General features: G+C 37.8%; 4 protein-coding genes and 1 long non-coding RNA gene across 14 annotated transcripts; 4 read left to right on the forward strand and 1 right to left on the reverse strand.

Moving 5' to 3' along the window:
• Nucleotides 1-554: 554 nt before the first annotated feature.
• On the reverse strand, nucleotides 555-89,910 carry UBAC2 (UBA domain containing 2). Of its 3 annotated transcripts, none has more exons than XM_069007975.1 (9): nucleotides 89,783-89,910; nucleotides 80,569-80,696; nucleotides 77,278-77,397; nucleotides 76,733-76,839; nucleotides 30,638-30,761; nucleotides 28,692-28,739; nucleotides 17,781-18,026; nucleotides 4,744-4,866; nucleotides 555-1,427 (listed from the first exon to the last, which is right to left on the reverse strand). In XM_069007975.1, exons 1-9 carry the CDS (start codon nucleotides 89,811-89,813, stop codon nucleotides 1,320-1,322), a joined length of 1,035 nt encoding a protein of 344 aa, XP_068864076.1. In that variant the 5' UTR covers nucleotides 89,814-89,910; the 3' UTR covers nucleotides 555-1,319. The 3 variants fall into 3 exon arrangements, with proteins under 3 accessions (XP_068864076.1, XP_068864068.1, XP_068864086.1); XM_069007967.1 differs by lacking the exon at nucleotides 89,783-89,910 and adding an exon at nucleotides 84,398-84,501; XM_069007985.1 differs by lacking the exon at nucleotides 89,783-89,910 and adding an exon at nucleotides 83,622-83,640.
• On the forward strand, nucleotides 39,955-51,051 carry LOC138118446 (G-protein coupled receptor 183-like). The gene is made up of 2 exons (XM_069029419.1): nucleotides 39,955-40,025; nucleotides 47,625-51,051. The coding sequence occupies exons 1-2, from the start codon at nucleotides 39,985-39,987 to the stop codon at nucleotides 48,727-48,729; spliced, it is 1,146 nt and encodes a 381-aa protein (XP_068885520.1). The 5' UTR covers nucleotides 39,955-39,984; the 3' UTR covers nucleotides 48,730-51,051.
• GPR18 (G protein-coupled receptor 18) lies at nucleotides 70,683-76,401 on the forward strand. Its single transcript, XM_069029426.1, has 2 exons — nucleotides 70,683-70,743; nucleotides 74,107-76,401. Exon 2 carries the CDS (start codon nucleotides 74,151-74,153, stop codon nucleotides 75,114-75,116), a length of 966 nt encoding a protein of 321 aa, XP_068885527.1. The 5' UTR covers nucleotides 70,683-70,743; nucleotides 74,107-74,150; the 3' UTR covers nucleotides 75,117-76,401.
• A 229-nt stretch (nucleotides 89,911-90,139) lies between the features above and the next one.
• Nucleotides 90,140-94,244, forward strand: LOC138118456 (uncharacterized). Its single transcript, XR_011155160.1, has 3 exons — nucleotides 90,140-90,636; nucleotides 91,992-92,118; nucleotides 93,881-94,244. It is a non-coding gene; the product is annotated as an uncharacterized lncRNA (long non-coding RNA).
• Nucleotides 94,245-121,437: 27,193 nt separating this feature from the next.
• On the forward strand, nucleotides 121,438-238,333 carry DOCK9 (dedicator of cytokinesis 9). 8 transcript variants are annotated; one of them, XM_069008038.1, is made up of 54 exons: nucleotides 121,438-121,686; nucleotides 161,027-161,143; nucleotides 168,592-168,681; nucleotides 170,379-170,461; nucleotides 171,539-171,608; nucleotides 175,591-175,686; nucleotides 176,302-176,436; nucleotides 179,951-180,125; nucleotides 181,419-181,486; nucleotides 185,409-185,483; nucleotides 185,576-185,716; nucleotides 186,090-186,290; nucleotides 186,421-186,543; nucleotides 188,914-188,996; nucleotides 189,440-189,562; nucleotides 191,291-191,370; nucleotides 191,455-191,642; nucleotides 191,765-191,830; nucleotides 192,369-192,461; nucleotides 192,723-192,846; nucleotides 193,233-193,354; nucleotides 194,724-194,810; nucleotides 195,410-195,499; nucleotides 196,777-196,892; nucleotides 197,026-197,095; nucleotides 197,235-197,360; nucleotides 197,490-197,561; nucleotides 199,896-200,042; nucleotides 200,741-200,824; nucleotides 201,435-201,546; nucleotides 204,369-204,547; nucleotides 205,333-205,449; nucleotides 206,131-206,251; nucleotides 206,861-206,994; nucleotides 207,638-207,811; nucleotides 210,079-210,193; nucleotides 211,798-211,864; nucleotides 213,603-213,650; nucleotides 215,396-215,532; nucleotides 218,335-218,450; nucleotides 220,147-220,284; nucleotides 220,597-220,779; nucleotides 221,421-221,534; nucleotides 221,674-221,889; nucleotides 223,579-223,636; nucleotides 225,436-225,542; nucleotides 228,917-229,039; nucleotides 229,388-229,501; nucleotides 230,962-231,108; nucleotides 231,940-232,150; nucleotides 232,848-233,038; nucleotides 234,237-234,337; nucleotides 234,543-234,681; nucleotides 237,102-238,333. In XM_069008038.1, exons 1-54 carry the CDS (start codon nucleotides 121,573-121,575, stop codon nucleotides 237,222-237,224), a joined length of 6,444 nt encoding a protein of 2,147 aa, XP_068864139.1. In that variant the 5' UTR covers nucleotides 121,438-121,572; the 3' UTR covers nucleotides 237,225-238,333. The 8 variants fall into 8 exon arrangements, with proteins under 8 accessions (XP_068864139.1, XP_068864101.1, XP_068864103.1 ...); XM_069008000.1 differs by lacking the exon at nucleotides 207,638-207,811; XM_069008002.1 differs by lacking the exon at nucleotides 207,638-207,811 and having other exon boundaries at nucleotides 215,465-215,532.
• Nucleotides 238,334-239,706: the final 1,373 nt, after the last annotated feature.

Raw genomic sequence — 239,706 nt, forward strand, 5'->3', positions numbered from 1 at the left:
ACAGACACATATGCACACGCTGTACACGCACAAGTACATACAGAAACACACATGAAATGCTTAACATACATGTGTAGATTGATTTTAAGGAGTTGCACTTTGGAATCTTGTATTCCTTCAGGTTGGTTGTATAGAGATGCTCCCCTCTCTCCACCCCACCTCCTGCAACTCCTAAGGTGCTGATACTGAGTACTTCCGAGAGTCAAGCCAAGCAAGCTGATTCAGGAATCAATCTAAACTTCAAACCCAGAATGGCACAAGCTTGGCACATCTGCGCCAGCCTGAATCACTGTAAGTTAATATTCCAGCCTTTGATCAACACTAAGTTGCTTCAGACAGTGAGGATTCAACAAATGCAGGACCATCCCCATCTCTGACACTAGAAAACTAGAACTGTATATAGAAAAGTTAGACTTTATCATTTCCTTATAAGACAGCATGTAGCCAGCTTAAAAGAAATGAAAGCATCACACAGGACACCGCATACATCCATTGTTACAGAGGTCCTCTCAGAATCAGCCATGGAAGTCACTCACGTCATTCCAGTTCTGCTCTTATTGCATCATTCGATTCACCTTTATTGCTTCCAGTGAGTATCTTCATGACCCGTATTTCAACAGCAATTCACTCACTTTGCAAAAATTCACATTTACAGTGGTCACTTGCCGTAGCTTGCCATACACACATGAATTTTCTCTCACCCTATCTGTCCATTATGTGCTGAATGACAACTTTTATTCAAAAAGAAATTTGAGAAATAAAATATTACAGGCATTAATAAAACTTTGCAAAGAATGACATAATAGTCCCATAACCCTCTATTGAGTTGAAAATAAAATGATCTTCAAACTTCTTATTACTGTAATAAAAAATCAAGTACTGTAAAATAACATGTAATCTAGAGAAATTAGACTTGTGAATGAAGAAAATGCAATTTTTCTTGACAGGTAAATCTAGTTGTTGTTGTTGTAGGTTTTTTTTCCTAGTCATTAAGTCTGATAACATGTCTAACAAGGATTTACAAGAAAAAACCCACCTATTTTATTTAAAAATAAATTTAGGTGATATCCAGTAACAAGTAGAAACTAAAGTTACTTTGAAAAGGATAACCAGACTAGAAACCACCAAGTGATCCGAAGGCTTGGGAACAGTTCACATCATTTCTTAACATCACTCTGAGTCACCAGTCACGTGGAGCCGTTTCTCTCTCCCGTCGCTCTTGCTGGGCTGACCTTGGTGCGTCTGCCCAGCAGGTGGCTTTGATCGTCTCCCAGGCATGTACAAACCCAGCGGGTGAAGTTCCTTCACACAGAAAACCATCAGTGCTGCAGTAGAAAATTAGTGGCTACATTTAAGTCATTATTTGAAGCCCTCAGAGCTTCTAGAGCATCTCCTCTGGAAAATCCCATTTCCATTAGTCGTGCGACCTGGAAAAGAAGTAAAGTAACACCACTTTAAAGCTAGAGTTTTATTCACACTGTGTGCACATTAGTCAGTAATGTCAGAAATCACTTTTCCACTGATCAAAGACCTGTCTGGGACAGCGTGCTTCAAAATGCTGCCACAGAAATGATTGCTTTTCGCCACATAATTCAAAGCTGATTGCAGAAAATGCCACACCTGTGTTTTCCTGGCTGGTCCAGTTTTGAAAGAAGAGTAAAATCCAAATTATGGTACTGCACATGATAACTAGAGTCTGACCTGGGGGCTTGCTGCTCTCGACAAGATCAGGATCTCAAGAAACCAGCACTGACCAAAACATGGAATTATAGGGCAGATGAGAAAACCTATCCAGACATCCTCAGCTCTTTTCCTTGAAAAGACCTACTTCTCCAGAGGGCATTAAAAAACCTCAAAACTATTCATTCCAGCTGTTGGGGTTTTTTAAATAAACCTTAAAGCTAGTCCTAAAATACAGGCAGTACAATACTTAAATTGGTTTAGTAAAATTCTTGGAGGGCTTCTACATATACTCAAAAAAGCACTTTTTTGCAAAAATCTTTGGCAAAGCAAAAATCAATGACATCTGATGGAAGAATTACATGGAAAAGGGCACATTAAGACAGTGATTTTGTTAAATCAATAACCACTTAACCAGCCCTCTTTATAATATCATGTACTTGACACCTAACCTATGTGCTCTGTGTTAACATATACAAAGCACCACGTGCAGAAAGGCAATGTATGCATAACCAAATTTAATTTATGGTTAAATACCAATTTAAAGTGCATTTAAAATCTACAAATCTCACTTTGGTATGACTGAAAGTCATAATATAACTCCTTCACTTTTATAATTAATCTTAATTAAAAAGGTGTGAGAGGGCAGGGAATGTAACATCAACTGTGGCCACTGGCAGCATAAAGCATTCCTCATCCTGCTTCAAAGGGCCTTATGACCAGACACCATAGCTCCTGAACCACCTGGAAGTCCTGGGCTACAGGAGCTGTCAGAGAGATCCTGCTGCCCCTCCTCTGCCTGTAGTGAGCCTGCAGCAGCAGAGTGAAATTGAGCAGGAACACAGCAGAGGCTGTACACATCTCGAGAAGAATCTTCCCAGGGTGCAAGATCAATGTGCAGCACTAGCACTGAAAGTACTTTTAAAAGAAACTTGCCACCAAAAGCAGCTTTTCTTTCCTCTAAGACACCTCCAGAACTTTCACTATTTTTAGTCATCTCTGCTTTGGTGACTTACTGAGAAGTATACTGCTGCCAAGTTTGCCTGGAGGCACAGGCCCTCCTTTTCTTAATATAAATACACCATCACAACTTGTTTGAGAATGGCTACCTTGGTTGTCAGAACACCAGCCTTACAAATCAGTGCCATTTTCTCACCTTCTTGTAGGGAGAGAAATGAATTGTTACTTTTGACACTTCTGCAACAATAGTTTAAGTCCAAGCTCGATTTTGTAACCTATAACTCTTATTTTTCATCTAAGAGTGTGTTTTTTATGAGAAAAAGGGCAGGCAATGTAATAAAAGCTAACCACAGAAACGCATTTCAAAAGTAAGGTTTTTACTGCAGTTGCTGTGATTCTAACTTTAAGAAATGGTGGATGGAATTGCAATGTTTCTGTTTACAGAAATACTCATGAAGCATCACGGGGAATAGTAACAACAAAAACCTCTTTTCATCTGAGCGTATTTTAACCACAGAAACTGAATCCAGTTCCAGGGAAAAGAGATGTATAACTGTCAACAGTAACTTAAGGTGCTAAAACCCCACAAGAAATGCAGATTTTTGTACCAAAAGCATTGCAAATGCTCACAAACTTTAACGTGAAGAACAGATGAAACCCTTGCATTTCTGCCATATTAAGACAACTTGTGCTGTTATTAGTACAGTCCTGAAAAATCTAAGGTGCTTTAATGACTTTTTCTTTGTAGGGTAACCAGAGAGCCTTGCAAATGACAGCAATCAGGAGAACCCTACATCCTCAATGCATCAGAAAATGTAAATGTATACTGCTTTCATAAACCTGGGCCTAAAGGGCTTGGATAAGAATCCAGCATAAGTCAGACCAGTAACTATTTCATTCATTTCAGCCCAAAAATAAAAGTCCCCATAAGCAGAATTTCTCAATAAAACAAATAAGTAAGCCAACCTAGCAAGGAAATCTTTTGATCCCTCCCATACTGGCACTGAGTAGGCTTTCAGAACAGCCAAAACTAAGTTTCTGGCTTTTGTCTCAGAGGGTGCTTTTTGGTGGGGGGGGGGTTATTTTTATTTTGGTTTTTTGTTTGTTAGTTGGGGTTTTGATATTTTTTGGGCGGTTTTTTGTTGGGTTGGGTTTTTTTCTTTCCTTTTAGATGTAGCCCAGCAGGTTTGCATTAAAAGTGCAGTTAAAAGTTTTGAACATTTTGAACATAATATAACATTGAGTCAAAGCTAGAAATTAGATCATAGAAAAGACTTCTGTTTGGGACAAGCTCAGTTTAAATTAAAATGACAGTGGTGCTACCAAGTGTTGACTTATCTCCTTATAAAAAAGAAAAAAGGGAAAGAAACCTACTCTTGTTCAAGGGTAGCAGAGACCTTAAACTATAAAATGGCCAATACAGTTGACTGCAGGCAGGGTACAACCTGGAGAATTTGACTGTATGCAATAAATCCTGCATGCAGGAATAAGACTAGTCTTAAATTCTTAAATTTCTGAGTAAATAATCGTCACTTCTGAGAATAAAACTATCAACAAAAGTCTAGAAGTCTAAATCTATACTTGATAGAAAGGACATGAATTTCTCTGTGGCATCAGTATAAGGAATCAGTCGACCACATTATTGAGGGAAACATCCAAGTTTTAGCCTGAGTGTGTTTTGCAGTCCACTGCTGGCATAACATTTTCATTTAAAAAAAAACAAAATGACGGAATTGGAAACTTAAACTGAGGACTTCAGAGAAGATGATGTCTACATGACAAATAATGAAATCTATTTATCATTCTTCTTTCGTTGAAAACTTATTTTTATCAGATTTGAGTAGTTTCCACTACTGAAACCATCACATCTTTAAATACAAATTACAAGCAGTAACACATAAAAGCAGAAAATCCCCAGCAGCTCTGTCACTCTGGTTTGGATGGTACTGACAATACACTGTCTCTGTATTGTGACCATTACCTTATATTTTAATTTGTGCTGCTATAGAAACTGCTAGAGAAACTCTATAAACAGATGATAAAAAATTAGTAAAGTTAATTCCCAATCGTTTTTAATGCCATTTTAAAATACAAAGTGTTTACCTGCTCTTCAGAAACCTCAGTAGGTGGAGGTATGCCTTGTTCAGATGGGCGATGATCTTGATAATTCGCATTATGTCTATGACGTAAAGGAGGAAACAGTCTATTCCAGTTAATCATTCCACCCTGAAAGCAGACACCACTGTCAGTCTTTGCAAAATGAACTACAAACATTTTAAACAAAAAGATCATCCATACCACATAATATGCAAGCAGATTTTTAAGTAAAGCACTTTATTTTAAACAACAAAAACTGCTGTAGTCTCTTATGAAGCAAAAATTGGACTGGTTACTGCTTTATTAGTTAATTGAAGTAATCACGGCAAACTAAGGAAAAGTGCCAACAGAATGAGGAAAGGATGTTTCACATCCACTGGGATAGATCTGGTTTCATACAGTGCTAGGTTTCTGAGGCTGAAAGACAGCTGTCTTTACTAACACGTAAGGCACCTCTTGCCTGGCAAGAGGTGCAACAGCAGGTCTTGCAAATACTTTGCAAGATTGATGCTGGAGTTAACCAGGGAAAAAGAGTGCAAGAAATAAGTGAGGGGAAAAAGGAAAAGGGGCTTCTCAGTGAATCAGCAAAATCACATCAGGACACTTAAAACAAACCCAACCTTCAGGACAGCTGTGACTTCCATGCAAGTGACTACTCCTGTAACACCAATGTGACTTACAGACCCACCACATTTACCTAACTTCTGTGTATTAAATATTGTTGCAAACTCTGGCCATGTTCCAGTGCCAAAACATCTTGTTAGTTACATAGTAATAATGCAAATACACAGCAGTAACATAGGTACCGTGCAAATCACGGAACTGAAACTTTCTCTTAACAATCAAGCTTCAACTCCTGTAATAGTAAGACATTTGGAACATAAAGAGGAAATACTAAAGTACAAGATTTATAATTGTCCAGAATTCATGAATCCTCATTTCATTAGCTTAAACAAACATTTTTGAAGGAATTTTGTATCATACAAAGCCCATAGATACTGTGAGCAGGTAAGAGCAAACCCAATCTCTCTTTTCCATAGTTTGTTGAAACTTCTTTTGCAGTTTGTATTGTCCTTTTCCTCCACCCCTGCTCCCCTCGTTACTATGGAGAAGATACCCCTTCCTTTTCTGTATATATAGGACATGGCCTTCCTTCCTCTAGTTGCTCTATTTTAGTTCTGTAACATTGTTTCTCAGAAGGCCTTCCTCTTACAAGAGTTTTTTCTTTTCTTCTCTCACAGAGTGCTCTTCCTGCCTTTATGTACCCTTAAAGCATTAAATTCCCTCTGTTCAATCAGATCAGCAACAGCTAAATATGCTCCTAGACCACAAAAAAAAAAAAAAAAAAAAAAAAAAAAAAAAAAAAAAAAAAAAAAATTAGCATTCCTGCCCTTTCCTTTGTTTCCTTCCTTGCTCTCCAGAGGAGACCCGACCAGCCCAGACACCACAGGGGGCAGTACAATTGCACACTTAAAAAAGCATTTGAAGAATCATGAGATTTGAAACACCAGCTTGAGAAATGTTCTAGTCCCTTCTATACTAGAGTACATTTTTCCCTGTCAAGATGTGAAATAGCCAGAAGCCATCACCCGTTTTCAAGACATAGATTCCACTGTTAATGAATTTGAATTTAAAAAATTATGTGTCTACATTTCCCATACTGTATAAAACATTTGCTTAACATTCATGAGGTTTTGATCAAAGGATTCTGTGTAAGTCTCATGTTAGTCAAACAGTATAGCGTAGTAAAAAGGAGAACTGGTTTGGAGAGTAAGCCTAAGGAGAAAGAAGGATCTCAGATCTTCTACTGACACCACTGCACTACCTTGCAGTCTTGGGAAATCACATCATGTACTTCCCCACCTATAATTTCCTGTAACTCAGAATTATGTTGAGTTTTAATTAACAAACTTTGAATTTTTCACAGTCTACTAAGCTCTAGAGTTCAGCAAGAACACTGCACTAACATTGCTTTACCTGTTTTTATTACTTAGAGATGACAAGCAGGAGAAAGTAATGCTGCCGCAAGTCATTCACATTGAATGGGTAAAAATACTAACAGGACTATGACAAATTCCTTTGAAGCACTGTAAGTCATACAGAATAATGAATATCAAATATAAAATCTACAATAAACATGAATTTACCTTTATTCCAGTGTGTCTGAAGACTGAAATAAATGCACCTTTCCAGCAGTGCCCTGAGTTTCAATACTGAGCTGCCTATTCCAGTTTGGTTTTCCACCCTCCCCGTCCTGTGCTCTGTCACCTAACACTACAGACAGACTTGTCTACATTTCCTTGCCTTAACCTTACAATACAGTTTGCATTAACATACACAGAATTCATTATTTTCAATAAGAACTGCAGCTTCCTTACAAATATAACTATCTAGTTTTGAAGGTTTACTGCAGCAGGAACTATGGGACTGGTAATGTGATCAGTCTCATAAAGGTAAGGAAAAACTGGGGAGTGCAGCTAACATCTTAAATCCACAGAAGATGGAGATCAAGGCTATGGATTTACAGTATGGATGGTGACTGTGCAAAGACCTTCAGACAACCTTAACTATCACAGCAGAAATACATGAAGATCTGTTTTAAATTGAGCCAAATCAAGCACCAAATAATGTCTTAACATTAAGTAAATATTGCAAATTCCAGTTATAAAAATGCACAGAAGGAAATTTCCAGACCAATATTCCTTCTTGCCTCACAGAAATTAGTTTGCAGACCTCCTCTTCATAATTTCTGTACTGCAGTGGTTTTACGCTATGCTACTACACTTGCCTGTGAGAAATCAGAAAGATTTCACAGAAGATATCCAATCTGATTAATTTATGTAAGTGATGCTTCTAAACCATCTGAGAGTCCCTCCTGGGGAATCAGCAAACCATATCTAAGCATTTCACATTATACTTGACTCTCAGCATCAGCACCCAACAGCACAGAGGAGCTCACACCAATCTGCTCACTCTCCACAGGCGCCTTGCCTCAGATAACAGAGCTCTCTGGAGTGGTCCAAAACAAAAAGCAATGGGGATGCTCAAAGGTCCACTATGTAAGCTCCTTTCCTGAGCAGCACTTTCAGTGACAAGTGTGTGCCAGTCAAATCCATTTAGTGAAATCCACGCAGTTCTTCTGTGATTCTGGTTTGCAGTTTGTTATAAAAAGAATTAAGTTTAACACTACATGGTTTGGGGGCTGGGACTTAACATGACCTGGGACAAAGTAAGGAGGATGCATTAAACCTCTTACATCCAGAGCCAGATTTCACAACTGACAGACTTGGGATATCTTGCACTGAGATTATCTCAGGCAACATTTTTTTGGTCCTGATCTTTGGTGATGGGGAGCAGCCAGTGCAGGTGTACTGCTAGAGAATGAGAAACACTGAAAAATTCTAGACTATGATTCACAAAAATACTGTGCACAACTGGGGGCCCAGCCCTTACCTCTGTTCGCAACTTCGTCTTCAAAATGTCATCAGGAAAAAGACTTGACAAAAGCACTGCTTCTTTAATTATTTGACTAGAAGGGTGACAAGACAAACCTAAGAAAGGCCTATAAGCCTTTCTTTCTCCTTTAATCCTATGCTGTAATTTTTTAACTGCAGAAAAATTCTGAAGTTTCCTTTGGTTTAGCAGCGCAGACTGGGTGAATCAGTTGATTTTAAGTTCTTTGTTACTGCCTGATAGGAAACAAACATACCAAGGAAATAATTTTACTGGTCTCTCATAAATCCCTACTGGAAGTGGATTAGGAGAACACTGGTGATGTTGGAACTTCCGTTACAGGAAGACAACAAACTCGTCACAAGTTTAGGTGACCAAAGAATGAGATTTAAGAATGGACTGGACTAAAGGAATGGGAAAATAGCAGCTCTTCATTACAGAAAAGGTTTTAAGGAAATGCCATATTGATGATTTCATCTTGGATAGCTGCCAAGGCTTTACATACAGAAGCTGTGCCTTTCTAGGTCACATCCTTGATGGGTTGGTTTTTTTTTTTTTTAATTTGGGTTGTTATTTTTTTTCTTTTAATGGTGCCTGGGACAATTCTGTTTACAAGAAAGAAGTATCCTCCTTTCCTACAGAATAAGGAAGAAATATCTAGAGCTAGCAAATGTCTTTGATTGTACAGCATGCTAAACCCCTAGTTGTTGCCATTTCTTTTCACATAATCTCCTCCCTCTCTGTTTTGAAAAACAGCTCAGCCTATTTCCCACGTACACACCTGCCATGGCATATTTTGCAAAAGCACTTCTTATCCAAAGTTTGACAAATAAAAGTGTTGTATTACGGACAATTAACAAACATCCAGTTATGTAGCTTTCAGATATGTACATATTTTCATTAGACTAATTTCAAAAGAAATGAAAGAAAATGCTTTATAAAAATCCTCTTGAAAGTGATGCATGTGGTTAAGATATTTTGATAATGTTATCTCCTGTAGATGGTTAATGCCAACTTGTCATCTGCACAAACAGGAAGCACCTCCTGATATATGTCCTGTTCACCTTTGACACAACAACCGCAGCGAAAGAAAAGAAGAAGGAAATTGCTTTGCATCTCACCTTTGTGAAGAAAGTAACATTTGTGAAATATTCCATTCTGTATAGAAGCCTTTACTTGATAAAGACATAAATATTGTCTTACTTTTTTTCATATAAAGCTTCATTAAAAAATATACTGGAAACAAGAAACATTGACTTGCTTTTCTGGTATAGATTTTTCAACAATGTATTGACTCCAAAGTTCACATACTGATGATACAAACAAAACAAAAAAAAAAGCATACCCTTGGATGACGTATCTGCTGCTCTAAACATTGCATAAGAGATTAAAATGGTGAAATTTCCAGTACACTTACTCAAAGTCAAGCCTGCCTCTTTTTGTGAGGATAAAACTCTTCTGTTTTTTGGTTGTTTGGGAAGAATTTGTTTTGTCTTGTTTTCCTCTTACTTTAATAACTTTCCTCTTTTGAAAAGGGGTAGAAACATAACAGTATTAGTGTTCTAAGCATTGTTCCTAATGATGGAAAGAATTTTTCACCAAGTAAAACACTCCAGCAATTTCTAATGATATTCTAATTTCTCTGGAAATTTATCCTACAGACAAGTCTATTCAGCCAAAAGGCTCTGTCTCCAGCTCTTATTTTCTGCATCCTGAACTTTGATGCCTGCATTGTCCCTGAGGAGCTCACGTGTCACAGAAGTTCAGAAATCCACATGTGGTCTTTTCTGAAGCTTGATTAGCTATTTCCTTTGAAATCTAGAAGGAACACCTTAATCTGGCTCCTGAAGCTGCCTGAGAGACAATGGAACAGATTTCAGCACTGGCATGACACTGGGGGTGTCCAGTGTTCCAAATGCTGAAGGCAGGTCCACCAGCATGAACATGGAGTCTGTACTTGAGGAAATAACTTCAGCTCTGTTTTAGACATTTTGCACAAAACAGTCAGTTCTAATTCTTATCACATGGCTCTTTGGATGTGGACTAGTGACACTGAACTGGTATTAAAGCATGATGATTAGACAGATAATTCTTCACTCACCTCCTGTGCAAAAAACCTTTTCAAAGAGTAATAAGGAATAAGGAGAGAATGAAACCAAAGTGAGACATCAGAATTTTAAAATTGTTTTGATTTCACAAGCTGAAATAACAAACTCTGGGCACAGAGGAAACTCAAACCCAAATTCTTCAAAATACTACATAAACACATACCTGACTATATAAAAGGCTAGTCTGTGATGACATAGGGAAAGAAACAGATCAGCGTCCCATTTTGGGATGTAAAGGTTCCAGTTGTCTTGGGCTGCAAATAGGAGTAGCTTCCATTTGTTGACATCTCAAAGTCAATATACAAGGTGTCATATGCAACACTTTGCACCTACAGTGCCTCTTAAGGTATCTGTCCTGATTTCAGCTGGGATAGAGTTAATTTCTTCTCAGTAGTTGGTAGTGCTGTGTTTTGGATTCAGTATAATGTTGGTAACACACTGACGTTTTGGGGTTTGCTAAGCTGTATGTATCTTAAGTCAAGGACTATTTTTTGTGTGTCTCATGCTCTGCCAGTGAGGACACAAACAAAAAAAAGCTGGAAGGTTGCATAGCTGGGACAGGTGACCTGAACTGAACAAAAGGACATTCCACACCATAGCACACCATGCCCAATATCTAAACTGTGGGAGTTAACCAAAAGGCCAGTTCAGGTTAGGGAATGGGGTCTGGCCTCTGTCAGCTGGTGGTGAGCAACTGTATTGTGCATCACTTGTTTGCTTTGTATTTCTTTTTTTTATTATTACTATTATTATTATTATTACTATTACTATTGTTACTACTACTACTACTACTATCTTTTACTTCTTTTCAATTATTACACTGTTCTTATCTCAGCCTAGTTTTGATTCTCCTCACCACTCCACCAGGGTGGCAGGGGGAGGTGAGAGTGGCTGTTTGGTGCTTAGTTGCTGGCTGGGCTTAAGCCACCACAGCAGCACATTAAGGAACAAGGCTTGCAGTTGTTACGTGCGAGTATCAGAGTTCAAACCAGAAAACCTGAATGTTAAGTAGGACCACATACTATCTGAACCACAGGCTTCTTTTTTACTACATACTACAGAAAATGGCACTCTAGAAGAGAAATGGTCTGTCAAGACTCTCTGAGTGCGCATTGCAAGGACAACAGAAGCAGCCCTGGTATCCAATAATCGACTGCCCCCAAAACAGATGCCTTATTTGCCCCGTGTCTATTAGAAATGAAGGGACAGGTACACCTAAAAAACCCCTGCCTTATTTAATTCACAACAGTGAATTAAATACTCTGGAAATGCCTGGGGAAGTTTGTATGCCATGAGCTTTTTGATAAGAAATTGCCTCAAGTTAAATTGCCAGAGGAAGGCAATATAGACCAGTCTCATAGGAGAATAAACATACTCTATTCCTCAAACAATTTATTTGCTTTGAGATAAAACAGTGTTTTGCTCTTGAAAGTTGTCCAACCACTGCTTCTCTAGGGAAGCTGATTACAAATATTAATCCAAATTCATAGGCTATAGCTCAAAAGTTGAGTCAGAAAGAAAGATAATTTCGTAATTCCAGTCCAAGAGAAAAAAGGATTGTTTAATATATGAGCAGGGTGCTACCAATGAGTAGGAGATAAAGTCAATCTTGTGATTGAGACAGCTGGCTGTTAATGAGACACGCTCAGCTTATTCTACTTGTACTAGTGTCTGTTAGCTCTACTGTCTGTCAGCTCATGGAATTGCCAACTTCCATAAAAAAGACAGAAACCTGAAGTTTCTGTGGTAGTCTGTAGAGGAAATACTCATAAATTGTTCATTACCTGCATCAGGACTCTGGAAATTCAACGTTTTTAATTTCACACCTAGAATCCATGAAAAAACTTATACAGCAAAATAATCCAGAATGTCTAAATAGCAGTGGGTTATCAGTTGCTGCAAATACATTATTAACATGAAACAGTTAAAAACCAGAGTTTGGGCATGCCAGCATCAGTAGCATATGCAGTTTTTACACCAAATGAACATGTGAAATAAATCCAAGTTTATTTTCAACACAAAGAAAACAGTATTAAACAATTACAGAGAATAATCAAGGCTTGAAAATGTCAGAAGAGTGCAAAAAAAGCAAAGGATGAGTTCAAGACACAGGTCTGAAGGAAAATATTGTTTTCTCTATAAAAATGGAAGCTGTCTGTTATTTCAAAATATGTCAACATGTGTACATTGGCATGCAGAGGAAAGGAAGAGTGATGGAATACTGAGTCTAAATTTAGCCACAGTGATTATTGCTGCAGCATACAAGCTTCATTCATGGGCTGAAAAGAATCTGTAAATCACTCACTGGTTAATACAATTCTTTACAAATATGATGTCAAATCCTGTGCACACACATCCCATGAGTCTGGGCACAAAAGCTTTTTTATCCTATTGGTATCCTATGTATCATTGTCTTTGGGGTTTATGGAAGTGTTGCTAAAGGCAGCTTCTATTCAAATGTGTCAGAAAACCCCAAAGAAGCCTTAGGTAACACAGACTGATTGGAATGGAAATGTAATTAGAGAAAAAGACTGTGTGACACTCAGTTGAAAGTCTCACTCATTTATTCAGGTAAGCCAGTCTGGTAGTTTCCTTCCTGACAATGATACATACATTTGTGGAACAAAATGGAATAGCTGCTTCCATCCAAAGTCCTGGCTGTGAGAGCAAGGGTTTTCATGGACTTGGCAATGTATAAAGGTTGCAGAAGGTCTTAATGGTTCAAAATATCTGTTTGAAGGACTTCTTGTTGGTACTCAAACTTGTGAAGTTATTCAAGAAGACTTCATTGAAGTGCCACCTCATTGAAGTGCCAGTAGGAGAGCTAAAGAATATGCCTGGGTCTGGTTCTTCACTTTGAGAAAGAAGAAGTGAACTGTCTGGGAGCATATTCACTGGGGGACTTTTTTTCTACCATCATGAATGAGGATAACATTCCTGAGGAAGAATTCTTGAGCCAGGAAAATCTTTGCTCCACTAATCTATTATTTTTCCAAGGTCAGGAGTTTATTGCTTAGATATAACCAGAAGGTAAATTACCAATCTAGTCTCACAGTCCTTAGTTGATAAAAGATGAAACTTGCAAATTGCTCAGGATATGAGGCTCCCCATAACAATGAAGACACTAAATATGCCTACCCACAGAACATGTCTCCAGTGTCCCAGGAGAAAGACATCTAATGAATGAACAATTAGAGGAAGTCCCTTTGTTATAGGAGACAAGTCTTTGCAAGCAGCACAATCTCCTATATGATGAAGATGAGATATACATATGAGATACCATGTGGTGTGAATCTAAGGAGAGTCTGGCCTCAGTGAAAATTAACGGCAGCTGGAAGAGAAGAACAAAAAGACAGGAAGGAAAAGACAACATAAGCTTAAAGTGGACTGAAGGGTAGAAAGAGAGCTAGTGAAATGAAGATTTTCATATGTGGCTGTAGGTTTGCTGCAGTCTGGAGCAACCTGGTGAAGCTCTTCCCTGACCCAAGACACTTAAGAGAAGCCAAGAAGAAGGCAATATGTCTTTAATATGCTCAGCAAAAATGCTCTGGGGATAAAAACCCCATTTTTTCAAGATGAAGGGACTGACGTTGATACACCATCCATCCCAAATGGGCACAGGTAGAAGTGCTCAAAGAAGTTGTATTTAGTGCCAACAGAAGGCACTTCCACCACCTTCCACATAACCATCTGTAGTGACATCAGTGTAGCCAATACCACCTAGGCATGGAATCTTCCCTATCTATTCGCAATTTGGGTATCTGCCAGCCTCCCCCCAAGATTCTCAATGGGAAGTGAAAGTCAAGTTGACTCCTTGATACCCACAGTGGTGCACAGATGCAGCAGTTGCTTCCCTTTTCCCATCAGGGTTTTATTTGGGTTACAGAAAGATAAACTTTAGAAAAATGCTGGGAAATGAAAGAGACCTAGAAATAGAAACATCAGGAGAGGAAGACCAAAATTTTTATCAATATTACAGTGTCAAAAGGATATAATAGCAAATGATTACTGGTGGTAAGACATGGCAGGAGAGAACTTCCCCCAAAGTGAAGAAGCATTTTGTATAGGAGCAAATACAAAGTATAGGAAACAATAGAGGTGAAGGTAAAGAGGTGACAAAAATGTGGGAGGAAAATGGCATAGTGGGGAATGAAAATGTGACAGTGTGAAGATCAGATAATGGGAAAAAAAGAAAAACAGGACAAACTACAAAGTAGGACAGACAAAAGAGTGTGAAAGAAAAGAACTAAGAAAGTGAAGTTTTAAAAGCAGTAACAAAATGGCAAGTTAGTATTTTTTTTAGAGAATGAATACATATGGCACACATTTTATTCCACTGCCTTTAAAGGTGAATGTAGGTGATGCTAAGTAATTCATTTGGGACAAGATCATAATTTCTCAGCAATATCCACAGGAGAAAACAAAGAACACAGTAAGATCTAGAAAGTTTTCTAGATGAACACTATTACGTGTTTAAGGGCTGTATCCACAGCAACTAGAAACCAACACAAAAACCAGTCACCATCTAACCACACTCCCCTGAGAAACTATCAATGTAACAGTTTCTAGCAACATATTCAGACACAGTGCCACTGAGTATTTGAGAGCTGAAATGAGGTACATCAAGTAATGAACTTGGTGGGTTTATTTTCAAATTCTACCACACATACAATCTACCCATCGAAGTCACTGGTGTTTGACAACCCAGCACCCACACATGCAGTTCCATGCTTAAGGTTCCTCCAGACCAGAACATTTCAGCTAGAAAAAGACTGGGAAAGGTAAAGCTCAAAGAATTGACAGCAAAGAAATTCTGGGGTGATTGTTCCTTGCTTTTTGTTTTTTTGTAGAAAGTATCCAAAATGAACGCTGCTTTAGATAAAAAGCCTTAGTGAACAGCAGGAAAAAAAAATTATTTACATATCAGTATCATAGAGGTATGCTATAAACAACTTCTGAGAAAGGCTTTTCCCCCAGTTTTTCCCCCCTTTTGGTTTATTTATTTATTTTTTTTTAAATTTTAACTTTTTTATGTTGGTTTGCATAACCTGTCAGGCTCATGTTCTTCAGAATTTCTTGCGAAGACTCAAAGAATAAACTTACTACAAAAAGCATCTATTTAAGAGAGGGGCATCCCTTATGAGAGTTTGCCAACATTGCACAGACAATGGAGCCCCATTAAAAGCACTGATCTTCTCCTTCCATAATGCTACCAACATCCAGGGAAACTGCATTTTCTCATTTCTCAAACAGAGAACTGAAGAGTAAAGGAGTGGGAGGAATGACCACAGCACCTTCTCAAGAGGCAGCTGAACAAAATCGTTGCACTATGGCATATAGAGGAAAGTTAAAGTTCACTTCCCTCACCAAGCAAAGTGGAAAGTGTGAGAGAAAATGTTAATTTATCTCACCTATGGCACACTATGTACAGACAGCATATTGGGACTTCAGAAATCCACACATTTACCCAGAATATAATTCAAAGCCCTATCTGATGACTGACGTACTTCACAACTTTTATTATTTCAATTCCACAAAAAAAACTGTCTAAGAAACTGATCTGTACTCTTTATCAGCTTTACTCCCACCAGGTAAAATTATCATCTAAATTCGTTTCATCTGTAGCATGATCTGTTCCACTCCACTGTCTTCAAATTACACCTTGCCAAATCTCTAAAGGCAAAAGAATTGCCCAAGTATAGCAATCCAGAAAATGGTTTTCAACTTTTCAAATATTATTTTGAGATAGAAAACAGTCTGCTTTTCATTTTTACCACTACACAGTAACATTTGTGAGTGATGCTTTTTCTGATTTAGTTGATGACCAGTAAATTCTGTGAGTGAGTCATTAAAAAACACCAGGTGGGTCAAAAACTTTCATGACATACCTTTTCTGAAGAGCCTCTATGAAACACTCATACATTGATCCTACTGCCTTCTGATTGCTGGTTTCACAGATTAGCACTACTAGTCAAATAAATGCTGTGCTCAAGTTAAAAGCTAAACATAAAGGTAACTTGAAAGTGTTTCAGCAACTTGTGAAGGGAAGCATCTTACTGATGTTCAAACAGTGTTCCTGTGTTTTAGTCAAACCCCTCCAACCTTTTTAAAGAATTCTATTTGAAGTCAAACATGAAAAGACATTTTTCCAATTTCACTGTTCATAGCCTAGGGAAAGGACACGATGAGAGGAAAATGTTATCAACCATTCTTTTATCATTTACAGTTCTGAACTTATTTACCACGTTTTGTAATTAAAGATATATTAGAAAGACTCGCCCTCGTAACTGGAAACGGCTTCTTTCTCACATCTGAAGAAACCTGACTGCATTCTTCCTAGATACTTGTAGCCCAACATACACTTCAAATTCATTTGCTATTACAATGGCAGCATTCAAGAATTGAGTAATTTCTAATCAGTTCTTATGTTAAAACTGATTTGCATTTTAATAGGAATAGAGAAAAGTAGTTTAGAAGTTCCTGCTTGAGGAACAATTTCATCATATTGAAATGTTAAGGAAACAAGAAAACCAGAATGATGTTATCAGGGACTGAAGACAAAGATTCATACTCCAGTTGCAGGTCAAAGCTTTATGCCATCACACCTCTAATTCTGGTAATGCATTAATGGTAACACAGATATACCTATTCACACTACGCTATCCCAAACACAAAAAGAACTCATGTATCAGTACAGAGCTGTGTTTCAGGCAAAGAAAACTCACTGAAGACTTGAAATTGCTAGGCTGTAAGTAAATTATGAGCAATACAAGTTCTCACATGGCAAGGTAAGGCCCATGTTGTCTGCTAGTAACATATACACCTAAGTAACACATCTAAGATACAGGATTTGAGACATCACCTGCCTTGTTTTACTGCCCTGCAACACGAAGTCTGAGAATATCTGCATTTGTTGGTTTGTATAAAACAGAGAAAATAAAGACTCTTCTGTTGAATAAGGAAGTATACCAAGAGCATTAAACGTGGCAAACAGCAAGTCCCATGTGGTTTACCTCTGCAGGTTAGAGAATTTAATTTCTGCCCTTAAGAAACAACCTATACACCTACAAACACAGGAATTCAATAAAAAATTTTCAACCTCTCTGAAAATGATGCTAACCAGACAGATACTCAGAAGAGTCAGGAGCATTTTGACTTCCTAACTTTACACAATGTCTTTCATTCAAGACCACCAAGAAGCAATCACTTTACCCTTCAGCCTCATTTTTGGTGACAGAATGCCAGGAGTACTGATATCCCCACAAAATTGTCTGGCATTCTGCTCACATCTTGTGAAGCAGTTTTAACATACAAAGCTATATAAACCACTTAAACAGCTATCAGCAGTACAACAGCGTATGAAAGATGGAGAAAGATTTAAAAATACATTATTTTTAAGAAACAGGAACAATGCAACATCTATGAACCAAAAAAAGTATATTTCTTATAACAATATAATCCTTAAAGAATGCATAGCAATACCTGCTGCTGTCTTTGCCGCCTCATTTGGGCAACCTGAGACATCATGATCTGACGATCCAGTAACTCCATCCTCTGCTGCCTCTGGATGTCAACTGTTGCTCCCATTCCCACTCGAACTTCGTTCGTTGGTTCCGAAGATGAGAAGACTGGTTCAAGAGTCCAAGAAAATATCTTTGCTACCCATCTGGGTACACAAAGAATTTGATGAACTTTTAAGATACTGCTATTGTAGCAAATCCCAGAAAGCTGAAATCAAAAATGAAATGTTAAAAAACCCCTGAAAACCAAAAAACTTAAATACACCACATTTACTTTGAATTTGGCTGCAGGTAACAGTTGGTCTTTCTGGTTTTTAAAGCACTTTTACTGTATTTACTCACAGTTCTCAGTCAAGAATCAGAGAACGAACAGGGGATTTCTTTACTTCCCTACAACTACAAACTATTGCTTTTTAAAATCTGTGTGGTGCATTGCCTGTGACTCATAAAGTTGCATGGGGTTTTTTGTTTGTTTCAGAATTTGAGCCCAAGCCAAGTGACCCTTTCTAAAACTGGTCAAAATTCAAATAAAGTTTTAATTTCTAGTAAAAGAGCTGGTCAGGGTATGCTGCATGCTGACCTGAGAAGATTAAGATTGCTCTTGAGGATGCTGAAGCACTGTAAACACTTCTTCAAAAAACCCAAACCCCCTTAAGGCTTCTGTCCCCATCACCCGAGTCCCTCCTTCTAGTAAAAATAAAAGTAAACAAGCAGAATTGAAGTTAAATCTAAGACTATGCACAGACTTATTCCAAAAGGAGCCCATCTATCTTACAGGAAGAATAAAAAAATGTTTAAAAACCAATTCATTAAAAACTGTGATACTGAAAAAGCCAGTTTTTGTGAGGCACTTCTCCTACCCATTAAAAAAAAATCCCATTCGCTGTGTTTGTGCTTGCCTTGAGGCTTGATTTCATTTCAGATTTAGCAGGAGAAAGAGAAATTCATGTGCCCCATAAATGGATTTACAGATCACTCAGCCATTATTTTGAATGTCATTGTGAAGCCGCAGCACTTGAGCCCAAAGAGGTTCCATTTGCATTCTGCTTTATGCCACATGTCAGCATTTGTGACCCTTTATTGTTTGTTATGCCACAAAAATTATGCTGTGACAGCACAGTGAAATGCACAGGAAGAGATGTGAACCTCAAAAATCTGTAAACATACCCCAGAAATGCAATTTTGCTAAAATCAGTGTAGAAACTCTGCATCTGAAGTATTTATTTATTTGGGGCTATTTGTTGTATCTCACTGACATTTGTATAAACACACTAAATGCATTGATGAGTATACCAGGGGAGACAGTACAGGAAAAAGCAGCTTTCTTTGGGAGAGGGGATATTTTTCATATTATTTAAAAGGTTAAATATCCAATGAGATAGTGAGACTTTTAGCAAAAACACATTCTGCTTTGGAAAACAATGATTTTTGTTTTATTATACTTTGATTTTATGATGCAGGGGTGAATGTAACACCAAGCACAGGCCATTCTAAAATGAGAAAGAACAGTTTTAAACTACCCTTACCCTCTTCAGTCTTTCAGCCATGCTTTGAGACAGGAGGTAAATGCTATAAAGGCCATAATCACATCAGAGTGAAGGCTGCCTTTAATAAAAATTTTCAGTATTCAAAGGAAGGTTCTAACTGGACAGGGCACTGTCACAGAAGCTTTTTCATGACCTCAGATATTCTTTCCTCAGCTCTAGTGAAACTGTTCCAGATGACTGTAAACTCATGACTAAAACCTGTGCACATCAACTGGAAACTAAGATATAGCTGTAACTGCCAAAGGATAAGAGGAAGAAAATTTCTACCACTCCTGCAATTCACCTGCTTTTGGTAGGTAGTACTTGAGGTGTCTGCCTAGCAAGAAGGTCTCTCAGAAGCTAATGCCCTGGTCCTGAGGGAGTGACATAGATAGGCTCCTCACTCAAGAAAACCTAGCTTGTACAGTAACTGAGAAAGCAGTGTTTTGGGGAGGGAGAACCACACTGCAAATATTACAGATACATTTAATCTGATGTTTTCTTCAACACAAAATGCTCGAGCAGCACCAGAGCCTATAAGTTATCTTCCTTCCTCCCACCTTGTTAGCTGTAGGTGTAGGGAGCATCATTACGCTGTGGAGCCACGAGCCCTCTTTCGTTCCAGGGATTCTGCACACCTAATTGTACAGGTGTTAACAGGGAAAGAAGTCCCACGCAAAATACTTTGTCCAACATCACACCAGCATTCCCTCACTGCTTTCAAATGTCCCTCCTAGATACTCATCTCCGCTCTCTCTTACCACCTTTGAAAAGGTCTACTGTTTACAAAAATCTTGAACGGGTTCAAAAAGTCATAAGAACAAAACAAAGCAAGTGGTGATAGGAAAATCTGCATCTCCCTGAATATATGACAAATCTTGACACGTGTCTGAACATATTAACCACAATCATTCTTTTATCAACTCATGATGGAAAACTGAGCAATGAGATAACAGCAGCATATCTTTGGTGTCAGTACTTTGGAACTTGTTTGTCTCAGAAGGGAAGGTGTACTGCAAGCACCAATTAGCAGCTGCATCAGTAGAAGCATTCTTGCATTTTTCTTAGCAGAGATGGCTAGTCATAGAATCATTTAGGTTGGAAAGGAGCTTTAAGATCATCAAGTCCAGTTGTTAATCCAGCAGTGCCAAGTCCACCATGTCCTTAAGTGTCACATCTGCATGTCTTTTAAAGACCTATAGAGATGGTGACTCAACCTTTTTTTGCCCTAGGCAGCCTGTTCCAGTGCTTGACCAAGTTTGGTGAGTAATTTTTCGTAATACTCAACCTAAACCTGCCCCTGTCTCAACCTAAAGGACATTTCCATTTATCTTACTTGGAAAAAGAGATTGACCCCCACCTCATTAAAACCTCCTTTTAGGCAATTATATTTATATATATCCTTTCAGCAAGTCATCCCAGAGCATTTAATCAGAAGAAAAGGCTTTCTATAGCTAGAAGTTTATTGACATGCTAAAACAAAGAGACATTATAGAGAAGTATAAGAAACTTTAAAACGCTGTGGTCACTTATAACAAATTTTCAGTAAGTTTCACCTAGTGAGGACAAGATAGCTATTTCTATATTTCCAATAAACCCAAAATTGAGATATTTGTAGTTAAAATAGGTCTTGTGATTCAGACTGGCTCAGTGTCACACTCTCATCTTAATGTCAAGTATTTCCAAAGAACTTCCTCTTTAGTTGGTTCATATGCAGAACTTGATATCATTTTAAAAAACACAAGCTTTGACAAAGTATAAAGCAACTTTTTACACCATTTTTGTTACTGACATTGAGTGAATTTCTAGTGTTTAAGAAAGCAAAGCAACACTGTTTATTCAAGGAAGATAACACGATCTCATTATATCCCAATTTCAGCACCAGACATCAGATTAAAGGGCTACTTCCCCCAAACTGAGGAGCCTCTACTGTACTTTAGCCTCCAAAAGTCACCACAAAAAGACGTTGTGGTTATGCTCACACTGTTAGAATGGAGAATTTGTGGCTGGCAACATAAGGTTCATCTTATACCTTATAAGGTTTTCTGTTAGTCACAGCATCATCCACCATATTGTATGTGGCACAGTGCTAAGCAGAGGAAATGGAGAATGCTGGAAACTCTCTGTCACACTGCAGAAAAAAAGTGTGCTTATATATTTTCAGTTTCTTAACACCTTGGCTTACTATTGGTTCTTCATATGAAGTTTCCTAACCTCCTCCTGCCCCCATAGAAAGCCTAACTTCCCCTCCCCTTCCCTCATGTCCTTCCAAAGTTGTACACTTTTAAGAAAAAGGAAGTAGCTGTAGTTTCTCTGTACATAAGGTAAAACAAACATGGAAGGTCTCCAGTATTTTACATGGCAAAGAGACATATGCTCCACGAGTAGCTGGAGTAGTATTTAAAATTTAAATTCACTGTACTTGATTAACACCAAAAAAAGGAAATCAAACAGAAAAAAAGTAGACTGGTGTAGAAAATGATGTTGAAAATTATTTTGCCTAAAAGAACTTGACGGCAAATACTCAATTATTTTGTTCTGAAAAACGTAAATATATTAATCATATGTACTCAAGACTTGGCTATTTTCAGATACCAACAAATGAAGAGCAAATATTTTTCTTAAGGTGAAATGACGTTTTTATACCTATTTTATCTGCTTAATCCTTAGTATGTTCTGAATTCTATACAACTAGAATCAAAACATGGGCTTAAGTTTGTGTCAGAATCCTGTATTTATCTTCATTAAAGAAAGCATTTATCAAACCAAAATGGATTGTGTGAAACTCACCCAAGAAACAACTACCCAACAAATAAACCCACTACACACGTATTTTCAACTTCTGTTACAATTGTAACAGATTATTCTGTTTGGGTTTCCTTTTTGGAAATTGTTGCAAATACTATAAACAGCCTTTTGCAATAGTTACTTTGAGAGAAAAATAAGATTATAATGATACTAAAATATTTCTCTTCAATTTTGTTTCCAGTTACTGGGCTCATAAATTTTCCAGATACCTTGACACTTTTTTCTTCAGAGCTCCTCAATGCTTCATTGGTCAGATGGAATCATTATCAGCTAAAAAACATTGTGTATGTGCAAGCATGACTGTACTGCCATTTCAGCACAGTCCTAAGCATATGTTCCCTTGGTCTTTGCCAGCGTTCTGTAGGTGATCATTATCATGTTGTTAACCAGATCTCTTTAATTAAAAGATCAGGGTTTGATTAATCTAACCCAACATAGAGATCTGTAATTTAGAAGCCTACTTATGAGCTGGTTGTTTAAAGTTGGTTTCATAGTCAACAGAGAAAAATGGGTACTCAGGATGTAACTCATCCTTTGGCAGATGTCTCCAAAGTACACACATAGCTGAATTACTCTCATGGATTCCCTCTCTGAAAAAGGGTAACTGCTGCCAAAAAAGCAAATGTTCATAGAACAATCTAATTCCTAATGAACCAGTTGGCATAGCTGACCAAATAGACCGTATTTTGGACACAGAAACTCTCAGATCAAAGAGAGAAATTTAGAAGTGAAATACAAACTCAAAAACCAATAGCCATTTTTCTACAGGATCTTAGAAGCCACAGATATAAAATACAAAGTATCTTATGACACATTATTACCTTTTCCCTTCCTTTCTCACTACTTCCTTCCAGAGTTGGAAATATCTGCATCTCCCTCCTCCCCAGACAATTAAAACCTCACTTCCAAACCAACATCCCCCTGTACTCCAGATGAATCAACTCCTTTTTTTCTCAGATGTGTTAACTGATGCAGGAATAAGTGCTGGTAGCTTAGTCAGTTGTCATGTGTTAACATCTTGACGTGGGCAAGGTGTCAAAGCTCCCATTATAGGGGGCATTAAGACAATGAAGTCAGTAGAATGTAGTGGCACTCAGATCAAGTAACTTACAGTCAGTCAGCTGAACACTGAACACTGTCCACACAAATATTTCACATTAGTTTTGGGCAGGATTCAGCATGTGTTAATGTACATGTGGATATCTGCATGTATCACAAAGTTAGCAGACAGACAAACTATGGTTCTTTTTCGTTTTGTAACCTTTGTTCCTCTGTTGCTTTTCCATTTCTTATTTCAAGCTATGCACTTCACAAGCTATGCACTGCTGAGGTTGCAGCTGGGTACTTAGGTCAGTTCTGCATTCCCTGGCACAGGAGAGACATGGACTTGCTGGAGCAAGTCCAGTGCAAGGCCACAAAGATGATCAAAGGACTGGGAGTATCTTTCACATGAGGAGAGGCTGAGGGAAGTGGGACTGTCTGGCCTGGAGAAGGCCCAGAGGGACTTTATCAATAAAGAAATGCTTGAAGGGAAATGAAGAGGATGAAACCAGGCTTTTCTCAGTGGTTCCCAGCGACAGGAACAAAGGCAATGGGCGCAAACTGAAACGTGGGAGGCTCCCTCTGAAGATCAGGAAACACTTTTTCACTGTGAGGTTGATTGAACAGTAGCACAGGTTACCCAGTGAGGTGGTAGAGTCTCCATCCTTGGAGATACTCAAAAACCATCAGAACGTGGTCCCGGGGCAAGCTGTTCTGGGTTGCCCTGCCTGAGCAGGGAGGGTTGGACCAGATGTTACCCTCAGTGATTCTGTGAACTGAGTACTTGCTCTTTGGTAGGTAGTTCTATCAGGAAAGGGGAATCACATCAGTTACACACAAAACACATGGTTTTACTTAGGTAAGTACTTAAGCAAAGGCAGAATTTTTAGTGAGTAGTCTCACTGATATTAGCAATACTACCGATATTTATACTGTAACACCAATGTCAAATATTCAGAAGTTAACTAGATCAAACATTTAACTAACATTTACCTGAATCCGCTTATAATCACAGTTACAAACAGTCCAAGAAATATCATACTTTGACCAAAGACCTACATGAGACTAAACATGGATGACTGAAGGATATCCAGACTAACTGGAGGATGAAGGACAATGCACAGCAGGACATGAATGTGGAGGTAACTGCATACATTAACAGAGTCTGACCAAAGACTCTCTTTGAGAAAGCACATATTTAACACTAATTTTAAGTATGTAGAAGGGATGATAACTTAAATATGAACACCATACTGTGGGGTAATACAAATGCTTCTACATTCCTTTTAAAACATTTTTTAAAACAATAAAAAATTCAGCATGAATTGTTCAAAATCACTCAAAAAAGATGTGAAAGAGGAAGAAAAACAACACAAAAATCAGTGATTCCTAGGTCTGATCAGGTATTAACTACATAATGTTATTTTTAAGACAAGAACTAAAACAATGGAAGTCTGGTTTAATTATTTTGCTCCCCAGCTGAATCACATTTTATCCTATAAATGCCAATTCTAAAGGACATGAATTCACTATACAGAAACACCTCAACTGGATGAATAACTAACAGGAAGAATGGATAAAGTTCTTAACAAATAGAACCCAAAGTATAATCCAAGTACACTTGGGAGCATTTTAAGAGCAGATATCCATAGTCTATGTAAAACTAAGTTAGCCACTTCAAAATTATGAATAATAACTAATGTACTCAAAAAACCAGAACTGAAATTAAAACCATGCATTCAACACCATCTGAACTTTCTATCTTAACCTTAAGCCATTAAAGTACAAGCTCTAAATTACAGATTCTCTATGTGTTCCAATGTCTAAATATAAAAAGCGCAACTTTTCATACAGTCTGAGAAAAGTAAATTCCAATGTAGCACAGCAACAATGAAGAAAACTGTTGCATTCAGCTTAGCGAAATCTGCAAGTCAAGCAGGGTTTCAGAAACTTTTCAATTTCAGTTTCCTAAGGTTTGAACTAAACTCTACATAAATTCAAGGCAGCTCACAGCAGACTTGGTGGGTTCCAAAGTTTGAACTTTATGCAGGGCAGTTCATCTTGCAAACAAGTGAAAAACCAATACTAGATAAGGAAAAAAGCTACAACGCTAAAATCAAAGAAAGAGCCTGAAAGATACCTTCCCCCATGAAGTACAGCCCTAAGCTACTCAGAAAAACCCATGGCATGTGATCTGTCTGATGACAACATCATCCTAGAAAGCAGAGGGAATTGCATGTCTTAGCGGGACATGTCTTCTGCTGGTGACCAACCTGAGCTTCTTTAAGCAGGCGAGCTCTAGCTATGACTGAGCCTTGACACACCTCTCAAATTTCAATCCCACAAGAGTGTAGCAAGGAAAAATGTAAAGTGGGAATCCAAGAGATTTTAAAGGGGTGGGGAAAAAAAAAAAAAAAAGAAGATGCATACATCCAGTGAAACATGAATACCACTTCCTAAGTGGTTTTGATTATTTTAAAGAAAAAAATAGTGAAGAAACTGTTTCAGGCCTTCACTAAACTGAGTGATATGCACTGCATGGAAGCACTTCTGTAAACAACTACTGAAAAAATTTCGGGCATCTCTAATATGTTTCCTAATTTTATGACACAAACCCCAAAAATCTCCTATCATAAGAAACAAATGTGGTCTGCATGTGCCAGGCATCATATATTCCTGGCAAAATAAATCACAAGAAATTAAATTAGTCTTATCAATCATAAGAAGAACATTACAGATTACTGATTACATCAAATTTGCGATTTTCTTTACTTCTTAAATTCTCTCTTCCTTATAAATAAGCATCATTTATTTAAACAGCATGTTTTATACAACCTACCAACAACTGACATACCAAAAGTACAATAGCTGATTATCCAGTTTCATGTGGAGAGTAAAGAAACTGCCTTTAAGAGTGTATTCCTGTGCTGGATCCAGCATCAAAATTAGATCTAGCAAGATATACCTCATCACAGACACAGCAGACCTGTATTCCAATAACAAAACTGTAATTTTTGCAACTGAGAACAATTCGCCTTCAAAACTACAAATTGTCTAAAATTCCCTATCATCAGGCACATTACAAGAATGCCTACCTGCACACATAGATTCATACACACGTTTCTGTAACGATGGCATCACTCAAAAACACTGAAAACAAGAACTCAAGGCAGTACAATTCTCAGTATGTCCATACCCTGCCTGGAATTCACAACTAAGATTAATGATACTAATGATACAAGGATGTAACTGGAAAGTCAGATCCCATTTAGTCATGTTCAAATACAGATTGTGAGAATTTAAATAAACCTAAACCAGGAACATAGTGAAGACAAAGTGGAAACTGACAACATCCTAGAAATTGTGCACCATCATTTTGATATTCCACATAAGCAGAAGTGCAACAAAAGGTAAATTACAGAACAGCATCATAATACACTCATTTGAGTGGCTAAGTGATCTTCAGTGCTAAAAACACAGTGAAGTGTCTAACAGGCAATAAACTAGTAACTAAATATCACAGCTATCTGACCTGGTGTTCGTGCATTTACTCATCCCTTTTGTACAAATACCTGAAAATTTGAGTCCACAAAGACTAAGCTAGTAAGCTAGAAAAATGTCAAGAGTAGTAAGAATTACATAACATAGGTTGTCAGAATGACTTAACATCAATTTGACAATCTATTAACTTCTGACATTCCACATACATGTTATCAACGAACTACACCTGTAGTGCTGAAAGACACCTTTATAGAGCTGCATATCCTTTTTCAGATTATTTAACATATCATGAAACTTTATTCCTTTATCAAGTTTTCTCAAAATTTATGCCAAACTGTAATTTCTAACAGAGGAGAAAAAGAGACTTCTTAATCACAGAAGTGTGGCAGATATGCTACACAAAAAAAAAAAGGCTGAAATTCCTAACATGAATTTCTTTTGAAATTGCAGTACTTATTACAAAGTGGAGTGCAGCTCTCTGCTTGCTGCAGAAAAAATTTGAGACTGAAAACACATCATCATTGACAATGACTTAATTCATGCTGACTGAAGCAATATGAAAACTTGAAATTATTTTTTTTAGCCTTCCTGTGACACAGAGGTAGCTCAATTTAATCCTGTGGATTTACACCTAAGTAAAACATACGGTCAACCTGAAATGAAAAACACCACGCTAATTTATAAAAAAGATTACTAAGAAAGTTGAGATAGTTTCATTATACATAAGAATAAAACTTTACATTAAAAGAGAATTAAAAAAGAACTGCATAATATATTACAAAACAAAAATTAAGCTGTTCTTTATATGTCTGTATAACCAAGTATACATACAGCTTCTGTCATCAGGAAAGAGGGAGTTAAAATGCCTTTCCATTTCTTTCCTTTCCTTCCCTCTCTAATGAACACCTGTTTGAAAGGAAGGGCTATTAAAAGAGCCAGCAGAGTAACAGGAAGGGCAGTGCATTCGGAGGAAGTCACAGATCCTTCGGTGGGCACAGAGGCTTGGGCTCCTTTCCAGGGGAGATAGATTCTGGTTTGTTAGCTGCACTGCTATCATCAATATTTATAGCAAGATCAAATCATGAACAGATGTCACTATTTGCTGTTCTGTCACTCCTGTTATTAGTTATGCTGCAAATTCACAGAATACTTTGCAACAGTCAATGCAAATAGAATGCAAATGGAGACCAAACTACAGAGTTGTAGCAGCATTTCCCTCTGAGCTCAGCCCGAATTCAAATTAGTATGCAGCAAGGGCATAGTTTGAGTTCTCCAGACTCCACCAACTTAGTAATGAGCTCCCTTGGAAGTGGTGGTACTCTTGCTGTCTGAAAAGGTTACAGTCTTTTGGGCCAAGAAATCAGTCTGAACTCCTAATGTCTAAGTTCATAAAATTTTAAGAGAAGCTTATCAGTATCTAATAATCTGAAGGATTTAGCACCATCTGTTTCAGCACTTAGTGCTTAGTACCAAGAACAGAGTAAGAAAGGAACACACCTCCTTTATCTGACTGATGTGATGAACATGATTTTGTACCCTTACTGCCACTGTAATTGTGAGAAACAGCTATACTACAGATCTCCTAGGAGATCAGCAAAGCATGAAAAAGCCACACAGCAAAGTTATTAAAATCTGCGTTTTGGAATCAAAGCTTGAGGCTTGCTGAAAACTGAAAAAACCAAACCCCAACCCAGGGTACACATTTCTACCATTTCCTCAATAATGTCATTTATAGTTGTGGGTGTACAGCTATATCCATGGCGACAGAGAGCAGTGGCACCCTGAAAATACTAACTACCAGTTTTGTCGTCTGTCAGTTTATCACCAGCTAGTCAGTGCTTTACACATTTGTAAGTTGAAGAGGAAAACTTTCTACTTACCATCACAAAATATTACTTTGTAATTTCTGTTCGTTTTGTATCCAAATATACTGTGCTGATCACGTACATAACAGAGTGTTTTAAGCAACACATGGTTTTTATAACAGTAAGACTTACCAATCCACTTAAGGCTAAAATCCAGATGTAGGAACCAGAAGTTAAGAGCTAGAAGACAAGAGCAGGGATTTAAATTTTTATTTTACAAAGTTATTGCTATATGAACTACTAAGCTGCAATATAATATAGGCTATGCACTCATCATGACAATGGAAGACATCAGACTTTTACCTCCGTTAAAATTCAGTTTAACATTAAAAAAAAAGTATTCCAGAAGCAGCAAAGTGGAAAAAACACAGGGATCCAACAATTGTTCCCCTTCTACAGAACAATACATTTTATTTTCATATAGCTTACTGAGTATAACAGGATGTCAGTTATAGGCTGCACAGAAAAACAAGTCTGAAAGACAGACTGAAGCAAAGGAAATGACTCAGCAGCAACGGGAGAAGAGTTCCAAGCAGGCAGGCACTCCAAGTGAAGCTCTCAGACAAGCAGTCAGACAGACTAAGCACAAGCACCAAAATTAAAGAAATGGAGTTCTCACCCAGTGACATTTTGCTGACATGAAATCACAGAAATAAGTCGTAGTGAATTTTTAAAAGAATCCTGATAAGCCGACATGGCAGCCCATTGTTTCTAGCAAAGTATGTGACTAATCATCTGGAAAAGATTATTACCAACTGGAAAATGGACTGAAAATTAGACCAGTACTGGTTACTGAAATGTTTCTGCACGATGCTGTCTGAATCATAAGAACACCTTCCCTCTAGAGGTCTGACTACGGAAAGAGTGACTTGAGATAAGGGCAGAGTTTACAAATGAGGAGAAGGCAAATGAGTCTTCCCTCAGCCTCTGTGTGATGGCAGCAACTGTTCTGCACACAGCAGGGAGAGTTCCCACACAGATATGGGGGTTAGTGACAGCACTGATCTGCACTAGAGGTGCTGAGTGTATGAAAGCAAAACACAAAAGACACGATGGAAAACAGGCCACACAACATCATGGCTTTCCCAAAGACTGTAATAATAGTGGAATTGATGGGTTCAGAAGAGAGGAAACAAGATTTCTGAAAGATCAAGAAAATAAGGTGCTGAAGCAGAAAGTGTAGGAAACCAAGGCTGAACAGGAAAGAGGATGACTTAAGTGTTCATGTGGAGCACAAGTCAACATTCTGAAACTGAATACGTTATCTAAAATACTCTCTACCACATTTCACATAACTATGGTGTTTACCCCACTGCCAGTGCCAGAGCTACTTTTGAATCCCTAGAACATATAGAAATGAGCCTAATTTCTCACAAATTTATATGTCTCCTATTTCATAATTCAGGTTGTAACACAACTGTCCATTCATTTCTAGGCTGCTCGGTTTGGATTTTTTAAAAATTGTTTTTTGAACAATTACTGGCTTTCCACACAAAATAGCTATATTTTTCCAGTGACAGTTCACAGAATACTACATGATGTTGCTGTGCTCTATGTTACACTATTTTAAATTACCTGTCACATGGTAATGCATGATATACAAGTAAGATTAATTTATATAAAAGTGAAATTCGCCAAAACCTTGATTAGTTGCAAACAGTTTTACCATAAAAAATACTGTATTCTACACCTTCATTTGAACTCTAACAGACAAGGGAAAAGAAACAAATTCAAGAATATAAGTAAACTGGAAAGGTGAAAGATACATATGCTTTAGGAACAAGTTCTGTTTTAATCTCTTTTTGTCTGATTCATTTTACTGACCAAAAAAAAAACCCAGTAGAATTGTCTATTATATTTTTCCATGTAAGACAAGGTAAGAACACATCAGTTGCTCACCACTTCAGCATACTAGAAACACATGTTTCTCTGTGTTTTAGCTGATGGGATAGTTACTTGTTAAATGTATGTTGAATCGTGCATCAAAATTCATAGACAAACATACAGAAATACTACAGAAAAACTAACTACTACATTATTAGTTTATTAAAAGATGAACAAGCAAGTACATACCATACCTGTAAACCCAGTATGTAGACCAGAGACTTGTTTGTGATAGAAAAGTGTCCCAATACTTGTGTCACCTGCACTCTTGGAATGGAGGAATAAAATGGAACAAACAGTGCAAACACAGGACCCAAGCTGCAGAAAGAAAGACACAGATGGTTATAAGAATGATACTAGCAACAGTAGTGTCAAAGAATCAAAATGAGTTAATTCTAAGTACATAACAATCGAAATGTTACACCACCTTGCAAACAAAGGTCTTCCTTGAGAACCAACACTAGGTAACTTGTGGCATTCAAGGTAATAGATAAATTAGCAAATAAGAACAAGTGACAAAAAGTATTTTATTTCCAAATGTTTAGGACTGGAGGCGGAAGAGAAGGCAACATACTTCCTCTAATAGCAGATTTCTCCTATAAAGCACAGCACACAACAAGAACAGCAGTAATTTCCTGCATCAGAACAAAATGTCTTTGATTCAAATGGACAAATGATAAGGATTTTACCTTTCCCAAAAGGTTAAGGAAACCACTTCACTTATGAAGCTACGCTCCTGGTATTTACCCAGACTTAAGGTGTTAGAGGATTGCCAATAGAGTACAGTATCTAAGATGGGAATATTGACAGTTTGATTTAATTTCCCTTTGCCAGTGACTTCCTGGCCCTACAAATAAAACTTCTTTAAGGGTCCTCATCTTAATCACAACACAAGATATTTTTTAAGTTTTTAAACCACCATTGGAAGGAATGTCATAGAATCTAAGACTTCAAGCACTTTTTACAATAAGCAGATGCCTAGACTGATCTTGTGAACATGAACTAGAGCATTTCATTCAGACACACAGACACAAAGCCCATTTTCCTCACCATAAAGCACACAGAAAACAAAACCATGTCTTAAACACAGAGGAGGTCACAGAAGAACCAATACCAAAGGCATGGATATGGGAGATTCTAGGAGAAAAATACTTCCTAGGATGCAGAAGGTGAATTATAAAGGTCACTTCAGGCAGACACAATTTGCTGCACTGGAGGAGCTGTGAAAGCTGCAGGCAGGGGAGGCCACCAGCAAAGTGCCATCAGCCCCAGGTGAATCCTGAGCCATAGCTCTGCACTGTCCCGGGCCCGACAGGCACAGGGTGCTGCATGGGGTGATTTTTCACTGATTATCAAAACTTTCAAGAGTTGCAGTTCCCACAGGACTTTACATGAAAGGGATCCTTCTGTACCCAGCAGGAATTCCACAAACAGCCCAGATCAGGACATCAGTAACTTGAACTGTTCACTCAAAAATACATTTCCCTTCCAGAGAAACTACTGATAGCAGCAATCTATGGAAAATTATGGACTGAATATTAAAACTTACATTTCCTGAATAATTGCCAAGTGCAACACCCACAGCTACGAAAGAAAAAAAGAAAACCCTTCAAATATTATTTTTACTGATTTAATGGTCTCTGGCTTAAGAGCATTTTGCTATCATTTTGTTTGTTATATTCCAAGTTCAGCTTCGGGAAAAACTTCCAAAGACTTAAATACAGTTTAATTATAGAAACATTTTTAGTACCATCCATTTGACACATAGTCAGATGCACTTAAATGTACACAGAATGCCAACTCAGAAATTAATGAAAAATGTTCAATTTTGCATATAATCCTTTTTACACAAACAAAACACACCTGTATAAACATACACAACACATTCCTGAAATAAATTGAAATTATTTAAGTTGTAAGAGTCACGTGCTATAAGAAAGCAACATACAAAAAAATCATTCTTCAACTGAAGTTAGTCCATTGTAGACAATAGTCACTGAATAAATCAGGTTTTATACATGAAGATAGAAGAAACACAAAGAAAAAAATGTATTTTCTCTTCTTAGGAAAGTATTTTTAAATTATTTCTTTCTACTCTCACCAAATTAACTGAGAGAATACCACATTTGTGGCATGCTTTTCAGGTTTTATTGATCCTGTGATAAACAGTGACTCAGACACAGAGATTTCACACGCAAGAGTGCACTCAATCATAAGATGGGAAAGTACAAAAAGGAATTTCCCAAGACTGCAAGTGCATTTTAAAAATAGATTAGAGAATCCCAAAAGGTTCCCTAAATGTTAGTATTCACCATTTATGTCAACAGAGACCACAGAAAGCACCACCCAGTCCAGAGTAGTGATCAGCTTAATTCAAAGTCCAGTGTCTGACACTTCTCAGTACCCAACAACCTAGAGGAGCTGGATGAAACTTAGTGATGGGCTTTTTCTCCTAAAACAGTAAGTTCATAGGTACCACAGAGGTATGCTCCTAAAGGCTTCAGTGTTTGTTTTTTAGACAGAGTTCACATCTGATAGAAATAGATATTGCCCATATATCCATTCAGGTATCTTTTTTTAAAATGTCAAAACTGGTGCCCTTCAAAACAGTCTGAAACTCATTTGTACAGGCAACTACACTCGGTGAAAATTCATTCTGATTAATTTTAAACTTTCACCTTCAGCTTTCTTTATATAATTCTGTACTTCAAAAATTTCCTTTAATATTTTCTGTTGCCTTCAGAATTTTCAATAGTTTACTTATGCCTTATTTTAGAATATCTATATGAGGACGCTGCTTATCTACAGTAGGTCTGTTGGAGGAGTTATCCACGTAATAATACTAGAATATGGCTGACAAAGTAAAGGACAACAAAAGGATGGTTAAGGAAAATGCAGACCCACTGGTGAAAAAAGGGACCCACTGACGAAGGGCAAGAAAAATGGGCACTCAATGTCTTTTTTGGGTCAGTTTTCACTGGTTAGTTTTGCCCTGAGGCCTCGCAGGTGGTCCCTGAGCCTCCTGTGGGACTGGAGCAACACCTGCTGTAAAGGAAGATATTTTGGAGGCTCTTGAGCCCAACTGATCACACAGGAGGCCGTACCTCAGGGTTCTGAGGGAGGTTGCCAATGCTACATCACTGAAACATCATGGTGATTAAGGCAGGTTCCTGATGACTGGAAAATTGCAAATGTCACACCCATCTTCATGGAGGGCAAGAAGAGGATCCAGGTAGCTACAAGCCTCACCTCTATCCCTGGGAAAGTTACAGAGCAAAGCTCCTAGAAGCCATTGCCAGCTACATGATGGATGAGGCAGCTGCTAATATCCCCTATGGATTTACCAGGAGTGACTCTGGTGCTGTGGATAAGGAAGGGGAAGATGGCAAATGTTGTACACTCTGAATTTAGGATGCCCTTTGACTTGGTTTCCTCTTCAGCCCTTAAGGAAAAACAGGGAAGATATGCACTGTATAAGCAGATTTGAGGGAATCTGGCTGCACTGGACTCCAAGGGTTCTGATCAGCAGCACCAACTTTACTGGCAGCCACTTACCAGCAGCTTCCCTCAGGGATGCACACTGGGATGAACACTATTTACTGTCTTTATTAAACAGCCTGGATAATGGGGCAGAGTGCACTCCCAACAAGGTAGCAAGTGAAATCAAATTGGAGGGAGCAGTCAATACTTCGGAGAGCAAGACCACAATTCAGCTATTCCTTGATGGACTCGAGAAATGGGCTGACATTAGGAACCTTAGGGAGTTCAACAGAAGTAACTGTGGAGTCTTCCATCAGGGTTGGAATAACCTTGTGCAATGGCATAAACTGGCTAGAAAACCGATTTGCAGACAAGGAACTGGAGAATCTTTTCAGTGTTAGTCAGCCTTTGAGTGTCAGTTTATCCTTGCAGGAAAGGTCAATCACATACAGGGCAGCATTATCAATGTGTTATCCTCAGGCCAAGAGAAGTAATTGCTCAGTACTTAGCCTGAACCTAAATCATTGTGTCCACTTCTGGGCTTCACACTTGAAGAAAGATATTATACTGGAGCAAGTCCAGACAGGGGCAATGACAGTCCAGTATCGTACCAGGCTGCCCAGAGCTACAGTCTCCATCCTCAGAGATACAGCTTGGACACATAGCCCAAAATAACCCATTCTTGTTGGATGCATTTTGAACCCAGGGTTGAACTAGATGACTGCCAGTGGTCCTGTCAAACCTAAGCTACCCTATTGTTCCATGAATAATCAAAGCCTTTTTCCTGAAGGTCATGATCACTGGAGGAATTTCTGTTCCTCTATTTCACTAGACAGGTGCAAACACCCATCCACACACTGTAAATAAAAGGACTGGTTCTTAACTCTTTTAGTCATGTGTCATAGGTTAGCAAGCATAGTCCCGGAAGGGATATCCTTGCTAAGGGGTGCTTACAGCTTCCTCTGGGACCTGACAGAACCTATCAGCTGGCCAGTTTGAATATGGACAATTCTTTAAGCCACTTAAAGTTGTGACCGCCTCTGTGATCCACACTTAAGAATAGACAAACTCCCCCTCCAAGCTCTCTCTCGTTTCCGGCGCTGGCACAGGTGGCTGCAGGCCCCGTGCAGGTGCCAGCGGGCCCAGCCAGGCCCTGCTTGGGCCAAGCCAGGCCGGGCCATGGCCAGCCTGGAGCCGATTGACCTGTTCCAGCCATGGAACCCCCCCCACTGCCTTGCTGTGGGCAGCCGGAGCGGCTCGGAACCCCCCCTCTCCACTGCGGCCGAGATTCAGCAAAGCGGCACCTCTGTGCGGCAGAGGCCAGGTGACCAACAGCGATAAGCCACATTCCAGCTGCAAGGCCGAGGTGAGATTAACGCTTTTATTGCTGTGAAGAGCTGAAAACCTGAGGGAAGAGAGAGAGGAGATGCTTAAAGCTGAAAGTCTGTTGTGAAGCTATGATATATCAGAGTATCCTGTTGTAATTTCATGAAGATATGGGGGGTGGACTGTTCAACTCGTAAGCAATAGGCAGATGCTGCCGCAGCTGTAATTTCATGAGAAGTTTGGACAGAGAGAGATGAACCAGATGAACCAGATGAAGATGGCCCTTTGCTCCCAGGGAAGGAGAAGGGCCTCTGTTTTTTTTTTGTTTCTGAACAGCTCAACCTTAAAATTGTACCCCAGAAAACTTTCAAGAGTGGACCCTCGAAAGCAGTTGCGGGAAAAGCTGCAAGTCGGGGGAAGGGACTCACATCGCAAGCAGAGAGACTCCTCTTCCTAAATGGACTGAACAATATTTGGAAGTGGGTGGCTGTCTCGGTGTGATACTGTTTTCATAGCACAAGCAAAAAGAGACTTCTCTTTCTAAATGGACTGAACAAGGTTATTATGGAAGTGGTAAACAGACTGAACATCTTAAGGGTTGTCTTTACATTGTCAGTGGGAGAAGGGAGGAAGGTGGGGGGAGGAGGAGAGTTCTAAAGGTGGTATAATATTTTTTCTTTTCTTCTTTTAGGTCTGTTAATAAACTTCTTTATATTCATTCAAGTTGGTGCCTGCTTTGCATTTCTCCTAATTCTTATCTCACAGAAGATAAACAGTAATGAGTATTTTAGACCAAACCACTACATCATGTTAATTAGTTGTTTGGTAGCATATATCAGATTCAACATCTACAAGTGGAAAACATATTCCTATTGAAGGACTACTTCAATCTTTTCTTTTTCTTCACTTCTTTCTTATCCTCTTGTTTTTGCTTTCCCTCTCATCTCTTTTCGTGTCCTCTCCTGTACTTTCTCTCCTTTTGCCGAGACCTCCAGCACAGCCCTTTGTTCACTACACTATGAGAATATCAGGAACATCCTTTCAAGTGCCATGATTAACTTCTACTAGAAATCTGAGATGTCTGTGTGCAAAGAAGGGCTATAGACACAAACATACGCTGACTCCGAACGGAGTTTTTGCCCACTTCATATTTAGGAAGTTAATTTCAGTCATGTGGGTTAGAAAATAAATTTTTCAAACAAACCAGAAAACTCTAAAACCTGAAAAGTGAATTCTAGAGTTTGAACACTCCACATGGATACCACGTCTATCCCAAAGATGTACTGTAGTAGCCGTCTCGACAATAATTATATTATCATTTTGAAGAGCATGTTAAATTTTAACATTGCAGTGAAACAGAAACCATGACCAGATGGGAACATTCTAAATCATATGCATTTATGAGATTGGTTTTGTACAGAGAAAAATCCCATGACATGTAGGAACAATATCCTTGGAAAAAAGAAATCAGAGATGTAAAAATTACTGTCAGAGAAGAAAAAATCAGGGGCAAGTACATCTTATAAGAGAAATGCACGATTTAAAGTCTAAAACAGTGACTATTAAAATGCAGATTAAAATAAAACATTAGCACTACCAAATATATGCACAAAACAGAGGAAAAAATGGTTCTAAAATGCATGAAAAGAGGGTTAGAAAGCTAAAGAAATGTAGCTTCTGCAAAAATACTTGCTGTTGTCAATGGAAGTTTTGTGGGATTAAGTTTGCAGAAATAACCTGCTATTTTATTCAGAATGACTCACTACACTTAGTAACTGCGGTGCTGTGTTTTTCTTCATTCAAGTTCTTCAAAAAACCATTAAACTGACAAATTCACAACAACGTATTTTTTGGGGGACTAAAAATATCACTTATAAAACAGCTGCAGATAATACAGGCATGTAAACAGTGCACTTGGAACTCAAGCTACTAAATCACTTCAGTGACCTGCGCTCCTACAGTCTGTCCAAACACTGCCATATTAAACTTAAGGTGCCAGCCTTTATTCTGAACTAATGCTAAATATTCACAATAACATTCCTTACAATTAAGTAACTCTGTGGAATGTGACCACCCTGATAGTTGTGTTCCTCTCCCTGCTGGAACCCTGGACTCAAAGGACCCACCTATTGCACCCAATCCTTTCACTACACATGAGCAGGGCACCCCATTGCCTGAAGTCTCTCAACAGCCGCAAAAGCATTTGGCTTTGTTACTCAATACTCACTAATGCCAATATTTCACAGGAAAGCAGCAAAAAGGCAGAGAAAAAGTAAAAACCCAAGACAATACTTGAAGTTTTGCATCTGGAGGCGAAAAGAAAGGTTTCTCTTGTCCTTGGATATCTCTGCAGAATCACTGCGACATGGAGTTCATCAAAATTTGAGACTAACCATCTAACCAACACTTTACAATCCCCTCATGAAGGCAGAAGTCAGACACCTATCCTAAAGTAAGCTTTAGTTTTTAATGCCAAGACTATCCAACAATATGTTTCGTAAACTGCTGGGTTCCATGCTACTTGCCTTGCCTGCCAAAAGCAAAACTGAAGTATTTGCACATATATGGTAAACACAAACGTGTATCACATTATTTAATTTAAATGTTCAAATCCTGTAACAGTCAAACAGATATTGGACCAAGAGCAGCTGTATCAGAACAGAAAACAAGCAGCTACAAGGATAAACAGCTAGTGAAAAATGCAACCTGTACCATTTAGCTCAAGCAATTAGCATCACATCATGCTAGGCTGGATTGGTAGCTAATACATCAGTGTGACTCAAAGGGTGCAATCTAGTACTATATCTTAAGCAAAGGAAGGCAATATTTTATCAGATCCGAGCAGGAAATATACTGGCATTATTTTATAATGGTAACACAATTCTGAAACAAACATTTCCTTTAATAAGAAGCTGGGGTACTAATGTCAGCCCTTGAGCAAAGACATGTCTGCATATCTCAAAATTTCCCATTTCTACAGCATATGTTAGGTGCTTGACAGGGAACCACACTGTGGTATTACTTTGCATACATATGAAGCAAGTTCCCTGTGCAATTTCCCTTTAAACAGTCCTTAATTCTCATCACTTCATTTAAAGAGATTTTACTCTCTGATGAAGCTGAATAATTAAAAAATTATTCAAAAACGAGTGAGAAAAAAATCTAGAATGAGAGTGGTAAGTTCTCCCAAACATTTTCTGAATGTGGTGTTAGAAGAGGAATGCTCCATTAAGACTGAGGAGCTGAAAGCCCTCAATAAAGCCCTTCAGCTCTCTGGCATCTACAAGGCATCAAGCCATGTGTACACTGGGAGTTCAACACCAGGAAAATCAGTGTACAGTGTCAACCAAGTGCTCCAAGTAGGTACAAAAGTAGCTCACAAGGCTGTATGTTCTGCTATAGCAAAAACATTTCCTATCACACAAAGTACATTTACTAAAGTTTAACTTTGTCATTAGATCTGCATTTACTTCAGGCTTTCTGATGAGATGGGCATGTTAGTAGAGATCCTATCTTTACACACCTTCACCACTACAATTTCAGCCAACACCTGTGCTGTGAACACAGCCCTAACATTTCCAAAGAGGCATCCTACATTCTGCATGGGTTGGACCCGCCAAAAATAGCCTTATCGTGCCTTGTTTAAAATCAGGCCACCAAATGAGGTCATTTTAAAGATAAATAGTCCTTTGCAGTCATGAATGATCAGTATCAGTTCTTGGGGAAAATCCCAAGTAATTCTCAACCACAGTCTCTAACAGCAAATGAAAGGATTTTCCATCTATCTCTGATCTCCAAAACCCTCTTAACAAACACACAATTTAACTCTTACATCAAAGTTCTTCACCCAGAAACAAGGTTATTTCATATACAAATGGCTTAACTCACAGTTTGACATTCCATCCCTTTCCTACCCCCTAGCCACTCATTCTTATCAATATTATTTTAGGGGAATCAGATTTGTGTTTTAGAAGTTTTTTATCTTTCATGTATTTACCTTATATTTATTATTATTATTATTATTATTATTATTATTATTATTATTATTATTATTATTATTATTATCATCATCATCACTGCTTAAAATGCAACAAACAGGTTACAAAGGCAGACATTCTTAATAATCTCCCAAACTTCCAGAATTCTTCAACTCCCTCATACATTTTTGAAAGGCCTTTCTGTAAATCCTCATCATTATGATACTAAAACCATGTTGGGAATGTCCACAGGCGTTAAGAGACATCTGCTTTAACACCACATCTCGGTATGTCTCAGTTTTGAGGTTTCCTTGTGCTGCATCAGATCTCATTGGTAAGAAGAAGTTTTAAAGCATGCACTGATCACACAGCCCTTTGCTGTAAATTAAGTTATTTTTAAATGCAGATGGCATATAAACAAAGTTTTTCACATATGAGAGGGGTTTTAGTTGGCCAACAATTCGTCAAGTAAACCTCTGGGTAAAGTCCCTTCTGCGAAAGTCAGTAATGCGTAACTTCAGGGGGGAGGTGCAAGTGTTGTTTCTAATTACTCTCTTTGAGCAGACTAATTGTAAAAGGATCAAAAATAGATGCTTTCACATCCCATAAAACAGTAGGCAGCAAATCAAGACTGGCATACAAACAGGGTTGGTTTTTTCTAAGCACTTGAAAAAACCCTACCCCTCCCACAAAACTCACGTAATCACTCTTGAGAACAATGTGCAAGGGTAAATCTTCGCAGTCAAGCCATCCTGTTAATGCCCTTAACTGCTCAGAGGATCCAAGAAGCTACAGAGATGTAAGTACAGAAAATAACTAACTTTTTACATTTTTCCTTTGTCACTGAGCAACAGCAAACAATTCCAGAAATTATTTCCTTTTTTGCATTATACTGGATATTTTATAAATGATCTTTGTATAGGAAAGGCCCATGGAAGAAATTCTCTGATATTTTATATTCCCATATTAATATGCTGTAAGTTAGTTTCTATTTAAAGGATCTGTTGATCCACAGAATCAACAAGTTATTTCAAGTCCTTTCTTATAATACAGCCTTCTGACAATCACAGGGAAACATTTCATAGTGCCTTAACTTAGACAATTTTTAAGCAACACTAATTTAAATTATACTAATGCAGAAATAGCTACTGTAGAAGTAGTAAGGGAAGCACGGAAGCTCTCAAGTCACTGAATCTCACAGAATAATAGTAGGAGAGAACCTTAAAACAAATCCGTACTGTGGTTGTGAAGGCATAGCTTGCTCTTATCACGTGTGCTCCTTGTCTATGAAAACAGCCTTTATTATCAGCTTGAAAACTCCTCTGTCACTCTTCTCATTTCTAAATATTGCAACAGAGCATTTTAAGAATTCAAAGTTTTATGAGCTGATTCCTCTTTTAACTTCTAGCACACATTTCTTTCAAGGTTTTTAGAATGCATTCTTCTTCTGAATTGCAATGATCAAACACCTTTCTCCTTATTACTGATCTTTGTGCCACAAAGCTGAAGAAATATTACAAGTGGTACGATTTTTATACACCTTCCCAATGTAAAAGGACCAATTTTTCCTATTATACTGGCAAAACAAGACAGATTGTTCAACAGACAATAACTCAACTATCATTTATCTTAAAAAATAAGACAGAGTACATGCCTTTGAGCACAGAATACAAGAGGTCTGTCTAACATTTTCATGGCTGCTCCTGAAAAGACAAGAGGATTGAAAATTTACCTGGCAATTAGTCTTTAAGAGCTCAAATCTCATTCCTTTCTGGTCAAAAGACTCAGAAGCAGGTATAAAGAATAATAAATTTAATATAGAAACTGAAATCTGAGGCTGTAATCCCTAAAATGAAAGACTATACCTGTACAGGTCTCATATAACTCAGAAAAAACTCCAAACTCTAAAAGGTGTGCACGTTTTCTAGTACTAAAATACAAATTCTCATTTGACCACTTTTTTCTTCTGCATGCAAGAATGTAATTGTCAGTGGCTCACACTTTTATTTTGCTTATTTGCTCTAGTTTTAGGCTCTCTCCTTTTTACATTTAGTATAGTTAAGTAAGTATAAACTGAAGGGAAGTTAATCATCTAGCATCAGCACAACTCTTCATGTTAGTATGTGTTTTTGGCAGAGATTATTTATGTTAGATAGTTCTCATACTTTTTGTAGAACAGATCACCCTTGTAAAGAGAGATCCAACAGATAAGACCGAGGCGTACACTTCAAATGACTTCCACTTTTTCTTTAACTAGATACACAGCATTTCAGCTCAACTTCTTTTATTTTGATCTCACTTACTGTAGTTTTTATTTTTTTTAGTACCAAACATAACTGTAATACAACAACTGTCATGCTAAATATATAGTTATACACAAAAGCAGGACCATAAAGATCCCACAGTGTTGTAAATTTGCATATTCTGTTAAGCGCTTAAAGAATATTGTAATTCTTTACAGTCATTGTTAAGACAATTTAATGAATTAAATATACATACTTGGGATTCTCTGCTGTGTGTGTTACAAATTTGGGGTTTACTATGCCAACAAATTTGGGTCTACACCAAAGAGGGATAAAAGCACTAGCCTGGAAACTCCCTCATCAAAATTAGCTGTGGGTTGTGACCTGAGGACTCAATCTGCAGGTCATTAGGCTGACTCACTGGCCTTTAGAACACAAAACTAACAGGTTTTAAAAAAAATTAACCTAAAGCAGTAGATGCATATGAGTGTTAAAGTGTTAGAAAGAAAGAGGAAGCTTCAGGACATGTCTGTCTCTCGCCTCAGCTTTGATTAAACCACGTGCAATCCCCAGCTGCCAGTCCATAAACATAGATACTATGTACCCTAGGTATATGTTCTTTCTGTACTAACAAAGCGTTCTATGCAACATAGCACGAACACTTTTTAATACACATAACTTAATTGAATCAAGCCTTTTCCTCAAACAGAGGAAACACTCTACAATAAAGATGACCCACATGGTAAAATAGAAATCCAAAGAGTAAATATGACGGGTCAACAGAAAAAAAAAATTTTGAGATTAAGGAAAAAATTAAACCTACATAAACACAGCACTGCATATTTCCCATCTTCCACTGTTTTAAAACAATGTAAGACCTACACAGATTATAGATATACAGGACTGTAAGGTCAGTGAAGCTTGTGGGGAAGTCTCCTTCCTGACCATTCCTTTAAAATAATTTATACTCTTTATGCATAGATAAACAATATTATCCTCCAATATGTTTTATTAAGGAAATATTGCCCATCTCATAGTGACTAAACCATACTATGTATAGAGAGCCAGGAGAGATCTTTCTAATGAACTGCTGTGCCTTTTCAAGAATTTAATTAGTACCCCTCTTAAATTAGCTACTGGACCAGGGATAAATGGACCAGGGGTTAAACTCCAAAGAATGAAAATTATGAAGAGACACAGAGAAATCACATGTTAGATTACAATACACAGTAAAACCCTTCTACATGTTCCCTGTTCTGCCAAAAAGCAAGAGATGAGAACAAGAAGAAATTTCATGTAGTATACAGAGAGAGCTTCATACCACTGCTTGCACACAATCCCAGCCCACGTAGTCTAAGGTGCAACACTGCAACTGCTGGCTCACAGCTTAAGTCTATGCTTCATAACAGTAAAATGTGTGCAATATTATGATACTACATACAAAGCTCATCATACATGAACATGTCTATGAAGCTTTGGATTACATAGTACTTCCAGACTGGAGTCACCATCCTGTTCATCAAACACCTTTTGCTGTGGGGATTAAACACAAAACAAATGTAGAAACATAAAACACATTACTAATGCCAGTCAAATGTTTTCACACAACATGAATCTCCTACACCATTTATTTTTCCTACTTTGATGAGATTACAATATTGGTTTAGAAAGGCACCTGCACAGATTTCAGACATGCTAGATTTTGTAAACAGCTTGCCATTGTGCTGTGAATTTTTTCCCCAGGTGGATGCTACTGCTGTGAAACATCAAGAAGCACAGAGAATAGACTAGCAGCTGCCTAGCTAACAAATCTTGTAAGGCAATTGGCTAAAGAAATTTGGCAGTCAGAAAGCAAACATAGTGCTAAGACTTGAAAATGGCAAGTGAAAGAACAACAAAGAACCTGCACTGGTTGCAAGCCTGGGCATAGTATTTAGCAGTAGAATTAATTGTAAACTTCTCCCAGGTCGAAGCAGACAGCAATGGCCATGCCCTTATACTGAAGTTATCCTCTGACACACTGAATCAGAGAAATACTCCTGGATCACAGTGAACTAACATCACAAACCACCAGTGCAATGCTACACAACTCTATCTTGCATACATAATCAACTGAGCAGAAAAAGCAGGGATGTAGTGGTGAGAATGCCTCCAGGCACACTAATACCAAGAGCCATCTGGAAACCCAAGTCCTGTGTGGGACACAGCTGGGGTTAGAACAGACATCACAGGATTATTTCACCGTGTGGTGAAATATTTGAGAAGCTTACTTCGAATTGCCCAAACCATGAGATTGTGTACAGGTAAGGAGACTCAATAAAAACAGCAGTTGTAAATTAATTTTAGGGACATTTAAGTAAGAGACACACATTTTTTAACAGGGAGGTTGACTGACCAAAGACTAGAGTACAAATGGTTAATTTGCTTTCTCTTCAGTTCTCCAAATCAAGATAAACAGCATCTTAGAAAATACGCTTTAAATGAAAAGTTACTGGAATCCATACACAATAACTAAAATAATATAATAACCTGGACTATACAGAAGATTACATTAAGTGAGTAAGTGGTCTGTGTCACTGAGTGTTTATAGACTCAGAAAATGTAAAAACCTGAACAACCTTCTTTACAATACAGATATACAGACAGGAATTTTCAGTACTTTATACCTTAAAATTTTGCATGTGACTCTAAGCCAAAAACCTCTGGTACTGTGTTCTAAAATTATTTAATTGTTAAGGGAAATTAATATTATCTTTCGTCCAAGTATATACTTAAAAGTAATATCATGAATAAACCTGGAAAGCCACTGGAAGGGGATTTAATCCAACGATCTAAAAGAGCAAAAGTTTTAGTAGTGATTCTAGAGGGTAACTTAATTGGTGTATCTGGATTTGGGACAGTAAATAGCCATATTCTCATAGGTTATTCAGGCACACAGCTCATTTAAACAGTCATGTCCAGCTAGTCTGAGGTTTGCAGCAGTAAGAATGCAACATTCTCCATTTTTTCTCCAATAATACAAAACTCACAAAAAGTATTCAAAATGTTCTTTCTTTAGATACATTCTGTGCAGGATGTCATGTGCTGTATGTATAATAAGTGGATTACTCAGGATTGCTGACAAGAAATAAACAGCAACCTGACACAAGGAATAGGATTTAACAAAATATATCTTATCTTACTTAATAGTCTAGATACCTTTTAGGAAGAAAATATTTTTTAAATGATGCCCTCTACAAGATTGCCAAGAAAATGTGAAATACCTGCTGAGGTGAATCAAGTTCATCCAACAACAATTAGAGTTCCCAAGTACAAAGAAGTTACCACAGCTCAGGTGATGAACATTACGGTGGATGGTATCAACTTTATCATCTGTTTGGACCACAAACCAGATAAAATCTCTCTCTCTCTCTCTTGTTTTTTGTTTTTTAAATAAATATATTCAGGTAATATAGCACCTAAACACCTTGGTGACTCTCAAAAACACCCATACATACCTACAGATGGAGAAAACACTAATACTCATCTAGAGCACTGTAAAATGTGTTCCCTACATTAAGAGTCAAAATATTTTGGGTATAACAGAGGATCAAAAAGAACATTTTCTGCCCCCAGAGCTGACTCCCACAGCAGGCAAAAGAGCCTGCCAAGGAGCACAGCTTAGCTGACGTGCACAGTGCCCTGGAAGATCCATGAGCTGTGCTCCTCCCTCTTTCTCCTCATCCATTTGTAGCCAGTTTGTCCTGCCATGTTCCAATGTATATCCAAGCTAGCACCATGGATAGACACAAACACTGTCTCAGCTAGGACTCCTCAACATAGCCACAGTTATATGTGAGTATGACCATCCTATTTTGAGCAACAAGCTCTAGATTAATTTATTACATTAAAGATCCAAATTCATAGCACAAAATTAGGTAACATGCAATTTATGAAATTCTATTCCTGATGTACAAAAATATATATTTTTACTGAATTTATAGTTTTTTTCCTAAACTACAGTTCAATGTGTTTGTATAATAGATATTCTACATTTTACAAATGTTTATAGAAAGACATATGAATGGATGCGCCAATTAGGTGCATTATTTTTGAACCAAAACTATTAAAACTTTAAAGCAAAAATAAAATTATGCACTTAATATGCTGTAGCTAGTTACGGCAATTCAACAGTTTATCATAAATCTTAGATTATCCTTTCCCAAATATGTTGACAAAATGGTTTTACCTAAACTTTGAGAAAGAGATTCATGGAAGATAGATGCGCTGCTGGGAGAGTGAACAAGAATCAGAAACATTTAAATATGAGAAACAAAACAAAATACCTCGCTGACTCATATACAGGTGCCTACACAAACCACACCATTTTAGGCAAAAAGCAGCCTGTTACACTTAGGTAAAGCAAAAGCCATCCTGAACACTTCTACAACGGAAAAGATGGGAGAAAATCATACCAGAACTATCCTCAGGGTAATAACTACTGCATTAATCAGTCACCAAACATGCTAACACAAAGACAGCGTGAACAATGCAGAATTAACTAACATAAAATTACTGACATTCTTAAATCTGCACTACAGCTGGAGTTGTTATTTACCAGATTAGTTCCTTTATTCAAGGCACAGAACTCCCACTTTGGATTTGACCTACAACCCTGAATGCAGTATTCCCACCTCTTGACAGACAGTACTTACTTCACAAATCTCTATGAATCAGAACATTGTACATCTATCAGTCAGACATCACTCACCTGTCTTCCACTATCTGCAGGTTTACTGTTTACAGAGAACCATTAATTGTGAACACCCTGAAAGAAGCAGGGCAATCTCCTCAAATCATGGAAGAAAGTACTAACCTTTTAATGCTTCCACAAGTTAATAAAAGGATAATGAATGCTTTCTAAAATGTGTGGTTTAAATCCCTTAAAACTGAGAGGTATTTCCCAGAAAGAATTTCTTGAAGTACAACAGGCTACAGTTGCTTGTAAATATTGTGTGTTGAAAGAGACATCCTCAGAAATAACATAGACATGTTAATTAAAGGTACAAAACAGACTTAAATTTCTACTTGCAACAGCATTATCTTCAGGTAGTATTCTGTGTTAAAGCAGAATCAATCTTGTTTTGACTGCTGTTTAAATTCATAAATGGTGCCTCTAAGAGGCACCCTTTTGTAGAACAGCTGCTCGAGGAGTAACATGAGATGCCCCATCCTTTCGGAGATTTATGCTTACACTATACAACTGTCAGGGAACAGCAGACCTACGAAATGTTTGCACTGAGAGCAGTATCAACAGAATGGGGTTATTTCGATTTTTGAAATTCTGCTGGATCATTTAAAAATATTTCTAAGTCCCCCAATCACTGCCCCTTTGCAACTCTTCTATGCTACTTATGACTGTACAGATGAAACAATTTCTAAAATCTACTAAATTGACAAAGTGTAAAATAGTTCACCTGCATTATCTTTCTTTAGCAGTGTCACTAAAGAGTGATTAAAGTAGTAGTCTTAAAAATTTATGTATGTAACAATATTTGAATTAGGTTCCAAAAGCCAATTCTTAAAACTAGAATTAAACAAGTTGAGTTATTATGGCTGGAATCTATGATCTTAAAGGTCTTTTCCAACCTAAGTGAATCTATGATTCTGTTACAATGTCAATGGGATAAGAATGCAGGGAAAAAAAGTTCCTCTAAACAAGTTAAAGCATCACAATGTGAATTGTTAGAAACAAAAATTCCCTTAAAATTAACTGAAACACATTTAAAACATTTGTCTGCTTGTCTGATCCTTGAGGACTTCATATGATTGTTTATCATGTGGTTTCTTCAGACTCTTTTTCCCCCTCAGATCGCTTTAAACAGTGTCCCTCCTGAACATCTATAGACTTCACTTTTCAAATATATTACATCCCTGGTTTACTACACTGCTGATTTTCTTTATTAGAGAAGTAATTGGGATCAAAACAGAAAAGCCAAAAGGAAGCATTTGTTTGTTTACAGATATAGTCTTGACAAGTATTTCACAGCAATGAAGTTTCATTTCAGTTTTTTAGTCTTATTTTGCAACAGAGGCTGTCCATCATTACGTAGAAGCAGTTTATCTGCATTAATTACAAAATTTCCCTTTTGTTGTTTTTTTTTCCTTCATGCTAGGTCTACTGAGCTTCCTGCAACAACAGTGGTTGCAGAAATGGACCCTTTCACAGCATCTGAGGCCAACATTTCCACCTGTGATTTATACGAGCACAAAGACACAGCACGGATATTACTGTCTGTCTTCTACGGCTCCATCTTGATTCTTGGGGTGCTTGGAAACACCATTGCTCTCACTGTCATTTTTAAGAACAGAAAGAAGATCAACTCCACTACCCTCTATTCAACAAATCTTGTCTTCTCCGATCTGCTGTTCTGCATTGCCTTGCCAACCAGGATAGCCTACTACGCCCTGGGATTTCACTGGCCGTTTGGAGAAGCGCTGTGTCGAATAACCGCGCTCTTGTTCTACATCAACACCTACGCCGGTGTGAACTTCATGACATGCTTGAGCATCGACAGGTTCTTCGCTGTTGTCCACCCCTTCCGATACAAGATCAGAAGGATTAAATATGCCAAGGGCATGTGTGTCTTTGTCTGGTTTCTTGTATTCAGTCAAACTTTCCCGCTACTTATACAATCCATGTCACAGGAAGAAGAAGAAAGGACTACATGTATGGAATATCCAAACTTTGAGAAAATAGAACATCTGCCATTTATACTTCTTGCTGCCTGTTTAATAGGGTATCTTATTCCCCTGGGGATTATACTATTTTGCTACTCTCAAATCAGCTGCAAACTTTTTCAAACAGCCAAGGAAAATCCACTGACTGAAAAATCAGGGATAAATAAAAAAGCTATCAATACAATCATATTTGTAATTATAGTGTTCATCATCTGCTTTACCCCTTATCATGTTGCAATCATACAACATATGATTAAGAAACTTCAGCAAGAACCCTTGTGCACTGAAAAGAAAATTTTCCAGAAGTCACTCCATTATACTGTATTTCTGATGAATTTTAACTGTTGCCTAGATCCTTTCATCTATTTCTTTGCATGCAAAGGATACAAGAGAACTGTACTGAAAATACTGAGACGACAAGTGAGTGTATCACTTTCAAGCGCTGCCAGGTCACATCACGAAGAAAGCTCACGTGACGTGGGAGAAACGCAAATGACGGTACTTGCTAAATCTTCCAATGGAAAGCTACCTGAAAAATAAAGTCTGTAGTATACCACAGTGGACAAAGACTAAAAATCCAGGGTCCATAGCAAAAACTCTTAGAGCTCCCCATACAGCAGCTTAAGTAAAATCCGGTTTCTCAGGAAGTCAGGGAATCAAGGAGTGATGGACTGAAAAAGAATTATCACAGGGCAGCTGGAAAACTCAGCATTATAATCTTCTCACTGTATCCTTTCAACCGATCTGTTATTTTTTCCAGCAAATATGCACCATTGTGAATGTTCAGATTCCATGCTGCACTTACATATGCCTGGATGTTATTAACTCAAGCAGAATCAATTCACACTTTGGATTGAACACAAATAGAATTACAATTCAGACCAACTACAACCAGAACATCTGAAAATTTCAAGACCTCTAGCTGAGCTCCAATTACCAATTACAGCAATGGCTTTGTTGGTCCAGTCACACAAACAAAGGAAATCAAATTTTGAGATAAAATGGACAACTTCTGTGCTCATTTGACTATGACAAGTATTTAGTTTACAGACCTTTGGAGGTGAAACTGCATTTTACAATATTTGGAGCACAAATGCCTTATTGGACAAGTCACATAGAAAACATTGTCAAATATAACACATGAAAAGCGAACGAACTGTTTGGTTCTCCCCAACACTGAACATCTCCTGTATGTTAAATCACTCATCTTCACAAGGTGTCTTTACTTGCTTTACTCCTTTTCCTAAAGGAAAACTTTCCTTTTTAGTGTGTATTGTAAAAAGTCTCTCTCTACTCCTATTGTATATAGATTATTTATAAACACAAATTGAAGCAAGAGACTGTAATATGAAAATTGCACCATTTCAGTTAAAAGAACAGTGATACAGTGTTCTGAAGAACTTCTGCTGAAGTCAGACATGGACACAGGACAAACATTTTAGAAACGTGAATAAATGTTCATAGTTGAGACCACTAAAAAGTAAATTAATGGATTAACTCTGATGGTGTGAGATGGCTACCTCTCTTTAAGCACTGTTTACCTGAGAGATCAATAAATGAGAACAGCAGAATTGGCTGGGAAAGAACAAGTTTTCCCATCATGCCTTCATACAGCGTATCTAGGATCCCTTTAGGCATGCTGAAATTGGCTCAGGAAATACATCAAATGACTTAAACACATCCTGCTGGAATCAGCTCCATACCAGCTGAGAATCCAGGATGTAAGCCCTGGGTTCCTGCTGATGCGCCCTTCCGTCACGTTTCAGTTTCCTTCCCTACTTCATTTCCGGCCCCACTATCTTTTCTTTAGTGTTCTATCTTATTAATATGCCTTCACTAGCCAACACAACTTGGTAATTCAACCAGGAGGTTGTGATGGAAAATTAAAGAGTGCCTGATAATCATTAGTAAAAACTGTGCCAGATGTCAGAATAAATGTTATTTATTGCAGCTGTATCTCTCTGACATTGAGGTTGTACTGGAAGTCAGACATATTACATTTGTCATCTTTTCAATGCCTTCCTTCCTCACATGTTGACCTTTGCCTACCTGCAAACACAGAAGGGTCATATCTGCGGAAAAATTAAATTAACAATTATTTTTTTATGGCAAAGAAACCACAAAACCCCCTATATTTCATACCACTTAGACTGCCAAAATTGAGTTTCTAATTCTAAAATTCTAATTATCTCTTTTCTAATTCTAAAAGACACTATGCAGCTTCAGAAAAGGAGTGTAAGAAGAATAATTTTTATCAGAAGTTCTGCTTAATTCTGCATGTTCTAGCAGTTCTATTCTTGTCAGCTTTTTTAATAAACTATTTAAAAATATTATTTAAGAATGTGTTCCTATTGGAGTAAGCAAATGGTAACAGGACAAAATCACAGATAGACCACAAATGAATACCTAGAAGTTGTAGAAACAAAATATATGTATTATTAACATCACACCAGTACAAGCTTATTTTAGTCTATTAATGTCTAGGCTTTTTGGGGTTTTTAGTATTCATTTCATCTAATTGTGATTATAAAATCTTAAAGACAAGAAGTCTTTTTTGTATTTGTCTGTAAAATATAACTTAAATATGTATTAAAACACCACATACTGCAGGTAACTACACCTTTCTAAGTGGAAACAAAGTGAAGATTTCTACTGAAAATCTTTCTCTATCCCCATTTTCTCACATTAGCAATTCTGTTATTTTCAATATTAGATTTTGTTTCTAAATCACATCAGCATTCCTCAACAGCTGACTTTACATCAAAATACTGCTCTAGCTTGAGTCCAGTTAGATACGGGTTTGAGAAAAGCTACTCTTTTCTCCTTATTTAAATGTTTCTCAAATGCTGAAGTAACCAATAAAATAAAAACCTTTAAAAGCTAAGACAAGCTCAGTTTCCTGACAAAAGTCCAACAAGAACAAACATACAGATGGACAATGACAATTCATATCTGTGGCAGCTGATGCCACTGCTCCTCCTCACTCCTTGTCAGGATGCACTTGCAGCTCGAGCACACTTGTGTCAATGAGGAGATTCTTTTTTGTCATCTGCCAGAAGTAGCAGTGGAAGATTCTCTTGCCTTGGGACACTGCACTGAAGTAAGACATTTAGAGAGCATCTGCCTTGTTCCTTGTACCAGCTGTGCTATGGGGATGGCACAGGACAAGGAGTCCTAGCCCTAATACTAACACTGTATGTCCACTGCTGACATCTGTCTCAAATCTTGTCTGGTCAGGAATGTGACAGAGCATTTAGGAAGTAAAAATTATGATGGTGGCCAAATGGTACATTTTGGCTGTCTCTGTCCAAGTCCAGAAAAGAAAGTTGGGCAGACATTTACTGTCAAACACATGATGAAGTAAAGGTGCACCATGTGAAAAATCCCAAAACACACACACTTCAGCAGAAGAGCATCTAGTACCTTCATCTTTTCTTTCACCAAGAACACAAAACTAAAGAGTAATACTGCAAGTACCCTCAGCTGCCTTGGACTCAAAGGTATTGAAGACTAACTGAAACTGTGGAGATAAAGAAGGCAGTCTCCTGTGGTTTGCAGTCTCAGCAGATGAGGACAGGTATTCCCCAGGGCATTGCTGTATGACTGTTTGGTCTGCAGCTCTGACAGTTACATAGATGAGGAACCTGTAAGCAGCATGGTCATCTAGCAAACACAGTGACAGCAACTGTCTGAAGTTGTAAACGTGCTACCACAAATAACACAGTTCTTGAAAGTGGTTAGTGACTCCTCTTAAATTGGAAAACTCATTAGTATAAGAAAAAAGGAAGGTTTTGAGTTCTTTTAAATAAATATTCCATTTAAGACTAACACTGTTCTGGAATTTAAAAGCTTTTAGGTAAGCAAGGAATGAAGAGACTCAAATAAAATGATGAGACAATCTGCAACATAGGAAAAATAAATAGCTTACAGCTGAAGAGAAAGAGAAGAAATGCTTTGCCTTATATGACCAGTTCTGGAGGAACTGAAAAGCAGTGACATACCCTGTTATCTTCTATCACCACATCTGTGGCACAGAGCAGGGGAACAACTGAAGATAAACTAAGGTTTGTATTCAGCAGTATCCCACTGCGCTGGCTCAATACAGAGCTAGTGTGTCAACAGACACAACGAATTACTTGAAGAACAACAAATTCATCTGAGTGCAATATTTCCTAATACAGTATTGGCTAACCTGCAGCCTGCAGACTAAGAGCTGGTACAAAATAAATACAAAAAACTTTGCCAAGCTGCAACCCTTCTCTGAAAAAAAATGGGAATTACTGTTTGTGTAGTAAATGCTAAGATATATTTCCTCAATTTTTTTCCCCCCTCAGAATACTCCCTTGGCTTCCTGCAATGCCTAACTTCAGACTTCCTGAGGCAGATGTCTCATCTTTGCACATGACAGCCCTCAATCAATGTTTTCTTCCATCAGCCTGTCTGGTACCTTTTTGAACTCAAATAAAATGTCTGTGACTGCTGCGTTTTGCAGCAAGAAGTTGCACAGAATAACTACCCATGGTGTCTGGAGCCATTCTTGTTCATTTGTGACACCTGTTAGTTTCATCTGAAGTCCCTTGCTTCTTGTACCAGAAACGAGTGAACACAGTGACACCCTGTTTACCCTGCCCACATTACTTGTGATTTTAGAGGTCTGCATCAAATCCCCTTCCTTCAAGTCATCTTGTCTCTTCTCCTGTGAACAGTCAGATAAAAGCCGTTCACCACTTCATTCAAACTCCAAAGGAAGGAAAGAAGGCAAGTGTAAGTAAAGAATGGGAATCCAGCTGTGGATTTGAGCTTTGTGGCAGAAGAGAACAGAGTATCTCTATACACACAAGATCTACTTTTCCTACCACGTTAGCATAACGGTTCTCTAAACTAGGATCTTGCCACATGACTGACCAATTTGGATAACCTTGCTCCAATGCACTAAATAAGGAAGAACTGGACCTCAACGGATTGGAAAAACGGACTCACATGAACCTCATGAAGTTCAGCAAGCCAAATGCAGAAGCCCGCATCCAAGCTAGAATAACCCCATACAATAGTGCAGGCTGGGCATGACCTGGTTAGAAAGCAGATTGGAAAACAGTCTGGGCTCCTGGTAGACAAGTAAAGAGGAATTAATAGTGTGACCTCATAGCCAAACATTTATGGGACTGTGTTCAAAAAGAAGTAATCTTTCCCCTCCATTCAGTAGTTGTGAAATCATGCCTGGAATTCTGTACTGAGTTTTGGGTTTCCCAGTACAGGAAAGATACTTGGCATACTGGAACAAGCCCAGCAGACCACCACCAAAAATGTGGAAGGGGCTAGCAGCACATGTTACAGGAGCAGAGGCTGTGGGAACTGAGATGGTACAGCCTGGAAAGGGAAGACTGAGAGATGTTATTGCCATCTGCAACTGCCTAATGGGAAGGGATACAGAAAAGACGGCAACACCCAGTAACAGGCTCAAGTTGCATCAAGGGACATTTAAACATTAAGAAGCATTTTTTCATCATGAGGTTAGTCAGACATTAGGAAAGGTTGTACAGAAAGCCTTTGAAATATCTGTCCTTAGAGATACTCCAAACTTGATTTAACACAGCCCTGATGAAATTGGTACTTCCAGGGCTGGGCAACATAATCCCCAGTGGCTCCTCTCAACCTGCATTATTTTATGACTAGCAAATTGGTCCAACTTAGACAATAAAGCAACATGAAACTCAATGGCCCTGCAGTAAAACTAGCAAATTACATAACTTTAAAATCTTCTAATCTTGTCCTCTACTTATGCCCGTAACAAAATGCTGTCATTAGCATCCTCCTAAAATAAAAGAAAGGTCAAGACATGGCATAGATTTCTTTCCACAAAACTGCATTCATTTTTCGTCACTGCAAAAGTATGAATTTCTCCTCTTCCTCTTTTGTTTCTCTCAGTTGTGACAGATGTTGTGCAAAGGGCTAAACTAAAAAAAGCAGGTTTTGCACCTGTTGGAAGGCAGCAACACTGTGGTTATCCCATCCCCTCCAGAAAAGTATACATTGTCTTATACCATGCAAAAGGAGAGCTATGTTCCTCCCTCTAATCAGCTAAGCTTAGCAGTTTCATCCTTCCTGTGGCATGTAACTTTCGAGGGAAGTTGTGGTTAGTTTAACTCCAAGGCAGCCTGCTTTAAATATAGAGATGCTGAAGACTGACTATTCTCAACTCACCAGCCTGAAGAGCAGCCAGATAGAGTTTAATTGGCAGCTACAGATACTAAGGGGCTAAGAACTTGGTATGTTAGTATCACAACTCCAGAGTATGGAAAGTTACAGCAATTCAGTCTAGAAGTAACAACAACAGATCACTGTCCCCAGTGGGACAGGGAGAGATGAAGCTCCCTGGCCAGCTGCATGTGTGAGGCATTTTTGACAAAAAGGGACAACTGAAGACTCCTCACAAGTTATCAGACTATAAAGAAAACTCTGGGTCAATTCTTTTTTTGTCTTTTAAAAAAATAAATACAGTGTACTCTCATGTACAGCTATTCAAATGCCAGCTATTCAAAACAGCCCGAACATCCACCAGAACCTTACTTCTTCATTCACTCAGATGGGGGCAAACCAACTATTTTAAATGTGCAAGGAGTAGCTACCAGGATAATCAAGTCATCTGCAATTACTGACAAAATAGATTACATTGTATTAATTTCATTAAGCAAAGGGGTTTTGCACTTTAACTCCTTTTAACCCACAAGCAAGAACAGAAGTTCTAAAATTAACATATTTAGATGCCAACACCAAAACTAATGACCACAAACACCAGGGGTGACTGCAAGACGAGCAGCTCATAACTCCAGGTAGAGCTACGCCACCTCTGCTCCTCCTTGCTGTTCTCCTGCATCATTTCAGCTATTCAGATAGCACCCATATCCCAGGCCCTTGGCCATACCCAAGAGCACAGGGAGCTGCCCACACCTGGCAAACCTAGAGGCCAAGCTCATGGCTGAGAGCAACCAGCTGAGGACCCCTGCAGATGGAGAGCCCAAGGTCAGGGAAATGCCTCCTCATGTCTGAACTGGTTTTACCGCCTCCACAAAAGGTCTCTCTACATTTCCTCTACTACATGAGGAAGCTGAACTTGGAAAAATTAATTCCTCTGGCTACAGGCCTGCCTTCCTAATAGTGTGGCTGCTGGTTGTGTGGAGGCACTTACTGTACAGGTCAGCATCTCTATTCAAGCAGTTAAGCACCACTGTCATCACAATTCCCTTGAAGCACTTCTTGTGCTGCAACTTCCAAATTCCTGCTGAAATGAAATGATTAATTATCAGATTTTTAATTTAAAAATGCCCACAAAAAAGGTTTTTGGAACATAGATCAATAAAGAGTTAGTACCATAACATATTCTAACTACAGATGAAGTCTCGTTTTCATATGGTCCAGATAAGGCCATCACAACCAAAAAAAAAAAAAAAAAAAAAAAAAAAAAAAAAAAAAAAAAAAAAATTTCTCAGAAATCTGATTCTAATGGTCTTTCATGAAGTGCCACTTTCTAGTCTCAAACAAAAACAGGAAACAAGTATGCCTCACTGGCCACAGACCCATGAGTAGAAAAAGATTTTGCTACTCTCTTTTCACAGTGTTACTCAACTTTGTAAACATCTCAAAAACAGGTCTAAGCAAGTAAGAACCATGACTTATACTCCATTTCATCTGATGATACAACACAACTGCTCACAGCAGGATTCCTCCCTACACAGGATTATGATGGCAGCGGCCTGGGAAGAACATCAGGGTGTACCAGCCTGACACACCAAGAATTGCAGAGTACCTAAGAACTATAAATAAAATTTTATTTTAGTTAAGTGACCTTTGCTTAGAACAGCAATACTTCTTTAATTGATAGGAAATCATCAAATCAGCAGTACTTAGAACCAAAATGTCTGCAGCTGCAGAAATAACCTTATCAATAATGACTTATCTATTGTAGCAGACAGCAGTGGATGATTATTTTGTGAAGAGGCAGTGACCCACATAACTATTCGTTGGGGTGCAGGCCTCTGTATCATGCATACTACATGACTGCTATTTAATCAAGATGCACCTAATCAATAGTATAATTAATCACTATATGCACAATCAATACATAATTACCCAAGTGTAGTCAATGCACACTTAAAATTAAGTATATGTACGTAATGTAATGTCTCGTTCATAAGAATTATTATATGCAACAGTTCTGTGACTGCAGCTTTATTAATGAAATGAGGGTATATTGCTCAAGGGGGTCTTGAAAGCTACGTCCTCACTCCCTGCTGGGTTCTGTCGGTGACTGATCAATCTGTACTGTGAGAAGACCCTGGAGGAATACCAGTGATGTCAGAGCTGGTGAACCTCACCACAGATGGGATCTGCACCATGTGCTGCCCCTGACCCAAGGTCCAACCAGTGCTGTAACACCTCATTGTTCCCAGCATCGGAAAAGATGTAGGATTCCATAACTTGTTATCAGCTTTTCTAGGTTATTAATGAACAGTTATCTGCCTTGCAAGTGTTTGTGCCTTTCTTACTGGGATCCAGTCCTCTCCTTGGTGCAAAATACCTCCTTGGTATTTTATTTATCACTTTTCCAACTGTGAATACCAGCGGGATAAGGGATGAGTTGTAATTCTTTTTCTCCAAGAAGTGTTCTATCAAATCAAAAAGACCAAAGCAACTCAGTTAAAAAACTTAAATAAATGAATTTTTGTTAAGAGCAAAATGAGAAAAACTAATGATAAGGATTTGTGGAGAATAAAAAAGGAATAAAACCACAAGCAAATTAGTATCCATGGAAAACCAAACAGTGAGCTATCCTAAAATCTGTGAGAGAGAAGCAAGCAGTGCTCCCTCTGAGAAAAACTGTAATCAAGCAGTAGTTGTAAGAAAACAAGGAATTATAATATGATTTTGAAAAAACTTCCACCTTTTATGGTGTAAGGATGGCAAAAATAGCACAAAAATGAAACAACCAATTAATGCTACATGAACCTGGGAAAGAATGGCTAAAATTTTTAGCAATTCCTGTGTTTCACACATAAAATCTTAAATATTGGTGTCAAAAAATTCACAAACACCTCAGAAGCCAACTAAACTTGTGTTTTATTTGCTCAAAACAAACTGGTGAAACAAAAAGCTCCCTAAACTAAAAAATTTAGATTTTAGTATTTGAGAACTTTTACGTGTGCTTCCCAAAAAAACCCACTTTCTTGTCTTTGATAACAACACCAAGTAAATGAAATACTGTGGGCAACATCACAGTTTGCTCTCCCCACTTGGTTTCAGTTTTAAGCTTTTAATACTTTTCAATAAGCAAAGATTGCCAGAAGAGTGGTTAAAATTCTATTCAAATTAATGTTTTCCACTCTTAATATCTATCCACCTCCTTCTTACAATGCTGTCTGTATGGAGAAACAATTTCTGACTAAAATGTCAAGTTTTTCTTTTAAGTATATTATTGCAGAAAAAACAATGTCTGCTTTTATTTTAAAAAGTTTTGTTGATATACAAAAGATAGCAATTTATCTTTCCCCTTATTTCAAAATTCTTTTTAATAAGTTCACAATGTTGGGACATTGTGCAACTCTCAGTAGCACCACTTCCCCCCTCTGGCCAACTCAACCCAAACTTCATTACCATTTCTGTTTGCTCACACATATCAAGAAGAAATGCAAACTGCCTCACCAAAGCATGTTTCTCTCTAATCTGCTACCTTGATTTTAACAGGCAAATCCTAAATCACTCAGAGAATGCAATGTCTTATCATAATATGCCTATTGTGGAGTTTCTTCATAACAACTACTGCTTCTAACAGCCCTAGTTTAAAATTATCCAGTGCAGAAATCCAATTACAGCTCATTTATCTTCAAAAAGATTTAAGACAACTGGCATTATTTAGTCAGGTTGGCAGAGACACATGTAACGTTTACTTCCATAAGCTGCTTACAGAGTACTGACTACAGAGATTAACCCTGCAGCAGGGCAGACCAGTTTCCAATCACGATACACTTAGTTCACAGATCTCTAACCATGCTTGGTATTTTCCACTTAACAAAAGCAGCTAAATGGTAAGTGTGAGAGTGACTGCCTGCAATTACAAATGCCACTCAGTACTCTGAATTTTAAAAGCACAGCTCATTTCAGGGAAGCCCTTCAAAGATGTACCATCTTGCTTCCAGATACATTCAATCATTGGTAACATTTTTTTACTTTTTGCCAAATTACCTCCCACTGCTTTCATCCTCCAAATGCTGTTACTGAACATGAGTGTGCCTATCTGAGAGGTGCAATAACAGATAGACTTCACATCCCAACTGCAAGGCAGAGGAAAGTATCCTAACTAATGTGAAAATGGAGCATTGCCACATTTCAAGAACACTCTCAAAATCATCAGCAAATCTTGACACTACTTTAAAAACACCTGATTATCCATTTGTTATCATATCTGATATCTTGAATGGTACAACTTTGTATAGGGCAGACCTTTTGGATGATAATGACTCCTCTTACAGTTACTAAAATCAGGGCTTATGATACACCACAGAGAACCCCAGGTCAGAGGTTATGGTCTTCTGCCCCATCTACCCTCATCCTCATGTCAGGGGTTACTGACTGCACAGCAATGCACGCCTTAATCTCAGGCACCAGCAGCCAGGCTGATGTAATCAACTGTGAATCTTGCGGTACAGAGCAATGAAAAGAGAAAGTCCTGTTCTGCCTTCCAGCTACATGTTTCCATCACTTTCCTTGCTGTATGTTGGTGTGCATCCACTCCAGAAGTGAGCAGCTTCAAAAATTTAAAAATTTCAGGGAAATGATCCCTGAAAAAACATAAATGTATATATGTTTTATTTTTAAACATTATTTTATCTCCTGATAACCACTGCCTGTAAGAAGTCAGATGACTTGCTGCAAGTGCTAGATAGATAAGTACAGGCAGGAACCAATTGGTTGCTCTGTAAACAGCAGCCTACACTTCAACCAGCTCAGCCCTGCTACAAAACTGCACCTTCAGCAGGTGAAACAAAGCCACATGTGCTTGTTCTTGCTGCCTCCTGTGCAAGGCACTGGCAGAGGAGTGGAGAACGTGGTTGGGAACCATGGTTTGAACAAGCACCACTCTTTCCATCAGTTGAATGCGACTCAGAGCCCTCCAAAGTTCAGGTGCCTCACACTCCCTTACACCGATCAAGTGTCATTTTGCATTTGATATGGGTATTTTTTGTCTACCATGTCTCTGTCTCTTCTGCTCCACATATTAAGATCTTCCTATTTCCCTCAAGAGTCTAAATACATTTGGTCTCATTTTCTGAACCTGTCACATAACTTTTTCATCTCTTCTCACAATCACTCCTATATTAAGCAGAAATTACTCTAAATTAGTCCCTGCTATACATATTTGGCACAAGATTTTTTTTTTTTTTTTTTTTTAGATGGAATAAATCAGTCACAGTCTGGAAGTGCATTACTTAAGCACTTAAGGGCAAAGACATTTTAGCTTAATGCCAGAAAGGTGGACTCCTGACTGTCTACTCCCCTTGTTGGTTGAACATATTGTGGAAGGAGTGAAACACATCCTATCTTTTCCATTTGCTTATCTCAAACTTCTGACACACAGAAGGAGTTGAGAAGTAGATTTGAAGACGGAGATATGCATATAGATAGTACACCCCTGTCTCCAGTTAAAAGTAAGAAGTCCTTTTTTTCCTTTGAATGAGTATTTGCAGGAACATTCACTGGGATTATTGCCAACACTCACTTCTCATAACCACAGCCCAGAAAAAAGTTACTTGAAGAAGGAACGTAGTGATTCCACTGTGGGGCTCCTGCCTCATGTTTGCCTCGAGCTCCCTTGTTGTCTCACAGTCTGCTGTTCACTATGACAGTCTGTACAGAGACAGTCACTGCACTGAAGAAGCAAGAAACACTCCTGAACAACCTTTAGAAACATAAAAAGAAAAAAGTGCTTGATGTCCAGGAGGTAAAGAAACACCCCAGTTCTAAAAACAGAAGGGTTTAAATGAAACACCAGCAGGTTGATTTTCTGACAAGTGATAGGGGAATGTGGGATGAGTTCTGAGGAGAATCTTAAAAAGAAAAGAGGAAAAGCACAGGATGTTCTACTGTTTCAGCTACACAGGCTTCAATCCTCTTTCAAACTTGTGGCAGAGTACACAGTGACCCAAACACTATTAAAAGGTGAGAACAGCTGGTGACCACAGGCTCAAAGAGCTGTAGTATGAGGAAAGACTGCATCAAATGAACATCCCACTACAGAAAAGGATCACTAAAGGAAGGCAAAACAAACAAAACCACCTCCCATCAAGCCCTTGCTAAAACCCCTGGTGATGAAACAGAAAAGCTCTCCACAGAATAGCACAGAGATTACTGCTGAGTATCCCTTCATGGAACTGATTTTATTTTCTTAAGTGTACAAGACACACAAGTAAAAATGTAAAAAACTGAACAAAAGTTTTAAAAATGAGAAAGGTATTTTGTCTCATACCAACAGGAAATCAGCTCATTTAAGAACTGCAAGGGAGTAAGTGCTTCTTACTGACTGACTGTTTCTCACTTAAGGATTTAGTGGATATGCTTTACCAAGCCCAAAAGCTATCCCCAGGCCAGAAAGAAACGAGAAAAGCAAAGAAGTAGATGTGGTGTGACTGCACTGTTAGCTGAGACAGTCTTGAACAAAAGCTCCTTCTCAGATGGAATGCTGTCGTCACAACTAACTCATCTACATCCTGACCAATCTCTCTGTATTGTCAGAAAACTGGAAAAGGTGTCCACACATCTGACTGGTTTCAGAACAGGGGAAAACATTTTTAAAATAGCTCTGAGAAACCATCTCAGATTTCCTGCTCATGACTCGCCTGACTTAAGCACTCAAAATCCCACTCAATAATTTGTACAATACATAAAGTCAGTTCCACCAAATGATCGACATTCCTAACCTAAGCAGGAGGGTGATGTGCCACCCTCCATGTCTGTGTAATACACCATGGTACTGTCAGCTTTGACTAAGCTGAACCTGCATGGACAAAAGGACCACTTAGCCTGAAGCTGCTGCCTAGCTGATATAAAGATAGGGAAACTGAAGACCCAAGGTCTCTGTCCCTCAAAAGATGTCAGAGGAGGTTCCTGATTTAGGCCATAGAAATCTGTGACTAAATACCTGGTAATGATGACAATAGGCTATAATCCTATGGGAACTGGTTTTACCACTACTGTACACGCTCTCAAACTATGCCCATGTGCAAGGCAAGCAGTGAGCAAAGCATCCCATATGGACACACTGCCAAGGGGCTCACTGAAGGTACTCACAGAGGGACATGAGGGTACACACCCAGCCTGAGTGAAGTGCCTGCCCTCCAAGCCTGGACAGGAATAGACTGGAAACAAACTCATGCTTCTATGGGGGCAGCCGAGCCTTTTATAATCTTTCTGAATCTAAAGAGAGCTGTCTAGCAGATCTTAAGGATCTTGACACCTACTCTAGTAAGCTGCCATTTGTGAGGCACTCTACTGAATCAAGAAGAGTGGGCAACTTCATTTAAGGTAAGCACCTACTTCAAGAGGCCCTTCAGACACATATAACCTCAAAAGTGGAACCTTATACTGGGAATGGTCCAACTTGTAATGGAGATTAGCTTTTAACTCTAGATCTAATATATATATATTTTTTTTTTATTCTGCAAACTTCTTGCCTTAGAGAAAACACATTTGATTAATAGTAATCCAAGACCCCGGCATGTTACACACCTGAATTTCAAGTGTTATGATTTCATTGACTTGCTTTTCAAGATTATTAGTTTCACAGCCATTCTTACTCCACCTGAGAAATATTTTCAAAGTATGCAGATCCTACCTGAACTTATGGCTCCCATAACTTCACCCGTTTAATGTTTCCAGAGTAAAGGAAGTCCAGAGAGGCACACTGGGTAGCATCAGTCTCCCAGAACCCTTTGCATGGACAAGTCTGGCTACATGATAGCTGCCTGTGCTGAGGAGGGAGAGGTGGGCACCACACGTGAATGAGAGCTGCAGCCTTTCCTACCAGCTCCTGACATCTGATCCTCCACTGCACTATGGGCTCCAACATTCCAGCACAGAAACCCTACTTCTCTGTACCCTACTGATCCCACAAATGGCCCACATCACCCAGTCCACAACTCAGTAATCCAAGAACACACCTCAATATGTGATGGGCTGAAGAGGGTCTTCACTCCCAGCTCCCTGCTGATACAAGCATTAAATGATCTTATCAGGATCTGTATTTAGTATAATGCTTGGGCAGAGTGGAGCCAAAGGATGGCAATTAATGTTGACCTGCGTGGCAAAACACCCAACCTATTTTTACCTCATTTATTATGACCTATTTTCATGGTAGAGACAATAAGTTGGAGCTAAATACAGAAGGTGACTCATATATCCCCTGTTCAAGATTTTAAGCATAATTCTGTAGAAAAGTTGAGTTATTGACTACTCCTCAGTCTTCTTCCACAGTAAATATTATTGGTAAAAATTGTGTTATTTTTTGGCTGAGCCATTTTTTTAACTACTTTTGTATTCTTGGTAAAAAAAATTAAATTTCTTCTAACCACATTATGATGAGGATATTGTAACAGACATCATAACATATCTTCAAAGGCTGAAGACTAGTAAAGGGAGGTTTTAATGTTTATCTTATTCACACAGTTTGGCTTATTTTACAATATATGAACAATAAAGTGCTTCCCACCATTTTGGGGCCTTTTGGTCATTCACACCTCCTTGTGATTCAAGGCTGTAGTTCAACTTTTCCAATGAGTAAGTATAGTAAGGCACAAATTGCTGGCAGGAAACCCTTTAGCTTGTTCATGATAAAACAGAAACAAAATAGAAAAGCTGCAGCAGAGAAGTGATTTCTTTGCAAAACATACTTCCCCATTAAGACCACCATATAACCCTTTTTCTCAGCTACAGACCAAGGTATTTGAAGAAAAGTGATGACTAAACAAAAGGAGAGTATTCAGTAAGCATAAAATAAAAGCAAAGAGGAAATTTTAAAAGGTCTTGTTACTTGTACAGCAAGTCTTCAAAGTCATTTAACTCTGAAAAAGAGACAATTTAATATCTTAATTCTCTAGCAAAACAACTGCATTACTTTTTTTACTAACTGTACACACTGCCTTCTGTTGTTTTTTAAAGTCTCAGTCATACAACTGTGCCTTCTTAGACTATACCACCGAACTTACTGAATCAATTTCTGTTCATTACTTTGATAAATCAAGAGGGGTTTCTTTAAAGCATCAGTCACTGCAAGACCTCCTTTGTGAAGTTACTTCATTACCCTCCTTGTCTGGCCTAAGAGAGCAATCATACCACCACTCTATTTTGCAAAAGGCTACAACAGGCAGAGTCTCTCTGCACACTAACAATGTCTCCATCTGCTCTGAAGAATTATTCATTCATTTTTCTTCCTTCTTCCTCCACTGCAATCAAATAATTAACTGCCCTACAAATTCAGGGAGAGGGAAGAGATACATAGAACATCACTGGAATGGAAGCAGTTCATTCTGTGATGAAGGAGAATATCCCTTATATGAAAGGATATCAGATCCTTAAAACAAAAATATAGCAATCTATGCTTGTAGCAGAACTTCTACAGATAGGAGACAACTGATGTTTCTAGGATGCAATGACTCCTTTAAGCTTGTCTCCCTTCAGATCAAATGACATAGGCACTGCAGTAAGCCAATTTGCAAACAATAGCTGAAATGATAACTTGTACAGAATTGTTTGGCACAGATATCTACAATTAGATGCAGGATTTCCTTTTAAATTCCAAAGGGACTTCCACATCCCTGTCTTTCTTTACTACAGTTGAACGTGAGGAACAAACAAGGTGTTCCTAACTCCGGAAAGAGGAAGAGAAGAGGGGAAAAAAAAACCCCAAGCTGCCAGTAAAGACAGAAAGAAAACTTGATCATGCCCACATGGACTGAAAATAACTTTCAAGGGTCAACTACTAAGCTAAAAAGGAGGCCCCTATTCCCACATAGGAAAGAGGGCATTTTTTATTCTTGTGAAATAATTTAATCATAAGACTTTTAGAACACTCCTGAAAACGGAATGCTGTGCAAAGAAACTTGTTGCTGTTGTGTCTTATTTTGATAAAGACATATCAGACAAATAAAACAACAAAATCAGGAAGCGGGTGGCTTAAAAAACACAGAGTTGCTTAATTTCTAATATTAGTTTCTATCCTTGTGCTACATAGAAAAGCAAAAAGAATGGTAAATGTTGTTGCCAGTCTTTCTTCTATTCCTCCACTAGGTGTCTTCTAATTCTTCAGTTTTTCAGGGTAAATTCAGGCCATGCAAAGTAAGAAAGTCTTTGCTTACAACTCATCCTCAGAATTGTATCTTAATGTACAAACAGAAATGCAAAGGGGAGACCTGTATGAAATGTAACTATTTGAGCAATAACAGAATTCGCAGTTCCACAACTACAGGAACAATTGCAGCTTCCCTGCCACGTGGCATGCCTCACAGCTTCCATGCCTCTCCTTCCATAGGAGAGACAAAGTGGCTTTCACTCTTTATAATCAGTTTTCCTGAAAACCTGGCTAAGTAGCGCAGGTGTATAAAGGAATGAACCCATCATACCTGTTTTCTGCTGTTCCAAAATGTGTTGCTATGCTTGCTAAAGATCCGCAGATGGCAGCATTGATGCAGTAATTAATCCTCACCACAGCAGAGGTCAAAACCATTTCACCAAACTGTTTCTTATTAGAGGTTAAACCCCATTTTCCAGTGTAAGAGATCTTAGCACCAGGCAGTAGAAGCACTGGCCCAGGAACTGTCTGGCAGTAAAGAGAAGCCAGATCCAGGATCACTACTACAAGACACTGTGCCAATCAGTCGCTCAACAGCTGTGACAGGTTAGGCCCCATCATCCTGGAAATAAATGATGCTATCTAGACAGTAATGAGTGCTGTGAGCCATGGGCCACTGGTATAGTTCTTATGGTTGCCTCCATATGCCGTCAAATTCGAAAGTAGAAGGAATACAGAGATGTCCAACATCCTGCCACCTTTACTGCCTTTTCTTCTCTCACTGCTGCTTGTCCAAAACAAGCTTTGCATGCCCTCTCATTTCTGCTGTTTGGGTAAGTGATATGAATTTGGTGGCCCACATCATCACACAACACAGGGCTCTGTTACAAGCAAATGAAGGCAATGTCCCAGATGTTCCAGGACAAAAATAAAAAAGCACTGACAGGCAGTATGATTTGTAGGCAAAGGACGAAAGTGGCAGAGAACACAGAGTACACAAGTCCCTGTTCAGTTTCACTGGTCGATCCTATCTTAAAGCCACCTTTACCAACACAATGTCTACATAAGGAAAACAGCTGCTTAAATTATTGAACTTCAAATTTATGCCCTGGCTTACTCTCCTAGGCCTCTTGTAGTGATAAAGCTCATGATTTTCAGCTCCTTCCCTTTAAAGTGCATATGTGTGTGTGTGTAGAATAGATACAATTTTTGTAGTTGATCAGTTGGTTGAGTCCTCTGACTGGACGCGGCTCCATACCTGAAAAGACAGTGACTCTGAAACCACCTGCTTGCAGCCAGCTCTGCTGTCCACCTGAGCCAGCTCAGAGCACCAGCTGGCCTTGTCCCGGTGCTCCGATGCACCGAGCATGCTCACGCTCAGCTGCTCTTTCATTTCCCTCCAAGGACAGTGCTGAGCCTACACACCAAGGAAACCTGCCCAGCAGAGTTCCCAATGAACCAGATTCACTGCTGTGCAGCAGGCACCGGGCTGCTCTGTCCCAGTCTGGATTATGCCAGCCCCTTTATCATCCTGATGCTCCCTCTCGTGTCACCTCAACTCCACCACAGCACACCAAGTTTCACAACCCCAACAACATTGCTGCTTGTTCATCTGCGCCAGGGACAGGTGGCACAGGCAGAACAGCATTAGAAGACTGTCACTTCAGCAAAGCAAGCTACTTGCCAGGGCTGGGCAAAACACAGTAAGGCACCCTTGAATTTGAAGTGCTTACTCTAATTCACACAGCCCACTCTCACTTCATGTACTTTCGATTAAACACTTCACTGGTCTGCTAAAGCCTAGGTAGCAATTTTTAATTGTTTAATTTTTGATAACATATACTCGGCCTAGTAACGGAGAGAGCTTGTCCAAACTCCTGAACTCTGGAGGAGTCAAAACAACTCTCCCAATTTCTGCACTTTACTTCATCAAAGGAATCTGAGTACATGCAGCTCCAAATAAAGACATTTCTTTTGAAACATTAATTCTATTCCTGGGAGGTATATCAAGTTTCAGAACAATACTTCTATGCACCTGAGACCTTTAAGAGCAGTTTAATAGTAAGAACATCACATACCACACACATAGCAAGGAAAGAGTATTGAAAACACTCTCCTGGATACTTCCAAAATAGAACAACTAACTCATTTCATAGTTCCTGACAATGCAGATTTAAAAAAAGAAAATAAAAAACTTGAGTATTCATACAGGTTTTAATAAACTATGAAATATCTGTCATGAAAAACGTGTATTTGAATTTAAAAAGCTGCTTCCCAACACAATGTAACACAAGAAGGCAGAAGAGACCCAACAGTTTAAGAAATCTGCCAAAGGCAACATGCGTTCATCAAGAAGCATGGAGCTGTGTTGGTATTTGCCATGAGCTAATATTAGACTATGGACATGCTGAGATTGCTGGGGTGTAAAAGACCACTGTCTCTAGTCCACTACCCCACTGTTATAGGCATCTCGGAGACACCACTTTCATTTTAATTAATTCCAGAAGTATTTTTCTTTTCAGATGCTGACAGGGATAAATAGATGAACTACAGGCCAGATGCACTGTCTATTTTTAGGCTATTTAGTGACAGGGTGTGTCCTGGCTGTACAAGAAAAGGTGCAGGGGGGAGGGGGGAAGGGTGGAGGGGTGGAAAAAAACCCCAAATGAACCCCGGAGAAGCATGGAATATTCAATTTTTTTTTAAAGGGGAAAATACAGGAGCTCCTTCCTCAAACCATACCATGTTCTAGCAAAACAGGGAAGAGAAAGCAAAATGTGATAGTAAATAAGACATGTCAGGTACAGCTAACTAGGCTGCAGTTCTCTTAAGCTGCTCCCTTTCCCATTCCTTCAGCTCTGCTGCACATTGCATTTATACCCACTCAGACAGAGGACTGGGAGAGGAGGGACAGCTATGCCGTGACACAGCCTCTGAGTAACACACACATGGAAAAACCAGAAACAACCACAATAACTTTATGCATTTAGTGCCATGACAACTTTTAACCAGTAGTTTATTCTTAAACATTCACTATGGTGAACACAAGATAGGAATAAAAAATGAAGCCAGTCTTCATCAAGGTTGAGAACAGTAACCCAAAACTGCATGTGAACTCACCCACAACAGCAAACCAGTAAGTTAAGAAACTGACATGGGAGAGTTGCTTCCTGCACCACTGGTGCAATGAACCATGCAAGAAGCTTCAGTGCTTTATTTTCAATAGATTCAAAAGGTGGAAAGTTTGAAAGGAGAAGAACATGAGCTCAAGCCTGCTCCCTACCAAACTGAGGCAGAGGGTAATCCTTCTGTCTCACTGTGTGCAGAACTTCTCTGTATCAGCTGGACAAAGCTTACATTACACAGTAAGTGAGCAAGCAAAACATACTTTTCTGTACCATCACTAAACTGCTGAAAGACCCAGCAGTACATTAATTCTGCAAAAGCAACAGCATGAAGGCAATCTCTTCAGTGCTGCACTTTGAGGTTGTTGCAAGTGATCAAACCCATTTCTTCTGAGGCTTACTGCCAGTTAGTGAAGGCACCATAATAGACCACATGCACTCTGCCTTATCCTCAGACAGGAAATACATTGGCTTAGCTTTTAACTACTTAAAACCAGCTTTAGCACAACAGAATGCAACTAAAATTACCTTGTCTATTGCTCGAACTTTAGAATACCAAAAGAAGACCCAGACGGAAGTGGGTATTTAATTCAGTAAAAGATGGAGCAGAGGAAGTACTCACCCATCTGAGGGAAACCAGTGCAAGGCACTCATTTCTAGCTGATAAAACAGCAAAGGAAACAAAAATACAGCCAGGTGCTTCCTACAGCAGAAACCAAAGCAACAGGGGAATGCAACGCAGCAGAGCAGCCCACTGCCTCTTGCAAACCACAGGCAGTGCAACTTTTGATTTGGGTGTTCACCTCCATATGCTTATCACCCTGCAGCTGCAGCCAGCCTGAGCACCTAGACAAGGAGTATGCAATTGCTGGTACAGCAAACACCTCTTTTCAGCCTACTGCTGCCAGACAGAGCTATCCCTCCACACCTAGGGGGAAGGCCTCCCAGCCTACAAGCAGCAGAGAGGTTTGGCTCCCTCTTCTCCACCAGGAAGGCTGTGAAAAGCCTGAGTGAAAGCAGAACACAGACCAACATGTCTATGCTGCAGCAAACCAGATGGGTGGCTAACCTGCCAGCATCCTCAACTGGGCCGCTGATATCCACCTGTCTAAACAGTGGGACTTGATTGCAGCTGCCCTCAAAAGGCATGACCTCCCCTGCAGGGTCAGAACATCAGCCACCCACCAGACAAAATGAGACACAGCTATAAAAGGTCACACTTCCCACCCTCCCTGAAGAACACAACAAGCCAAGAGACAACTCACAGCATATGGCTTCCCTGACCCCAAGCTCAACATCTGCCTGCTTTCCATTTAAACCCAGAATCACTTTTGTACTTCCTCTTTAGCTAAGGGAGGCACTGACTGTCCACTTGCCTGTTTTGGTATATTCACAGTGCAGTTCAGCCTGGAAGGTGCCTGACACTTCTGTATTTTTTCCCAAAACAAAGTACTCCTGGCTAGGGGAGTTCAAAAGTCCAGTTCTTCTCTTCCAAAAGATACACATATGGCACTGAATTTCGGAACAGTTGAAAACAAGTGCTTTGTTCTGCTGTAGCATGCTCTGGAGTTGCTTTACTAATGCTAAAGCCACTGAAGAATTTTCAACACTGGTTAGTCCTTTCAAGATAATCCTTAATCCTAAAATATTAAGCACTTTTAAATAGATTCATATTTCTATAGGGTGGTCTGGGTAAGATTTGCAGCTCATTGCATTTAAGAGGCCTTTGGAATGATCACAAAAAACCAAGTTTCATATTAGTTCACCTAAACAGGAAAAAACCAAATATTTAAAGGTAATCTACACACCAAAAATCATAGCCAGGTCCCTCCCTGTGATTACTTTACCCATCACACTGACCTATGCAGACACCCACACGCTAACACAAACACATTTAGCTGAGATAAACTACATGACTCCAGGAGAGAGGGGCTTTTTTTCACAGAAGTTATCTTGAGCACTAAATGAGGATCACCTACCTACATTAGTTTTACGGTCAGTGAAGAAAGATGTTCCCACAAACAAACCTCATTCTGGCTATTTCTGGACTGCAGGACTTTGTTGCTTCTGGCACCAGCTGCACATCCTGGCAAATTCTTGATGACATGTCAGGTGGAGACTGAAATGTAACTGCTCCCCTGCTCAACACAGAGCTCTCTGCTCCCACGTCCCAAAGACTGCCAGTCAGAGACCTGAAGCAGCAAGTGCTCTACAGAGAATATGGAATGAACTCCTTCTCTGAATGGCTTTTCTAAAGGGTGGATCTTTTTTCAAGTTGACAAAGAGGAAACATAGGAAGTTAGTCTTCTTCACCTATAATCCTTTGTGAATGCTCCCATCCCACCTAAGACATCTGTTGCAGTGACACAGCTGAGAGATTTTATTCCATTTTTATACAGGCTAAAACCTCTCTTAATACATCATTTTTCAGCAAAGCTCTTGAATAAGCATGTTATTTTTTTAGACAGCAAATAATATATAGAAATATTGTTCCTGTGTTAATAAAATGTTTTAAGTACAGGCATAAACAAAGTTGTGTATTCAAGTGAATCAAACTTCTCATTTCAAATGCAGTGAATTTCTGTCACTTTCAGACTGACTACTATCCAAGGCAATATAAATAAAATGGGGATTTCCACAAAAAATCCACCAGACTATGCTCTACTGAAAATACATTTACATTGTGCTTATTAGAAACTTATGCATAACCAAGATGTGTATTCTTGCAGATACCTTTTCATGGAAACCTTAACCTAAAATATACTTTCATTATACCACAAACACTTAAAAGAGTGTTTTAAAAAGATATGTAGTACAACAGCCTGGCCTGACCACACTGGAAATATTTAAAAAGTTTGACTGTTGGAAGGTAATAGAAATACCAGTTCACAGACATTGCACCTACATGAAACAGTAACTTTTAAGTATGACCAATAAAATAGCTCAGAACTAGCGAGATTACGTCATTGTTTCCTGCCTGTGAAGAGGAGTTATTTTAGTTAAGTGAAGCTGAGCAAAGAAGAGGAAGTCTAAATCTTCTACAGATTTGGGGCCATGAAAGAAGCATCTCTGAAGAAACTCTGTAGTGCACAAAAGGTGAGTAACAATCCCTTATGCTGTGCTAACAAAGTAACTTGGATGTTTATACACGTTGTTAAGAGACTTCGTTGTTCAGAAGTTAAACATGGGAATTAACTCTAGAACTAATGAAAAGATATTTAATTCTTTAGTGCACTTTCAAAACATCAGCATCATTCTATACACAACATTTAAAGAAAAATGACTGCATTTGTAAAAGCATAGTACCATAAATACTGTTGTTTAGGATTTTAACAAAAATTTTAAAAATATGCAATAAATGAAAACATTGGTAAGTACATTTTATACTAAAAGAAAAATGTTTGTTTTCATGAAACTAAAACCAGGAGAAGAGTGTTGCTTGGTCTCTCTCTGCCTCACTGAAAGTCGTGTTCTCCTTGGGGAAATGCAAGCAAACATAAGGGACAGACAAAGTAAAAAGGGGGACTGGGAACAGAGATACATGCATGGTCCTTTAATGGAACCACTGTTACCTAACTTGCAGTAAGAATCTGGAGGAAAAGATTTAATTGTGATTTTGCTGTGAAAGTCTTGTTCTTGTACACGGCACCTAGCTGGCCTTCCCAATTCACATCAGACATTCAGAATGTCAGTTATCATTACAAAATTAAAAGACTGATATAACATACAGACAAACACAGAGGAATCATTCAGAATTAACACAGACAAGCCTTCCAGAAACCAGTGTCTTCAGGGGCTCTTCAGCAAGTGCTTTAATCAATACCAGTAAGTAAACGTTATCATTATGAAAAATGGCAACTAGGGCAAAACCATCCACCCAGAGACACCCAAAGATCTGCTTGGGCTGACCTGGGAGGTTTCAGCCTGAGCTCCATGCAGACAAGTACCGATGAAAAAGCAAAATATCTCCAATTGTGTATAAATGCAGACAGGTAACTCATGCTTTTTTAAAATCTCAGTATTTCTTACCTACATAAATGTTACATTTTAGGTTCTTAAAAATTAACTGGCATGCATTTAAGCTCACAAAGTTGGGAAACAACCCACTGTTGCTTTGACACAAATAAGAGTCTCCAACAACCAACCAGAAAAAAACCCAAACAAACCCAACAAACCCTTTTTGTTACAGCAGGTCCATTCTTTGATATATCTCAAAACTGTCACAAACTTGAAATAACCAGCAAATAAGGCATGGAACCCCTGGTTTTCCTGAAAGAAGATCACACCAGATTCAGCTTCCTCTCTTCCCATCAACATCAGCCTACTGGTTATTTCGAAAACATGACCTGACCAGAAACAATTACAGTCACTGCAAGTCCAAAGGAGAGAAACGCAAAATCAAAACTAAAATCCATGATGTTTCTTAATATTCAAGTGAATTCTTCTACCTCTTTTATACATTACTACTCAATTCACCTGCTAAATCACTCAGGATATGGAGCTTGGTAGTCCTGCACTATGTCATACACAATCACTAGCAAGAGAGAAAAAGAAAACAGAACTAAAGAGAAAAAAACCCACTTACAACGTGCAAGGGCAGGGGGGAGGTGTGTATTAAGCAACATTTGGACAATTTTGTGCAACAGTAGTGAAAGTGGAACAGCGTGCCAGATAATATTTCAACTATATTGCTAGCATGTGCTCAAAATTTTTAAGCATATGCCATCTAACTTTCAATAAGGTTTGCTAGCATTCTTTAATTCTTTTGTTCTTCTTATTTTTAGAGTTCTTCGCACAATGAGGAATTTTAGAGGCATTTATACAGATGCCCTCCAAACCTCTTTTTTGCATTACATGCATTGCTTTTCCCATACAAAACATAAATTCTATTGTATGTTGTAATGTCCTCATCTGAGCAGAAAATACCTTTTCTGTTTTGTACAGCTGAAAAAACAACCTTGAAGTTAAGGGTTAGATATTTCTATGCACAACATTTTTATATATCTGTAAACTGGAGAATTGTAAGAAAATTAGCAGCCTAAATTTCATATTTCAAGGCAGATACTAACGTATATAAAGATTTAACAGGTCATATTTAAGTTAGTTACTCTATGGGCACTCTTGTCAAAAGCAGCTGCTATTTGCCAGTGTCAAACCAGGATGCCATAATAAACACTGGTCCATATCCCTATGCATTCCTATAGCACCGAGAAAGTATTTGGTAACATTACAGAGAAAGCATTAAGCAGATGGGCAGTAACAATAAACCTTTTTTTAATGCATTCTTCACTTCTGGAGATAAAACTCACAGGAACTATGCACCCTTCTGCTCTTGAGAACAGTTCTGGTGCCTAATCCGATACTGCAGAAGTTCCTTGGCTGCTTGTCACAAGTGGGAAAATCAGACAAACAACTAACTTGTTCCTCCTCCTCTTCACAAAGCTGCCACAGGAATGGGTAAAAGGCCAGACAAGAGGAACCCTCCCACATAAAGTCATGAAACTGTGACCACAGCCAGAGCCAGGAAAGTGCTAGGGGTGAGGGTTAAACAAAGCACTCATGCAAACACAAGGTAAGGTCTGCCATCCTCACAGGCTCCAGGGATCCTCTCCTTCAGCTCCCATCACCTCAACCTGCACAGTGATGTTTCACATGTCCAGCTCCTATGACCAAGAAGCTGGAAGAAGAAACACAACTGTGCCCTGGGGCAGCTGGCTACCAGCCAGGAACTTCTCCCCCAAACAAATACTGTTCCCATATGGCCTGGCTGGAGACTGTGCTGCTTCCCATCTTTTTACTTTTTTAAACAGGAAGTCTATTAATCTATTCATCTCATTCGTATGTTGGGTGGGTGGTTCTAATGCACTGGGATTAAACACTGTATTAGAAGCTATGTAGCTAGTAAACCAGTTTTTTAGTGTCTTATGAGTAAGCACCTGTTCTTTTGGGAGTTAAGTAGCTCCTACACAAATAAAATGCAAAATCAATACTCTTTGCATATCCAAATGCCAATACTCCATGCCATGCTCACTTGTTTCTATTCATAACTAGCTTTAGTCAAGAATTTTTTAACAGGAACAACTTGGAAGAAATATTTTCTTTAGAAAGTAGCTCTCACAGCTCAAATAGAACTGTTTCAATCTAATAATCAGTGACTGACACACAATTGAAGTGTCAATCTTGACTTTTTGATTCCTTATATAAAAAAGCGCCTTAAGTAATTACAATATTTTATTAAAACATGCTTATGAATACTATTTTCACAAGTCTGACAATATATATTTCCCTCAGAGGATGATAATGTATTTGCAGTCAGAAAAAGCAACACAGCTAGCACATTTCAGAGCTAAACAATACAGTCTCATCACTAAACACTATCGTAAAACAATCTTCCTGTTTGTTTTTAAAGATAGATTTTATTTGACTGAGAATAACTTCCCATATTTTATCTAATTTTAGGGTATTTATGGAGTGCAACAACTATTCCTAAATTCAATTAAATTATGATGCCTGAAAATCCCCACCCAGAAGAATACAGGATTGCATCACTGGTCTTCTACAGTTTTGTGTTCACAGTGGGATTGTTGGTGAATGCCACTGCGCTATGGGTGTTCAGCTGCACTACCAAGAAGAGAACCACCATAACTGTATATATGATGAATGTCGCATTACTTGACCTATTTTTTATATTTTCCTTGCCTTTTCGGATAATCTACCATGGGACAGAAACGTGGTCTTTTGGAGATACATTCTGTCGGATCATCAGTGCTTTCACTGTATTTTATCCAGCCATTGCTCTGTGGCTGCTCACTTTTATCAGCGTAGACAGATTTATGGCTATTGTCCAGCCCAAACATGTCAAAGAACTAAAAAATACAAAAAAAGCTGTGCTGGCTTGCACTGGAATCTGGATAATGACCCTCTCAACAACGTCCCCACTGCTGTTTCTACGATCTGATCCAGACCAAGCCTCAAATTTTACCACCTGCATGAAAATGCTTGATATCATCCATTTAAAGGAAGTAAATGCATTGAACTTTTGTCGCTTGATTTTTTTCTTTTTGATCCCCTTGTTTATCATGATGGGGTGTTACCTAGTCATTATTTACAATTTTATTCACGGCAAGACTTCCAAATTGAAACCTAAGGCCAAGGAGAGATCCATAAGAATTATAGTTACTCTGATTGCTCAGGTACTCATCTGCTTTGTACCCTTCCACATTTGCTTTGCCTTCCTGATGTTGCAAGATGAAAATACAATTTACAATCCCTGGGCAGCCTTTACCACCTTTCTCATGAATCTCAGTACCTGCTTGGATGTTATACTGTACTACATCGTTTCCAAACAATTCCAGGCAAGAGTCATCAGTGTAATCCTTTATCGCAATTACCTTCGAAGTGTGCGCCGGAAAAGTTTTCGAACTGGAAGTGTGAGATCACTCAATAACATGAACAGTGAAGTGATATAAAAAGAGAAAAAATGTCAGGGGACTTCTACAATGTAAACAAGTGATTTCTTTTCCAAATTCTAGCACTTGGCTACACAGAATTTTCTGTAACCAAAAGTAACAGATGTATTTGTTCCAATGTAATTATGACAGAAGCAGAATAATAATTGCACCTCTTTTACTTGCTCAACATCTTTTATTGTTTCACCTGAAATGAACTAAAACCCAGCATCAGTGTTAAACTTTCCAATGCTTTTATCACCTCAAAAGACTGTGAATGTTGTCAGACATGAAAGTGACTATTAATATAATAAAGTAGACAACGCTGAAGAATTATGATGCAACGTATATATTAATTTTTTATATTTGCATAATCAAATGCTCCTGAAACTACTGTATATCCCACACTTCTAAAATTAACTTCATTCTCTCAAGATCAATGTCATCATGACTTAATGAGAAGGCATATGTAGGGAAAATTCATACTGCACTTAATTAAAAACTTCTTTGATGCAGATTTCTTTGTAACTGACTATATTCTGCAGTCATAAAAATACCATCAAAGGGTACAATGGTCAAAGAGTTCATTACCTTACCTGTGGGTATGATGTGCACATTTATTACACCTTACTTTTGCACAAAGTATATTTTTAAACATATGAAGATATTAATTTCTCCAGACACATTGGCAGCCTATGTCCTAGCAACAAACTCCAGGTAACAAACATGATGAGTAACTGCAGTAGCTATTCAAGCTTTCAACTCCTTTTGAATACTCACACACTACAAAAGAATGTATCTTTATAGTACCAAACATATGCTTTTTGTCCACTGTAAATCAGTCTTTAGATACTTTCAACAGACGCTCTGCAAAAGTAGAAATACAAAAATGTCTAATATGGTGTTTAATATTAAAAATCTTACTCCAAGAGCTTTTATTATTACCTCAGAGTGCGCAACACATGGAAACTCAAGTCTCTATGATCTCACCTGCCAGAAGCTTAACCACAAGGGTTGCAAGCTCTGTGGTTCTACTGTAGCATGCACATCTTTTATGAAGTGCAGAAATCTCAAACATAGGTTACGCAAAAGTGAACCACTGAACACCTTTAAAGCTGTAAGAACTGCAGCTGAAAGCACAAAAAGGAGTAACAAGCTCTAGCATTCAATTTTTGAAAAACGTACAAAATACCAGTATGAAATGCACATGCATTTTAAAAGTGAACATAAAGCATAGGACTGACAGTTCTGTTGCCTTTCTGATTTAGGACAGAAATCAGCACAACCTGATTCTAGTTTTTACAAATTGAACGGATCCAAAGAATTTAGACTGAACAAATACAGCGATAATTTGTGCACTGCAGGGCATGTTGCAACCACGTCAATAGAGCAAATGAGACTAACATATTGTAAACTAACCATTATATGGATAAATTCTAAATTAAACACAAATCATAGCTAAGAAATAAATGTTTGAAATTATAATAGTTGTGCCAAGAACCTTTACACTTTGGTTCAAAAGAGGATTAAATTTAATTTGAAGTGTTACATGAAGAAAGGTTTTTTAAAATAAAATTTTCAGAAAACAATCCCTTGAAACTATATCTAAAATAACCAATTCATTAGAAGCTACTTACAAACCAGAAGGCAAGCTGTTGATGGTGATGCCAAACATATACTGAGTGATTTCTACAAGGAGAAGATCAAACAAAGCTGAGAGCATCCAAGCGCCCAATAAAAAAGACTGGAAAAAAAAGGTTAATTTGAATCAATTCAACAGTTTGTAAATAAGGTTTTAATATACCTCTAAATATAAGAAAAAATAAGTAAACCTCTACACTAGTTCAATTAAGACTAATTGAATCTTTAACACAATGTAATTCTAGGTCTACTTGTCTAGATACTGAAGAATGAAGTGTAAGATTGTTTCCAAAATTAAATTCCATGGGTCTGATACCTTACAACTGATATAGCTGCAAACAGTAATTAGAATAATCCACTGACTGCTAGATATTATCAATATAAATTTAAATTTATGAAAACCAAATTATCTTTAAAACCCTTTAACATATATATCTATGCAACATGCTAGAAATAAAACTGCAGTATTCATCTAAGAGTACAGAACTAAACTGTACAGAAAAGTTTCTATTAAAAAAAATCCCTCAAAACTGGAACTTACTGAAAATTTTCTGCTGCCATATCTTCTTTCAAATATTCTAAAGTTGTAAATGAGCAGACTGCTGCAGAATGTGTCTTTCAAATCAAGACATATTGTTCTTCCACATACAAGTCTCCAAATCTGGAAGGTTAATGATCATCATGTTAAGCCTCTCTTCCTTCAAGGAAACTCTTTACAGAATTTGTGCTCAGAGGGAATGCAATACTGAAGCCAGATAACAGAAATGCAGCATAGTTAAGGAGGGAAATACAGAGAGTAGAATATTGTGGAGAGTTCAAGAAGTCTCTTTAAAACTAAAATATTTTCAAGGCAGATGTCTAACTGTTAAAATAAACAATTGAAATTAACTCAAATGCACTTTCATGTTCCTTTACATTTACAAATAAAAATGTAAATCACAACCCTAGTGAATTTAGAATTATAAAAAATATTTTTGAAGCAACCTCTAGATACAAACTAGTACAGTGTAACTGTTCTAAGAAAGTCTAATCTGACCAGCTTGCTCAGGGCCATGTCAAGGTAAGTCTTGAACACCTCTAAGGATGGAAACTGCTCCTCTGTTCCACCAGTCTCACAGTGAAAACCTTTTTCTTTAAATGGAATTTCTAGTAATTCATGCCCATTCCCTCTTGTCCTTTCACTGGGCCTGGCTCCGTCTTTTTTGCTCCCTCACATTAGGTATTTACACACACTGGTAAGATCTACCCTAAATCTTCTCTTCTCCAGGCTAAACAACCCCAGCTCTCTCAGCCTCTCCTCATACACCAAATCCTCCAGCCCCTGATCAGCCTGCTGGCCCTCCACTGGACTCTCTGCAACATATCAAGGTCAATTTTGTACTCAGGAGCCCAGCACAAGGGACAGATGTAGTCTCACTGAGACTGAGTAAAGATGGTCACCATCCAGACCTCCTTGTGAGGCTCTTCCTAATGCAGCCCAGGATGCTGTTGGGCACTTAGTCACAATGCTGCATTGCTGGTTCATGTTCAACTTAAGCCTTCATCAGGACCCTCAGGGCCTTTTCTGTAAAAGTGATTTCCAGCTGCTCAGCCCACAGCTTGTACTGGTGCATGATGTTATCCCTCTCTGATGCAGGAGTTTGCACTTGCCTTTGCTGAACTAAGGTTCCTATTGACCCTTTTCTCCCCCTCTAAATGGCTGCAGAACTAACAGGTATAACAACTACAAATCCCAGTTTTACATCACCTACAGGCTTGCTGAGAGAATGCCATGTCCTGCTGTCCAAGTTATGAATGAACACACTAAACAGTACTGGCCCCAGTCCATTTCACTCACCATTCTCACTATCCCATGTCAACATGCCCAATTTTAGATCCTAGCCTGAGTACCACCCCTCCTGAAGTCGAGACTGGCAGGGCTATGACCTTGCAGCTGAGTATTTCCGGACATGCACTAACTGAACAGCCCTCACACAGACTATGAAAGGCTTCTAGCCTTACTGCTCTTTGCTTTAGCCAGCTTAAAAAATACATAGATATGATAAAATGAAGATCTTTCACACACAGCATCTTCACTGCTCTTGAGGGTTCTTTGTATGGAGAGAACGACCTTTTAGTTTTAGACAGCACGTATTTTGCCTTCCAAATCAAATGTACTCTTCTTCAACTGTTCACTTTAATTCTTGTGCTCTCTACCAGCTTTAAGAAGCGTTAAAATCCAACATCCAAAATGTTTGTTCAGCCCTTGAAAAAATTCTTTCCATTAAACACATCCTTGCAGGTGAAATTATTCTAAACAAATTTTCTTTTAAGAGCTCTCATTTGGATATTACCATCAGACAGGAGTTAAACAATCTGCTTTCTCTGATCTCAGAGGTACTCAGTGATATAGTATATAGCTTACTCCAAAGGCTATGGCAGTAAGTGGAACAATCTCATGAAATAAAAAATCCAAACTCACAAATTCTCCAAAGCACCACAATAAAAGTGTTGTAGCTTTTACTGATACTTGCAAGTGTTTATGGTTAAGATACAGTAGAGATGATTTCTTTGAATAAAACACAGCCACTACTGTTTTTCAGCAGATCAAGCATATGGAAAGGGAGGATTTTTCTAAAGACAAATTGCAAAACAAACAAACAAATCTCAAACCCTCACAATTCCCATTTAAAACTTGAATAGTTTCTCAGACTTTTTCATTCCCCTCTCCAGACACATGATTATAACATTTTTAAAATGCAGACATAATTTATGTATTTTCACTGCACAGCATCAGCAAAACACTTGGAAAATATGAGTAGTGCTCTTGCAGAGTTGTAATTTATTATTACAATAAAGCTCTTGTTCTTGACAAGAAAGATTAGAGAAAGTGCAATAGCACAGAGTATCACTAGCTAGGTCTAATAATCTTTTAAAGCTTACAGGCTACAACTGATATCCTCAAAGACATTACTTTGACTACATACCTTCTGTTTGATGCAATTGTAAAATCTGTGGTGTATGATAAACACAGAGGCATTTGCTGACCCTTCTTTATTGAGCAGTAGTTTGCCACTTCCAAAAATTAAAAACATCCCAAAACAAACACCCACAGAACTTATCTAATCACTTTTAAGTGCATTATTTCAACATTTAAAGCTGATACTACAGGATCCTTAATTAAACTTAAAACCTTACAAGATACAATACCTAAAAGATAGAGTATCTTAGTTTGAAACAGAAATGAATAAGAAATTAACCAATTCAGCCGATTGCTGAAGAGCATGACAAACTCCCCCATCATCTGGAATTTTCAAATTAGAAGCAGCAGTTCTATTCAACAGGCAAAGTTTAGTTTTCCACAACTGACTACAACAGAAGTTACAGAATGAAAGTTATAGCCTCCATTGTTAAAATAAATCATTTCTAATCAGCATGCCTAATCAAAATAGCCCTCCTCAGCCTCGAAAGTTAAGCACAATAAGATACTGACAGTCATATCAAAATACTTGTATTATTATTAAATGGGTTAAATCACACTTCATTCATAGCAAGTTTCCAAATGCCAGTGCCTGAAAGAAAAAAAAATTACAAAAACCAAGTAAGTTCCCAGACAAGACAAAGAAGTGGAAAGCTATGTTGATTGTTTCAGATCAGTTTTTCTCACATTTTCCAAAAAGTATCATACTGGGGTGGCATAAAAAACGGTAAGAACAGGCTGGTCTACAGCAGTTCTTTACCTGTTCTTACAGAACAAAGGGAAAGAACCAGAGGACAGACAGACTATGGGGGAAAATTGCACGGAAGATCACAGTTTGCAGTCTCTTTTCACACAAAGTGAACAGACTCTTACCTGAAAATCCTCTTTTACAGCTTGTAGGTTATACGCAAAGAACTTCTGATAATGTTGGAAGAGCAGAGTCAATAGAATCGAGATGGCACTTGGGACTAGTAACAAACTCTTTGACAAAGGCGCTTTATCTTAAAGACAAAACAAACAAACCATTTTAGAGAAAAGTCTTTCACATTCAAGAAGTGACATATTTAAACAGCTGACTGGAAGACATAATGGCAGTGATACCATCTTGATTTTTTTCAACAACTTCCCAAGTTTTCAAAAACTTGCATATAGATAGGAAGGACACACTAACCAAATGAAATGTTTAGAGATATTAATGACAGTTAAAAATTAACCAGACATTTTGTTTCCAACATTGTTTCATGAAATTGTTTGGCTACAATTAAACCTAAGTTCTCTGCACCTATAGAGGTCATGTCCTCCTATGCTGCCCTGCTAAGTCTCAATCACATTTCAGGAAATAAAATCAGCACTCTTTTTTCTAGCAAAATATACATGCACATCTAGTTAAAACAAATACTTCTGTCTCCTTTGCATTAGGGATTAAGATTAGCTTTTTCTTAGGGGCTATGAAGCAGGAACCAGCTGAATAAATGTCCTGAATAAATTGACTTTCTTTCCACTGCACTTAGATCCACCATTCAAGGAAGATTTACATGATATTCATCTTCCTTCCATTCAATCATTACAATTATTCATAAAGAAATTAGTCGAATCAGGATGTTTGTGAAATCAGAACTTCTTTCCTTCTAGGGGCATGACTTTCAGAAAGGACACTCGGAAAAAAGCAAGCAAAGAATAGAGAAATCTGCAATACACATCTTACATTTACTAAAAATTGCCAAGTAGAACATCCAGCAGTAGTGTACCCAGCAACTCACCCTAACCTGTTGGTGCAGTTGATGCAATAAAACACAAACTCTTGCACAATTCAAGCCAATACAGAGACTCTGAAATATTATTTATTCTATGACTTTTCTCCTTTTCAGACATGCAACCTGAATCACATATACTTCCTTTCCAAACACCTCAGCTATGGCACAGAATCCATTCCTTTTCAGCCAACTATTTCTGCAGGGTATTACAAAATCTGTAGCTCTGTTGTCATTCTTAATATAATAAAAGGAGCAATGAGATTACTTGAAAAGTATTAATGGAAGTAAAGAGCAGGAACACAGGAGGAAGAAAACTGCATGAAACAGCATAATAAAATAAACATTTACTACCTGTCCAGTTAAAGTGACTACCATGAATGATTTTTTCAACATCTGCAGCACAATAGAACAGTGAACTGCTGTGGTGGCCGGTGAACACACATTACAAGGGACAGAGAGTTTTCAGTAAGACAAGTCCCTAGTACCACAAGAACCACTTTATGTTAGGGTGACCAAAAAGGCTTCTCCCAGGACGCATTGTTCTGTTCTGTTAATCTATCCCAGTCTGAATTCCCCGTTTGGCTGCCAGCCTCTACCCCTCGTCACTCCCCCAGAGCTCCCCATTGGTCCCCATTCCCTAGTCCTGCCTTTTCCCCACCCCCAGATAAAACTGTGAGCTTCGGGATCAAGTTGGTATTTGCCTCTGCACCCTTCGCCAGGGTAGCAGCAATGAATGCTCCTGGCGGAACACACGCAAATGCCCTTCTCGACTCCTTGCTACCGACTGTAGCACTGAACCCACCCGTGCGTGTGGGGGGCACGCGGGATCCCCCGGAGCCGGGCAGGGATGGTATTAAACTGCCAGAAAAAGCAGATGGTAATAGGCATGCAGGACAAGATTTTACTTATGGCACAATCCCACTGCCATCGAAAATATGGTTCTTGCTACGTAGTTAAGGCATGATCCTCATCCAAGTATTAACTGATGACATCAAGAAAGACTTTGATAGGCACTGTTAGCTGTTCACCACCTTGAAGTCTGCAGTCTTCTGATGTTCACCATGTGAAGAAAACATCTTCTTTGTGGATTATAATGAAAACTTGTACTTAAAACTCCTAATTCAGTCCACACCCATACTTTTTGAGTTCATTACTTAAACATGCAGTTTCCATTTAAGCAAGTATGGCCTTAAAGAACTATTCTTTTAGAGAAATTAGGCAGTGACTTGGATTGACACAGGTTGATGTTACTCTGCTGAATATAAATTCTACTTTAATGATTGTATGAGACACCCAGGCAGAAAGTCTGGCTGATTCTTTTTTTTAATCCAAGAAAACTGTCCACCTTTCAATCTAATATCTTTCTTTGGGGTTTTTTTTTTGCTCTCCAAAAATAAAGTCTATATTCTTTAGACATCCATTTTTTAAATTATTCATTCTTCTGATTCAGTTGGGCTTTTCAAAACAATCTGAGGCCATCAGAGTACTGTAGAACACTGGGGGAAAAAAGAAGCTGGAGCTTCCTGAAAGCTACTATGCAGACAATGTGCACACACGTTCATTTGGAACCTCAAGCAATACTCCCTCAGTTAACTTAGTTAAATTAACATTTCTTAATGTGAAAAGGTCAATTTTATAATCAGGATACAGATTTTTGATTTGAAAGTACAGCCTAATTCAGCAGAATTGTAGTAGTCACAACAGTAAACATCTCTGAAACAAAGTCTGATAAAATTGTTATTTTACTATCAAATGCATTTACTTTATTTCGTTAATTTTAAGAAATTTTCTTAAGAACTCATTAATCCTATAATATTTTTTACATAAGGATCACATTACCACAAAAAACCATGACAATAAAATCTCCAGATATCTCACTGTGACTATGTTTTTCTATACAGATTTAAATGTAGATTTTACTGCATTTTTTATTATTAGATCATTTGTACATTACAGGTAATATACACTTGAAATACTTTATCCTATCAAGTTAATTCCTAATCTGAATGCATTCAAAAATAACCAACAGAACCTTATCTGTTTTCTCCAAAAGTGTGAACACACATTTTTATTAAGACCTGCTTTTAGCCTAGACACTTTAAACCTTGATATAGAGGAAAAGTACTTATTACTAGACACGTCATCAAGTGAAAAACCACAGAAGCAACTAACCCATGAATCTGACAGTCACCCCCAGGGAACATCACGTGAGTAATGGAAACTTCCACTCTCCAGCTTCTCATAATGTCATCATAGTTGAGAAATTTATTCTTGTCCGCTGAACTTGAAAAATATAATAATGCATCCTCTGAAAATCTTTTTCCAAGTGTTGCACTGCACAGTGTAGCAGTTTGCTTTATCCCTGAACAGGATATAGATCCTTCTCAAGGACTGCTGCGAGGCTGCAGGGAAGGAGCAACCTTCCTACTGTTGTGGAATGTCTCAACCATGTCAGACCAAAAATGACTAACAATCCCAGATTTCGCACAATCGGGCATTCTGACATCCAAGTCAAGTTCCTTACTTACAATGCAAAGGTAACATTTAGAAAGCAAAGTTCTAATCCAATGAATGTGCAACCATGTGTGAGATGGAAACATGTACCACCAACCTACCAGTCTGCTGGCAGCACCAATGCAAATGTGCACAAGAATGAGAAAACGCAGTGTTTTTATACCACACACAGAAAGAAGAATAAAAGGATAAACATTAATTTTGACCCTGAAAGTTAAAATATATTAAATACTGTCTTCAAAGGACTTGAAATAAATTTGAAATCCCAAATTACTCCTTGAGTGGCATTTCTTTCAAACAATAGGCAGTAATAGTACTGGTGCTGCAACACATCTACCGAGCATCCACCTCAGTACACAGAGAAATTTCTTTAATAACAAGCAGAATATGCCTGTGCTATGATGAAGAGCAAGGAATTAGCTTCCACTACAGACCTTTGCTTCTTCCTGGAGCAATGAAGAAGTTTCCCCCCAAAACTGCCCTCATAATCTCATGTGCAAGTGTCCCAACCTTCGTGCTACCAACGGTGCAATGTGAAGCTGATCCTAAAATGACATAAATGAGAAAACCACTTCTAAGTCTCAACATTCCACCCCTGCACTTATTACAAAGCCCACAGATCCTCTTCTTCCATAACTTACTATTCTTCTGGCCACCAGTACCACTTTCAAAGTACAGAGAATGAAGGATACAAGTGTCCATCTGTAACAAACAGAGGGGGAGGTTTATGGCACAACTGCTTGAATTGCAGCTTCAGAAGCCACTGCTGCACTAATGACAAGAATGAGAAAGCTACAGCAACAGCTACAGTTTTTGAAAGGATTTCCTGTCTCTGCCTGTTCACTACTCACAGGTGAAGAGACAGCAGATGGGCATGCCAAAACAGGCAGCCAGACCAAGCTACTGTTGCAGAAGAGCTCTTGCGGGGAGACTTCACCCCTGGACTGCTATTCCAGGCTCCAGACTCAAGTGTTGACTTGGGAGAGGCTCTCATTGCCAGTTGATGTGATGAGCCAGCTGATGAGCAGTGCCTGCAGAAGCTCAAATTAGCTCAGGGCAATTTCTGTGGGGATCCCCACCGAGCTTACACCACAGCTGCAGACAAAATGTGCTGTGTAACAGCTCTTTTTTCCCACTATCATCCGCAACTTTCCCAAACCCAGCTGCTATAAGGCAGGCACGTCACTTTCAAACACAGTTAACTGCTGGGGGCTACTATAATAATAAAAACAAAATACCCACAAACCATTTTTAAATGTTGATACACAAGAGCTATGAATCTTTTAGATCATAACTGATACACATCTGAATGCACAGTACTTCCCAAATGCAACTTATGGAATCTGCATTTTGGGTGGTTATTTTTCCTGCATTAAACCATCATGCAGATATTAATCTATTGTATTCCAAGACCTGTCCGAGATGCTGCAGCAGGCTCACCAATCAGCAGTGATGTTTGATTGCAAGTGAAAACACTAAGAGTATCACTGCAGGAACAGTTTTTCACCAAATGCTTCTAAATTTAGTATTAAGTAAGTCAATAAAGTAACCTGTGATCATGCTTTAAATCTATTTTTTAAAGGCACGGGTAAGACTGTAATCAAACCACTTACCTACACATTTACTGTTTAGAAAACTGCTAGATATAGCCTAGGTCACAAATTATTAAAAAAAAAAGGAGATACAAAAAGAAAAAAAAATAAAGCCTTTGTTTCTAAAAGCAACACTTGAAATAGAAACTGAATCAGGTTGAAAGTAACAAAAATATTCACCCCACTGAGCAGACTTTTCTTCCTTCCAACCAGACCCATGCTACCACACTACTTTTAGTATACACTGTCAGAAGTACGAGGTATGGCTACACTGCAAGACCATGTGAAGATCCCCACACAAGCTTGAAACGAAATGAGCTAGCTCTGCAGAAGCAGAATAGCCACAGTTTTGTGGCCTTCAATGCTATGCTGCTCCCAGGACTCAAGCTAACCAGGCTGCACTGTGGCATGCTGATGTACAAGCTAGTTTGCTTTCCCATACAGTACTGTACTGCATAATATTGTTATGCACAGAAGTCTTATGTATTCAATACATGCTTCATTTTTCCTTCAGTCATACCACAAAGCATCAATTTACATAGATTTATTATTTTCCTCTGCACAACATAATTCAGTCCTGCCAGTTATGCAAGCAGAGGAGCACAGAGATCCCTTCTTGCCTTGGGGACTTTTAACAAATTGCTAGCACTGCACTACAAGGTTCACAGAGAGGTAAAAGCCTAAGGTGCACCAGCGAGTTCAAAGGATTCTACTCCCTACTACTACAAGAAGTAGCTTGTGTGCAGTAGTCAAAGATTTTCCAGATGTAACAAGTGTATATGCTTTAAAACATGGACTCAAATTTTACCTTAATAAAGACTAACTCTTAAGAGGCTTTCCTACTTCACTCCTGTGCAGCACACAAACAGCAATGAAGAATAATGGGAGGGGATATTACAATGTCTGCAGAAAGGTTTGGTGTTGGTCTAACTGGTTTAAAGTGTTGGTAAGGCCTTTGTGTCTTATAATGGAAAGCCTTCCTGTGTACCACACTTCACTCCTGGGACGCAGCCTCTTGGCAAACTAAGCAGCATTACACTAAAGCAAACAGCCAGGCCATTCACACACTCATGCGAGCCTTTGCAGAACTGCTGAAGTGTTTCAGCAGCACTGTTCATGGGACCAAAGCTGCCAGCAGACTGCAACACAAGCAACCAGCCTGGGTCTGGCACCACAGCCCACCTCTCAAGCACCCCTAAAGCCAGGTGCTGGCAGGATGCCCCCTGAACACACTGCAATGCTCTTTGACAAGTCAGCTCAACTCGGTTAGTGTTCTGATAAGCCACTGCATGTGTTTGTGCTGGGTCTCCTACTAGTACCCAGAGTCACCAGCTCTTTTTTCCAGAGCACACTAGCTCCTCCAGTACTCCAGATAACAGAAACAGTTTCCACAGCAAGGGCAAACTATGTCCTTTTAAAAGGTGGTGTTCTTTGTTTCCTGGCTTCCCTATCTCATAGTTGTACCATGTACCAGGTATGTTTATTTTTATTTACATCTCCTCATCCAAGCATTATAGATGTTAATCAGTCTGTCAGAGATGGCACAGCAGGCTGCAGGAGCCTTCAGTGTGACCTGGCACGATCATTCTTATTGCTGCTGAACCAGGTGTCCACTTATTTTATCCGGGGTCACTGATACAGGTTCCATTATCCAACAACACTGCCTTCTGCTAGAGGTTACTGCTCCCAAGCCCAGGGGCAGAACACACACGTATAATTCCCTGCTGCCACATCAGGCACTGATTCACTAACTACCTGAACCATCAGATCCTGTGCATCAGCAATGGAATCCCACACACCTGCTGCTACTGCAGCAACTTCTGCTACACAGACAGAAACGAAAGTCTGAGGGCACAGGGACACCTTAAACTGCTACAGTTGTGCCCTAGGTGAGCATATGTCACTGCCACCTAAATCCACGCCTCTACTGGAGTTTGTCAGTGTACCTGTACCAGCCAAGTCTTATTGTAAAAACCCATTTTAGGGCAGCTGGTGAGTTCAGTAAGAACGGATGTTGTATCAGTTTTTGAGAAGGTAAAAAAAAGTACAACATTTGGTATGAAGCTGTGTCAGGGAAGGCTTAGGTTGGAAAGGTTCTTTACCCAGAGAGTGATCAGGCACTGGAACAGGCTCCCCAGGGAAGTGGTCACAGCACCAGCCTGCCAGACTTCAAGAAGCATTTGGACAATGTTCTCAGGAACATGGTGTGATTCTTGGGCTGTCCTGTGCAGGGCCAGAATTTGGACTTGATAACCCTTTTGGGTCTTTTCCAGATCAGGATATTCTATGATTCCATGATATTCTTTTTGCAGATTGACATACTGCCTAGGTTTTTTCCCCACCACAAATATGTTTCTTATGACAACCATTTCCCACTCATCCTTCTGATGGACCTATCCTGGAAAAACTTGTAAATACTGACTGTCACTTTCCACCCATTCAGTCAAACAAGGATACTTTTCCCCTACATTCTTTCTCATAGAATTATACCCAGATACGTGCCATTGAAAAGTCCCTCTACAATATCTATTGGGGGGTACGGGGAGGGATAAAAAATTAGGAGCTGTGAATCAAGGTACAGTATTATCAGATCCATCTGAAGAAACACTCTTCCCTTCTTTGGATTCCTCATACAAAATACAGCTACAACCAACACTCCTTCTTAAATGCCAGAATTATTCCCCCCTAGTCAGAGGGTGCTATCACCCAAACTTGGATTTCACAGAAACATAGAATCAATTAAGCTGGAAAAGACTTCTGAGATTATCAAGTCCAACCTGTGACCAAACACCATCTTGTCAACTAGACTAAGGCTCTGAGTGCCACATCCAGTCTTTTCTTTAACACCTCCAGGGATGGTGATTCCATCACCTTCCTGGGCAGCCCACTCCAATATCTAATCACCCTTTCTGTGAAGAAATTCCTCCCAATGTCCAACCTGAACCTCCCCTGGTGCAGCTTGAGGCCAAGTCCTCTTGTCTTGTCCTGTCGCTGGTTACCTGGGAGAAGAGGCTGACCCCGACTTTGTTTCCTTTCAGGTATTTGTAAAGAGTGATCAGATCACTCCTCAACCTCCTTTTCTCCAGGCTAAACAACCCCAGCTCCTTCAGACGCTCCTCATAGGACATGCATTTAGATGTTTCATCAGCTCCACTGCCCTTCCCTGGACACGCTATAGCACCCCAATGTCCTTCCTAAATTGAGGGTCACAGAACTGGACATAGTACCCGAGGAGTGGCGTCACCAGTGCCGAGTACAGGGGGACAATCACTGCCCTGGTCCTGCTGGCCACACTGTTGTTGATACAGGCCAGGATGCCATTGGCCTTCTTGGCCACCTGGGCTCACTGTTGACTCATGTTCAGCTGGCTGTCAACCAGCGCCAGGTCGTTTTCCTCCGGGCAGATCTCCAGCCACTCTTCTCCAGATCTGTAGTGCTGCCTGGGGCAGTTGTGACCCAGGTGCAGCACCCGGCACCTGCCCTTTTTGAATCTCATACTGCCGGGTCTCGGACCGTTGATCCAGCCTGTTCAGTACCTCTGCAGAGCCTTCCTGCCGTCCAGCAGACGGACACTCCCACCCATTTTGTATGGAGCACGCAATTAGTCAGCAAAGCTTTGACTTAACATTTGTCCTCGCCTGCTCTTAGGACTGTAGTGCCCAAGTCCACACCGCAGCCAGGTCAGTTCCTCACTGCTGCTCCCAGACGCTGCAGATTCTGTGTCCTGTAAACAAGCTCAGAGCCAACCCTCGATACCTGTGAAGTCAGTTCAGGTAGCACCAGGACATGAAATTATTTACATGTGCTGCGTGTAAAAAAAATAAAGCTAAACAGAGCTGGAGGCACGTTAGTCCTTACGTTTGCCTTATCAATAAACTGGTTATAACAAATAAGTTTGATTTCACATTAAGAAAAGAGAGTTTTTGCTTTTTCTGATACGTATCTTGGCATGGAGGTCTATATCGATGTATGCAGATACATACATACACAGAGACACACACGGACATACAGACACATACACACAGGCAGACACATACACACAGACACATATACACAGACACACACACGCAGACACACCCGCGGCTCCTCCCGCCATCACGTAGTTTAAAAGTCCAGCCAAGAGGGGACCGAAGCCAGCGGCTTCCCCGGGGCTGGCGGCGGCAGCGCCGCCCGGGCTCCCACCCCTGGCCGCCGCCCTCCCCGGACCGCGGCGCGGCCGGTACTCACAGAACCCGTTGGAGCCGGTGCTGGTGAACATGGCAGCGGCCCGGCCCGGGCGGCGGGCGCGGCTGGCGGAGCCCCCGAGGTCGGGCAGCCCCCGAGGAGCCGCGGCGGGCCGGGGCCGGGGCCGGGGCCGGGGCTGGGGAGGGCTAAGGCGGCCGCGATGGGCCAAACGCCGCCGCCAGGAGAGCGGGCGGCGCCCCCTGCCGGGCCCGCCGGGCGGGCGGCGCTTCAGTCTGCGTGTGGTATCTGTAATTACTGGGATCTTTGTAAATGGAAAGAGCTGCTTTCCGCTGGGGATGGCAGAGTGCTGAAACCCGCTGCCCAGGGAAGGAGTGGGGTCTCTTTCTCTGGATACATTCAAAGCCCACCTGGGCACATTCCTGTGTCACCTGCTCCGGGTGACCTTGCCTTGGCAGGAGGGTTGGACCAAGTGATCTCCAGAAACCTCTTCCAGCCCTAACTGTTCTGTAATTTCGTGATTCAACACGATTTAAATTTTATATTTGTAAGTGCCTCGACGAAGCCTGGCTCCTCACACTTTGGAAAACTCTGGCCCTAGAGGCTCACCGTAATTTGGGAGTGCAGGAGGTAATTGTCTCATTAGGAGCCGTGGGTAAGCTGTTATTACGGCTAACGGAGACAAAGTCAATACAGACAGCGGAGTCTGGAGAGCTTTTCAGGTGGCCAAATGAAGGTGCCTGCTTTGGAATCAAATTAATTGCTCCTTAGGCTCCACCTAGGGACCGCATTGAACAGATCACCTCGAGCTCTAATGGCACATCAGACACCAGCTCTCTACCAGCATGATCGGCACCCCATGTGAAGTGAGCCAAATTCCTGATTTCAGAAGAGATATGGTATGATAAGGCTGAAATTATTAGGGCACCACATTTCGCTGACGTTTTCAAGTCCTTGTAGAAATCAGACTTTACTGGAATAAGTCATGCTAGGCATTCAAAAAGGTGACCGTGCTCTGTAGCACAACGTGTGTGCGCTTTCTGTTTGTGTGGTGATGGAACTGTGGGCCTCAAAGTCACACTCAGCTTACTGCAGTACAAGACTGAAAACAAATGCCACTCTAGAACTGGAAAATGTGACTTGTCATCTAGGTAACAATTTTTAAGTAGGCAACCAATAGTAAAAGCTTTTTAGATAAGTCATATATTTCTTATATTCCATATTTTTAATACACCATAAAAAATGCATTTTAATATTTGCATTCAAATGCAACTTTTAACTAGCACTCAGAAATGCTGAGTTGCTGAATCTTTGTAAACATAATCTCTTAAACACTGCCAAGGCGACATAAAAAGACCTTATGCTTTGGTCCACAAAGACTTCAGCTAAGTTCAGCATATCAGCATGTATTTTTTAAATGGCCAATTTCCAAGAACTAACTTCAGAATTCTGTTGCTCACTTGTTCTCTCCGTACAAGGCCTGCATCAGGCAGGTAGGATTGGGATTCACAATCTGCTCACAGAGCAGGAGGTATGTCTAAACCAGCCAGGAGGGAGAGACAAAGGGATAGCACACTGGAAATCCTGGCTTATCCCAAGATGAGGTTCTTTCCTCTGAAAAGAATCTAAATTGGATTCACAGCATGAAACCCTTCATGTACTTTGTGTCTTTGGCTATAGACAACCAGCTTACTCTCTGCTGTTAAAGCACAGCTGGAAGAAATGATTTGCTACAGAAATTTTCCTTCTTTCTTTCAAATGCAAATGGCTCTGGATGCTGTATGTTACATATGCAAACTCTGTCTTGCCAGTGTGCTGCTGAATGCCTGTAACCACAGAAGTGACAGGCAACCCTCATTTCTAAGGAAAGCAAAGGTAAATAAGGAGGTGCAAAGCCTGCAAATCTTGCAGTAGTTCCAGCGTGAAACATCTTTGGGAAAAGCTTGGGTGCCTCCCGAAGCTTTAGGGATATAATGAGGTACTCATGGTTTAATTAATTACCATTTTGAACTTTTCTGACTAACCCCACTTAAGGTAATTAAGCCTTTGTGTGGCTCTGGCTTTACTATAGGTGAGGATAAAACCTGAAAACTTTTCCAGTATTGCCTGTGTAATAGGCTTAGGAATGCTGTTTTAGTGCTGAAGATTGCTTTTATTTCTTTTCACAGTCTTACAGAATTGAGTGACAGAAGAATCATTAATTTAGAAGTTTACAGTCCTAAGAGCCAAGACCTAGTGTTTTTCTCTTTTCTAGTCTCTGTTTTGAAGACTTCCCTAAATTGATGTCCTATAAGGTAATCATATTAGAGGGATTCTCCTCTGCAACGTCAGGCGCTGGAATTGGATTCAAGTCAGAATCACTGAACATACTAGAGACTTAGGTATGTATTCCACTGAATGAGGATGCATTTGGGCAAATATTTAAGGGCCATTTTGAAAGCAGCTCTGTGGACTTGTTATCATGGACAGATACAGCAAAGACAAATGAGTAGCAATAGCTGGCAAGCTTCTCCCTATAGCAAACCAAAACACCTGCAGATATGTCAATACTGCTGGAATACAGGGAGGTGGCTCTCAATCTATCTGCCACTATCTTATTAATGTCTACAAATATATTACAGAGTCTATGAAACACCTGATGATAAACACATTGTTTTAAAAAAAATTATTAAGTCAGTATTTCTGGGATTAGATCATATTTGATCCACTATGTATTGAAAACTGCACACCCCTTGTTAATAGTTATAGTTTCACATATTGGTTGAATAGTAGAGGAAATGTAGTTTTTGCCCTCAGATACAGTGCCAAGCAGAGAGGTATTTTTATCACAATACCATTGCTTTCAACTGGTAGTGTGTCATAAGAATTAAGCAAATTATTTGCATTGTTTAAGTATACAGTGTTGACTACTTTGGAGTTAAATGAAATCATCAGTCCTCATGCTTGCCTTGGAACATATCCCAGAATAGGAAGGCTAGCACTTATCTACTAATCTACTCAGAACAAGCTTAGAAGGCTTTGACACTGTACAAATGTCAGCTTGAATATCTCCCACTTGATTATTACATCTATTTAGTGGAGTCGGTTTGGTATGGTCAAAATAAAGTTATTTAAATTTTCTGCTCAAAAGAAAATCCCAGGAGACTGGAATTTAGATTTCTAACGATTTCCCAACATGATTAGGTTCTTTTCTTCTCTGAACTTGTGATGTTTCTGAAGCAACTCTTAATTACTAATTAATCTCCAACAGTCAGATGCTCCCCTGGCATATAGAATGAGGGATAGCAGCTGAGTAAAACAGGATGGAAATGTAACACCTCGCTCAGGAATCTTCTGACTAAACTCAGTGCAAGTTAATGATTCTGCAGGTTAATTGTAAGTGGTCTATGTCTCTGATGTCTAGGGTTTCCATGGCATTCATAGTAGCACCTGCAGTTATTACAATTACCTGAAATATTAACAGATACCTAAAGAAAGGTTAATGCTAAACTTAATGTTTTCAGTAACTCCTCCCTAGAGTTTCTAACCCTTGTGTTCAGTTACAGAAGATGTTAAGGAAAACAGCTGTGCAACACATATACCCTGCAGAGGAGAGTTCAGCAGTAGTGCAGCTTGCTGGTAGTAGCTTGCATGGGAACAGGAGGAAGGACAGAAGGCAGAGACTCGCTGGGCAGAAATCAGATGGATTTGACCTGTACCTTTCCAAAATTAGAGAATTACTCTCACTCCTTCAGAAGTGAACAAAACTTTATACTGCAGCAGACCTGCTGTCCTCTTAAACTGTAGTGTGATCATTTTATTGCATAGGTTTGGGGTTTTTTACTGTATCTAGAAGATACGCATCATTTTCTAGCTTAGTTCTTCCCATATAGAGTTGGTAAGCTTACAGTTAATAAGGAGCAATGGAGTGGCTGAAGGAGTATCGGGCTTTGTCAGTTATTTTTGCAATTGATTTTGCATCACACTATTATAAAAAATTTAGAATGCTCAAATATATTCCATTAGTTATTGTTCTAGCCATGAGATTTTTTTGAAAACTTTAAAATGCCATGTTAAACCTGAACCGCATGTCAATGTCTGGTAACAGGAATGTGGGCAGCTATTGCTTCGATAACTCAAACATACCACTGACTTGTGTTTCAGCGGGACCCCCTGAGTGGCCTGCAACGACAGTGCAGTACCAGTTTAAGGTACTGGCTTATCTGGAGCTGAGCCACATACACTTTTACACTGCAAGTCTTAGCCATAACTTCCATTTTAACCATTGACCGCATGATCCTAAGCACTGGCACCATGTGCACGCAGATGTTGGCATCTCTGTGTTCAAGGTGCAGCACCAAGCACTTGATCAGCAGCTTGGTCTCTAAGTACTTGTAAAACACTGCCTTAAAGGTAGTGTCACATTTATTTTCAATAAATTTATTTCCCTGTCACATTTATTTTCAATAAATTTATTTCAACGAGGGTTGAGATCCTGTGAAAAACAAGAACATATGGTAGGCATAACCAGGAACCGGATCCTAATACAAACATATTGGGAAAGCAAGGTCAAGAAAGAATATTGAAAACTCAGATTAAAATCCACAATTAAGAAGCATAAGAATCAATCTGCCCATGTTCATGTTTTATTTCACTTAGATGAGACTTCTTGTGAGAATTAAAAATACACTGGTCCAGCTGCCCTTGGTTGAGCAGCTGTCGCTGCATTTTAGATCATTCATTTGAAGGCCATTAATTTACTGCAAGGTAAATTGCGAAACATAGTAAGCATTAACAAAATAATAACGTTTAAGCATTGTACTCAGAAGACCCAATTAAGGAATCCATTAGAAGGGCAAATAATTATGTGTAGCATTGCGTAACACAATGTACTTTGCATATCTGCACGTTCTCTAATGCATGCAAGAGATCAAGCACTACTCATCTATTTCAGACTGAATTTATGTCAAAGAGTACCTTTGAGATCTGGAGCATATGCTAAATTACCCAAGATAAGTATCAGTGATAGCAAAAACACTTGAGCCTTTAAGATGCGGAAAATTATTTGCATTGTTCCACACAGGTACAACCTTGCTGAAATTGCCTATTCTGAAAATTAGATATTAGAAGATATTTATAGGGGTATTTAAAGGCCTTCCTTCTCCCTGATACCTACCCATATTTCTCAGATATCCTCATCCTCTTGCTTCACATCCATATTGTAATGCTATCTGTCTATCTCCACACAATGCAAAGATTATTAATCACCTGTGTTTACACTTGGAGGCAAATCTGTGTTTAAGGGAATACCTGATGAGCCACATCATGATGTTATCAGGCCTGTAGCATAACACTGTTAAGAGATTAAAAAAAAAAAAAAAAGCTTTAAGCTGTTCTCATTATCTCATTTGTATTTGAGTTAAATTTGAACACGAAGGAATAGTCTTGTCTTTTTTTCACCTAATTAACCAAATCAGAAGAAGTTTGTGTTCATATAATTTTATTGAAATACAATGATCTCTCAGAAGAACTTGCAAAAAATTAAAGGATGTTCACACCAGAAATATACTTGCACGATATTTGGAATAGAAATATGTACACCTACAGGAATTAAGCATTCCCAGGTTTTCCTTTCTCCTCCATAAATGCTAGTAATGGCGAAGTCAGGTGTCAAAAAGCTTTAGCATACAGAAGTGTGAAATTTTGCCCAGCTGTGTCCTTTAAACTGCCATCAGAAAACCAAATTGCTTTTCATTATCAGAAAGAGGAACTACTGTAAAAACAATCAGTATATTGATAAATGATGTTTAAGGACAGTGAGGCTATTAAAACCACAAAAAAATATGGTTTATTACAATTATTCTTGATTCTATGCCATACTCTTTCCAGCATGGGCCATTATTTTTCTAGCATTGTTTGCTGCTACAGGCATTGCAATGCTAGGTGGATTTCTTAAACTGAAGACTGGATCTAGTCAGAGACTGAAATAAAAAACTAATTAAATGCAAAAGTTTGCATTCTTACTATACCTTTAGCTGCCTTCTCTGCACATAGGAAGTATGTCTTGTTTAACTTGCTGAACACAATTTAATATACTTAATATACTTTTAAAATCCCTAGAGCACTTTATAAATTAGGGTACTACAAAAATCTGTGTTTGTTGGGCTAGTTGTAGTAGAAATCACCAACACTGGTAAATAGATCTTTCCTGGCAGAATGACTCAGTCAGCTGACATTTTGGGCTCTTCCTCACCTCGCCCAGGAGGTGGGGCAGTGTCACTTTCCGGTCAGCTGGCATGACAGTGAGAGCAGTTTGCCACTGAGCTCCCAGGACAGACGACTGCGGTGTTAAACCAGAGAAGAAAGCCACCAACATTTTGTGTCACCACAATTTTCAAAGTAAACCCCAAAATGCCTGCGTGATGAAGCTTCCAGGGGATCTTTCCACATGGCCTTCAGCCTGGACAGACCAGCCTGGGCTGCAAGCTTCCCTGCTCTTGGATGGCTTGGTGGCTCCTCTGAAGCAAATGCATCTGCACTGAGGAAAACTGAGACAACAATTGGGAATTCATTGCAAGACGAGGAACTGAAAGGCCCTATTTGAAGATGTGTGTAAAACACACCATTAATCTTTTCTATTTTACACATGCTGGAGCTCTTGCCACACAGACTTCTCTGGGAGCACAGGCAACCAGCAGTGCTGGGTAGCTGGACCTCAGAAATGTCCTACTGGCTCATGTATTGATCTGGCAGCTGTGCTAAAGGTTGTGTCAAGGCCATTTTTGGCCCTTAAGGAATAGTTATGAAATACTCTCTGCTCATACTAGAACTCAAGTGTATTGCTTTGTCCCTACTGTAAACCAAGTTAACAAACTTTTCAAGTGGGAGAAAAAAAAACCAGCAAAGTCAATACACTCCTTTATATATACCAGACATGCATTCACTGCAGCATTTGTTCCTTAAATATGTTTTTGTTCTCTGAGTATTTATACTAGTAACTATATATTTTCAACACAAGTCAAATTACACAGGTGACAAGAAAGGGTTAGTACACATAATTCATTAGTACTCGACAGAACACTGCAGTTGATTAATTTTGTATGTGAATGTATATTGTAAAGAAAGTTTTCTCAGCCATTCTCCTATGGTTTTGATTCCAGATTTCACTGCAGTTTGTCCTTCCACAACAGCATGGCTGAGGTCTCAATAAAAAATTATTTGAACTTATTGTCCAGTCAATATGAATAAGAACTGATATGTTTGTGTATACAGGGGAAGCAGCTCATAAGCTGAATTCAGCATCAATGATTTTGCTGGTGACATGTACACTTGGGGGCAAAAATTAAGCATTTGTATCCTAGGCTGCCTCATACAAACCCCAGAAATTTTGCTTGCTTGTAAGTAAACTGCTTTCTTCTGAAGGTTGTTGTGTAGATAGACACCATGCCCAGGAAAAGCACCGATTTGGGGCTTAAGTATCCTCATTTGATGCAACACTTGAGATGTGTCAGTACATTATGCTATAAAACAGGAAAGAAAAAAAAATGCAACCAAAAAAGCGCATGTCAGCCCCAGGTGATTTATGGCCTGATTCACAGTGCCCTGAATTCATCAGCCAGAAGCCTGCTGTGTTTTCAGCAGACTTTGGCTCAGATGGGTGCACTTTAAACTTCCAAACCGCAGACAGTGCAGCAGCAAGCTGGGGCAGATGGAAAGTGGCTGTCACAGCCGGGATGATTCAGGGAGCAGATGGGCCCTGCCGCGCTCCGGCTTTGTTTTGAGAGGGGAGAGGGAGGATGCAGAGCTGACATCGAGTGGGAGGCTGCCTTTGCTCTACATGGATGGCGATGGCATGAATGGAGATACTAAGGCGAGAACAAAAAGAGAGAGGAAGGGAGTGGTCTGAGGGGAAGGCTGGGTGGAATGTGCGGAATTAGCACAGGGTGGAGCAAGAGACAGGAGAAAAAAACAGAGACACACTTGGGGTTATGCAATTTGGCAGGTCTTAACCCCTGACACAGGCAGAGGAGGAATCCATGAAAAGCTCTGAGAAGCGGTAAGGGGGATTGACAGGAAAGGTAACACCAATAGGATGGAGCCCAGGTGGTCTGTGCAGGGTGGCATGATGATTTAAAAAAAGAGAAAGAAAAGATGAAATAGAAAATGAGATGAAAGAAAATACTAAAAGAAGCATTGTTGAATTATCTTGAAGAATTCTGGTTGCTTTGTATGTGGTATCCACTGAGTCTCTTTTCTTTCTGTGACTTCACACAACAAAAAGGTTTTCTGAGCTGCACTGTCTAACTAGGGTGTTCCGTATCCTGAGTAACTTCATGTTCCACACGAGGTACAAAAGAAGCGCAAAAAGTGTCTTTCCTGTGTAAAATGCAAATGTTATAGGACCTTCTGAGTGTGGGTGTAGGCAACACACAGCAAAACCCTCCAAATAATGTGCAGGTCGGTAACTTTCTTGGAGAGTACCTGCCAATAAATGGTTCATGTACGTGCACACACAGAACCCCAATACACACAATCCATAATCTGCAAGGCAAACTAAAGAGATGCTGGGAGGCTGCTAAGGAGATCAGGTTACTACTCCAGCAAAAAACCCCACAGTTTAAAAAGTAATTTTGTCTACTATTGGTACTTCTATCATAGAAAGCACTTAATGAAAATCTGGGCTGATCAGTGACTATCTCATGGTAATGGCTAAAAAGCCCTATCAGCAGCTTCAGCCTATGAAAATGAACCCTTCCCTGATACGAGCAGAAAATGGGAAGGCATCTAATTGTGCTATGCTAGAAAAAAACCCTAATATAATTTAAAACTCAATTGTATAGACTTCGAACTGAAATTTGATGACTCACCAGTGTTTGTGTTCAGGTGATTACTACAAGCACCCTTAAGGAAGTTTCAAAGTTCTTTGCAAATAAGAGGCTAATACTTTCTAGATCCAGGGAGGATGAAACTTGGCTTCTCCCTTCTCTGAAAGAAGCGCAAGGAAGAAAATCAGTAAGTGGATCACTTAATTTAAGTGACATTGTGCAACCAGCTATGCTAAGAATGTAGGGTGGGGCCTGAGAAACAATGTTGACGTGGAAAATTATAAAAGGTGTGTGTCTTTCATCAGGTATTAAATTTCTTCATTTTGTCTTGCTGATATAGTAACAACAAAGATGATCTTCTCAGACATAGCCATAATTAACAAGACATTGGCCTGGATTCAAGATAAGAATGTTTTAGACTTTGAGAACAGAACTGAGATCCAAAGGGGTAGTAGATTAGTCATTGCTGAATTAAGAACTTCAAGGATTTAATTAGTGTGGAAAAAAAATCATGTAGACTTTCACAGTGGATAGAGGTGAAGGCAGCATATTTACTCTTTCCTGGGTTGTCACATCTAGGAGGTAAGCTGAATTCATGAGAAAAAAACAGACAACATTGTCAAAATCCAGGTGCTGATATTGTCTTGGTTAGACTGCAGCAATTATGGTCCCTCTGTCAGCACCCCAGCTGGCTTTCCCACAGATCTGAGGAATGAAGGAGATTTGAATAGATTTACAAATAATAATTTAGCCAAGAAAAAAAAGAAGTAAATATGTTTAAAAGGCACTCTAGATTTTGGCCTATTTGAGAAGATGATTAAACAACAGATGTTCCTGTCTCCTACAAAGCTTTATTGACCAATAACCCTGCCCCCTTAAATCACAGTGTACAAATGAGTGTCTTGTTTTTTATTCACAAGATGATAACAAAATGGGGTAGCCTGACTGATAAATCACTTCTAGGCCTAAGAGTCTTTGCCAACTGCTTTCATAATCAAACTGTCTTCAGACCCTACCGTGAGTATTTAATCTCTTTCTTGCTGTGACAGTACTCATAATTTGACTAACTGGTTCTGCATATTCCCATTGCCCAAGCATGAGGGAACCGGCTGCTAACATGGCTCTGTCACAGTTTCTTTGCACAGATAACCTGGTCTTTCAATCAGTCATGCTGCTTTATGGCAATAGGGAACCCGAACTAAATTGTGTGGGCTCAAAAGAATGAAAATGGAGGTGTGACCTCAGATGCTTATACCACTTAGACACACATAAGTTTATGGGGCCGGATGGGATCTACCCACGGGCACTGAGGGATTTGGCAGAACTTGTCACCAAACCTTTTTCCATAATTTACCATCAGTCCTGGCTCTATGGAGAGGTTCTGGTTGACTAGAAGTCAGCAAATGGGATGCCCTAATTACTAAATGTAGCACCCATCTACAAGAAGGGCTGGAAGGAGGATCTGGGGAACTACAGGCCTGTTAGCCTGACCTCAGTGCTGGCCATTCTGAGTGCCATCATGGGCCATTATGTAATTAGTATTACTGTACTCCCTTGCTCCCCTACAGCAGATTGTTACAATCTCTCTGGTGATGGCTGCCAGCACCCCAGCACAGCTGGTAGAAGAAACAGGTAGATTGGCTATGAGGAAAATTTCTCCACAGAAGGGGTTGTCAAGCATTGGAACATGCTGCCCAGGGAAATAGTTGAGTCACCACCCCTGGAGGTGTAGATACAGCACTTGGGGACATGGTTTCGTGGTGGACCTGGCAGTGCTGGGTTAGTGGTTGGACTCAAGTATCTTAGAGCTTTTCTTCAACCTGAACCATTCTATGATTCAATGATTCTATGCTCTATGACTTGAGTGCCAGGGGCCAAATGCCTTATCCACTCTCTGCCTATGTCAAGTGACTTTTTTTTAAGGCTTCCTGTATGGAAAATCTTGTGCAAGAGCTATGAGAAATAATTAGAGTTTAATAATTATTTAATATCTGCCCTCTGCATGGACTTTCCTATTTTACAAGAAAAGCTGTCTTGAGGTTTAGCATAACCTAACACAGAATAGCTTTTCCACACAAAACACCAGCAAGAAACTCAATATTATCACTTGGTGCACAGCATCTTTCTTGCACTTGTTGTTTCACGCTTTTCCTTCATATAAACACATTTGACAGAATTTTTCATAACTTGTGCTGACCAACCAAGAAGATGCTGGGATTAAGGCTGTGATGGTAAAGAGACTGCTCTCCAGCACAAGTTTACAAGTGGAAATCAAATGTGGGGCTAAAGTGCTCACTCACCCAGTCCACCATGACCTTCATCAATACTACCTCCAAGAGAAGTGTCACCTTATACAGCAGTCAAACACTGTGGTGCTGTCCTGCTCAGCTATTTCATGTCTTACACCACGACCCATGAAAACAGCACTCAGACAGGGTTATTTCTGCATCTGGAGTAACAGCTTGGATGGCTATATGAGAATTTCTCCCTGTCTGTAGGTTATGTGCTGGTTTTACTTATTTCCTTTTCAGTTTTGGCTGTCATTTGTGTAGACAAGTACTCAAAAACTATGCAGAGGTAAAGGTTTAATTCTCCTCTCATGCTAATGGGATTTCAGATTTTGTTTTTATATGTGTGTGCATATATGTATATATACACACATATATACATATACGCACATGTATATGTTTTGCACATCACAACTGACAGCCCTGGAGCATAGAAATATTTGTCTGGAGAGCATGTACGAACAAGCTGGTAGCAGCGTGTGTTTCAGGACCTGCCATTGCCATTCTGCCTTAGTACTGCAGGCACAGCAAAATAGAAAAGCAGTCCAGATGTATTACAGCATTCTGTAATTTTGTTATGAGATTTAGTACCTTTTGTGGTGTTCTTTTATCTGAAATCCAGATATTTTCAGAGAAGCCCTGCTTTTATTTTTCCAAAGTAAAAGCTTTGAGGCCATGACATTGCAAAGAAAGGTTTGAAAAATGTGATGCAAGTTTGCCCCAGAGATTCAGATAGAAAACACCAAAATTAATAAACGGCACCTTATTATCTGTGGAGGCTTACTCATGTGTTTTGGAAAATGCAATTAGCAGTATTTTGTAGGGCCACCTCCGCCCTACTTCACCTATGCAAACAATCATACCAAAAGTAATAATTATAAGCATTATTACTCTTATTTTGTAAAAATAGCAATGCTTTCTCATTCAGACCAGCTATGCAAAGGATAGAGCAAGGGTCCTGTTTTGTTCTCTTTAAAATCTTGGGCAAACTGATAGTGATGTTAAAACACAACTAACTGACACACCTCTTCTTTGGGGAGATCAGAAGGAGTCAGAAACAGCAGATCAGAAAGTGAGTAATTTTAAGAAATGAATTGTGGCTGTGTACATTCGAAATAGCCTAAAGTATGCAGAAACTCTGTGCTCAGACTTTAGGTTCACTTCTCTAGGTATTCTGGGCAATATCATCTAGTCATCATCTTGGTGTGCACAGCTGACATCCTGCTTGCTATATGCCCCTTCTTAAATGGAGACAGAGAGGCAAGAACTCTTCAGAAACAATGAAGATCCCCATAGGGGCCATTCACTTAAGAGTTGAACTCAAGGATCCTCTGGATCCTTTCCAACTCAGAATATTCTATAATTCTTTCTGTGATTCTGTGAAGCAATTCAGTTTGGATAAAATATCAAAAGGATGAGGTACTTTTAAAAAAAACCCACCAGCTCCACAGGATAAAATGACTGGAACAGAGAGCAGAATTGTTCAATGACGTGGAAAACAAAAAATACAACAATTCTAATGAAATTAGCCAACAATTTCCTAAATGTGTAAGCAGGATTGCTTTCAAAACAATGTCACCTGTCAAAATGAATTTCAGAGTTTAAAGTCTCATATATTTGATGTAGATCATTATATGGATTAAAGCAATCTAGCTCCATCCATTCATTACCTTGAACCAAAACCACTTTATTGCAGTTGAGGATTTGCCCTCTTCCTCCTCCAAAACTGAGAAAAGATACAGCTTCCTCTTATCACTTTATACAAAGAACATCTCACTTAAAAATGTATGAGGTTTATTTAAACTGTGTTAAAGTTAATTTTGTTTAAGAATGCAGATCTCTTTCCTGAACACATATAAAACGTGCAGCTATAATTTTCTTTGCAACTAGTTCACCCTCATAGTTGCGGGTGATTAAATGGCTTTGTCACATTTGATTGGCAGAGAAGTAAGCACTTTTAAATATATTGTAATTGGGCTTTGGGTTTGGGTTTTTTTTGGTTTGGTTTTTTTTTTTTTTTCTAGCTTTGTTAAAAGCTTAGTTACCTTTCTTGGAACTGACTTCATGAACACACTAACTAAATACTTCTCTAAGTTGTTCTGTTAAGCACAGCTAATTAATGCAGTGAAGTACAACTGAGTTAAGTAGGAGAATCACAGCCCATAAATAAAGATAAGAAAATTATAACAGGTATGACTGATATGCATGTAATTACCTGCTTGGGAGGCAGCCTGATCTGGAAGAACCAGAAGAGATTTGTGAGGCAGGAAATCCGGTGTCACAATCCTCATTCCACCCATGACTTGTGCTGCCACAGGCAAGTTGCCCTGCCTCTCCTTCCCCCAAAGGTTGTCACTCATTGACAGTCACATAAGGATTTATTAATAGAATAGACAAAGCAGCTTGAAGCCCTCAAAGGGGGATTTTGGTACTTGTGAATATTAGAATCATAGAATAGTTCAGGTTGGAAGTAACTTTAAAGATCATCAAGTTCCAACCTCCTGACAAGAGCAGGGACACCTTTTACTAGACCAGGTAGCTCAGAGGCCCATCCAGTCTGACCTTGAATACTCCCAGGGAAAGTATCCCAGGGGCATCCACAACTTCTCTGGGCAACCTGTTCCAGTGCCTCACCAGCCTCAGAGAGAAGAATTTCATTCTCAAATCTAATCTAAATCGACCCTCCTTCAGTTTAAAGCCATTCACCCTTGTCCTATAACTACAGGCCCTTGTAAAAAGTCCCTCTCTGGCTCTCTTGTACCCCCTTGTAGGTACTGGAAGGCCACTACATGGTCTCCCCAGAGCCTTTTGTCCTCCAGGCTGAACAGCCCCAACTCCCAGCCTGTCTTCATAAAGAGGTGTTCCAGCCATATGATTGCTTGTGTAGTACTCCTCTGTACTTGCTCCAACACCCTTCTTATCTTGGGGACTGTCTCGGTTTGAGACAAGTTTAGGGGGAAACGCTCTGTCAGGAACGTCTCCTCCCCAGAAGACAGGTTTCAGCACTCCCTCCCCCACCGATAGGAAAGGAATTTCCTTGGATGAAAGTGAAAAACACTATTTATTTTACAAAGCAGAGTGCCGGCAGACACAGAAGAAAATAAGTAATGTTAGATAATAAACCTTCTCAATGCAAAGAAAGCTGGTGGATTTAGAGTTCCCTCTGTAGTTGGCTCGGCCCCTCCCGAGGGACCGGGATGCGGCGTCCCCGCAGCCTCCCTGCCAGTCCACGGGGTCTGATGATCTGGTTCTCGGATCACAGCTAGGCCCGACAGTTCCAGAAAAAGGAGTTACCAGAGGATTTCGGTATGCCGGTATGGGAAAATGTCTTGCCTCAGCTAACTGGTTAGCTAAAAGCAGGCAGGTGCTCCCTCGGCTCTGCAGCGGTGAGAACGCAGGGGAGTGTGGATGAGCCCTCGAACACAAACCGCAATGAAGAATTCTCTCGGCTCCCCTCCCCTTTCCCTCGGACCCAGCTTAAAGCTGCGGGACCCATTTCTGAGCAATAAGCATAGGGGAATACAGTATTATCATAAAATCACCCCAAGACAGGGACCCAGAGCTGGATGCAGCATTCCAGCTGGGACTTCACCAGAGCAGAGTAGAGGGGCAGAAGCACCTCCCTCACCCTGCTGTCCATGCTGCTTTTGATGCAGCCCAGGATATGGTTGGCCTTCTGGGCTACAAGCCCACATTGTCCGTGTTGAGATTCTCATCCATCAGCATCCCCAAGTCCTTCTTCTCCAGGCTGCTCCATATTAAAGGAGCTGCTCCAAATTTTCTTGCACCATTCTCCATATCTCATCCAGAAGTGAGAAAATAGAAACTCCTAACTTCTCCAGTGGTTACTCCTTGAAAGTTAAACAATTCTGATTTTTGTTACTCTAAAGTAATGGATCGTGAAGCAGATTGCAGTGAAGGAATATTCATGGTAAGGTCCATGATCCTGAAGAGAGTGTTGCCAAAGAGCTGTCAGCAGCACAGAATCAAGATTTTATGTGTCTTTCAACCATGAACAAGAAATCTGTGCCAATCCTCAAAAAAAAAAAAAAAAAAAATCAGGTCTCAGTTATTGCTAATTAATAACCAATAAATCTAAATTTATAACTCTATGTTAATCCAGAATTTTACTCAAAAGCAATGTTTATAAAATTGCCTGTTTTGTAACATTTCACTCCTACAATAGACAGAGGAAACAAAATCTGAAGATGGGGAAATCCGAGAGGAAGTAAACTGGAGGTTGAGTCAACACTGTAACCTTGCAGTCAAAGGGTAGACGTAAAATCCTGAAATGCACACATCTGCTTCAATGAGCTTTGCTGATCCCAATCCACATGCATTTCAACACATGAGGGAGATTCCAGTCATTTCTACAGCATTCCTCAATATTCAAACCCTGCTGTGTGTGAGGTGTCTTCACTGTGTTTTCCCATGTTACAAAGCAACTACCAAGCTGTAATACTGTTAATATTGTCTCATTTAGTAACACTTTAAGTATGAAAAAATCACCTTTCTAACCTTTTAGGGTTTAGTGTGGACCTTGGTGAGAGGATTCCTCCGCGAGCTCCTTCCAGGAGTCAGTGCACAGGTTTTAGTGCATAGGAGGAGGAAAAAAACATTTTCAGGTTCCTCACAGCACAGTCTGTAAATGCTTTCTCTTTTCAGTGTATTTAATTCAGGGAAGATTTTTACTTCCACGCAATTAATCTAATTTATTTAGGCCAAGTCACCTTGCATACATGCCAGACCATGGCACTGTGGCTTCTCTTGCCGCTAGAACTCTGTAACATCCATTCACAAAGAAGTGTTGAATTTCCTGTTGGGGTGGATAACTGCACCTTTAGAAGTCTGGGAAACAAATGGGTTGACCTCTTTCATAGTTTTCTGTTCTGAGTCATCACCGAGCAAACGAACACTATAGTAAAGAGAATAAACCAAGAAAATGTCCGAGCAGGACAGAGAAGGTGCATATTGGTCCCTGAATGCTGAAAATACCAGGAAATGTAGAGGATAAGCAGGGACATTTTTGACCTTCATCTGCGAGGACAAATCAGAGAGGTGTCTGTAAAAAGTCAGGCTAATGAAAGATATTTTGCCTTGTTACAACATTTATCTCACCCCAGGTACTTCAAAGATAATGACTGTAACAATACTACAGCTGCAGCAAAATGGAAACCAGCCAGATCCTGGCTTTGTTTCTGACAAGTAGCTGAAGCACTTTGTACCTTTGATACTGCTCCATGAAACCAGGGGGATGAATCATGAAAGGGTATTACAGAATGTGAAAATGTAGGAGTTAAGCATTTTTAAAAACTCTTTTCATTAGCAGGTAGGTAAAGAGGGTAAAAGACTGACTGTAAAGAGGGTAAAAGAGAAGGCTGACTTATTTCAGGCTGACTGTTTTGAATAGTTGACTCAGACAAAGCAAGGCTATTTGGATTGGGAACATAAGACTAGAAAGCTGGAAGACTTGGGTTAAAAGTTAACAAAACAACTAGAATATGTGAAACAGAGGAAATTACCTAGCCCAGCTGGAACATACAAGAGGAAGGACAAGAGCCTTCCACAGATGCCAGACAAAAAGATTTCAGAGCTCTCCAACAGAAAAACGGAGAACCAGAAAGACAAGCATGGATCAAATTTCAAATCCTTTGGGGAAAAAAAAAATAAGGAGCCATACACATTGTAATAAACAACATGAACCAACACAATATCTGGCATCAGAATGGTGGCGTAAGATCTGCCCAGGATTACATCACTCTGCAAGAGCTTGCCAGCAGTAGCAGGTTGCTCACAGCAAGCTCTGAGGGATGACAGCAGCCCTGCCGGCTCACAGGAATGCTTTGTGCTGTACAGCGTGCCAGGGGAATGAATGAGTGAGCAAAGCAAGGGAGGAAAGAAGGAAGCATTGTTTGGAGAACAAATGGGATGTTTGCACTCAGGTGTGTGAGCCAGTGTGATGCCAAAGGCCACTGGTACGCGAGAACATCTCCAGCAGTTAAAGGCTGGCAAGGGAAAAAAATCTGTTCCTGCCCTGGCTAGCTGGTCATTGATAAGAGGGATGCACTACCTTAAGGAGAGTGGCCTGGCAGAGACTCAGCCAGGACTATAGGATGGTTGTAGCAAATCCAAAGTCCCTCTCCATGCAGCAAGGACTGCAACACTGAAAGGCTTTAAGCAGGAGACTAGTGGTGTGTCTATTGATTTTTGCTGTTCGCTCTCCCTCCAGGTGAATTAGGAGCTGGGCTAGTTGAAGAGAAACGTTCAGTAACCTTGGTAAGACTGACCACAGATTCCTGAAGGGAATTTACCTACTTGCTGCAGGTGGCTTTGCAAGCATCTGCAAAGCTGGGGGTGGGCAAGAGGGCTGACATCCAGAGACTGAATCCAAAAATGGTAAAACCACAGGATTACCTCTAGCAAGAGGGAATTGCATAAAAAAACTGCCATAAGAAAGGTGATTTCATCAAGGTTGGAGAGACTACAGTAATGGTGGTGTGCCCAAGACCTCAGTGATACTAATCAGACTGGGCTGGGATTGCTGTGGACTTTATAGGATCTCTGGCATTACTCTGTGCAAGATGTGGCACCTCCTGTATTTCATAGCAGCTGGCAACTCTTGGGGACTGTCAGTAAGCTGCTTCTGCACCTAAGTGGATAAAGTGCACAAGTCATACCTGCAATACTGCATTCAGGCAACCATGTGTGCGCTGTGTATCTGACCAGTGCAGGCACTGCAGTTCCATTCCCTGTAGATGCCCAGACTGGCTCTCCATCCCAAGGCACTCAGTTAACCAGGCTCAGTCTTCATTCACGCTGTGTAGACAATCCACACATCCTACAAGGCAGTCATGAGTTCGTGTCCACCTCAAGAATGGAATCTGTGGAGAGCTTCTCAAAGACCCACAGTTATTGCAAGAAAAGCAAAATAACTCTTTTGGATTTTTTTCTGAACATATCTGGATGTGGATGTGACCAGCCCTGGTTTCTGTCCTAGTGTTGCATGAAACAAAATTATTTGTCCCATGAAGCCCTGTCTAAACTCGTGCTATCACAAGTATGTCAGCAAACATTTTAAAACATACTTATTTTCATTTCTTTGACATACCCTTGGACTCTGTTGTATCAACTGCTGACAGAGGCAAGGACCTGACACCTGACTGGAAGTGGCTTTTCTTGCTTTTTTTTCCTTTTCTATTTTTACTATTTTCATCACCTACTAATATCAGAGCTTCTAACCAGAGCAGATGTGATTGTCTCAGCTGTCACTGGGATGGAAGTGGCATTGTAGATAACAGGATCCAGACCCCACAGCACTTTAAAGATCCAATTGCAACAAGCCAATATACAGGTAGTGACAAATAGGAAACCATTGCAGCCTTTCAAGCATCAAAGCAGAGGTTTTACAAGGACTATCACCATTGTCAGCTATTTCATTCATGCCTCTGAGTACCATCTTACATAGAGTGTGCTGTAACAGCTCCTTCTCAAAGCTGCATGCTCAGCTTCAATGAGAAAAGGAAATGGTTGGCAGAAATAAAGTAATTGAACTGCCACAGTTATGGCAACCCTAAGAGCAGCTGAATCAATGAGGGAAAAAGTATATTAAGGGTAATGAAGACTTTCAAAAGGAAGAATGTCACTGAGAAGGACAAGGTTAGAAAAGCATAATTAAAGCTAGATATAAGGGTATAAGCAAAGGCTTGGTCAGACCGAAAGAAATTATCTTTACAGAATTAAGCATATATTTAATTTGACTTCTAAACCAGCTTGTGCTTAACCAGTTTTCCAGTACAAACAGTACTTGTTTTTATCACAGCACATGCCCCCTGAAATTTTGTGGCAGCATCCACTGTATGTCAACCAAACTGGCTATGGAAAACAATTCTTTTAACAAAATCATTGTGCTTTTGATGCCTAGAGAAATTAAATAGAACATATATTTTGCATATCTTTATATAGTTACAGATGCCTACAGCACATCATCAGTAGGTAAGAGAATGTTTGAACAGCTAATTTATTTTAGATTTGCAGATATAATATTAAGTCTGATTCTGCTAGCAATTCTAATACCCAAACTTTACAGTTTTTAGGATTCTTACCATATTTTCCTTGTACTTTCTTACCAAATATTTTCATTTCAAGGGGGCTTTTCGAAGCACGATGCTTTTTACCGCAAGTAAACCTGGCAAGGCGCTTAAGATAGACTTTAACAGTAATCAGATCACTGATTTTGCTAGATGTCATTGAACATTATATGATCTTTCATTAATTTATGTAATAACATACAGGAGTTTATTTTTACATGTTATGTTAAAAACTGTAAGTTGAAGTCACGTTAAGTTTTTTATGTATTCATTAGAATCGGAACTAGTTATGACTAGAGGTAAGGCATTCTTTGACACTTCTGTTGAAAGCTTATCGACCACAAACTGTATTATATGAAGTCCTGTTTCATTTTACCAGCCAAATAATTGAAGTACATGTAAAATACTTCAGAGCCTAATGTTATTAAATGGTACAAAACATGTCAACAATCCACCAGATTCTATTAATGCAAATACTACCACGAGTAACTTCCTTGACTTTTTCCCCCCGCCCTTCCTTTTTAAAAGTGTATGAAATCCAGGCCTGATCTAAGGACTCCCAAAGACTACATGGCAAGGGTGTATTGTTCATGTGTATTTCTGAGTATAAAACAGAAGAAAGTTTATTCCATTGTGCATCTCCAAATGAAAAGTACAGAAAAAACCAATTTGAAGTGCCGAAGGAAATGACTACTCAGGAGGAGTTCAGATCACAATCCTATGTTTGTTTTGTAAGGAGCCTGGGTTAGATGCACTTTGCTGACTTCCTTGACACAACTTTATCAAGCAGAGGACCTATCCTGTGATTTTAAAATTCATTTTGATTGTATGGTGCAAGCATATCCTATTAGTATCCCTGTCAAAATTTCAGTTTCACACTTTTGTCCTCCTCAGGCTACAGCTTGGGAGGGAATCTCACATAGGAGAGTAGAGGGGAGGAAAGTTAGGTATCCAAAAGATGGATACCCATATCCATACCAGTTGCATTGTGCTTCCTTTAGCAATGATGGTCAGAAAGAGACACCTCCAGAGAGCGGCTCGTCTCACTCTTAGCTGAAGTAGACGGAGCGAACTGCCCTCTGGAGACAGGTGTTACTGTCCTTTATCTATATAGTGGGGTTTAGGCAACTATTTAGGTGGTGAGGTGTACGCACCCCAACTTCAATGTCTACATTGTTTTGAAAACATAACTGAGCCATTTAATCTGCTTAGGCCTTTGCCATATGGAAGTCACATGCAAAGCCTCTGGTGGGATCCCAAGGTTACTGGAAATTTGCAGCTTCCTCAAGACTGCAGATGTATCTCTCCAGGACTCAGCATAAACTCAAAGACCACACCCCTTCTAGCACACACCTGGCTATTGTCATAGCCAAGATGGTCTCTGGCTGTTCTGTTCTCAGGGTACTCTGATGGGGCATGATGAGGGCATTCTGCCAACTATCTGCCACCTGAAAAATAGCTTTATGATTATAAAAATCACAGGTTTAACAGGCTTTGTTACCCATTTGTGTGAAGACAACTCACCTAGGCTGCAGTAGAAGCCAGTATCTGAAGTTCAGATTTTGCAGTATCCAACCACCAGAGTAGTTTCTCCTTAACATTTTTCACCAATATGCCGTGTCTGGCACAACCCAGTGCCTCTTCCATGGGGTGCTGCAGACCCAGCTAACCTTTCCACACTAGAGTTTACACTGGCACTGCCACACCTGGAGATGACACAAGGTATGGCTTAAGGGAAACAGCCTATGGAAAGGCTACAGGGACTGGAGAGCTGTCTGGGAATGACATGCTGTGGTGGCAGCTGGGGGCCCTTTATTGCTGGGGGTAATGATACTGCGGGACTGCCCTGGAGCAGTGCTCACACCCGTGCTCAGGGAGCTGGCCGCTAGGTTTCGTTAGCTGCTCTGGCTGCTGGAACAAAATATTCTCCTGTGTGGAAAGGCACAGTCTCAGTTTTCGAGGACACTCATTCTGCTCTTTAAACCGGAGTTACTCACTCTTTCCCAGTCTAAACCAATATAGACTTGCAGACAAATGAAGAGTTAATTTTCAAAGCAGAGGTGACACAGGGCAGTAGTGCTATAACCATTTACCTTTTTTATAATATCCATTGTGATGCACTTTAAAAAATGGACTTAATTCAGATTTCAAGTTCATTTTAACAGCAAGTAAAATGTTTGGCTTTCAAAACTTGCCTTTCAGTAGGCTGAATGTGCTTCCGTGCTAGCAGCTTCCAGGAAACTCTTAGGTTACAATTACAAGAAGTTAAAACTGCAGCAGCAGGATTGTTAACTGGAAGTCAGAATTTCCTTTACACCATTCCTCTTATGCTTGGTTTTAAGGCTAGCTTAAATACTTTGTTTCTTTTCCTTTTCTGTTACATTGTTTTGGTATATTTGTGACTGAGGTGTTTTCTCTCTTTTTTTTCCTCCCCCCCTCTATCCGATCTTAACCTCTAATTGCTTGATCTTTGTTCTTTCACCTTACACTGGATTATCTAGCTAAAGCAGCATTTTCCAACAATCCTTTCAGGTTATGGCACCTTCTCTTTTAAATTTATTATGAACATGTCCAATTCTTGAAACAGGTAAAAATATATTTTTTACTCCTTTCCAGGCTTCCTAATTACATGGCCAGTAATACAAAAAAGAATGTAAGCAGGAAAGACAGTGATAAAAACAATAAAAATAGGATTTGTTCTAGGGAGAGAAACTGAAATACATTCCATAAACTAAAGGAAGAGAAGAAAAGAATATAATGTAAGAATTCAGTTGAAAGGGTTTTTTCTTAAAATGGTATTTTAGACAATTAAAAACCATGAGTGAAGATAACTAGAGCATTATAGAAAATCTAAAGAAAGTGAGGCATGATTTAATAAGTCTCAGCAAACAAGGAATCTAGAGATGATGCTGCAGGACAGATGGTATCCCAAACAGATCTGTGCTCTGCAAACTTACATGACCCCTTTTCTTTAAATTAAGATGCAAGGAGATGACCCTGAGAAAGTGAGAAAGTGAGAAAGGACAGGGCTGGAATGCTGACTGTACAAGCCACAGGGACAGAGGACAGTTTGTTTGATCTTCTCTGTCTGTTATTTGAACATAGATCTGAGAGATGATAAGGGCTGAAGATCCTGCCCGATACATTAGGGGTTTTTCTGAAAATAAATGCAAAGCTTGTTGAAAGCAGGAGTATTTTTATTTAGTGGAATTTTACTCACTGTTATAGGATTGAGCAACAATGCTGAAAAACGGAAACAAAATTTGTGTCAGAAGAAATGACAAACACAAGGCTTTATGTTTTCTTAGTTATTATAAATGTAAAATATAAAAATAGCATATTTGTTTATATGGTTGCTTGCATCACAAATGTGAGTTTTACAGACAATTTATCACTGCTGCAGCTCCTGGAACGTGCCAGTAAATCTGTGGCCCTGTGTATCCTTACAGCTGCTTTTGTATTTGGAATATAAGCCATGTTAACTCCTGAAGGATTTACCAGTTTAGAGGACAGCTGCAAAGTGTTTAGGAGAGAACCTAAGGACATCATGGCTCCAAAATAAATCTGGGTTTGGCTGCTCCATCTTCTGACACGTGAGACTTCTCTACAAAGAAAAAGACTTCTGACGGAGGAGACAGAGCCTTCCAGGAATCTCCTGTGATTACTTCCCCACTCTACACCACAGGCTTTGAATGCTTCTTTCTGTAAATTTCTTTTGTCTAACAGAAGGAGAAAACATAGTATATTGGTGGATGAATGGATGGAATATGAATTATTAAAAAGCAGACAAAACATTCCAGCAGACGCACATTTTTCCATGAGTTTAAAAAAAAAAAACCAAACCCAAACAAAAATGTATTACTCACATTGCTTAATAGGCTTCTGGAAGGCTCTTAGATTTTATGGTTGCTACAGATACTACTACACATAACAAGGCAGCTGTAGCTTTCAAATAGACAATAACCCAATCATTTTGTTGACAATTAATTTTGATCACACATGAAATTAAAATTATATGCAAGGCCTGTTTGGTAGCTTTTGGGGGACAGAGGAGTGACACCTAAGTGATCTAAGTCCTATATAGCAAGCAAGGTCAGTTTTGAATGTAAATTTCTTCTCTGTTTTTTTATCTGTTTGCTTTTTTTGAAACAACATAAATATGTACAAAAAAGTACATCAGGAGAATCTAGGAAATCAAACCCAAAATGATCTTTTTCTTTTGTCCTTGCAAAGGAAGGCTGACAAATGCTCATGAGCTTCCATTTGTCATGTTTCATAGGAAAATAGGAGACAGTGGAATCTGATTGATTCACTCACAGGGATCCTCCTCCAAGACCAATGTGCTTAACAACTAAACAAATTCCAACTGTCCTTCTAAGAAATCTGAGTTTTATCCTAAGTCACACTGATCATTGGTCACATTTGAAAGGTTTCAAATAATGATTTGAATTATTATCTTGATTAGGAGATGTTGCTCTTAGGTACTATTGCACCGGGTTATAAATTCAGTCTGTCATATAGTCCAGAACTGATTATGAAGTCTTTAACTTTCTTAGTATTTGTATTTCTTAGAAAGATGCCTGACTTTTCCCCTTCTCTACTGTACTAGTCATGATAATTCCAGCATTCCATTTTACTATTTTCTTATTTACACCACATCCATAAATTCATTCTTGCAGCTGTTCCTCATGTGATTATTTCTAGTAGTGTCATTGTGGTTCCCCATGTGAATAAGGCTTATTGTTGTGGTATACCATCATAGGCTACAAATATGCAAAAATTATAAAGAGATAGGAAACTTTCAAACACTTTAAATATTTTCTTTTGGTTTTGGATATGCACTGGTTTTTGGGTTTGCTTGGCTTTTTCTGTTTTGTTTAATTTTGTTTTAAGATTGCCCTGCAGCTATTTAAAGGTTGCTTTAAAAAGTTTAAAACTGCTCCCACCGAGTTACTTTAGGTAAGTCAACCACAGCAAGTAGTTAGCAAGCAGTTTCAAAATCTGCCAAACCAAACCCTTAGCCAGTAGAAATTAGCAATTGTGCAGTTATTTTTAATAGCTGTATGTTGTATTAAAATATAAATCTTTACAATAAATATTCTACAATAATTTTATTTTATGACAGTATACTGCATTTGTGACAGTGCTTCTTATTGTGATTATGTTTGTTATAAATGACAGCCAGAAGAACTGGCAAGGAAGAAAGCACAGGAAACAAAGCCTAGCATTTCAGAGTATATATTTATACCAGAGAACAAGCTCCTAAATACACTAGTTGAACAGATACTGGACAAGCATGCAGTATACAAAAAAATCTGTTTTCCTTTTCTTGTGAACAGCATATGGTGAAAACTGTTCCCTGGTGTCAGAAAGGATCTCTGCTGCATCAGTTCCTCTGCCATGGAGGTAAGAACTGCAGGCTTTGGGACTTGCTTGGGACTTGCCTATAGTGCAAACAATCATTGCTCAATCTCTTTGATGAATACAGATCATATCCTATTATTTATTTCACAGATCATGTCTTGGAACTGTATCTAAACTGACCTTGAAACAAGGAACACTTACCCAAATTCTTAGAGTATGATGAAGTTACCTACTCAGAATGGAAGAAATGTGAGCTATGTCAAATTAAGGGAATGAGCAGACGAGTCACTTGTGGTCGTACAGACCACTTTGAATTACAGTGTCTGCAGGAGACCTTGTCAGTACTTTTATGAGTTAAGAGGTTATCATCCATCTCCTCTGTGCTGCTCTTAGTTCAAAGTGGGTGAGGAATCACAAACTTTTAACACTGCAAGAAATGTATTACTGATTTGTGTAGTAAGGGATGTAGTCTCATAATAATAAATATTGCACACGAACACTGATGAAGTACCAGAATCATTCTGCAGTTTTAATGGAAACATCTTTGACAACATCAAAGAAAGACTGATTACAGATAAGAAATCCGGGAATCAGCATATGGTCTGGCTTAGCTGGAAATCTCCATCCCTACTGAGAAGAGAAATCCTCTTCTAAAGGTTTCAACAATCCTTATGCTGATGATAAAAGAAAGATGTATCCCATGGCATGCTCTTAAGCAGCTGCTGGTGGTCATGGCATGACATATCTCCTAAAAGCACACAGAAATCCTAAGCAGCAGTTCAGGAAAAGCTGTGAAGGTAAATAAACATTTAAGATTGTAAAAGTTAAACTCTAAATAATTTAAAAATATTGGTACAAAACATTATGCATCTATTCTTACTTTTGTTAAGTGTAGCCTTTATTAACTTGGTCCAGCAAAAACTATCTAAGCTGAGTTTAGACAAACCAAAATAAACAAAATCAGAGCAGCCACTCAGAAGTCCTGCATCAATCTTCTATCAGGTTTAAAATCACACAGCTGTCGTACTCCATTGAAAATAGAAAAGCATTATGTGGAACTCAGTTCACATTGCATGACTAGCTCTCCAAAAGATGTTAGCAATACTCATGGGTAGATTGTTATAACTAATGCTGAAGAAGGAATACTATGCCAGAAGTCTGAATGAAACTGATTGACTGATAAACTGAAAGAAGTGCCAGAATTGTCTCATGAGTCAGTAGAAAAGACAGAAAGTGAATTATTCTCTATCCTCGTGAACCTGCAGAGGAATTTATTTACATAGAACTAGAGTTACCCTGGTTGGAGTTCAGCCAGGTCATGGGAGGTAACATCACCTCCGCTTTTAAGAAAAAAAGAAGCTACATTTACGCTGTGCATCAGTGCAGAGCAAGATTTTGTTTGTTTATACTAATTCTTTAATACCTCTGCTGAACATGAGAAACAAAAATGGAAAAACGAGGCTTTAAAATTGCACATGAATGGGTAGAAAGATCACGGAATATTTACTTGGTCCTTCCTCAAGTTTCTACTGGCAGGGTTACAAGAATTAAGCCTAAAACACAGAGTTATACTGAAACTAATGACATCATTCTGCAAAGCAGGCAATGGATGTAGTTTGATGAGCTGTAACACGCTGGAAATTACAGAGACACTTCCACTAAATACTCCTTCCTTTCACCTCATGGTATAGCCATATTTCCAGGTAAGGAGTAAACTGGAATAATTTTTGCATTTCCATTTATGAGCAGCAGAAACAGGGATGTGCTCTTTTTTACTAATATAATCAAAGGAAACAACCTCAAAGTAATTTACAGTATATCTGCTCAGTGGAAATACATGTTTATTCTACCTTACACTAAGTAGATGTTTTCAGGTATTTGAAGTTAGGATGAACTTTGTAGACCCGGGGATACCATCTGATAAAAAAATGGTGATATCTTAAAAAGGCATATTATGGATTTCATGGGGGAGAAGAGATCAGTGTTGTATAATCAAAGTAATATTTAAATGCTTGTACCTTTCTGTACATAAACTTTGGCACACTTTTATGTTCCACTGGGGGCGGTGGGGAAAAACTAAATGCTGCTATTCAGAAATATCTGTGTGGACTGCTTGTATAATACTTGGAAGGGTAGATTAGCTGTATCTGGGACAAAGTCAGTCTTAGCCAGATGCAGCAAAAACACTCCACTATTCTTTTAAGGCTTTAGGAGAATTTTAAAAAGGAGTTCATATGAACCTACTCCAGCACATCATTGAATGGGTTAGTATGTTTGAAGATGCTAAAAAAGCTATCTACCAGCAGTATTGTTTAACTTTTACGAGTATAGAGAACTAGTAACTCATTTTAAATTACTGCTAAAATGCTATCAGAATGCAGCTTTTTATGCTTCTGCCTTTTAGACCACCAAAAAAAAAAAAAAAAAAAAGAACCAAAACCACCCCCACATCTTCTCTGGATTTTAAGATCCATTTTTAAGTTGTTTATTATTTGTAAAACCTCCAGACTGTCTGCTTAGCAAATATTTAGTGTGTACACCTTTGCTTCCTCTGATCTTTCAGCACCTTCTCTGGCCATATCATAGAATAATCTGAGTTGCAGGGGACACACAAGGACCATCAAGTCCAACTCCTGGCCCTGCACAGGGCATCCCCAAGAATCACACCATGTGCCTGAGAGCGCTGTCCAAATACTCTCTGAACTCAGACAGACTTGGGGCTGCAACCACTTCCCTGGGGAGCCTGTTCCAGTGCCCAACCACCCCCTGGGTGAAAAACCTTTTCCCTGATACCTAATCTAAACTTCCCCTGACTCAACTTCATGCTGTTTCCTCAAGTCCTGTCACTGGTCACAAGAGTGAAGAGATCAGTACTTTAAGTGGCCTTTGGCTCAACAGCTCTTTCCCTAACTGAAAGGATTTTCAGGCCAGAAAGGTTATGATGATCTTGACCTCCACAGCAACAAAAGCCAGGAAATTCTACAATGTGAGCTTTGCTTTGAGTCCATAGCTTGAGGGATGACTTAGATCACAGGATTTAGAAAAGCTATTGAATCCTAATTTAGAAATTGGGAAATAGAGCTTAGTGGGTCCTTAGGGATAATACCAAATAACTCCTCTTGTGGCTAAAAGAGAAGGATCTTACTCTAAATGAGTATAATTTCACCTGCCATTTATTGGTTCACATCTTAGCTGACATATTAAAGAGACTTTTAATATTTGAAATTCTCTTTCAAATCCTAGTACATTATGATGGAGGTTTTGTATAAGGTAGACACGTACTTCTTCGTTCTCTCACTGCAAGGCAGATTTTCCTGGCTTTTCCAGTTTGTCAATTATTTGTGTTAAAATGCAATACCACAATTTCAGTAAAAGTTTGATGAATGCCATATATAACATCATCATTGTTACTTCTTAATATTCCTCCACTTTTAAATCCAAAGTTTGTACTGAAAGTATGAGTCTTTTTGAGTTCTTCATAACCACACTATAACACCTTTATAATTTGACTTTAAAATATTCTTTGTACTTAGACACCTTTTCTCCCTATAAATATTTATAGCTGCTTTTTTTTTTTTCAGTTGTTCAGATAAAGCTATGTTGCAAGTTTTGTATAAAAATACTTTTGAATAGAATATTAGCATTCAATAGAATATACCATAATGTCTTCACAGAAACTCATAACCATACAGTGACCCTTGCCAGATGAAATACTAATCCCCTTAAACAGCAGGCCTAAATTTCAGCAAATCATGTTGATATTAGAAACTCAATAATTCTTTAATTCCTTTTGATTCCTTTTGATTCTTACTTTTGACTTTTATGATTTTGCCAAAGATTCTCATCATGTTATTTTAGCTCCAAACCCCCTTTGCTTTACATTTCTAATGGACATCAAATCAGTTTCTCTTCTTCATTTCTGGAACAAACACAGGTTGATTATTACCATGAATGATTTCGAATCCCATAAGAGTCTGTGCCATGACTTAGTTGGTCTTGAAATTTTAAATGCTTAAACCTTTACAGGTTTCTATTTAGCATCCTTACTAAGTACTGATTGAATAAAACATTTGCAATTACATCCATGAAGTATTACTGCATTATCCAGGTTTCTGTTAAAAAATAAATCCTTTTATGCATTGGCATTGTTACTGAAAGTTGTATATTTCAAAGTAGCAGGCAAACCATGCCATTGTCTAGATTTTTTTCTTTCTTGATCCTGATGTTTTAAAAAATTTATTCCCCTTGCCCTTTAGGCAATGATCCAAGACTTTTCATTCCTTTATTTAGCTACTATTAGTCATTCTTATTGTTTCACAACCATAATTTACCATTTCTGCTTATTAGCTTCCATATTTTTCCTTTTGTTTTATACACAGAATTGTCACTTTCTTTTTTCTTTCTTTAGCTGAGTGTGTTTAGCTGAAAAGAAACTGATGATTGTCATAACCTCAGTTTTTTGGGTATCCTTTGTGGTTTTCTGAAGTAAGCTATCATTTACCTATTTTTTCTAGATATCTCTATCTCTACAGGTGTCATTCAGAGTTTTTTCAGACTTGGAACACTGTTCCAGCAAAATGCATAATATACATGGGAAATATTTATAGATAACAAACATGGTTAAATTATGCAAACATAGTTAAATTATGCCATTTTACATTCAAGCAACCATTAAAATCTCTAGATTAGACTATTTTTGTTTTGGTCAGAATTGTCAGAATTTAAAGCACCTGAGAGTTCTGAAAATAAAAAAAATTATTTTATTTTATAAAATAATAATCTATTACTTATATAAAATCTAGGGCATGTTTACTTGTGGTGGTTTGAGATCTAGACATATCCTACAGATTGAGATATAAAAATTAAAAAGACGATCATAAGATAGCTCATTCTAGCTAAATGTTTACATAGATGCTCATCCAGTTCTGTATTCAGGTAATCTGTCTCATCAGTATGCAATTTTCTGATTTATCAGCCTAAACATTGACTCATAGACACAACCAGGTCTTGGATTTGTGAGAACAGAAACTCTAGTGATCTTTACTGGGCCTGACAAGTCACCCTCTGCACGTCTTTCTTAAGGTATAAACTAGTTTGAGCACTCAAATTGTGACAGATATCCTACTAAAAAATCCCAGCTCGTGCATTTGAATAAATGAGCCTTTGATGCAGGTCTACAGAGTATCTGTAGGAAAGATCCTTCAAGGACAAAAACTCTAAGTAAGATACAAATTTGTGCGTTTGAACATTGTTTTTATCCTCTGTCTTCCTGAAGGAATTACCTCAATTACTTGGAATCTTACTAGTTACAGATGTATCTGTGAATCATCCAAAAAGAGAGGCCCTTTATCCAGCAGGCATTTCTTGAGTACGTATGCTCAGACACAAACACTGTGCTATTTTTTTTCCATCTGAAAGTCCCCTTACCCCTTGTCCACAGCACTCAGCCCCTCCCTCCCTCAGTGGTAAGCTGTATATTCAGTGTAGAGAAGTATTGTTAGTTTATATAAAAAGGTGCTTAAGAAGATAAAGGTGCACAAGCTCTAATGCTCTCAAATGCTCCAGGCATTTAAACGTGTCTAATGCCTGCATGCCTTCCAGCAGTGCTGCTAGCCAAGCTCTCAGCAGGAATTCATGGTAATTAAGCATGCTAGAGACATCTACACTTTTACAGAATCACAGAATCAAATTCTTAGGGTTGGAAAGGATCTCTGAAGATCATCTAATCCAGCCCCCCCTGACAAGGCAGGGTCACCTGCAGCAGGTGACCCTCCCTCAGCAGCCTGTTTCAGTGGTCTGCAACCCTCAATGGAAAGAAGTTCTTCCTCATCTGGAGGTGGAACTTCTTGTGTTTATGGCCACTGCTTCTCATCCTGTTGCTGAGCAGCACTGAAGAGTCTGGAAGTATCCTCTTGACACCTGCCTTTGAGATATTAATATGCGTTGATGAGATTCTCTTGCAGTCTTTTCTTCTTTAGACTAAACAGGCCAAGCTCCCTCATTCTCTCCTCCTAAGAAATGCTTGAGACCCCTCATGACCTTTGTGGACCTTACTCACATAAGGACACGTGCAACTTTACCTACAAACAGATACTATTTGTGAGGATAAAAAACTAAAACGGAAAACCTCAGAGAAAAATTTGGATGCACAAGCAGCGCACGCACTCATTCCACACTGTGGGTGCTGCAGCTCCAGCACCCATTTCCCAAGGTTTTGGACTCTTTCACTTATACAGCTCCACATGTATGTGTACGTGTGTCTACAGGTATAGAATCCTGTAATGGACAAGGCTGAAAGTGACCAGAGTGGGACATCTGGTCCAACCTCCCTGTTCAAGCAGGTTCATCCCAGAGTACATGACACAGGATTGTGTCCAGGTGGTTCTTGAATATCTCCAGCGAGGAAGAATCCTCAATCTCTCTGGGCAACGTTTTCCAGTGCTTGGTCGCCCATACAGTAAAGAAGTTCTTCCTTATATTCAAGTGAAACCTCCTGTGCATCAGTTTCTGCCCTTTGCTTCTTGTCCTGTTGCTCAGCACCACCGAGCAGAGCCTGGCTCCATCCTCTTGGCACCCACCCTTCAATACTTATAGACATTGATGAGGTCCTGTCTCAGTCTTCTCAAGGCTGAACAGGCCCAGCTCCCTCAGCCTTTTCTCATAAGAGAGATGCTCCAGTCCCTCATCATCTTTGTTCCCCGCCGCTGGACCCACTCCAGGACTCTCTTGTACTGTACTGGACACAGCACTCCAGGGCTGAGTAGAGGGGCAGGATCACGCCCTCCCCTACGCAAGTACAACCAGGAGCAGCAGCTGCCGAGGCACAGCGCGGGCAGGCACAACCCGCCCGTGCTACCGCGACGGAGCCGCCACCGCCGCCGCCACTCCCGCCCGGGGCGGGCCCGCTCGGCAGGCGGGAACTTCCGGCTCCGGCCGGCCCCGCCCCGCCGCGGCCCCGGGCCCGCGCCGGGCCAATGAGGGCGCGGAGCCGCAGCCGGGCAGGTAACCCGGCGCCCAATCAGAGCGGCGCTGCGGGAACAGGTGGGCACGGCCAGGCCCCGCCCCCCGCCCCGCTGGCGGCCGCGCCAATCGGGGCAGGGAGGGAAGCAGAGAAGGAGGGAGGGAAGCAGGGAGGGAGGGGCTGCCCGCGGCACCCGGCGGCGGCGGGGCTGCGCTCCCTGCCCGCCCCCCGACGGTCACCCTCGGCTGTCCGTCCGTCCGTCCGCCCGGCGGCCGCGCCGGGAGGGCAGCGGCGGCCCCGCGCCGAGGGAGGGAGCGCGGAGGCAGCAGCCATGGCACTCGTGGCTCCGGAGACTCGGAAGTTCACGCGGGCGCTGAGCAAGCCCGGCACGGCGGCCGAGCTGCGGCAGAGCGTCTCCGAGGTGGTGCGCGGCTCCGTCCTCCTGGTGAGTGCGGCGGCGGCCCGGGCGAGGCTCCGGCCCGGGGCCTCGCGGGGCTGCGGCGGTGGCCCCGGAGGAGGAGACGGGCCCTTTGATCCCTGCCGGGCTGTCACGGCGGCGGCGCGGGCTTTGATCCCTCGCAGGCTTGCGGCTCCTCGGCTGCCCCGGCGGCTGCTGCGGCGGGGCGAGGTGCGGTGCAGCCGCAGGCGGGGCGGGCACGCTCCCGGCCGCGGGGGGAGCGCGCCCGCCGTGGGATGCGGCGCCCGGCGGGCACGGCTGGGCGCTCCCGCCCGCCCCCTGCAAACTCTTCACTTGTGGAGCGAGCAGCTGGCGCCCAGCCTGACGGGACCGAATCGCTTTCGCGTGTGTCGAAATAGCGGTGCAAAAGTGATTTTTCATCTTGCTACTGCTTTACGCTCTTTACTACTAAGATGCAGTTTTTTGTTATGTGCAGAATGGAAGATGAGCGCTGGCAAGTGTAGCAGGAATGCTTTAGTGTGTTGTTTATCCCGGCTGTCCTGTACCGTGCTAGCACATGGTTGCTGCTCTCTCCAGTGCACAATTGGGCGCATTCACTTAATTTAAACTGCTGAAAGTAAATTTGTGTAAACAGGTGTCTAAACTAACTAGGTGTTTTAGTCTAGAGAAGGCTGAGGGGGGATCTCATCAGTGCATGTAAATATCTCAAAGGCAGGTGTCAAGAGAATGCTGCCAAACTTTTCAGTGGTGCTCAGCAAAAGGACAAGGAGCAGTGGCCATAAACACAAGAATTTCCACCTCCAGATGAGGAAGAACTTCTTTCCGTTGAGGGTTGCAGACCACTGGAACAGACTTCCCAGGGAGGTCATGGAGTTTCCTTCTCTGGAGACATTCGAAACCCACCTGGATGTGTTCCTGTGTCACCTGCTCCAGGTGACCCTGTCTCGGCAGGGCGTTTGGACTAGATGATCTCCAGAAGTCCTTTCCAACCCTAACAATTCTGTGATTCTGTTAGATGCTGTACGGAGGCAGCAGGTGATGACATCTTAAACAGCCTCAGTAAGACTTTTCAGGGCTTCTCTTCTGGGACTTTTATTCATGGAATGCATTTGTTTTCCTTGTGGTTTTGTTATCTCCAAGGGAAGTGTTTCAGTAAGCATTTATCTCTGTGTAAGTGAAGAAGTTTTGGTGCTGGGATTCCTGATACTGGAAGCTGATCTGTCCTTTGTTCTTTGCTCTTGCTAATACTAAGTATAATCTTGTCTAACTTTTTTAAACCTCCTGTTGGGACACTGTCTTGTCATAGCTGTGTGTTGGGAGAGTAACAAATGCTATAGCTGTGACTGAAAGACAAATACCTTTCTTTTAAAAAACTCACTCTAAAATTAAATTGCACTTTACTTTTTTATGGGTCACAGAATTTGTAAAAGACCTAATACACATAGTTCAGAGTTTGCCTGGATACTGACAGCTTTCCACAAGGTGTTAGCATGTATACATGGAGTGAACATCCAAAATGTGTTAACACTTCTCCAGGGATCAAGTGCTTATTGGGACCTGTGGAAGAAGAGTATATGTATTTTAAAATATTTTTTGTTTTGGGGGAGCACAAAAGAAATTTAGGTATTTTCATGACATAAGTGTTTCTTTTGCAGTAGTCTGCAACCCTGCCATTCCTTCCTCTACCTTTGGAAGGTTTTTCCTTAGTTCACTTATGACTAGTGTCAATGACTTGGAAAATATTTATATGCATCTTTAATTAATTCAGGTTGACCAAACATATAATAGGGTGATAGGCACAAATATCCCAGGTGTTTTTATGTTGTCACAACAGCATATTCTGCAGAATTTTATGGAGATTAAAGAAGTGATGGTGCAAAATGGTGTACTGTCTTGATCTGGCTAAGGTCTTCATCAGTATTTTAGAAAGCAAATGTAGTGACTTACCATTCATAGTGACTTAACATTCATGTCAGGTTTTTGATCCTTTTATGTTAGCTTGATGCATGAAGCTGAATCCCCATTCTCTCACATACAGTCTTGTCCTGAAGTTCACTTTCCTATTTCAGCCATATTTTGCCTCTTCTGCTATGTTTTGCTGACTATCATGAATGCTGTTCATTTTATCACTGAACTCCAGTGTTCCTGTGCACACACTGTTTAAATAAAAAGCTAGTAATTGCAGGTTTACATTTACGTTTTCTTCCTCCTGTTAATATGCTGTAACTCTTTTTGTTGAACATTGATGGTTGGAATGAAATAGTACTTTTTAAAAGGAGGAATTTAGATGAGATAGTATTGTTCTTTGCTATAAAAGACTTCTTAAAAATATTTGCATCTGTAAGTTTGACAGGTTGACCTGTTTCTTAGCTCTTGGAGTTTCTGGGTTTTGTTATGTGAAAAATCTCTTAGGCTGACCTGGTGAAAACAGGAGTCTTACCAGTATTATAGTAGTTGTGGAATACTCTGTTCAAATCTGGGGCTTTAAAGTAAAGGAGACCCACTTTCCTTCCAAAGCTGCCTCTCAAAGCTCTCTGATATAACACTTTCCCAGGATTTTTTCAGCTGGGTTGTCAACAAAATGTCTTGCTTAAAACATAGTTCAGCATTGGTAACTAAAGGGATCTTACTGTCATCACTTGCTCATGAGCGAGTGCTGAGGTTTTCCAGTACTGAAAAACTACTGAAGGTGTTTGCCATTGACTAGTCTTGCTGTGTGGAATCTAGAGGTAGGAAAGAATAAATTCAAACTAGTAGTTCATGGTGGGTGGTTTGTCCAGATCTCTACAAGCAGCTATTGCTTTGGTCTCTACGTCTCTGCAGCAGAATGTACTGCGCAGTGATGCAGATCATCCAGTCATTATTTGCAGTAGCAGATAAATGTGAACTACGAATATCTCTGAGTTTGAGTAGATTCTGTAAGTTGCTATTGTGGCTACTGTTTAACGGTTCCATCCATTTTTACAATCAACAATGTATGGCTTGGTTAAAAAGGGAAAAAAAACCTTTGCCCATCTTTAAATGAGGTTTATTAGATCACATTACTAAAATATGCTTTTTTTCCCATTTTATTAATGTCCTTGAGATTATATTGATGAAAGAGAACTGAAAACAGCATGGCAGTAGGATAGCGTGGTATATCTGAAATTTTCAGTTTGCTCTTCACTGGATCTAAAAGTCAGAGACTTTCAGCCAGCTGACAGGCGAAATAACTTGACTGTGTAGTAAAAAACATGAAGCAGATGTGGTTTGCCAAGCTAGTTTTCATCACAGAATGAAGCAAGCTCTCTTGTCAGCATTTGACATCTCATACATTCTCTCTGTTAGATGTAGTTTGCTGAACCAACAAGTACAATTTGGTTGGCTGAAATGAAATCTTGTTATTTGGCAATCAGCTTTTCACTGTGTTGTAAGGCACATAATGTATTTCTTGATTATTTGGATTCAGTTTTTACTATTTTCTGCTTGACAGTAGCATCCTTGCTGAATATCCTCTTGTGCATTGTTGATGTTGTTTTGACTTCAGACTTGTCATGTGACTTAATTTGATGCCTCTGGCCACCCAAATACATTTATGTCTGAGAGGGAAGATTATGGGGATGACAAGTGTGTCTCTTAAACCAGCAATCTTGCCAAGAGCAGTTTTCAATGCAGTTTTAGTATTATGCATAATTGGAAGTGATGTCTTTAAATGATGATGATGAGTTACTCAAAGCACGTTGCATACAGATCAGTGTCTTGTTCAATGGTATGTTAATGATAACTTGTCTCAGTGACAAAATTACTCTATATTAGGGTTATTTATAGTAATAATATACCTATATTAGAGCTGACATTTAAGGATAATAAGCAATTAAGATAATGTTTGGCATATGAAATTTGATCTGCTTTTGCCTTGCTGTCAATAAAATGCCTTTATCAAATATGCAGATAATGAAAATGTTTAAATATGCCAAATAATTCAGCAAAAGTTGTTTCCCTCATGTCAAAATTAATATTGTACAGAAGAAACTTGTGATATGGGAAAACAGGATGAAATCTGAGTGATTCCCGAATTGCTCTATACAGTTCTTCTTTTTGATATGGATATGTAAAATAGATTTTGATTATTTGAAGGCTAGAACTGTATCTTAAGACAGTCTTGGGCTTTATCCATTAAGTTCAGATAAGTTCAGGTGGAGCTCTTGAGTTCTAAAACTCTTCCAGAAATTCAGCTTTTCAGACATGGAAGAAAATCAGTATATCAAAAAGGCAATGCCTGGATCTCATACTCCTCTTTGATCTCAAATTCACTGGTGCTCTTTCTTTTCTTTACAAGAAAACTTATGTCAACTCTGTCTTTCCAATCCTGACCTCTCAACTCCAAGAAAAGATGGAGAGGTGCATTCTGTGCTGTATTATTGCCATGTGTTTCTCCAAAAGTTGTGGGAGGATTAGGTAGTACTTATTTTGGGTTGGCATTTTCCTTTCTGATTCCTTTATCATTTTATATTCCCTGTGCACAGAGGGCTTGTGTGCTTCTCTCCAAAGCAGCTTCTTAGTATATGATGAACTGAGTATTTGGATCCTCATTAACTGCCAGATTTCAGTTGTATTGTGTGTCTTGAAAAGAGAGAGTTGATGGCTTCCTTTAGGAAAGTAGGATTTCGAAAGTGGTATGTAATGCTAAAGAGATGAGGGAAGACTGGAGACTTATAGAGCTGATGGATACAGAAAAGCTGGAAGCATAGATAAAACCTGAGCTTTCTGTAAATGGAATGTGAAATTGTATACATAAGGAATTTGGAAGAAGCAAATTGTTATGAATGGATGAGTGAAAACAGGGGGATGAGAACTGATACTCAAGATTTTAAAGGAAAAATTGTTGCTGGCAATGAACATCGCCATAACGCACTAAAAACGGTAATGCTAATTCAGTCTCTCTGAACTGTTGAACTTTCTTTATTTGGGAAAAAGCCTGGTACTCAACCCTAAGAAGTTATTTTAGTTTGCTTACCTTTTGTAATGGAAATAAAAATTCACAGAGAATAAAATCTTTTTAATAAAGGTGCTAATTTTATTTTTGCGGAGTGTATATATAAACCTTTTTGATTGGATACAAGATAGCACTTAGAAAACTTATTTCTGGAAAGTCTGATACTGCAAAGAAGACTTACTGGTATGATAGACATTTCTGTGGTTGTAAAGATTCAGAGACTGGACTACAGTACTAAAGTTTCTATTAAGAAATACCATTAAACTTATTTGAATTTTAAAATTCTTGCTCAGGAAGGCAATTTGAGAGACAAAATACAGGACAGCTGAGTTTCTGTGTGAACAGGTAGACATTTAAACTTTCAACAGTATTAGATCATTCTTGTAAGCTGCAATTTATTTCTTTATTATTTTCTGGAATTTTTTCTTTCCTGCTAGATAAGGATAATTATGTTTAAGATAGAAGAACAAGTGCTTTATAAGTAGTTGTTTCTAATACAGCAAATGTCAGATGTACATGATGCTGGTTTGGGTTTTCCACCTTAAGCAAGACGGGATATCACAGCATGCCTTATCCTTCTTTCTTCCTCCTACTCATTCCCTTTAATCCTCAATCAGGATGTTTCTATCTCAATGGAAGTAGAACTCATACATCTACATTTAAACTTGGGAATTTCACAACTCTGTGATTATTATTTTTAAAGATCTTGTGCAATAAACTTAAACTCATTGTGTTGGTTTAACATAGCCTGGTTTTTGGTGGGGGTGGGAGAAAAGCTGCTCAAAATTTCGATGTCCAGCACAGAGCCAATTGCTGAAGGCTCTGATGATGAGGAGGTTACCAGCCCAATTAGACCACTTGGTAATGCCTCTGTGATGGCATATTTAAGAAAGGAAAAATCGCGGGAAGCTCTCTTTCTTCTCCCAAGGGGTGGTGATGCGGCTGCCGGGGCCCATCCCTGGGGGGGGCTACCAGGAGGGCAGGAGCCCTCCCGAGGCCGGGACCGTGGCTGGAGCTCTCCTGAGGCCAGAGGCGCCCATGTGGTGCTGGCAAGGACCACGTGGCCGGAGCCGGCTGTGCGGTGCCAGCAGGCACCACATGGCCAGCAGCAAGAGACATGGTGAGCAATTCCCCAATGCAGAGCCCGGACGAGATCAACCTCTCAACTGCAACTTCTTGCAAGTCAGAGAAAAAAGAAAAGTGAGGACGTGTGAGGAAAACCAACATGGTGGCACTGAGGTTGGTGAAAAAAAAGGGAGAAGCAGGAGGTGCTCCAAGCAGCAGAGCTGAGATTCTCCTCCGAGCCGTGGTGGGGACTATAATACAACAAACTGTTTCCCTATAATTCATGTATTCATGTATGGGAGGGTGCAGAGACCCATGCACAGCCCATGAAGAAGAGTACTCACGCTGGAGTGTGTGGATACTGAAAAAGCTGTAATATGGTGAGGAACTCAGAGAGAGGGATGACCCTTGCTTTTAGAGATAGAGGAAGAGAGCCTTTCCAAACTAGAACAGCTCACCCTTAAAAGACTAAACCCCACAAAACTAAAATGAGCCATGCTGGGCAGTTGTGGAAAGACTGCTTGGCCTGTGGGAGGGACTCACGTTGCAGCAGGTTTGGGTGGGACTGTTGCTTGTGGAAGTTAAAACCACACTAGAAAAGTTCGCAGAAGACTATCTCCCATGGGAAGGACCCCATGACACAGCAGAAGAAAGTCTTTTCCTTAAGCATACTGAAGAAAGATTTTTAAAAAGTGAAATACTGACCAAAACACCATATTTTGTTTCCTTGCATGGTTGGTAGAAAGAGGGAGGGACTAGGAAAGAAAGGTGTTGTGAAAGTTTGCTTTGGTTCTCATTACCCTTTTTACTTTTAATTCTGTTAATAATAAATATTTATACTGTTTAAGTTTTGAACCTGTTTTGCCTTAAAGTGTTTTGGTTTTTTTCAATAATCCTTACCTCACCTCATGAAAATGAAGTTTTCAATTCCCCCTCCTCTGCTCAACTATAGCAGAGGAAAATAAGTAGATGTTTTTTTTGTGGGGGCCTGGCACTTAACCAACTTCAAACCGTGACACCCATATACCTCACTTAAAAGTCACTGGTTATGCTGCATTGTGCTTCAATGCAAATGCTTCAAAAAGGTCTTTAACCACTCATCTTGAAAACCAGACCTTTAGTGTAAACAGTTTTTTCTGTTGCATAGGTGTAAATGTTCAAGTAACTTTTAAGCATATGTGGTCATTGGGCTGAGCGGTCACTTGTGAGTAGTGTGTGCCTGAGATTGGATGACCATCAGAGATAGGAATGTGTATGCAAGATCAACAATTTGTGAATTTGTCAATTTAACCAGATATTTGTATTTTTGAGGTAACTTTGAGATTCTGCCAAATTCATGTGGGTTTGCTCTAAAAATAATGAGAGGTTATTCATAAGTTGTTGAAGCAAGTAAGGGGAGTTCAGTTTCAAGACAGCAAGAAGCTTGATTGTGGTCTCCTGAGAAATGTATTGCCTATATTGCTTTTATTAAGAATTTTTGTAATTGTTAGAGGTGTTTTGATGCCACTGGTTCTTTATGGAGACAAGAGATGTAATGACATCATCCTTGCTAGTGTCCAGGAAGCTCTTATTTAGACCTGAAATTTCTAATGGTGTCTGAAGAATTTACTAATGCAATGACTTTAAAAAATAATATGTATTAAAATAATATGTAAGTAAAACTTCATTCCTTAGCTAGTGTTTATTTTTGATTTTGAAATTGAACAGTCTCAAGTACTTCATTTTACTTGGGTACTCCATCATTTTTACAAGAGTAAAGACAAATCCATTTTCCCTTGCCCCTCCTTAGATTGTCTGTGTCCATGAAAAGCATTAATTATGCAAGGCAGAAAAGGCGCAACGTTGCACAAGTAGTCCATGAATTATGTAATGCTTTTCTCATTCAAATATTTTTGAAATAACTTACATCTAAAGACGAGAAGATACTCCAATAATTCTGGTCACATAGTTTATTCAAGACATTAATTTAGAAGATAGATAGATAGATAGATAGATAGATAGATAGATAGGTTTGTGAAAGGAGGCTTACATTCTGTCTTAATCTAGAAGCACTGATTTCTTTGGTCTCTTAAATTTAATAATCTATGAGGTAGTGGTAGGTGTTGCATCTTGAGAAAGCTATGGGATTTTGGTTTTTTAATTTTATTTTACTGTAAGTAAAGGTCTTTCTGTGAGAATGAAAGTGAGCATGTATTATCTCAAAATAGAGATTTCTTCTAGCACTAAAAATGAAATTAACAGACATTAAAATCTAACCTTTTAACATAATGGACTAGATTTCTTGTATTAAGCAAGGGCTAGAATTTCATTGGTAGAATGGACTCTGCTTTGAAAAAAGTATACTAGGTTGTCTAAAGGTCTTCAGAAAGTTTATCAGAAGCTCTGAATGGGGTTTTATGAAGAAAACTCTTGTGGACCACAAAGGTTTGGTCAGAGAAATCCAACATCTGTTGCTGGGGTTGTCTTCTACGTACACTCCCATTGCTACCAGTTGGGAGAAATAGTAGCTTTGCTGCAGATACATTAAGAAAATAAAAAGTCTTAATCTGACTGCAGAGAGTGAGGGATGGGATTCTTTGTTAGCGTAAGGATGGATTGCTGCATCTGTTAGAACAGTTTGTCATCTCCTCCTCTGTGCTCAATGAATCAGGTATGAGAGAAGGAATGGGGAATCCAGGCACTGTCTTCTGCATTCTCCTGCTATGTCCAGAGATTCCTGGCAGTCCAAGTGAGGGGAAAAAGGCGGAAGAAGAAACCAAAAGTCTTTGTTAAAAAGTCTGGATCTGGCACCTCAGGCTGGTGAAACTAACCATTCCAATCTGTGACTAGGTCTCCGCGTAAGGCAGTGTTACCTTGGGACTAGTGGTGAATATCCAGAACAAAAAAAAAAAAAGAAAAGGCAGCAGGAAAGATCTCTCCAAGGATGGGATGCAAAGGAGTGTCATGGTTCTGTCCCACAGTCCCAGACTGCCTGAGCCTGGAAGGGACCTTTGGAGGTCGTTTGGTCCTACCCTCTGTCTCAAGCATGGTCACCTAGAGCCAGTTGCCAAGGCTATGGCCAGGAAGCTTTCGAGTATCTCCAAGGCTGGAGACTCCACAACCTCTCTGGGCAGCCTGTGCCAGTGCTCAGTCACCCTCACAGGGGCAAACAGTTCCCTGATGTTCAGAGGGATCCTCCTGTGTTTCAGGCTGTGCCCATTGCCTCCAGTCCTGCCACTGGGCAGCCCCGAGGAGAGCCTGGCTCTGCCCTCTCTGCACTCCCCTGCAGGTATTTATATGCATTGATGGGATTCCCCTGAGCCTTCTCCAGGCTGAACAGTCCCCGCTCTCTGAGACTTTCCTTATGGGAGGGGTGCTCCAATTCCTTAATCATCTTTATGGCCCATTGCTGTGCTCCCTCCAGCACATCCATCCCTCAAGCAGATTGTAGGCTGATTCAGACTGGAGTACTAATTGGTGTCAATGCTAATGGAGGCTTTTTCTGGAATTCTAGTTTTAAACCTCTGGGTCCAGGCCAAGTTTTGGATTGGGGCCCTCTCTGAATAGAAAGGCCCATTCCACTAGAGAACCAGCTAGATTGTTTTTCATCTCAGTAGCTGATGAAAAGGATCCAAGGTAGCTTTAGAACAAAATTTGTAATTAAACCCCTGCAATTGTGTCAAAAAAACCCCAAAAAACAACAAAAATAAAAACCCAAAAAAACCCCCATGAAAGTTCTGGATCATTTTTCAATCTGGAGACTGGGAGGAGGAAGAAATATGTCAGCTGAGACTGTACATTGCCTAAAAAATCAGATTCACAGTATTTCTGTGGAAAGGTTAAATGCAAAGCAGACCTTGTTGTGTACAACGTTCTTAGTAACAACAGTTCCGTAAGAAAGTGTCAGCCTTATAATTCTTAGCAAATCAAGGAAACATGGTTTAGACGGGCATTTTTTCTCCTAACTGTATTTATACGTTCATGAAAAGTTTCTTCTACTAACAATTCTAGGATAGAATATTGGAAAATAAAAAATGTGGGACACCAAACCTACAAAATTAGTCACTTTTCAAAATGAGACTAATTTTCTCACTCTTCTAAACTTGTTTGAAATTTTCAGGGAAGAATGAATAGTGTTACAGTCCTTACAAGTCAAAATCAAGTAGTCCCATCTGAAGTTTCTTCTGCTAAGAAACATATTTGTTCATGCAGTGGAAATATCAAGTGACCTCACATAAAATTAGCTAAGCTACCTAAATATGCTTTAAAACACAACTTTTCCCCAGACCCAAAGAAAACAAGAGAAACAATGCCAAACCACCCAAAATGAAAAAAAAAACCAAGAAAGGTGCACACATAAATGTAGTCCCAACAAACCTGAGAAGGAGTAATGCTGATCCATAGCTTCTAGAGTTCAGAGAAGCCTGTAATATAGATCCATCAGTGTAAATAAATAATCCTTAGCTGCTGCTCTGTGTACTTCTGGGTGCTTTTTGATACTCAGGTGTAGCTATTGACTTAAAAAGAAATGGCATGTTGACAGATACTGATCTAGGTTTGGAAATTTGAGGCATAGACTAAACTGTTTTTAGTACTTCCAGGTACTCTGTGGGTGGGGAGGAGTTACTTGTTGAGTTCAGAGATAAGACAGGAGCTTATATTTTGACTACTATAAAATTATTCTCCCAACAAAGAGTGGGAGAATTTTAATCAGCATAGATAATGCTTGCATAATTGAATTAGAGAAAGCATTTTAAGATCTGGTTACATCAGTGCAGGATGTAATACATTTCACTTGTTATAACACCCAAATTGTAAAGTAGTTAATTTCAGAAGCCTGGAATTCAATGTGGCTGAGTTTATAGACATGAAATTTGGTTTCAGCTTGCAAATCCAGAGCCTCCACTGCCTTTGGATGCTTGTGTTCGACATGGAGATAGATGATCTTGCTACCTTACTGGTTAGCCAAGGCACGGCTGCCCTTCATAGGGTGAAAGGAGTGCTGAAACATACCTGAATGAGAAAGTAGATGCTCCACAGAAAGAGCTGGGTGTTTTCCACGGAGAGGTAAATGTCAGTAAGATAGTTCTTGTTCTCATTTTAACAGGTTTGTCAAGAAATCAAAAGTCAAATGAAAATGCTAGCTAGCACTGTAGGTATCAATATTCAGAAAAGAGGCTTGAGTTTTAAGGTGATGGAAGGGTTGCCATCCATTTTCTATTTTGTTCTTTAATGTTTCATAATGGTTTTTATATCCCTTGGTTTCAGAAGGACCGTTCTTCACCAGGGTGCTGATTCTGACAGAGAATCTGCTTGCCCTTCACTTGATGCCTTTCCAGGCTTGTTTGTAGCCATGTTGGTAAGAGACTACAGCCAGGCAGTAGAATGATACAGAACTGAAGCTCTGGGAAAACAAGATTGAAAGCGATCTCATCTAGCCCACGTCTCATTTTTCCCAGTACAGTGATGTCAAGTATTTCGGACATCTTTCTGCCAGGCATGTTTGCACCCACTTGCACTGGCACTAATACATGCAATGTCGTGTTGTCTGATTTGGTAGGTGGTTTACATGAAAATTGTAATAGTATGTTTGTCTTTAAGGGACGTTCAAGGAGGCCACACTCTCACTGTTTGCTAGTCCAAAAGGGATTTTAAATCTGTGTTGGTCCTCAAACGTCAGTGAGTTTAAAAAGAGCATTCAGGTTAATGAATAGATAGCACACATCATAATTATTTGAAGGATGCTATTCTAGTTTCCTTCAGAAATTGTCCTGGGATTCTTGCTTGCCAGGCTTGTTATCACTTTGGAGTTATTTGCCTGGTATTGTATATGGCTTAATACGGTTGTTACATTAATTTCTTCCCAGCCAGAGCATAGAACGTGATCCTGTTTTTCCTCACATTAAATATGAAGTTCCTAATAGGAAAGAAAAATCAAATAATTCTGCTGTATACAGTCTTGCTGATAAAGTTCAAGGGACAATAGATCCAGCATAATATTTTGGCAGCAAATCATCTCCTGCAGGGGAAGTTGGAACTTGTTCCTGGCAGAGCTCAGAACAAAAGAAAGGAGATAGACCTGAACCTGAATGACCTTCTTAGATGAATTAAAAGTAAAAAAAGGATGTCTGAGCCTGAAGTTTCTGCTGCTCTTACCTGAATACAGTAAGCTTGCTAAAACACTGGATTTTAATTTTTTTTCCTAGTCTCTTGTATTGTTGACCATTATTTATTCCAGCATGGTTTCATCAGTGTTTCTGAAATAATATCCTATAATTACCATCTCGGTTTGTAGCTCTCTAATGGTAATAACAATTTTCTGTTATGGTTATCATATCAGTTACTTAAGATCCCAGAATAAACACTTCAACTTCAGAAAGCTGAAAGTTATGTGACCACTAGATGGAGTCCAGTGAGCATATTTCAATATCAGAAATCCTATGTTTTGGCATGCAGTGTTAAGAGGGGTAGGTGTTTTGTGTTTCATGCTTAGCAATAAATGCTCGTTTATTTAGTTTAGAGTGGCTTGGGCAACTTCCCAAAGTTCTTTAGGCTGTTCTTGGTACGTCTACCCTCAAGGTATATTTGAGTTAAGTTTGAACTTAAGGCACAGAACTGACAGATACATCTGTGCTCATCTGTGGATCAAAGTGTATTGTTACTCATGTAAGACTGGACCTGTGAGAAGACTGAGCTTTCTGCAGCTCCCAAATATGAAACCTAAAACTGTTAGCTATGATATTTAGCATTTTGCAAGTAGCAGGGCTTTAAATCTGTGTGCGTCTCTCCATCAGCGCATGCGTAACACGTGTCACATGTGTACGTATGTCCGTGGCAGGTTTGAAATAGCGTTTCTTAGGTTGCTTCATTTATGCCTCCTCACTTCTCTAAATATATAAAAGGCATAATAGACACAAAAAATACCTTGTCTAGGTAGGACAGACTAAATCTTGCTCCAGTTTTCATAAGCATTACCTTTTACTTTTGATGTGATCTTTGACATTAGTGGCATCTTGTATGAATGATAAACTGTCTCTGGTCTTCAGACTGGTGCTATACTCATTATTTCTAATTTAATGGTAGTTTTTTGTTTCTGTTGGATGCAAATCACTTCCTAGGGTCTTGTTGAGTGTGCAGATGCTCAGTCAAAATTACATGGGAATTTAACCATGTTGTTCTCAAGACTACCTCCTGGGGTACTATACTGGCTTTCTTCTGAAGGGCAGAATTCTCTTGGAGTTTTTATCTTTCTCTGTTTCACTGGCTATCCAGTGTACCACCACAGAATCATGGAAATACACTGGCTGAAATGCAAATCTCTGGAAGTCACCTAGTACAATCCAGGTGCTCAAAACAGATCTGGTTAAAGCAGGTTCTCAGAGACTGTGACAATCTGGTTTTAATATCCACAAGGATGGAGATACTTTGACCCCAGCAGCTGTCAACCTTCATGGTTAAAAAAAAGGTAAATAAACCTGTTATGCAAATGGAGTATTCTGTGTCCATTTCCTCCTGTTCTATGACTGTACTTCAAGAATAGTCTGGCTCTTCTCTCTAGCTTCCCATTAGGTATTGCAACAGCAATAAGATTTCCTTTTAGCCTTCACTTAGGGCTGAACTATGCAAGATCTCTTATATTTTTCTCAACATGAAACACCATGATGGCCCTCCATTAGATTCAGTCCAATATGTCTCTATCTTTCTTGCACTGAGAAGCCTGCTCAGCATGTTCAACTTGCTGTTCAACAGGATGTCATCCTTATCCACTCATGCAGACCACATCTAGCTAATTGGGGTACAAGGATGCTGTGGGAGACTGTGTCAGAAGCATTCTTTTACCAACAGTATTCAGTGTCCATTGCTATCTCCTAGTCCACAGAACCAACCATCCCATCACAGAAGATAAACAGGCCGGTCAGGCATAATTCTTCCCTGGTGAATCCATATGACCTACTTGGAACTGATATATATATCTCTAGTTCTTTATATGTCAGGAAATTGCTTCCAGGAGGGTTTGCATCATAGTTTTCCTGGAGATTGGAGTGAATCTGACCAGCTTGTAGTTTTCCATATCCTCCTTACCATTTTGGAGAGCAAACATGAGGGTTCCTAACAAAATCCATATTCAAACACATGCTCTGCACTAGTTTTGACAAATCAAGTGCTTAAGAATTTTAAGACAAAATAAAACTCACTGTTGTGGCCACAAGGAAACTTTCAGCATAGTTTCTTCTTTCTGAAGAAATATTAGTTCTTGAAGAGAATTACCTGGTAGAACTCTTCTATGAAATCTGCGTGCAGCAATCATTGCAGAAACAGTTTTTGCAACAGGAACCAGAACCTGAACTTTCTGGTCCTCTATGAACACTCCTATTAAGTATGAACTCTTTCACATACACTTCTCTTTACTCTTGCAGGGCTATTGGATCTTCAGTTCCTTCCTGCAGCACAGCTTTTTCAGGCAGAAACAAGTATGTTGGCTTTGAAATACTGTCACTGGATTGTTAAGGCACTACAAAGAATGCCAAGCAATGTTGGTTTTAATCTCTGGACTGAGGGGGCTTTAGGGCCCCATCTCTAGTGTTCTGAGCCAATATACAGGCAGCTGACAGATGAGAGGTAGTGCTCCACCTACAAACACTGTCATGTTTTGTGAAAAGCAGAATTCAGTCAGGATGGGGTAAGATCTCTAAGGAACCAGATGTTCAGTTGTGTCAAGATGGCATCAGTTTGGGCATTTTAAATGTTATGGACAACTTTATAGGTAAAAATGTAAGTACCTACTTCTAATATTTCAAGAGATTAAGGATATTTTTTTGTGCCTCTTATGCTAGGACTTGGGTGCTTGAATTCTGCCTAAAGTATGTTCTCTTGCAGATATGGGCCTGTATCTCTATGAAGTGTTTTCCTTTAGCAGTGGCTGTTCTGAAGACAGAAGTGTGTTTTGTAGTAACACGTTCAACTGGAAGGTCTCCCTAGTTTGATCTCTATCATCTTAATTGTTCATTTTCTGTCTAGGAGCCTCTAAGGTCTCATTTCGATAGTGAGAATTTTACAGGATGAGCTGAAGATTTTATATCAACCCAGGTTGATTCCCTAACCTTCATATATGTTAAACATTTTCAAATGGAAACTTCTAAACATTGTTTAGAACTGTCTGATTGCTAACACACATTTAATTTGTACCTGGTCATTATGCTTCTTGGAACTCATTTGGTTGTCAAAGGGTTGCTTAACATGTTGATTTGAAATCCTCCGGTTCCCAAGTGCGAAGTGGTTATTAGTAATTTACTGTAATCAGAGGAGTGGTTAGACCCTTAAAGCAATTTTGGTTTTTGGAAGGAAACTAGAGCTTCTTTATTACTTTTCCAAAAGACCATGTCTCAAAAATACATGATTCTGAACAATCTAGAGCTAACACAGCTAATTAATTTTTTTGTCCTCATGGTGCAGTCAGTTCAGATTGAGTATAGTATATAGCAGGGAGGAGCTTGTTGCTCCCCATATAAATGGGTGGTTTGGCTGATGCAAATAGCTTCTAAGTCCACATGCTTTCTGGTGCAAGCCCTTTTTCATAGAAAAGACAGGCATTAGTGTTGTCTCCTCCTTATAGCCTTAGGTCCCTCCTCTCCACTCTCTGCCTTATGGAAAAAGACCTTTCCATAACCCAGGCTCAGCTAAAAGCAGTTTGCAATGCACAGCTTGCTGTTCATATATACAGTGTGGGTTTGTCCATATATTGATTCGTCCTGCTTTGGTTTTTTTACCATTGGATTAAGACTTTTTAAGAATTTTTCCCGCCTCCTGTTTGTCCTGGTTCTGGCCAGGATAGGGTTAATATTTGCATTAACCATGAGGGGGCGTGGCTAGTTCCCAGAGGTTATTCTATACCACCTTACATCATTTTTCAGGGTCAGGGGAAGGGGTCTCTTGCAGTGGGGGTAGTGTGGCGGTGGTTCAGGTATTACTGGGTGCATGTGCTGAGCAATCGTGTGATTCTTGTTCACTTTTATTTATTAGTATTGTGGCTGTTACTGTTTTCTTATTTAATTGCTGTAATTTCCAGTAAATTGTTCTTATCTCAGCCTGTGATCTTTACCTTTATGCCTCCAGTTCTCTTCTCCAGCCACCCACTTAGCAGAAGAGAAGGGGGCAGTGAATGAGCAGTGCATGGTTTGGAGTGTTTCAGTGGGAGCAAGAAATTGGGGAATACCATTACTAAATCACAGCACCATTTCACTTTGAGATGTGATACTGAAGCGAATAATATCACATTGTGTCACATTGCTGCCTGAATGGTCACTGCTTCTGTGGTTGCTCACTGCAATTCGAGGACTCTCCTTAATGAAGCTGGAAACTTGCACTTCGCACAAAATTAATACAACTTCTGTTTGTTGGCAGACTGCATTGTATACTATTCAGATTTCTCCTCCTCCCTGTGGCTTCTTCCCACCCCTCATGTCCCCGTACTTACTTCCCTTTTGAGCTCTATTTGGAGCCACAGAATCACAGAATAAGCTGAGTTGGACAGGGCCTGTAAGGATCATGTAAATGTATCATGACTCCTAGCCCTGCACAGCACCATTCCCAAAAATCAAGCCATGTGCCTGAGAGTATTCCCCAAATGCTTCTTGAACTCTCTCAGGCCTGGTGCTGTGACCACTTCCCTGGGGAGCCTGTTCCAGTGCCTAAACACCCTCTGGGGTGAAAAACCTTTTTCTAATATCCAGCCCAAACCTCCCCTGACACAACTTCAGGCCATTCCCTCGGGTCCTGGTACTGGGCACCGCAGAGAAGAGATCAGTGTCTGCCTCTCCTCTTCCCCTCATGAGGAAATTGTAGACTGTAATGATGATGCTTTTCATGTCATTGGTGTTACCATTGTGTTGCTCCATATCAGTTTCAGTTACTGTAGAAACATGATGCTAAATTTATTCAAGATATAGTTGGAATTAAATTTTCTCTTAATTGGTTTTGAATTAGAACAGCTCCCAGGGTCGTTTCCAGCCTGACTTAGAATATAGTTCTGTCACATGTTTGTCTTTCCAAATTAAATTTTTTTGTCTTCCTGTTTCTCTGCAACCTACCTAGTATATTACAAGTAAGTAATTTTCTAGACATTTGGAAGAACTGTCTAGTACATGATAACTTCTTGTTTACTGACCTGTTTTTCTCATACTCTCTTAAGGCACAAGCTACTTTTTCTTTTTTTTTTGCTAGAGGCATTTGCTATTATGAAATCTTTGAAATTGCATGGAAAACCCTCTAAACAGTGCTTCCTTTTCATGATCTCTTAACTTTTGATATCATGTTTGTAACCTGAACTTTGTCAGGTCTCTGTAATCCTACATTTCAGATGGGAATGAAGGGGGCTTCTGCACTAGAAACAGTTAGCTTGAATGTATTTTTGGGGAGTGCCTTCTGTGGCAATTCCCATGACTGTTTTCCCTTGCATGTTTGCAAGGATGTCTTTATCCAGCCTTAGTGAATGGAGCACTGCATTTCCCTCATTGACCTACTTCTTCTTTTCAAAGAGGGTAGGATAGGAAGGGAGACGTTGCTCTGCAAGGTTCATGGTTATGTATGAAGTATTTCTGTCCTTCAGAGTAGAATTTATGCCAAATTTTTCACCATGACCTTCTTTGTTCTCCCTCATCAAAAAGCTGTTCATTATTAGCAGAACTGCCTTAAAACAATTGGTATTTCTTACAATACGAGAAATGGTCTAACTTCTGGTTTTGTGAATATGGGACTGACAGGAACTACTTGGATCACTGTCAAATATTGTTGGGTTTTTGGGGTTTTTTATTGATGTGTCTGCATGTTATTATGTTGTATTTAGGTTAGAAATGTAATGAGAAGCATATTGACATATATTAACTAGGCAGATGTTAGGGAAAAATGCTAATAAGTCTGAAATATTTCTCGTAAAGGTATCATTATAGCTTGCAAATATTTCCTTGAGAAGAAAATTTGCATGGGGGCAGATCTGTAGCTGACATCTTGAATCTGTTTATTCCCTCCTTTCCATGCTTTTAATTTAGCTTGTTTTAACTGCACTGCAACAGTTTTGATTTTGTAAGATTACTTTTTCATCCAGTTTTACAATTTTGTAAGTAAATAAGTAAATACATCTCAATACTTTCAGTTTAGCAGGAGTATAAGAGTTACCAGCAATCTCTGACAGGGTGATATGGTACTCTTGTGGTGTGGATTGGGACAGTAATTTCTTGCAAATTGCTTGCCTTTAAGAGTAGTACTAAAAATTTAACATCTCTTCTCAGTGTCTGTTAAAGGTATTTATGTACTTGTACCACAGATACCAGTGCAGTATGTGAAGTAGAGTCCTGTCGCAATAAATTCGGTCAGTACAGGTGTGAGTCACTATAAAACTGAGAAATGCATGTATTTTAAATTTCATTCTATATTTTTGGTGTAGAGGTGGATGTTGGTCTGAACTAGGTAGTATTTTTTTTTCTTTTATTTTTTTTTCCTTTTCCTTTACGGCTATTGGCTATTTGCAATCAAGGACTAATAAATTCAGTTTTGGTGGGAATTGATGGATCACTTTGTATGCAAGAAAGAAAGGGAAAAGTAAAGACAGTCTTCCACTCCCTTGTGGTTTGCTTGAACTGATAATAGCATGCTCTGACATACAGATTTGATTGAAGAAAGTGTATGTAGCATGCTGTTTTCTTTCCATAGCAGCAGTGATTTAAGAACTTCCCCCTCATATTTTCAGTTTTTTATATTGAAGCTTTTTGTTTCAGACATTAAAAAGCACATATAGGTCAAGTAAAGAAGTGTTTGCCAGTACGAACTCTGTGCTAAGCATTCTGGGAGACTGCTTTCTTGCAGCAGCAGAGGATTCTTTGTGGCTGGCAGCAGAAACTGCAGCAGTATCTTTGCAGTTTCCTTTCATCTTTGATTATGTTCTAAGGATCTCTGAATATAGGAGCTCTTTCCATAACCCCTTGGAATATCTTTTCATCTCTGTGGTGAAGTACAGCACATGCTGAAAGCCTCCTATCTTCTACAGCTGAGGTATCCTTTGCTTTCCATCGCCCTCTGATTTTTTGTCTTCAGCGGCTGGATTTTTGGCAGTGTTTGGCTTAAGCAAATAGGATTACATTTCAGTAGCTGATGGTTTCTAGTCAAGGAACATACTAAATGTGGGACATAATGAGGATTGTACAAAGAAATATTTCTGCAAAGCACAGGAAGATTACTCGAGTCGAGCAACGGAAGAAGACATTCTGCAAATGCGATCAGGGCTGCTAGAAATGCAAAATTCAACAGATTGGGAATGGGTTGCACGACAAGTGTGATTTTGTTTAAAGGTATTCGTACAGTTTTTGAGAGAAACTGTGGTTATATATGCAAACAGCAAGGGGAAAACAATGCCCTTGAATACACAGCATTCAGCTTGCCAGATGAAGATTCAGAAATATTGATTCATTCATTCCTGGTAAATAAAACTTGTTTCATTAATAATTTTATCTGCTAATTGAAAGCTAAATTAAAAACAGAATAGCATGTTTATTTAACATCTGCTATGTACAGACATGGATATATATCTTGTCCTGATATTGTAGGATATTAGTGCATGTATGTGGCATGTTATGTATGTGTGCATGCAGCTGTAGTGTTAAAGCTTAAGATTCATGTTCCTTATATCATTTAGATTTGTATTGATAGCTCTGAAGAGTTTCCACTCTGTAATTGTTTTAGAAGATTGTCTGCTGTTAGATCTTTCTAAACATACTCTTGGAATGTATTTGGCACTTTGGCTGAGGAACAACTGATGATTATGTTATTTGAAAAAACTAAGGAAGGCATTGTTGAGGAAACAGTAACCCAGCATTTAAGGTTTTTTTTTTTTCTTATGGATTTGAGTGTTTTTTTTTTTCTCTGAAACTATTTAACTGTTCTATTTCTGTTTAACTTACTGAAAGGGATACAGGAGCATTCTAGAAGAAAAAAAAAATGGTTAAAGGGAGCAATAGCTGTTTCCTGAACCTGCTTTGCTCTCAAAGGCTTTTTGGGTGTTTCCTGATGTAAAGAAGCCAGGCTTTAAAGTGAGACTGTGGTCTTTGTACCCCCCAGGTTAATGACGTGTTTGTGCGTCAGGTGTATTACATTTAGGCTTGAGGGGGTGGAATTGGAGGGGATAACTAATGTGCACAGCTTGCTTCACAATTGGGCTAGTTAAGGATTTACATATTAATTTGAAACAATTTGAGTTTACTTGCTAATTGCTTTGTCACTGGCTCGGTAGTTGGGATAAGAGGGGCGTGGTACACTGAAATAGCTGGACAGATTTTGACAAGCTTGTATCTTGCTGGCGTACCCATGCTGTGCAATTGCAGCTATGGAAACTCTCTAGAAATTTCACAAAGCTTTGTTGCCTTTGTGCTGCTCAGGCCCCTTTTTTGCTGAACTGAAATATAAGGGGAAAAAAAGGTGTGTGGTTGCACATGTGTATCTATGTATATACACGTGTATATGTGTGCACGGATATATGTGTATTTCTATACATGGATACACACACAAGCTTCTAGGAAAGAACACAGAATAATCTCAGCTGTCTTCATGCTTAAAATAACTTATAGTATGTATATTACCCTTCATGATAGTATTGCATTTGCTTAATATGGTTTGATATTAAAAATAAAATGGCTTCCTCTGGGTATTAGGAGACTTTTTACACTGTTAGCAATTTTTAAATTAGACTCATACAGAAGATTGTTAGAAATTTGTTAAATTCTGTGTAATGAACACTTTCAGTAACTTTTGTAACCCATTGAATTTAAGACCTAACACCCTTACTGGCCTGGAATTCTATGTATAGTTAGGCGAGTGAAAGAAGAAATACTTCCTTTTTTTTTAATATAATAGGAATTACTGTAACTTGGAGAACACAGTGACATTTTTTGTATATTTTTCTACTTTGTTTCACATGGTACTGTTCCAGCAATAATTTTTCTTTAATTTAGTCCTACAGAATTGGTACAAACCAGCAAGATTAAGCTCAAAATATGCTTCACCTGCCATTTACAACTTACAACGAGAAGTTCCACATCTGTCTCTTAGGGGGTTGGATTTTTTTCAACTTCAAGATGTCTAGATATTTTAAACAATGATATTATTTTTTAAATTTGTCTGTATGGCTTTGTTAACTTGGTTTAACTGGAAGTAGTGGATCAAGATAAGATATTTTCCTGGGAAAAATACCTGAAGGTTAGTATGGGGGAGTATGTGGAATCAAGGGGTCAGCATGACTTCCTGTTCATTGTACTGGACCAGTGAAGTCCATAAGAATAAAAGTCAGGGTTTTACAAGAAAAAACCAGGCTTTGTTTAAAGGTCATGCTCTGGATAATCAGAGCTGGCACTGGCTATTGCTTTCTTAGGTGTTGTCTGAGGCTGGGAGCAGTTGCTACCGACTTACCCCTGAAGAGTGGAAAGTGGGGTTCTCTGAAGGGTGGGAAGAAGGGGAAAGATACTGCAATCCTGGCAACAGTGACGAGTGATTTTATGGAACTCGTAGAAGTATATAAAACTTACATCTCTTAAATTATATAATGTCTGTACTCTTTGCTATTAAAGCTAGCTTATCTAGCTCTTTCCCTTCCAAAGTGGTGGCTTTCAGGGGGCGAAATTATATTGCTCCTCGCTAGAGAAGCTGTACACTGAGGTGAAGGCTCCAGGTATCTCATCTCTGAAGAGAACCTGCACAGCCAAGACTGAAAGAGTGACACCAAAAGCGGTATCACTTGCTTGTGTTGTTTTTTATTTTGGCGACTGTTGCAACAGATGCAAGTGGGTGTGTGGTTTCACCTCTTTGTCTGTGTTGTAACATGTATCTGAGCTGCAATGTCTTAGCTTAGCCTATTTGTCTGTACCTTCTCTCAGGTCTATTTAGCCACTTTGGATCAAATATCTCCTGATACAGAGCTATTGTCAAAACACCGGTGAATTTCAGGGAGTTCTTTAATTTACCAATATATTGATCCTCTTGTAAAATCAGTGTTGAAAACCTGTGAATAGGAAACTCTCAGGAAGTAGCTCCCTTTAAGGAAAAATCACCTCTTCTGAGAAGAAAGTAAGGAGGCAGAGGCAGTTGATTTAGCATATGTTTTTCTTATTTCCCCTTTAACCCAGATGTCAGGAGGTTAAATCTAAAGTCTAGTTAAATCTAATTACAGTTTTATCTTAAAAGGGCCTGCTCTTTTGATTGCTTACAGGAAAGATAAAGCCCCTATGAGAATGTCTTCTCAAGCATACAGTTTATTTTTGTCCATTTCATGTCATTCAAACTTGCAATGAAAATGCTGTATCTTAACTTCAGGAACATTTCTAACCTATAACTTTGTATTGCTAGAACACAGGATCTTGTAGGGTCTTAGGTCCACATGGATAAACATCTTCATTTTAATAAAGGATTATAAATTTAGTTTGAGATGCTGTTAAAAGTTGCATCAAAAATAATGAAATTATATTTTCCCCAAATGCCCATCTTGGGCGTATTTATTTTTGGCAAATGTTGAGAAAACATTTTAATGTGCTTAATTTTGTAGTAAGTTGAAGGATCTAGTTTCAGAATACTAGCTTGTATGCTCATCTACTTAGTTTGTCTTAATTTTCCTGTGTTTTTTTTAAGATTTATTTTCAGAATGATATTACATGTTATTTCTTTTTCTATTCAAATTCCTTTTTTTTTTTTTTGTTATCACTGTATCAGCAATCATTACCTCAGTGTCAAATGTTAATGTACAAGTTAGATCCTAAACAACTGTTTTGGGTGGTTGACAAAGGTGGAAAATGAGCAAGGGTGAATGATGTGGTGATAATAGAACTAGCAACATTTAAAAAGTTTGAGGTTTGCTAACAAGCCACTTGAAGTATTCAGTGATGAAGGAAGCTGGGCTGAGTGTGCCACCAGCACCTATGGAAGAATTAGAAAATTCTGAAGGGAGACAGACTGGGCTGAAGGACATTAACTTTTTTATTATATATTTGTCTGAAAATTGCAGAAAACAACCTTTTTTTCCATGTTTGAAATGCTGTCTGCTCAGTTTGCTTCTAATGGCCTATTCAGCGCTGCCATTTCTCTCGTTAAGCTTTAGAACCTTGTAGTTTGGTAAACCTACTTAAGGTAGTATGATAGCTGTAGCTTGTGCAAGATGGGGCCTAATAATTTTAAGTAGTCTTTACATTTATTGTGTCTGATATGGAAAATATCTGATACTTAAACTGTGCTTACACAATTTCAGAGGAGAAATGCGGGGCATTTTGAAATAGTACATGTACAGCTTTTAATAGGGTAGATTTAGGTATTGGCTGGAAACAGAGCCTGCTACATTTTAGTAGCTGTAGTTTCTTAGTCTGTGTCACCAGTTTACTTGATAGCAGTGTCATCACTAGGTGTTCCTGAGTTTTTTGGTGACTGCTTTTCCTGTGCTGCTCATGAGTCATTTGGTTTATTAATAAACTGTGACATCTTTAAGATATACCAAAGTCTGGGCATGTGGGAAGATTGACTAATGACAGCAGTGAGCTACATCATTCTGGAAATAACTCCACAGAAGACATTCAAGTTGCAGATATTTTGATTTCAAAGTAAACTGCATATGTGTAATTATTTTAAAGGAGTCTCCTTAATTTAACATGTGTTGTGTTTTAAATAAATCTTAAAGCCTTAAATAGCTTAGGTGTGTTCTTGCTGTCTGAATTTGCAAATTAATATCAACTTGTTTGTACGAGGTAGAAAGTCTAATAGAGATAAAGTAGAAATATATAAAGGAGAGAGTCCTAAGGAAGAAATTGTGCTGAGTAAGTGGAAGTTGTTTTATTTTAATATGCTTAAACAGCTTATGCAGCAATTCTGTAATGGTGTGTCGACAATTTGTATGGGTTAGTCTGTTGTTACGTTCTCATAACTTGCTTCAACTTGTAACTGTATTATGAGTGGCTTTTATTCATCAGCAACGGGAACATTAGGCTTCATTAGGCTTCTTAATAAGGAAGAAACAGATATGTATAAGTACAGCATCTAACTGTTCCATGGGGTTTTTTTCAGGGGTCACTTGAATTAGAGCACTTCTTTTAACTCCTTTCATCTTACTGCTCTGGCTGAATAAAAACCTGGCATCTGATGTGCTGACTTGTAGTTTTGGCTGAATCTCCCAACAGTTTCTGTAGACTTCTTTTGTTTTGATTAGATTCCTATGGGAAGAATACTTGAATGTCCATCTCCTTATATCCCTCTGCCCTCTCAGCAGGGGAAATTGCAGCACATATTCACCAAGTGCGTAGTACCTACATCAAGTACACGTCTTTGAAAGATGCATGAGAGGACTATGAGAACCAGGCTGGCAGGCACTGAGTGCACTGGCATGCAGAAGATAAGATTAAGCATTTTATCTTCAGGAAAAATGTCTTTAGGCCTGGGGATAAAATCAGGGTAGTTGCTCAAGTCTACATGCATAAACCGTTGTTCATCTATGACAGTATAGGTTGGACTGGCACAGAAAGATATCCAACCCAAAAGTATGGCACCAGTTTACAGCCAGGTGGGAAACATGTTCCCTTCGAATGTAGCAGCAGGGAATCTTGGGGGAGCAGGATATCTTGTGCTGAAAGAAATCAAAATGTCTGGAGCTAAAAAAACCCCAAAGAACCACACAACCCTATCAAACAACAAAAAAACCCTACAAACCCAAACAAAAAAACCCCAAACCACCCTAAAAACTTAGATGCCATTAAAAAAACTCCTGAACTTCCCCCTCTGTAAAGTTTTATATGGTCTTAAGGAGTGCGAAGACTTCTGTGGTGGAGAAGCTGCATGGGTAGGGCTTTTAAGACTGGAGTCTAGACTTAATGAGCACATGGAAAGGAGTTGACTTCTCTGCTCCTCTTTCTCAGTACTTTTATCCACTTCCTTTAGAAATAGCCTGAAGTGCTCATTTGAGTCATCTACAGATGCAGGTACCCTATTCTTCATGAAATTAAATGCAATTAAAGTAAATCATAGACTTACGGAATTGTTTGGGTTGGAAGGGGCCTTAAAGATCATCTAGTTCCAACCTCCCTGCCCTGGGCAGGGACACCTTCCACTAGGCCAGGTTATTCAGAGCCCCATCCAACCCAGCCTTGAACACCTCCAGGAGTGGAGCATCCACAACTTGTCTGGGCAACCTGTGCCAGTGCCTCACCACCACCCTCACATTAGTGAATTTCTTCCTAATATCTCATCTACACCAACCCTCCTTCAATATAAAGCACATTCTCCTTTGTCCTTTCACTACAGGCTCTTGTAAAAAGTCCCTCTCCAGCTCTATCATCGGCCACTTTTAGGTACTGGAAAGCTGCTCTAAGGTCTCCCCGGAGCCTTCTCTTCTCCAGGCTGAACAATCCCAATTCTCCAAGTCTGTCAGAGGAGAGGTGGTTCAGCACTGTGACCCTACTCTGGACCCACTCAACAGGTGGGTCTTGGGCTGAAGACCCAAAGCTGGGAGCCACCTGCTAACTCTTGCAGTGTTCTTGTTTCTTAAAACTCTCCAGGGTGAAGTCCAAGACACTTCTGTATTTCAGTTGAGGGGCAAACAAAAGTGTACTCTTACTTCAGCCCAATGAGAGAGGTGAATTAACATTCTCCTCTAGGAGCAAATTGTTCCTGGAAAAAGTTATGTAAGATTGGTGCTACACAGTGGGAAGACTTCCCCCTCAGGCTTGGTTGGCACAGAACCACTTCCATTTGAGAGATCTTCAGACCTTGGGGGTTTGATTCACTTTTTGTGTGTCTGTTCTGTCCTCTTAGTTTCTGATAGTCATAAGGTCCTGTCCAGTTAAGAAAAAAGCCATCTTTGGTCCAATACTGTTCTCACAGTCAGTCTGCTTGTGTCTGTCCTGTCTATAAGGAGATATGTCAGAACCATAGCTAATTCAGAAGTGCAGTTTTAATCTTGAAGTCTCCTATACTAAATTCTACTGTTTTCTTTTTTTTTTTCCCCTGTGACCTTAAGGAAGTCAGGTTTTCCCTGAAAACAGATACATGCCTACTAAGATGGTGATGCCTTGAGAGGCAACCTAAAAACAGAGACTAGACAGGAGTAAGGGAATAAAGGTAGATATTTATTTGAAAGGCCTTCAAAGGTACACCCTGGGGAGCCAGAGGCTACTGCCAAGATGGACCCCAAGATGGACGACAGGTCACGAGTTCTTCACACTTTTATATGTTTGGTTCATTTGCATATCAGCACAAATTCTCCAATTAAAGCTTCAGTTAATGATGTAGTTTCCCCAAGCTTGCCCCCCTTTCAGAAGCTTTTGTTTTATACTTTTTGGGTGTAGGATGGTCTGGGTGTCCTTGGAGAGCAGGCCTGGAGAGGCTTTGTTATGTCTACCTAGCATGAGAGAGCAGAAGTGAACAAGCTACAAGAAACTTCATAATTACACACTAGGCAGTACAGGATTTGAAAAACATAAAAGTTAAAACCTAAGGCATCAATAGTATGAAATTTATTGCATCACAAGTTGATACCTCATATATAGTACTATGCAAATATGTGACATGAACAAAATTTAATCTGTATTTTGTTTAGCTCTGCTGTGATTTTACACTTGTTTTGGTTTTTATTTGTCACAATGTAAGAGTGTCCAAACTGAGGTACTGTATCTTGTGTATCAGATAATCTGTGTACTTGAGAAATAAGGAGATATGCCATGTTCGTGTTAACAATTTTAGCCAAATTTTTATTCTGTGAAATAAAGCTTTTAAAAAATGCAGTGTGCAGAATCACTATGGATCCAATAGAGACGCTCACTGGGAGAATCCTTTAACTTTATACTGCTACTAAAAGAAAGGTTTTTTATTCCAGCTTCTTGAGTGGTACTACAAGACCTGTACATTGGTGTTATCTTTTTTCATCAATGCAACCTACTCATGATCTAGATCTCTTCTGTGCAGTATTTCGGCATCTCTGTCCTATGCAGGCTACTTAACTCTCTCCCTAGAAATAATGTTTAGAGAGTAATTTTACCTGCAATGCAAAATTTAAGATTGTATCATTCATACTGACTTAGAGATACCTCTGCAAAGAGGGGTTGTTGTTCTCCCTGTTACAAAATAGGCTTCTTTCTTGCTTTACCAAAGAAAGTGAACATGAAAAGTTGCATAATATGTAGCACACTCATATCTGTGTCTTATGCATTTTCTTTTTGCATCTCTGTTTCCAGCCAAGAATGTTCTCCTTATTGGTGGGACTGCAAATTACACATTTGCAGTGTTTGCCATAGAAGGAGTCTTCCTAACTGAGTTTTGTATGACTTCTTCTTTCATCTCAGTGTAGAGTGGATGGCAGGGAATTGCCAGGTGACTTGCATGCTGCATTCCATCTGCTATCAGCCTTTCACTTGAACTTGTGAATATGTTCTTGCAGGGAAGCGCATATCTGTTGGTCACTCATGAAACTTGGCAGCATTAAGATACATATAGCTGCAACACTGAATCTTCCACTGACTTGTGAAATGTTAACCTTGAATACAGCTGCAAGGCAGGCTGCCAAGTGTGGGAGGGCAGTGCTGGAATATCTTGTACTAATACAGATGAGAGCAAGAAGTACTGGCTTTTAATGTCCTTGTCATTCTGCTAAAGTGGGTCCATATTTTCAGATGAGCTACTGCCTTAAAAATCCAGCCCAAACCAAAAACCAACCAACCAAAAATCCCAATCCCCAAAGCTCTAACAAAACAAAGCATCAACCCCCCAGTTATCCGTCCTTCCATAATTCCAGTTATCCATCCTTCTTATTTTTTAATTACTTTTTGAGAGATTCTGTGAGTTGCCAGGAAATTTAAAGCCACAAAGGAGTAGAGAACAGGTGTAGGGTTTTAGTAAATAATATCAAATCCTTCTGTTTTCCAATATACAGGACATGCATACCTACAGTAATATACAGTAATCCTCTACTCTTGCTCTCCCCCCACCAGCTGCTCCAGGTTAAGGACAGTTCTTTCCCTAGAAAAGCTTACAGAGCCAAGTTTGATGGCTGTAATTACAGGTAGTAGGTTTAGTGATCTTGATGCCGACTTTAAGCAGGACTTGAAGCAAAAGAAGGGCCATTAAATCCAACTACTCAGATTTTAGGTTGTTCCTACAGGGAGGCTAGGTAGTCATCTTTTCTTCCATTAAAGTTCAAAGAAAATTCTCATATGCTGCCTGTTCCCTTACCATCATTCACTTTTTATTATGTGATATTGTGCATTAGCTAAGTAAGTTCTTAAAGGGAAAAGTGATTTGAAAGAATAAGAGTCCATGTGAGGAACTTGTCCTTTGGGCATCAAATTGGCTGGATGAATCACTGGGGTATGCCAGAAATACTGAGAACTTTGTAATCCTGAGAACCTAGGTAATTTTGTAATTACTTAGGCTGTTCCTTAGGAGTATATGATGCAAGAAGGGAGCCAAATATTTGGCTGTTGGAAGTGGTGTGAAAACTACTGTTTTTGAATGTACCATGTGAAGTCCTTCGAGCCACCATGTTTGTAAAAAGATGAATTGCATTGTTTCCATAATAATGTGAGTTATTTTGCAGATAGGTCTCTAGCTAGTAATTTGCCACAGTTTTGGGAGCCGTGTTGGAAATACAGTCAACTTTTGTACAGAGACATTTTTTGTGTGTGCGCTGTTTTCCTGGATTTTCTGTTGATCTTTATTGAGGTAACTGGTTGATGCAACAAATTGAGTACTTTTTTGTTACTCTTTTTTTTTTTTTTTTTTTTTTTAAATTGCAGTTAAGGAGGTTAAAACTACAGGTCATGTAACAAGATGATAATTTTCATCGTGTCTTAAAGTTCTGGTGTTCATCTTTCACTTTCTGAATCTTAATGTGTTATTGGTAAATTGTTTCAATACACTATTAAAGTAGCTTAAGTCTTTTGACTGTGTGATGCCTGGATAAGCAATATCTCTTGGGATTTTGTTTGTTTGGTTTGCTTTGATATTTTTGCCATGGTTTTTTGTTTGTTTGTTTTTCCCCTAAGTATTTTTAAATTAATTAAATTCTTGAGGTAATCACTAAGTCCTCAGCAGAAAATAAATGCTGGAAGTACACATCAATTTGGCAGTTAAGGTCTATTTCATGCAGGATACAGTTCCAGAGGTACTACCTCACACTTTGGTTTTTGTTTAATAAAAGGACCTCTTCTAATGGTATAGCCATGTTAATGAAATGCAAGCTAGAAATTACATTTGTCATTCAGTAAGGAAAAATAGCTGTATCTTTAAACTGATGTTATAAAAATGTTAGCCTGTTGGCTTTCTTTTGTTCCTCATCATGTTTAGAGAAGAATAGGAAGAATGTCAATGAAAGAAAATCACATTTATACTATGAATTAAATATGAATACGAATTAAAGTAATCCAGATGCATTCAAGAGAAGTACCTGACCAGGGTAAAATAATGTTGCCATTTAGAAGAAGAATCCTTTGTTAAATTAAGGAGAAGAAATATTATTTAAAACGTATATAATTTCTAAGTCTTTATTAGTGTGAGTGTTCACAAATGCCTTTTGCATAATAAGGTTGTGCATTTCTGGTTGCAGTTAAGTATAATTGCAGACCATCTCAATGAAACAAATTCCTGTTTGGCAGCTGCATCCTCAAGTAATGGTGTAATTTAGTCTAAGCTGTTCTGTGCTTCCGTTCTCTGAAAACAAAAGGGGCTGGTGCAAAATAAAAAGTGTAACTAAATGTACTTGAACTATTGTCTACCTTGCTTTACACAGGAAGATCTGTTTTGTAAATTTGACTAAACCGCTGGTTTCCTTCTTAACTCTTAATGAAGCTTCATAAAGTACTGTTTTCTGGAGTTTGGTGTCTCAGTATGAGAGAGGCAGCTTAAAAAGTACATAGATTGAACTTGTATTTCCTGGAGAAAAAGACAGAAATATAATAAATCATTATTGTCTGAAGTAAAATATTATTTTTTTCTGTCCACTCTTTAGAAATGTACTTGCATTGTGGATGGGATGGACAAACTCAGGCTCAATTTCAGGATTGCAGGCTGAAATAGCAGCATGTTGTGCAAGTGTGAGAGTGGAGAGAAGGGGATATCAACATCTTATGTTAGGTTTGAAGAATAAGAAACCTTGCCTGAAGTTGTGCCTTCTTAAAAATACTAGCAATAGAGGAGGATATTTGTGTTTCTCCACAACTTCATCTGCTTTCTGCAGTTTAAGGTGACTTTCTCTTCTATTAGAGAACAGATAAAAGTTCATGCCAAGTTAAATTTAGGATGTGAGTTATATTGAAGTGAGATAACTAACTGTCCTGAGAGAATTGAGAATTGAATGAAGGTAGTGGCTTACTTTCCACAGCTGTCTGGTTCCTTACTGGACAGAGTGTTTAAAATAGGGATGTGCTTCTCTGGGGAGTTGAATTTTCTCTCAGATGTATTTTTGGTTGGTAAGTACAGCTACTGAGGTTTGTGAACTTGGAGGTTGCAACTCATTAGTGTTAAAAAGAAACAAAGGGAAAACCAAAATATTCCTCTCAAAACCTGGAAAAAACTGCTCATCACAGTTCACTTTTATTTTCATGGGGAATCTAGCATATGCTAAAACTACTGGGTGGGGAAGTCGGAGTAGTCAAACCTTAAAAATTCCAAAAATGTCAGGTAGGTTGCATACAAAATAGCTTTGCAATTGCACAGAAATGATTCCAAAAAAATTGCTACTTCTTATTTTACCACTGTACGTGTGTGCTGAACAGCGTCTGTAAGCAGTGGTATAGTAAGAGAGTAGTTGGGTCAAAAAAGCAAAGTTGAAGCATGACTTGAGTTTGTGTTGTAATTAAGGACAGGAATGAAGATAGCAACCACTGAGAACTGTTGTAGCCTGGATATCTGGAGGCCAAGAGACACTTGTACAAAGTGTTCATAAGACAAGGGAGACATCCTGCAGGTTCTGTACTGGCCAAAGGCAGTGAGTGATGGCTGGCTGGTCTTCATGGCTGCAGGACTGAGGTTCCCTCAAGTGTCTTCTCTTAAAATGTGTGAAGATTTTGTTGCATTGTCTTCTCTGTGATTTTGGATGCTGATCAGTGATGGATGCCTACAGTGTTGAAGGGTTGTGAGGAGTGAGTAATGAGCACAAATAATGTGCAATACAGCAGTGAGCTAGCTGGCTGAAGAGAGCAAAGAGGCAGAGGGGTACTGGTAGTTGAAGAGTTAAGTGCAAAAGGGTTAAAGGTATTAAAGTGGTTTTTGAATTTTATTTCAAGTTAGCATCTTTGTAGAGTATGTAAGATTTTTACTGTGAAGGCAATTTGGTGTTAAGCAAAACTTTTAATATGGATTTAGCACTAAGATAAAAAGGTCATGCCCACCCACCCTACACCCAAAAAAGGAGCAATGTATCAGTTCAGGCATTGGTCATGGAGAATGTCCATGGTTATTGCCTGGTTGTTGATAGCACCCAAGTAAGTGAAATTAATGCAAAAATATTTAAGAACCATAATACTTAGGGTTTTATACTTCTAAAGAGACACAGTTGTCAATAAGTGACTTATTCTTACATTTAAAATATTTTTAAATTACTGAAGCCTTGATTTTCTACATGCTGTAAAAGGCTCAGCCTGTTTTATGTCGTAATTTTAGAGATGTACATTCTCTTTTGTGTTTGACTCACAACCTTAAGGCATTAGAATGGATCCACCTTTTTTTTTCCCTTTTCCCTCCCCAGAGGAATACAGCATGCTTAGGGGCTGGCCTTTGTCTGTCATGCATTCCCACCATAACAGATTTAGCAAACTGCAGCTGAGAAGTTAGACTAGTTTGTACTTTGTGCTGCTTGTGCCAGGGAAAAAGCTTTTGTTTTCACTGGATCACTGGCATGTTGATTAGTTTGATGCCAGAAAGCATACAGTTTTGCTGCTGTCTGTATTTTCAATGAAAGAATGCAGGCAAGAACAAACAGAAATCCTAAGAAAGAGCTTACTGTAGAATCTCCGCAGAAGGGCAAGGATGCAGGTCCTTGTGAAGTGGAAGCGGAGAGTCCTGTGGTTGTGCTGGTAAGAATTCTTTAAACAAGCTGTCTCTTCCCTTTAATAATTCCAGTTCTCTCTGTCAATGAAAAACTGCTTAATCTGATGCTGATGAAAAGTTCCAGCATTCTTACTTGTGAATAATTTGCATTTAGGATTTAGGTTTGGTTCTTTGTGTGTTGTCTGCCTTTTTAATTGATTTTTGTTGTTCTGGTTTACTAGATCTTTGGTTCTCTTTGAGTATGACTTTGGAATTTGGCTTTCAGACTAGCTGCTTTTCAGTCTCTTCTGTGTAGCATAGTTGTACAGCTCTTTGAACCTAGCATGAAAACTACATATGCTTCAAAATACTTTCTAGCACCTCTAGTTTTTAATTGCCCAGCATATCTTCCAATTAATATATATTTGAACTCCCTAAAGTGTATGTGTAACAGTTAAATTTTGCTTAAATGATCAAAGAACTATCTAAATAATTAATGAGTACTTCTGTTAATCTGTGTATCTGTTAAAGGACCTATTTTTTCAATTATTTCACTGCACATTATTTAGGAATTTAAAGTTTTAAAATAGCTTCCAGTGAAGGAAAAGGGAAATTTTCTGTGTGTGAGGGAAATAATCAAATAAGAACTGTTTTGTCTGAAACACTGCTAGACACTTAGTTCTGTTGGAACTTTAGTAGTACAGCAAGAAAACATAGTAAGTGAGCTGTAATGAATCCACCAACTCTCTTCAGAGGATTGTTAAACTAGTACTTATATAGCAGTAGAAAGAAGTACTTTGATAGTTCTTACTAAAATTTCAACTCTATTTACTATTATTTCATGCTTAATTGCTGCTGCTGTTGGTCCTCTTTATTTGTCTGGCTGTAGTTGAAGTTAGTGGGGCGATCCTCAAATTACAGTGTCCCCCCTCTCCCTCTTATTTGAGCTTCACACTGTGCATTTAAGAATTGAACTAAAACATGCTGGCCATCTGTGTTTAGTAATGCTTATCTGTAACTTTTTGGGAATTGTTACTCTATATAACTGAAAGCTTACACGTGTGCTAGTAAGACAAAATTTTTTTTAGTTTTATTCTATTCAGAGAGTTGTTAGTAAAACATGGGGTTTTTTTGGATGGGTGTGTTCTGATTTCTGGTCCAGATTTTCATCAGTACAATATGAGCTAATCTTGTGTGTGCTTTCCTGCCTTTGGACTGTTTAACTTTATTTAGAATTGTTTTTATTCCCCCATGAATGCTCAGAGAGGATATTAGTGTTTCTGCAGATACTTAGGGTAGTGTGGCTAATCAGCAAGGCACATGTACTTATTTAAGAAGAAAAAAAGTATAAAGCAATACTGTGTTTACTTATCACCATTTATGAAGTACCTTCTTGTAATTTTTCAAATACTATTTAATTTAATGTTTGTGAAATAATATACCTCCAGTGTTTGCTCTCATTTTTTCATTTTTAGATGAAGTGCATGCATTCAACACAAAGGTCAATATTTAAAGGGAAGAACATTTAGGTTTTACACAGGTCACATAAAAAATGTCTTCAATGTCATTTCAGTTGCTATTTTGGTATTAATCTGTTTATATATATGTATATACACACAAAAGTGTATATGTAGCATAATTATAGATCCCTTTTGTCTAGTTATTGAGGAAAGCTAGATGAATGGTGCAAGTAACCTGCAGCAAGTGTGCTGCGAAGCAGAAAGCAAAAAGTAAGGCATTATGTTTCATTTCACATTGACATTTGGGTCCATTTTTATTTCACTGGGCTGTGATGTTGCACTACATTTTTACTGGCACAGTGAAGGTAGGTATCCTGTCATTGGTGAAGAGTACAGTATGGTAATAACTAAGACTGACAAAGTTGCTAGTTGCTGTAATGAATTCTAAACAGCAGAATTTCTTGTTTCTTGGGTTAAAAACCTGGGAATTGCATTAGATAGCAATCCTCAAAAGCATGTGGAACAGTAGGCTTCTGGTTTACTCTAGTAATACCTCTCATCGACTATTGTCTAAAACATTCTTTCAGGTGTGGATGTGTTCGTTTTGTGCAATTAGGATGTGATTTGCCTAGCACTCAATAGGTATTCTTTATAAAGATCAGATAGAATCAGCTGTTAGGAAGCAACAGGTTTTTTGTCATATTCATTCATGTCGTATTCATTTAATTATTTTAAATGTAGTTCACTGAGAGTCTTTTGGAGTATTGAGGGGACTAGGTATTTATAACTGGAAGCATCCCATGTGTTATTGAAACATTGTTATTTGATTGAATGCCTTGCCTGAATTAACTTTTCCTGGTTAGGTGGGTAGGTTTACAGAAAGAGTTATCTGCTGCTTTCAGTGCCAGTATGTCAGTATGTGTGCTCTCTTGTGTCCCTGTGATCTGAATTAGATTGTGTCATAACTTTGCTCTTGAGGTTAAAAGCAAGAAGAGCCCATGGAAAAAGCATTTAGATTTTCCAGGTGGTGCCTTGAAACCCTGCTTGGGATGAGCTGCTGTTGTGCTAGCTGTTGTAGAAGTTACTGGATGAGTATGCCTGCTGTCCAGCTGCATTTTGATAGTCAGAGGTAGTAACTGCTTATCAAAATAGACGATGTTTCTGGGAAGTTGGATCATTTGGAGTTCATCTTTCTGCTTGGAAACTTGCTGTCAGTATAAAATGCAATAGTTAAAAGTAAGCTCTAGGATACATAAAATTTCTTGAATTAATTTTTAAAATCTCGACCTGGGCAATTTATTTTATGGTTATTGTGGGACAGTAAAATACAGGGAGCTGTTACCCATGTTTAGTATTAAATAATCTTATTGTATGTCCACAGTGGCTTGCCTCAGGCCACTATTAAGAAATACATAACACCTATTCATCTGTTTGTATGCTGCTTCCTGCTAGTGCCTGTAGCTCCATTTTACTCCTTATGGGAACTTGTTAATTTGCAGGTGTATATGCCAAACATGTTTTTATGAGGTAAATAATGTTTTGTAGCAGGAGGCTAACAATATTCAGTTAGCCTTACCATCTTTTGTTTTCAGAGAAGAGAATTGGACAATAACAGTTATCTCAATTTAAGCATGCAAGAAAAGCATGTACTGTGGGGTTTTTTCTGTAATATGTAATGTAGGCAATCACTGAACTCTTAGATTAAAATTCATTTTATCTGATGAATTTTGATGCTGCTTTTCCTAATATATAAACTGTATTCTGACATTAAAATGCTTACCGTGTGGGTGTCATGACTGCTGTTTTGAAATACTTCTTATTTCTGATAAGTTTCCATGCTTTCCATACTCAGGCAAAACCCAAAGTGGTATGGCAGATAATTTGCTCTTTTATCTTTCAACAAATATAGCATTGGCTGGCTCGAGACCAGGAGCCCATGAAACCCTATGCTCTTAGCATTTTCCTAGATTACAGAAATAAAAATGTTGTTGGCTGCAAATTAATAGGAAAAATTAAGCCTTATTGGAAAGACTGAATTTTAGTGCCTATAAACTTGATGTTGCAGTTTTAACTGGGCTGAGTTTTATCTGTGTCAGCTGGTTCATAAATCCTATTTAACAATCCTGTAACTACCCAACATATTTTCTTTTATATTACATGAAATACTAGACCAGATTTTTTTTTTTTTTTTTAATGTAGAAGAGCCTGAGAGAGAATCTGCTTCCTTGCACTGTTTTATGTCTGGCTAAATGCCAGTATCAGTGTGTTGTTTATTGTTTTCTTTTTTCATATCTGGTCCAAACTGATAAAACATCCTCTTCCTTTTGAATCTGACAAATGACTAAGAAAGAAATGAGTAACCTTTAGGAGGAACCTGAGGGAGCAAATTCTTCATTAATTTTTACATAAATGATATTTCTGCAAATCAAGTACCTCACTGATTAAATAGGAGAGGTCTGTATTCAAGACCTCAGCTATTCTTTAAAAGCTTTTCTTGAGGAAGGATTTTTTTTTCGACCTTGTGTTTACAGCAAGCAAACAAAATGTAAGCAAAGCTCATATTCTTTTGAGATTCCTTTTCACAAATTTTATAGTTGTGGTGAACCATTTTTGTGACTGCAAGGCAGAGAGAGGCATTTGCAATTAATTGGATGATTTTTAAAGCGACATCTTTAGGTTTTGAGTTAGCTGTGCTAGACAAGTGTGTGTGTGTGTGTGTGTGTGTGTGTGTGTGTGTGTGTGTTTGCATGCCCATGAAATACCTTTAGTTACATTGGCTCTAAAAGTAATCCTTTTCCTCTGATTTTGCTGGTAAAATGAGAGAAGCCAGAATTAGCTTTCTTCCAGTCTTTACCTATCACCTTCCCAAGAGAATTAACAGGAGGATGGATGTAGCTCCTCAGCACCAGGGAGAAGTGGATGAGAATGCTGATCATGTGCAGCACCGTGTAAAAATCCATTACCCATTTGTGATGACAGCTTTCCCTTGCTATCAGGCTGTGGAATTGGGGCTGTGGTCTATCCACTTGCTAGTTCAGATAGTAGATGTCCTGGTATGTGAGTTTTTTGACAGTATTGATCATGCGTATGTTTACTCTTTCCTTCGAAAAGCTCCCCAGATTGCCACAAGTGGTCACACTGCCATCTGATCAGTATTTCAGACACAATCTGACTGGAAGGTCCTTGGTTGGAAGGAACTCTCTCAAGCCAGGTCACCTACTAATCTGTCACAACAGCTCTGGCTCTGTTGCTGGTCTTAGTGTGAGAAGGCTCAGAAACGTGTCATGAGAGAGGGGAAGGGTCCTTCTAATGTCAGCCCTGCTTTTAATTAGTTTAAGCCAATTGTGAAGCCAAATCTTTTAAGCTAACTGAAGAGACTGATTGTATGCGCAAATCAAATGGTCCTTCTCTGCTGGTCATTTTTTAGGCACAGTTTAATTTGCAGTATTTATTTTTGTTTCTCCTAGAGGTCAGTCATCCTGCACCACTCTCAAACCAACCTGTCACCGCAGCATGTTGTGTATAATTCCTTCTTGAGAAGGAATGGGAAAGGCAAACTTGACCAAAAGGAGTGACTAGGCCATGTTACTCTAGTAGTCTCCAGACCTTGGTTTAGCATAAGAAAGAGTATATTGCATAAGAGCTCAAACTCAGTGGTTGGCAGGTGGGCATCTTGCTTGCCTGGATAAGTAGAGAGAGACCTGTTACACTGAAAGTGAGAGAAAGGTGAGCAAAGAGTGTTTTGTTTTCTGACTGATGTGTTACCTTGTACTTCATTTATAGACCAGAGTTTGAAATGCTCTTTGTATTCTGTTATCTCTGTGCTTAAGGACGAAAATTTGTAATGGACCATTATTGCCTTAGTGAAGAGTTGGAGAGGGTAGGTGAAGTTACTGTAATTTGTTTGAAATCAGAGCTGGTTGTGACAATCTATTGGGGGGGGCTGCTCAACCTGAAATTTTGTGAAGGGGTAATTTTGTAGTGTCAATATGTAGGAAATGTTTCAAATACTTGGGTGAAGTAGGCGCTTGGGTGGAGCACACTGTTTCATTAGCTTGGGATTCACTGCAGAAGTCTGAACACTCAAATGCAAACTTGCAACCACAATATTTTGTATAATTAGTACATTAGAGAAAATGTAATCTTTTCTTAGGTTGTGTTTGCCTGCTTCTCTTGTGCTTTTCTGAGCTAAATTGCCCAACCATTTCAGCTACAGATGGGTGCATGAGCATAAACCTAAGCCTTTTCTGACGGACACTGATCTTAGTTCTTGGCTTTGTGCTAACTCCTGTTCATGAATGACAGGAGAAGATGAAGCAGTGGCTGGGGTTCAGGTGATTAGCTCTCAAAATGTGTCAGAGTACAATATGGAGTGAACTGAACAGCCCTTCTCCATCTTGTCTGAGGAGAAAGACGTCAAACACAACATAATAATTTTCCATCATGACTCCTAGAAGTATTGGTCTGTGCTGAGTATGTTGTTATGTAGCTGATGAACTTTTAGTAAATCATTCCCATGTGATTGTAAATGGTGGCTATTTTTCTTGACAAAGCTACATTTTGTTAATCATTTTTGGTAGATTTATTTTCCAGACTTTGCTTTTTTTGCCTCTGCAGCTGTTATGCTTTGTTATGTTCTCACATTCTTCTTACCAGTAAAACTACTGTGTGGTACATATTAGGGAATCTCAAATAACTTTTGAGTAGCCTGTGAACTAAGTCTGAAAACTTTCTCTGACCAAAGCTTTCCTAATTCCTTGAAAAAAAAAATTATTTGATTCACTTTTGGATGAAGAAAACAACTGTAGAGTTTCTCAGGAATATTGTTAATATACTAGTGATGGATATCAGTTATTGATAGAGATATTTGTTCTGTATAGTACAACTAGAATTTGGAAGGTTATTGTCATGAGTTATGCAAAACAATATATAAAGCTTGTCTTGTCAGTTTACCTATAGTGATAACAGAAGCTGGTCTTCTGCTACAATTATCTTTAATAGATCTTTAATATAGCATGCTTGTAAATTAGTACCACTGATCTTGAGAAAGTGTAATTTGTAAAGTCTCTTGTAAAAAATTATAATTTTATGTCTGGTACTGTGGTGCTCAATTTTAGTTGCAGGAAGTTCAAGCTAAATTGTAACCCCATCATTGCATTAATTTGCACACTCCAAGGCAGAGCTGCCTCATTCAGAGCTCTGTCTAAACCTGCTTTGCCATCTGACCACTTAACAGAGTGCCTGGCAGGGTGAAGGTTTTTCTGTCTGACTGTGCACAGGCAGCTGTAATGCCTCATCTGCGGAAAGGGATTTTAATGTGGAATCAATGCACAGTTACTGAGGAAAGCTACTTGTGCAATTAAGAGGGAAGTAGATGGCCTATGGGAATTTTGAAAAAAATATAAAGAAGGAGGAATGTCAATTAGCCTGCCCCTGCTGCTGGTTACTGCTGAATTAAAACCGAGCTCTATATTTGAGCTAAGGTTCATTCCTGTTAAACCCAGATCAGAGCTTTCTAGGCTGTATCAAGCAAAGACAACCATCAACATAAGAGACTAGTAATTTCTTTATAATTTTTTTGCAGTGAGAACACATATGTGATTAAGCTAATAAGCTCTGAGTTACTGTGTTTTGTGCAATAGTTCTGAGGCAATCAGCATGCTTGTCTCTCTAATTGTCACTTGCACTTCCCCATATGGTACAATATGTCAAAGTCTGCATTTTGAATACTGTATGTTTTTGATGTAGATGCAATATCATTCCTCCGGTCTTTTTTAAAGAGTAGCTTCTAAAATAAGTCAACAACTGTAATTGTTCCTCAGTATACCTGCATTTATTTTCATTTTTTTCTTTTTTCCCCTAGGCAAAGCCGAAGCTCATAGAACCAATAGACTATGAAAATGTCATAGTTCAGAGGAAAACACAGATTTTGAATGATCCTCTACGTGAGATGCTACTGTTCCCCTATGATGACTTTCAGGTAATTTATTCCACCCTGGTTTTTTGTTGTGGGTTTTTTTTGGTTTTTTTTGCTGCAGGTTTTTAGCAGTATTAGTCGTGAGGTGATAACTTCCTATTTCTTTGTTTCTTAACTCTCTTTAGCTTCAAAAATCCCCACGGAGTCTTTGCCAGGAGTCCCATTACCCTGCTCCATTTATTCTTTTAGGTACAGAAGAAATAGCACAATTTCCTCATCTGTCCAGATTGTAATATCTGCAAGTCAGCAATTTTACTGCCTTTTGAAGTAGATGATCAGTCACTTGTAGATATTCCCCTCCCTTTCCGATGTGGGAAATTATGTGATGTTGGTTTAAAAAAAGCATCTACTTTCTTAATTCTTAAACTGATTTTTTTTCCCCCCCATTCTTAGTAGTGAAGGACATGAACCTGTTCAAATGCAGTCTGCTACTCTTAGCTGCATGGTCCCAGCCAGAACTGTGTTCTAGCAAAATACCCGTTACATAACAGTTTTGACTCCATTAAGCCAGACTTAACCAGACTTTGTGATAATACTGTTATAGTTTTAAAAATGACCATGTTTGTCTAAATAAGTAGTTTACTTAAGTACACTTTAAAAAAATATTTTTCTTGTATATCTAGTTAGGAAAACTACCAAGTATCTTAGAGACTGGAGTTGGAGTAAATAGTGAGGAAGGTCTCTTGTCCGCATGCCCATACCTGCAATCAAAATGTCTGTATTTGAAAAGTGTGCAGACATCTGAACAGTCTGTAAATTAATTTTAGTCAGCCAACTAGCTGAAGCTGAGTTTGTTTACCATGGGGAAAGTTGATGATGAGTTGGTGTATTTCTACAGAAGGATATCTAAAGTCCTATAAATTACTCATTGAATTTTAATGAATTCTCTCTGGCCTATTAAACCATTTACCTGAATGCAGCTGGACTCTGTTTTTAAGTACAGTCTGAAGGCTTCTTTTTCACTGATTCTTAGATGAATAACTCTACTTGTAGTCTTCCCACTCCGAGCTAAAAAATTAGGGTTTTGGGAAGGTACAGTTATTTAGAGAGTAATTTGGGCTTCATGTGTTCTCAGCCACATGTGAAAGTTTATAGGATGGAAGTAAGACTTGAAAAGGAAGTTGTACTGATACAAGTTTTCGAATACTGAACCACTCAGGGTGATACCCTACACCAGTTGTTGGCTTTGGGACTGAAAAGCACGAATAGGCTATGCCACCAAAATCCCCTTCTGTGGTGTGTCTCTTCAGTATCGCTGATCAAGAGGAAACCATGTTACTTCTGCTAAGTGTGCTCTTACCTGATTGACTAGTTCACTTATCAGGGTCATTCCGGTGAACAGCTCTGAATTATCAATGGAGAAGAAACAAACCTGTTAAGAATATCCTCAGGCATTTTGTCTGAGCAGTCTGGGGTATGTCTGAAGTGTTTAACTGCTATTTCTAGTGACCTTCTGCAATTCTTATCCTCAGGCCTGTATGAATGAAGCTAGTCCATAGTTCTCAGTCTCATCCTTCAAAAGGAGTGACTGAATTTTGTCATAAATTGTAATGCCTTTTGTCATCCTTTGTTTGGATTCTGTGATGAGATTTTCATCAAGGCAGTCATTAAAGTGTGTGTTACATCAGAAGATTTCCTTCAAGTAGTCACAATTTTGGAACATAGTCAGTTTTTCTGTTTCTTTATCCCTCAACAATATAATATCTGAACAACTTTTCTGGGTTTCCTCTATAGAGTTTTTGGTAGAGTCTCATTTTATACATGATTTAGAGGAAGACTCGTTTGTACTATCAAACTGTATTATCAAACCTTTATTTTCTTGGAAGACTTGCTGGCACAAACTTAATCCAAATATTTTTACTGTACACATGACTCTTCAGTACTACTTTGATCTATCTAGCTTGTTTTCAACAACACAAAGCATTTAAATCTGTCATTCAATGTATTAAGAAAATATTCCCAAGTCAGAGAACAGAAAACCCTTATTATTTTTATTTTAAAGTTAAACCTTTTAACCCTGTTCAGTTTTCCACAGCCATATTTACAGGTTTGAAATCATGAGTCATTATATAGTTGCCAGTATAATTTGAATCATGGCGTATTTTCTATGTTTGTCATTCAGCTTCGCATATATTTTTTTAATTCTTCTTTCTTAACTTGTGGCTGTCACTCAGTGTGTGGGCAGCTCTTGGGTAAGCTGTGGCTCAAATGTCTGATGCTGGCCTCATCTCCCTCAAGATGAATTTAAAATAGTGAGCTAGAGCATTTAGAACTACCTGTAAACACACTTAGAACTGTTTATAGGTGGAAACGCCCACCATTGTCTAGAAACCTGTTCAAGCTATTTCCTTTTAGAGCATTCAGTTTTTATCTTTACAAAGTTCTTCCTCACACTTAAGTTAAATTGATTACAGTCTAGAAAGGCCTTGCCTGGAAAGGAAGCCCAGCAGTGTTAATTTATAGTGACATTAAGAGTAAGGCTATTTTGTTCAGCACAGCCCTAGAACTAACACTTAAAATGACACACAGAATACTTAGCTTTCAATACTAGATATCGCTTCTATAATTCTTGGAAAATTACAGAAGCAGCATATTTTCAAAGAAGCACCACTAATGATACCACCTTTTAATTTCTGTTAAAGTTTAAATTATTTAGAGAGAAATTGGAAAGAAATATTTGTGCTTGATTTGGATTTTTTTTTTCAGGTAGTGCAGTTAGATAACTGAAATTTAATTTAATAGATGTGAGAAGCTAGATATTAAAGGAGAACTGATACGAATTTTTAGTCCCTATCAGAAATGAAAACTTGCACAGCATCTGGCATTTTTGGATGGCATATAGCTTTCTTCTCTTCCTCCCGATGAAAATTATTTGTCTAGTGAGGGAAAGGGGACAAAAAACAACAGTAATTCACCTTTTTCTGTTCAGATATGACTGTTCTCTAAGCATGCTGTCAGAAGTAGCTCTAAGCTCAAACAACTTCCAAAGAAACACTTGAGCAAGGATGGAGCAGAAAATGCTCCAGTCTTGGAAAGCTTTGAAGTTTGAAGGATTGTTCTTCAGCCAGCTATCTGCTTACAGGAACCTTTCCAGATTTCCACTTAACTGCATTTGCCATTGTCCCAAACGTGGTTAGCGGAGGTTATGAAACATGGTTTCTCTCTTTTTATATATATTTGGGAGCAGTTCATTTACTTTTCAGAAGAACATGATTTCTGTTCTGCTTTGTGCAGAGCTTCAAATAAAAAAGGAATAGATTTGTAATTTTTTCTTTCAAGTTTTTTTTTCTTCATGATATTACATCTAAATAATAGCAAGATTTGCTTTTCCGTAGTTACCAGAAGAGCTCTTACTCAGCAATTTGGTCTCCATATATTGGGTCTTTTTCAATTTACCATTTGAAGATTTTTCAGCTGCTTTTCACAAGCTCAAGCTCTGAGTTTTCCACACTGAATTCAGTTATCAGTTTACTCCCTACTTTGTTCTCAACAAATTTGTAGGGGCAGTCGTGTTTGGAGACATTGTTTTGCTGTTGGCATCACTGAATTTCTGAGTAAGTGGGGTATCTAAACTTTCAGTACCTTCAAGCTTTGTAGCCTGTTCATTTCTAGCTGCACTTTTGTCCTCGTTTTCATTAGGGTGCCTATATAATGTGTTTGTTAATTATGGTGATAGAACAACCACTTTTCTGCTGCCCATTGGAACATCTCTATTAATGTTCTTGCTACTCACAGTCACAATGCTGCCAGTTCTTTGAGGCTATACCTCTTCTAGCCTCTTAGTGGGAAGAGTAATCTCCTTCATAACACTGAATGACCATATCCATTGGATACTCTTGTATCCAAGTTTGTGCCCCTTCATGGCTTGTTGTAAATTTCTCACCCAAATTTCAGTAATTTTCTCAATAATTTAATGGCTTAGTAACTAAATGGTACTAGTTTAAAACAGACCACCTTCATTGTGGTGGTGGTCACATTAAAGTCATTTGCTCAGTGACTGCAAAATTGGTGATGTTTATGTTAACTGCACAGTGGGTAAATTATTTAAAGAAACCTTAACCCAAAGCAGTACTAAGTGTGTACTTGGCAGTAAGTCACCCTTTATCTAAATGCCTTTTATTTTCTTTTAAAATACCTAACTTTTGAGTACTACCTCAATTTTTAAAGGAAATCATAGAACCATAGAAATGTTTTGGTTGGAAGCAACCTTAAAGATCTTGTTCCAACCCCCTGCCATGGGCAGGAACACTTTTCACTAGACCAGGTTGCTCAGAGCCCCATTCAACCTGGTCTTGAACATCTCCAGGGAAGAAGCATCCACAGCTTGTTAAATTTAAACCTGCCTTCTTTCAGTTTGAATCCATTCCCCCTTACCCATCAAATAATCCAAATACAGGCCAAATTTGCTTGTAGCAAATAAAATGTTGGTGCATTTCTACCCATATTAAATTTATCTTTGCAAAGTTACTGCAGTGTTATTTTGAAGGCATTTTGGTGCTTAGCTTAGACGTTGTTTCACCTTTGTTATTTTTGGGTCTGAGCCATATGGATTTAACATACTTTCACTTAAAGCTCTTAGCTTTTATTTAATGCGAGTTAAGTACTTCTGAAAATAGATGTTATGCCAACTTTGCAGAAGTAAAACTAAATCCAGGTCATTCTATGAGAAGGCACATCTTCAACAGAGGAAAAGCAAAAAAATATCCAAGTAGTGTCCTCATTTTAGGAAGCACAAAATTTAGCCAGCTGTTCTAAATCAATTTATATTGGAAATTACTTTATAATACAGGTTCTGACACTTCCCATACAAAGGATATGACACTTCCCATACAAAGGTTGTCACCTCTGACACATGGTTGTTTTAAGGGCAGGATCTCACATACAGCTTTCCATCTTTTCCACTGAATCTTTTAGGACAATTTCTCTCTGCATCTTGAGCATGAGCCTCTGTAGTAACAGCCTCACTGGCAAATGCAGCTTTGGGACAGAAAGAATGAATATCCATTGCAGTCTGCACTCCTTGTGGACAGGTTCACTATCCATATTCTATCAGGTATTGAGTAGCAAGTACTCCTTGGTTGACATGGTGAAATGTTCTTGCTGCTGTGGCCTGTTCTGAAACCTCAACACGTCCTAAATCCCTGGGACTCAATCAGAAAGTTGTGTCAGTAAAAGAGCCTGTTAAGTGTGTGCCTCAGTAAGTGTGTGTGAGTCCTGGCTCGTGTTAAAAGTGGCCTTCCTTAGTTTTGACAGCAGAGTCATGGAGAGGGTTTTTAAATTTTCTTTGAGAGCATGAGACAAACACTTTGTAATTCCTGATGCTGCCATAAATCAAATGATCACTCAAACCCAGAGAGTTGAAAAGTTTCACTTCCATGGACTAGTTCAGCCAATGTAGTTGTGAATAAAGTTTGTCGAGAAGACAATCCTTCCTTCCTAAATTTTCTTTTGGAATATAATTTCTATTTATGTGCATGCTTGCTTTTAAAATGTTGTGGTGTTGCTTAAGTAATTATTTTTAGGAATTTTCTCTAAGTCACTATACCTCACGCATTGCATTTCCTGGCTCTTTGATGCACTACTGCAGCTGATGGATGAGCTGAGAAGGATGTAGGTGCACTAAGACAATTAGGAATATGAGCAAAATTGACAAGTCAGATTCTTCTGTTTTGTCACTGATATTGATACAGTGCTAAGATAAAAATCTTTTTATGTGTGAACAACTATAAAAAAGCCCTTACTGTTGTATTGATAGTTGTGTAGCAGGATAACAGCAGTAGATGTTTTAAAAGTATGTTTACCTAATTGTATTTCACCAAATTATGCTACAGTGTTAAAATTTGATTGATGAGGTCATGAATTTCCCATGAAAAGTGCCTGGTAAGATGCCACCTTAGTTTCTGGTTTTTCTTAAAATAATGTTTTTTTAGGAAAGTACAGTATAACTGTATGCTTGTAGAAAATATATAAATACTGCATGTATTTTTATATTTTATAAAGTATAAATATATATTATATAAAGTATAAATAATTTCTCATCAAATATCGGACTAATGCATTGGAAGAGTATCTAGACATTCTGGCCTTTAGCTCTTAAGGTAGTTTAATTCTCTTAATAGAAGTTTTTATTTCCATAGCTTGTGAAAACAAATACTTAATATGGTTTGAAGCTATTTCTAGAATTAAGATAACTTCATTTTTAAAAGCAATTAGCATATACATGTATATCTTCTTGCAGTTTTGTTTTTTTGGTTTTTAACTGTAGTCTGCAAGATTTATTGATCCCATGAAATATTTTGGGGTTTGTGGTATTTGCTTTTAATACCTCCTTACCTCTCCTACCCAGGCAGTTGGCATTGTCGCTTTTTAGTGCTCTGATCTAGATGAATGACTTGACCATGACTATGGGATGGTTTTTTTCCCCTTACAATCTTCACTGTAGTTGAATATTCGTACTTCAAATACCCTCCCCAGTTAATGGAGTGAGGCTTTGGTATTGACCAAGATAATCACCTTGTGGATCAGACTCTCAGCAGAGATAAGATAATGTACTTATCTTTCTTTTTCAACATGACATGTGGAGCTTTTTCTTGTCACATTTTTATCTGATCCTTCCTGGATGTGTGGAGTATAGTTAACAGGTGAGGGACCACAACCCCCTTCCAGGCCCTGGCTGTGTAAACCATCTTGTTCACCTTTGATGGCTTAAGCTATGAGATTCCTTTCCACATAGTGCAAAACAAGTGCTGTGTGGTTATTTTCATTTGTGGTCCAGAAGATTTTGATAAGTTTTCATTTTTTTCATTTACAAATGTAAACTATGCTAAGGCTTACTTCAGCACAGGTCCGAGAAGCAGAATTTCATGGTCACAGAGAGATTTCCTGCTCTCTGGCAGCCCTTCTATGCCTCTCTGAATTCTGGCATAGGATAGGAATAAGTTCTGACTTGGTAGGTTGAAGTGTATGTATACGTCAGAGATCCACACCTTCTCTCTAAACGCGCAGTTAAACAATGCTAGTCTCATCTCATCTCGAGATCTGCAGTTGAACTACTCTTTTATTTTGGTGTGGTTTTCTTACCTTCCTTGAATAATAGTTTTTATACGTAGTAATAACTACCTTAATGTCTGTCTTCAAAATGTTGGAGTTATGTTGTCATCGTGGAATTTTTTTTTACTAGTATTTTCTTCCCCATGTTGACAATATAGTGGAATAAACTGTCCTATGGCATCTATTTCTCACTGGTTCCAGTCTTGCCCTTATTGTGAAAGAAGGAACACATTTGCTTGAATGAAAGGAAATTCTCCCTAACTGGCTATTCTGAAACAGCATGTTCATAGGATGTTTTCTGCTGAGCTTTTTTTCATTATAGTGGTATAACTCTGTGTGACCATAATGTGTCATCTTCCCTTTAATTGCAAGTTTCATTAATTGCTTTTGTTGTTTATCAGACAGCATTATTGCAGCGGCAGAGTCGATACATTCGTTCAACAGTTCCTGAAAATGCAGAGAAGGAAGCTCAGAGCCTGTTTGTAACTGAGGTAATACTGAAATTGCATGTGACTGTGTAACAACAATATTACACCTGACTTGTTTTTCTTCTCCTTCACTTACCATTTAAAACAAACAGAAAAATAGGCCCTGGAAAAAGAATTAAATATTTATTGCCATTTACTTGTCAATTATTTCAAGGCAAAATTTCCAGGAAAACCTAGTATTTTTTCCATTTGTGGCTGTAAAAGAAGTGTAACAGGATAGCTTTTAATTATTTTGTTTGCATGATTGGCTTTTGCAGATGGTTCTCCCCCACCTTCATTATGCTTTTGGCTTTTCTAGATGAATGTGGGCGATTTCAATACAATATTGGATCCACTGGTAAATCTGGAATTAATCATTGTGACTTGTTTTTTCTGATAAAGTGTCTCACACCAGCCATTCTTACTTTGTTCATAATAATCTTGTACAGATTGCTGGAACAGAAGTATCCAGAACTGTAACACTGGTGGAGGCCAAAATTCATTATGACTGTTCAACTTGTACACTGTATGTAGAAGAGGCATCCTCAACCCTGAAGTTTCTCAGAACTGTTTGCTTATTTTGGCCTTCTTTTGGTTTTGTGAGGTCGCTCTTCATTTATTGTCTTGTTGAAGCTTTTAAGGAATTAAAGGTTTAATTGTTTTTCTTTTTTTTTTTTTTTATTATCTCCTGGTTTTCTACTGATCTGCTTTAAGTGGATATTTTAACATCTGAAACAAGTAAATGTCTGTTGTAACGCCAATAAAACTGAAGGAGTTCCAGATAGCTGAATCTACATCGAAGTGATTTATTCACACTGATACGTACCCTTAATACCTAACCTAAACATTTCTGAGATAAATTTGAAGAGAATAGACTAGAGGAGGGAGGAGTGTTAGAGGTAATTCATGAAGTCTAATGAGTTTCTGCAGAAACAATTGCTTGGCAAGTATTAAACTCGTGTTTTGAAATATGAAGAAAATATTTGCAATTTATTGGATGCTGTGTTTGCGTATGTGTAGGTTTATTGTGTAACATAAAATTTTGCATGGAATGGTTTCTGTCAACAGATTTTGTCAGTTTTATGTTACTTTGTTCAAAGCCAAGATAAATCAGTACTTTTATGTTGTAACAATATGGGTGGAGTAAAATGGTATTTCCTGTGATCTAGATCAGAACCTAGTGACATAATTGCTTTTCAACCTCTGCAAGCATGTAGTTTAAATTTAAGTATTAATTTAATTGCACTGGAAGTATAAATTCAAGGAAGAGATGTTTTTTGTTTTCTGTATCAGTATGTGCAAAATTGAATATTCTATTTTAATAAGGTGTCTATTTGTGTGCTGAGTTGTCTAACGGCTCAGTCATGTTTTCAGCTTCAGCTGAGTTTTCTAAAGGCTTGGCCGTGTTTTCAGCTACAGCAAAATACTGCTCTAACATTTTGGATGACTGAAAATGCTGAGGGCATTCACCATTTTCTGGTTTTATTAAATACATGTCTAGCAGATGATAACATTCCACTAAAACATATAACTTGTTCCAAAAAGCTATATTGCATTAGATCATTGCAAAAGAAAGGAAGTGTACAGAATTTTCAGAGATTGACATGTAACCATAGTAGTTCATAAACAGACATATCTTAAGAGGTTTTCTTGTGCTGGGTCCAATGAATGCCTTTAATCCTCTCCCAGTTAATATTGATACTTGGTTTTCATTACAACAGTGCATCAAAACCTACAATTCAGACTGGCATATTGTTAACTACAGATATGAAGATTACTCAGGAGAGTTTCGGCAGCTTCCAAAGTAAGTATGTTATTTAGTGCTATGGTAAATTGAAATCGTGAAGGAACTTTGCATTTAATGCAGACTTACTTATTACAGAAGTATATTATTACAAGTAATATGTAAACTGAAATATGCTTTATCAATGTTTAATGGTCAGTAGAGATGATAAAGATTTGTTGGATGGAGTTGATGAATGTATAAAATCATGTTAAACCATTTTCTGGAAAGGTACTGTAATAACATTGCCTTATTATCAGGCAAGTCAAAACAAGACATTGTATCATTGACAATGTGAACTTAAAAATGATAACTAAAACAGGCTAGTGTTTAGATGAACCTAAAATGGTAATATCCTGTTTTCGTAGCTTCAAAGGCAGCTTTTGGAACTTGCTTTGGGAGCTTGGGGAACAGAACCTAACTGAGATGGTTGGAGCAGGTTTTCACAGGATGATTCAAAGTAAAAGCTTAGTCTACATCTGTTGCAAACTTTCTAAACCATCTGCTAGAGAAATGTTTTCCAACTTTTTCAAAATTTTCTAGGAAGAGTATAGAGATTAAAACCTTAACTTAGAATGTCTGAGAGAAGCTAAATACTCTGAATACCGCAACTGGAAGATCTATGTCTTCCCTAACTGCTCTCCTGCATCTATCAGTTAAGAAATAGTTACCTTTCCCTGTGAAAAGTTCTGATCCACTCACAGGTTTTGTACAAGTCAGTACCTGGTTTTTTACTTGCCCTGAGCAGAAATCACAATAGGAATTTAAATAAATGCATTGATCTGCAAGGAGCCAGTGGTTGCAGGTATGAATTCTTACTCATAAGATACTCGGAGTGCAGTGAATGAGAAGGCATTTGTTCTCTTCAGTTACACATTAGGACAGTGACAAGCAGAACAAAAGGAACACGGTGGGCAGATGTACACATGAGGAAAATTGCATTCTGAGGAATAGAGTTAATGAAAAATGCATGCTTTTACTTAGTTATTCTTGTGCTTTTTCCTCTTCAGTAGGAAAAGAACACCTTAATTTTTGCATCAATAAAATAGGTAACTAATCACAAAATTCCTAGTACTTCAGAAGCTTTTTCTTTTGTAGTAAGGGGACAAAGCCAGACAAGCTTCCTGTTCATTTATATGAAGTGGATGAAGAAGCAGATAAAGATGAGGTGAGATAATAGTAATTCCTTACTTTCTTTTATCTTCATTAAAGAATGTTGGGTGTGTAGAGGTTGTGAGTTTCATTGGTTGTGAGTTTGGTTAAGTGTTGATGTCAGTACATGAGAACAGAGATTAGCTTGAACCACCTGATGGGGAAACAAATTAGATATTTTACCTATCTCCTTTCAAATAACCTTGTTCTCTGGAGATCTATCATGTGAGTTAGAAAAAGTTTTGACAGATAATAAGATTGAAGTTTTAATACTTGGTGACATATAATCCTTCAGCTGTCATAAAATCTGTTTTATACTGTGTCTATGTAGACAGGTTTCCAGAGAGAAATGTTTCATGCAGTTTAATAATGGAAATGAGTAAAATCATAGATGAATTTGTTCCAACATGACAGCACACACACTTCAGCATGCATGACAGTGTAGCATGCAGTGTGAGCTAAAATTAGTTCATCACAAATTTGAGTATAGGATCAGACTTGGAGAGCTATCATGGAAACAAAAGCTTAAAAAATTGACTAAAACTCCAAGGTATTTTCTCTTGTGACATTGACTTAGGGAAAGGAGAGATGTACAGCCTCAAGGAATTTTCAAGTGTATTTCAAATGCCAAAGACCTTTTTTCAGCAACTGCCTCTGTTACTTTTGTGATTTATTTATTTTTTTACCACACCCTGTTTCAAAACACATTTTAAATGCCACTGTTTTCTTTTCTTATGAGTACTTGAAATCTTACATCTCAAACAAGAATTAAAATAAAGTAATTTTTCTTTTTATAGTTGTTGCCTCTTGACAACTACTTTGCTTCTAAATTCCTGGTATTCAGAACTGCTGCATATGAAATGAAAGGATTAAATGTGAGGAAGTAGTTTGGGGAATTCATCTAAGTAGATAGATTCCCAGTCAGAGATCCCAGGATGCCATTTATCCAGCACTGCTATTAATCTGCACTGTGATACTTGGACAAATAACTTTATGCATCCATATCCAAAACTTCCTATTTGTAGGATGTGAATAATTATGATTACTATTATACTGACATTTAGAAGACTTGGCATTATTTACTGTGATAGTATTTCTGACAACTGAAGGGTTTTAAAAAACAGAGTGTTAAACACTAAAAAATTAAATGGATATATAAGTCACTATAATTCTTACCAGGAAATATATTATGGCTAGAGTTAGTTAAACACTGAAAACCTATAATTTGGCTATTAGCAGGTGGTATGCATTTTACTAGGAAGTGTAAGTGGAGAGGACTGCCTGTCTCCTTCTGCCCAGTGTCCTGGAAGAACAGGCAGGAATAGAGTATCTCTTTTCTGCTGCTCTTTGAGGAACTTGGAAAATAAACACAAGAAAAAGACATGGTAGAAGGAAGTTAGTGGGACAATAGGGTGGGGAGGGCCATAAATTCTTTCACCAAGGGAAGACTTAATGCAAGAGGTGTTTCTTTCAAACATTAATATCTTTCTATGCCAAAAAGCACAGATGCTAACTTAGATTGAAAGTTATTTGGTCTTTTTGTTTCACTTTTGTTTGTGTTTGAAGAAAGCTGATTTATTAAGAGAATGATAGAAAGCAAAAAGCTTCAGGTGATTAAAAATTGGAGGAAAATCAGATAAAGATTAGTTTAATTGTGCATCATTAAAAAGGAGAAAATTACCTATCCAAAACTAATTCGGGCTATCAGGCCATCAGGTTGATGTTTGCAAACGGAATTTTTCAATCCAGTGTGGGATCAAGATACGGGATTGTTTTTGTTGAAACAGTTGCTGTTGAAGTAAACTTTGGAGCCAAGTTTGTGGGAAAGATAATTTAAAAAAATGAGGCACAGTGTGCAGCAGTAATGATAAAAGTGAGGAAATTACCTTACCAGTTGGAAACAGGAAGTATGTTTTCAGTGTGGAGTCGTGTGTTAACAACTGGATCCTGGGTTTCTTTGTATTGACAGATGGTCAGCTGGAAAGATCCAGTAGCTTTTTGGCTCTGTTGGCAGGAATTCTGCCTGACAGAAAGAAATGGTGTAACTAGAGAGGCCCAAATGACGCTCAGTTTTATTGCTAGAAAACAGCATGCAGCTCAACAGAGTTGGGAAATTGTGCACCTCAGAGACTGGGAAGTGGAGTCTTAAAAGAGCTAAATCTTAATTTTTGTTGTCACAGGTAATTAAGGAATTTTTGTCATGTGAGGTGATCCTGTGTATGGTTTGTGCAGTTACAGAAAAGCACTGGTTGTTTTGTGCCAGGTTTTGGCAGTAACTCATCATCTACTCATCGCCTTGCAGTTGTAAAGGTGGTTTAAACCCACCCTTTCCTTGGGGATAACTCACACCAGGGGAGGTGAAGAGTCATATAGAGTAGTATTTGGAAACCCGGTGTTTTAAGTTGTCTCTGCGTCTTTATTCTTGTACAAGAAAAATAATTATCTTGGTAATGGAACAAAGGTGGGGGCTAATGACTTGAAAATATGAAAAAAGATGACTATGTTGCTTGGACAGGGAGGCTCTCTGGGACACATGAAAATTTACCAAGTATTTCTGGTCTATGCCTTTGGGTCTCTATATCTGATGCTCTGATAGTTGATGACCATGTCATCCTCCCTGGGCCTAACTTCAGTAGTACCAAGCTGACTAAATTTTTAAAGGTCAGATTGATGCATCTTTTGCCTTCTGTTCACAGTTTTTTGAGGTTCATGTGTGCATATGCTTATGAATATGCAAGCTGGACAGACTAAGCTGTAAATAAATTACCTAGTAACTTTTTACAGAATGTTCCTTGATTTAGTTCCAGCAACTAATTCATATTATTCCAAGATTTGGTTTAATGTTCAGTTGTTGAACTAGTGACACTCTCCCCCTTATGTAATCACTTTTGTTGCATGTTTTCTTAACAGCTGAGAGAGGGCATTAGAAAAAGTGCTTGAGGTACTTGAGGATGTTTTGTGATTTTGTTTTCAGCTGGATGCTGAAACATCCATTCTGAATGTTTCAATAAAGAATTATTACGAGTATTTCTCCTCTAGATGATTGAAAATCTTCCTGCATGTCTAATTCATTAATAGTTTTATTTCAAAATGGGATTCATCAACTGGAAACCGTGGTAAAGTCAGCTTGGTAGTACTCTAAAAGATTACTTGGAACTGGTGATTTAATATTTATTCTGAGGCAATTATAATCTGTCTTTTTGATCTGATTTGATAGCAGAGTGCTGCTTCTTGGTAGTTGTTACCATGCTAAGGTTTTTGATACAGTCATTCAGTTCCCTCCACTGGCAGATGGATGGGATGTACAGGCAGTGGGTGTGATGTGTGATGCACGCATTGGATCTGCTGTTTGTGAGCTTGCCATTGCTGCCAAGTTTGGTCTTGTTCTCTTTGCAAAGCTTTGATTCTGATCTGTAAAAGGGCAGATCCAATTCAAGAACTAATTCTCTGTAAATTCTTAAGAAGGTAATGTCTTTGAAGTACTGCATGTAAGCAAAATGGTTTGAGAATTCTCGATTGAAGTTTTGGATAAGCAATGCAATGTTTGCATTGTTCTTTTTGGCAATAGAAATTGGTAAAAATTCCTTACATTCTGTGGAAAAGGTTACAAAGTAAATGTAAGTAAATGTTTTAAGTTTTGACTGTTTCCTCATTCCCCTGTTTCATTGGGATTTGTCTTGACTAACATTTAGCTATCTATAAGCTGGGTCATCCTGTTGGCTGTAGGTAAAGCCTGTGGAAGTGGCCAGATTACATATTAAAAGTTAGACGAGGTCAATCTCATCCCAGGTCTTTAAATAAAAGAATGAAAAAGCTATAGATTTCAACAGGGACTCATGGTACATTATTATCATTATGTTATGAACATAGTTATTCCAACTTCTAAAATGACTTCTGAAATTACCGATGAATACTACATGGAATGTGATGCATAAGTTTACCTTTTTTTTCTTCTTCTTTTTTGCTTCCTTTCCTCATATTCCTTTCTTCATCTCCAGGATGCAGCATCTCTTGGGTCTCAGAAGGGTGGAATAACAAAACAAGGATGGCTGTACAAAGGCAACATGAATAGTGCAATCAGTGTGACAATGAGAGTAAGTTTAGGAATATCTTAGATATGGTAAAAAACTGAACACTGATATTAAATTTCCCTGTGTCTTGGAGATGTCAATTCATATGTGGTTTAGTTCTAAAAACAATTGTATGGAAAGAAAGAGGGAAGCTTGTATGTACTTTATATATCTGAAATCTTTTATTTTATTATATGTAAATCAGAAAAAAAAATGAAAAAGCTAGTATGTGGGAGGAGTTAAATTTTCCTAGCTGTACCCTGGTGTCATTTTAGTAGAAAAGGGACTGTGTCATACTGGGGGGGGGAGTGTTGTTGTTTGTTTGTATTGCTATATTTTATATAAAACTGTAATTTTTAAATTTGCCTCTTATGTATATTATAGAGTCAGTTTTAAATGCCTTTCAATAAGTCAAAAATACTGTCAAATTATGTAGTACAATCCTGATGCAGATATCCTAAGTTATTTTTTTTTTTAATTAATGGTTTCTGTTTTATTTTCTGTGGATACTGATTAGGTTATCTGTAAATAAAAGCTTTTTTTCTATTAACTACTATGTAAATAGCATGAGTATTGTAATAGGAAGCTGATTAGTACAATGGTTGTCACTGTCCTTCTTTCCTCCTTTCTTTTCACTAGTCATTTAAAAGAAGATTTTTCCACTTAAGCCAGCTTGGTGATGGATCCTATAATCTAAATTTCTACAAAGATGAAAAAATATCAAAAGAACCTAAAGGATCAATATTTCTAGATTCATGCATGGGAGTGGTTCAGGTAATTATAATTATTCTGCCTGTTTGCCATTTAATTCTGTATTTATTAGCAAATGAAATTGTATTTAAAATATAGATAAGTGTTGTTGAATGTAGATAAGTGCCTATTATGAAGAGGAACAAATAGACATGCTGCATCTTGCCAAAGCAGTGAACAAGATTTCAAAGGGCAGGAGACTGAATTTTTGAAATCTTTCTGAAAAGAACATAAATTGCTAGTTGATGTCAAGTATTTAGCAAACCAAATTTTAAGGCAAATGCACAAAGAACCCCAAACTTGGCAAAGTCATGACAGCATGAAATTGAAGTTTATTTCAGTTAGGTTTTGTGCTTGCATGAGCTGTAAAATGTTTTGCATAGCTTCTTGTGTGGGATTTTTGTTGCGGGAGTTGTATTGAATTCAGACACCCTTCCAGATGCTTTCATTTGACCTTTATAATGTTACTTTTCTGTGCTTTTCTTTATTTTGAAAAGTTACAGGCTTTGGTAAAATGTTTGTCAGTAGCAAGTGCCAAAGAAAAGATTATTTTTCTTTTTTTTTTTTTTTTGTGATTCTGCTATGTATTTATAGTACAGCATGTAACTGCTCTGTTAGGCACAGCATACCTGGAAAAACCCCATGAGTCTTAGGGGTTTTTTTAAACTTGTACAGAAATAGGCAGAGTTTAATAAAAATGTGTTCTTAAATAATATTTTTTTAGTATAAAGTTGTTTGAAGATTATGCTAAGAGATAAAAAAGCTTTACGGAGGATTTTTTCCCCCCAAATATTGTAGTATTGTTTTTGGATACAAATTTGAAAGGTAACTAGTATGAAAATCTTATAACTGTAATAAATTTTATTATGCTCCAAGTTCTAGATATAATTATTTTGCCTTAGAGATACTATTCTGGGCAACTTTACTGAAATGAGTTTGATTTGTGTTTTTAAAACAAGCCAACGCACATAAAAGTGGTTCCTAAACACGGCAGTAGTCTCATCAATATGTACAAGTACTGACGGAGGGTGCAAAGAGGGCAGAGCCAGGCTCTCCTCGGGGCTGCCCAGTGGCAGGACTGGAGGCAATGGGCACAGCCTGAAACACAGGGGGATCCCTCTGAACATCAGGGAACTGTTTGCCCCTGTGAGGGTGACTGAGCACTGGCACAGGCTGCCCAGAGAGGTTGTGGAGTCTCCAGCCTTGGAGATACTCGAAAACTTCCTGGCCATGATCCTGTGCTAAATGGCTCTAATTGGCTCTGCTGGAGGAGGGAGTGTTGGATGAAATGACGACCAGAGGCCCCTTCTAACCTCTAACCATTCTATCGTTTTGGGATTTAAAACCTGAAAATCTCTTTTTCTCATACATACTTTCATACTGTTCCATACTTTTCTGTTCCGTCAGTTCAATCCAATTAACCTCAAGTTTCCTCAGACTCTGCCAGAAGCTTGCTTTAAAAAAAAAAAAAAAAAAAAAAGTACTACTGTTCCTTTGTTCTTCTGCAACTAGGGCTGATACTGTAATCTTTAAGTAAAACTGTACTTTGGATGCTTTAAAATTTATAGTTGGCTGTGTCTCTAACTCTGCACTGTATTGTACAGTACCCTCAGTGTTGATCTTGGCACCTGGTCTTCAAAACTGCATGTAAAAGTTTGAGACTAATTGTAAATTAGCATCAGGTACCAAATCAAAACCAGTTAATCCTCAATTCCAAGAAGCCAAGTAGTCATTCAGTGGCTAGAATAAAGACGTTTGGAAATAGCTTTTTTCTTCGCTTGAATTGTTAGTGAGGGGCAAGTAAATGCTGATTTGAACTATCAAGTATTACAACGTCCTTATTCCAGACATGTAGTTTTATTATCTTATATTATGTCCTGTGGCCTCTCTGGCTGATCTTATTGTTTTACTGTTACTTATTATTGGTGTTGAATTACCGTTTAAAAACTCCTATGGGCAAAAAGTGGTATCTACACAGTAGAAATTGCACTTCTATTTAACAGCAGAGGAAAATACAGGAGAAGATTTGTAAGGACCCCAGCCATGGTACTTTGAAGTAGTCTGACATGGAATTCATAGAAATGATTGTTCTTGAGTAGGCATTTTGCTCTCAGAATGAAACTACTTGTTTCAGAGGTGGTCTTTTTAGTGAGGGGAGATTACTTCCTATTGCGTTCGTATTTCAAAGACACTGGATGCCCGAGAGAAAAATACTGGCTTTACTAACAGACATGAAGTTAGAACAGAATATGCTTCCTCATCAGAGCTTGTATCATGAGGAATGCTGAATTTGTGCAGTAGGGGGGTTTTGTTTGGTTGGGGTTTTTGGTTTGGGTGGATTTCTTTTTTTTCCCAAACTTAAATAAAGAGACTGGAATTCCCAGAATTCTGTTTGGTGTTTTTGGATTTGGTTTTGTTTTGTTGGGGTTTTTGTTTTAATACTAAATTATATGGAGACTTTTCTGATCAGAGATGTGGAGCACATAATATATGCAGTGTATCTATTCACACATCCAGCCATATATATAGGTATAGTCACTCTAATTCAGTGTTTTGTGAAAACTGAGATGTGTGACATCTACTGCCTGTGTCCAAGTTTTATACTGTGAAACTTAGAGTTTATTGTTCTTAGGATTTTTCATTTATTTCAACACTGATTTCAGCTGGTAAGATTGCCTTAGGTCTGATGTCCACCCTTCTGTTTGTATCCTTAACAGAAGCTCATATTTGGTAGAAAGCTGACTGTTTTGTCAACAAGTAGTTAGTCTGTTAATTGAAGAATCCGAGATGTAGTGAAACGAATGTGTAATTTGGCATTTAACTTAAACAAAAATTCCCCAACCATTAAGTCTGTCTTACTGTTTATTTTAATGTTTATCTAATGAATTACTGATTTTTAAAACTAAATTGATGATAATATAGAATTTTCATATAAGACTTCTGAATTCATTCCCAGAAGCATGAGTCAGGCTAAGTAGCATTTGAAACCCTTATTTAAATTGTGCCAAGAAGGATGACAGAAGTGGTTGAGGAAAAAAAGGAGGAACTGATTCCCAACTTTATGTATATCTATATGACTAACAATATCAGGGCATTCAGGGTTGATGTTGATTATAGTTTTACCTCCAGTGTAAAATCGCAGTGTGCAAACAGTTGTCACTCAAATATAATTGAGTTTCATGCTTTTTATTTTATTTTTTTTTCAGTAGACATTAGCTATTTTCATTTCTAGGTGATCTGAGTACATAAAGAATTCATACTTGGAAACTGGATTTTTTGGGGTTTTATAAAATGATTGCAAGCAGAATGATGACTGAAAACTGGGAAACAGGCTGTTCTCCTTCCTACTTTCACTTGTTGCAGTGCTACAAATAACTTCAAAAGGTCAAATGTCAGAGACCAGAAAGTGTAATTATGATACATTTGTTCAAAATATGAAACTGTATTTTTGTATAGAATATCTGAAATGTGTATAACTTCCTTTGGTTGTGGTTAGACAGTATGTGAAGTGCTGCACAGGTCTTTTATTTTCTTGTAGAACAATAAAGTCAGACGTTTCGCATTTGAGCTCAAGATGCAAGACAAGAGTAGTTACCTTTTAGCTGCAGACAGTGAACTTGAAATGGAAGAGTGGATAAACACTCTGAACAAAATCCTTCAGCTTAACTTTGAGGCTGCAATGCAAGAAAAAAGAAATGGCGAGTCCCACGAAGGTAAGCAGGGTTCCTAGCGAGGCTAATGCAGTTATGTGACCACATCGTCTTACATGCATTTTGGAAAGAAAGGCTTTATTTTATTTTGTGGCTCAATTTTTTTGTTTTCTTTGATCATAAAAATTACAGGCCTTTTTACTGTTTTTACTTTCAACTGATGAGCATTTTGACCTTTTGGGCATTAAAATAGTACTGTTCTGTACTGATTCCAGTTGATTCAAATCCGGAAGATATTTAGGAGACTGATCAAGTCTAGAAAAGTAGAACTCACAGTGTCAAATCAGGACTGAGGCAGTTTAAGGAAAAAAAGAAACTTAGGATGGACTTGTTTTGAAATGTGTAAAATGCTGCTGAAAATGAAATAATCTGTTCTGTGGTCACTGTAGGTAGAAATTGTGGTTACAGTGTGGGGCTTAAATTTAAATATAACTCCCTTGTCCGCAAATATTTCCTGCAAGTGTTGAAATAGATTGCTTTCTGTTGAAGTCCTTTAAGAATCTGTAAGGAATGTGATGTATGTCACCAGTATTTCGGTGACAAAAGGATAGTCTAGATGTCCTCTCATTCACTTTTCCTCCTGAGAGTGGATGGGGAGGGAAGCTGGTGTGAAACCAACTGTATGCCTATCCAGAAGAACCTGGAGGATATTACAGAAGGTTGTTTTTTTATACAAAGTACCAAAAAGGGATCATTAGAGTTTAAAATGAGATATCACAGTCTTCAAAGATTGTCAGAATTTAGTGTGATGTTTGCAACAAAAGCAAATCTGAAAAGGAGAAGCATCTAGCTCTGGGAAAGACATTTTGGTCTGTGGTCCTTAGTTGACCTTAGAACTGCAAGATGTTTATAGCTAAAATGAATGGCTGCTTTGTAAAGCCAGTAACTGTTGGTGTGTAGAGCTGGGAACCTAATGAACAGAGGGAACTTGTTTTGAAGTCAAGTTACAATGCATAGTGGAAAGAGTAATGTAAGTTTGTGCATTGAGTATCTCCTTGCCCCACGCAGATACCAAAATTAAAATAAAGATATGTTCTGGTAAGATTAGAAATAACTGCTATGTTAGTGATTTTTGTAAACAGTTACATCTTTCAATAAATGTCTTGGGGTGTCTTTATGATGTATATCCCATATCACTGCATGAAAATGATGCAGTTGTCCACAACCTATTTACGCTAACAATTGTCATTTTTGAGTGGGTAGGAGATAAAAAAAAATGGAATTCTTTTGCTATGGAGTTTTGTGAGCACTTCGGAATTTTTGTATTCATTTTAAAATGAGGTTTTATAATTTCAGATGATGAACAAAGCAAACTGGAAAGCTCATCAAGTAGTTTTGATAACTACTATCCTGAAATTGCCAAGGTAATATATATTGTAAATGTCAACTTGGGATATAAAATAGTAAACATAAGTTAGCCACACAAGCTTTCAGTAAAGGTAAGGCATTGGCTTGTAGCTTCCAGTCAGTTTGTGGTACTTGGAAAGCTTAGAAGCTCTTTTGTGAATAGATGTGGTTATTGAGCTTCTTTATTTTCTGCTTTTGGAAGGAAACTAGATACTGTCTTGAAGTTTCCTATATAAATCTTGATATGCTGTTTAAATGCAGCATGTCTTATTATTTTATTATTTTATTATTTTATTATTTTATTATTTTATTAATTCATTATATTTTATTAGTTTGTATCAGTTTGTTGCATTCAGGTAAGTGCGAAAGTGTTTCTATAGAAATCTAGTTATTCTGAACTCAAGTTTTATTTTTATACTTAGAAATCCAGAGCAGTTTAATAGCAGTGATGAAGTGAATGTATTTTAAGATGTTTGTTTATAATGAGCTGGCAGGTCCATGGATGCTTCCTGTGTTGCCGTGGTTCTTGCTTTTCAATTTTGTTCTTAGAGAAGTGTGGTAGAAACAATAATGAAATAAAATGGAAACAAATAGAAAATAACAGTTACTCTTCCTCAGCCCATTTGAAAAACTTTATTTCAGTTAAATCAGTGAGTTGTGTGTTGCAATCGGTTTTGTAAGGGAGAAATTTTTGTTAAATCACCGAAGAAGTGGAACTGGTGACCTTTTTTATTGAAGCCGCAGAATCCAAACTCCTTTCTGTGACTTCCTTACTTTCTTCTGTGTGGTACAGCCTGAAGTATTGAATTTTTTCTGCTTGACCATTCTCTGGAATGCTCTCCCTTTCTTTTCTGAGGATCTGTCTGACCTAGTAACTTCTCCTGAAAGTAGTGCAGCTTATGACCTGAGAACAAGCAAACCAAATTCTATCTATTACAGTAGCTAACGTATCAAAGGATCCATTCAGAAGACATTAACAAGCTTTTAGCACCCAAATTGGTTGGCTGACTTAATTCTCTCTGTTACTGCTTTGTAATCAATTTAGCACATGTACACAAAAAGCTATTATGTGATAATCTAGCACCAGCTATGGCTGTACGTGGAAATTAATTGGGATTGTGGTTCATATAATCAAGGCTTCCTTGGAATGGCTGTAAGCATCAAACAGCATATTTGCATGAGGCTATGAAAATTTGTTTCATAAATCAGTATGGAATTGGATGCTCTTATTGTATGGAAGATTTTTCTTTCTTTATAGTCAGTTATTATAGTGCTTATGGTCCATATTCCTTCCAGAGGGGACTCTACGTCAGGGCTGCAGCACCTGCATGTAGTTCTAGTACTACAGTTGCTACTTCCTGTTTTCATAACTTTTGGATCAGAAGCATGCAGCTCTTAAAGCTCATTATTTTTTAGAATATTATTTTTGCTTAGCTCTTTAAGCACTGGCATGTTTTATTATTATTATTTATTCCATGGTTATAACCCAGTTACATTTCTGTTTCTTTCAACATCATTTTTTTAAATTTCCCCTTCTAATTCACCTTTACTAAACACTGCCTTTCAAAATAATTTGCTCTAATGTATTTTCCTAGCTTTTTTTTTCCTGAGGAAAAGTACAGGGAAAACTCTACCCATTTGCATTACTCTTTGTCTTGTAACTTGATTGCTTTATATAAATGGTGTTTGTTTGGAGGGTTATTTTGTCCTTTATTCTTTCTTGCCTTGTCTTTTCAGCTGTTGTTTGGATTTGGTTCTTTTTTCCCCAGTGGAAGTCTTGCAAGGCATTGGGCTTTCTTTTAGAAGAGTTTATAGCTGCTCTATTATTTTTGTTGGTTCTAGGAGGAGAATTTCACAATAGCTGACCTCATATCCTTATGAGGAGAGAGAAATTCCTTCAGGGGTGATTGTAGAGCACCTGACAGTAGGGGAAAAAACAGACTTCCTAGGAAGGGTTTTAACCCTTGTGAGTACATACATCTCCAAGCCTTCATTCTTCTATCAATAGCTGTTAGTTTATAACATAAACTAAATAAATGGTATTTTGCACCTCAGTACATACATGTGCACACATCTATCCTAATCTGTGTCTTTTGTACCTATTTCATGTTCCATTTACCTGTAATTTAAGTACAAAGAGTGAATATAGGGGTTTTGTAGTGGATTTTTTTTTGTGGTTGGTTGGGGTTTTTTGGGGTTGTTTGGTTTTGTTGTGTTTATTAATCTTAAAAAAAATAAGACCTCTGAAATAACTGTGACTGTCATGATCAGTGTGCCCAAGCACCTTCTTAACCATTATGGGTCCCAGAATAGCTTGAGGTGGGAAAATACTGTCTTAGTTTTACAGATGAGGAAATAAAATTAAAGAGCCACTGCTGTGCTACAGGGTTGATGGTTACATGCATTTTCAGTTCTTGAGTTCTGACAACTGCCCCGTATCTGTCAGTCAAAAATGCATGTTTTCATCTGATCTCAGTGCACAAAACACTTAAGAATCTAAAACTATTCAAGATGCTTTAGCTGAAACAGTTTCTGTCTAGCTCCTATGGCTAGGTAATCTTCTTCCTCAGTTCTTGCCACTAAATATTACCTTTGCAAAACATGCACACAACTTTCTTGTCATCCTTAAACTTTTTCACATTTCCTGTATTTCTCAATTATACCAGTTGTTCAACAAGCTAATTCTGCCAGTACTCTGCTGGTATTGAGTATCTGGGTCGTCTCTTTCACAGCAACTCTCCTCTTTTCTTCTTTTTGTGTTAAAGTTAACAAAGTAAAGTAAATAAAAACCGTTGGAGCACTTATATTCAAAGTAGCACCTCAGAAGTTTCTCTTCTGTAATACATCCTTTAAGTCAAATTCTTTTGTAAATTCCTGTTATCAACCTAAAAATAGGGTTATGAGCTCTTAGAGATTATGTTCTTTTGTTTTGTTTTTTCTTTCTCTTGAGACGTAGTAGAAGTTGCTTCAGTCTCCAGCAAAGCAGATGTAGACAGTAGATCACTTCCTGCTGATGGTCAGTGATGAGCATTTTGGGTTTGTAACTTCTTTTAACCCATACAGGCTGATCCAAAAAGAAACACCTGCCTGTAATGTAATATTTTGTATCCTTGTTTAGCCAGCTGCTACTTTAAGAATGGCATTTCTCCTGCATGGGTAATTTTGGCACATGCATATGTGCATTTGTCATGTTCTGTGACTTTAAAAATCATAGAATACTCTTTAAATAATACCTCTTTCAAAAAAGGTAACCTATGTATACCATCAGTTTTCACATTCTATTTTGGTCCACTTCACTTTTGTTTTACTGTTAATAGGTAGGTATCCACAAATCCCAGGCAGTGTACAGTGAACTCTGCAAAGTAACTTTTAAATGTGAGGGGTTTATCTTTTGGAAGTTTTTGGGTTTTCTCCAGTTACCCACAGGAAAACCACTTCTTTGGCAGTAGAGCTCAAGAAAAGTTAAAAAAAAAAGCAACCAAGAGAAAGAAAAAAGAAAGAGAGCTATGATAGTGTTTCTTAATTTAGGTGATCTGTTGTTTCCTGAGCAGTCTTATGGTCTCAGGATAGCTCTGAGCTATAACCTACAGTCATACTACATGTTTTTATTTAAATGAAATAGGCTTATGAAAGTTATTGTTTAAGGAGGCAGATATTGAAGTTACACTGAAGTGTACTTCCCATGAGCTTGGAAGGTTGCATGTTGCTGATGGAAGTTTTTATATCTCTAGGACTGGAAAAAAGTGTTTAGAGAAGAGACTCTCACTTTTGCTTGGTCTTGTTGGATCAATGTAAACTAAGGAGGTACAAAGCTCAGTCAGGGAGAAATGAACGCATGAATCAAAAATGTGTGAAGCTTTGAACATCACAGAAAAAGGCATGAAATTAAAGCCCATTTTAATAGTGTGATACCAAGACTTTTCTTCTTATTTTGAACAGAGTACCAGAGAAGCAGAAATCAAGCTGAAAACTGAAAGCAGAGTTAAACTTTTTGCCTTGGATCCAGATGCACAGGTTAGACTTCTTACAAGGAAGCGGGGTTTTTTATGTTGATCCTTTTGAGATGAAAACCAATTTACCTTAATTTTTCTTTTCTCTTTTTAAAGAAACTTGACTTTTCTAGTATTGAACCAGAAGTGAAGCCATTTGAAGAGAAATTTGGAAAAAAAATTCTTGTAAGGTGTAATGATTTATCTTTTAATTTGCAAAGCTGCATCGCAGAAAATGAAGAAGGACCAACAACAAATGTAAATAACTAATCTAATTGCTTTCTGTTAATTCAGAAATTAATGTCTTAATATTTGATTGGCACTATCCTTAATGGCAGGGATTCCTTGCTGTGATTGAGAAATTTATATTATGGGGATTTTTACTCTTTTAAATCAAAATGAAAGCCTAAATCCTACAAAAAGTAACTTTGCTGCTAATATTTTTGTTGGATGGTGGAGAGAGAAATTTTTTTTTAACTGTCTTTTACATCTTGTCAGTAATACCTAGGATGATGGCCATATGTGTTTATGAAAATGTGACTTATCTTTTTATACACATTTTTGCAGTGATCTAGATGCCAGCACTGATAATTGATTCCTTTTCTTTTTTTTTTTTTTTTTTAATGTCTAGGTAGAACCTTTCTTTGTCACATTGTCACTATTTGATATTAAAAACAACAGGAAGATTTCAGCAGATTTCCATGTTGATTTGAACCACGCCTCAGTAAGGCACATGCTGTCCAGTGCATCTCAACAAATGATGAATGGCAGTGGTGATAGTTTACACAGAATTCAGGACATTCATGAAACTGTGTTGCAATATCCAAAGCAGGTAAGAACTAGTAACCTGAAGAACTAGTAGGATTTTGGATACAAGTTTCCTATGTTATTTCATTGGCTTTCTTTTATGTGATGTAATATGTGCATTTTCCTTCTATATTTATCTCTCATTTTATTTCTAGGGAATATTCTCAGTCACATGTCCTCATACTGACATTTTCCTTGTGGCTAGAATAGAAAAGGTATTACAGGGAAGTATTGCACATTGTGCTGAACCATATATGAAAAGTTCAGATTCATCAAAGGTATGTTATTTTCTTCTGTGGTATGAAAAAAATGTTGAGGCAAACCAGATTGATTTCAAATTAATCAATATAAATCAAAATCTTAGTTGTTTTATAGTAAATTCATATAACTGGATGATTTGATGTAGTACGTTATAATTATCGTTATAATTATTTTCATTAATTATTATTACATTATTGATAAAAGAACGTTTCATTGGAAACATTTATTTCACTTTTTATAATCGTGACAATGTAATTTTTATAATGTCTTTAAGTAAACTGTTTTGACAAAAGAATATTGGACTTCAGTGTAAAAGTTGAGTTGAAAATGGTGAAACAGTGAAATATTAAATATAGATCATAAATTAACTGTATGTCTCTCTTAGTTAATGCATCTTAGTGTAACATTGTTGACTTTTTTTTTTTCTCACTTTTTGGTGACAATAGTTTACTGTAACCTTATCTGCACACTTGCTGGCTTTTTCCTCCAGAACCACTGAGATGATTACGCTTCTGGTTTTATCTATAAAATGCTTTGCAGATTTGATAGAACCCCAAATCACTTCTGGAAATAATCCACTGGAACATCTTAAGTTTCCAGGAATCTAGGATGACATAACATTTTGATGTTCTCTGAAACACATCTACAAAAGTTTTGTTACTTGCTTCTTCTCGTTTGTCAGTGAAGAAGTAGAGGCTTAATTTTGTTGATTTACAGTTATGCTTAAGTAGCTGGACCAGCATACAGGAGAAAAGTGTTTTTGTAAGCAGTGTCAGCCAGCTACTATTGACGTTCTGCCTGTTTTCAGCTAAGAAGAAACAGTTAACTTTCAGTCTTTGCAGAGCAACAGTGTTCTTTCTTACAAATTTGATTCTGGCAAAGCTACATGTAAAAAACCATGTATTTTTCACTTGGTCTTAATATAGATCAGCCTACTGATTTGTTTTTCCAGGAATGCTTGAGTTGTTTTTTTTTTTCCCCAGCTATTGTTGGAAAACAGCAGCTTTGTATTTTAGGAGTCCGGTTTTGATGTTGACGGTTACTGAGTTAAAATAAACCTGAACTGAGTGGGTGATTTTGGTGTGCTTGGGCCTGAGCCATGGGGGAAGGTTAAGTAAGCCCAAGTGTTCCCACATTTGATGCCGAGTTCTAGACTTGTAGTTGCCTTGTACAATGGGCGTAGACAATAGGAATGCTCATGGTTACATTAACTTACGCTTTCTGGTGTTCAATTGCTTATGGTTTTATACAAATGAATGCTTAGTTTGAATTTTTCTTCTGTTCTTGTTCTCAGGGACTGCACTGTATTAATCTGAAACAAAATAGGACAGTACCAGCTGTATAGGCCTCCATGTGGGTCAGTGTAGGGAGTGAGTTCCAGTTTCCTGCAAAATTACTACTCTGGACGAGAAAAAGGGAAAATGGAGGCAGCAAATTCTATAGCCAAAAAAATCACTTTTTCTCTCCTTAAATGTTGGATACTTATCAAGGTTTTGTGCTTCCGAGTGCTATTTTCCCCCTTATTACAGGAAAGGGTAATGGAGAGTCCACTCAAACACATGAGTAGAATCAGCTCTTTATAATATCAACAGCACAGATCAGGGATAATACTCAGGGAGTTTTACTCTGTAGGTGGTTTTGCCTCTGGCAAATAGTTTTGCTCTGTGTGGACACATAGGAAAAGCTGATTTCTGGAAAAGAGAAGCCCAAGTGATTCAGCTCAGTGTTGAACATCTCAAACCAGTGCTTTTCTAGCTCTGATTGTTGTCTGTGTTTGTTCTATGTAATGGGAGTTTTTTGCTCATTTAAAAGTTAACAAAATCACGAATTTAAACTTCTAATGTAAACAATGTTGCAATGTCCTTACATAGGGTTGTCCATGTGATCTTCATACAACTCTTCCCCACAGTTTGTGTGTATTTGTAATACAAATATTGCAGGGTATTGTACTACTTATTCTGCAGGAATGTGTTTTTTTGTACACAGGGTGAGAGGTGGATATAGGCAGGGGAGCAAGTGAGAGAGGAAATGTTGGGGTTTCTTTTTTGTAGTTGGAGTTTTGTTTTAAAAAACAGTTGAATTTTGCTCTAACTTTCCATCTATATTCTGTATATAATAATATTTCTCTTGCTTAATTAAGTATTTTGTATCAGAAGTGTAGGAGGGTCTGTTGTCACCCACAAAATACTGTGAAATCAGCAGGCTGTGCTTAACCTGAAATGAATCAAGAGGCATTATCAGTTGTCTTTCCCCTCACATACGTAGGATCAATCTTTAATCTTCTAAAGAAGATTTTCTAATTGATATTGGTGTCAATATGTGGGGTTTTTTCTTGTGTACTAATGGTTCAGAAAAACATAGCTTTTCAAATCTTATGTCCCTTGCAGGTTGCACAGAAAGTTTTGAAGAATGCTAAGCAGGCATGCCAGAGATTAGGTCAATATAGAATGCCTTTTGCCTGGGCAGCTCGGTGAGGACAAATCTTGTCAATCTGTATTTTTTTCCTAACTTTTCTCTAACATGGGTTTTTGCATCTCCCATCTTGTAAAACTTAATGTGCTATTTAAATTATTTCTTGTTTTGCTTTCAATTAACCAAAGATTTGCAACAAACTTACACTTCAGCTCTGTAGTAGGAAAAAAGTTATAAAGATTCATAGCATTATTATTCAAACTATTAATATTGCCAGCTGTTTTCTGTTGCCAATATTTTTTATGTTATTAAGAATGCCATGGTTCACACTTTTTTGTTAGACTGAGCTATTTATATGCTAAACTCACCTACAATGGCAAGAATATTAAATGCTTAATTTGAAGGATGATGCAGTATATTCTGATTTGTAATAAAGAAATTTCCTGAAATGAATTTCAACACTTCCATAAACTCAGCTGAAAGCAAGATTTTTACTTTCAGGACATTGTTTAAAGATGCCTCAGGAACCCTGGACAAAAATGCAAGATTTTCTGCTCTCTTCAGACAAGACAGTAATAAGCTCTCAAATGAAGACATGTTGAAATTGTTAGCAGATTTCAGGAAGTAAGTCTGATTTCCCCACTTGAAAAAACAAAACCAAACCGAACTGAAACCCCTCACTCCTAATCCTAACCACACCATATTTTTTTATGGTCTTGAACTGGAACATTTAATATTTTGATGTATGTGTATATATGTGTGTCTTTCACATCAAATACAGAATCTGTATAAATATAATCAAGGCCTTCAAACAAGCTACAGATTTTTCTTTTACAGTGTTTGGGGGCTACAAACAGACCTGAAGTATTATCCCACACGTAACATGCAATCAGCATCATATCCTGAAGTATCTCTGTGCTAGGAGTTATGTTTGCACGATATGCTCTTCTGTTTCTCAAAGGAAAACAAGTATGAGCATAAATCATCTGTTCCCTGACCTTGGACAGGGGATGCTGGCTCTCAGGGAAAGGGATTCAAGCAAGTCTCCAGTCCACCTTCCTTGAGAATGCGCGTGTCTCAGGATGGCTAAATAACAGAACTTTGGTTATCTTTTTTTTTTTACAAAGTATTCTTAAAGACTTCATCAGTTTGTGTGCAAGGCATAAGAGTATATTACTGATAGATGACCATGTTCATCAAGTCATTAATCCCCTTACTAAATAGGATGTAAAATAATAGAGCTATCTCTGCTGCTTTGCAAAGAAGTTTCCACTTCTGTTACAGTACACTTAACAGGAGTGGTACTAACTTGAACAATCACTAAGCACAAAGGCACAGGATATAGTTTCTTTTTTCTTGCTTACCAAATCTGATAAGGAGATGAGGTTTGTAATAGATATTTTAGCTCAGTTTTAGCAAGTGGCTGAAGGTTTCACTGAACTTTACATAGCAGTGAAATTGCTCTGTGTACTGATACTCCTTGCCCAAAATGCTATTACTGGAATTGAAATGAACAGTAAATTATCCTGCCCCACCACTTTGTGAGTTAAGGAAGTGCTTTTGGGTATTTTAGCATCCTGTTTGTGGAACCATGTACAGTATTTCACAGCAATTACAGTAAGAAAGAGGTTCTAATGTCTAAGGCATATTTATTGGAATTAGAATCCTGACTCCAGCCATAAGTTTGTTTCATAGCATGGGATTGTATTTTGGGAAAACCTTGCATCCACTTGCTGTGCAATAATTTTAAAAAATCGTGCTGCTGACTATCTTTACTAATAAAGGGTTCTGCATGGTTTGGGCATGGAAAATACTTGTACTTCATGTTTCTGAAATAGCAGCTACAAGATAACATCTATAGTTGGTGGGTTTTGCAGGGTGAATTGTTAGTCTAGAAAAAGGAGGAGGTAGGAACTTGTTGATTTCTCTTCCCCCGGGTTTATCCTACCACCGTGAATGCTTATCACTGGCTGCTGAGATTTAGAAAACTTACGTACAGTTCCCTCTTTGCTGCAAATGATAGTGATTTACTACATGGAAGACAAAACTTGCCTTGGACAAAGTGTTTCATTTTGATTTAAAGAAGGAAAAACTCATGTTTTTCCATGATCTTTGACACACTTGTGTATCGAGTCTTTTTTTTCCCCTAAGAATTTAAAGGAAGAGAAAACTGTGTATCTATGCAAAAAGCAAGACCAGATCAGTCATGCACCCTCAAACCACCTTTCCTCTCATACTCCTATTTCAGGATATTACTTTTGCCTCTGTTTCCTATTATCTTTTTTTGCTTGCATCTGATTTGCATGTAGCCTGACTGAGGTGGTTTTGTTTTATTTTTTTTCCTTCCTACAGACCTGAAAAGATGGCCAAACTTCCTGTTATTTTAGGAAATCTGGATGTTACAATTGACAATGTGTCACCAGATTTTCCAAGTAAGTATTAACAAACACTGTTAAATTGACATTCAGGCTTTTTCCTCTTCAGTGCTTTATTTGTTTTTTTCAATGTATTTTCAGATTATGTTAACTCATCATACATTCCCATGAAACAGTTTGAAAACAGTATCAAGACACTAACAGCATTTGAAATAGAGGAGTTTGTTCCCTGTATACCAAAATGCACTCAGCCTTTTACCATCTACAACAATCATCTTTATGTTTATCCAAAGCACTTAAAATATGACAGTCAAAAGTCTTTTGCAAAGGTGAGTATAGGAAAACTGTACCTTCTTCTTTCTCGGGGTTGGTTAAGATTGTTTATGTATTTGCATCTGTGATGATCCTTATGATTAATTGCTTGGGTTTATGTTTTTAACAACTGCTTTAGGCTAGAAATATTGCAGTGTGCATTGAGTTCAAGGATTCTGATGAGGAGGATTCTTTGCCTTTGAAGGTCAGTCTTTTCATTTTTGTGGCTGATAGAAGTAAATAGTGAGCAGTTAGCTAAGTAACACATTAGTACTGGATTAACTGATCTAATTTGGGATGGTGGCTTGAGAGTAACTTCTGGATGGCTTGCTTGTTTCTGATTTAAGGGATTTCTAAAGAGTCCTCAGAGCATTTAGTGTCTTTAATATTTCTTTACTAAAATTCCAAGAATAAACTTGTTGCAAATGAGGGTAGCTTATGCCTGCTCCCCAGTAAGTTAAAACATTAAAGCTTTAGATCAATTTCAGAGCCAAGCTCTATTTTTATGAGCTATCACAGTGTATAAAAGTTGCCTGGAAGAACAGAAGTAGAGAAATGTAGAGACATCCAAAGTGAAATCACAGTGTTAGCTCTACTGCACAGCAGGCAGACTACACATCATGTAAAGAAACCAAGTTAAACACAAGTTAAAATATTTCAAATTCTGGGTGACACATCCAAAGCTGAGAGTAAAAAGGGGTCACGGAGTCTTTTTGTTCTTTTTTCCTTGTCTCTATTCATAGTGTATCTATGGTAGGCCTGGTGGACCAGTATTTACTAGAAGTGCATTTGCTGCTGTTCTGCATCACCATCAAAATCCAGAGTTTTATGATGAGGTAAGCTGCCTTTCTGAGGTAACTTCTACCAGGTCAGGTACTATGTGAGTTTCAAAATACAACAAAATATTAGAGGATGGCAAAATTCTCAGTTAAATCAAGTCACCTTTCTAAGGACTTTTTTAAAGTAAGTTTTGTGTGTTTGTTTTGTGGTCTTACTTCAAATAACATGCAACCTAGAAAAGCTTTTCAAATGTAGAACTAGTAAAACATGTCAGTGCTCTAGCTGAAAACTTCTACAGAGATTTCTTTGCCTTTCAGATTAAAATAGAATTGCCCACTCAGTTACATGAAAAGCACCATTTGTTGTTCACCTTCTACCATGTCAGCTGTGATAATTCAAGCAAAGGGAGTACAAAGAAGAAAGATGTTGTTGAAACGCAAGGTTTGCACACTAATGCTTTACTTTCAGTAATTGCTAGGGAAATTTTTTGAAGTATGCTTATCTGGAAAACTATGATTTTTGTGATCCATATAATGCTTTCTAATTACATAGTACTGTCTGAAAGATTTAATAAAATATTTCTTCTAATTTAAATGTTTCAAATCATGGTTTAGAATGTCCATCAAATGTATGGTGTTTCTCAAAATCAGACAATTACTTTGCATTTTCAATGTTTTGTAGTTATTTCAGTTCAAATTATTTGGCCTTTACAGTAATATTTTTTGTTTAATGAATTACACGTCAGAATTATTTGGTAAGACTTTTGTTGTAAGGGTTTATGATAAGTTTCATAATATTTAAAAATACCTGCCTTTCATATTCTATAGTTGGGTATTCTTGGCTTCCTCTGATAAAAGATGGAAGAGTGGTCACCAATGAGCAACAAATCCCAGTGTCAGCAAATCTTCCATCAGGCTATCTTAGTTATCAAGAAGTGGGTGTTGGAAAGGTATGTTGCTGAAAATGGCTCTAATCTTAAAAAAAAAAAACCAACAGTGTGGAGAGAAGGTTTGGTTGTGATTCTCCAGCCTGCTGATAAGATTTAAGTAATTTTCTAATAGAATTTATTTTCTTTTATAGTTGAAATGGAATGCTTAGCAAAAGTTAGATGTCTGACTTAGAGGAAACAAAGAGACTCAAAGAGAAATGGGAGACAAAAAAAAATGTATTAGGGAAGGTTGATTCAAATTCTTGTAAAAGTCAGCAAGTTACATTGTTACATACTTACTTCTGTTGTTATTTACTGATCTACTTAAGAAATGTTTAAGTTTCATTCTCTATAGTAATAGTTAACTAGAAGTTACAGTAATTTTTAAACATTTAAAATTATTTGGAGTTTATGAAGGTATGCAAATAATCTGAAGTCCTTTACTAAATTTTTTTTAGCATTTCATGCTGTCTCCTTTCAGTAAGTCTTTTATTCCTGAACAAGTCTTATTCTCACATCTTGATTTTTGTGATCTCTATACTTCACAAGTTAAATTTATGGTTGTATTTTTCAAAGCAGAAAGCTTGCATAATTGTAGTAATAAAAATCATACCAAGGAGGATACAAAATGAAAATGTGATAGGGAATTTGACAAAGAGATTGAAATGCAGAGACAAAATTGACTACTTTTGGAGGAAGAGACCTAAAATTAACAGCAAGACGTGCTGCTCTCCTCCTGTTCTACCACCTGCTCTTTTTTAAACTCTGCTGTAAGCTTTCCAACCATCGTCTCCTTCACATCTTTCATCTTCTCACATTGTAGGTGTATTCTTTATGCCTCTGCTGTTCGTCTCTGCTCATGCCCATGCGTAGAAGGTTAGGACCAATATGACTAGTTGTAGATTTAGCAATAAAATCTCTCCCTAACTGGCTGTCAGGGTCAGCATTCTCATTCTCAGTTCTGTGGAAATGGGATGAGAAGGAAGGACTGGGTGCTACCTGTCAGAGACAAGTTTTAAACCTTATGAGTATCTGTGGAAATTCTTGTGTTATTTTTCTGAGAAAACTAGTAAACATTTCTCTCTAGTCAGAAGTTTCTTTGCAGAGTTTTAAGGGAAACACAGAATCTGTGATGCACAGAGAATCAATTTTGTTAGCCATCAAGGAAAATACTGTGGGACTTTTAAAAAACATTTTAAGCTTCATAAATGCTTTTTGGTAATATTGCCTGCATAATTTTCCTTTTTTTATGACTTTATTCATTGCACACATTTCTTCAACCTGTTTTTTTCTTTTTGAAAGAAGTGTTGTTAATGGTACTGTAAACTAATTGTTTTGCTTTAATATACTGCAACATTAGTTTACTTTTCCCCCTCATGTGTGTGTGCAGCATTCTGGTCCTGAAATTAAATGGGTAGATGGAGGCAAACAACTGTTAAAAATATCCACTCATCTGGTGTCAACTGTGTATACACAGGTGAGTTACAAAACCAATTAAATTAGAGAATGTTTTAGGAAAAATGTATGTTTATAATATGTATATACAATATATGGGAAGACTCTTAAACTCAGTGTGTTCATCTCTTTTTTGTCTCTTGGGCTTTTCTCATGGTCTCTTTCTTTTACATCAGATGTGAAAAACAGAAGATCTTAAATGGAAGCTATTCAAAATATGAGCCTTTTGTCTCCTGTTATCCATTCCAGTCTGAATTTTCCAGTTAGTTGAGAGGTCATAGTTGTCTAAAAGCTGTTTACTGGCATGTCTGCAAAGCAATGAATCCTGATAGACCTGTTCATAAAAACCGTATTGTGGTTGGTTGGGATAATTAAGTATGCTGTTTTCTGCATGTCAGTTGGATGCAAATATAGGTGGCATTTTGTATAACAGGTATTCAAAATACACTGGAAATTTCATTTAAAAATAAATAAGTCTTCAGAATAGTGCACTTCAACTCCTATTTTTGAGAATTGAATCTGTGGACAAAGATATGTATTTATACATATAAATATTTTAAATGGATTATAGAGAGTAAAGTTAGATATTGTTTAATTTATTGTTCTTTTTGTCTTTGACAGGACCAGCACTTGCATAATTTTTTTCAGTACTGTCAGAAAACAGAGTCCGGAGCTCGTGCACTAGGAACTGATCTTGTAAAATATCTTAAGGTATAAAATGGCAGTGAATAACAGATTATATAATTTATTTATGCTTTTCCAAAACCTAGGAGCTTCAGACATTTTATAGGTCTCATTTTTCAGTGTGAGAATTAGTACTGTGACTATGACTTGTATTAATGGAGTATGCCGTGGAAAAAACCCACAAAGATACTTTCTGCCTTAAATAAATTTTCAGTTGCAATGTAAGAGGAAACTAAAAAGAAATAATGAGACAGTATTGGTCAGCCTTATGAGTGGTAATTTCAAAACACTAATGGCTTAGTTTCTCAAAGTAATCAAATTGAACTGTGTATGGAGAGTGTAAGGAATCATGACTCTTAATTTTTCTAAAATTCTGCTTAGAAGGTCATCATTGTCATGTCTTCAGTTCTCTTTGAGGATTAGCTCAATAGAGTGCTCGGTTTCCACTTCAATTTTTTCTGATACAGATCACATAGGAAGAAAGACCATTTTGTCTCCTGAATAGCGTGGATGTGCAGGCAAACAGTCAAAGACAAGACAGCTGCTTAACACTTAACACTAAATAGAAATGTTTGACATGTGTTATCTGCATGCATGTTCAGCAAATACACTCCCTTTTGTCAAATTCCCTTTGATTCCAGGGAATTTTGTGGCATAAAACTTTGTAGGATGAATTTTGTACACTGCCTTTTCTGTTAGGGTGGTTATGTCTGTAATATCTTTTGCATGTGATGGAATGCAAAGGCATATCAGGAAGAAGTTGTTGTTAATAATTCACTCTCCAATTTCCAGCATTAAGTGATTAGGGATTTTATTTTATCCTGGGCTTTAACATAGTTGCTAGTTTATTGTTTAGCAGCTAACTAGTATAATTAGTATTGCACTTAATCACAGGTAAGAAATCTGCATGGTTTTGTGCTTGCTAAATGTCTGCATTGGTGGCTGAAATAGCAAAATATACCAATGTCAGTGTCAGTGTGCTGTTGGGCACAGGGGCAGACTTTCCACTGAATCATTACCTAGAGTGCATTTCAACAGAAAAGTACAAAAAAGTACTTCTAAAATGCTGCTAATAACACCTGATTTGTATCCCTATTTACTTTAATGTAGAAAACATTTACTAAATATTTATATTGGAAAATATCCTCAGTCACTTTCTATACTGGATTTTTGGTAAGAAGCACCAAATTGTGCAAGCAGCATGTATTTTTGGAAAAAGACTTGCAATGAATGTTATTGTTTCAGAATTCATGATTTAAATGCAGTCGATTCCCAGGAGTGACAGTATTACTGCTTTCTTTTAGAGCCTTCATGCTATGGAAGGCCATGTGATGATAGCTTTCCTGCCAACTGTTCTAAACCAGTTGTTCAGAGTTCTCACTAGAGCAACTCAAGAGGAAGTTGCAGTCAACGTAACAAGGTAAGGAATTTTAAGTGGTTCATAGAGCCTATATGATGATTGGGCTATCACATAAATCTGTAACTGAGTAGTGTTTTTGCTGTTGCAATCACAGCTTTCTTTTTAGTTTACTTGTTTTCTGACTTCTGTTTAGGGTTATTATCCATATTGTTGCTCAGTGTCATGAAGAAGGCTTGGATAGCTACCTGAGATCCTATGTCAAGGTAGGTTAAAGTAAATTGAATGTTTCCTTCTTTTATTTCCCTAAGAAAGAGTATATTTAAATTCAGTTGCATCTATTTAATTTCAATTATTTCATATTATGCCATAATTTCATATTAAATTCTGGTTTTCCTCCCCAAGTATGCATATAAAGCAGAACCCTATGTTGCTTCTGAATATAAGACAGTACATGAAGAGTTGACAAAATCAATGACAACGATTTTAAAGCCATCTGCTGACTTTCTTACAAGTAACAAGCTGCTGAAGGTATGTGTTGAACTGTACTTTTTACTGCATGTTCATATCTAGTCATAACTGCAGAACAGGAACTAAGTGTATTGAAATAGTTGTTGAAGGCATGTGGCAACCTTACTGAATGTTTTCTTTTCTCTACAGTATTCATGGTTTTTCTTTGAAGTTCTGATAAAATCAATGGCTCAACATTTGATAGAAAACTCTAAAGTGAAGGTATGTCAACTCTGGCAAAAAAATATTCAAAGGAAGATTTATATTGTCTCTTCTTTCTCCAATAATTTATTTTTATTGCATATTAGAAAAAAAATATATGTGGTTTTGATAAGTAAATAGTAACCTTTTTGTAAGAAAAAGAGAGAAGGAAAGCAGCAGGAGAAATCAGCTGAAATATTAGATAGAAAAAACTACAGGGCTAGATTGAACATTAATATAAAAGAATAGAAATGCCTTAAAATCCATATAGTAAAGCAGTCTGTGTAAATCATCAGACTCTCTAATAGGAAGTTGTAATTCTTGTGGTACAAAGAAGTTGGGAGCAGTAGATAACAGTGTGGACTTGGATGTCAGCACTATCCGAAAACATGTGGGCTTTTTCCTCAGTAGTGCAGTAACTGTGATATAAAATGATCCTGAGAACAGTGAGTCATGAAATTTATAGTCTTCTGTATGTAGTAAGAAGTATCAAAATTTAATTTTGTGTTATTTCCTACGCTGGAAGGAGAATGCTAAAATTTTAGAAATGCATTTTTCTACAACCTTAGCCTGTAAGCAGTGGTTTTTGCACTGGTGACAACTTCTTTTGCACTGGTGACAACTTACTTTTGGATTGAAACAAATCTTGAAAGTTTCAAGCATACAACTTAGTCTCAGCTGAGTAACATATCAGGTTGTTGTGATATTGTTATCGCTATTTTCACTGTGTATTTAGAATATATCTGGAAGTCTGAAGTGCATGAGAGAAAAACAGTTGTACAATGATCAGGAAAAAAGCTTTGTAGTACTGCACTTAGTACTCTGTGGTATGATGAGTAGAGTTTGAGTCCCAGTTCAACTAACCTCATTGTCACCTTCTCTGTAATGTGAAAGAGAGGGGAGCAGACAGAACTTACTCTAGTTTGCAAGTATTCTCACCCTGAATGTTGTGTCTTGATTTACAAGCCCCTTAAATATAAAATAAATTATTTAGCTAGATTTTTTTCTGTATTACTAGATAATGTAATATATGCAACATGCGCTCAGATATTTCCTGCTTATGAGACCTGATAAAAAGATGCATTTCTCTATGCAGCAAAATTATTTCTATAGCAAGAATTATGTTTAATTACTGTTCAACAGAGACTGAGCTACAAGGGCATTGTAGGACATGGGTATACCCACAAACACAATCTTTAGTTCTTATTTGTTATTTCATGGATGAGTACTGTTTATATTTATAAAAGGATCCTTTTCAGCCTTACTGTCTATTTTTTCATTTTTTAAAACTAGAGCTGGAGGTTTTGGAGCACAATTCAAACACGAAGGGAACAAATTATGTAATCATTGATTTATGCAGGGCCTCGATAATGACTTGTTCTGTCTAGGAGTGTTGCATTTAGTGTCATTCAGAGAACTATTTAAATAAAAGTACTTAGACCACATGGATGTTTTGATTTCAGTTTTCAAAAAGAAAAGACAGAATGACCATACAGTTGAAACAATTTTTGTCAGTGTTGTCAGCCTCACACCATATGTCATTAAGTCCCTTCAGACAAGAGGCAGAACCTTTGGTAAAGGTTGTAAGAGGCAGAGAAATAAAAGAGACTCTGCAGTGCCAAAATGGTGAAGAGCACTTACTGACCAATATTGGTTAGAGTGCAAATTCATTGATGAAGGTAATATAGATGGTGAGTGGAAAGAAGGAAATTATGAAAGAGGAGGAAATCTTTCAAGCTAATTGGCAAACTACCAAAAAGTAAGAGAAAAGAGTTCTGATTATGGAAACTTAAAAACACAGAGAGTAAGATTCTGAAGCCTGAAGAACTGGAATTTTGAAGTTGCTGAGGAGTAAGAGAAAGAAAGAAGCATGGATGACAATTTCAATGGTGAAAGGCAAAGGAGTTATTACCAAGACAGTTGAAGAACAGCAAAAACTGGGGTTTTTTCAAGACAGAAAAGACTGTCTGATAATGCAGTTATTATATGTGAATCAGCTGGTGTCTGCTTTGGAAAGGAAGATGGGTAAAATTAAGAGATTCCCTCTTATTCTTAAACTTAAACTGTTGTTTATTGCAGCAACAATATCAATGCATTATACTTAGAAGCTTTTATACATGTGGTCTGGTCATCAAAGACTGCCTTGCTTGAATTTCAGTAATAGATGCTAGTGGATGTTATAATATTTCCTTTTAAACAAATGCTCCTTCTCCCCCTTCAGTCTAGAAAATGAGAAGGTTTGAAAACTGTTTCCTCTCTCCCTGCCAGATTATCTATATGTTATCTAAAGTAATTTTTCTGATATATTCTGGTGTTATAAACTATTTTAAATATTGCATCTGAATTCATTTCTAGCTGTTAAGAAACCAGAGATTCTCTGCCTCCTTTCATCATGCAGTGGAAACGGTTGTTAATATGCTAATGCCACACATCACTCAGAAGTACAGAGACAATCCAGAGGCTTCAAAAAATGCAAACCATAGCCTTGCTGCCTTTATAAAAGTAGGTACACAAGAGATTTGGACTCTCTGGTTATTCTTTCAATAATATTGCTTCTGCGTGGATTTTAGAGAATCTTAAAGCCAACTCATATAAAGCTGAATATGCATAATGCCTTTTAAATATGATTTTATGTCCACATTAAAATGCATTGAAGTATAATTTGCATCTTCTGTAATCAAGATGACATCCATTCAGAAATTGGGTATTTTAAGAAATGAATTTATATTTTAGTCAAAATGTATTTTGAATTATTTTTTTTCCTTTAAGAGTATCATCTGGGTTGCCTGCAAATCCTGGAAAAGTTTTCAGTAGTGCTTCATTTGCATGCATTTTATGTAGACAGACTTTCAGTGTCTTTCATTTTTCAGCCAATAATATCTCCAAGGGAGAATAAAGGATGGGAACTAAAATGGTAGATAAAACTTCTAGTTGCATGACATTTTAATTTCTGTCAAGATAGAGTTCTTTTCAAACTGCTTTTTATTTGTGATTTGTTTAAGTTCAGCACTCTTAAGGGAAAATTTGGTATTCATTTCTGTACACATATATTTAGTTTTCTTGTTTTATTGATTTTTATATTCAAACTGAAATGTCAATAATGTGTTTGGAAAATAAACTTATTAACTACAGAAATATAGTTACTGAATGTGGACACAGTAGTAAATCAATTCTATCTTGGTTTTATTTGTTCTCCCCAGAGGTGTTTCACTTTTATGGATAGAGGCTTTGTTTTCAAGCAAATCAATAACTACATCAGCTGCTTTGCCCCAGGAGATCCGAAGGTACTCAGTGTTTTTAAACAAGCTATTTTTAAGTGTTGTCTCTTCTTGATACATGGGGATAGAGTCCTGCATTAAGTCTTCAGACATTTTCCTGGTTACATTAGAAGTCCCTGCTCTGTGCCTAGAGCATTTTTTTTTCCATCAAACCACTTTTTCATATTTTGATTCCCATCTTCAGGTGCAATACCACCCTAGAGCATGTGAATCACAACAGTGGTGGGTTGGGGGGTGCACCACTAAGCAGAAATTTTAAGCATGAGTATGTGAAGTCTCAAGTTAGAAGAGCTGATACTGAATGTCTTAAGCTACAGTTATTGGAGTGGTGATAGCATGTATCAGATGCCCAAAGAATTTCTGCTGTGTGTCCAAACTTTTCTTACATCAATACATAATAGGGTAGTAAACTTTGGACAATGGGAACAGTAAATAGGACCAGTTGTTAAGTACAAGTTATTCTGGATTTATTTTGTGCTGACATGTGGAACTTTGACAGGTCTATATCCATCATAGTGCAAGACTGACATGAATCAGATGCTTGTGTTAGAAAGTTGTTTTTAATATATTATTCAAATCACTGCACAGTTGTTTAATTTATACTTTATTTTTGCAGACTCTTTTTGAATTCAAATTTGAATTTCTTCGTGTAGTCTGCAATCATGAGCACTACATACCTTTGAATCTACCAATGCCATTTGGAAAAGGCAGAGTTCAGAGATACCAAGGTAAATTCTTCCAAAGTAGTGTATGGCATGTTTCTTATATGTCAGCTTTTTATTATTAGATGTGTACGCTGTGTAACTTCAGGTCTGTGAGATGATGGAAAGCTTGAAATTGTTAATTAGATGTCTAAAGTTTTAATCCTATCATTGAAAGTTAAAGGATGTGTTTAGTCAGCAGAGTAGTCTTTCCAAAGAAAGACATGGTAAATTACATCCTTTACTCTGCCTCCCTTTCCTGCTATGTTATACTAAGTTTGCTTTTTTTTTCTTCCATGAGTTAGCTTTTAATTCACTAGCTGTGGAAGCCTGCAACACTCCTGCAGGGAGGTGTGCAGTGTGAGACTTGGGGTGCTTTTTACTTCTTTTCATATATCTATTCAGGTTTGAAGGGACTTGATTAGGTCTGTAGCCCAATTTCCTGCTTTGATCATGCCAGGCCTTCCTTTTTCTAGATGGAACAAGCTCGGTTCCCTCCGTTTCTTCTGATGGGACATGTGCTCCAGCCTTTTAAGTACCTTAGTGGTTCTTCACTGAACTCACTCCAGAACTGTCATGTACTAGGAGGCCCAAACACCACACACAGTATTACAGATATGTCTAAGCAATGCCAAGTAAAGGGGAATAAACACTTGCCTTGATATCCTGGCTATGACCTTGCTGATAGAGCCCAGTATGCTGATAGCCTTCACTGCTGCCAGGGTGCCTTGATAACTCCTGTTGAAGCTACAGTCCATCTTGACCACTAGGTGTTTTTCATCAGAGCTAATCCCAAGTTAGTCCTTCCGCAGCTGGTGCCATTGCAGGAAGTTTGTCCATCCCAGGTGCAGAATTTTGCATTTTTCCTAGTGGAATTTAATTGCCGTTTCTGTAGAATCTAGATTCTTCTGAAATGCAGCTCTGCCCTTTGAGTATATGGACTGTGCCCATCCACAAGCTTCATGAGGGTATACTACATCTCCTTGTTCAGGTCATTGGTGAAGTAGTATTAGGTAGGATAGTCCTTGGGAAAATCCTCTTGCAGCTGTCTCCAAGTAGGGTACAAAGCATTAATCTCCAGCCTTTGAGCCCAGTGATCCATGTAGCTATTTTTCACATTTGGGTGTCTCTTCACCTAGACTGAAATGTCCCAGTTTGGATACAATGACCATGTTGACATTGGCTATTCTCCCCTGAAAACAAACAGGTTTACCAGTCTTAAAACATGATTTACCCTGGGTAAATTTTGGCCATTCCCAGTCACACTCTTCTTCACTTACTGAAAAATGGCTTCACCATGGCTTAACAAAGGTGATAGTGAGTGATCTTCCAATGGTATCAGTTAACTCTCTCAGCATCTCATCTGGTGGTGTGGATTTGCACGACTGGAGGTCTACTCAGGAGATCCCTGACCTGATCCTTATGCACTGGTGATAATTCTCTTTCTTGAAGATAGTCTCTGGACTGTTAAGGCCCAGGAATCATGGCAGCGAAGGATAAAGTAACAAAGTTACAGAGTACTTCAGCCTTACCCAAGCCCGCTGTCTCTAAATCGCAGTTCCCATTTAGCAAATACCCCGTGTTTTCCTTATTCGGTGGTTTAATGCTAATGCAGTGGTAAAACATCTTGTTGCTCTTGATGTCCATTACCAGTTTCAGCTGCAGCTGAGCTTTGACTTTCCTGGCACTCTCCCTGAATACTTGATCAATGCTTCTATATTCCTTTTTTGTAGCTTGTTCTTGCTTCCACTTTGTGAGTCTTTTTTTTTTGTGTGTGTGTGTAGGAGCTCAGTCATGAAAGTCCTGTGTAGCCCAGCTGGGTTCCTGGTACATCCAGCCTTGTGCCAAAACAAGTAATATGTTAGCTATTGCATTTGTGGCTGTGAAGACACATTCATTTCTTCTAGGCACTGAACTACAGCAGAAATCACTAAACAGAGGCAAGGAAGGTGCTTTTACAAGTAACAAGTAAACCTGACTAACATATTTTTGTAAATAGGTTAATTTTTTTCTGAAATATTTATTCAGCAGACTCTGCTATGTCACTAAAGTTGAATATAACTAATTAACACTTTCATCACGGTTGAACAGCAAGATTTGAGACCACAAGCTAAACAGCTGCTTAGAACTTCTTTCTGTCTTTGGCTTTTTCAGCCTTTGGGAGTGTCTTGGATAGTAATACTGCATAAATATTTTCATAGAAAAGAGACTATGAGCTGTTGGCTTAGGGAACCTAAAAAAACAGCAAAACCGGAGAAGACAGTGTTTGTGATTGCACAATAAAGAACAGTGTAAAATGCTGCTCCCTGGGAACTAGGAGTTCAGCCAGGAAAGAAGACCTTTATCAGAAGTGTTTCTGGCTCTGTTTTGCTGTGTTGAGCAAAAGATATCTCAGGTGATGTGGTTGGCTCTTAAGTGAGTTACAAGAAAGCCTGTAGAATGTCTGTATAATGTCTGTGCTGTCTCAGATATGTTTCTTTCTGACTTAAGGGATTCCCTTACTGAGAGTTCTTTGGAAAATGAAACTGCTTTGAGATTAGTATCTGGTCTTTGATTACTGTATTGAGCAATGACAGTGAACATGAGAAACTCTTGCACACCTCCTCAGCTGACATTGTAAACATATAGACATTCTAATAATGAGCCCTTCAAGCTGAAGTTTCTCTTAAGATGTCATAAATTCGATACATAAATGAACTGGATTCTTTTATTACACGAGAAGTACTTTGAAGAGGGACCAGTTTGACTTTGCTGTGTCTGATGTGCTGTATTTTACTTCAGCCCTAAGTTGATTGATAAATTGATTAAATAAAACCATTCCGTATGTGGAACTTGTATTTTACTTCCAGACCTTCACCTGGACTATTCATTAACTGATGAATTCTGTAAAAATCACTTCTTGGTCGGACTGCTTCTAAGGGAGGTTGGCAATGCCTTACAAGAGTTCAGAGATGTGCGGCAGATTGCCATTAGTGTGCTCAAGAATTTGATGATAAAGCATTCTTTTGATGATAGATATGCTACCAGGGTAAGTGTATTGCTATGTTAGTAGTACAAAATAATGGAGATTAGGTGTGCACACATACAGAAAGTTTTTTTTCTTTCACAGACCAAACCCTTGTTAATTTGCAGCAAAACTATTTCTGCTCAGACTGTGGTGAAAATTTTATCAAAATCAATCTTGAAAGTCCATCTTTTTACTGAATGAAATGACAAAGCACCTTTTAGTATAATCATATGTGGGTTAGCGGTTCAGCACTGTGTAATCTAACTGCTGTGCTTAAAGTAATCAGATTTTTACAAGTGTGTTTTAAGCTCTTCATTTCATTAAATAATAGCTCTTAATATTTGGCAGCTGTCCTTCCATCATCTATTATTTGTGAAATGAGTATAAGAAAACTACGAGTCATGGTGGTAAATTTTGAGTGATTTTTAATTTTCTGGCTTTTTTTAACATTGGTGGTGCTGTGGAGAAGCAAAAAAAATTGTAATGGAAGGTATCATTAATTTATCAAGCTAACATAATATTAATTTACTTGGTTAGTCTTAGCTGAAATCACATCAATTTTGGAGTTGTTCTGCATTATATTGAGACAATAAATAAAATTTAGCAAGTTTCTATAAATTGGAATGAAATGCAGTGATCACTGCTTTTGCCATTTACGAAGTTGTGAACTGTGGGCTCTGGCTTGGAAAATATTTATTAAGTGCTTTTTTTTTTTTTTTTGTAATTTAGGAGTGAATAGGTTAAAACTAATTGGTGATTAAAAATTAAAACTGTAATTTTTAAATGAACTGTTAAACTCTATTTAGGGCCATCAAGCAAGAATAGCCACTATGTATTTGCCACTCTTTGGTCTGCTCATAGAAAATGTTCAGCGGATCAATGTGAAAGATGTGTCTCCATTTCCTGTTAACCCTTCCAGCAATGTGAGTGACAATTTCTGTTTGGTATTCTGAATTGTTTTTATAATGATTTATTGGTAACATATATATGAAACACTGCATACTCCTGGCAAAGAAGGAGCTTTATAAGGTTCAGAATTCTTCAAGCCAGTCCAACATTGAAACAAATGGACCACAAAAAGATTGTTAATTTCTAGAAATTAGAGAAGAATTTAACCCTAAAGGAGAGTGATTTTGAAAGAGCTGTAGTGCAGGAGAATTAATTAATATCTAATTGGTGAAGGTTATATATTGATATGGTTGCACACAATTATTGAATCTAAGATTTAATTATTCATGAATTTTACTTTTGTCTGTATCTTGTTGTCTTCCATTTGGTATTAAGAAAAAAATTCTCCCAAACGCTTCCAACAAGTGAAATATTTGGGTGTTTGAAATAAAAGTCTTCCTGAAATAACTGTTTTATAGTGTTTGAAATTCAGTTGAATACTCATTTCTTCAATGTTTCCTGAGGTGTCTTGAGTTTTAGGGTATCCCAAGCCTGTGCAAATATATGAACATCTCATTCCATTCTTTTGAGCATATTTAATAGAAATTAAAATTTAAGGAAGAAGTACATAACAAATATTTCTCTAGAAGATGTGTCATATTCACTAAGTCCATAATGCAGGAAAATAACCACATTTTCCTCTCTTTTCCAAACAGAGTACAAAGGATGATGCACAGATTTTACCAACTGCAAGTCAGTTAGTAACACCACAAAAATCAGGAAACACACTGGATAACAATCTTCCTAAAGATCTATTTGGTGTTATCTCTGGCATTGGTAAGCACTTCAAAAAAGTAAAATAAAATAATTAAAGAGCAACTGGTTTAATTTTTCCTTAGTTGCCAGGAATAAATGCTGTGTGTCCAACTTTGGTTGCTTTCTGCATGTACAGTGGAATGTTACTGCTTCTTTCATCAACAGAACCTAATGGAGTCAAGTGCTCAGCGTGGGTCAGATTTCAGTCTGTGCATGCAATCTGTCTTTTGGGATCTTTTGGGGTTTGCTCTTCTATATGAAACTAAAGCTATTTTCTGGAGAAGGGCTGCTTTTTTCCCTGTCAAAGGTGATAGTAAAGATACAAAAAAAGGGAAAGGATTTTATTTAAACAGACATGCTTCTTCATGGAAGTGTGTATGTATTGCTACATATCTTTTTGATGCATGTATCTACATAGTTGTACATAGGTCTGTGTGTATGTACTTACATATATACTTTGCTGAAATTCTAGAGTAAGTTTGTCTTCATTAAAAGTAACTAAATGGAATTATTTGCCTTCTTAAAAAATATACGGGGGTTTTAAAGGTCTGATTAAACTGTGGCATGACTTTTATGTATTGTTTGAGATTTTTAAATTGTTTGGGTTTGTGGGGGTTTTTATTTTTTTAGCTTCTCCATACACCACATCAACTCCAAATATTAACAGTGTGAGGAGCGCTGACTCAAGAGGCTCTCTTATAAGTACAGACTCAGGAAACAGTCTCCCAGAAAGACACAGTGACAAGAGCAATTCTCTTGACAAGGTAAAAAGAAAAACAAACCAAATAAACCCCAAAAGTGTATTCCTAAAATTTCATCCTAAGCCTCATAGGAGTTAACTTTTGTGATCTCTGTGAATGGGCTTTCTAGAATAACTTTAAAGCAGTATTTTATATAAGTCTTTCTTTTGCAATATAGTTATCCTGTGAACTCCTTTTGCATTGCATTTATTGAGCTGTTTCACTGAAAATGCAAACAGATTTTCAGTTTAGAGACATAAGCAAGCAGTTGTTTTTTCCTTTGCTACAGAAAGGCACTAGATGAAGTGTATCAAATTTTGCTTGAGAGGACTGAATTCTAGTTAGAGCAGCTTCTTAGATTCTGTGGAGACCATCACTCCATCCCTTTCTATGCACAATGTACTTAGCATTTTTAAAATGTTGAAACAATAGTTGTTGTACTTTCTCTGGGTGATTTCTTTTATGTTAGTTTGACTTTTTCTAAATCATTTCACTTTAAAGCTGTTACAAATTGGGAGCTCTGCCTGCAGTAGCTATGAGGTATTCAGTCCTGTCTTTCTAGAGTATGTGTCGATACTGATCAACGTTTCATTTTCTTAGCTCTTGTTGTGCAAGTCACAACATGTTAACTTTTTCCCCTTGACTCTGACATGCCTTCGTGTGGCAGAGAGAGAAGCTTCTCAGAAGGCACTCTGCTCATGCTTTGCGCCCAAATGGAGAAGAAGAAGAAAATTCTCACCCTCCAAAGAAAAACCGTGTTACTATGGATTTTTCACTTCTGACAATCCCAGCTTTGCCAGAGAAAATTTTGCATACTACTTTCTCTCTTCAGTTACAAGAAGTATCTGGTTTTTGTGCTTGGTATAGTTAAGCTTCTGAGTGAAGTGTGTGGTCAGTAGTTTTGCCGCTTCTTTGCAACAGTTGAATCTCAAACCCAATATATGCAATTTAACCATGTAAAATATGTTTAAATGTCAAACCTGGAGCACATGCACATGATCTAGTTTAAGTATAAAAAATCCAATCAGTTTAAATATCTGCAGAATTTGAGTCTTGGGGTCTTTAATAGAACTAAAAGATCTTCTTTGTTATTGATCAAGGTAATAAAGAAATATCTTGGTATACACTGTTGCTAAATGGCAATGCTCTCATCTATTACTTAGTTGTCATGTTGTTAATTACTAATGTGTAGTGATTTCACCAAGTAAAAGGGTTTTCAAAGGAGTCAACGTCCTTTGAAAATTCTGCTCTGGTCTGCCAATTTAGATAACACAGGATGTATGTTTTGCATGCTGTTAATATTTTCCCCAAATACTTAATCCTGGCTTCTTATTTGTTGCTTTCTGAACTTTCTTTCTAGTAGATCAGTTGTTCAGTGCATGTTATCTCCAAATTTTTGCTCATTGCTTGATATCATTAGTGGAGAGCCATGTTTTTGTTCTAATTTTCTTTCAGAGTAATCTGTAGCATTATGCTTGTGGAATCAGAATAGACTGGAAGTATATCAGTTTCTATTTCAATATGTGCATGCTTTATAGGTTATTGACATTTTTAACATTTTAAAAATTTAGCATTGTTTAACATTGACATTTTAAACTAAGCTTCTGAGTAGCTATAGTCCAAGTTTTATCCATGTAGATGTTCAACAGTCTTAGTGGGAATATTATCTAGTGCTCTCGGCAGTTTCTGAAAGTCTAGGAAACTCAAATTCTGTTTCTGCTCTGTCACCCATTAATTGCCTGAGCTGTTATAGTATCCAAAAAGCTGTATAGTAGCACCTCCTTGTTCACCAGAGATATTTCAAAGATAAACAGTTTTTGAGGTCTTTAGAATCTGCAATAATCAGGCTCATAGAGGTGTCCACCTCCTCCTAAATTACAGTAACTTCTGGCTGGTATTCATCATAGTTTCACATTCAGTTTCACTGCATGTCCATTCAATGACTAGTATGTGAGTTACACATTTACTAGTATCAGATTTGCACAGATTGTTTTAGGACAGCAATTCTTTAATGCAACATAATGCATTGAAGGGGTCAGCAGTCAATGGTTGTGATTGCTGTGAAATGTTCCTTCATGATTAGTATGTCTCCTGCTTTCAGTTAGGAGTATTCTAGGAAGGGTTGTTCTACCCTTGAGGTACTGTCACTTTTTGCTTCGTTTGTGAAACCAAGTGCTTTTCTCCCTTGAGTCTACCTTTGTATTTGTGAAATTTTCTTATAGTGAGAGTTGTACAGATCAATTATACCAGACTGTTGACTTTACAGAAAAGTTATTAAAAGTCTGGTTTATTTTTTATTTGCATAAGTGGCATATTGGATGTGAGAATTAGGCACTATAAAGGGCATAATTTATACTTTAAACAAATGTTTATATAGTATATCGATAAAAGCTTCAGACTGAGGATTTTGTAACACTAGACTGTGAAAATTACTCTTTTATAAGTAAGTCTTTGCCCAAAGTTCAGTTTATATATTTTTACAGTTTTCATTTTTCCATTTTGTTTGTTGGAACACATTTTGAAAGACCAGTTACAGTTTTTTTCTTTTTGGACAGATTATAGTATTGTGGATTGCTGATAAATTTCCCAGAAGTGTAGGGATTATATTAAAAAATGAAACAGGGAGAGGGTTTGGCTTTTGTTTGGGTTTGTTTGTATGTTGGGGGAGGAGGGGAGGACAAGAGCAAGTTACTTAGTAGTAGTTAATCTTCCAGAGTGCATACTATTGCCCTTCATGTATGTTTTTTTCTGAGGTTCAAGTATTCAATCTAAGTAGAAGGGACAGGCTTGATTTCTATAATGTGGGCATCTAGGTAAAATTACCTTGATTAATAGTCACTCTTAGGTGACTTTTCCTCCTACTTCTCCTTCTGGGGGAAAAAAAATTATACCTAGAAGGAATTAAAAACAAACAAAGGCAAAGAGGGTTAATTTGGTATACTTCATGTGTGTAGTGTGTGTTTTAGTGACCTGTCTCTACATGAAACATTTTTGTCTCCATTCTGAGATCCTTCTTCTGATGCAGGAATTATTAAAGCAATTGAAAACAATTTAGTTTATTATTGGTTTAAGAACTCTTCAGCCACAATGCATCTGTTTGCTTTTCAGAACCAACAGAGCAGCACTTTAGGAAGTTCTGTTGTTCGATATGACAAACTTGACCAAGCAGAGATCAAAAGTCTGCTCATGTGTTTCCTTCATATTTTAAGAAGTATGTCAGACGGTAGGTAATTCCTCCTGCTTTTTATAAACTCAAAGTTAATGTGCTGGATTTATTCCTGTTATTTCATTAACTTTTTGAAATCAGCAGAATATTTCAGGTGTAGGTACCATGCTGTGCTGCATTTTACAAATATGTGTGATGGCTCAAATAAATAATCTGACTGAAACCTTGTAAGCATTAAGTATTCGTTATTTATTCAAAGTGTGAGGCCAACTAAAGGACATTTTAAGAAAGTGAGTATTTGTGCGCGATTCTACAGTTTGGTTTGGAAAACAGGTGAAGAATAATTTGTTGTTCTGTAGAAGTGTCTTGGGCTAGTTCATTCCTCCATTCTTCAGAACTTGCTGTATGACAAGGAACTAAATTATTTGATTGCTGTATATATTTCCATTTATGGAATATGGGGATATTAGTGCTTCTTCATTCTCTTGGGATGTTGGTGAGATGATCCGTTGAATTTTTGAGAGTCATGTTTTCCTGCAGAAGGTTACAGAGGCATAGAAATACTGCATGAATGGCACATCTTACTTGTTTATTAGGATCATACATCTTGGAATCATCCCTCTCTGATTAATAATTTTTAAAAAGTCTAAGTCCCTTTTGGTAAAGACATTGACTTTCTCAGTTTACGGTGTCAAAGATAGTTAATTTATTCTCTGTGCCTATTTAGTTGATAATTTTTAAAATTCAAGTTTATATAGTAGATGAAGTCTAATTTGTTACACCACTTAATCAACAATGAGTATTGGAAGGTTAGTAAGTATTCAATATCCTATCACTCCATTACATTTTTATGTAATTGCATTGATTTTATTCTATATGTTTGTATTACAAACAATAATAAAACCCAAAAATAGCTTTCTCACTATTTTACACTTTGAAATATGTAAAAAGTCATCATAATTTCATGGATATTCAAGTTTAAGTTTACATAACCACAGTGGGGATTTTTTGGGTCTCAATTCTGGAACACAAGTGTCAAATAAACTTTTTCATACATCTGTGTAATAACTTTGACTTCATTACCTAATTTTGAACATTTTTACCTAGAGACCAGGGGACAGAAACCAGGTCTTGGCTACTTAACTACAAGCTTTGTAGAACATACATAGCCATACTTAAAAATTGTGCACATAAAGAAAAAGTGGAACCTGTGCTGAAAAACTATCTGTAGTAAAATACTGTAATTTAGAAAAAGAAAAAAAAAATTAATTTAAAAAAAAAATGTTGGGACCAATCTGTAAAGAAGCAGGATAAGCAGGATATAGGACTAACAGTCTGAAATACTGTAAAGTCTTAAATTGTTATAGGGCTGTAGGCACTACAGACTACACAATTATTACTATCTAAATTGGATGGGAATATTAAGCATTAATTAATTAACATCATATTGCAGAAACTCATTTGGAGAATTGATATGTGCATTTGTATAATCAGCTTTAAGGAAAGCTTCAAATAGTAATTGTTATCTATACCCCATAAGCCATTTCTAGATTCTCTGAATCGTCATTATCTGAAAACTAAGAACTGATGTTAACTCTTCTATTTAATATTTTTGTGTGTTAGCTGCCTTTAATCTGTTTTAATATTTTTCATTTTCCTAGACGCTTTGTTTACATATTGGAACAAGGCTACAAAATCTGAACTCATGGACTTTTTCACTATTACAGAGTAAGTTTTTGTTGTGCTTGTCATGCAACTGTATGTTTTGCTGTTCTGTTAACAACATGAGTGTGGATATAAGCATGTGTAAATGTTTTTGTTTTGGTTTTTTGTTTTTAATAATACTGTCCTGGTCTGTTCAGAAGTCCTTAATTCGATGTCCACAATTGCATGTCTGTCCAATTCAATGATAGTCTCTGGAATTAGGCTATACAGAAAGGATCTCAGGAAGTTCTTGAACAAGTAGTGCTCAGAGTATTGCAGTGCTCATGAAAGAGGAACCAACTGTCTTGCTACCTTTCTGCATTAAATTCCATCTTGCAACATCAGCTGTTAAATAGCAAATATATGGTTGCATAGCAAAACTGATAGAATTGCATAACTTCAGAACCATGCTCCTAGCATTCCTCATGTGTCGTCTGCTGTTCTCTAAGGGAAGAGATACAGGATGGGTCCACCATTTGTCATCATCAGCTTGCACTCCATCTGAAAAACTTAAAATCTAAGAGACAAGAAGATACCAGAAAGGGGAATTGAGGTTATTTTGCACTCAGAATGACAGGTTTGGGGAAGACAAGAACCATTCTGACTTTGCAGTTTGGAGATAGCTAAGCTGCTTGAGGTCTCAGTAAAAAATGGAGCTGAGTTGAAGAGACAGAAAGGCAGTCTTTTCCCTCATTCTCAACTGGCATGGGGAAGAGAGAGCTTGAAAACTGGCTTTCATTTTGGCTTTACACTTTAAAGAAGAACTTCTAACATCTTACTGGAGGAACAAGGGATGTTGCATTGTGTTTTGTATTATTGGAGTAAATACTTACAGTATGAAAAGAGTAAAATAAAATCCGTATTACAGCCTCCGTTCACACCACTCACTTCTCTTGATTTGAAAATATAACTTCTAGTTAATTAGTCATTAGTGTTGTGCGCTTACCAGTAGTATAGATTACTTTTAATGAAAAATGTTCGTTGTTAATTTGTCTTTGTCATCATCTTGTTATAAAAGCATGTTCCCTTTTGAAGATAGTTCTTTCAGAAACTGTGTTGTTATCCTGGAAGCTGGAGACCTTAAATAAACCCAACAAAACAAAAAACAGCCAATCTGTAACCAAGCGAGTTTAGGCCGGGGTGGGGGGGAAGTGAAATGTTTTGCCCTTATTTCGAGCACTTAGACACAATTTACAAAATTTGTGTAAATAGGCTATGTCTGGTTATCTCTTTGCTTCCCTCCTTCGTGTTACTTGCCCTGGCTTGTTGTCCATTTGTAGATAATTGTGACTGTAAGCCTCACATCACATCATGAAATCCTGTGAGAGTTGAGGTTAAACACTTCTCCTCTAAGTATTTAAAATCTGTACAAGATGGAGCACTTGAAGCTGATGTTTACAGTTTTCTTAGGTGTTTTGTTTTTTCACCATTTAGTCCATCTGCTTTGTCACTGTTGGACTCACAGTGGCTGTTTGGATTCAGAGCTTTGGGATAAGTGTGCTCTGGAGGCACCTTAGGGACCTTCTGCTGTCAATCCCCAAGAAACACCAACCATCTGTGACTGGTTTTAGAAGAGCCATGTTTACCTTTTCTTGGCGTGGGGTGGCTTGGGGTCTGGAAGGGAATTTTAAGTGTGGGAGAAATAAAGTAGTTTTATGATGTAAGAGTTTAAAGTTAGCAATAATAGTTGAATAATTCCAATGTACATAAATCTAGAAAAGATTGTTTTAAGTGTGGCTTCTCTGACTTGTGTTCTCTGCAGAGTGTGCTTACATCAGTTCCAGTACATGGGAAAACGATACATAGCCAGGTACTGTGTGGAATTTAAATTTCACTGTCTTGTTTGCTGATAATGACAGTGTGTACAATATGCCTTGAACCTCTGTAACAAATAAATTGCACGAGTAGAAGAGTTATTGTGAAATGATGCATAAGATTCTGAAGTAAGTAACTGGTTGCTATATTAACAAATCTGAATCCTGTCTGGAAGTCTGGTATTTGTTTTAGAATGATCTGTGAGCTGTTTTGTTAATGATGACTTTAAAATCCACCCCTTAAATGCTATCTTTTACAGCATTTTTTCCTTGAAATAATGTCTTTGGGAAAGAAATTTTATTATTTGTTTTGTTTATTCAGTTGGCCATAAAGCCATGTGAATTGAAATGTTTTAGAAATTTTGTATAATATAGTGTTTTTACTTGAAGGTGAGTAGTGAACATTCCAATGCTACTGTTTTTAAATTTGAAGTCCGAAGAAAATCTGTGGGAGTCAGAAACTTTTATCAAATTATTTTAATATCTTTACATTTTTTTTTTTAATACAAAGTAGTTTTTAATGGAGTAAAAGATAGCAAATTCTTTAGGCCTTACACAGTGGTTAACTTGGTAATACAGTTATAATTAAACTGGTGTGGTTAAAACACTGGCCGTCTTGAAGTCAGCGAGAAAGTTGTTGCTGACTTTGGATGGTTATACATTCTAACTGTAATGTTGGCTTTTTTGGTTTTAATTTAGATAATGTGAATCTTTTTCTACAAACTTGACTATCTACTTGGAGATTTTTCTGGGGGAAAAAAGTTCATATAACCTGAAAAAACTCAAAAATAAATCTGGCTTTCTTAAGGTTTTGATTGTAATCTTTGTGTTCAAATGTACGTCAAACTCTGGATTTACAGGAGTCTATAATTTTCAGGCTTTTTGTAAAAATTCTTCCAACTACTTTGTTTGGCTAGTTTGTGGAGGGCACTACCACTCTTCCTTTTTGTTTACTGATCACCTGGTCTGTGTGCTGCATGTTAATGTTGAAAATGTTGATCTATTGAAATCATCTGGTGTTGTGGATTTTCCCCGTAAATGTAGCTGTCATGTCTTTCACATTGTCACTACACTGAAGTATATCACAGTCAATGCACGTACTCTCAAAATACACAAGTGACAGAGAATGAAAGGGAACAGGGAATTCTGTAACTCAAGCACTGGTTTTCATTTTCCATCAGCTCTGGTGGTGGTACACAATAGGAAGTTAGCCTGTACTGATTGCTAACACAGATCACTTTTCTGTTTTCTTCATTTGATTGCTGCAAATTTAACAAAGTCTATGGCTCTTCTCCCTTCCTGCTTGGGTAAGAAGTATATGATACTATCAGTTAATTCCTGCTCTCCTGTTGCATGTCTGCTTTCTAATTTTACTGCTCTGTGTCCTAACTTTTTTGCTAAAATTTTTGCAATCAAAATAGAGGATTCTGTTTTGGGTTCTGAATGTTTTCAGAATATTTATGTTCTCAAATATTTATTTTTTCAAAAGCTCTGAAGTAAATTTAGCACTTCAAGAGTGGCTGCTCGTGTGCTTTTGCTTTCATGCTTTGAGGTTTTAAGAAAGAGTTTGCTGTGATGCTTTTTTTAAGCTACCTATTTTTGTTTTATAAAGAAAACAGTGAATAGGTTGCATTATAATTCTTTCTATAAAACTTCTTGTGCTTAACTAACAGCACTTCCTGTCTTGCTGCAGTTTGACATGTCTAACTTTTGCTTCTATCCCATTTCACCCATCTTGCAGGAACCAGGAGGGGTTAGGATCCATAGTTCATGATCGAAAATCTCAGACATTGCCTGTTTCCCGTAACAGAACAGGAATGATGCATGCCAGATTGCAGCAGCTGAGCAGCCTGGATAACTCTCTCACTTTTAACCACAGTAAGTCTCATGACATGATAACATCTGTCATCCTCAACCAGTACCACAACACCAGAGACAGGTCCCAGAGCCACACCAGTGCATCCCAATGACTTTTACTGTTCTAGGTCAAATGAATAGCTGGAAGCAGTCAATGGTCTGTTCTCTGCTTTATGATAGAACAATCAATGCTGGCTGATGCCATTACATGGAGCATGGTTAACTACAGTGTATCTTAAAACTGAATTTTAGTTTCTTTTTAGTTATATGCACCTCAAACTTGTGCTGCGCAAAGTTACGAAATTTACCTTTTTTTGTTCCTATTTGCTTTATTAGGCTTCAGTTTTTTTCTCCTACTCGGTCTTATAAATTACTAGTCTAAAAGTAAATATGTGCACTCTGACCATATCTCCATGTTTTGACATCCTCTAAGGAGAAATAAGTTTCTTAGAATTTCTACGAAGATTATGAGCCCATGATTTAGTTTGTCTGGAAGTGAAAAAGCGTCCAATAATGAAGTGATTTTTCTGTTTTCAGTGTGAGAAAGATATCAAGTATTCTTGGAATTTCTGTAGACAATGGTAAGATTTAATCAGGTTGAAGTCAGCTTGTATAGACTGCTGTATCGAAAACTAAATCTGCTTGTGGCCTATCTTTTTAAACATTCTGCTTCTAAATTGCAATATACTGTATGTAAAGTATTCTAAAGCATCATTTTTCAATTTTCAGCTTCAAAAAACAATGAAACTGGTTGACTAATCCAGTAAAATACAACACTGGTACTGAAAAGAGTTGTGTGCAGTAAAACAATTATTTGAGTTAACTGTATGTTTACTGTGTTCATTCTTTGATTTCCCAAAGCATATCTAACTGTCCCTTAAAATCTTTTAGCTCTTTTTCTGTTATATATAGCAAAATAGCCTAATTGCACAAGACTTATCACATTGTCTTGTGTAAAAGTGCAAAAAAAAAAATTACCACAAAACCTGTATTCACAAATGCATTATCACATCTGTTTAAATGTAAGAAATGAAATTGCTTGCTTTTAAAATGTCAGACAAGTATATCTGTAAAAATTACTCTTTTTTTCTTACCATCAGTCTGCTACTGCTGTATCATCATAATTTCTACATGGTTGCTGATACACAAAAGAAAGCCTTTACACTATGTGGCTACACATTCAATACAGTATAATTCTTTGTAGATAAAGACCGATTTTTTTTAAAAAAAAAGGCCTCTGAGAAATAGCATGTCCCTGTGCAAAGAGATTTCATACTTTCAGAACTTGGCAATGTTTACTGATTTTTAGGAAACAGTGAGCTGAAAGATTTTTAAAAATGCATGCTTATGTAAAAGAAACTTTCTGTTCTCTTCCATCTAAAGGAAATTATGAAGGAAGGTATCTCATTCAGATAACTTTGTTTAAACTGATAATAGGTGGTTTTTTTTAATGGACATTTAATATATATCAGGATATTACACCTTCTATTGACCAAAGGTTTTACAAATTGAAAATATATTGCTGTAAAAACCACATTGAGTGTGAGATTGATTTTTATATCTTTGCTCTTGTTGCTGTTAACTTCCAGTCTTGTTTAGTTGTCAGTCTGCCTCTATGATGTATCCAAAGTAGCATTCAGAGCTTGAATAACCTTGTAGGTTTTCTGTGTGGGATACATAAAGGAAGGAAGTGTCTGCTGGAAATAGTTGCTTTACTTGTTTCTAAAATCAAGATCCTTTGGCAAGATAGTTGTCTATTAGTGTAAATTATAAACTATTTTCTCCCTTTCTAACCACCTAAGCAAGAAATAGAACTGAAATAATGGTGTAAGTGATATATCTCATCTCTGAGAAATCTCAGTATAGTTCTGTGCTTAAAGAAAGAATGTATGAATCTAAAGAAACTGGTGGTTGTGGCTATACATGCATACTTCAGACAGGGAAGTGAGAAGATGCAGAAAGAAGTGGCCAGGTGTCATTATAAAAGAGTATGGCATTTCTTCTGTTCTTTACTTGATCTCAACAAGTTTGTCATCCTTGTCATTGATTTAGTGATGCTAAGTTGACTGTAAATCTAACATATAAACATGATCCAGACCAAATTTTTATAAAGCAACCTCAATCTGGTATAAAGACCAGCATTAGTGAACAGAAGTGACACATTATTATCAGTGCTGAAGAAGGATATGTTTTTAAATTTATTAAAATACACTATGGAGCTAGAAGTGAAAAAATGTTTTAATAAATATGGAGCTATTGCATGATACTGCTACAAGAGCAGAATTCATCACTTGGGTGTTAAACTGCATATAAGTATGGGATTGTATTCCTTCAACTCTCACTATTCTGTATTTTTATCATGGTTGACTTGTGATTAACTTTGAGACCATTGTAACATCACTAAATTACCAAAATTACATCTTTTCAGCTGTAACTTCATCCTACTGCAGTACTTATCAATATATATGTGTGTATATATATAACTGTGTACCTTTATATATATATATATATATATATATATATACGTGTGTATACATGCACATATATATGAACTAGCACATAGTTTTTAACTGCTATTTAATGCTTCTATTGTTAAAATTCTTACTTAATATATTTTTTGATCCTGTGCAAATTATGTTAGAATAATTATATGGTCATATTTGAAACTATTTAAATGCATACGAATTATTTTTCTGTATTGAATACTAACTTCTGTCAGGCTTTTTACCTGTTAATCTTTTCCTAGTTCAGCAAGTCTTTTGGAAATAAGAAACATTTAAATGAGTGTATACAGCACTTACGCTTCATTTGGAATTTCTGTAGGCTATGGCCATTCAGATGCAGATGTCCTTCACCAGTCTTTACTTGAAGCAAATACTGCCACCGAAGTTTGCATTACAGTTCTGGACACTCTATCATTATTCACAATGGCTTTTAAGGTTTGTTCATGACTTGGTGTTAACTTCTCTCATAAATATATTTGAGAAGAAATATTTTTAAAACTATTTTTTAATTTATATTTTGTAGTCTATTAGTTTAGCATTGTATTTTTTGTTTTTCTAGCATTGTATTTTATTACTGTCATGTAAAATTGATATCTCACAGCAAAATTCTTTGTCTTCAGTTACACATCATACATCAGCAGTAATCTGTAGGAAAAGCTCCTTCCTCAGCCTAACTTCTTAAAAATCGCTCTAGAAGCTTTAGTGTCTACCTAATATTAGTGGTAAAAGTGCCTTTTAAAGGCCATGTGAGGTGAAAGATCTATGGCAAAACCATAATTGGACACTCTCAGACTTTCATATTGAACTTGGCTGCTTATTATGGTAATGCACTCCTTAATAGTGATTTGTGTGTTCCTCTTTCAATTTTTCCACTAATAAGGCTTCTTTTAGCTTTATCAGTTGCTGTAGCTCTCCTGTGGAATCTCTGTATAGCATGCCCACTTACTTAACCCTCTTGTCTGTTTTTCTGAGATTTTCCAGACATAAAAATCGAAGGCATAAAAAGGAGAGATGATAACTCTAGCTTGTTTCTCCTCTAATTGGGGCAGTGTATCCAGATTCTTGCTTGAAGATTCAAATTTAATGTCTTATCTTTAATCTAGTTATGAAAACATCACCTTATTTACAATGAGATTCCTTTTTCTGGTAATTTAATTAATAGAGTTTAGAGCCAGTTCTGTCCACAGACCTCGTGACAGAATTGAAAATGAAGATACCTAGCTATAAAGATTTAAAGAGGAATGAACACTAATCTTTTCATTATCAACCCATTGTGCTTGGAACGACAATCCTTCAAGGTTATCTGTATGTTGTACATTGAGAAAGTAGGCAAGAGTATGCCAGAATAGTCTCAAAGATCCAAACAAAACAGGTAGGAGAATCAGGAGCTTCTGTACAATAAACTGTACTAAAATACATAAATTCAGAGTCATGTGATGTTTTGGGTAGTAAGGGACTTTCAGAGTTCATGTAGTTCAGCCCTTCTGCATGGGCAGAGACAACTTCCACTAGGCCAAGTTGCTCAAAGTCCCATCCAGCCTGGCCTTGAAAAACCTTCCAATGAAGTGGGCATCCTCTACTTCCCAGGGCAGCCTGTTCCATTGCCTCAGCACCCTCACTGTAAAAAAAGTCCTGCTTATGTCCAGTCTGAATCTACCCTCTTCCACTCCTTTGGAGGCCTGTATATAGTAATGACAAGGAAGAGGGGAGTGCACCGAGGTGAATTGCAGAAGGTGCAAGACCTTGTAGAATCATGTTGTAGTAGAAGATACTGCTATGAGAAAATTCCACTGTCTGAGCTGCTAAAGCCAGTGTCAGCAAAGTCTGTTAATACTTTGAGTGTGCCTCTCAAAAAACTATTAATAGTAATGGATTTAATTAACAAATGATAAAAACAATTGTGTTCTGTAAGTCTATTCAGAAGGTAACAATTCCTTTATAAGCAAAATTAATGAAGTGTAAGCAATACCTAATTAGAATTTAGAGGGATGTGTGTTATTAAACATTTTTGGTAATGCTATAGAGATTATATTTTTTAAATGTCTTGCTTTTTGATGATCTGTATATATTCTTAGAGTAGTATAAATGTATTGCTGTACAAAACTCCTAAATTCTCACTATCATTTTAAAGAATCAGCTACTGACTGATCACGGACATAATCCATTGATGAAGAAAGTATTTGATGTATACCTCTGCTTCCTGCAAAAGAATCAGTCTGAAACAGCACTGAAAAATGTATTCAGTGCTTTAAGGGCACTTATTTACAAGGTAAGAAGTTTAAAAAAATTCATGTTCAAGTACTTGTCCAGTTCTTTAGTTAACAATATACTATGTAAAAATTTTAGAACTAACATCCCAAAATAAAATTGGTGAATAAGGACTGATCTGATCTCAACAGTGTGGAATGCTTGTCCTTGGATTTGCTGTAAAGATTGTTTTGTGTCATGAACTACTATAATTCTTGTTTTTTCCACAGTTTGAGGATAGGAATATATTTGTGTTTTTCTTGACATGCTTATTTTATCAAGATCTGACACTAGTTTTAATGAATAAATTCTTTGTTTTTTTCTTTTTCCTCAGTTTCCTTCTACATTTTATGAAGGTAGAGCTGATATGTGTTCTGCACTGTGCTATGAAATTCTGAAGTACTGTAATTCCAAACTGAGTTCAATTCGTAATGAAGCTTCACAGTTACTGTACTTTTTAATGAGAAATAATTTTGACTACACCGGGAAGAAGTCTTTTGTTCGAACACATCTGCAAGTTAGTATATCGTCTTTATTTTTAGGTTTGGGGGGTTTTTTTAATATTCTAGATGCACAGTTGCATACCAGTGTGCAAAGCCCTGTCAGATACATACTTAAAATAAATTCTTTGGAGTTCAAGCAAGGCTGGTACTAAGAGTAAGAAGATGGCAATAAAAATGTATTCAGTACAAGGAAATACTTAGAAACAGTTGGATGACCCTGTGTTTTGTAGGAAATAAATTTTATTTGTCAGTAGAAACGTTCTGTTTTGTAGATGTTATTTTGTTTCTTAAATGGTGTACCCTGTTGCATCTGAAGAAGGAAAAGAATGCAGCAAGAAGCACATAAAAGTCTAAAATAAAACAAATAATTAGAAAATTGTGTGTCCTGACAAAGCTGGGAACAGTAGTTTGCCAGTTTAATGACCTCTAGCTAGTTCACCTAGCAGTCAGTCATGTGTTTTGAATTTACACAAGCCTGTTTTTTCTTGCCTATGTTTTTGTACAAGTAATTGGTAAAAAAATCCCAAACATTATTTTCTTTAGGAGAATAATTTTTCAATTAAAAAGAACAAAACTTCCTTTGTAATTGCCTCATAGGTACATCTCAAGGGTATTTAATGAAATATGCACTAACAAGGTATTTGTTTCTGTCAAGGTTATTATTTCAGTCAGCCAGTTAATTGCTGATGTGGTTGGAATTGGAGGAACCAGATTTCAGCAGTCTCTTTCCATCATCAATAATTGTGCCAATAACGACAGAATTATAAAGGTCTGTTTTAATTCTTATTTCCATACTGTAAAAGGATGCTTGAAGACTCTTTCATAATATCTTTTCCAATTATGTTTTATCATTTGTTGTGCAAAGATTAGGAAGAAATAGTAGTTAACCTGACTTTTCCATGTTTTAGCACACTACATTCCCTTCTGATGTTAAGGATTTAACCAAACGGATTCGCACAGTACTGATGGCTACAGCTCAGATGAAGGAGCATGAGAATGATCCAGAAATGCTTGTAGACCTCCAGTACAGTTTGGCAAAGTCTTATGCAAGTACACCTGAACTGAGGAAGACATGGTTAGACAGCATGGCAAGAATCCATGTTAAAAATGGAGATCTTTCAGAGGTAAGAGAAAAAAAAATCAAACTAGTTTTAGCTTTGTAATAAGCTTAAGCTTATCTTTATAGAATGAGAATGGGCTATATGTAGTTGTTAGTGTGTAACATAATAAATATTTTCAATAAACTTTGAATTGTTAGTAGATTATTTTCAAGAGCTGATAAGTTTTTGTCCTACCCAAGTACATCTGTAAGTAATTTCTGGTTATTAATGTAAGGAACGTGTTTAACTGCTATAGCTGACACACTACTAAGAATGGAATGCTCAATGCAAGCCATGAAAGACAAGCCTTTTGCTTAAAAATATCTTTGTTATTACTTGTTAAAACACTTAAAGCCACTCCTTGAATTCTCCTCCAGTTGCCTTTACGGAATTAGCTTGATTTTATTCCAAATTGCTTACTAAAAAAACTGCTAATGTTCTTAAAACTGATAAATAATTTTTTGTGTTGTTTGAATAAAAGAAAAGCTTTCTGATTTTACTGTGCTCTTAAAACATTCAGTTCTAGCAAAAAGGAGAATTGGAAGTAGGGATTATGATATGTCTTAATGTAAATATTTTATCCAGATACAGATTAATTTTGTCTCTTTCTGGAAGTTTTTTCCATCTGGAAGTAAGTTGCTTTGTATGAAATCACTGAATTTCATAAACATCTGTTAAAATGAGCATCATATGAGCAAGTAAATACCTCCAGGAAATAGAAGCTTCAGTCTTCCTAACTTAATTCTTAGTACTAGAATTCTCTTCTTCTACATGGTAGCAAAACAGAAGGCATGCACATTACTCTGTTATTAGCTTGTCTTTTGAAGTGAACAACTTCAGCTATCTGAGAGGACAAGGTGTTTTAGTCCATTTCCGTTCGGTTTTTATTTTTTTTAATTAAAATCTTGGAATCTTTGGCTATGCAACTAGATGAGGATGTCTGTCAATCACCAAGTTCAACTCTATACAAAGTATGAGTTAGAATTGCTGGCAGATTCTTATCTTTTTCCTTCACCTCCATTGTCTGAGGTTGTGCAGCCTCCATATAGAAGCTGTTCAACTGATAATTACAGTTAGAGAAACACTTTGCTGAAAGCCTTTTTAATAAAACAAGAATCTCAAGTTGGTTTTTTAAGGTCTTTTCTGTGGAGAAAAGTGGTCAGTGTCAAATTCATAAAAAATCTCAGATATCTGAAAATTATTCTGTCCCTCTTATTTTTTTTTCTGTTTTCCAAACTACACCAACCAAATTCCTTCAAATTCTATTCATAGGTCACATCTCTCTTGCTGCTTTCAAATGGTCTGTCACCAGTTTCTTCTGCATTTCTCTTTGTATGGAGCCAAAAAGCAGACAAAGGGCAGAAGGGCTACCAAATGTTGAGTAGAATCTTTAATAGTTTAACACTTAAAATACCTCTCCCCAAAAAAGAGATTCACCTGTTTTTATTACCGCATGTGATCCATGGTCACTCTTAGATAGTGCACTGCTGTCCATGCCACTCAGTGCTCTGGTTAAGGAGTGGATGCACTTGCACAGTTACTGTTTTACATAAATGAGGTGGAGAATTCTTAAAGTAGTCATAGAATATCTCCTGCAAAGCAGCAAAAAGGAAAACTGAGGAAATTGTCTCATGCTAGGGCTCTCCTTATATACTTTGCTTTTAATAGTCCCATGTTAATTGTATTTGAAAAATGTTACTCTTTCTGTTTTAGGCAGCAATGTGCTATGTCCATGTTGCAGCACTGGTTGCAGAATATCTCACACGAAAAGGTATGATTTCAAAACCTTATTTTAATGTATTCAAATATATTTTTTCATTATGGTTTGGGAAAATCAATAGTTTCCTTGACGAAGTTGTAGGTATTTCAGTGTTCACTAGAGAAAAAATTCTGACCTAACCAGGTAGCATACTCACATATTTAGGAGTATACTTGCATATCTAAGAGGCAGCATTTCAGATAAAGGCAAAGTAAAATTTTTAGAAATGTAAAAATTTTAGTTTTACGCTGGAGCTGCTAATAGCTCAAATCAGATCCTTTCTGAAGGAAAGTTATCAGTGAATAATCTTGTTCAACAAGGAATCCCTCAGTGCCTCTAGGGAAACCTGACATTGCCAGAGGAGTCAAAATAAATTTGTACAAATTTTCAGATGTTCAGTCAATGATAATAGTGCTCAGAATGTTTCACCCTGTTGTGGTATTCTGTACCAGCAGCTGTCTCTAAAAGTGAGTTCTGATGACCCTTGAGATAGGGTAGAAAACTATCTTTAGGATCAGAAGAGTTCTCAGTCAGGGATTTGAGAAAATAAAAGATTATGTGGATTTCATTAAGAAAAAGAGATCTCTAGATTTCTAGAAGAAAATTTCAGGGATCTTTTAAGACCAATTATGATGCTGAGATAGTGTTTTGGAACATTCACAGGTTTTTAGCTTTGCCTTTGCATGACAGTTCAAAATGAAGCAAAATCATAAGTCTAAAAAGATGACTTTTCTCTGTTCTTGTTGTGCTTCTTGCCAAATGTTTGTGTAGTGTATAGGCTATTTTCTTTGCCCCAGTGATTTCAGAACCTTCTCTGAGACCACACCTGACATACGCTGCTAGGACAAATTACTGTGTCCAGTTGGAAGCCTGATGATACCTGATGAGAACTAGTGATAGTCTCTGTTAATTTGTGAGTCTTTTGGGTGATCTGCTATTTTGTATACTCTCATATAAAATATATTTCCTCTCAGTAACACAGAGGGTCAAACTTCTGCCTGTGGTACTACAGAAGAGTCCCTTACATTTGAGGCAATCATTTAATAAAACCTCTGGTGATCAGAACTCCTACCTGAGCAGAAAGAATCTTTGTAGGAATGAGTTGTGAAATAAGTATGTGTGAATCAATAATGTTTACTGATTGCCCTTGAGGCTTTAATTGATACAGAAAATCCTGTTTCCTTAATTCAGCAATCTGAGGTAATCAAAAAAGAGCTATACAGCATGCGTAGAAGAGATGGGTTTCTTGTTAGGACATTCTCTACTCCATTTTTGCTAACAATTTTTTTTTTCAGTAAAGTTAGATTGCTATTTTGTTAGGTTTTTTCCTGTTTTTCTATGCTTGAATAATCTGGTTTGCCTTCCCTTGATCATTTTTGTGGTTAATGTCATTCATATTGTTCAAACTGGAAAAAATGACATGCCAGGTCCTGCCCCTGTACACAGTTCCAGCATGACTTCATGGCAGTTTAATTAAATACTGTAGAAGTTACCTTGAGTATCTTAGACTTAGGGTGGAGTAGATTAGACACAAATTTAAGATAAAGTAGGAAGATTCAGACACTACTGAGTTTGGGAGGTAAGGGTCCAGATATTAACGTTTTTGTGGTTTTTTGAAAGCCCATTTGTACATTCACAGTAATGTAAAGTCTTGTATTTTAATTATGCAGTGGGAGGCTGATCTATTTCTTTATTTATTTGGTGGTAGGTCTATTTAAGCATGGCTTCTGCTTTATGCAGAATCACAAAATGGCCCAGTGTTATCTTGCTGGAGAAAATTAAATTTGTCTGTATTTCTTTTTCAATGACAGGGATGTTTAGGCAAGGTTGTACTGCTTTCAGAGTAATCACACCGAATATAGATGAAGAGGCTTCAATGATGGAGGATGTTGGAATGCAAGATGTTCACTTCAATGAAGTAAGTAAACATAAAAATACTAGAATTTACATACATGGAAGGACTCAGGTTCTTTGCAATTTTTATGTTTCAATCTGGAGAATTGCTGATATGAGGGATATAATAGTTGGTTTTTGATCTGCCATTCTTACCCTAAAGCTGAAATAAAAAATTTCTCTGAGGTATTCCAGATTTAGAGAATTTACTATATACATATATATTAAATATAGTGCTAGCACATAAACTCAACACCACTTTTGGAATAAAAGCAAAACGGGGTTTTACTCTAGTTGACAGGATGAACACTAATGTGGGTTATTTATTAGAGCTAGCAAAATCTGTTGTTTTGTCAAACTGACTTGGATTTAGAGTATTACTCCATCAGAAATCATGAAAATGTGTTCACTGGTTTTTGCTGTTTATAGTTTTCCTAAGCAAATATGCCATAACAATGAAAGTAGTTTTACTGGCACCAGACTCATGTCCATGTGTTTTTTTCTGGCTTCAGTTTCATTCCTTGTGTCTTTGCTGATCCATCTGTGCTAGCTCTACAGTAAATTTTACTAGTAAGCAGCCTATATGAAAATATTATGACTAATCTTGCTTATGAAAAGCTATGTCTACAATATGTATTTGCTGGTGTAGTTGTGGAAGAGAGGGACAGACCACTACTAGCAGCAGTCAGGTTGGAAAACCCCCTCGTTTGTAAGCATAACTGTGCAACAAAAGTATGTTTCTTTTGTATTTTAATTAGTGTATGGTGAAGCTGTATGACAATATTATTTGACTGTGCAAATTATTTTGTGGTTTGGTTTTTATTTTTTCAATTTTTTTGCTGTCTTTTTTAAATCATTGATTCTTCTGATCCAGCATGAAATTTAGCATGTTAGTCAAAGCAAAATGCAAGCTGCTCTAAGCTGTTAAAGATCAGGAATTCTAGCGACTACTGCTGATGGAAAGTTTTGTTGGAAATTTCTGTCACTGTTTTCCTGCCAGACCATTTGTCAGAGTTAAATTATTATGCATTTTTTTAAAAATGGAATGTCTTCATTCTTTTTCTCATTAGTCACTCCCTGCAAAAAGAATATACTGCTTTTTCTGGGTCATTGAACCCTACACAAATTTATTTCCATCTCTCAATATTTCCGTGGAACGGAAGTAAGCCAAGAGTGAGATTGTAAGCCTGTACAGCTTGCAGAAGGATCAAACCAAGCCAAATTTCATTTTTTCCCTGCATGCAACCCTTTCTAAACTTAACCATGTAGTACTCTAACTGATGAAATACTGAAAGAAGTTACTATTTTTCAGATAACTTCTCAAAGTTGTCTGAAACACAGGAAAAGTAATAATGGGGAGAAATAATCATAGTAATAATAACAAGAGTAACAATAGGGAAGACGTGTTTGGCTTTAGCAGACTAAACATCATGGGTATTTACCCATCATAATTTTATGATTATTACTATTTTATAGAAGTACTTCAAACCACTTAGTTCCTTAAGGAATAGAACCTATTTATATAGGGAGTGTTTCCTCAATATGTTCATATGTAAGCAGAACTGTTATTGTCTAAGAAAAAGATGATATGACAGATCAATTGAGTACAGAAGTCAAGAAGAAGAAACATCTTTCAAGCTGTATTTTACTACTGCTTAGCAAAATGATGCTCTGATGGGAGTTCTTCCTATACATGGTAACAAGCCATGTGGAATTTCTTCCCTTAAAACTTGAGATTTCCCTGTTTGCTTGTTGTTTTAGAGTTAAATCGCCACAGGAGCATTTACAAGTATTGGAGGATCAGAGACAATCCCTTCATGTTTCTAAAAGGGACAGAACATCTTTCATATTCTCCAGTTTATAAAAATTCTTCTGAATTAAGTGAAATTTTTCTTAAGATTTTATACAGTTTCTCATTTTAAAAAAATTGAAATTTTGGAATTCTCAATTCAGGTCTCATTTTAAAAGAATTCTTTCTGACACCAGGGTTACCTAAGTTAGCCAGATGAAAAAACAAAATTTAGTTTGGGATTTTCATTTCTAACAAGGCTACTGTGTGCATTTAATCAGAACAGTTGTTTGCCTGTGACATTCCGTGAAAGGCATTATCCTAATTTGCAGATGGGTAAATGAAAGAGCCTCGCAGGAGCACAGTGTCCTCTCAAGGCTGTACAAAGACAAGTGCAAAGTCTTGCACCTGCAAAAAAAAGAAAAAAGAGAAAAAAAAAAATCTCAGTACAGGCTGAGCAGCAGCTCTATAGAAGGACCTAGAAGTTTCAGTGGACAAGAACTTGATTGGGAATCATCAGTGTGGCTTTGTGGAAATAAAGGCCAGTACAGGCTGCATTGTGTTAGAGAGAGGATTGAATCAAGAAGCAGAGGGAAGTGGGGTTTTCCCCTTCTAACTTGTCGTTTGTTTGTGGAGCCCCATCTCTAACCTTGATTCCAGTACTGACCCCCAAAATTCAAGACAGGTATCAGCAAACTGGAAAAAGTCCAGCTCCTAAACTGGTTAGTAGAAGAATCAGACTTTTTCAAGAAGAACACCATTAAAGAGCAAGGGGCCATTCTCACAGGTATCAAGGGAAACTGATTGCACATAGGGAAAAGAACTTCTCCCATGAGAATGGATAAGTATTGAGACAGGGGGTTCAGAAATGATGTGCTCTTTTGCTCCATAGCTCTCCTACTTGAAGCTTCTGCTCTTTATGTTCTATTCCTTTTGTAAACAAAATTTTACTTCTTTGCTACATCTGGATGCCCTCTGGTGTTTGAATTAAGACTTGTGTCATAAAACTGTTTGTGGACAGCCCTTGTGGTCCAGCAGTGACACTGCTCTGTCAGTTGTCACCACTTGGCTGCTGAGGATGGAGATACTGGGGAGTCTGTACAGCCCCATAATGACCGGGGGAAAGGAGGGAATGTTTCAAGGTCTGTTGCAGCACATGGATAAGGGTATCATTTTTTAGTCTCTTTGCTCTCAGTGTTAAAAGTTGATTTTCTTAGTGATGTCTTTATGCTGACTTAGTCTGCTACTAGAGGGAAGAAGGAGGTGGAATAGAGTAGCTTCTAAGCATGAAGGGAGTTTTTTCCAGCCTCTGCCTTCACTGCTGCAATGCAAGAATGGTAGAAGCAGGTCTCAGGAACTCCCAAGAACATCTAGAAGAAACATGCTGTTTGTGGTAAATACAAAGGGTATGTGTGAGCACTCAGACCATTCTGTGTTATTTTGTTTCCTTTTAGCAATTTTTGCCACAATAACTTAAATTACTACCTGTAGATAATTCTGTTTTGAGGCAAGATTTCCCTTTTCGCTGGTAAGAACTGTGGTAGAATTATTTGCTGTGCTTTTTATGGGTTCTAATTTTTCTACATTTTCAAATGTGTATCCAAATCTAGGATGTGCTGATGGAATTGCTGGAGCAGTGTGCTGATGGACTCTGGAAGGCAGAACGCTATGAACTCATTGCTGACATATATAAACTTATAATTCCCATTTATGAAAAACGGAGGGACTTTGAGGTACTTAATTCATCAAAAGTAGATTTGAGCAAGAAAAATAACCTGAATTTTCAAGTCTAACTGCATGACACATAGGACATCACATAATAAGAGTATTAAAATAGTAACTCAAATTTGGACGTGTTGAAATTTTTGTTTTAATTTTAAATACATTTTTTTCTTTAAATATAAATTATTAAAAATTAATCTTACATATTGTCATCCTGATACAAGTGCTAAACCTAATACTACCATTCAATAAAAGAATGTTTTCAGTTGTTACTGGCTACAAGAGCATTATTTGTTATTTTTAGGTAGGAAAGTTCGGCTTTGTTCTTCTCCCTCATTATTGTTTTCTCTTACTTTTAGAGGCTTGCTCACTTGTATGACACCCTTCATCGAGCATACAGTAAAGTTACAGAAGTTATGCATACAGGCAAGAGGCTGCTGGGAACTTATTTCAGGGTAGCATTCTTTGGACAAGTGAGTGTTACTTACTTTCACTGCTCTGCTTTATGCAGTAAGAAAAACCTGAATTTATTTTACAAGGTTTACTCTTTCATCGTCTGTATTGATACTGTGACATAAAAAGCACAAGGAATGTGTTCAGTATGAAATAAAGAAACGCCACCAGTAATTTATTTTAAAACATTTATCAATTCCAGTAAAATTCATATTATTTTCCTCAGTAAATTTTTTGCCTTTTTCCCTTTTTTCTTCTTTTGTTTACTACCTTAAGGCAGCGGTAAGTTTTCTGTAATGTCAGTTCTTAGCAATGTATTGACTTAATGTCTGTAGTGCTACAGTGTGGTTTGCAAGGCTGCTTCTTAGATGGGTATGCATTAATAGCCATTGCAAGTCAAAAAGTAACATCAAGCTCCATTTAGAGAACGGATCACTCTTTTCTATGCATCAGTATTGCATGCTTCAAACCAAAGTTCTGGCTGTGTATTGGCAGCTTCACATCCTCTGGTACATGTCTAGAATGCCTCTGTATCCCTATGGTATCACGCAGTATCAAGTAATACACTCTCTACATGCATAGCCCAGTTGCTTAATTGTTCAGCTGAGCATGGAGAATTGTAAAATACTCTGAGCAGTATAACTTTACATGTATTCTGTTGTCTTTTATGACTTTATAGCAATACCAGTTTACAGACAGTGAAACAGATGTTGAGGTAATTACAGTAACCGCTTACAAAGCAAGCAATGCAGTACAAACTGCTGCATTTCACCTTAGTTTGGTGTGGGTATTTTTGTCAATCTAGCCTGTGTTTATACATGATATGTTGTGCTTTTCTATTTTGTCTGTTTCGTTTACGACAAAAATATTTATTTTCTGGTTTCAAACATGAACTCAACATGGCTTGTTGTTTTAAACCAAAGAACTGTTTCACTTTCCACGTATTGAGCATTTAGTTGTGGTTTTAAAATGCTATGTGTAATAAAATAAAGAAGTACATACCAAAAGTACATCATAAAATTAAGATCTTTGCATAATTAAATTTTGTTTTATGGAATTATTTTTTTATTACTAGCTAAGGAAAATTTTCAGATTAGTTTTATGTAAACTTTTTCCAAAATAGTCACTTGTGAATCGGGCAGTCCTGTTGGGCAAGAGTATCAGTTTTGGCAAGTGAAACAGTGCTGCAAGTTCACTTTTAAATAAAAGTGAAGGAAATTTATCTCAAAGGCTTGGCACACCATAGAATTGCTACAAACTTTTAAAATTTAAACTCTGTGTTTCCATTATCTTTCACTCATGTTGTAGTAGAGAATTACATTTTTCTGTTGTTTTTTATTCTCTTAGGAAACCTTTTTACTTAGATTTTAATTTCTGTCTATTTATGTTTGCTTGAATACTAATGTTAAATGTTTATATTTCCTTTGAACCACACACATTATGTCCATCTTAGTATCATTTATTCTCCAATTTTTTACAGGGTTTCTTTGAGGATGAAGATGGAAAAGAATACATCTACAAAGAGCCTAAACTCACGCCTCTTTCAGAAATTTCCCAAAGACTCCAAAAACTCTACTCTGACAAATTTGGAGCAGAAAATGTCAAAATGATTCAGGATTCTGGCAAAGTATGATCTTTATTTTCTCTAAAAAAATTCTAATATATTGCTCTACCTAGTTCACTTGAAATACCATGGGATCACTGCCTATTACTCATTTGGCACACAAGCATCAGTGTCTAAAAACTCTACTGTTTGAAAGGCATGAGAGGAATATTATCTCCTACTAAATATGCCTTTTAGAACAGCCAAAAAGCTTAATTTCTGTAGTGTTACCTCTCAAAACAATGATTGTATCTTAGAACAAATTTGGATTATGATCATACTCCGTGTTAACTTTAGCTGTATTTCCTGCCCATTCATGCACAGTTACTCTTTGGAAGTTTTTCCCTTTTCCACACATCAGCCTTAGACTTTATGGTGATTTTTTTCCTCACCCTTAGACATTATGGTGATTTCCTCTTAGTATAATTTCATGGCTCTTTTTGTTCCTTGATAAGGATCCTTTTGAACCCTTGATTCAAAAATTTCTGTGCTTTTTGGCCTTAAAGTGCAGCAATGGTGGGCATTTCAATATTGGAACTTTAAAAGGAGAGGAGAACTTGATGCAGAGGTTGGGTTTCGTCATCACAGGCAGTTTGAAAAAAAAACCAAAACCCAAACAAACCAAGACTAACAAAAAAAATCCACAACATGCTGTAATGCATCTAGTAGTCTTTCTTCCTATTTGCTAAAAACTGAATACAGGTAACCCCTGTGAAAGCATTAACATTTCCCATGTTTTCAATAATTCGGAGGTTAAGAGACCAAATTTAATTTCTGGAAGTTGTGTGACTACTATTAGATCCACTTTATTCACAATGTAGCTATTTGATTTATTTTTTTTGTCCTGTTTTTAAGGTAAATCCTAAGGATTTAGATTCAAAATACGCATATATTCAAGTTACACATGTAATTCCATACTTTGAAGAAAAAGAGTTGCAGGAGAGAAAAACAGATTTTGAAAGGACTCATAACATTCGTCGCTTTATGTTTGAGATGCCTTTCACTCAAGGTGGTAAGAGACAAGGAGGAGTAGAAGAGCAGTGTAAGCGACGGACTATTTTGACAGGTACTGATGGAATGGAATGCTTTGACTGCAAGCATTAGTTCAAGTGGTCTAATTATGGTCTGTATGGGTTTTTCTATTTCACCTAATTAAGTCCTTCATAGCTATCAGCTAAAATCCTTTTCGTATTTTTGGCCATAATTAGGTTTTTCAGATTGTTTCTTCTGTGGGGAATCCTCAAAATTATTATCTTTTTCCTTAAGCTTCCAGAATTCTGAATCTGGATTCTGGCTTTCCTTTTTCTTAGAAAAAGACTTTTGTGTTTTGTCTCTGTTAAATGTGAGCTTCTGTATTAATATTGTTGTAAAAACAAATAAGTGAGTTTATAATTTTAGTTGTCCATAGCCAGTACTTGTGAGGAAATAGAAAATGCAGCTTTGCTCCTATTGATTCTTCTCTTCCTTGGGATGTGTGAATGAAAAGCAATTCTTTTTACAGTTCTCAAATGAATTAAGTTCCAGTGGTTTATTTCCTGATGGGTATTAGTAGCAGTAATGACAACAATCTTTCTTTGCTGTAATGCATGTAAAGCTGTGCATATTTACATTTCAGTGTTCTATTTGGCAGTATTTCTAATTATGTAAGTTATTAAGTTGGGCAATTAATTACATCAAAATGAGATTTTAGCATAAGATTCTCACAAAGCACAGCTTATTGGAAAACCTTTTCCTAACTATGTTAAACTTGTTTCTTTCCACAGCTATACATTGTTTCCCATATGTGAAAAAGCGCATTCCAGTGATGTACCAGCACCACACTGATTTAAACCCAATTGAAGTAGCCATTGATGAAATGAGTAAAAAAGTTGCAGAGCTTAGGCAGCTTTGCTCTTCAGCTGAAGTAGACATGATCAAATTGCAGCTAAAGCTACAGGGAAGTGTGAGTGTTCAGGTAAGACCTTTGTCATACAGCTGTTTAATTTGCTTCTGTCTTTGAAAAATTATATAAGTAGCATTTTATAATTAGCTTCTATTCTGTATGTTCAAGAGTGTCCTAAGTTAGAAATATACTCACTGTCTGCAGTTACTTCCTGAATAGGAAAAGCAATAAAAGTATTTCATATGAACAACTGATCAGAGACAATTACATGAAAGAATTAAGATTCATCTCTGGAATCTGTTGCATTCTGAGCCCCACCAGATTTTGGTGTAAAGCTGAAACTGCTATAAGATAATGGATGAACATGAGGATAAAGTAGCATATTTTGCCTAGCTGTAGGTCTGCCCACAGTAGGCCCAGCACATTTTTGTAAGAACCCTATGGAGATAAAGAGTGAGTGATAATACACAGGAGGAAGGTAATAGTAGAAAATCCCTGTGTCCAACATGTCTTTTTGCCTAAGGCAGTCAAGAACTGGAATGTATAGAGAAGCCATCAGATTCACCAAAACAGGGTACCTGAAGCAGGTGTAGGAAGTACAAGTCAATATGGTAAGGATATTCAAAATGCAGTGACAAAAGTGCTGCTCTATTATTTCAAACTAATTCGAAACAAAGGAGCTGTTAACACAGTCATCTGAAATGAACAGTTGTCACATTCAGCAGAAAAGGGAAAAAAACCAAACCAAGGTTCCAGAATCAGCAAGTTTTCGAGCTAGTATTTGGGATGAGAAGGGAGAGGCTCGTATTGATAATATGAAGGAAGAGTAAGGATGAGTCGGAAGTCACTGAATTCACTTCTCCTGTAGCTGCCATAAGAGCACAATTAACTTCTGCAGATTGTTGCAGAATTCTCATCTTGGAAAACTGTTGTCAATAAATAAGCAGACCAAACAGTAGTAGGTTTAGCTCATTTTGCCACCCTAATTTCATAAACTGAGATGACAGATTGGAAGTACCTGCAGTTACCTTGCAACATCACCGAGGTGGTTTCTTTGTGCCAGGACGGGTTCATAGCACTGGAACTCCTGCTCATAACTCATAACTCCTGCTCTTATGTTCCAACTCTAGCAGTTTTCTTGCTTTGTAAGCTTTTTTTAAATCAATGTATTCTTATTAAAAAAATCAAATCCAATAGACACCTGTAGCACCTGTTATGCTAAAATATTATGTCAGATATCTGACTATTTTTTAATTCTTGTTCTTTTTAGGTTAATGCTGGTCCATTAGCATATGCAAGAGCTTTCTTAGATGACACTAACACCAAAAGATATCCAGACAATAAAGTAAAGCTACTAAAGGAGGTTTTTAGGTATGGTGTGGAGGGTTTGGGATTTTCTTGGGGTTGGGGGAGAGGGAAGATAAAAATGGACCTTTTTTCCAAGACTCATAAAAATTCTTTTTGAAACTTCTAACATTTAAAGTGTTCTGATTCATTAAAAACATACTTTAAGCTAACATTTTAAATCAATCTTTTGGATTTCTGTTTGAGAACTTCCTTATTTTCTCTAAATCAGGCAATTTGTTGAAGCCTGTGGGCATGCTCTGGGTATAAATGAACGACTGATAAAGGAAGATCAGTTGGAATATCAAGAAGAAATGAAGGCCAACTACAGAGAAATGGCAAAAGAGCTTTCTGAAATAATGCATGAACAAGTATGTGCTGAAATTAAGTTATACATACCATCATTCAGAATGTAACTGTAATGTGAAAACAATAGGGAAACTGTATGTAATGCTTTACACAAAGGATTGTTTCTTTTTTTTCTTTCTATCAGATTATAAGTCTGTCAGGAAATTGTGGTCCTTCAATTTTTTTTGTTTGTGTATTTTCGTGGCACCAGCCTGGTTTTTCTTAGGCAAGGAAGACAACAATAAAGACAAAACAAATGTAATGAAATAAATAAATATGATCTGCAAGCTTAGCCCTTTCTTGTTTGATTTTGGAGGTATAAATAATTGCTTTTGCAACAAAGAATTAAGCATCTTTCAAGAGGTATTCCAGTATATTTTCTTGAGGGAAGTCCAATACTGACGAGGTAGAAATATGGGGGAAGGAAAACCAGAATTTTTGTGGAGGGAGGTGTACCACTCAACCCTTGCATCTGGGTTCCGTAGTAGAATTGTCTTCTGACTTCAAAGGCAAAGATATTATTTCCAGGAGGACAGGAAGAGCTGAAGTTTGGTGCTCGATCCCTGCCTTCTTGACATTTTTATTCATCGTATTCATCGCTTCAGGCTCCTTTCATCCACTGTTACTTGTATAACCTTTTCCAGAACCAGAGAATGCCTCATCATTCTTAAGAGAGATTTGCCTTTATTCTACCCTTGCTTAGATGGTATCCAAAACTTTTATGGCAACTTTTTTCTATTCAAAAATGCCACTTGTTGAAAGTTCACTTCACACACTTTGTTGCTTTCCATTATTTCCCGATGTGGTTTTTCAGGTACTGTGTTCTGAGTAGCTCTGTGATATGATAAAACTATGATGAAGCACTTTGGCTTTATTTTCCTTCTTCTATTTTGATATCCTGTCACAGAGAGGAGCTTATGACAAAACTAACTCTCTTTGAGCACCATCAATAGAGAATGTTGTGAACCAAAGTTTACAGGAAGTGATACAATTTTTCCAGAATTATGTGGTTGGATGTGGTTTTTTTAATAAAAAACAGTAGTAGAAGAAAACAGTTTTGAAAGATCTGTGGAACAGAAAAAGAGTTTGCTTAGCTAACAAAAGTGGGACAGTTTGATTATATTTCAATGTGATTTATTGAGAAGCAGAGGAGGGTTTAGAATGGAGGATAACTGCTTGGAAAGCTGATTGAGATAAACAAGGTACATGAGAGAATTAGACAGCTATAGAGAATACCCCTTTAGAAAGGAGAGGCAAGTGTTTGGGTCAAAGAATTTAATGATAAATGCAAGATTAGCATTCCCCTGGCATAGGAAAAAGTAAAAGAATATAATGAAAATTTGTACACAAGAAAAAATACTTTGAGCTCAGTGCAAGATTTAAATGTTTAAAAAGTGCTGAAGTATGTGAGTTTCCAAAGATTGGTGATAAGAAAAAGCATGTCCTGCAACATCAGGAGTAAATCACATTGTACCTTCTTCTCTTGGTTTACATTTAGACAAACAACTGATATCCATATGATACTGTGAACAGAATATGAAAGTACAGCAGTGACTGCAGTAATATGTACTATTAGCCTACCACTGTGTTCTTTTTATAGAAATGTAATTAGTTGTACATAATTAAAACATGCAGTGTTGGTGGCAGTATTGCTTTGTTTTGCTTTGAGGTTTTTTTTTTTTCAATTAGACTGATAACTTCCCTAAAGGCTTAGAAACATGAAGGTCTTCACTTTCTTTAAAAATGTCACCTTTATGTGTCTGCCTATTGCTGTTTTGGGAAAAAAGAGCTTTGCATCACTGAATAAACTATTAGCTGTAATGTAACACTGCAAAGTCTTAACAACTGCAAAGAATTTGTAATTATAAAAATGCATAAAAGAACCTTAACAGATTTTTCTTTTTTTCTCCTCTGCTGCTTGCCAATATGATCAGATGGGATGGTAATTAGTTTTCTCTACTTCGGTTCTCTTAGTTTGTCTAATCTTTATATAATTCCTTTTCTTATCGTATTTTTAACTTAGCATAAATTTGCTTATAGCTGGTAAGAGCAAAGTCTTTTTGGTGCTTCGATAGCTTTTTGTAAGAAATGCTCAAATCATACATCTAAGTCAAACAAGGAAAACCAAAAAAGGCAAAAAGTGAGCTTGTTGTCACTATGAAACTCCTTTTGAAAGTTAACAGGAGGAATGAGAGAAACTGTCCAGCTGTCTTCTACAGAGGACAGTGTAATATCTAAGTTAGGAGACTGATATTGGGGAAGTAACTTCTAAATCTAGGAGAAGGTGGCTGAAAAGAGTAACCGTCATCAAAAAGTTTTGTGCAGTTGAAAAAGTACTGGGAGGTTGAGTTGACAAGCAGCACATCATGAAATTGGTTATTTGTTTTAGACATGCCTGTATCATTTTGTAACATTTTGGTAAATACATGTCTTTCCTTTTAAGATTACTCCAGTGGAAGAAAAGGCCAGTGTCATGCCCAACTCGCTACACATTTTCAACGCCATAAGTGGAACTCCGACAAGCACAACAGTTCATGGGATGCCCAGTTCTTCTTCAGTTGCATGATTGTTTTGTAAAGGGAAGTATGCTTGTTTCTTTTAAAGTTTGTGGTTTTGCTTCATTGTGTGCAAACTCAGGATGATCTTGAAGCTAAATGTTGGGCACGTGCAAACTGCGTAGTTCATGCGAATGTCTGAGCACACTTAGCAAGTAGCAGTTACTGGTAATAATAGTCTTTTAGAGTAAGGGAGGCACACATATATATTTTTTAACCTTGCTGGTAAAATTTAAAGGTGTTCACAATGTCATTGCAGAAGTGCGTGTTGGAAAATTATAAAGTTGAAGTTAGCTTCTGTTTTTCATTAGAAAGTATTATTAAAATGAATTGCACATTACAAAAAAAGTGTCGTGGGATGTAATTTTGCAGATATGTAACATTCAGGTGTTCTTTTTGTGTATGACACATAGAGATTCCAAGTACAAGAACTATTTTGGGGCTAGACAGAGACACTAGTTTTTGGGGTTTAATGGAACTGACAATAGTAGTTTTTGTACCATTTGGCAAATTGTTGTGCTTTATTTTATACCTTGTTGCATTTTGGAGGTATGCGAGCTTAGATCTTACTAAACAACTAAATACAACCAAAGGTCTGTATTAATGAACACTGAGTTACACTAAAATATCAATAGTAGTAAATTGTTATGTACATATTGTTTGTTAATACAGTCCATACAGTCTGTACATAAATGTATTACATTTCTAAGCATTTTTTTAATATTCATACCAGCTCTTACCATTCTGCTTTCAGTTTATTTTGAAAATTTGCTCATTCCAAGTCTATGCAGACTTTACAGTTCATTTATCCCTGTATATAAATAAGTGCAATATAAAGATGTATACAGTCTTTGCTATGTTAGTTTATATGCAGTTATTAAAAGAAAAACCTTTTTTGCCAAAGCAATGGAGTATGTATTTGGTAATCATGGTTACTGTGGTAAATGGTGGTATAATTTAAAGCTTTTTCCATATTCTTATTCTTTTAAGACATTAATTTAGTAATTTTATATTTGGGGAAAATAAAGGTTTTTAATTTTATTTAACTGGAAGCACTGTCCTGCTGTAATTAAACATTCTGTACTACATCTATATTAAAAGGAAAAAGGTAGTTACTTTTCTCACTGTGTGCTGCGTTTTTTTGTTTTAGATTTATCCCTGACATTTGGGAAAAATGAAAACTTGATAAAAAAAGGCTTTTGGCATCCTGCATATGAGATGAGATGCAGACACTTGTAGGGCTTATTTCATATTCCCTGTCAATAAAGGGAATTAAATCATTAGTTAAGACATCGCTTTCGAGTAACTAACATTTGGCTCAAGTACCATGTTACTGTAACTACAGGTTGTTATTCACCAGAACAGTTACTATTAGGAGGTCTTCAAAACTTTTCATCACATGGCAATAGAAATGATCTCTTCCTTATGACATGAGGTTTACTGTCATTTTCTGTAGCATAGCGTGAAACACATATGTTGCCATTACTCATCAAAGGTTTTTTCTAAAGCAGCTCATCCTGGCAGGGAAATGCTGGATATACTCTGCTTTTTCTAATTATGTTTCTGAAACAAAATTTCTGGTAGTTTAACATACTTTTGCCTAAAGAGGAAAAAAATCATACACTTTGAGACAGTGAACTGGTAACGCTGTAAGAGGCAGATCCTTTTCTTCTCCTCAGCCCTAAATGCTTCACACTTTTGTTCATCTGTGAAAATGGGTGTAGGAACACCTACCTCAAAATGTATTTCATTATTGGGAGAATATATCCTAAAGCTGTTTTGCCATTTGGGAAGACTTCTGTATCCATGTATTAATAGACGTTGTGTACATCACGATGGCTTCTTTCAGTTGCCTCATTTTTTCTGGGAACAGAACTGACAGTTTCCCTTTTGCACAGAGACCTCAATTGGATGAAGACATATCTGATAACTAACCTATAAATGTAGTATGTATTCAGAATTGAATATTTATCTGTGTCTCTGTGTGTGTATATACAGACACATCAAATACACATGTAACTATTATGCTGAAACTTGGCCTATGAAAAACAGCAAACTGTAGTTGACAAAACATTGCTGTAGGTTTACACAGGGTTAAATCATTAATGATTAACACATATTCAACTCTATAAACAAAGTGTCTGTAGGCATAATCTCATGTGATACATTTATATGAGGGAACACACCCTCTGCTGTTTTGGCTTTATATATGCTAAGATAGTAAATGTGGGCATTTCCCTCCTGAATAATTCCTTCTGTACCAGCTTCCCTTCTCTGTTGTTACTTCTGTAACATGTAAATTAAGTATCCAATATGGGTTAATTTATTTATAAAGACTTGGGATCTCTGCAGGTTTTGGATTAGCGTTTACTTTCTTCACAACAGCTGGTATGGGGCTGTGTTTTTGATTTGTGCTGCAAACAGTGTTGATAACGTGGGGATGTTTTAGCTGTTGCTGAGCAGTGCTTGCAGAGTCCAGACCTTTTCTACCTC

Source organism: Aphelocoma coerulescens, chromosome 1 (assembly GCF_041296385.1).
Source record: "Aphelocoma coerulescens isolate FSJ_1873_10779 chromosome 1, UR_Acoe_1.0, whole genome shotgun sequence".
Lineage (NCBI taxonomy): Eukaryota > Metazoa > Chordata > Aves > Passeriformes > Corvidae > Aphelocoma > Aphelocoma coerulescens.

Coding starts and splice junctions, on each gene's coding strand:
- LOC138118446 (XM_069029419.1), top strand. CDS start 39,985: ATGCCCTTAACTGCTCAGAGGATCCAAGAAGCTACAGAGAT. Junction 40,026..47,624: donor ATCCAAGAAGCTACAGAGAT/GTAAGTACAGAA, acceptor CCTTCATGCTAG/GTCTACTGAGCTTCCTGCAA.
- GPR18 (XM_069029426.1), top strand. CDS start 74,151: ATGATGCCTGAAAATCCCCACCCAGAAGAATACAGGATTGCATCACTG.
- UBAC2 (XM_069007967.1), bottom strand. CDS start 84,449: ATGAGGGCAGTTTTGGGGGGAAACTTCTTCATTGCTCCAGGAAGAAGC. Junction 76,840..77,277: donor ATGGCAGCAGAAAATTTTCA/GTAAGTTCCAGT, acceptor TTTTTTTTCCAG/TCTTTTTTATTGGGCGCTTG. Junction 1,428..4,743: donor CTGAGGTTTCTGAAGAGCAG/GTAAACACTTTG, acceptor CTTCTTTTCCAG/GTCGCACGACTAATGGAAAT.
- DOCK9 (XM_069008038.1), top strand. CDS start 121,573: ATGGCACTCGTGGCTCCGGAGACTCGGAAGTTCACGCGGGCGCTGAGC. Junction 191,371..191,454: donor TGTGTCACCAGATTTTCCAA/GTAAGTATTAAC, acceptor ATGTATTTTCAG/ATTATGTTAACTCATCATAC. Junction 229,040..229,387: donor AAAAACGGAGGGACTTTGAG/GTACTTAATTCA, acceptor TCTTACTTTTAG/AGGCTTGCTCACTTGTATGA.